Genomic DNA, 253,638 nt, shown 5'->3' on the forward strand with positions numbered 1-253,638 from the left:
TTAGGGATTCAGTGTCTTGCCCAAGGACACTTCAACATATAACAGAACAGTGTATCGACATTTCGTTCTGTGTACATTGTTACATAGAATGACAATACAAAGGAAATTATTATTATTATTATTAGAATATGTGCGTCAAGAAAGACTGCAACCACTAAATTTAAGCATAAATTGTCTGTAAAGTTAGGATACATTCCGCTAATGAGGAAGGCGCCCTTGATGGCGACAGTTATGAGGAGGAAGTTGAAGACGATCTTCTGTGACTTTTACATTTACGGAATGCTTCTTTTTAACAGGCACGTTTGATACATTGCGAGCGTGATCCTACTAGCGTGTTGGTACCTCTCAAAGGCACGGTTTGGGATGAAAGTTATATTATTATTATTAAAGCTTTGAAAACTCTCCCGGTGTACCGTCTTTCTTTGTAAATATGTGTAACCATGAATAATATGTATTTGCAACTGTGTATTTTTGCAATGTATTTATTTTAGAGATTCATTCTGTTATGTGTTCTACGGATGAATCATAAAGAAGGGGCGGAGCAAACGCGGGCTGATGGGAATTGGGGTAAAGCTGAGTTACCGGTAGATCTGTCTGTTGTCGCAGCGGACAATAGTGGATATATATTTTTCCCACCCTTAACTTTGGAAATATACATTTTGTTTCCTCGGATTACTTTCAACGGGACCCGGACTTTACAAGTCTGCATCATACGTCAATTATGGGTATCATTTTCCATTTATGATGCTGATTGTGTATACTATTTATTTAGATACAATTGTGGAACCTACAGCCAGGTCTGGGTTAAACTTGTGATCGTGCCGCAAGATAAAGTGTGTGTGCACGTGGCTTGTAGAGAGGTGCGGCTTGTGTAAGTACAAAAGTGGCAAATCATTTAAAAAGTGGTGGGTGCGGCTTATAATCAGGTGCGCTCTATAGTCCGGACTTTACAGTACCTTTGCAGTAGTCTCATTTGCCCGTGCCCCTGCGTCCTAGATGCATCTTTTTTGCTGAGAACGCATAGTGTCAAGTCAACTTTTTTGACACAAAATTGTCATTTTTACCCGATTACATTTACCGCACTCCAAACTTTTCGTCAGGCATCAAGTCAAGTCTGCATCATACATTAATTACGGTATTGCAGTACCTCCGGGAACGGTGCATTCGCAATGATCGCAGCAAGGCTTTAAGGCTAGGACCCTAGCTTGGCCGCCGTCCCCCTTGTGTCACGGTTGCCATGGCGCCCAATTGGCCCCGCCTGTGTGGCGCCATCTGCAGCTTGTTGATGGATTGGCTCCCTGTCAGTATTTAAACTCGGTCCTGTCCCAGCTCCTAGGCTTTGTAGCGTATTATGAACTGACCTATAACGGATAATGGATAATTGATAAAGAATATAGAACAATAAACCTTACAACCCCCCCCCCCCCCCCCTCCAGCCTGGTCTGTGTTAAACTTGTGATTAAGTCACGAGATTTGATGCGGGCGCACGCGGCTTATACATGGGTGGGGCTTGTGTAAGAATAAAAGTGGCAAATCACCTAAAAAGTCGTGCGGCTTATAATCAGGTGCGCTCTATAGTCTGGAATTTACGGTAATCATAGGCTACGAAACTGTTATTTTCCATCGCCCACATTTCTTTTAATCCCCAAACAAATTCTTGCATTTAGCATCCTGCTATCGAGTGACACAAAGGGAAATGGTTCAAAACAGAAATGTCTTCTCAGGTTTCCCTGTCTTCTTCCTAAAGTGGACCTTTTGTAAACCTATCCCACTTTACATTTGCTGCGGTTTTAAACACTCCGGTTTAGCACGGCCTCGATTCACTCGAGGACTGTGAAAATAATGTCCCCGAACAATAAAGCCCGCGGGTTAGCGCACTCATCTTTTACAGGGGAAACGTTGACAGAAGAGATTAACACACTGCGGGGGGGGCGCTCTTGCGTTACCATCAAAGACGGGATTTACACGACTCCAGCCACGTCCTTCCGATTTTTTTTCCGTGGGGAACGGCACGGATAACGTGGACTAAAGGTGTAATATCAGAACTTCGGAATGGAATAAGAGCCTTTCCTATCAAGAACCGGAACAGGATCAGGACCCAAACGCGTGACGTTTCTCACACAAGCCTTTAATTTACGGGAAATCGGGAATCATGCATGTTAGGCGGCCGTCTGGCGTGAAATGATAGGAAGCCAGAGGCCGACGAGATCGATACCCATTGCCCGAGTAGATAACAGACAAATAGGGTCGATACCAGACAGGACGGAATGGACAGAATTGATAATGAAACAGGATATCGAAATAAAACAGGACAAACTAGACAGGAACGAAAACTGGAGAGAATAATGAACAGGACTAAAATAGACGGGAACGAAACTGGAAACAGATATTAAACAGGACAAAAATAGACGGGAACGAAACTGGAAACCGATATTAAACAGGACAAAAATAAACGGGAACAATACCGGACAGGAAATGCCAACAGTAAACAGGACCGAATCAAAACCCACGTCTTGCGGGGCAAAGGTTCATTGACGGACTGACAAACGAAGAGTGAGAGCACTAAGTTTAAAAAGACGGAAAGCCAATCAATGAGCCGCAGTTGGCGCCACACGGGCAGGGCCAATTGGGCGCCATGGTCACCATTTCCAAATTGGATAGAAAATGGATCGGAATGGTAATGAGAGAATTGTATGAAACAGAGTTGGGTAAACTAAATCAGTCAAAATACCATGACAATAGTAAATAAAATTCTATTAATGAAGACCTGTTGCTGGTTTTTGGTGCCAACTTCATCCCGGTTGTCGCTTTGTATGTCTACGACAAAAATACTACTACATAAATACAACAAAAATAATGTAAAATCACTACAAAACTAAATATCCAATTTCGTGCTACAAACAGGGACATCATATATTATTTTGCTTTCATTCTGAAACTGAAAAAACATAGAAATACGACTAAAGTAATACTATAAATATATTTGAAACTTTGTAATAAATGTCCTCAACTGGGTTGCTTCTCTCCAGCTCTATTTTTTCAAATTCTGAATACTCGGCCGGGTCCCTGAAAAGAATGCGTGGCGAGATATAGGAATGCCTTTCGCTTTCAGGTCTGACACACCTCCTACCACCAGAGGGCCCCAATTGGGAGTTTGAACTGGGCACAGGAGTGTCAAACTAGACAATTCCCGCGGCAATTGTAAGAGTTGTGATTGATCTGGCAGATGTTGGTAGAGAACCGGTAGCATTGAGTTGTTAGCATTATGAGTTAGCATAAAGTTTGTAACTCAGAGAGATGTATTTGTAATTTTTAACTTGGTTTTGTGGGGGGACTCCGCCGCCCCCCACACACCCCCGGTACTGGCAAGTTCATTTCAGATGGGCCCATAATCGTTAGCAACAAGGATATGCCCTGTTGAGTTCTAAAAATAACATTCAAGGTCATAACATAGTAATAACACTGTTATTACACTTTAAAAACTTTTAAAATATTCATGTTCAAATAGAATGGGCCGTTCGATTTGAATTGGTCCACCCGGAATCCATTGAGCCTATTCATTTTGCTGATTGTGCTTACTGCACTTGGCAATGTAGTTGTGCCTTGCTGCAGCAATCACAACTAATTATCACACATCAGTTCTTAATTATCCAGAACCTTTTTAAAGAACATTTTGAAGATTACACCGCATTGGGTCATTGTTATTTTTCATTTAGTTATCCTGGTTTTTCATTTCCACCGCTATGTCAAGTTAGTCTTTGTTTGTTTCTGATTTCTTTGTTCCCAACGTTTTTCGTTTCCAGTTTTGGTGTATCTCGCTCAGACTTTGCCAGGTTTGCTTTTTGTTTCTGGTTTCTTGCTTGGACTTTTTGTTAGTTTCTTTGTACCCACGAATGTGTTGCTACTTTGATCCTTGTTTTTTTATTGAATACAACCTTTGTTTCAAGCACTTCCGCCTGTAGTTCCTGCCTTCCCCACATGAGTCTATCACTTGACTGACACAATATGATGTCATTATTCGGTGATTTTAATGAATACATTTAAAATAAGTGAAAAAAACCTGTTACCACTGAATAAATATACCGTAAATTCCGGACTATAGAGCGCACCTGATTATAAGCCGCACCCCCAACATTTTAGGAGGATAACCGCTTTTGAACTTACACAAGCCGCACCTGTATATAAGCCGCATGCGCCCACATTAAAACATGTGACACAATCACAAATTTAACCCAAATCATACTCTGAGTCCCGCAATTTTAACTGAACATAAAGTACACAGTTGATAAACCACAGCCGGCAAAGTGAACGGAAAATGAGACCCGTAGTTAACATTTGATGCAGACCTGTAGAGTCCGGATCCCGTTAAAAGTTATCCAAGGAAAAAAAGTGTATATTTCCAAAGGTAAGGGTGGGAAAAATATACATCCACCTTTACCGGTCCCCACTTCCCGTCATCCCCCGCGTCTGTTACGCCCCTTCTTTTCAATTGGTCGGTGCAAGACTAGTTAGAATAAGTGTCCAAAATAAATACAAATAAATACATTCCAAAAATATACAGTTGCAAATACATATTATACATGGTTACACATGTTTACAAAGAAAGACGGTACACCGAGAGAGTTTTCAAAGCTTTAATAATAATATTATACTTTTCATCCCAAACCGTGCCTGTGAAGGGTAGCAAAACGCTACTAACAACACGCTCGCAACACAGTTAACGGGCCTGTTAAAAAAAAACTACCGTACACGTAGGATTTACCTTAAGCGGTCTCATCTTCCCCCTTATAACTGACGCCATCAAAGTTGTCCTCCTGTAGTACGGAACGCTCGCAAGGTAAAGTTTGAGTGCAGTAGCTCTGTTTCCTTCTTAATCGGACTGCTCGATTACGTTTAGCTTGTAAGCTGCGTCATGTGCCTTGAACTCGAAATTACATAGATTGGCCGCATCACTGAATAAGCCGCAGGGTTGAACGTTTGGGAAAAAAGTAGCGGCTTATAGTCCGGAATTTACGGTAATCATTTTACAGTATATATTTGGAATTTTACATTTCATCATGAAAGGTGAGGCATAGCCTCTCCTGCCTCCCCGGACTGCACGTCACTGGTCAGTACAATCACAGGACGGCTTGACTTACTTTTTGCTTGCTAATACGGTCACTTATTCTATTGTTTTTGGCTGAGGTGTGCAACATCTTACTCTTTGGGCAGTGGGCAGGGGACACCCTGAACTGGTTACCAGCCAGTGGCAGAGCACAGAGACCGACAACCCACTCGCTCATTCACACTTCGGGACAATTTGGACCGGGTAATTAACTTGACATACATGTCTTTGGAATGTGGGAGGAAACCAAAGTGGGAGGAAACTCACGCAGGCACGGGGAGAACATGCAAACTCCAGATGGGGACTAGAACCTTGCACCTTTGCACTGTGGAGGTGCACGTTAACCACCCATCCGCCGTGCCCCTTGTGTCCCGGTTGCCATGGCGCCCAATTGGCCCCGCCTGTGTGGCGCCATCTGCAGCTTGTTGATGGATTGGCTCCCTGTCAGTATTTAAACTCGGTCCTGTCAGTCCCCTTTTGTCGACCCGTCTGCGAATCTCTGTTTTTACACGGCAAATTCTTTTTTGCCTCTTTTTGCTCCTGTTTGTCTCCCATTACATCTGTTTTGATGTCGATACTGGAGATTGAAGCAAGGTATCAGACAGGACGAGACAGACAGGATCAATACCAGACACTGGAGACTGGAGTTCAATATCAAACAGGACAAGATAGGCGGGGACGATACCCGATATTGGAGATTGTAGCAAAATATCAGACAGGGCGAGACAGATGGCTTCGATACCAGACACTGGAGACCGATATCAAACAGGACAAGATAGACGGGAACAATACCAGACATCGGAGACTGGAAACCGATATCAAACAGGACGCGATACACAGGAACAATACCCAATACTAGAGATCACATTTAAGCTCTTTTATCCCGGCTACTGACCCGTTTTTTCCGCTCCCGACACCGCCATCTCTCGACATGGAAGCGCCACTTCCAGGTTCAGAGCGACCTGCTCCCTGCGACCAGCGATCACCGGCTCGTGTGTGCACTCCTTTCCCTTCTTCCCACTAAAACTGTGTGAAACGTTACGCGAGTGGGTCCTGTTTCAGTTCTGGTCTTGACACCTTGTTCAACTAGTACCTAAAAAAAGAAACCTTCCCACCTCACACCATCATACGAATTAGCTAAGACTATTAAAACAAGACCTTTTGCTGAGATGACATTCTTCTTCTTGATTTCATAGATTGAACTTAAGGATCACAGTCTTGCAAATCTTAAGTTCTTTATCTCCTGGATACGTTATGGCACCACCCTGTAAAAAACACAATGTGAGATCCGTTCTCCAGTTGGATTGATCTGGACCAGGGATGTCAAACTCAATTGTCTCTGAGCCATAGGTACTCATAGAAAGAGCCATATCTGGCTCGCGAGCCATAGGTTCCCGACCCCTGGTATATAGTATAGTATACGTCATATATGAAGGAATAGGTACAGCGACTAAATCGTCAGAGTAAGATGTCCAGGGATGAGACGGCGTTGTTCATATTGACGAGCCATTAAAAGATCAAAATGGCGCTGCCACGAGCGGCTGCCTTTTCCAGCAGCTGCCCCATTATTTTATTGTCTGCTCCTATCTTCGGTGTTTTTCTTCCCGTTTTGACAACTACACTATGGGTTACTTCTATCCTATGGGACATGGGTTTTAGCGCACAAAAATGCGTTAATTCAAGGAATCAACTCCTAGCCCTGAAGAATTCTCGTGTCGGCGTGATGAAGGGGCCTATCGAGGAAGAAGAGTCGGAGCTAGCTAAGCGGCTAGCGGCGTTATAAGTCTTCGATACCATCCGTAATCATGGTAAATGCGAACTCACGACCAAATAAGATCATCGAGTGCTGGTGGAAAACATCGAAGCGCACAGGGAGCGCAGTTGCTGTGTTTTACGGAAACGTGGCTCACGTTTAGCATTCCGGACGCTAACGTGTAGCACCCGGAGCTACCCGGAGCTATCCGGCTTCAACGCCGCTATACAGAGACACGAAAGCCGGGGGGAATCGGAGAGGAGGCGGACTTGCTAACACGAGGTGGTGTATCCCTGGATTTTCATAATGAAAAGATTTCCATCTGCCGCAGGGATGTCGAACTTTTGGACTAGCGTGACGTCATCCACTCCGCTACAAGCACCCCTAGGGCATCATGTTCATCTGTTAATAAACAACGGGGTAGACTGCTGGAAGTGTGAATTTCCCTACGGGGATGAATAAAGTATCTATCTATCTATCTCTATCTAATAACAATAATGTAAAATGGTCATGCGGGCCGGATATGATTACACGGCGGGCCGGATGTGGCCCGCAGGCCGGGAGTTTGACATGTGATCTGGACGGTGTCCTTCCGCAGAAAACTGGTCCAAGCATGCTTTATAGACCCTGTTTCGGAGTACAAAATTAGCTTCCCCAAACCCATCTTTCAAATTCGGCAACACAGTTTCAAGCTCCTCCAAAAGGCTGTTATCCAGACTTTGATCCTGATGGATTGATTAATGGATTAAGGGCTGTGTCTTGCTCCTATTTTGTGTCTTTGATGATTCAACAATATTTGGAAGGGCTTTGTTGCCGGCAGAGCTTTCTTGGACTCGTCTTCCCATGATGATGTCAATAGTTGTTCGGTGCCAACACCAGACATCGGGATTGAATTTAAACCCTGAAATGCAAGTCAGATGAGCAGCCACGTGGGCTCCCATTGGACTCGAGGTGGCAAAAATACTCAGATCCGTGTGAAGATTTGTAATAAAAGACCTTAAGACACAGGTGTCAAACAGGCGGCCCGCGGGCCGGTTTAGGCCCGCTAAGGGATTGAATCCGGCCCGCGAGACAACGCTGAAGGAAGCGCAAGAGAAAAACGAGTTGCAGTGAGAAATATGTCCACTTGATTTCGCCAAAGCCAGGCGCCTCTCACAGTGACACTGTACTGTATTTCTTTCTTGCTTTCTTTCTCTCTCTTCTCTCCCTCTCTCTCTTTGTCTTCCTCCATTTTTCTCTCACTTTCTATTCCTCTCTCTTCCACTCGCTCTGTCTCTCTTTTTCTTTCTTCGTTCCTTTTTGTCTCGTTCTCTATCTGTGTCTTTTTACCTTCTTTTGCTCTCTCTTCCATTTTTCCTTTTCTTTGTATTTTCTCTCTCTCTCTTGTGTCCCCTTCCTCTTTCTCCCCTTTTCTCTTTCATTCCTTTCCTCTTACTCTCTCTCTATTTCCGTTTGGATTTCTTTTTCTCTCTCTTTCTTTCTCCCTCTCTCACTATTTGTCTTTTTATCTCTTTTGTTTCTCACATTCTCTCTCTCTTACTCTCTTTTATCTCTCTTTCTTTCTCTCTTGCTTTGTCCCACCCTGTCTCTTTTTCTCTCCCTCTTTCTCTCTTTTTCTTTCTCCTCAATCTACTAGTCTTTCTTTCTTTGTTTCTTTCTTTCTCTCCATTGTTCCTTTGCATTCCTTTTTTCTTTCTTGCTTTCATTCTTTCTTTGTTTCTTTGTTTCTCTCCATCTTTCCTTTTCATTCTTCCTTTTTTCTTTCTTTTGTTATTTCATTCTTTCTTTCCCCCCATCTTTCCTTTTCATTCTTCTTTTATTCTTTTTTACTTTCTTTCCGTCCATCTCTCCATTTCATTCTTCCATCCTCATTAGTCCGGCCCCCGACAGAATGTTTGTTCTATCGTGTGGCCCCCGAGTTAAAATGAGTTTGACACCCTTGCCTTAAGAGCTTCTGATACCTTAGCAGTGTTCATTTTACCTCTGAAAAGTAATGGGTCCCGGGGACTCGCATGCTCAAAATTCTATGGGTCCCTACAGAGATCTATGGCTCCCCAAAATTTAGTGTTATCGCGGTTGAAATGTAAATCGGCGACAAATATATAATAGAAATCTATATATTCATTCAGTCTTAATCATCACAGTTTATTGGTAATCCAAATCAGTTATCACTTCAAGATTTTTCAGTTCACAACACTATTGTACATTATCTCATCTCATCTCCTCTCATCTCATTAGCTTCACCGCTTATCCTCAGTAGGGTCGCGGGGTGCTGGAGCCCATCCCAGCAATCATCGGGCAGTGGGCAGGGGACACCCCGAACTGGTTGCCAGCCAATCGCAGGGCACACGGGGACGGACAACTCACTCGCTCATTCGCACCTAGGGACAATTTGGACCGGCCAATTCACCTGAAATGCTTGTTTTTTGGAATGTGGGAGGAAACCAGAGTGCCCGTAGGAAACCCACGCAAGCACAGGGAGAACATACAAACTCCGCACAGGAAGTCTGGAGCTGGATTTGAACCCACGCCGGAGGTTCCCAAGACATGCACTGTGCCGCACATGCGCTAACCACTGCGCTGCCGTGCTGCCTTATTGTACATTATATAAAATATTATTGCTGAAACATTTATATTAATCTATTTTTTCATTTAGTTTTAATCCTCACAGTTCATTGGTAATACAAAGCAGGTTATCACTTAAGATTTTTCAGTTCACAATATTGTACACTATACAAAATAATATTGCTGAAATATTTATATATTAATCATCACAGTTCATTGGTAATACAAAGCAGTTATCACTTAAACATTTTCAGTTCATATATTCTTCGTGGTTTGCTGTCCCGCCACAGTTGTAATCCCTTCTCAAGGTCCAATCCGTTATCATCCTCCTCATAGCGTCACCAGGAATATAATTGAGTCAATTTTGGCAAAAAAGTCCTTGCTAGGAGTATTCTTTTGTTTGTTTCCTTTCGTCGAATCGTTGGCTTCAACACGCGTGTTTTCCTTGCCTTCGCGATCTTCCGAAGAATTTTTCCGCCGTTTTTTCGTGCCGGAATTATTGCCGTTGTTATCACTTTCTGCGTGAAGTTTCGACTTATTACTGACACTGAAGAAATGACCAATTTTTTGTTGATTTTCACCTAACACTAACTTTTTTCGGAGGCGTACTTAGCCTTCACCTTCCCTCGACGACAAGCACCACAACAATGACGTAACAATGACGTCATCTCGAAACAACGAGACCTCGTTTGCCGAGATTGGCGTGCAGACGAAAACTCGAACCGCGAGACCAAAACAACAATGGCGGATCTGCCTGACGAAAAGTTTGGAGTGCGGTAAATCTTTGTTTAAAAAAAAATGTAATCGGGTAAAAATGACAATTTTGTGTCAAAAAAGTTGACTTGACACTATGCGTCCTCAGCAAAAATGATGCATCTAGGACGCAGGGGCACGGGCAAATGAGACTACTGCAAAGGTACCGTAAAGTCCGGACTATAGAGCGCACCTGATTATAAGCCGCACCCACCACTATTTAAATGATTTGCCACTTTTGTACTTACACAAGCCGCACCTCTCTACAAGCCGCGTGCACACTCACTTAATCTTGTGACACGATCACAAGTTTAACCCAGACCAGGCTGTAGGCTCCACAATTGTATCTAAATAAATAGTATACACAATCAGCATCATGAATGGAAAATGATACCCGTAATTGACGTATGATGCAGACTTGTAAAGTCCGGGTCCCGTTGAAAGTAATCCAAGGAAACAAAATGTATATTTCCAAAGTTAAGGGCGGGAAAAATATATATCCACTATTGTCCGCTGCGACAACAGACAGATCTACCGGTAACTCAGCTTTACCCCACTTCCCATCAGCCCGCGTTTGCTCCGCCCCTTCTTTTTGAATTAGTGGCTTATAGTCCGGAATTTACGGTATATTCTATGCTATTCTATACTATTCTATTCTTCTATCAACGACAATAAAGAAAATTCTAATTCTATAAACAACCCTGGCGGGTAGCATAGATTTCTGCAAGAAAAATCAACTCAAATAAAATACCGAAGTTGTTGAACTTCCACCACTGCTCTCATTACAATCTCTGTGTCCACGAGAATCCCTTTTGCGCAATGAGACAGCAGGGCCCCCGGGACTTCATTTGTCCCCGCACACTTTGTCCCCAGCTCCAGTAGAAGCCATTTCCAGAGCGTAGCTGGTGACATTCCAGCGCTAATGCCTGCCTTGGCTTTCAGCGTAACAAGAGTCAGATGATTGGCTGAGTCACAGCGGATCACGTAGAGGCCGTCCTTGGTCTTAATCCGCTCTCCGGCGTCCTCACTTTGGACGGGACTTACAACAAAACCGCAGTTTACTCTCGGCCTTTCTCGTAAAAGGGGACTTGTTTAGCCAGATGCCATCCGCTGCTGGCTTGATTGAACACCGGTGTTGCATTTTTGCCGATTGTTAAGCAGGGGAGGTCGTCGGGGGAGGCAGCGGCGTCCAATTAGAGCAGGGGTGTCAAACTCATTTTAACTCGGGGGGCCACGCCATAGAACAAACGTTCTCTCGGGGGCCGGACTAATGAGGAAGGAAGAATGAAAAGGAGAGATGGACAGAAAGCAAGAAAGAAAGAATAAAAAGTAAAGATGGGGACAAAGAAATAAATAAATAACAAAAGAAAGAATGAAAGAAAGAAAAACGAAAGGAAGAAAGAAAGAAAAAAAAGAAGAATGAAAAGGAAAGAAGGAAGGAAGAACAAAAAGGAAAGATAGACAGAAAGAAAGAGAGAAAGAAAGAAAGAAAGAAAGAAAAGAAAAAGAACAAAAAGAAAAGATGGGGACAAAGAAAGAAATACATAACAAAAGAAAGAATGAAAGAAAGAAAGAAAAACAAAAGAAAGAAAGAAAAAAAATAAGAATGAAAAGGAAAGATGGAAGGAAGAACAAAAAGGAAAGAAAGAAAGAGAGAAAGAAAGAAAGAAAGAAAAAGAATGAAAAGGAAAGATGGGACAAAGAAAGAAAGAAAGAAAGAAAGAATAAAGGAAGAACAAAAAGGAAAGATGGAAAGAAAGAAAGAAAAAAAAAGAATGAAAAGGAAAGATGGGGACAAAGAAAGAAAGAAATAACAAAAGAAAGAATGAAAGAAAAAGAAAAACGAAAGAAAGACAGAAAAAAATAAGAATGAAAAGCAAAGATGGAGGGAAAGAAAGAAAGAAAGGAAGATAGAAAGAGAAAGAAAGAAAGAATGAAAAGGAAAGATGGGGACAAAGGAAGAAAGAAATAACAAAAGAAAGAATGAAAGAAAGAAAAACAAAAGAAAGAAAGAAGAAAAATAAGAATGAAAATGAAAGGTGGAAGGAAGAAAAAAAAGGAAAGATGGACGGAAAGAAAGAAAGAAAGAAAGAGAAAGAAAGACAGAAAAAGGAATGAAAAGGAAAGATGGGGACAAAGAAAGAATGAAAGAAAGAAAAACAAAAGAAAGAAAGAAAAATATAAGAATGAAAAGGAAAGATAGAGGGAAAGAAAGAAAGAAAGAAAGAATAAAGGAAGGACAATAAGGAAAGAAAGAAAGAGAAAGAAAGGAAAAAGAATGAAAAGGAAAGATGAGGACAAAGAAAGAAAGAAATAACAAAAGAAAGAATGAAAGAAGGAAAAACGAAAGAAAGAAAGAAAGAAATAAGAATCAAAAGGAAAGATGGAGGGAAAGAAAGAAAGAAAGAATAAAGGAAGAACAAAAAGGAAAGAAAGAAAGAAAGACTAGTAGATTGAGAATAATTAAAAGGAGAGAGAAAGAAATAAGAGAAAGATAGGGAGAGCAAAAGAGAGAGGGTGGGACAAAGAAAGAGAGAGAGAGAGAATGTTAAAAACAAGAGAAATAAAAAGAGAAGTAGTTAGAGAGGGGGGAAGAAATAGATAGAAAAATGAATCCAAATAGAAATGGAAAGAGATAAGGAGAGAAAGAGAGAAGATGAGAAAGAGGAGGGGGACGCAAGAGAAAGAGAGAAAAGACAGAAAAAAGGAAGAGAGAGCAAAAGAAGGTAAAAAGACACAGATAGAGAATGAGACAAAGAGGAAGAAAGAAAGAAAAAGAGAGACAGAGTGAGTGAAAGAGAGAGAGATAGAAAGTGAGAGAAAAAGGGAGGAAGAGAGAGAGAGATAGAGAGAGACAGAGAGAGAGAAATACTTACAGTTACAGCGTTTGTTCGAGGCGCCTGGCTTTAGCAACATCAAGTGACATATTTCAACCAGCAGCTCATTTTTCTCTTGCACTTCCCTCAGCGTTGTCTCACGGGCTGGATTCAATCCCTTAGCGGGCCTGATTCAATCCCTTAGCGGGCCTGATCTGGCCCGCGGGCCGCCTGCTTCACACCGGTGAATTAGACTGTCAAGCGGGGGAGTGTTTGGACTCGATGAAAGTTGGAGCGTAGGGACTCATCTTCAGGCTACCAAAGCATGGGCGGGACTTCACAATTTTCTTGCCAATGATAACGATGAGATCATAACTATTTTTGCAATAATCGATACTCAGGGTTGGGTAGGGTTACTTTAACTGGATTACTTTCAATGACTTTTGGATTACTCCAATACCAAATATGCTAATAAAAGACAAAAGAAACTAAAAATGAATAAAATGATGACTCACAACACGTGGTAAGCTTTCTCTCCTGGCTTTGATCTCTTTGATCTTCAGCAAAACTAACAAAAATTGCGACAGAAAGAAAATGAAAATTCATAAAATAATATGCTCTACAAAGATAAATATAGTAAAGTTTAACTTACTTTCCAAAGATGGGATTCAAGAGTTATGCGACTTGCTCTTCCGTGGTAATAAGTGGCCGAAAAATAGCAATCCATGTATTTTCTCAACCGCATCAAGCTTCCTTATTGTACTTTTATCTCAAATGAAACGGCTCGCCTCTGTCATGAACCGGAACAGGATCAGGACTCAAATGTGTGACGTTTCTCACACAAGCCTTTTATTTACGGGAAATAGGGAGTCATGCACGTTAAGAAGCAGTCCGAGCAGATATCGGACGGATGGGGTCGATACCGGACAGGACGGGACAGGCAGGATTGATATCAAAATAGGATATCGAAATTAAACAGGACAAATTAGACTGGAACGAATCTGGAAACCGATATTAAACAGGACAGAATAAACGGGAACAAAAACAGGATATTGTAATTGAACAGGAGTAAATATACTCCGTTACTACCTGCCTCTGGTAATGACCCATCACTAGAGAAGTATTTTCAGAAGCAGTCCCCAGGTCCCATGTTGGTGACCCCTGATTTAAACCTATGACCAGGGTTGGGTAGGGTTACTTTAACTGGATTACTTTCAATTACTTTTGGATTACTCCAATACCAAATATGCTAATCAAAGACAAAATAAACTAAATTTGAAAAAAAATGATGACTCACAACACGTGGTAAGCTTTCTCTCCTGGCTTTGATCTCTTTGATCTCCGGCAAAACAAACATAAAATGCGACAGAAACAAAATGAAAATAAATCCAAACAGCTTTTTGCTGTTCCATGTATTCCGTTACTCCCCAAGCCTGCACAAAATGTAGTCATTTTATTCATATTGAGTTTCTTTTGTCTTTGATTAGCATATTTGGTATCGGAGTAATCCAAAAGTCATTGAAAGTAATCCAGTTAAAGTCGATACTTGAGGAAAAGCGATAGTGGAGTAACGCCCGGCTCCATTTTCAGCATTCAATGACACACCTCAGCTTTATCCCTGGAAAAATGACTCGGTTAATTTAGCCAAAATGTTTCGTGAATAGCTATGTTATTTGGCGAGAAAATGAGTTCAGGAGAAGAAAAACTCCAAGGATGTCTGGAGGCAAAATACTCAAATTAAATAATTCTTTTTTGTATATTTAAATAACCTCACTTTTTTTTTTACTAGATGGCATTTGCCCGGAGAAATTTTGTGAATCCACAATCAATGTTCCCTGTAATTTTGCAGGGGTCTGAGCGTTCACACAAAGTCGGTGAGCAGCGCTTGAAACAACAGTGAGCAACGGCAATCCCAAGTGTGGCAACTAATCCATTATCAAACATGTCCAAAACGTGACATCAAGTTACATTTTGCTAAGTTTCCGGCAATGCCAAATTATTTTTCTGTTTTGAATGAATTGACTCATGTACTATTGCAAAGGTTGTCCGGCCTACAAACGTCGTTTGTTCTTATAATTCTTTCAGAAAGATATCCATTTATTTTTATTTCATGATATATTTTGTCGCATAATATTAACATTTTTGGGGGCTTATTGAGTCGGTTGTAAAATACAGAACTGTACTTAATCACATTTTTTAGTGGAAGTACAATGTTGGCAACAAGATTGACTTATATAATTGGAAATTATTTGAATGCGACACAAACTTTTTCTTCTTTTTCCCTGTTTTTTTAAAATTCCTTAATAAATCTCATTGTGTTTAGTTTTTCCGAGCTTTTTTCTTTTTGTTCTCTATTTACTGTTTTCCTACATTTCTTTCGTTTCTTTTTTTCTGGCTTTTTTCTAAATTTTTCCTTCTTTTTTTCTCTTCCTTTTGTTTCTCTTTTTCTCAGCTTTTCATTTTGCTGTTTTTTTCTTTTTTGTTCTATTTCCCCCCTTCCTTTAAGTCATTTTGTGCTAAATTTTACATAATATTTGGTCATGTTGGGATTAAAGAAGCAAAAACAACCCGAAGAGCCGTTTAGGACCCGAAAGAGCCGGTTCCTTTTAGTGAGCCGAGCCGAAGAAGCCGGTTCTCGACAAACTCTACTAACTTTACTCAACTTCGTTCTACTTCGACTCGACTTCAAAATACCGCATTTAGGACACAACGTCGGGGGAACCCGTGTATTTTTACCTACATGCACTGTAACTTTGACTTAAGTCGCTTCTTAATTAGTCATTTTGAGCCCTGATTTTTGTGCGCTGGCTCGATTTTCTTGTGCGCTGAGAATGTGCGAGCAGTGCACAATTGCGCGCAGCTTAGAGGGAACACTGTCCACAATGTTCCATGAGTAATTTACATAACTTTTTGAGAAAGAAACTACTGTGTCGTGCAGTTACTGTAATTTCAATATTCAGTGAGTATAGGACCCAAAGTGCCCCCTCTCATGTACAGATGGTTCCACATACCTGTCAACCTATACGGTTTTGCCGTACAAAGTACGTTTTTTATGCGTTTTAAGACGAGTACGACGTACAAAGAAATCCGTACGGAAAAACGCAAATTTGTCAATTATGGGTACCATACAGGAGGTATAAAGGAGTTTGCCGCGGAAGCCTCTATCTCGGTGTCATTTTTTTTCGTTGTAAACGAAACGAGCGGTTTGATACTATTGTGCGCATGCGTCTGCCGCCTGGGCATTTCCCATCATGCATCATTCTGAAAAACAAAATGGTGTGCGATTACCGTAATTTCCGGATTATAGGGCGCACCTGATTATAAGCCGCACCCACCACATTTTAAGAGGAAAACCAATTTTGTACATACACAAGCCGCACCTGTATATAAGCCGCATGCGCCCACATTTAAACATATAACACAAACACAAAATTAACCCAACCCGACTTCAAGTCCCGCGATTGAAACTAAATGTCCTTCATTAAAGTCCACAGTCCAAAAACCACAGCCGGCAAAATGAACGGAAAATGATACCGATACTTAAGGTTTGATGTAGACCAGCAGAGTCTGGGTCCCATTGAAAGTAATCCAAGGAAAAAAAGTGTATATTTCCAAAGGTAAGGGTGGGGAAAATATATCAGATGAACACATTTACTCACGCAACTCCTTTTTCTTTAACCAACTTTTTACCCCCTTTTCTTTCCTTGTCTGTCCCTCACCTTTAGCGGTCCCCACTTAAACTCGGCACCCCGCGTTTGTTCCGCCCCTCCTTTTTCATTCACCCGTGCAAAATATATCAGAATAAGTGTCTAAAATAAATACAAATAAATACATTACAAAAATATACAGTTGCAAATACATATTATACATGGGGGACACATATTTACAAAGAAAGACGGTACACCGAGAGAGTTTTCAAAGCTTTAATAATAATAATATAGCTTTCATCCCAAACGGTGCCTGTGACAGGGCAGTTAATGGTAGCAACACTCGAGCGCCGCTGGCGGCTGTTAGAAAAATGACATAAATTGGCCGCATCACTGAATAAGCCGCAGGGTTGAACGTTAGGAGAAAAAGTAGCGGCTTATAGTCCGGAATTTACTGTATTTTGTACGGGAAAATACGACAGTTTGTACGGGCATGGAGCCGTGGAGGTTGACAGGTATGGTTCCACCCCAAGTCCAGCACCCTGAGGCTATGCGCTAAGCGTAAAAAGAGAAGCCGAGGGGCTAGTGAACATCAATGCCACGGTCCGAAACATCGAAAATCCAAGAGTATCTCGAACAAATGGCCCCATAAGATAACCTGCTTAGTAAAGGTCTCGAGCAGCAGAACCCAGATGAGAGTGTAGAAGAGAAGGAGCAGACATCCTGGAAGGTCAAGCCCTTACATCACAGGCGTCAAACAGGCAGCCCGCGGGCCGGATCAGGCCCGCTAAGGGATTGAATCCGGCCCGCGAGACAACGCTGAAGGAAGCGCAAGAGAAAAACGAGCTGCAGTGAGAAATATGTCTACTTGATTTCGCCAAAGCCAGGCGCCTCTCACAGTGACACTGTACTGTATTTCTTTCTCTCTCTTTCTCCCCTCTCTCTCTCTCTCTCTCTTCCTCCATTTTTCTCTCACTTTCTATCCCTCTCTCTTCCACTCGCTCTGTCTCTCTTTTTCTTTCTTTGTTCCTTTATGTCTCGTTCTCTATCTGTGTCTTTTTACCTTCTTTTGCTCTCTCTTCCATTTTTCCTTTTCTTTGTATTTTCTCTCTCTCTTGTGTTCCCTTCCTCTTTCTCCCCTTCTCTCTTTCATTCCTTTCCTCTTTCTCTCTCTCTATTTCCATTTGGATTTCTTTTTCTCTCTCTTTCTTTCTCCCTCTCTCACTATTTGTCTTTTTATCTCTTTTGTTTCTCACATTCTCTCTCTCTTACTCTCTTTTATCTCTCTTTCTTTCTCTCTTGCTTTGTCCCACCCTGTCTCTTTTTCTCTCCCTCTTTCTCTCTTTTTCTTTCTCCTCAATCTACTAGTCTTTCTTACTTTGTTTCTTTCTTTCTCTCCATTGTTCCTTTTCATTCCTTTTTTCTTTCTTTCTTTCATTCTTTCTTTGTTTCTCTCCATCTTTCCTTTTCATTCTTCCTTTTTTCTTTCTTTTGTTAATTCATTCTTTCTTTCCCCCATCTTTCCTTTTCATTCTTCTTTTATTCTTTTTTACTTTCTTTCCGTCCATCTCTCCATTTCATTCTTCCATCCTCATTAGTCCGACCCCCGACAGAATGTTTGTTCTATCGTGTGGCCCCCGAGTTAAAATGAGTTTGACACCCCTGCCTTACATGGAATCAGATAAAGGTGGCTGACATCAAGAAATCCTAACTGTGGCTGGAAAATTCAGGACTGATGGACAGCACATAGGCTCTGATCATGGCGGCACAAGGACAGACCATAAACACTAAAGCCATAAAGGCCAGGGTCAACCAGAATAGATCAGACCCAAGATGCGCCCCTGGATCAGTCTCCCGTCTTGTGGCAGGGTGTCAGATGTTAGCTGGATTAGCATACATGACAAGGCACAACCAAGTAGCTGGGATAGTATACAGCAGGGGTGTCAAACTCATTTTAACTCGGGGGCCACATGATAGAACAAACGTTCTCTCAGGGGCCAGACTCGTAGTTAAGAGCGAAACAAAAAGAGAGAGAAAGAAATAAGAGAGAGAGGGAGAGAAAAAGAGAGAGAGGGTGGCTCAAAGGGAGAAAGAGAGAGGAAAAAAAGAGTGAGAAAGAACAGGAGAAACAAAAGAGATAAAAAGAGAACTAGTGAGAGAGAAGCAAAGAAAGAAGAAGAAAGAAATCCAAAGAGAAATAGAAAGAGTGAAAGAGAGGAGAGAAAAGAAAAGGGGGAAAGGGAGAAGGGGAAAGCAAGAGAGAGAGGGGGAAAGAAAGAAAAGGGGAGAAAAGGAAAAAAGGAAGAGACCAAAAGAAGGTAAAAAGACAGAGAGAGAAAGAAACAAAGAAAAACAAAGAAAAAAAAGAGAGACACAGAGAGTGAAAGACAGAGAGACAGAGAGTGAGAGAAAAGAGAGAGAGAGAGATAGAGAAAGAAATACAAGTACAGTAGTAGTAGTTTTGCGAGAAGCACCTGGCTCTTTCAACATCAATTGAATACATTTCAACCTGCAGCTTTTTTTCCTCTTGCGCTTCTCTGAACGTTGTCTCGTGGGCCAGATTCAATCCCTTAGCGGGCTTGATCCGGCCCGCGGGCCGCCTGTTTGACACCGCTGGTATACAGGAACGTCTGCAACCAGTATGGCATAGAAGTACCACACTGCGGGTGGACCATACCACCAAAGGTTGCTGAGAACAACAGGGGCTAAGATCCTGTGGGACTTCAGCTTCCAGACTAAAAAACAGCTCCTCGGCTAATTATCCGGACATGGTGGTGGTGAACAAAAAATCAAAAGAAGGTGATGATAATAGATGCGGCCATTCTAGCCTTTGAAACATCAGGAAGAAGGAACGAGAAACTGGAGAGGTACCAAGCGTTAACATGGCAGCTGGAACATATGTGGAAGGTCATGGCCTGCAGAAATGACTTCAATTGTTGGTTTCAAATTCACAGTTGATAAAACACTACAAGAGGTTAAGTCTTAGTGAAGGAAAGAACATCCATCCATCCATCCATCCATCCATTCTGCACCGTTTATCCTCAGCTGGAGCCCATCTCAGCCGTCTTCAGGCAGTGGGCAGGGACACCCTGAACTGGTTGCCAGCCAATCACAGGGCACACAGAGAATGACAACCAATCACTCGCTCATTCACACCTAGGGACAATTTGGACCGGCCAATTAACCTGACATGCATGTTTTTGGAATATGAGAGGAAACCGGAGTGCCCGGATGAACCTACGCAAGCACGAGGAGAACATGCAAACCCCGCACAGAAAGGCTGGTAACTGAATTTAATCCCATGACCACAGAACTGTTCCGCAGACACTCAGCCGCCATGCCGCCCCAACGAAAGAACATATTAAAGAAAATGAAAAGCCTCAATTGTCACGGTTGCCATGGCGCCCAATTGGCCCCGCCCGTGTGGCACCAGCTGCGGCTCAATGACAGATTGCCTTTCCATCTATTTAAGCTCAGCGCTCTCACTCTTCCTTGGTCAGTCCGTCAACGAACCAAGATTTGTATTTTGACTCCGTCCAGTATCCTGCTCATTTATCCAGTATCCGGTACCGATCCCGCCTGTTTCATCCTTTCCGGTATCTTGCTCATGTCTCCAGTATCCGGTATCGATCCCGTCTGTCCCGTCCTGTCCGTTATCTTGCTGTTGTATCCAGTATCCGGTATCGATCCCGCCTGTTTCGTCCTGTCCGGTATCTTGCTCATGTCTCCAGTATCGGGTATCGATCCCGTCTGTCCCGTCCTGTCCGTTATCTTGCTGTTGTATCCAGTATCGATCCCGTCTGTCCCGTCTGTCCCCCTTTTAATGCCATCATAATACTAGTCTACCATTTGGCCCCTGAGCTGAAATGATCTTAAGACCCTGCAATCAGTGTTCCCTCAAAATTACTAATTAAGAAGCGACTTAAGTCAAAGTTACAGTGCATGAAGGTAAAAATACACGGGTTCCCCTGACGTTGTGTCCTAAATGCGGTATTTTCAAGTCGAGTCGAAGTAGAACGAAGTTGAGTAAAGTTAGTAGAGTTTGTCGAGAACCGGCTTCTTCGGCTCGACTCACTAAAAGGAACCGGCTCTTTCGGGTCCTAAACGGCTCTTCAGGTTGTTTTTGCTTCTTTAATCCCAACATGACCAAATATTATGTAAAATTATACACAAAATGAGTTAAAGGAAGGGGGGAATAGAACAAAAAAGAAAAAAATACCAAAATGAAAAAGTAGTGAAAAGCTGAGAAAAAAAGAAACAAAAGGAAGAGAAAAAAAGAAGAAACAATTTAGAAAAAAGCCAAAAAAAAAAGAAAAGAAAGAAACGTAGGAAAAAAGTAAATAGAGAACAAAAAAAAGTAACAGCTCGGAAAAAATAAACACACTTTTTTTTTTAAAGGAATTTAAAAAAAGGTAGAAAAAAAACACGGAAAAAAGAAGAAAAAGTTTGTTGCATTCAAATAATTTCCAATGATATCAAGTGAATCTTGTTGCCAACATTGTACTTCCACTAAAAATTTGATTAAGTGCAGTTCTGTATCTTACAACCGACTAAATAAGCCCACAAAAATGTTAATATTATGCGGCAAAATATGTCAGGAAAAAAAAAGAAATGGATATCTTGTGAAAGAATTGTACAACCTTTGCAATAGTACACTAGTCAATTCATTCAAAAGAGAAAAATAATTTTGCATTGCCGGAAACTCTGCAAAATGTAACTTGATGTCAAGTTTTGGACATGTTTGATCATTAATTATCTTGCCACACTTGGGATTATGGTTGCTCACTGTTGTTTCAAGCGTTGCTCACCGACTTTGTGTGAACGCTCAGACCCGCGGAAAATTACAGGGAACGTTGCCTGCAATATAGAGACATTGTTACACACTGTCACTTTAATATACCTGCATAACCTGGCTGTCTATGCTTTTCTTGTTTATCGTCTTTCGGGGCGATACCGGCAAAGCACAACCCGTCCATTTAAAAGCAGGACAACACTCTCCCCGCCTCGCCTTTTGTTCGACTCCTTTAATCAGCGCGAAGGGGACTCCAATTATAAATGGTGTTTTCAAAGTGAATTCCAACGAGATTGTCTCGCCCGGGCGCCTCCTAATAATAATAACGATAACAATGATACGCACCTCCGCACTCTGCTAACCTTTCTGAAAAATATTAGCGTGCATTCGCGCATAGTCTTCTCACTTTGAGGCGCTTTATGACCCTAACACTGAAAACCTCAAGTGGTTTTCATGTGCACGCTAATTAAAAGTCCACAAAGAGAAGCGAGACTCGGAGGTGGGGGGGGGGGCTTTGTAATAAAAGCAATTCCAGATTGAGCTTGTTGTCATTCCCGGCACAAATCGTCCCCTTTTGGTTTCGCCTTCTTGTTGTTATCAGTCCCTGCAGCTTGTCGGGCCAAACGCAAGCGAGCGGACGAACGCGGGTATCGATCCCCGGGGAAGGCGCAATGGCCGCAGTCTAACAAGCACAAATTAGAGTCAAAAGCTTTGCACAAAGACGCCAGGGGGGCGGCCACGTGAGACGGAAATCAAAGTTTGGAGATTATTACCGTATTTTCCGCACGATAAGGCGCACCGGGTTATAGGGCGCACCCCCCAAAAAATAGTTTTTGGTCCTATATTTGACATACATAAGGCGCACCGGATTATAAGGCGCTACAATGGGAACGTGGACAAAACAGTCAGATAGTTCAGTCTAACTTCTCATCTCATCTCATTAGCCGTACCGCTCATCCTCATTAGGGTCGCGGGGGGCTGGAGCCCATCCCAGCCATCTCCAGGCAGTGGGCAGGGGACACCCTGAACTGGTTGCCAGCCAATCGCAGGGCACACAGGGACAGACAACTCATTCGCTCATTCACACCTAGGGACAATTTGGACCGGCCAATCCACCTGAAATGCATGTTTTTGGAATGTGGGAGGAAACCGGAGTGCCCGGAGGAAACCCACGCAAGCACGGGGAGAACATACAAACTCCGCACAGGAAGTCTGGAGCTGGATTTGAACCCACGACATGTTCCCATGACATGAACTAACCACTGTGCTGCCATGCTGCCTCAGTCCAACTTATTACCCCCTTAACATTCCGAAAGCTTGCAAAGTAGCAAATACGTGTCGTAGACACGTGCGGATGCGGTGTCCGTACGATGTCACTCAAATGCATCGTTCCATCATTCGGAAGGTTAAAGTCTTGGGATTCAAGAAATGCCAACCATCCCTTAGTTTCTATTTTCTTTTTCGCTCGCAACTTTACTGTGCATAAGACAATAAACACTTGGAATTGAGTTAAATTTAAAAATAGACACTCCATTCCATCCATTTTCTGCACCGTTTATCACAGAAACATCGAGTTCAGTCTGAAACAAGATACAGGGACAATATAAAACCCGGAGTAGCTCACCAAAGTCGTTGTGTTCATAATAATGTGCAGCCAATCCGTGAGGGCAGTAAATCCAGGAGAATAAAATATTTACAAATACAGAATAGAAAAAAATGCTTTCTCTATGCCGTCAGCCACATGCTATACACATTCATCTTTTTCGGCCAATTGCAGGCTTTGTTTTGCCGTTTAAGCCAATGCCAGCCTGTAAATGATAAAAAGGATCCGCCCCTTGACCTCCGAATAACTTTAGCCAATAGTGATCGATTCAAATGACGATTGACACATTGGTTAGCCAATGAAACGCCGGTAAAAAAATCCCAGCATACACCGCGGACGACTTGGCCTTCGGGGGAAAATCTAGTCGGCGGCTGCAAGTTAGTTGGAAAATAAATAAGGTGCACTGTATTATAAGGCGCATGGTCAGCTTTTGAAAAAAATAAAGGCTTTTAGGTGCGCCTTATAGTGCGGAAAATACGGTACAAGCTTGTGATGGGATTAAAATGGCGGCTTTGAGGGACTTCGGAGTACATGAAAACGATTTGACGATATTTGTACACAGAGGAGTGATCTGAGGACGAGGCGTCGGACTGTTTTTCAAAATGGGCCGGATGAGTTTGCAGTTTGGTAGACTCTCATAATAAGGAGAGGAGACATCAATGAAATTAAAACTTGCAAGGAAAACAAGAGAGGACTAAACAAGATGTCAAATTCCAAATCTGTTTCTAAAATGTCTCCTTCGAGCCATCCTTTCCAGCAGCTCCGTGTATACACTACAATATCTTTTTTACTCTATTCTTTGTATTCTTTAAAATCTATCATATTTTTATTATTGAGAGTTTGCCTGTCAAATGATTTCTTGTATATATCATGTTTATGGTTTATACTGGCTGGATAAATAAATACAATACAATACAATACAATACAATTAACATGTAAAATGAACTGAATATCATCGCTTATCCTCAGTAGAGAAGATGGCCAAGCATGTCTCCGGATCTGAATTCAAAAGAACATCTTTGGGGCATCAACAACCAAAAGGTGGAAAAGCACAAGATCTTGATTTTACCCCAGTTAAGTCGTGTTGTCATGGAGGAGTGGAAGAGAATTCCAGTGGCAAATTTGTGAGGCTCTGGTGAAATCCATGGCCAGAAGGATTAAAGTGGTTCTACAAAATCATGGGGACCGCACAAAAAAAATGGAACTTCAAGAACTTTTACTTAAGGGTGTACTCACCTTTGTGACCAGGGGTTTAGCTACTAATGGCTATATTTTGAGTTTTTACGCTGCCATATAAGCTTTAAACAGACTACAGTATCTTTCATTGTGTCAAAGTGATGTTTCTTCAGTGTTGTTCAAAAAACCTTATGATGAAATCTCTGCAGAAACTTGAGGGGTGTACTCACTTTTGTAACATACTGTAGGTTACCCTTTTCCTCATGGATTACCGAGATATCGGATTTAAACTATCTCTGGGCATATATAACAAAAGAAATACATCAGTCAGGCCTCCTCCTGTGCATTTTTTTCAAACCAATGCGACCCACTACTCCAAAAACCTTGTTTTTGTTTCAAAAAAATCCCCAAACCCTGGATTTGTCAAGACCAGAACGAAGACAGGACCCACTTGCGTTGCGTTTCTCACAGGTTTTATTCAAGAAAGAGAAAGGGCTGCGCCCACGATCCAGTGTTCGCTGGAGGCGGGAAGCAAGTCGCTCTGATACTCGGATTGTGCTCCGAACGCGGAGGTGGATCTTCCGTGGCGAGCGATGGGACGGAAAAGCGGGTCGGTAGCCGGGACAGGAGAGCAAAAACGTGGTCGGAAGCGAGTCGTAAGCCAGAATAAGAGAGAAGACGAAGTCGGGGACAAAAAGAGGTCAAAAGCCGGGACGGGAGAGCAGACGTGGTCAGGATCAAAAACTGTCAGGAGGACCAGAACAGAGCAGGAGACCCCAGAGCGTTCGTTACAAGTCTTTTATTTGGGGAAGCGTACAGGGTTAGCGGGAGACGCGATGACCGTCGAACGTCAGCAGCAACGCCGTGAAGACAACTTCGGAACACGTAGCCAATCGTAGCGTGGGACGGAAGCAGGTCGAGTTTACCGGGACTGGAGAGAAGATCGTAGCGTGGGACGGAAGCAGGTCGGATCGGAGGCAGGCAGGCAAAATCAGGTAAACAAGAAGGCACAGGTAATCGGGAGAGTCATACGGGGTACAGAAGTAATCCTCAGACCCAGAGGTCTCGGCGTAGCGTGCTTAAAAAGGGAACATAAACCAATCAGGAAGCGCATTCCAGCGCGTCAGATGATTACCCCAGGTGGCTCCACTTAGGTAATCATGACAAAAACGGGCCGGAGCTGGGGACAGATGGGAGCAAAAAACGGAACAGGTGGGGGTCGGGGTTCGAAAAAGGCTTGCCTAGTGTTTACTGAGATTCGCTGACGGTCTGACAAAAGGGGACAGACAGGACTGGGTTCAAATACTGATCAGTAGCCAAAGGAGCGGGCACAGCTGAGTCACATCAGTAATCATGACGGGATTATAATCCTTCTTTATATGAAATCCTCTTGAAATCTGGCGATTGTTATTCTGATTTTCCTCAGCTAACATGAATTAATTTCCTTTTAATCCGTTCCTTATCGCCAACACTTGGACAGAAAATCGGTGCGAGCAGTTTACAGTCTGTGAAAAGCTACGTGAAAAACCCGTCTTTAAATATACGACTACCTCGTTTACATCGCGGTGTTCCCGACGTCCCGGTTTGAGGAACCGCCTGAAAGCAATCACGTCCATTCGCGGCGTTGTGACCTACTCCATTGTCTGCTTCCAATTACTGCACAGCTTAAAGTTGGTCCACATTAAGACCGAGAAAAATACGAGGACATCTTGATCCCCTACGCTTTAAAAGAAAACATAAAACAAGCTGAGCCGAGGGTCAAAAGTTTGTTGAGTTTGACAAACTGTGGTACTGTTTTTAGGTTCAATCTCACAAAAACCGAACACGTGGTTTCCTGCTATCTTTCCTGCATTCAAAACGTCCTCGGCTGGCCAGATGACTCACAGCTGTACACGGAAAGAGCGAAAATAGTTTGGAGATGCTGCCACTTGTTCCAGCCTTCGTCGACCCGCTCCCGGCCTGGAGGGACCCGGGTTCGAAGGCTTATCTGGCCTGCCTGTTGATAAGAAACACATGGAGGGGAAGCGCTGGGGAGTCGAGCTTGATTCTCAGTGAGTTAAGTGAGGTGTGGGGGATGGTGGAGGGTGTACAAGGTTGTGCAAGGTAGAAACAAGTCCCTTGTGAACTGAACATGTTCCAGTAAAAGGTCCCTGCATTCGCCGGTAAAAAAAGAAATACACAGCAGTGTTAATGGAAAACAACAAGAACAGTTACTAGTTACTTCACATAAAATCTAACGTACTGTATTTTCTGGACTATAACTCGCTGTCAGGACCAGAACGGAAACAGGACCCACTCATGTAACGTTACTCGTAGTTTTATTGGCAAGAAAGAATAGAATAGAATAGAATATACCTTTATTGTCATTGTTACACCATGGGATATATTGTGACAACAAAATTGGACGTGGCACTCCAGGTCCACATTTTACAGTGAGGATATAAGGAAAACAAAGAGAAAAAGGAACAAAGAAGATGTTTGTACTGTCCTTGTTGTATAGGCTTTGTTTTCCTCCGGAGGGGGGTGTATGAGGGGGTGAGGGACAGACAGAGATGGGCGGATCCGACTAGATGTTTGATCTTACTGTACACACGGTCCAGTTTTTTTCCCTAATTGCTCAGTCCACGTATTGAATGGATTTGGGAAGTACAGTCCTTAAACATGCTTGATTAAAGTCGCCGGCGACGACAAAAGCTCCGTTGGGGTGTGCAAGCTGCTGTTTGTTGATAGCAGCGGGCAGGAGATTTAGCGCTATGCTAACGTTAGCATCCGGTGGAATGTTAGCATCCGGTGGATCGTAAACAGCAAGCACAATGACCACAGTTAGCTCTCTCGGTAGATAGAAGGGTCTACACGATCCGGAGATCGCTGGTCGCGGGGAGCAGGTTGCTCAGACGCGGAAGTGGTATTTCCTTGGCGAGCAATGGCGGTGTCGTGAACTAAAAAAACAGGTTAGGGATAGAAGAGCAAAAATGTGATCGGGATCGGAAACAAATCGAAAGCCAGGAGAGGAGAGTAGACATGGTCAAGATCAAAAACGGGTCGTTATTCGAGACGGGAGAACAGACGTGGTCGAGATCAAACACGGGCGGGGCCAATTGGGCGCCATGTCAACCATGATACTCGCAGTTTTTTCATAGTTTCACCGTGGGTGTGACTTATACTCTGATGAGACTTATATGTGAAATAATTAACACATTATTATAACATTATTATTTTATCTATCTATCTATCTATCTATCTATCTATCTATCTATCTATCTATCTATCTATCTATCTATCTATCTATCTATCTATCTATCTATCTATCTATCTATCTATCTGTCTAACTGTATATCATTCTGTCTGTCTATCTATCTATCTATTACTGGTACTGTGAAGAGAGAGAGAGAGAGAGAGAGAGAGAGAGAGAGAGAGAGAGAGAGAGAGAGAGAGAGAGAGAGAGAGAGAGAGAGAGAGAGAGAGAGAGAGAGCATGAGAAACCAAAGATACAAAAAGAGAAATAGAGAGAAAGCCAGAAGGAGAGAAAAAGAAAAAGGGATAAAGTGAGAAGGGGAAAGGAAGAGAGAGCAAAAGAAGGTAAAAAGACAGAGAGAAAGAGACAAAGACGAACAAAGAAAGAGAAAAAGAGAGATAGAGAGAGTGAAAGGGAAAGGGAGATAAAGATAGAGAGAGAGACAGAGAGAGAGAGAGAGATACAACTACAACGTCTGTGAGATGCACCTGGCTTTGGCAACATCAAGTGGAAATATTTCAACCTGCAGCTCGTTTTTCTCTTGAACTTATTTGAGCGTTGTCTCTCGGGCCGGTTTAATCCCTTAGCGGGCCTGATCCGGCCCACGGGCCGCCCGTTTGACACCCCTGCTCTAATACTTTCACAAAAACCTGTGGAAATTTACCTACGTTACATATACGATTTTCTTAGAATTCCACCAAGTTATATAATCCTAAATCCTGATCAAGTTGAACAAAATCAACTGCAAATGGAGCAAAACCCCACCAGACCAACAGTTCAAGACTTGGATTAAATTATGGAAGATTCCCGCGTGACCGCTAATTTTAAATACTGCGTTTTTTTCGGCCACTTAAAAACCGAAAATGGTGCCAGGAATACATAGGTGCGCTTTTCGATCCCGTGCACTTTATAGACTGGAAAATAAGTCAAACTGGAAAGGCCTAATTACAACAAAAGGCTACCACATATGGTAACAATTTATGAACGAATCAATTCATTTGAATGGAAACCAGGTTTTATGTTAGTTTATGTTCTATATAATGCATTTTCTTTATTTGTGTGCGTTTTTTTCTATCCATCTGTAGAAGTTATTAGAATTTCATGGACCTTATAGTCCAATGTGCCTTATATGTGAACATTTTTCACAAAACACTGATTTTAAAGGTGTGCCCTATGATCTGGGACGCTTCATAGTCTGTAGAACAGGGGTGTCAAACTCATTTTAACTCGGGGGCCACACGATACAACAAATATTCTGTCGGGGGCCGGACTAGTAGAATAAAGAGAAAGAAAAAGAGAGATAAAGAAATAAGAGAAAGAGGGAGGGAAAAAGAGAGATGGTGGGACAAAGAAAGAAAAAGAGAGAGAGGGAGAGAGCGTGAGATACAAAAGATAAAAAGTCATGAGAGAGGGGGGAAAGAAAAGGAGAGGAAGAAAGAAATCCAAGGAGAAATAGAAAGACAGAAGGAGAGAAAAAAGAAAAGAAAGCATGAAGGGTAGGAAGAGAGAAAGAGAAAAGAGGGAAAAGGAAAAAAAGGAAGTTAGAGCAAGAGGTTAAAAGACACAAAGAGAGTAAGAGACAAAGAGCAACAAAGGAAGAGAAAAAGAGAGACACAGAGAGTGAAAGAGAGGGAGAAAAGGGGTGGAAAAGAAAGAAAGAGAGAGAGAGAGAGAGAGAGAGAGAGAGAGAGAGAGAGAGAGAGAGAGAGAGAGAGAGAGAGAGAGAGAATAAATACAAGTACAGTGTCTTTGTTCTAGGCACCTAGCTTTGGCAACATCAAGTTGACATATTTCAACCTGCAGCTTGTTTTTCTCTTGCGCTTCTCTGAGTGTTGTCTCGCGGGCCGGATTCAATCCCTTAGCGGGCCTAATCTGGCCCGCGGGTCAACTGTTTGACACAAGTGCGGTAGAATATGATAATCCAAGCCATTTGGGAATTTAGGCGAACATTTTCACTGATATTCCATAAAATCCTGCAGGACTTCTTCAAGTCTCACGGGAGAGTAGACGTGGTCGAGATCAAACACATCGTAGCGGGAGACAAGCAGGACCAAAAACACGGGATAGGCGAAAAAGGGCTTGCCGTGTAAAAACAGATTCGCAGACGAACCGACAAAAGGGGACTGACAGGACAGAGTTTAGATACTGACACGGAGCCAATCTGTCAACAAGCTGCAGCTGGCGCCTCATGGGCGGGGCCAATTGGGCGCCATGGCAACCATGACACACACGGGCGTGGCCAATTGGCCTTTCGCTCTGAAAATGCTGGTCTACTAGTGATTAAGAGCCAAGAAGAAATCCGCAGGTTTGAGAGTGTTCTCCATTCGGGCCCGGTGCTGTGGAATGTTCTTCCCCCTGAGATTCGATCTGTAACCTCAGTGGGATTACCTCATGTGCGGTCCCTTCTCAAGGTTTCTTCATTTTCCTCATGTTGAGGTTTTTGAGTTTTTCCTTGCCCTCATGGAGGTTTTAGATCAGGGGATGGTGTCATAATAGTCTGTGGTTTGCAATAATCTGTGGTCTGTGCAGCCCTTTGAGACTCTTTGTGATTAAGGGCGTCACAAATAAACATGATTTGACTTGAGGTTTTTGAGTTTTTCCTTGCCCTCATGGAGGTTTTAGATCAGGGGATGCTGTCATAATAGTCTGTGGTTTGCAATAATCTGTGGTCTGTGCAGCCCTTTGAGACTCTTTGTGATTAAGGGCGTCACAAATAAACATGATTTGACTTGAGGTTTTTGAGTTTTTCCTTGCCCTAATGTAGGTTTTAGATCAGGGGATGGTGTAATAATAGTCTGTGGTTTGCAATAATCTGTGGTCTGTGCAGCCCTTTGAGACTCTTTGTGATTAAGGGCGACACAAATAAACATGATTTGACTTGACTTGACTACAAGTCTCACAAGACGAATGCAATCTGACTCACACGGAGTAGTGACTTAGTAGGTAGCGCAGTATTTATCCTTGGTGCGTGTTCACACTGTGACGGGGGCTTGATAAATCTCAAGCTAACGTGAAGCGACAAGTCGAGACGTTCTCGAGAGGTGAAGCAGTCGCTGCTCTCTCGGAGTCTTACATCATTTTGTACGCGGGCCAACTCATCAGTGGGGACAAGTTAACGCAAACGCTCAATCCGGAGCACCTGCAGCAGGACAAGAACCGGCACAAATGGATGCCAAGAAGTGTTCTCATGCCTAAAACTTATTTCACGACTGTCTAAAGCAGAGGTTCCCAAACTTTTCAGTAGCACAGAACAGTTTAATGTCTTACAATAGAAATTGGGCATTTGGGGGCGGCAGTAGCTCAGGAGGTAGAGCGCTCGTCTTGGGATCAAGGGATCCCAGTTCGAATCCTGGCTTGTCCGTGTTACATGTCGAAGTGTCCTTGGGTAAGACACTGAACCCCTAATACCCCCAATAAGCAGGTTAGCGTCTTACATGGCTGCAATACAAGGCCGCTATTGGGAAATGTGGAGCACATTGTAAAGTGCTTTGGGAACCCTTGATCCGAGAACTGGCGGAGAGCGGGGTCGAGCAAGGCGGGGATGGCACTTCCGTGTCGGAAGAAGGCAGGCGGGAATGGCACGTCGTTTGACCAGGGCTGGAGATCAGAGGCGATTTCGAGTTCGTAATAGTGGTCGTAGGCAGGCGGCAGGCAGAACAGGCGTAGTCAGGTTCAGAAATGGGTCGAAAACGGGGATCAGGCAGAAAACAGGTTTAACAGGGATGGAGTCTGACGAAAACGCTCACTGAGTGAAAACAACAGCTCGCAAACGATCTGACAAAGTTTGAACAGAAGACAGGGGCTTAAGAAGGGTGTGGCCACCAATCAGCTTGTGCAGGCTGTTGGCGCCAATCAAGCTGCCACAGGTGTTCCAATTAGCGCAATCATGACAGACATATAACACGGAGGAACCGGGAATCGAACCTGCGACCTCTTGATTCCAAGATGAGCGCTCTACCTCCTGAGATTTCCCCCCAAAATGCCACTTTACACTCCAGTTCGACTTATGTACGTTTCTTCCTTCTTAAATAGGCATTTCTAGTCTGATGTGATTTATAATGCAAAGCGATTTATAGTCTGGAAAATCTGGTATATATATGTAACGGGTGTAATAATTCCTGCTGAAATATGTTCTATAGTTTCTGTATAAGTGTCTTGCCTTTTGACATGTGACCGGAAGGCGGGGTTTATTGGCAGTCCAACAGTGAGCTGCCAATGGTAAGACACGATCCTTTGGTGCTCCGCAAAAAAAGTTAATTTTAAACATTAAAACCACAGCTGACAAATCTGTCAACATGCACAGTAATGTGATTGATGTTGTCAGGCTGTTTGGATTTATTTTCGTTTGGTTTCTGTCGCATTTTATGTTAGTTTTGCCGCACGTTGCATGTTGTGCTAAAAAGCTAATTCCCCTTATAGAGATCAAAGACATCAAAGCCAGCAGAGAAGCTTACGACGTGTGACTCATTCATTTGCAGGTAAATTGTACCCGTTTTTATACTCACTTTTGTCATTATTTCTATTTTCTCATATATATAAAAAGGATGATGTTGGTTAAAATAGGAAAAGGAAAATATGTTCATTGTAAACGTTAAAAAAAAACACTATACGATCTCAATGTATTGTGATGGTTGATATTCTAAAATATATTTTATGTAAACTGAAAAGCAAGCTCTTTGAAATGTATTGGGCAGTCTAACAGCGAGCCGTCAAACAGATCAAAGCCAGCAGAGAAGCTTACCATGTGTTGTGACTCATTCGTTTCCAGCAACTATAATAAAAACCTCATCATCCTGTCCAGCGTGAATGTGGAACTCGCATTGTATCATTGTATCATTTTTCTTTCTGAGTTTTTCGAACCGGTATCCTTCGCCAAACCGTAAAATATTTCAGCACTATCGCCGCAATCGTTCCTTTCCAGAACGATCCTGTTAACATGATAGCGCTTTATTCCGGCTTGTGGGTCAACAAGCTCCCCCAGGAGGCCGATTTGCCTTCTCCGGCGTCTCCTTTACGAGCGCAGCGCCGATCCTGTCGTCTTCAAACTAATGAAAAGCGTCGTGAAAGTGACACGGGGATTAATGAAGTATCCCGGGTTCCACGTCACGGCGCGCTGCTTAACCGTGGTGACGAATACCGCCTTTGAGTCGAGGGGAATTACCCGCAGGGTTGGGTAGGGTTACTTTAACTGGATTACTTTCAATGACTTTTGGATTACTGGATTTCTTTTCATTTTTTTTCTGTCGCATTTTATGTTCGTTTTGCCGGAGATCAAAGAGATCAAAGCCAGGAGAGAAAGCTTACCACGTGTTGTGAGTCATCATTGTATTCATATTTAGTTTCTTTTGTCTTTTATTAGCATATTTGGTATTGGAGTCATCCAAAAGTCATTGAAAGTAATCCAGTTAAAGTAACCCTACCCAACCCTGATGATTACTGATGCAGGGCCCCTGAGTCTGCTCCGTAATCCTGATTGGTTGTTGTACTCTTTTTAAACCCCCGCCTTCCTGTCAACATTCGTCAGATCATCTGCAAACGTTAGCTACACGCAAGGCAAGCTCTTTTGACTCCTGACTCTATCCTGCCCTGTTTTCCGTCTGATTTCTGTTGCCGACCTGTTTTCTGAACCCGTTTACGTTTTTGCTCCTCTGTACAGGCCAGGGTTGGGTAGGGTTACTTTAACTGGATTACTTTCAATTACTTTTGGATTACTCCAATACCAAATATGCTCGTAAAAGACAAAAGAAAATAAATAGGAGTAAATTTTGTGCCGGCTTGGGGAGTAACGGAATACATGGAACGGATAAAATGATGTCGGCAAGCTCTTTGGATTTATTTTCATTTTGTTTCTGTCGCATTTTATGTTCGTTTTCTCGGAGAAAGCCAGGAGAGAAAGCTTACCACGTGTTGTGAGTCATCATTTTATTCATATTTAGTTTCTTTTGTCTTTTATTAGCATATTTGGTATTGGAGTCATCCAAAAGTCATTGAAAGTAATCCAATTAAAGTAACCCTACCCAACCCTGTTGACTGAATACTTTTTTTGCCTGCCAGTATCTCCATGAATACAGGTGAGGCACAGCTTCCCCTGCCTCACCTGATTGCACATCACTGCTGTTTCTCTATTTCGGCCACGTTTCCCCCCCAAATTTTCATTTGGGTGCCTCCCTTAGAAAAAAAAAACCCTTAAGGAAGTTCTTAAAAAGTGACAGTGAGATTAATGACGTACCCCGCGCTGCTCAGCATGCTCTACGCTGACAAATAACGCCTGTAAATCAATGTTAAAAAAACCTTATGAAATACATATATTGAAAAGAATAAGGCTCCCTGAGATGGATGGGGCGAGTTTGGGATGAGAGGGAGGTGAGCTTGACTGGAGGTTGGACAAGCAGTAAGGGAACTGAGGATGAATTGAAAACGTGTGTGGTTGCAAAAACCGAGGAGCCTAAAAGGGACGCGGGGCTGAGAAATGCTGAGCCGGCAGAGGACATTTTCTTCTGCCGGACATCTGTTTGCACGTGCGCACGCTGGACTTTGAATAAGAAAGCCATCTCATTTGCAGTCGATAGTGTCGTCCCGGGCTCCAGTCGGTCAATTCCGTCTGACCTTCAGCGGTGGCGGTACAGTGGACCAATCGGACCTGAACAGTCTTTCCGGACTTGTGTGTCTCTGTGTGTGTGTGTGTTGGGAGCAGTGTTGGGCGGCTTACTGAAAAAATCTAATTACAGAGATCCCTGGGTTTTCCTGGTACTAGGGACCACCTGCAAAAAGGTCTGTTGCATCTTCATGAAAGGGGTTCAACTTACCTCGAGATGACGTCATTATTAACTGAGAGTGTACGACTAACAACATAACAACTGCAGATCTAAAAATAACACATATCACATAATTATCCAGGGTTGGATCGCATGGGCAGCAGCCCAGACCTCCCCATTCCCAGCCACTTCTTCCAGCTCATCCGACGGGATCCCGAGGCATTCCCAGGCTAGCCTTGGGACATAGTCTCTCCAGCGTGTCCTGAGTCGTCTCCGGGTCCTCCTGCCAGTGGGACATGCCCGGAACACCTCCCAAGGGAGGCGTCCAGGAGGCATCCCTATCAGATGCCCGAGCCACCTCAACTGGCTCTTCTCAATACGAACGAGCAGTGGTTCTACATAGAGTTCCTCCCAGATGACTGAACATCTCACCTTATCTCTGAGGGAGAGCCCAGCTAACATAATGACAACTGTAGATCGAAAAATAAGAACCCTTAACACATAATTATCCAGGGTCGGATCACTGGAGCAGACGCCTTAACAGGGAAGTCCAGACCTCCCTATCCCCAGCCACTTCTTCCAGCTCATCCCACCGGATCTCGAGGCATTCCCAGGCCAGCCTAGAGACATAGTCTCTCCAGCATGTCCTGAGTCGTCCCCGGGGCCTCCTGGCGGTGGGACATGCCCGGAACACCTTCCGAGGGAGGCGTCCAGGAGGCATCCTTATCAGATGCCCGAGCCACCTCAACTGGCTCTTCTCAATGCGGACGAGCAGTGGTTCTACATAGAGTTCCTCCCAGATGACTGAACATCTCACCTTATCTCTGAGGGAGAGCCCAGCTAACATAATGAGAACTGTAGATCGAAAAATAAGAACCCTTAACACATAATTATCCAGGGTCGGATCACTGGAGCAGACGCCTTAACAGGGAAGTCCAGACCTCCCTATCCCCAGCCACTTCTTCCAGCTCATCCCACCGGATCTCGAGGCATTCCCAGGCCAGCCTAGAGACATAGTCTCTCCAGCATGTCCTGAGTCGTCCCCGGGGCCTCCTGGCGGTGGGACATGCCCGGAACACCTTCCGAGGGAGGCGTCCAGGAGGCATCCTTATCAGATGCCCGAGCCACCTCAACTGGCTCTTCTCAATGCGGACGAGCAGTGGTTCTACATAGAGTTCCTCCCAGATGACTGAACATCTCACCTTATCTCTGAGGGAGAGCCCAGCTAACATAATGAGAACTGTAGATCGAAAAATAAGAACCCTTAACACATAATTATCCAGGGTCGGATCACTGGAGCAGACGCCTTAACAGGGAAGTCCAGACCTCCCTATCCCCAGCCACTTCTTCCAGCTCATCCCACCGGATCTCGAGGCATTCCCAGGCCAGCCTAGAGACATAGTCTCTCCCGCATGTCCTGAGTCGTCCCCGGGGCCTCCTGGCGGTGGGACATGCCCGGAACACCTCCCGAGGGAGGCGTCCAGGAGGCATCCTTATCAGATGCCCGAGCCACCTCAACTGGCTCTTCTCAATGCGGACGAGCAGTGGCTCTACATAGAATCCCTCGCGGATGACTGAGCTTCTCAAATCGGTTTTCGAACTGGGTTCTGGAACGGATTATGGTCGAGAACCGAGGTTCCACTGTGCTGAAATCAAGGGGCCAATTTATCTGCTCACAGGTCCTTTCTTCCTGCAGCCGTCAGACTGTATAATAAGCAGTGCTCTCAATAGACTGCACACCCTCCATGACTTTGCATATTACTGGCCACTTCACTTGACCCAATGTTGCACACTCGCCATTGGAATTATTCCGCTTTTTATTTTGTATATTTTTTGAAATACTCCTTGTTTATATTGTCGATATTCTTTAGCTGTTATTCGTTGTAGCAAAAAAAAGGTCCCCTTTGTAGGACGGACAAAGGATTATCTCAGGGGTGTCAAACTCATTTTAACTCGGGGGCCACACGATAGAACAAACATTCTGTCGGGGGCCGGACTAGTAGATGAAAGAGAAAGAAAAAGAGAGAGAAAGAAATAAGAGAAAGAGGGAGGGAAAAGGAGAGAGGTCGGGACAAAGAAGGGTGAGAGAGTGAGAAACAAAAGAAAGAGAGAGGAAGAAAGAAATCCAAAGAAAAATAGAAAAACAGGAGAGAAAAGAGACAAGAAAGCACAAAAGGTAGAAAGAGAGAAAGAGAAAAGAGAGAAAAGGAAAAAAGGAAGTTAGAGCCAAAGAAGTTAAAAAGACACAGACAGAGAGAGATAGAGAGAGAGAGAAAGAGAAAGAGAGAGAAAGTGATAGAGAGAGAAAGAGAAAAAGAGAGAAAGAGCGAGAGAAAAAGAGAGAAAGAGAGAGAAAGAGAGAGAGAGAAGTAGAGAGTGAGAGAGCACGAGAGAGTGCGAGCGAGAGACCGAGAGAGCACGAGAGCAAGAGTGAGCGAGAGAGAACGGGAGAGAGAGCGAGAGAGCACGAGAGAGTGCTAGCGAGAGACCGAGAGAGCACGAGAGCAAGAGAGAGCGGGAGAGAGAGCGAGAGAGAGAGAGAAATACAAGTGCAGCATCTTTGTTCGAGGCACCTGGCTTTGGCAACATCAAGTTGACATATTTCAACCTGCAGCTCGTTTTTCTCTTGCGCTTCTCTGAGTGTTGTCTCGCGGGCCAGATTCGATCCCTTAGCGGGCCTGATCTGGCCCGCGGGCCGCCTGTTTGACACCTGTGGATTATCTTATCTTTTATTTGGTTGTGTGTCAGCAATAGCAAATGGTAGGCAGCGTGTGGGGAGGGGGCGTGGCTTAAACAGGAACAACGAAATCAATGGAGCAAACGAGAATTTACGGTCAAAGAGAATTTGTCATGATTACTGATGGGAAGCACCTGTGCCCTCTCGTTTGGCGCCAACTGCCTCGGATTTTCATTGGCTCCCTGTCCCTATTTAAACCCACTCCTTTCTGTCACCTGTTGTCAGTCCGTCTGTGAACCTCAGTTCACGCTAGGCAAGCTTTTCGACCCTGACTCACTCCTGTTTTGGCTCTCGTCTGTTTCCCGGCTTCAACCCATTTTCTGATATCGACCACGTTTTTTGCTCCCCTGTCCCGGCTACTGACCTGTTTTTTCCGCTCCCGACACCGCCATCGCTCGCCACGGAAGTACCAATTCCGCATTGAGAGCAACCTGCTCCCCGCCACCAGCGATCACCGGATCGTGTGTGCGATCCTTTCCCTTCTTCCCAATAAAATTGAGAGAAACATACGCAAGTGGGTCCTGTCTCTGTTCTGGTCTTGACAGAATTATGGTCTTTTTAATTTGTTAAATCCTTTTGAAATACACCATGCCTGGAGGAAATAAAATAAAACCTCTTGGACATAACCCAGAAATGGTGGAAATCAGCGAATGGTTTGAAGACAAAGTTACAATGGATATGGAGCAATGTTCCCTCTAATTTTCCACAGGTCTGAGCGTTCACACAAAGTCGGTGAGCAACGCTTGAAACAACAGTGAGTAACCATAATCCCAAGTGTGGCAAGATAATTCATTATCAGACATGTCCAAAACTTGACATTTTGCTGAGTTTCCGGCAATGCAAAATGATTTTTCTCTTTTGAATGAATCGACTTATGTATTATTGCAAAGGTTGTACGGCCTACAAACGTCGTTTGTTCTTACAATTCTTTCACTAGATATCTGTTTCTTTTTATTTCCTGATATATTTTGTCACATAATATTAACATTTTCGGGGGCTTATTTAGTCGGTTGCAAGATACAGAACTGTACTTAATCACATTTTTTAGTGGAAGTACTATGTTGCCAACACACACTTGATATAATTGGAAATTATTTGAATGCAACACAAACTTTTTCTTCTTTTTTCCGTGGTTTTTTTCTACTTTTTTTTTAAATTCCTTAAAAAAAAATCTCATTGTGTTTATTTTTTCCGAGCTGTTACTTTTTTCTTTTTGTTCTCTATTTACTTTTTTCCTACATTTCTTTCTTTTCTTTTTTTCTGGCTTTTTTTCTAAATTTTTCCTTCTTTTTTTTTCTTCCTTTTGTTTCTTTTTTTTCTCAGCTTTTCACTACCCTTTCATTTTGGTATTTTTTTCATTTTTGTTCTATTACCCCATTCCTTTAAGTCATTTTGTGCATAATTTTACATAATATTTGGTCTCGTTGGGATTAAAGAAGCAAAAACAACCTGATGAGCCGTTTAGGACCGGAAAGAGCCGGTTCCTTTCAGTGAGCCGAGCCGAAGAAGCCGGTTCTTGAAAAACTCTACCGACTTTACTCAACTTCGTTCTACTTCGACTCGACTTCAAAATACCGCATTTAGGACACAACGTCAGGGGAACCCGTGTATTTTTACCTTCATGCACTGTAACTTTGACTTAAGTCGCTTCTTAATTATTCATTTTGAGCCCTCATTTTTGTGCGCCGGCTAGATTTTCTTGTGCGCTGAGAATGTGCGAGCGGTGCGCAATTACGCACGTGCGCAGTTTAAAGGGAACACTGATATGGAGTGTCTCAGCTGTGTCAGTGACGCCCCCACAACTGGCGTTGGTGTTTGGGTCTACTAAGCAACCCAGCAAAACAGAGCTTCAAAGTAGTTGAACACGGTGTTAGCATTAAACCCGAGCGTCGCTATTGATTATTTTGCTAATGGATTATTGTGTGGAGGAATAATGGCTCCTTTGATACAATGGAAAATGAAAGGATTCAAATGGATTTGATCAACACATCGCTGATTACACTTTTGCGAAAACACCATTGGTTATGTTTGTAACGCTGACACTGTTTACAAGAACGTTTTGAGTGTTTCCACATTAAATCTGTCTTAAGTGGTTGAAACAATATGAGAAAGTCGAATTATTTGCACAACGTGACAATTAAAATGTAATTATTTTGAAAGCGTACTTTAGAATTTGGGGGGAAGAAACTTGCAAAGGAAATTTTCTTAAAATAATATTTCTAAAAATAAATCGTGAAGAAATACAAGTCATTCAATATAATACAACATAAGTAAATATATATATCTATATATGTCATGAACTGTGACTGGAGGAGAACCCAAATGCGTGATGTTTCTCACACAAGCTTTTATTTGACGGGAAATGGGGCAGTCATGCACGTTTACACAAACGCCAGTGATTCGGCAATCGCTGGGCAGAAGGAGAAAGACAGCATTCTGGAACAACAGGAAATAAAAGACCAACGAGAACGATACCAGTTACACGAGCCGATACTGGACAGATAATGTCGATAACGGACAGAACGGGACTGACAGGATCGATAACAGATATAGGAGACTGGAGACGGATAACTGACAGGACCCGATACACGGGAACGATACCAGACACTGGAGGCTGGAGACCGATATCAAAACAGGGTGAAACAGACGGGAACGATACCGGACAGGAAACACAAACAGGGAACCGGACAGAGTCAAAACCCACGTCTTGCGGGTGCCGAGGTTCGTTGACGGACTGACAAAGGGTGAGTGAGAGCACTGAGCTTAAATGAAAGGAAAGCCAATCTGTCAACGAGCCGCAGCTGGCGCAACACGGGCGGGGCCAATTGGGCACCCTGGCAACCACGACAATATAAATATATATATATATATATATATATATATATATATATATATATATATATATTTATATATAAATTTACAAATATAAATTCCATGAGTACAAAAAGTATTATACAAGTTTATAACTTGTCATAAGAGAAATCCCTGAAAAATGTTGTATCTAAGAATTCCAATAATTAAAAAGAAATATTATAACTAGTTTAAAAAAAATCCCTAAAATATTGTAACAAAATGTTGTTTATTTTAAAAAAAGCATGAACAATATATGAAATTAGATATAAAAAGTAAAATATTTTTGCTGAAAATGTGATTTAAAAATATGCAATAGCAAAAAAATATGTAAAGTTATGATTAGCTTAAAAATAATATCTGACAAAAATAACTGCCAAAATATATCTTAAAGAAACATAGTTATTAAAAATAAACATATAACTAGTTATGATTAATTCCCTGAAAGTAACTATGCTAAAAATATACGTGAAAGGATGTCACTGCTTAAAAAATGATTATAAAATATTACAGATTACTAGTTATAAAAAGTCCCTGAAAATAGTGTTTCGTCAGGACCAGAACGGAAAGAGGACCCACTTGCGTGACATTTACCACAAGTTTTATTGAAAAAGAGAGGATGGGCTGTGCCCACCATCCGGTGTTCACTGGGCGCGGGAAGCAAGTCGCTCTCGTACTCGGATTGTGATCCAAACACGGAAGTGGATATTCCGTCGCGAGCGATGGCGGTGTCAGGGGCGGACACAAGTCATAAGCCAGAACGGGAGAGTAGACGTAGTCGGGAACAAAAAGGGGTCGTAAACCGGGACGGGAGAACAGACATGATCAGGATCCAAACAAGTCGTAGCTGGAGAAAAACGGGAGCAAAAACGGGAGACAGGCGAGAGTCAGTGTCAAAAAAGTCTAGACTAGTATACGTGGAGATTCGAAGACGGACTGACAAAAGGAGAGTAACAGGACTGGGTTCAAATAGCAAGGAAGCCAATCTGTCAACAAGCTGCAGCTGGCTCCACATGGGCGGGGCCAATTGGGCGCCATGGCAACCGTGACACGTCCCTAATAGAAATATTTGTGAAAAAATACCTTAATTAACAAAAATTATGAAATAGTATAACTCGTTGGAAAAAATCGTTGAAAGATATGTATCTTAAAGAAGAAAGAAGTAATCAGAAAATAGATTTTAGTTTAGTACAACTCGTTTTTTACAATGCCTGATCCTTTTGTTCCCCCCCAAAATACCGTATTTTCCACACTATAGGGCGCACCGGCTTATAGGGCGCACCCCCAAAAAATAGTTTTTGGTCCTATATCTTCCATAGATAAGGCGCACCGGGTTATAAGGCGCTACAATGGGAACGTCGACAAAACAGTGGCGTAGTTTAGCAAGCTTGCTATTCAGTCATCTTTTTCGGCCAATTGCAGGGTTTGTTTTGGCCCTCTAGCCTATCCGAAGCTCCGAATAACTTCAGCCAATAGCGATCGATTTAACAGATGATTGACACATCTTTTTCGGCCAATTGCAGGGTTTGTTTCGGCGCTCTAGCCAATCAGAGGCTCCGAATAACTTTAGCCAATAGCGATCGATTCAAATGATGATTGACACATTGGTTAGCCAATGAAACGCCGGTATATAAATCCCAGCATACACCGCGGACGACTTCGCCTTCGGGGGAAAATCCAGTCGGCGGCTGCTTGCCTTAGTTGCAGGACTTTGCGAATTAATATTGATCCATATATAAGGCGCACTGTATTATAAGGCGCATGGTCAGCTTTTGAAAAAAATTAAGACTTTTAGGTGCGCCTTATAGTGCGGAAAATACGGTATCTTAAAGAAATGCAGTGATTGGAAATATATGTCATTTAGACAAAATGTATAATTATAGTATAATTATAAGGTTTGATTCATGGACTGATATTTGTCCGATATAATAACAAAACAACAGCAAAATGACGTCACAATAATCGCTCCGACAGTGAAAAAAATGGACCGAATTTTGGTTACTTCAAACAATAATAATAACAGTAGAACAGGGGTGTCAAACTCATTTTAACTCGGGGGCCACACGATAGAACAAACATTCTCTCGGGGGCCGGACGAGTAGATAAAAGAGAAAGAAAAAGAGAGATAAAGAAATAAGAGAAAGAGGGAGGGAAAAGGAGAGAGGGCGGGACAAAGAAAGAAAAAGAGAGAGAGGGAGAGACCGTGAGAAACAAAAGATAAAAAATCATGAGAGAGGGGGAAAAGAAAGGGAGCGGAAGAAAGAAATCCAAAGAGAAATAGAAAAACAGAAGGAGAGAAAAGAGAAAAGAAAACGCAAAGGGTATAAAGAAAGAGAAAGAGAGAAGAGAATAAAGGAAAAAAGGAAGTAAGAGCAAAAGAGGTTAAAAGACACAGAAAGAGAAAGAGACAAAGAGCAACAAAGGAAGAGAAAAAGAGAGACACAGAAAGTGAGACAGAGACAGAGTGGGAGAAAAGGGGTGGAAAAGAGAAGAAAGAAAGAAAGAAAGAAAGAAGAAAAGAAAGAAAGACATAGAGAAAGAAGGAAAAGGAAGAAAGACAGAAACAAAGAAAGATAGAAGGACAGAAACAAAAAAGAAAGAAAGAAAGCAAGAAGGAAAGAAAGAACGACAGAAACAAAGAAAGACAGAAAGACAGAAACAAAAAAGAAAAAAGAGAAAAAGAAAGAAAGAAAGAGAGAGAGAGAAATAAATACAAGTACAGTGTCTTTGTTCGAGGCACCTGGCTTTGGCAACATCAAGTGGACATATTTCAACCTGCAGCTTGTTTTTCTCTTGCGCTTCTCTGAGTGTTGTCTCGCGGGCCGGATTCAATCCCTTAGCGGGCCTGATCCGGCCCGCGGGCCGCCTCTTTGACACCTGTGCAGTAGAACCTCCCGTGTCTACGCTGATTTTCGTACACGTTTTTTCCCGGGAACAAATATCTCCCAGCCGAGTCGCATTTTAATCTTCATGTGGTGTCACAGCAATCAACGATAACATCTTTATAAACAAGAAACAAATGCAAATTTTCCTTCCTCCGCCATGTTTTCACCTTGCCAAGATAAGGTACGCAGCAGCGGGTTCGGATAAGGTCTTGAACGTCGACATCCGTCACGCGGTGCGCTTGCGATAAGATGTCATTTGGACATCAAAACCCGCTCGGAATCCGAAAATGCACAAAAGCTCAAATGACTTTGCAAAGACTGGAAATAAACAGCAAGTGTTGTCTTTTATTATGAAAGGAAGAAAGTTGCGACTTTACTGTATCATGTAGATTCTACATGATACACAGGTGTCAAACAGGCGGCCCGCGGGCCAGATCAGGCCCGCTAAGGGATCGAATCCGGCCCGCGAGACAACACTCAGAGAAGCGCAAGAGAAAAACGAGCTGCAGGTTGAAATATGTCAACTTGATGTTGCCAAAGCCAGGTGCCTCGAACAAAGATGCTGTACTTGTATTTCTCTCTCTCTCTCTCGCTCGCTCTCTCTCCCGTTCTCTCTCGCTCACTCTTGCTCTCGTGCTCTCTCGTGCTCTCTCGGACTCTCGCTTGCACTCTCTCGTGCTCTCTCGCTCTCTCTCCCGTTCTTTCACGCTCACTCTTGCTCTCGTGCTCTCTTGCTCTCTCTCCCGCGCTCTTTCGCTCACTCTTGCTCTCGTGCTCTCTCGTGCTCTCTCGGTCTCTCGCTTGCACTCTCTCGTGCTCTCTCGCTCTCTCTCCCGTTCTCTCTCGCTCACTCTTGCTCTCGTGCTCTTTTGCTCTCTCTCCCGCTCTCTCTCGCTCACTCTTGCTCTCGTGCTCTCTCGGTCTCTCGCTCGCACTCTCTCGTGCTCTCTCACTCTCTACTTCTCTCTCTCTCTTTCTCTCTTTTTCTCTCTCTCTTTCTCTCTTTTTCTCTTTCTCTCTATCACTTTCTCTCTCTTTCTCTTTCTCTCTCTCTCTATCTCTCTCCGTCTGTGTCTTTTTAACTTCTTTGGCTCTAACTTCCTTTTTTCCTTTTCTCTCTTTTCTCTTTCTCTCTTTCTACCTTTTGTGCTTTCTTGTCTCTTTTCTCTCCTGTTTTTCTATTTTTCTTTGGATTTCTTTCTTCCTCTCTCTTTCTTTTGTTTCTCACTCTCTCACCCTTCTTTGTACCGCCCTCTCTCCTTTTCCCTCCCTCTTTCTCTTATTTCTTTCTCTCTCTTTTTCTTTCTCTTTAATCTACTAGTCCAGCCCCCGACAGAATGTTTGTTCTATCGTGTGGCTCCCGAGTTAAAATGAGTTTGACACCCCTGATGTAGAATGTATACCTTTAAAATTATTACAGGGTTGTTGTTGCCAATGTTTCAAGCTAGCTTTCACTTTATTCTTTGGAATCGTTTTTAACTTTGTTGATGCAAATGATATACCGTAAAATCCGGACTATAGAGCGCACCTGATTATAAGCCGCACCCACCACATTTTAAGAGGATAACCGCTTTTGTACTTACACAAGCCGCACCTATACATAAGCCGCATGCGCCAGCATTGAAACAAGTAACACAATCACAAAATTAATCCCGCGACAGTAACTGATTATAAAGTACACAGTCCAATAATCACAGCCGGCTAATTGAACGGAAAATGATACCGGTACTTAACGTTTAATGCAAGGCCTGCAGAGTCCAGGTGCCCGTTGAAACTAATCCAAGGGAAAAAAGTCTATATTTCCAAAGGTAAGGGTGGGAAAAATATATATCCACTAGTGTCCGCCGCGACAACAGGTCTCACTCATCTTTACCCCACTTCCCGTCGGCCCGTGTTTGCTCTGCTCGTCTCTTTATTTCGCAAAACATATCAGAATAGGTGTCTCAAATAAATACATTACAAAAATATACAGTTGCAAATACATATTATACATGGTTACACATATTTACAAAGAAAGACGGTACACGGAGAGACTTTTCAAAGCTTTAATAATAATATTGTAACTTTCATCCCAAACCGTGCCTGTGAAGGGTAGCAAAACGCTACAAGAAACACGCTCGCGACAAATTAAACGACTGTGTTAAAAAAAACATACCGTGCTTGAAATAATCACGGTAAAACGTCCTTATATTCCTCCTCATAACTGACGTCATCAAAGTCGTCTTTCCTAGGATGGGAAAGAGACTTTGTCATATAGACGTCGTCCCACGATCCCTTATTCTCTGTTCCGTTCTTTATCGGACTGATTGATTGAGTTTAGCTTGAAAGCTGCGTCATGTGCCTTTCATTTGCAATTTGCATGATGAGGATATTTGCAATTTGCATGATGAAGATATGTCTACGCCAATTTAATTTGTGCACAAGCTAAGAAGTTGCAGTCTTCCTCGGTACATATATTCCACCGGTCTAAATCTTACCTTTTGTACTCGAGCGCCGCTGGCGGTTGTTAGAAAAATGACATAAATCGGACACATCACTGAATAAGCCGCAGGGTTGAACGTTTGGGACAAAAGTAGCGACTTATAGTCCGGAATTTACGGTACATTTATTTTTCCCGATTTTTGATAACAAATCCTGTAAATTTCACTTAGAGAGTAATAGTGTCACGGTAGCCCATTGCCCTCACTTGGGCCCGCCCGTTTGGTGCCAGCTGCTGCTCATTGCCTGATTGGCTTCCCTCCTATTTCAACTCAGTGCTCTAATTCACTCCTTGTCCGTCCGTCAACGAACCTCTGCACTTGCAAGACTTGTATTTTTACTCTGTCCTGCTCGTGTATCTAGTATCCGGAATCGATCGCGCCTGTCTCGTCCTGTCCGGTATCTTGCATCCAATCTCCAGTATCTGGTATTGACCCTCTCTGTCTCATCCTGTCCGGTATCTTGCTCCAGTCTCCAGTGTCCGGTATCAACCCCGTCCGTCTCATCTTGTTCGGTTTCTTGCTCCAGTCTCCAGTATCCGGTATCGATCCCGTCTGTCTCGTCATGTCCGGTATCTTGCTCCAGTCCCCAGTGTCCGGTATCAACCCCGTCCGTCTCATCCTGTCCGGTTTCTTGCTCCAGTCTCCAGTCTCCGGTATCGATCCCGTCTGTCTCGTCCTGTCGGGTATCTAGCTCCAGTCTTCAGTATCCGGTATCGATCCCACCTATCTCGTCCTGTCCGGTATCTTGCTCCAGTATCCAATATCAATTCCGTCTGTCTCGTCCGGTCCTGTACTTTGCTCCAGTCTCCAGTATCCAGTATCAATCCCGTCTGTCCTGTTTGGTATCTTGCTCGTGTATCCGGTATCGATTCCATCTGTCCTGCCTTGTCCGGTATCTTGCTCCAGTATCCAGTATCATCCCCAGCTGTCCCCTCCTGTAGGGTATCTTGCTCGTGTATCCAGTATATGGTACCAATCCCATCTGTCCCGTTCTGTCCGGTATCTTGCTCCAGTCTCCAGTTTCCGGTATCTATCCCTTTGTCTCGTCCTGTCCGGTATCTTGCTTCAGTCTCCAGGATCCGGTATCGACCCTGTCTGTTTCATCCTGTCCGGTATCTTGCTCCAGTCTCCACTATGCGGTATCAACCTGTCTGTCTCGTCCTGTCCGGTATCTTGCTTCAGTCTCCAGTACCCGGTATCGATCACGCCTGTCTCGTTCTGTCCGGTATCTTGCTCCAGTATCCGGTATCAATTCCGTCTGTCTCGTCCGGTCCTGTACTTTTCTCCAGTCTCCAGTATCACTCCCGTCTGTCCTGTCTGGTATCTTGCTCATGTCTCCGGTATCGATTCCATCTGTCCTGCCTTGTCCGGTATCTTGCTCCAGTATCCGGTATCATTCCCGGCTGTCCCGTCCTGTCCAGTATCTTGCTCGTGTATCCAGTATATGGTACCAACCCCATCTGTCCCGTCCTATCTGGTGTCTTGCTCGTGTATCCAGTATCTGGTATCGATCCTGTCCGTCCTGTCCGGTTTCGATCTTGTCTGCCTCTAGCTTCCTCTTTTCAGCGCCTGACTTCTATGTCTCACTTCTTCCACCCAGCGATCGTCGAATAACTGGCGTTTGTGTTCACGCGCATGACTGCCCCATTCCCGTAAAATATGGCTTGTGTGAAAATGTTATGCGTCTGGGTCCTTCGTCTGTTTGGGTTCTGACAAATAGAGAGATAGAAAGATAGAGTGATGGAGGAATAAACAAATAGATAAAAGTTTTCTACATGGATAGATAAGAGAAAGCTAGATAGCAAAATACATAAGTCGCTAGCTATAGATACAGCTACTTAATTGGCTAGCTTGGTAGCTAGAGCGATAGCCATGTAGTAATGGAACTATTTTGATAGCCAGCCGTCTAGCCAGACAGCCAAATAAGATAAAGCTGGATAGGAAAATACATAAGTTGCTACTGTGCGGAGTTATCCCCCGTGCTTGTGTGGGCTTCCTCCAGGCACTCCGGTTTCTTGCCCCATTCCAAAAACATGCATGTCAGGTTAATGAACTAGCACAGAGCCAAGGAAACAGGGTTTTTAAACAGTGAAGGGTGAGGGAGATGCGATTGGAAGGTAACCGGAACAAGTGACAACAGTTGTGGAAGTGAGTGACCAAAAAAGGTAAGGGTAAGTCAGAGGAAGAGAGAGAGGAAAACCAAACCTGAGTGCAGGGCTGTGACATTTTCACGTTCTTCTACTTGTAGATTTTGTAGCTACCTTGGCGCACTTCTCTATCATGTTGGAATTAAATATCAAAATGTACCATTTACCAAATTGTTCGAATTAGTTATCTGACTCCATTGACCAAACACAAGCTACATTCACCAAACAATTTATGCACACTTGTTTTTTGACAGAAAAGATGAACAAGTAAGCCAACATTTTGACACGGGGGCAGATTTAATTAAAGTGTACTCCATCGAAAACGAAATTAGTGACGTTGGAGTCTCTGGGAAGCCTTTTTTCTCAAGTCCTTTAGCTCTCTCCTATTGGCCATCTTCTCCCCGCATAATGGCGTGCCGACTCCTCCCATGTGCGTGCCAAGGAAGCCCCCCCCCTGGGCTTCACCATCTCGTCGATGTCGCGATGTCTAGAATACTCAAAACAACACCGAGCGTTTATACGTCATCAGGGCCTTTCTGCGTCTGGATGTGCTGATTAGGGGCGGCAGTGGCTCAGGAGGTAGAGAGCTCGTCTTGGGATCAAGAGATCGCAGGTTCGATTCCCGGCTCCTCCGTGTTACATGTCGAAGTGTCCTTGGGTAAGACACTGAACCCCTAATACTCCCAATAAGCAGGTTAACGCCTTACATGGCTGCACGGCCGCTATTGGGAAATGTGAAGCACACTGTAAAGCGCTTTGGGAAGTCTTGACTTGAAAAGCACTATATAAATGCAGATCATTTCATTTTAATTTCATTATCTTATCAGCCTTACGTTCCGTTCCCGCCGTTCCTGTAAACAACATTTTCTACCAGGGTGCCCTGACCTCGCACCACAGCCCAGCCAGTGAATATCTTTTGTATTAAATGTCGTTTGTATTCGATAGTATAGTCAAATGTATAAAATCCTTTATAGTCAAATGTATAAAATCCTTCAATCAGAAGCAACTTTTTTTGGAATATCACGGTTAGCCACTAGGCGGCACATACTTGACATTCATCTACATGGGTAATTCATAGCCAGCCCACCCGCTGAGTCCCATATGAACCGTTCTCCTTTTTTTTCCAGCTAAGTTTTGGTCCGCAGTCACTCCTGAGGGGAACGAGCAGCTGCGTTCTTAATGCTAAACAGCGGCGCTAACCTTTTTTTTTGTTTATTTTTTTTCTCCCGCACCTCCTGGAAGCAAGCGGCGAACATGATGGATGACGGGCGACGTCACGGGGTCGTAAAATCCGAAGAGCCGAGCTGAGTGGCTGCCGAACGACCCGCAACATCATTAGCTCTATTTTGCAGAAGATTAGCTGCCACCTGCTGCACAAAGGCGTCAATCAAAAATGTCCGCTCAATTGGCGGGGGAGGGGTCCATATGTGTGGGTTAATGACCTTCCCAGACAAGCCGCTCATTAGCAGTTAGCGCTAATAGAACCGAGGTGCTGTTACTGTTGCTTTTAGAGAATTCACGAGACAAAATGACCAAAGATTGAAACTGATTTTCCCAATGTTTGAATGCCCTGCAATAGAGTATCCATCCATCCATCCATCCATTATCTGCACCGCTTATCCTCAGTAGGGTCGCAGGGGTGCTGGAGCCCATCCCAGCCATCTTCGGGCATTGGGCAGGGGACACCCTGAACTGGTTGCCAGCCAGTCGCAGGCCACACAGGGACACACAACTCACTCGCTCATTCACACCTAGGGACAATTCTGACCGGCCAATCAACCTGACATGCATGTTTTTGGAATGTGGGAGGAACCGGAGTGCCCGGAGGAAACCCACGCACGCACAGGGAGGATATGCAAACTCCGCACAGGAAGTCCGGTAGCTGGATTTGAACCCATGACCTCAGAACTGTGCCGCACATGCGCTAACCACTGCGCCGCCGTGCTGCCGCAATAGAGTATGTCTTTCTTAATATTTTGCCTGGCATTCATTGCCATAATGTATCAATATGTTTTCGGAATCATTGTCCCTAAATGCCCAAACATATTTTTTTTTACTAAACTTTGATTTAAAAAAAAAAAACAAACTATAATGTAGGGATTGGCGCTGCTTGTCAGTAAGTAGCCCTTTTCGACCCTGACTCCCACCTGTTTTTTTGCTCCTGTCTGTCCCCCGGCTTCGACCCGTTTTTGATCCTGACCACGTTTACTCTCCCGTCCCGGCTTTTAAACTTTTTTGTTGTCCACTCTTCTTTCAAGGCTTACGACTCGCTTCTGACCTCGACCCTGTTTTTGCTCTCCTGTCCCGGCTACTGACCCATTTTTCCGTTACCAACACCGCCATCGCTCGTCACGGAAGATCCACTTTTGCGTTTGGAGCGACCTGCCTCCCGCGTCCAGCAACCACCGGATCGTGGGCGCAATGCTTTCTTTTTCTTCTAATAAAACTTGTGAGACGCAACGCAAGTGGGTCCTGTTTCTGTTCTGGTCTTGACAGTTTCACAATGATAAATCACCATTAGATACCAGGAGTGGCTTTGATCAGATCTTTATCCACACATCAGGATTTGCCCTTTTTATCCAGAAATTGAAGGTTGAAGCTGGCTCCATATTGTCACAGACCAGAAACGGACACAGGACCCAATAGCGCTCGTTTTCTCAGTTTTTATCAATAAAGAGGGAGAGCAGGGCTTGCTTCCACGATCCGATGGTTGACGGACAAGAGTAGCAGGAGATGCTGAAGTGGCACTTCCGTGTCTAGCGAGGAGGCTTGAAGACAGGCAGGAATTACAAATCGCTAGCCAGGACTGGAGAGCAAGGGCGATGTCAAGTTCGGAAATGAGGTCGGCAACAGGAGGCAGGCAGGTATCGGGGCAAAAGAGATCGGATAACAGGCAGGCAGAACAGGGCAGAGTCAGGTCCGTTTTTGATCCTGACCACGTCTACTCTCCCGTCCCGGCTTTCGAACTTTTTGTCCCCGACCAGGTCTGCTCTCCTTTCCTGGCTATCGACTCGTTTCCGACCCCGACCACATTTTTGCTCTCCTGTCCCAGCGACTTACCCGTTTTTGCTTTTGTTTACGGCAATTGAAGGTTGAAGGTGGCTCCATATGGCGAGTAGGTTGTGAAGCAGTGTGTGGGAGAACCAATCGTCTGGCAAAGATGAGGAGAAGCTTTGTTATCGTCGGGTCGGAGAGGGATGTCGTTTCGTGCACGAAAGCAGGAACGTGAGCGCCACGGTGACCGAAATCATGTGATTACATCACCGCAAATATTGGGTGCTCAAAAGATGTGAAAGTTCTGCTTTTGCAAAAAGACATTTTTTTTTAGGGAAACGAGTATTTTCAAGAAACCATCTTTAAATGATGTCCACTAAACAATGCTAAAAGCTAGGAATGAAAGAAGAGGTTTCAAGCTCTATTTTGATATGCTTAGAAAGCCACAGAACTGAAATTTCTGTAGGCCTTTAAAATTGAGTCAAAATGGCAAAAAATGGCTGGCACCGGCTTTTCACATTTGAAAGAAACGTCTGGAATTTTTTTCAGATCCATACAGATCCTCAACTCTCGATCCATCACTGATAACAATACCAGATACCCATACCCCCCTCTATGTAAACGGTAAATTTCACGGTTGCCAGGGCACCCAATTGGCCCCTCCCGTGTGGCACCAGATGCGGTTCATTGCCAAATTGGCTCTCTGTCTAGTTGAGCTCTGTTCTCATTTTTGCTTTGTCAGTCCTTCAACGAACTTCTGCCCCACAAGACGTGGGTTTCGACTTGGTCTTGTTCCTGTTGGTATTTCCTGTCCGGTATTGTTCCTGTTTATTTTGTCCTGTTTAATTTCGGGTTCCAGTTTGGTTTCCGTCTATTTTTGTCCTGTTTATTATTTTCTCCAGTTTTTGTTCCCGTCTAGTTTGTTTTGTTCATTTTCGATATCCTGTTTCATTATCTATCCTGTCTATCCCGTCCTGTCCGGTATCGACCCCATCTGTCCGATATCAACTCGGGCAATTGGTATCGATCTCGTCGGCCTCGGCCTTCCTATCATGCCACGCCAGACTGCTGCCTAATGTGCATGACAGGATGAGACAGACGGGATCGATACCGGATACTGTAGACAGGAGCAAGAAACCGGACAGGACGAGATGGACAGGGTCGATACCGGACACTGGAGACTGGAGCAAGATACCGGACAGGACGAGACAGGCGGGATCGATACCAGAAGGCTTGTGTGAGTAACGTCACGCGTTTGGGTCCTGATCCTGTTCTGGTTCATGACAGTAAATGGTAAATGTGTGTGCATTTATAGAGCGCTTTTTAGGTCAATGAAGACCTCCCAAAGCGCTTTACAATGTGCTTCACACTTACCCATTCATATGTACAATGTACAATTTATTCCCTTCACCATGAGAAACATTTTAACTTAGAATTTCTCTCTTGCCCCTCCCTCTCACCATTTTTCTTTCCGACCCACTGTCTCTCCCTTCTGTCACCCTCTCTCTCTCCCTCCATTCCCTATCTCTCTCACTACATGGTTGCTGTGACGATGATGAAGGCTAGTATCGCCACCGATTGTCAGAGCCAGAACGGAAACAGAACGGAAACAGGACCCACTCACGTAGCGATTCTCACAAGTTCTATTGGGAAGAAGGGAAAGGATCGGACACACGATCCGTTGATCGCTGGTCGCGGGGAGCAGGTCGCTCTAAACGCGGTAGTGGGACCGATAGCAACATCATTAGCGCTGCAGAAGATTAGCTTTTTTGTTCTATTCCCCCCCTTCCTTTAAGTCATTTTGTGCATAATTTTTCATAATATTTGGTCATGTTGGGATTAAAGAAGCAAAAACATCCTGAAGAGCCGTTTAGGAGCCGAAAGAGCCGGTTCCTCTTAGTGAGCCAAACCGAAGAAGCCGGTTCCCCGACAAACTCTACTAACTTTACTCAACTTCGTTCTACTTCGACTCGACTTCAAAATACCGCATTTAGGAAACAACGTCAGGGGAACCCGTGTATTTTTACCTTCATGCACTGTAACTTTGACTTAAGTCGCTTCTTAAAAAGTAATTTTGAGCCCTGATTTTTGTGCGCTGGCTAGATTTTCTCGTGCGCTGAGAATGTGCGAGCAGTGCGCAATTGCGCACGCGCACAGCTTAGAGGGAACACTGGACAAAACGCACAATAGTCCGAAAAAGATAATAAAAACATATCGCTAAGTACCCTGGGAAAATCTCTGAAGCCCAACATAAGAAAACCGCAGAACTCCACAAGTGCACATCACGTTTCAGAAATCCCTTCACTTTTAATTACTCTTCCTCTTTTTCTACGTTGTGCATCGGAATGCATGAGAAAATCCATGGGGATACATTTCACTCATCTACTGCCTCGCCATTCTCCTTTATTACTCTTATGAGATCAGAATTTGGCATCTTGTGCGAAGAATAAATCCAGAAAAAAAACAGGAGAGGACTTGGGGAAGTAAAGATAGGACTAAGGAATAAAGAAGAAAACGGGCAGCGGGATTAAAAAACGGAAGGCGAGGAGCAGCGAGATGAAATAAAAGGTGAGTGAGCGCGAGAGGCCTGCTTGACACATAAAACAAAGATGAGAGACCTCCCGGGAGAGGAGAGGCTGGGAAAAGGAGATAGGGAGGAAGAGGAGCGAGAGAAGGACGGGGAGTGTAGGGCAGTGTTCCCTCTAAACTGCGCGCGTGCGCAATTGCGCAATGCTCGCACATTCTCTGCGCACAAGAAAATCTAGCCAGCGCACAAAAATCAGGGCTCAAAATGTCTAATTAAGAAGCGACTTAAGTCAGAGATACAGTGCATGAAGGTCAAAATACACGGGTTCCCCTGACGTTGTGTCCTAAATGCGGTATTTTGAAGTCGAGTCGAAGTAGAACGAAGTTGAGTAAAGTTAGAGTTTGTCGGGGAACCGGCTTCTTCGGCTCGGCTCACTCAAAGGAACCGGCTCTTTCAGGTCCTAAACGGCTCTTCGGGTTGTTTTTGCTTCTTTAATCCCAACCTGACGATATATTATGTAAAATTATGCACAAAATGACTTCAAGGAAGGGGGGGATAGAACTAAAAAGAAAAAAAAAACCAAAATGAAAAACTAGTGAAAAGCTGAGAAATAAAGAAACAAAAGGAAGAGAAAAAAGAAGGAAAAATGTCATGTCCTGCACGGTCGTCATGGCACCCAGCTGGTCCCGCCCCTTGACACCGGCTGAGACGGATTGACTTGATTGCGTGTGGGATACTTAAGCGGTCCTTTTGGGACTGCCCGTTGCCAGACCATTGCTTCGTTATGAGGAAAACCTGTTCATGCCTGTTTGTTCTGGGTAAATGCCTTGTTTGTAATTTTGATTGCCTTTAAGCCTTTGGTCCCTGTGTGTTGGACAACTTTTATTTTCCAATTAAAGTGAAAGATCGTCTACGCTTTTGAGTTTACACTTCCTGCTTCCTGGTCCGTTCCTTGACAAAAAAATTTAGAAAAAAAACCCGAAAAAAAGAAAAGAAAGAAATGTAGGAAAAAGTAAATAGAGAACAAAAAGAAAAAAGTAACAGCTAGGAAAAAATAAACACGATGAGATTTTTTCTAAAGGAATTTTTTAAAAAGTAGAAAAAAAACACGGAAAAAATATATGCCACACTTGGGATTGCTGTTGCTCACTGTTGTTTCAAGCGTTGCTCACCGACTTTGTGTGAACGCTCAGACCCGTGGAAAATTACTGGGAACATTGGTGTAGGGTGAGAGAAGGAGGGAGGGAGATAGGGGGGAAAGAGACAAAGAGAGGGAAGTGAGGGAGAGGGGAGGAGAGAGTGAGTGAGAAAGAGAGAGAAAGAGACAGGCAGAGAGAGAGATTGGGAAGGGAGAGAGAGTATGAGAGAAAAGAACGATTAAAAAAATGTAACGTTTACCAAATCGTTCGAATTAGTTATCTGACTCTATTAACCAAACACAATCTTCATTCTCCTAACAATGCATGCTCATTTCTTAATTCAGGGAAAAATATTGCCAAGAGACTGGCTTATCCACACGGGGGCAGATTTATTTTCTTAAAGTATTTAACTAAGCAAATTCCATCAAATTTAGCCGAGTTATTGTCGAATTAGTCTAATGAGTCTCCTACTCATTCTCTGATCTCTATTCCCGTCTCTCTTCTTCCGTCTTTTTCACACGCTGGGGCATTGGCTCCTCCCCCATGGGCGGGCCAGGAACTCCCCACGTCGCCACCTCGTCTGATCAGTACGTCACGAAGGCCACCCCCCCATGGAGCGGGTCAGGTGCCAGCTTCACCACCTCCTCGCCGAAAGGCGCCGCCATGTCTAAAAAAAACTCACAACAAGAAAGCTTATCAGAACACTTCTCCAAACAATGTGTCCTTTTCCCGGGTCACATGCCCCTCCGGCGTCAGGCCTTGTCCCCGTTCTTGTTGTTTTTCTGTAAACATCATTCTTGTCTAGGCTACAATGACCCCACAGCTCAGCCAGTGAATATCTTTTCAATTTAAATGTAATTTGTATTTGATTGTAAAAAATCCCTTATAGTCAAATACATAAAAGATAAGATCCTTCAAGGGTGAGAGAGAAATAGCAATGGATGCGTAGGCAAAGAGGAAAGAAGGAGAAAGCGATAGATAGGGGGGAAGGAAGAGACAGTGAACAAGGTGGTAAAGGAGAGAAAGAGACAGAGAGGGAAAGCAGCAAGAGAGTGATCGACAAAGAGAAAGAGAGAACGAGATGTCCAGACAAGGAAAGTGGGAAATAAAGCAACAAAGAAGGGAAGGAGAGAGAGAGAGAGAGAGAGAGACAGACAGAGAGAGAGAGAGAGAGAGAGAGAGAGAGAGAGAGAGCAAACAATGTGGTAAGGGAGAGGAAAGAGACAGAATGGGAAGGTAGCGAGAGAGCGAGTGACACAGCAAGATAGAAAGACAGACAGAAAGAGAGAGGGATAGAGATTGGAGGGTGAAAGAAGGGAGAGACAGTCAATAAGAAAGAGAAATGGTGAGAGGGAGGGGCAAGAGAGACAGAGAAAGGTATGGAGAGGAGAGAGAGAGAGAGAGAGCAAAGCGAGAGAGAGAGAGAGAGGGCTAAGAGAGAAACACATAGAGAGACAGAGAGGTAAGGTAGCAAAAGAACGAGCGACAAAGCGACATAGAACGACAAATTAAGAGAGAGAAAGAGAAAAGGGTTAATAAGAGATGTAGCTCAAGAAAGAGATAAACAAAGATAGAAGGGGGAGGGAGAGCAACATGAAAAGAGGTGAGAGAAAGAAAGAGAGAACTTGAGAGAGAGAGATAGAAAAAGCAAGAGAGAGAGAGAGTGACAGGAACGAGATAGAAAGAGAGAAATAGAAGGGAGAGAGAGGTACGGAGAAACAAAGATATGAGCTAGAGAGAAAGAGAGCAAGCGATTGTGAGCGACAGAGAAAGAGAATGAGAAAAAAGAGAGACAGTAGGAATGGAGAGAGAGAGTGACAGAGAGCAACAGAAAAAGAGAGACCAAGAGAGAGAAGGATAGAGGGAGAGAGACATGGACAGAGAAAGACAAACAGAGGAGAGACAGGGAGGGAAGGGAGAAAGTGATTGAGCGACAGAGAAAGAGAAAGATAGATGAGGGAGAGAAGATTGAGGAAGGGGTAAAGAAAGAAAGCAAGAGCAGTGGCAAAGAAAGAACGAGAGAGGGAGTGGGACATAGAGAATGAGACAGGGAAGGGATAGAGCGAGCGAACATCAGTGAGAAAGTAAGAGAAAGACAGAGAGGAGCAAGAGAGAGAGAGTAAGAGCGAAAGAGAAATAGAGAAGGGAAAGAGAGATAGAGGTACCGAGAGACAAATATATGAGAAAGAAAGAGAGCAAGCGACTGAGAGTGACAGAGAAGAGAGACCAAAAGAGAGAGGGAGAAAGAGACATGGACAGAGAAAGACAAACAGAGGAAAGACAGGGAGGGAAGGAAGAAAGAGTGGGCGCGACAGAGAAAGAGAAATAGAGGCGAGGGAGAGAAGATAGGGGAAGGGGTAAAGAAAGAAAGCAAGAGAGGTGACAAAGAACGAACGAGAGAGGGAGTGGGACATAGAGAATGAGACAGGGAAGGGATAGAGCGAGCGAACATCAGTGAGAAAGTAAGAGACGGAGTGGAGCGAGAGAGAGAGAGAGAGACAGAGAGAGAGAGAGAGAGAGCAAAAGAGAGAGAGCGAGAGAGAGAGAGAATGAGAGAGAGAGAGAATGAGAGAGAGAGAGAGGTGAAGACGCATGGACAGAGAAAGACAAACAGAGGACAGACAGGGAGGGTAGGGAGAATGATTGGGAGCGACAGAGAAAGAAAAAGATAGATGAGGGAAAGAAGATAGGGGAAGGGGTAGAGAAAGAAAGCAAGAGTGGTGACAAAGAAAGAAAGAAAGACAGAGGGAGTGGGACCGAGAGAATAAAACGGAAGGGATTGAGAGAGCGAACGTCAGTGAGAAAGTAAGAGAGAGACAGAGAGGAGCAAGAGAGAGAGAGAGTAAGAGCGAAAGAGAGAGAGAGAAATAGAGAGAGAGAGAGAGAGAGAGAGAGAGAAATAGAGAGAGAGAAAGAGAGAGAGAGAGAGAGAGAGAGAGAGAGCAAGGCAAGAAAAGGATACCCCCGCACAGTTTGCAGAGCAAACACTGACGCCGGAGTGAACACGCGGACCCTTACGCGCGCGCACGCCAGCGCACGCACACGCCCGCGGAGTGTATGAGCATGTCGCACACGCGCGCGCACTGACGCGGAGTTAAGCTTCGAACGAGCCATGGAGGGAAGCATCTTTTTCGGTGAGTCTCTTTGCATTTCTCCATTATCCTTCTTTCGTTCTCTTCTTTTATTTTCCTTGCTTTTTTGAGGGGGAGGGGGGGGGGGGGGTCTCACGACTCCACGCACACGCACGCGCTCCAACACGCTCTGGATGAAAGTCTATGCGGTGCGTCGGCGTGGAATCCGGCAGGTGATCCACGCGAGTTCGCTTTGGTCGTAATCCCGTTGGAAAGAAATGAAAGAAAGTGAGATTGCGCGCGGATTATAAAAAGTGAAAAGGAGGGGGGGAGGGGGGTGCATGCGAGGGTGACCTTGTTGGTTGGGGGGGGGGATAATCCCCCCGGATTAAAGGCATCTGTTGGTGGAGAGGAAGGAAGGATTGATGATGTCGCGTGTGGAGGAGAAAAGTCCCGTGGATGGACACTCGGTTCGTTTTTTTTTAAATTAAAAACAAACTACAGTAACTCCTTAAAACTTTATCTTTTTTGGGGGGGAAATACCGCCGCAAAATCGTGTAGATTTTTACCAGGGATTGGGTTAAACCAGTGGTCGTGGGTTGTTTGGTAAGAAATAATCATTTTCGCTAATACTCAGGGTTGGGTAGGGTTACTTTAACTGGATTCCTTTCAATTACTTTTGGATTACTCCACAAAAGGGAAAAAAGACAAAGAACAATGACGGGTGTGTCATGAGTTTACCAATTTATGGAAAAGGGAAAATGAACACTTATTTTGGAACTCAAGCAACAACCATGGCATTACACAGGGTTGGGTAGGGTTACTTTAACTGGATTCCTTTCAATTACTTTTGGATTACTCCAATACCAAATATGCTAATAAAAGACAAAAGAAACTAAATATGAATAAAATGATGACTCACAACACGTAGTAAGCTTTCTCTCCTGGCTTTGATCTCTTTGATCTAAAAACTAACATAAAATGCGACAGAACCAATGAAAATAAATCCAACATCATTTTTTTTTTTTTTAAATAATGCATTATAACTTGATTACTTTCAGTTACTTTTGGATTACTGCAATACCAAATATGCTAATAAAAGACAAAAGAAACTAAATATAAATAAAATGACAAATTTTTGTGCAGGCTTGGGGAGTAACCGAATACATGGAACGGCAAAAATGATGTTGGATTTATTTTCATTTTGTTTCTGTCGCATTTTATGTTAGTTTTGCCAGAGATCAAAGAGATCAAAGCCAGGAGAGAAATCTTACTACGTGTTGTGAGTCATCATTTGATTCATATTTAGTTTCTTTTGTCTTTTATTAGCAGGGTTGGGTAGGGTTACTTTAACTTGATTACTTTAAATATCTTTTGGATTACTCCAATACCAAATATGCTAATAAAAGACAAAATAAACTAAATATGAATCAAATTATGACTCACAACACGAGGCAAGCTTTCTCTCCTGGCTTTGATCTCTTTGATCTCCAGGAAAACTAACATAAAATGCGACAGAAACAAAATGAAAATAAATCCAAACAGCTTGCCGACATCATTTTTGCCGTTCCATGTCTTCCGTTATTCCCCAAGCCTGCACAAAATGTAGTCATTTTATTCATATTTAGTTTCTTTTGTCCTTTTTTAGCATATTTGGTATTGGAGTAATCCAAAAGTAATTGAAAGTAATCCATTTAAAGTAACCCTACCCAACCCTGCTTATATTGTATGTAACTGCAGTGTACCCGTCCTAAAAACAAACAGACTCAGAGACAGTTTCTTCCCCCGAGCCATTACCACCTTAAACACACACCGCACAAAAAACTGAAAACCCTAGCAAACACACTACAGTGGAACCTCGGTTCTCGACCATAATCCGTTCCAGAACCCTGTTCGAAACCCGATTTGTTTGATCACCGAAATCATTTCTCCCATTAAAAATAATGTAAATCGTTTTAATCCGTTCCAACACCCTGAATGTTTAACTTGAATGTTTAACGTAAACATGAAGCTAACCCAGGCTAATCGTACATCAGTGTCATCGTAATCTTCCGTACGAACGATTTCGCTAACATGAACGTGTAAAAATAAAAAAATCAGGTCGTTTACAAATCATTTAGCACCCGGGTCTCCACAACAAGTGGTGAGCGGTTCATTGTCAAGCTGTTTGGATTGATTTTCATTTTGTTTCTGTCGCATTTGATGTTAGTTTTGCCGGAGATCAAAGAGATCAAAGCCAGGAGAGAAAGCTGACCACGTGTTGTGAGTCATCATTTTATTCATATATATTTTTTTGTCTTTTATTAGCATATTTGGTATTGGAGTAATCCTAAAGTAATTGAAAGTAATCCAGTTAAAGTAAACCTACCCAACCCTGACAATAACGAGTATAAAAAACGGGAACAATTTACCTGCAATGAGCGACACAACATACACACACCATGTGGTTAGCACCTCCGCTGGTTTTCAACTTCTATGAAGGAAATTAGCCTTTCAGTACAGTACATGGGCGGCAGTAGCTCAGGAGGTAGAGCGATCGTTTTAGGATCCCAGTTCGAATCCCGGCTTGTCCGTGTTACATGTCGAAGTGTCCTTGGGTAAGACACTGAACCCCTAATACCCCCAATAAGCAGGTTAGCGCCTTCCATGGCTGCACGGCCGCTATTGGGAAATGTGAAGCACACTGTAAAGCGCTTTGGGAAGTCTTGACTTGAAAAGCGCTATATAAATGCAGATCATTTCATTTCATTACAGCATACGGCAAAACTAGCATAAATGGCGACAGAAACAAAAGGAAAATAAATCCAAACAGCTTGACAACATGGATTATATTACTGAGTATGTTGCAAGATTTGTCAGTTGTGGTTTTGATGTTGTCAATTAACTTTTTGCGGCGCACCAAAAAGTCGTGGCAGCGCGTTGGAGACTGCTAACAATATCTTCCTTCCGGTCATAAAATCAGAGGCTAAGCTAAACCTTACCCCGTACCAGCAGGTGGCACTGTTGGACTCGTCATTGCAGAACATTTATATACAAATTATACAAACATATTTAAGCAGGAATCTCAACAAAAACAAAATTAATTATTAGACCCGTTACATCACACGTGTCAAACAGGCGGCCCGCGGGCCGTATCAGGCCCGCTAAGGGATTGAATCCGGCCCGCGAGACAACACTGAGAGAAGCGCAAGAGAAAAACAAGCTGCAGGTTGAAATAGGTCGACTAGAAGTTGCCAAAGCCAGGTGCCTCTCACAAAGATACTGTGCTTGTGTAGTCTCTCTCTCTCTCTCTCTCTCTCTCTCTCTCTCTCTCTCTCTCTCTCTCTCTTTTTTTTTTTTCACCCCTTTTCTCCCACTCTGTCTCTTTCACTCTCTGTGTCTCTCTTTTTCTCTTCCTTTGTTGCTCTTCGTCTCTTTCACTCTCTGTGTCTCTCTTTTTTTCTTTCTTTGTTCCTCTTTGTCTCTTTCTCTCTCTGTGTCTTTTTAACTTCTTTTGCTCTAACTTCCTTTTTTCCTTTTCTCTCTTTTCTCTTTCTCTCTTCATACCCTTTGCGCTTTCTTTTCTCTTTTCTCTCCTTCTGCCTTTCTATTTCTCCATGGATTTCTTTTCCCCCTCTCTCATGACTTTTTATCTTTTGTTTCTCACGCTCCCTCCCTCTCTCTCTTTTTCTTTCTTTGTCCCGCCCTCTCTCCTTTCCCCTCCCTCTTTCTCCTATTTCTTTATCTCTCTTTTTCTTTCTCTTAAATCTACTAGTCTGGCCCCCGACAGAATGTTTGTTCTATCGTGTGGCCCCCGAGTTAAAATGAGTTTGACACCCCTGCGTTCCATGTATATAACAGGGTCGGGAACCATTTTAACCCAAATATCCATAATAGCAACTTATTGTATTTCTTTAAAGATGAAATCCAACAAAACTGTCTCTCCAAACAAAATCTAAATTGTCTCCGCATTTTATTTCACTCTGTGACGTTAGATGATCCCCTAAAAACCTACGAGCTGAGAATAATGCCAGAGCCTGTGTCCTATATCGACAATTACACCACTTTAAACCTGTCTCCCTCTGCCATTACTTAAGATTAATTAAACTCACTCTAACCTTCATTGTTTTGCATTAATGATGGTTCAAAACAAGGTGCAAGCAGAGCTCTTTTGTAAAAATGTTACCAAATACTGCAAACGCGGATGCTGACCTATTTACCTTCAGTGCAGACAGCGCTGTGTGTAAATCTCTGCCCACCCAATCAACTGTGTGACGTTAAAGGATCCGCTAAAAACCTACGAGCTGAGAATAATGCCAGAACCTGTGTCTTATATCGACAATTACACCATTTTAAACCTGTCTCCCTCTGGAATTACTTAAGATCAATGACACTTATTCTAACCTTCATTTTTTTGCATTAATGATGATTTAAAACAAGGTGCAAGCAGAGCTCTTTTGTTAAAATGTTACAAAATACTGCAAACAAGGATGCTGACCTATTTACCTTCAGTGCAGACGGCGCTGTGTGCAAATCTCTGCCCACCCAATCAACTGTGTGACGTTAAAGGATATGCTAAAAACCTACGAGCTGAGAATAATGCCAGAGCCTGTGTCCTATATCGACAATTACACCACTTTAAACCTGTCTCCCTCTGCAATTACTTAAGATCAATGAAACTTATTCTAACCTTCATTTTTTTGCATTAATGATTACTCAAAACAAGGTGCAAGCAGAGCTCTTTTGTAAAAATGTTACAAAATACTGCAAACGCGGATGCTGACTTATTTACCTTCAATGCAGATGGCTCTTTGTGCAAAGCTCTGCCCACCCAATCAAATTGCTCTGTGTGCTTGGCTGAGGTTTTTGGGTATTTCCTTTTTGTTTCGTGGGTTTGTCTCAACAGTGAACCAAATTGTTTAATAACCTTCCATTTAAAGGATTACTTAGCAACGTACAGCCAAAACAGGGTCTGTCAGTCTGACAACTTGACTGTAAACCAGGGGTGTCAAACAGGCGTCCCTCGGGCCGGATTAGGAGAAATAGTGCACCAAACAACTGATAATTCTATACAGACGCTGCCCTACTTATGAATGAGATATATTATGGACGATCGTTCGTAAGTTGAATTTATTCGTAAATTGCGGTATCAATCCCGTCTATTTCGTCCTGTTTTGATATCGGTCTCCGGTCTCCAGTGTCTGGTATCATTCCCGTCTATCTCGTCCTATCTGATATCTGTTATAAATCCTGTCAGCCCCGTTCTGTCCTGTATCAACACCCCCTGTCCGGTTTCGGCTCGTGTAGCTGGTATCGTTCTCGCTGGTCTCTCGCTTCCTGTTGTCCCACGCCAGTCTTCTGTCTTTCTTCTTCCGCCCAGCGATCACCGAATCACTGTCGTTTGTGTTAATGTACATGACTGCCCCATTCCCGTAAAATAGAGCTTGTGTGAGAAACGTTACGCATCTGGGTCCTCCTCCTGTTCCGGTTCACGACACTTTTTTGTCCTCTTTTTCTTATTTTCCTTCGTTCCTATTTTTTCAATCTTTAAAAGAATATTTTTCCCTTCTTTTTGTCTTTCTTTCTTTCAAATCGACCCATAATTGAAGAAACACGACACTGGTATGAAAATAGCAAATTACATTAACTCAACATGTGAGGCCAGCTCCAAAAGTGTGTAATTAATAGTGATTGATTTTCTACGGGAGAGTAGGCTATAATGGTTGTTTTTTTCCCCATGCATCGTGGTTGTATCATTTTGTCCAGCTAGGTCCCTGTAAGCGTCAGTGCCGCTGAGTGTTTTCCTGTTTTATTTGTGTGTATTTTAAAAATACACACCCACATACATGGATACTTTCCATATTTTCATCCGGACGAAAAGTTACTTTTTGCTCTCTTTCATTCTCCATTTAGGTTGCACTCCACACGATAGCGACATCTAGTTGTCAAATATAAAAGTTTTTAATGAGCGCTGTTTTTGTGAAAAAAAAAAAAACATTCGGGCCAAGCTCGCCCGGACCCTAACTTCCCTGCTTTTGCTCGTCATAGCAAGTTTTTCTCTCGGCTTCAAATTTGCATTTCGTTTGTCTTCGTAATCGCAGTCGAAAATAAAAAGCATTCGTCTCTAAAATTGTGGAGGAAGCCAACATTCTTCGAAATCTTCGTCCCCCCCCGGTATTGAAAATCGATGACGACTAATTCGGAAAAAAATAAAAGCGAATTCCGGTTGTTTATTCATGGGATTTGCTTTCTTTTGGAACCCAAGCCGAGGGATCTCATCTCATCTCATCTCATTAGCCGTACCGCTTATCCTCTTTAGGGTCGCGGGGGGGCTGGAGCCCATCCCAGCCATCTCCGGGCAGTGGGCAGGGGACACCCTGAACTGGTTGCCAGCCAATCGCAGGGCACACGGGGACAGACAACTCACTCATTCACACCTAGGGACAATTTGGACCGGCCAATTCACCTGAAATGCATGTTTTTGGAGCGTGGGAGGAAACCCACGCAAGCACGGGGAGAACATACAAACTCCGCACAGGAAGTCTGGAGCTGGATTTGAACCCACGACAGGTTCCCATGACATGAACTGTGCCGCACAAGCGCTAACCACTGCGCCGCCGTGCTGCAGCCAAGGGATCATTGTCTGAACCACTTATCCTACCTAGGGTAGGATAGATTTTAATATTTACTAACAAATATTTGCTCAAATCCTAGACATACAGTACCTGAACTGCACTAAATTAGGACAAGAAGCACGATTGACCCTGAACCAGTTCCCAGCCAATCTCAAAGCATTTTTTGCATATCGTTTAAAAATAATTAGCTTTTACTTTTGGTAATATGTCTGTGTACGCATCCTGCTTCGTTTCATGAGAAAACGGCCTTTGCCCCCTGTCAGCGTTGGAGCACAGTAGGCGAGCGCCTGCATGAATTTAGGAAAATAATGCGCCGCGTTATCTCATCCCAGTGGGGGTCAGTTGAATAATAACGCGTATGTTTTTCGAGTGCCTGTAATGAAAAGAAAATGTCGTAACCCGCGTCCAATTTGCGGGAAAAATATTGCGGTTTTTACCTCCCGCCTACTGGAGGTTTACGGAGGTCGCGTGCATGGATGGGGATAGAAACAAGTACTGTTTTGCCACAATCAAAGATTCTCCTTTAGGTACTTTATGTAATTTCTCCTATAGACTTTTGTTTATTCGATGTAAGGACAATAAAGGTGAGAAGTTGTGAGTAATATAAAACACACCTAAGAAACTACTGAGCAAACAAATTCTATTTTTAATGGTGGTACTCCTAAATAAAAAAATAAAAAAAATCATATCACAACAGGCAGCACGGCGGCGCAGTGGTTAGCGCTAGTGCGGCACAGTTCATGTCTCGGGAACCTGTCATGGGTTCAAATCCAGCTCCAGACTTCCTGTGCGGAGTTTGTATGTTCTCCCCGTGCTTGCGTGGGTTTCTCCGGTTTCCTCCCACGTTCCAAAAACATGCATTTCAGGTGAATTGGCCGGTCCAAATTGTCCCTAGGTGTGAATGAGTGAATGAGTTGTCTGTCCCTGTGTGCCCTGCGATTGACTGGCAACCAGTTCAGGGTGTCCCCTGCCCACTGCCCGGAGATGGCTGGGATGGGCTCCAGCCCACCCGCGACCCTAATGAGGATAAGCGGTACAGCTGATGAGATGAGATGAGATGGCCGGTCTAAATTGTCCCTAGGTGTGAATGAGCGAATGAGCTGTCTGTCCCTGTGTGCCCTGCGACTGGCTGGCAACCAGTTCAGGGTGTCCCCTGCCCACTGCCCGGAGATGCCTGGGATGGGCTCCAGCCCCCCGCGACCCTAATGAGGATAAGCGGTACGGCTAATGAGATGAGATGAGATATTACAACAGGGGTCTGGTTCAGATTGGGACAAATCAGGTTTTCTTCACAATAAAAGCTCTGATAAAAACTTTCTCCTGTCCTCAAATATATATTTTTTTAAGATGCCGTACAAAATAATATCTAAAAATTAAAAAAAAACATCAAAAATTAAGATGAAAATATCAGTCAAGAGGAAGTGAATCAATAATGAATAATGATTTGTGTGGGCTGCACTTACTTTAAAGGGTCAGTGTGTATTCATTCAAAACTAGATGTCGTGCAACTGAAAACGAGTGCTAAAAGGCACAAAATTCAAACTATGGAAACTCAAAGTGATCAAACCGTGCCATTTTCTTTCTCATTTTCTTACTTCGCCATAGCAGAAAGACCAGAATAATACTCTTGTGTAAACGCTCCTCTCAATATTAATACCAATGTGTGAATAATTTTGGATATTAAGGAACAACGGCTAAACAAAAAGTATAAAGGCTCAGCAATGTAGTCGTGGACTGAGGAGATCATTTCTTCCTCATGCCATGAGGCTCTTTAACTCCAACCGGGGGAGTAAAAGCCCACAATAAACCCCACCCCCCACATTTGCATATTACCCTATTTTTATCTATCTATCTATCTATCTATCTATCTTTCTATCTATCTATCTATCTATCTATCTAGACATCTATCTAGACATCTATCTAGACATCTATCTAGACATCTATCTAGACATCTATCTATCTATCTATCTATCTATCTATCTATCTATCTATCTATCTATCTATCTATCTATCTACCTACCTACCTACCTACCTACCTACCTACCTACCTATCTATCTATCTATCTATCTATCTATCTATCTATCTATCTATCTACCTACCTACCTACCTACCTACCTACCTACCTACCTACCTACCTACCTACCTATCTATCTATCTATCTATCTATCTATCTATCTATCTATCTATCTATCTATCTATCTATCTATCTATCTATCTACCTACCTACCTACCTACCTACCTACCTACCTACCTACCTATCTATCTATCTATCTATCTATCTATCTATCTATCTATCTATCTATCTATCTATCTATCTATCTATCTATCTATCTATCTATCTATCTATCTATCTAGACATCTATCTATCTATCTATCTATCTATCTATCTATCTATCTATCTATCTATCTATCTATCTATCTATCTATCTATCTATCTATCTATCTATCTATCTATCTATCTATCTATCTATCTATCTATCTAATTGTCTACTAAGTCCTCAGTACTGTGTGAAACCCAGTGACTCATTTTCTTTTGGATACTTTCGGGGTTAAGCTATCCGCTGCTAGCGTGTAGCTAGCCAGCTGCTCTCTAAATCGCTTTCTTACACTGAAAGGGGAAGACCTCCGATTTGGTTGTACTTTTTGCAAAATGACATCAAACACCATTTATTCAACTGTCGTTCTGTTTTTGTTTGTGGATCAATAGTAGTCCAGTCATATACTCTCAGACGGTAATGGGGCTGCAACAACTAATCAATATAATCGATTATTAAAAGTGTTGACGCCTAATTAGAGCATCGATCCGTTGTTCAACGTGGTTTATAAGCCACTAAATACCTTACATCAATGCAAATAAGAGCGCTCACAATACCGTTGTGACGCTGAGAGTTGTAGTACCAACTTGGTCCTGCAGAGGTCACCAAGACGGTTTTTATAAAATGTTTTTTTTTTATTTACTATTGCATCATTACAAACAAAATTGGCATGAAAGTTTCAACATTTTAATGTTAAACTAAATTTTAAATAGTGGGTTTGACATTATTGATGTATTTTTTTCGTGGATAACATTTTTTGCTACGGCTGAAATGAAATGTATGGTCTTTTTTTGTATGATAAGTCCAAATATTTTATGATCTTTGGTTAAGGAAAATATAATTTGCAGATATATGGAATTTTTTACAGTTTTATATCACATACGCACCCTTACTTACGTACATTCGAGCTAGGAAAAACGGTACGTACGGAAAAAATTTTCGTGATGTCGAAAAATATCCGGACATAGCTGTAAGTTGGATTTTGTATTGTGTACCTTTTTCCACCCTGAAGAAGAAATCCGGCTTCCTCTTCCTAGTTTGTGTGTAAACATACTATACTGTATCTCCATTGCGTTAAGAACTTTGACATTTTTATTGTTTAATATCTCATGCATCCATTCAATGTGGTTGGTGTAGAGTGTAAAAAAGAGGCGAGCCGTTTCATTTAAAATGAAAGTGGAATAAGGAAGATTGATGCGGTTGATAAAATGGTCGGAACGTTTATTTTCGCCCAATTTCTACCACGGAGGAGGAAGTCGCCTAACTTTTGAAGCTCATCTTCCATAAGTAAGTTAAACTTAACTTTATAGATCATATTATTTTATGAAATGCTTATTCTTTAGTACAAAACAATACAGGTTACTTATACAAGCCTTAAACATACTTATATGAAATATAGCTCTGAATCAACTTACGAACAAATTCAACTTACGAACAATCGTCCTGAACTTATCTTGTCCATAAGTAGGGCGGCGTCTGTATAGACTCATCAGTTGTTTGGTGCACTATTTTTCCATCCGTCCATAAAGAGGAGGAAATGAAGCAATCCGATTCATCAAACTATAATCGACGGATTCATCGATTATCAGGGTTGGGTAGGGTTACTTTAACTGGATTACTTTCAATTACTTTTGGATTACTCCCACACCAAACATGCTAATAAAAGACAAAAGAAACTAAATATGAATAAAATGACTAAATTTTGTGCAGGCTTGGGGAGTAACGGAATACATGGAACGGCAAAAAAAATGTTGGCAAGCTGTTTGGATTTATTTTCATTTTGTTTCTGTCGCATTTGATGTTAGTTTTGCCGGAGATCAAAGAGATCAAAGCCAGGAGAGAAAGCTTACCACGTATTGTGAGTCATCATTTTAGTCCTATTTAGTCGGTAATAACGCAAGTTCTCCCCAAAACAAAGGCCCAATGGTTCATCGAAAATCGCTGCGAAAATGCAATCCAGAAAAATAGCAATTACCGTAAATTCCGGACTATAAGCCCGCTACTTTTTTCCCAAATGTTCAACCCTGCGGCTTTTTTATTGATGCGGCCAATTTATGTATTTTTTCTAACAGCCGCCAGCGGCGCTCGAGTACAAAAGGTAAGATTTAGACCGGTGGAATATATGCAAGTGTGTTGCTAGCGTGTTTTTGAATAAAGGAGCGTAAGATGAAGTCTATATGACAAAGTCTCTTTACCATACTGGGGAAGACGACTTTAATGACGTCAGTTTTAAGGAGAAAGATCAGCACGGTTTACCATGATTTTTACAAATACCGTAATTTTTTCCAACAGACCCGTTTCCTTGTCTTGCGAGCGTGTTCCTAGTAGCGTTTTGCTACCCTTCACAGACACGGTTTGGGATGAAAGTTATAATATTATCAAAGCTTTGAAAACTTATTCTGATATGTTTTCCACGGGCGAATCAAAAAAAAGGGGCGAATACAACGGGGGCTGATGGGAAGTGGAGTAAAGGTGAGACGTATTTGTGGACGCAGCGGACAATAGTGGATATATATTTTTCCCAACCCTTACCTTTGGAAATATACTTTTTTTTTCCTTGGATTATTTTCAACGGGACCCGGACTCTGCACGTCTGCATCAAACCTTAAGTATCGGTATCATTTTACCCTCATTTCGCCGGCTGTTGTTTTTGGACTATCATGTATAGCTCTTGGTTGTATGCCCTGGTTTGTATCTATGAGGTTATAAATGTGTCATTTTTGGAATTGGGAGATGGAATAAGTGTCATGGAGTGGAAGGGGTGACCGGACCAGAACGGAGGCAGGAGGCAGGAAGGGAGAACTCAATTGCGTGACGATCCAAAACTTTTATTTACCAAAATAAAAGTTGTCCATAACTCAGGGACAAGACAGAACAAACGGTTTTAACAAAACGTGCAAACACGGGCTTCTTCCAACTCAACAAAACAGGACAAGGCATAACAGAACGGACAATGTGTATATAATGAGCCAGCACCCGCAAAGCCCACAATCCAGCCTTAAATAGCAGACACGCGATTAGTTGAACTGCTTCAGCTGGTGCCCAGGGGGCGGGGCAGACCGGTCGCCAAGGCGACCATGACAATAAGAGCTTGCTCTGTCCACTCCACGCATCGGCCCGGTATTGCAGTATCTCCGGGAACGGTGCATTCGCAATGATCGCTGCTTGGCTCTGTGGCTAGGACCTTGACTTAGCCTCTTGGCTGAGAGCAAGTGTCTCGGCCCCTTGGCTTTGTAGCGTATTATGATTTACGCATTATGATTTGACTGATAACGGATAACGGATAATTGATAAAGAATATAGAACAATAAACCTTACAAAATCCCCCCCTCAGTCAACTGTAATTCTGAGTTTGGCACTATCTAATCTTGTTTTTTATTATAATGTTTTTATAGTTGATTTTTGCAAATGGGAAATGGAATAAAAGCTTGTTCTGTCCACTCCTCGCATCGGACCGGTATTGCAGTACCTCCAGGAACGGTGCATTCGCACTGATCGCTGCTTGGCCCTGTGGCTAGGACCTTGACTCAGCCTCTTGGCTGGGAGCAAGTGTCTCGGCCTCTTGGCTTTGTAGTGTATTATGATTTGACCGATAATTGATAAAGAATATAGAACAATAAACCTTACAAAATCCCCCCTCAGTCACAATTGGGGGACTCAAAGTCGGGTTTGGGATAATTCCGTGGTTGTGTTACATGTGTTAATGTGGGCGCATGCGGCTTATATGCGGGTGCGGCTTGTGTAAGTACAAAAGCGGTTATCCTCTTAAAATGTGGTGGATGCGGCTTATAATCAGGTGCGGAATTAACGGTAGTCTTTTAAATTGCGCAGCCCTAGTCTTCACCCACCGTGATTCCGTAAAGGAGTATGGGCACCGCCGGCCATGTTTGTCCACGTACCAGAAACGATGCAACGGATCAATCTTTTTAACGTATCTGCAATCAAAGCAGAGTGAAACAAGCGCACTTAAAAAAAATCCCCCCCAACCTTTTATGCATCCTGAGTGCCGGATAGAAAACGACAACTCCTTTCAATTATTCATACGACAGTTTGTCCTGCGGTTTTAAGATCAGCGTCGGTTTCGAAGGCCCTTTAAGACCAAAAGAGTCATCGTAAACATGAAAAGTGTAACAAGGGGGAGTTTTCCTACAACTTGCAGTTATCTCGACTGTCTCTCTGGTTTTGGCTCTCGCTGCGAACGGCCCGGAGGAAACGGCTTTGCGGTCGCCATCAAAACCTCTGCTCGGTTAACCTCAGATTACAGGGAGCGCTGTCGGAGGCCGCCGCCTCCGTTAGCGCCACTCTCACCGGAGATGTTAGCGTACCTATCAACGTTTTCCACGCGTTTTTTGGATCATTTAGGTAAAGCGCTCGTCAAGAGGTCCCAGGTTTGATTCCCGGCATATTTGGTATTGGAGTAATCCAAAAGTCATTGAAAGTAATCCAGTTAAAGTAACCCTACCCAACCCTGGTCATAATAGTCTGTGGTTTGCAATAATCTGTGGTCTGTGCACCCTTTTGAGACTCTTTGTGATTAAGGGCTAAACAAATAAACATGACTTGACTTGACTTGACTCTTGAAGCCTGTCTTCCAACAGTAAGATAAACTCGACTTTATTTATCTTTATAGAGCACAGGTGTCAAACTGGCGGCCCGCGGGCCAGATCAGGCCCGCTAAGGGATTGAATCCGGCCCGCGAGACAACACTCAGAGAAGCACAAGATAAAAACAAGCTGCAGGTTGAAATATGTCAACTTGATGTTGCTAAAGAATGGTGCTTCTCACAAAGACACTGCACTTGTATTTATTCCTCTCTCTCTCTCTCTCTCTCTCTCTCTCTCTCTCTCTCTCCACTCCTTTTCTCCCACTCTCTGTCTCTTTCACTCCGTGTCTCTCTTTTTCTCTTTCTTTGTTGCTCTTAGTCTCTTTCTCTCTCTGTCTTTTTAACTTATTTTGCCCTAATTTCCTTTTTTTCCTTTTCTCTCTTTTCTCTTTCTCTCTTCCTACTCTTTGCGCTTTTTCTCTCTTTTCTCTCCTTCGGTCTTTCTATTTCTCTTTAGATTTCTTTCTTCCTCTCCCTATCTTTCCCCCTCTCTCATGACTTCTCTTTTTATCTCTTTTGTTTCTCAGGCTCTCCCCCTCTCTCTCTTTCTTTATCCCCCCCCTTTCTCTTATTTCTTTATCTCTCTTTTTCTTTCTCTTTAATCTACTGGTCCGGCCCCCAACAGAATGTTTGTTCTATCGTGTGGCCCCAGAGTTAAAATGAGTTTGACACCCCTGTTATAGAGCATATTATTTTATGAAACGTTTATTTTTTAGTTTAAAACAATACATGTTACTTATACGAGCCTTAAACATACTTATAGAAACCTTAAACATATAAATTTTTAGCACTGAAGCAACTTACAGCATCTGTGTAAGGTAGTTGCTAATTTGAATGGTGACATGATCCAAAAAGACGCGACGTAAACAACTCGGAGGAGAGCGGAAAACCGAGCCGCCGAAAAGCGCCTTTGGCGTTCTGCAGCCAAAGTAACCGCCCCGCTTTTAACCGTCAGTAACAGTAGTAATTAGATTACCCCGTTACTAAAAAATGAATGTCGTTACGTAACAGCGTTATTTTTTTTTCCCAACGTTGTTATCTTTTAATCATGGATGACAAGGTGATTTTTTTTAAAAAAAGGCGTGACAATCTTATATCTTTAGGTAAAATTCATCGTTTTGAAGGCAAAAAGGGTGACCTATGTGAATGGTATAGATCAGGGGTGTCAAACATGCGGCCCGGGGGCCAGATCAGGCCCGCTAAGGGATTGAATCCGGCCCGCGAGACGACGCTCAGAGAAGCGCAAGAAAAAAACGAGTTGCAGGTCTAAATATGTCCACTTGATGTTGCCAAAGCCAGGTGCCTCTCACAAACTTGTATTTCTTTCTTTTTCTCCCTCTCTCTCTCTCTTTTCCTCCCTTTTTCTCACGTTTTGTCTCTCTCTCTTTCACTTTCTGTGTCTCTTTCTCTTTCTTTGTTTCACTTTGTCTCTTTCTCTGTGTCTTTTTACCTTCTTTTGCTCTCTCTTCCATTTTTCCTTTTCTCTCTTTCGCTCTCTCCTGCTTTCCCCTTCTCTCCTTCTCACGTTCTCTCTTTCTCTCCTTCTCTTTTCTCTCCTTCCCTCTTTCTCTCTTTTTATTTCTCTTTGGATATCATTCTTTCTCTCTCTTTCTTTCCCCCTCTCTCACTATTTGTCTTTATACCTCTTTTTCTCACATTCTCTCTCCCTCTCTCTTCTCTCTCTCCCTTTCTCTCTTTCATTGTCCCACCCTTTCTGTTTTTCTCTACTTTGCTTTGTCTTATTTCTTTCTCTCTTTTTCTTTCTTTCCAATATACTAGTCCGGCCCCCGAGAGAATGTTTGTTCTTTCGTGTGGCCCCCGAGGTAAAATGAGTTTGACACCCCTGGTATAGATCCAAGGAGAAAATGTTTTGAGGTGGGGGTAATTCCCAGAGTGGATCGGGCATTTGTAGTGGTGAGTTAAAATGAACATGAGTGCCCGATTTATTCTTGGCTTTTACTTCATCATCATCACACTTCTTTTGTCACAGTACCAGAAAGAAAAATGTGGGTAAACAGAAAGTCATCCTGAAAGACATAAAAAATAGCCAAAAAAGCACGACAAGGTAAACAACTCTCGATCGTGGCTGCACGTATTCTACAATGTTTGTCAGTTACAATGCTTAGTCAGGGAAAATTCAGATTCAGATATACTTTATTGTCATTCTTGTACACGTGTATACAGAACGAAATGTCGATACATCTGACCCGCACACTTTCCTTGAATGTACAGATATAAATAAAATATATTGAGTTGGAGTATTGAAGTACTAATAATACACTAAATAATTATGGCTTTGTATAGTATTTTACAGTAGTGCAAAGAGTGCAAGAGGAGCAGCTAACCAGATGTGAAAAACGGGCAGTCAGGTAAACAAGTCAGGTAAACAGTAACAATAACACTGTGTTATCCTGATTTTAATTAAAGAATCAGGCGTGTTATTTTGTATTAACTTTACATCACATGAAGCCCACCAAGAGGGAGCTGATGTAATCGTCCGCAATCTTGCTTCTACGGGTACCCGAAAAAAAAACGAAAAAACCTCGTAAAAGTGTAAAAAAAAGGAGAAAAAATGGCGACGTTTGGTCATTTTCAGTCTCTGCAGTTTGTATTCTTCCTGGTGCTTTTTAGCCCTCGTTTTTGGGTGTAGTACACAAAACAGTGACATCTATTGGTCACACAGTACACACTGTCGCTTAAAAAAAGGATGGTGTTGGCACTGATACTGATATTCATACAGTTCATTCTCTTCTCATTGATACATTTGAATTTTAGTAGACACCCAAAATGGAAAATAATGTCAGGACCAGAACGGAGACAGGACCCACTTGCATTACGTTTCTCTCAGTTTTATTGGGAAGAAAGGAAATGATTGCACCCATGATCCGGTGATCGCTGGTTGCGGGAAGCAGGTCGCTCTGAACGTAGAAGTGGCACTTCCGTGGCGAGCGATGGCGGTGTCGAGAACGAAAAAAAAAAACGGTCAGTAGCCGGGACAGAAGAGCAAAAAACGTGGTTGGGATCAGCAACGAGCCGAAAGCCAGGAGAGGAGAGTAGAATTGGTCAAGATCAAAAAACGGGTCAAAGCTGGGGAACAGACGGGAGCAAAAACAGGAGTGAGTCAGTGTCGAAAAAGCTTGCCTAGAGTAAACTGAGGTTCGCAGATAGACTGACAACCGGTGACAGATAGATGTGGGTTTAAATCAGGGGTGTCAAACTCATCTTAACTCGGGGGCCGCACGATAGAACAAACATTCTGTCTGGGGCCGGACTAGTAGATTAAAGAGAAAGAAAAGGAGAGATAAAGAAGTAAGAGAAAGAGGGAGGGAAAAGAGAAAATAAAGCGCGAAGGGTAGGAAGAGAGAAAGAGAAAAAGGAAAAGAAAAAAGGAAGTCAGGGCAAAATATGTTAAAAGACACAGGGAGAGAAAGAGACAAAGAGCAACAAAGGAAGAGAAAAAGAGAGACACAAAGACCGAGAGAGACAGAGAGAGAGAGAGAGAGAGAGAGAGAGAGAGAGAGAGAGAGAGAGAGAGAGAGAGAGAGAGAGAGATAAAGAAATAAGAGAAAGAGGGAGGGAAAAGGAGAGAGGGCGGGACAAAGGAAGAAAAAGAGAGAGAGGGAGAGACCGTGAGAAACAAAAGATAAAAAATCATGAGAGAGGGGGAAAAGAAAGGGAGCGGAAGAAAGAAATCCAAAGAGAAATAGAAAAACAGAAGGAGAGAAAAGAGAAAAGAAAACGCAAAGGGTATAAAGAAAGAGAAAGAGAGAAGAGAATAAAGGGAAAAAGGAAGTAAGAGCAAAAGAGGTTACAAAAACACAGAAAGAGAAAGAGACAAAGAGCAACAAAGGAAGAGAAAAAGAGAGACACAGAAAGTGAAAGAGACAGAGACAGAGTGGGAGAAAAGGGGTGGAAAAGAGAAGAAAGAAAGAAAGAAAGAAAGAAAAGAAAGAAAGACATAGAGAAAGAAGGAAAGGAAGAAAGACAGAAACAAAGAAAGATAGAAAGACAGAAACAACAAAAGAAAGAAAGAAAGCAAGAAGGAAAGAAAGAACGACAGAAACAAAGAAAGACAGAAAGACAGAAACAAAAAAGAAAAAAGAGAAAAAGAAAGAAAGAAAGAGAGAGAGAGAAATAAATACAAGTACAGTGTCTTTGTGGGAGGCACCTTCTTTGGCAACATAAAGTTGACATATTTCAACATGCTGCTTGTTTTTCTCTTGTGCTTCTCTGAGTGTTGTCTCGCGGGCCGGATTCAATCCCTTAGCGGGCCAGATACGGCCCGCGGGCCGCCTGTTTGACACCTGCGGTTTAAATAGTGACAGGGAGCCAATCAGAGTCATCACATCGGTAATCATGACAGAGGAGACATCGATGGATTTTGAATTTGCAAGAAGGAGAGGGAGAGAAATATTCAGATAAGAAAGTCCAAAATGTAATCTTTTTCGGGAAATCCCTCGGGTTGATTTCCACTTTAACGCAGATAGAGAATCCAAACAAAACTGGGTTTAATATTCTCGAGGAGAACTTCCGTCTGTCCTTTGGGAACAACTTTTACGATTGAAAAATAGTCGGGGACTTTTTATTCCTTTCATTCTTTTTGTTTATGTTGCTGCATCACTTTCACTAGCACACAAAATTACTTATTAAGAAGCGACTTAAGTCAAAGTTACAGTGCATGAAGGTAAAAATACACGGGTTCCCCTGACGTTGTGTCCTAAATGCGGTATTTTGAAGTCGAGTCGAAGTCGAGTAAAGTTAGTAGAGTATGTCGAGAACCGGCTTCTTCGGCTCGGCTCACTCAAAAGGAACCGGCTCTTTCGGGTCCTAAACGGCTCTTCAGGTTGTTTTTGCTTCTTTAATCCCAACATGACCAAATATTAAGAAAAATGATGCACAAATTGACTTAAAGGAAAGGGGGAACGGAACAAAAAAGAAAAAAAATACCAAAATGAAAAAGTAGTGAAAAGCTGAGAAAAAAGAAACAAAAGGAAGAGGAAAAAAAGAAGGAAAATTTAGAAAAAAAGCCAGAAAAAAGAAAAGAAAGAAATGTAGGAAAAAAGTAAATAGAGAACAAAAAGAAAAAAGAGCGGCACACGCGCTAACCACTGCGCCGCCGTGCTGCCCCGCCAGTGAATATCTTTTGCATTAAATGTAATTTGTATTCGATCGTACAAAATCCTTTATAGTCAAATGTATAAAACCCTTCACTGTGTACATTCTCACAAAAAACGGTTCAGCTGTTTTGGAGCCTATAGAATAGAATAGAATAGAATATACCTTTATTGTCATTGTTACAACATGGGATATATTGTGACAACGAAATTGGACGTGGCACTCCAGTCCCACATTTTACAGTGAGGATAAGGAAAACAAAGAGATAAAGGAACAAAGAAGATGTTGTAACTGTCTTTGTTGTATAGGCTTTGTTTTCCTCTGCAGGGGGGAGTATGAGGGGGTGAGGGACAGACAGAGATGGCCGGATCCAACTAGATGTTTGATCTTACGGTACACACGGTCCAGTGTTTTTTCCCTATTTGCTCAGTCCACGTGTTGAATGGATTTGGGAAGTACAGTCCTTAAACATGACCGGCTAAAGTCGCCGGCGACTATAAGCCACATACGAACACACGCAAACCAGGATTTATAAATAGGTAAAAATAAGAATATACCGTAAATTCCGGACTATAAGCCGCTACTTTTTTCCCAAACCTTCAACCCTGCGGCTTATTCAGTGATGCGGCCAATTTATGTCATTTTTCTAACGGCCGCCAGCGGCGCTCGAGTACAAAAGGTAAGATTTAGACCGGTGGAATACATGTGCCGAGGAAGACTGCAACTTCTTAGCTTGTGCACAAATTTAATTAGCGTAGACATATACTCATCATGCAAATTGCAAAAAACACGCACATGACGCAACATTCTAGCTAAACGCAGTCGAGCAGTCCGATATAGGACTACCTTGGCGAGCGTGATGCTAGCGTATATTTAAATAAGGGACCACGTGTATATGACAAAGTCTCTTTCCCACATCGAAGGAAGACGCCTTTGATGATGTCAGTTATAAGGAGGAAGATGAGGACGGTTTACCGTGCTTACTGAAAGTACGGTATGTTTTTTCAACAGAGCTGTTTACTGTGTTGCGAGCGTGTTTCTAGTAGCGTTTTGCTACCCTTCACAGGCAGGGTTTGAGGTGAAAGTTATAATATTATTATTAAAGCTTTGAAAACTCTCTCGGTGTACCGTCTTTCTTTGTAAATATGTGTAACCGTGTATAGTATGTATTTGCAACTGTATATTTTTGTAATGTATTTATTTTAGAAACTTATTCTGATATGTTTTGTACGAGCAAATGAGAAAGAAGGGGCGGGGCAAACGCGGGCTGACGGGAAGTCGAGTAAAGGTGAGACGTATATTTTTCCCACCCTTACCTCTGGAAATATACACTTTTTTCCTTGGATTACTTTCAAATAGCACCTGGACTCTGCAGGTCTGCATTAAATGTTAAGTACCGGTATCATTTTCGGTTCATTATGCCGGCTGTGTTTTTTAGACTGTATCGGGTTTATTTCGTGATTGTATTGTGTTTTTTCAATGTGGGCGCCTGCGGCTAATATACAGGTGCGGCTTGTGTATGTACTAAATCGGTTTTCCTCCCGAAATGTAGTGGGTGCGGCTTATAATCAGGTGCGCTCTATAGTCCGGAATTTACGGTATTCTACTATCTATTGTTTAAACTGCCTCTCATTCAATACAATTAAGCGGTGGATTCGTTTTCTCGATACTACGGTGGGATTTAGCGTCCTCAAGTCAGACCAGGGGCAGCACGGCGGCGCAGTGGTTAGCGCGTGTGCGGCACAGTTCTGAGATCGTGGGAACCTCCTGAGTGGGTTCAAATCCAGCTCCCGGCCTTACTGTGCGGAGTTTGTATGTTCTCCCCGTGCTTGCGTGGGTTTCCTCCGGGCACTCCGGTTTCCTCCCACATTCCAAAAACATACATTTCAGGTGAATTGGCCGGTCCAAATTGTCCCTAGGTGTGACTGAGCGAGTGAGTTGTCTGTCCCCGTCTGCCCTGCGATTGGCTGGCAACCAGTCCAGGGTGACCCCTGCCCACTGCCCGATGATTGCTGGGATGGGCTCCAGCATCCCCGCGACCCTACTGAGGATAAGCGGTGCAGATAATGGAGGGATTGTAATAAGTGAGTGAGTTATCTGTCTCTGTGTGCCCTGCGGCTGGCTGGCAACCAGTTCAGGGTGTCCCCTGCCCACTGCCTGAAGATAGCTGGGATGGGCTCCAGCATCCCCGCGACCCTACTGAGGATAAGCGGTGCAGATAATGGAGGGATTGTAATAAGTGAGTGAGTTATCTGTCTCTGTGTGCCCTGCGGCTGGCTGGCGACCAGTCCAGGGTGTCCCCTGCCCACTGCCCGATGATTGCTGGGATGGGCTCCAGCATCCCCGCGACCCTACTGAGGATAAGCGGTGCAGATAATGGAGGGATTGTAATAAGTGAGTGAGTTATCTGTCTCTGTGTGCCCTGCGGCTGGCTGGCAACCAGTTCAGGGTGTCCCCTGCCCACTGCCTGAAGATAGCTGGGATGGGCTCCAGCATCCCCGCGACCCTACTGAGGATAAGCGGTGCAGATAATGGAGGGATTGTAATAAGTGAGTGAGTTATCTGTCTCTGTGTGCCCTGCGGCTGGCTGGCGACCAGTCCAGGGTGTCCCCTGCCCACTGCCCGATGATTGCTGGGATGGGCTCCAGCATCCCCGCGACCCTACTGAGGATAAGCGGTGCAGATAATGGAGGGATTGTAATAAGTGAGTGAGTTATCTGTCTCTGTGTGCCCTGCGGCTGGCTGGCAACCAGTTCAGGGTGTCCCCTGCCCACTGCCTGAAGATAGCTGGGATGGGCTCCAGCATCCCCGCGACCCTACTGAGGATAAGCGGTGCAGACCAGTTAAAAACCACTGCAGTAGACCTCATTACTCCATGTTAAATTCAAACTCGCCTGCAAAGAAAATACAAAAAAATATTAGTACGCGTGGGGAAGGATGAGCCCAATTCCAGAAATCGGTAATAAATACGTACCGCGTCACATTAGATTTCTTACGAGCGGGGGTTTAACGAGGCGGCCTCCGGGGTCCAGGACGAGAAAAGTTCACGGTCCGTCCTCTACCTTACCCTTCAACATTCACTTATCTGTTCTCGGAGCTGTGTCGAGAGCCGATAGTAAAAAAAAAAATGTCTGGAGGACGACGACCGCCATTAATAATGAATCACCTCGCGGCGCTCTTTTCTCGCTTCCTTTTCCGTCTGGCGGACTGAAGACGGACGGAAGAAGCCGAGGGAGTCCGGCGGTCCGGGTTTTTTCCGTCCCTCGGCAAATAGGAAAAAATCCAATTATGATGAATCCAATTTTGATCGTTATTCCAATGTGATTAAACTCAGAGCGCAAGTATGATGAACCCCGACGAACGGATGGCCTTTTGAAGAAGCTCTATAACCCAAAACTCACCAATTATTTTATGCACTCGGCTAAAAATGAAAATATGAACGTGACCCCACTGGTAACTCACTGGAAAGTTATAAAAGAATTAAAATCAACTTCTAAGGGTTAAATCATCTGGTTTTAAGCTTGCTATGTCTGGATAATTTGCAGGACAGAGTAATAATAATGAACAGGGTTGGGTAGGGTTACTTTAACTGGATTACTTTCAATCACTTTTGGATTACTCCAATACCAAATATGCTAATGGAAGACAAAAGAAACTAAATATGAATAAAATGATGACTCACAACACGTGGTAAGCTTTCTCTCCTGGCTTTGATCTCTTTGATCTCCGGCAAAACTAACACAAAATGCGAGCAGGGTTGGGTAGGGTTACTTTAACTGGATTACTTTCAATGACTTTTGGATGACTCCAGTAGCAAATATGCTAATAAAAGACAAAAGAAACTAAATATGAATAAAATGATGACTCACAACACGTGGTAAGCTTTCTCTCCCGGCTTTGATCTCCGGCAAAACGAACACAAAATGCGAGCAGGGTTGGGTAGGGTTACTTTAACTGGATTACTTTCAATCACTTTTGGATCACTCCAATACCATATATGCTAATGGAAGACAAAAGAAACTAAATATGAATAAAATGATGACTCACAACACATGGTAAGCTTTCTCTCCTGGCTTTGATCTCTTTGATCTCCGGCAAAACTAACACAAAATGTGAGCAGGGTTGTGTAGGGTTACTTTAACTGGATTACTTTCAATGACTTTTGGATGACTCCAGTAGCAAATATGCTAATAAAAGACAAAAGAAACTAAATATGAATAAAATGATGACTCACAACACGTGGTAAGCTTTCTCTCCCGGCTTTGATCTCCGGCAAAACGAACACAAAATGCGAGCAGGGTTGGGTAGGGTTACTTTAACTGGATTACTTTCAATCACTTTTGGATTACTCCAATACCATATATGCTAATGGAAGACAAAAGAAACTAAATATGAATAAAATGATGACTCACAACACGTGGTAAGCTTTCTCTCCTGGCTTTGATCTCTTTGATCTCCGGCAAAACTAACACAAAATGTGAGCAGGGTTGTGTAGGGTTACTTTAACTGGATTACTTTCAATGACTTTTGGATGACTCCAGTAGCAAATATGCTAATAAAAGACAAAAGAAACTAAATATGAATAAAATGATGACTCACAACACGTGGTAAGCTTTCTCTCCCGGCTTTGATCTCCGGCAAAACGAACACAAAATGCGAGCAGGGTTGGGTAGGGTTACTTTAACTGGATTACTTTCAATCACTTTTGGATTACTCCAATACCATATATGCTAATGGAAGACAAAAGAAACTAAATATGAATAAAATGATGACTCACAACACGTGGTAAGCTTTCTCTCCTGGCTTTGATCTCTTTGATCTCCGGCAAAACTAACACAAAATGCGAGCAGGGTTGGGTAGGGTTACTTTAACTGGATTACTTTCAATCACTTTTGGATTACTCCAATACCATATATGCTAATGGAAGACAAAATAAACTAAATATGAATAAAATGATGACTCACAACACGTGGTAAGCTTTCTCTCCTGGCTTTGATCTCTTTGATCTCCAGCAAAACTAACACCAAATGCGACAGAAACAAAATGAAAATAAGTCGGAAACCAGACCGAATTTTGCTGTCATAAACATTTTAATTGATTTTGAATAAGGTTGTTTTGTTTGTTTTTGATTGAGGTTTACTATGTTTGTTTTTTTTTGTTACCCAATGCAAAATTTATTACAGCCTGGTCATCCTGGAAAAGGGGGTTACCACTTGTGAGGCTTCTTCTCAAGGTTTTTTATTGAGTTTTTCCTTGCCTGCATGTTGGTTTCAGATCAGGGGCAGGGTAGGATTACTTTAACTTGATTACTTTCAATGACTTTTGGATGACTCCAATACCAAATATGCTAATAAAAGACAAACGAAACTAAATATGAATAAAATGATGACTCACAACACGGGGTAAGCTTTCTCTCCTGGCTTTGATCTCTTTGATCTCCGGCAAAACTAACACCAAATGCGACAGAAACAAAATGAAAATAAATCCAAACAGCTTGCCAACATCATTTTTGCCCTTCCATGTATTCCGTTACGCCCCAAGCCTGCACAAAATTTAGTAATTACTTTTTAAATTTTACTCAAGTAAGTATTTCGATGACTACTTTTACTTCTACTTGAGTAATGTAATTCTGAAGTAACAGTACTTTTACTTGAGTAAAACCTTTGGCTACTTTACCCACCTCTGTTAAATAGTGAGGAGGGAGAGTTGTGATAAGAGGGATATAAAGACAAGTGACTGCCGCTGAAAACTGAACCTTGAAGTGGGTGACCAAATAAGATAAGGTCAAGAGAGATAGCCCCTGACAAGATTTCGGAGGATAGTCTCGTTGGACTCATGAAAAAGTGTAAGGGACCAGTCTACAAAATATAATAGCAAGGTTTTAAACCCTTTTGGATAAAGTTCATCGCTTGTCAAACAATTAAACTGTCACAGTTGCCATGGTGCCCAATTGGCCCCACCCAGATGGCGCCAGCTGGAGCTTGTTGACAGATTTGCTCCCTGTCAGTATTTGAACTCTGTCCAGTCACTCCCCTTTTGTCGGTCCGTCTGCGAATCTCCGTTTTTATACGGCTAACCACTTTTTCGGCAGTCCTGTGTTTTGGCTCCTGTTTTCCTCCCGCTACGATCCGTTTGATCTCGACCACTTCTGCTCTCCCGTCCTGAATTACGAATTGTTTTTATCTCGACCACGTCTGTTTTCCCGTCCCGAATAACGACCACGGCCTCGGACTCTGATTGGCTCCCTGTCCCTATTCAAACCCACCCCTTTCTGTCCCCTTTTGTCAGTCCGTCTGCAAACCTCAGTTAACACTAGGCAAGCCTTTTTCGACCCTGACTCCCACCTTTTTTTGCTCCTGTCTGTCCCCCGGCTACGACCGTTTTTTGATCCTGACCACTGTTACTCTCCCGTCCCGTCTACTCTCCTTTCCTGGCTTACTCGCTTACGACCCCGGCCACGTTTTTGCTCTCCTGTCCCAGCTACTGACCTGTTATTCCGTTGACTACACCGCCATTGCTCGTCATGGAATATCCACTTTCGCATTCAGAGCGACCTGCTTCCCGCGTTCAGCAACCACGCGATTGTGGGCGCAACCCCTTTATCTTTCTTCCAATGAAACTTTTGAGAAAGGCAATGCAAGTGGGTCCTGTCTCCATTCTGGTCCTGAAAGTATTTTTATTTTGTAATATTTTGTAGTATTTTGTTGTATTTCTACAGTGTTTCTGGGTGTTGTTTGCATGGGATATTTTTGTAGTCTATATGAATCCTTTTTGTAGTATTACTGTAGTTGTACTTTTGTAGTATTGCTGTTGTAATATTTCTCTAGCGATATATTTGTAATCCTTTTGTAATATCTATGTAGCAGTATTTTTGTATTGTAGTATTACTGTAGTGGTATTTTTGTAGTTATGTAGAAGTATTTTGAAGTATTTCCATGTTAGTAACTTTGTAGTTTTCTTTAATATTTTTTACTATTACCGTAAATTCTGGACGATAAGCCGCTACTTTTTTCCCTAACTTTCAACCCTGCGGCTTATTCAGTGATGCGGCCAATTTATGTCATTTTTCTAACAGCCGCTAGCGGCGCTCGATTGTTGCTACCATTAACTGCCCTGTCAAAGCTATATTATTATTATTAAAGCTTTGAAAACTCTCTCGGTGTACCGTCTTTCTTTGTAAATATGTGTCCCCCATGTATAATATGTATTTGCAACTGTATATTTTTGTAATGTATTTATTTGTATTTATTTTAGACACTTATTCTGATACGGGTGAACGAAAAATGAGGGGCGGAACAAACGCGGGTTGCCGAGTTTAAGTGGGGACCGCTAAAGGTGAGGGACAGACAAGGAAAGAAGAGGGGGGAAAAAGTTGGTTAAAGAAAAAGGAGTTGCGTGAGTAAATGTGTTCATCTGATATGTTTTCCCCACCCTTACCTTTGGAAATATACACTTTTTTCCTTGGATTACTTTCAACGGGACCCGGACTCTGCAGGTCTGCATCAAACCTTAAGTACCGGTATGATTTTCCGTTCATTTTCCCGGCTGTGATTTTTAAACTGTGGACTTTAACGAAGGACATTTAGTTTCAATCGCGGGACTTGAAGTCGGGTTTGTGTTAATTTTGTGTTTGCGTTACATGTTTGAATGTGGGCGCATGCGGCTTATATACAGGTGCGGCTTGTGTATGCACAAAATCGGTTTTCCTCTTAAAATGTGGTGGGTGCGGCTTATAATCAGGTGCGCTCTATAGTCCGGAATTTACGGTGCCTCAGTTGAGTTTTATTTGTATATTTGTTGTAATATTTCTGTGACAGTATTTTTGTTTCATAGTATTACTAAAGTAGTATTTTTGTGATCTCCGGATTGTGTGTGCACTCCTTTCCCTTCTCCCCAATAAAACTATTAGAAACGTTACGCGAGTGGGTCCTGTGTCCGTTCTGGTCCTGACATAAACCATAATTTTTTTTCAATTTTCTCTAAAGAAACAATCACAGGGGCAGCACGGCGGCGCAGTGGTTAGCGCGTGTGCGGAACAGTTCTAAGGTCTTGGGAACCTCCTGTGTGGGTTCAAATCCAGCTACCGGACTTACTGTGCGGAGTTTGTATGTTCTCCCCGTGCTTGCGTGGGTTTCCTCCGGACACTCCAGTTTCCTCCCACATTCCAAAGATTTCAGGTGGATTGGCCGGTCCAAATTGTCCCTAGGTGTGAATGAGCGAGCGAGTTGTCTGTCCCTGTGTGCCCTGCGATTGGCTGGCAACCAGTTCAGGGTGTCCCCCGCACACTGCCCGATGATTGCTGGAATGGGCTCCAGCATCCCGCGACCCTACTGAGGATAAGCGGTGCAGCTAATGAGATGAGATGAGATGAAACAATCACAATGAAACATTGATATTGAACTGTTGTACAAATATCACATATTTGTATTTTAGGCCCGCCTCACGTTCTCTGGTCTAGTCTGTTTTTCAGGGTCGGACCGATAGCATTCATTCGTGACCAGACAAACCACACCGGCCGGGGGTTTTGTTTTAAGTCTGTGATGTTTATGTATTTGTTGGCTTTATTTTCACATCCCTAAGCGTCTTCTTCCACGTTGTTGCGGTCCGGCTATTTACCATCTGGACCGCGGCCCGGCATAAAAACAAGATGTTATTCTAATTTATGTGGACAAATATTTGTGCCCGCTTTGAGTTGTCAGGAGTGTCAACAGGAGAGAGTACACACTCCGGGTTCTCTCTCTGGTTTGTTTGTTTGCACTTTCTTTGCTTTTCATGAAGATTGTGCTGGAATGCAATAGTATATTCACTTGCATTATTATTCAGTCTTTTGGAGTTTTTCTGAAACCAGGGTTGGGAAGGGTTACTTTAACTGGATTACTTTCAATTACTTTTGGATTACTCCAATACCAAATATGCTAATAAAAGACAAAAGAAACTAAATATGAATAAAATGATGACTCACAACACGTGGTAAGGTTTCTCTCCTTACCGGCAGTAGCTCAGGAGGTAGAGCGCTCGTCTTGGGATCAAGGGATCCAAGTTTGAATCCCGGCAAGCCTTTTTTCGACCCCTGACTCCCTCCTGTCCCGGTTTTGCTCCCGTCTGTCTCCGGCTACGACCATTTTTGATCTCGACCACGTCTACTCTCCCATCCCGACTTGCGACCCATTTTTTATCCGGACCACGTCTAGGGATCCCAGTTCGAATCCCGGCTCAACCGTGTCACATGTCGAAGTGTCCTTGGGTAGGACACTGAACCCCTAATACCCCCAATAAGCAGGTTAGCGCCTTACATGGCTGCAAGGCCGCTATTGGGAAATGTGGAGCACATTGTAAAGCGCTTTGGGAAGTCATTGACTTGAATGCACATCATTTCATCTTATTTTCATTTCCTGGCTTTGATCTCTTTGATCTCCGGCAAAACTAACATCAAATGCGACAGTAACAAAATGAAAATAAATCCAAACAGCTTGCCAACATCATTTTTGCCGTTCCACGTAATCGGTTACTCCCCAAGCCTGCACAAAATGTAGTCATTTTATTCATATTTAGTTTCTTTTGTCTTTTATTAGCATATTTGGTATTGAAGTAATCCAAAAGTCATTGAAAGTAATCCAGTTAAAGTAATCCTACTCAACCCTGTCTGGAACTACCGAATTTTTTGAACTGTCCTGTTCTGTGTTCTGGGACTTTTGGTGGAATTTTGTGTCTTTGATCTCTTAATGATAAGAGGTCCCAAAGGATTTTGGGGGGGGGTCTAAAAGGGCCCTCACATACTCCGCAGTTTTGTAAGTCATGTTTATTTGTATAGCCCTTAATCACAAAGGGTCTCAAAGGGCTGCACAGATCAAAGACTATTGCAAACTATTATTACACACTATTATGACAGCATCCCCTCATCTAAAACCTACATGAGGGCAAATGATACACATATTATCAACATGAAGTATAGGTTATTTATATGCTATAGAGTAGAAGTGTGTTTTAAGCATTTAGATGGACCAATAACTAACATTTCGGTCTTTTCAGAGTTAAGGCGCAAGATGTTGAGTGACATCCACTCTTTTATCTCAATGAGGCAGGCCTCTAAATTTCCACAATTTAGTGTGACAGATTCCTCCATCGGAAGATATAGTTGAGTGTCATCTGCGTAGCAATGGAAACTGATATTATACTTGCGAATAATATCCCCTAATGGAAGCATGTAAATGCTGAAAAGAAGGGGGCCGAGTACTGAACCCTGTGGAACACCACAGGTAACTCTAAAGGGCTCAGATGTCATTTCACCATATTTAACACAGTGCGTCCTATCTGAGAGGTAGGATCTGAAGCATAACAGGACAGTTCCTGAGAGACCAATCCATTTTTCCGACCGTTCTACTAGAGGTCGACCGATTATCGGGCGGGCCGTTTATCGGCACCGATATTTAGGAATTTGACGGATTTCGCTACATGCCTTTTTTATTCATTCGCCTGGCTGATTATTTAGACTCTCTATAGCACCCGAACTCTCCCTCCTCGCTACCCACCCCTTGCCTTCTGATTGGATAAGCAACCGGGGCGGAGCCACTCAGGCAAAAAAAATTCCGACTCCAAACGTTGAAGACTCCACGACATTCCCCCACATGTCTGAATGTAAATCAAGCCGCTCATAATATTAACATTTTAAAGTCTGTGGTAGTGTGTTTGTAATTAAGAGAAAGCGTAAAAAGTGTAGTTAACTTGTTCAAGGGAAGCAGGTTCAGTTGGACACACATATATTAGCTCTTATCATGACATTCGTTCATCACTTTGGCTCTAAAACAGGAGTGCCTACATTTTTAAATATCACAGGGTTCATTGAAATCTCCATTGCTTTTTGCACTATTCGTTTTAAGTTGATTAAAGTCAGGCAGCACGGCGGAGCAGTGGTTAGCGCGTGTGCGGCACAGTTCTGAGGTCATGACATCGAACTTCCTGTGCAGAGTTTGCATGTTCTCCCCGTGCTTGCGTGGGTTTCCTCCGGGCACTCTGGTTTCCTCCGACATTCCAAAAACATGCATTTCAGGTTAATCGGATGGTCCAAAATGTCCCCAGGTGGAAAAGAGTGCGTTATCTGTCTCTGTGTGCCCTGCGGCTGGCTGGCAACCAGTTCAGGGTGTCCCCTGCCCACTGCCCGAAGATAGCTGGGATGGGCTGCAGCACCCTCGCCACCCTACTGAGGATAAGCGGTGCAGATAATGGATGGATGTTAATAAGTGAGTGAGTTATCTGTCCCTGTGTGCCCTGCGGCTGGCTGGCAACCAGTTCAGGGTGTCCCCTGCTCACTGCCTGAAGATAGCTGGGATGTGCTCCAGCACCCCCGCGACCCTACTGAGGATAAGTGGTGCAGATAATGGAGGGATTGTAATAAGTGAGTGAGTTATCTGTCTCTGTGTGCTCTGCGACTGGCTGGCAACCAGTTCAGGGTGTCCCCTGCCCACTCCCTGAAGATAGCTCGGATGGGCTCCAGCACCCCCGCGACCCTACTGAGGATAAGCGGTGCAGATAATAGATGGATGGATGGATGTTAATAAGTGAGTGAGTTATCTGTCCCTGTGTGCCCTGCGACTGGCTGGCAACCAGTTCAGGGTGTCCCCTGCCCACTCCCTGAAGATAGCTCGGATGGGCTCCAGCACCCCCGCGACCCTACTGAGGATAAGCGGTGCAGATAATAGATGGATGGATGGATGTTAATAAGTGAGTGAGTTATCTGTCCCTGTGTGCCCTGCGACTGGCTGGCAACCAGTTCAGGGTGTCCCCTGCCCACTCCCTGAAGATAGCTCGGATGGGCTCCAGCACCCCCGTGACCCTACTGAAGATAAGCAGTTGCAGATAATGGAATAGATGGAACTCCACAATTCCAAATTCAACCCAAGCTCTTCACATGAACACTAAATTGGATTACTAAACCCTTGAGGAGAGAGTTGATGTTTTGGGCCAACTGGGCCCCGGGGGGGCTTCGTGCAATGACGTCCATCCTTACTCACCTGAGCCCCGACAGTCCAAAAGTAGAACTCAAATATTTACTCCTGCAGCAAAAAGAAGCAGCAGTTGTTGTCTTGAGTGTCTTTCAGTGTGCTGTGCAGGCACGCAGCAGATATTTATCAAGCTTCATCTCTCGTCTTGTAAATAAAGGCTGAGCCGGAGAGGTCGGTCAGTCCGTTGAATGCAATATACGCCATGTTAGGTCGAGCTGAACTCGATTACCTCTACCGAGCACAAAGCCATGGTTTGGTGAGATCATTTTAGAGAGGAAAAATGTTTTGCCGGGGTTTTGGATGCTTTCGTATTTTTCAAGACTGTGGGGATTTCGTCTGTCCGAAGCAATGTTCCCTCTAAGTTGCATGTGTGCGCAATCGCGCACTACCCAGAGCTTTTTCGCGCACAAGAAAATCTAGCCGGCTCACAAAAATCAGGGATCCTATTTGCTAATTAAGAAGACAATTAAGTCAAAGTTACAGTGCATGAAGGTGAAAATACAAGGGTTCCCCCTTGACTTTGTGTTCTAAATGCGGTATACAGAAGTCAAGGTCGAAGTAGAACAAAGTTGAGTAAAGTCAGTAGAGTTTTTCGAGGACCGGCTTCTTCGGCTCGGCTCACTAAAAGGCTCTTCGGGTTGTTTTTGTTCTTTGATCCCTACACGACCAAAATGATGTAAAATTTTGCGCAAAATGACTTAAAGGAAGGGGGAATAGAACAAAAAGAAGAAAATACCAAAATGAAAAAGTAGTGAAAAGCTAAGAAAAAAAGAAACAAAAGGAAGAGAAAAAAGAAGGAAAAATTCTGAAAAAAAGCCACAAAAAAGAAAAGAAAGATACAAAGAAAAAAAATTCAAGAGAACAAAAAGAAAACAAGCAACAGCTAGGAAAAAATAAACACTTTGAGATGTTTTTTAAAAGGAATTTAAAAAAAAGTAGGAAAAAACACGGAAAGAAGAAGAAAAAGTTTGTGTTGCATCTAAATAAACACATCCAGTCAAAAACAACCACCTGTGTCAAGAACCAGAACAGGATCAGGACCCAAACGCGTGACGTTCTCACGCAAGCCTTTTATTTTACGGGAAACGGGAAATCATGCATGATAGCAGTCTGGCGTGGAAAGACAGGAAGCCAGAAACCGATAAGATCTATTTCAATTGCCCGAGTTGATATCGGACAGATAGGGTCGATCCCGGACAGGACGAGACAGATTGGATGGATAATGAATCAGGATATCGAAAATAAACAGGACAAACTAGACAGGAACGAAAACTGGAAATAACAAAAAACAGGACGAAAATAGACAGTAACGAAAATGTAAACCAATATTAAACAGGTCAAAAAAAAAAAATGGGATCAATACCGGACCGGGAATACCAACAGGAAAACAGGACCGAGTCAAAATCTACGTCTTGCGGGGCAGAGGTTTATTGACGGACTGACAAATAATGTCTTTGTTTTCCTTCATCTTCTAGTACTTTCTTGGTGAAGAAAAAAAAATAAAATCAGCAAAATTGTCTAGAATAGCAGATTTTGCATCATTTTGCTCATTTTAAGTATTATTATCTGAGTATATTTACTTAGTAATATCAGCTGCCGCCTGACCTTTCATATAATTTTGTTCATTTTCATAATCTTGTGTCTCTTTATATTAAGTAGCAGTAGAAAATATTGGTAAAAAACGTTAAACGTTCTGCCAATATGACAATAATGTGAATCTGTGATTACTGATGTGACTCACCTTTGCCTGCTCATTTGGCGCCAACTGCCGCAGGTTCTGATTGGCTCCCTGTCAGTATTTGAACCCAGTCCTGTCTGTCCCCTGTTGTCAGTCCATCTGCGAACCTCAGTGAATAGTTGGCAAGCCTTTTTCGACCCTGACTCCTACCTGTCCCGCTTTTGCTCCCGCCTGACTCCTACCTGTCCCGCTTTTGCTCCCGTCTGTCTCCGGCTACAACCTGTTTTGCTCCTGACCCGTCCGGGCTTAAGACCTCTTTTGTCTCCGACTACGTCTACTCTTCTAGCTTACGACTCGCTTACGACCCCGACCACACCTTGCTCTCCCAGTCCCGGCTACCGACCCGTTTTTTTCCGTCCCTGACACCTCCATCGCTCGCTACGGAAGATCCGCTACCATGTTCGGATCACAATCCAAGTACGAGAGCAACTTGCTTCCCGCGTCCCACGGCAGCGCAGTGGTTAGCGCGTGTGCGGCACAGTTCTGAGGTCATGACATCGAACTTCCTGTGCAGAGTTTGCATGTTCTCCCCATGCTTGCGTGGGTATCCTGCGGGCACTCTGGTTTCCTCCGACATTCCAAAAACATGCATTTCAGGTTAATCGGACGGTCCAAAATGTCCCCAGGTGGAAAAGAGTGAGTTCTCTGTGTGCCCTGCGGCTGGCTGGCAACCAGTTCAGGGTGTCCCCTGCCTACTGCCTGAAGATAGCTGGGATGTGCTCGAGCACCCCCGCGACCCTACTGAGGATAAGCGGTGCAGATAATGGAGGGATTGTAATAAGTGAGTGAGTTATCTGTCTCTGTGTGCCCTGCGGCTGGCTGGCAACCAGTTCAGGGTGTCCCCTGCTCACTGCCTGAAGATATCCTTGAGGATAAGCGGTGCAGATAATGGATGGATGGATGGATGTTAATGAGTGAGTGAGTTATCTGTCCCTGTGTGCCCTGCGACTGGCTGGCAACCAGTTCAGGGTGTCCCCTGCCCACTCCCTGACGATAGCTCAGATGGGCTCCATCACAATCCAAGTACGAGAGCAACTTGCTTCCCGCGTCCAGCGAACACCGGATCGTGGGCGCAGCCCTTCCTCTCCCTTTCAATAAACTTGTGGTAAACGTTACGCAATTGGGTCCTGTTTCCATTCTGGTCCTGACAATCTGCAGTTGTTAAAAGCAATGTAATCAATATTTTTAATATAATTTTTATTTATATTTACAACCACATTGTCAAGTCATGTCATGTTTATTTGTATAGCCCTTAATCAGGAGTCTCAAGGGGCTGCACGGACCACAGACTATTATGACACCATCCCCTGATCTGGAACCAACATGAGGGCAAGGAAAAACTCAAAAACCTCAACAGGAGGTAATTGAAGAAACCTTGAGAGGGGACCCCACATGAGATAATCCCCTTTCCAGGATAACCAGGCTGTGAACTTGTCTTCATCTCTGAAGATTGTACAGTATCTCCAAGTAACTATTTTTTTTTTCTTTTTATGGTTTGTTTTCATTGGTCGAATGATAAAAGGACTTTTAATCGGGATCTAGTATGACCGGTTTAATGGAATACCCTCTGAAGGCACAGGTGTCAAACAGGCGGCCCGCGGGCCAGATCAGGCCCGCTAAGGGATTGAACCCGGCCCGCGAGACAACACTCAGAGAAGCGCAAGAGAAGAACAAGCTGCAGGTTGAAATATGTCAACTTGATGTTGCCAAAGAAAGGTGCCTCAGAACAAAGACACTGTACTGTATTTATTTCTTTTTCTTTCTCTCGCTCTCTCTCACTCTCTCTCAATTTCTTTTCCACCTCTTTTCTCCCACTCTGTCTCTGTCTCGTTCACTCTGTGTCTCTCTTTGTTTCCTCCTTTGTTCCTCTTTCTCTCCCTGTGTCTTTTTAACTTCTTTGGCTCTAACTTCCTTGTCTTTCTATTTCTCTTTGGATTTCTTTCTTCCGCTCCCTATCTTTCCCCCTCTCTCACGACTTCTCTTTTTATCTCTTTTGTTTCTCACTCTCTCTCTCACTCTCTCTCTCTCTCTCTCTCTCTCTTTTTTTTCACCCCTTTTCTCCCACTCTCTGTCTCTTTCACTCTCCTTCTGTTTTTCTCTTCCTTTGTTCCTCTTTGTCTCTTTCTCTCCCTGTATCTTTTTAACTTCTTTTGCTCTAACTTCCTTTTTTCCTTTTCTCTTTCTCTCTTCCTACCCTTCGCACTTTCTTTACTCTTTTCTCTCCTTCTATCTTTCTATTTTTCTTTGGATTTCTTTCTTACACTCCCTTTCTCTCCCCCGCCTCTCTCTCTCTCTCTCTCTCTCTTTTCCACCCCTTTTCTCCCACTCTCTGGCTCTGTCTCTTTCACTCTCTGTGTCTCTCTTTTTCTCTTCCTTTGTTCCTCTTTGTCTCCCTGTGTCTTTTTAACTTATTTTGCTCTAACGTCCTTTTTTCCTTTTCTCTTTCTCTCTTTGTACCCTTTGCGCTTTATTTTCTCTTTTCGCTCCTTTTGTCTCTCTATATCTCTTTGGATTTCTTTCTTCCGCTCCCTATCTTTCCCCCTCTCTCACGACTTCTCTTTTTATCTCTTTTGTTTCTCACTCTCTCTCTCTCTCTCTCTCTCTCTCTCTCTCTCTCTCTCTCTTTTCCACCCCTTTCTCTCTCTGTGTCTCTCTTTTTATCTTCCTTTGTTCCTCTTTGTCTCTTGCCCTGTCCTGTGTCTTTTTAACTTATTTTGCTCTAACTTCCTTTTTTCCTTTTTTCTTTCTCTCTTCCTACCCATCGCACTTTCTTTACTCTTTTCTCTCCTTCTGTCTTTCTATTTCTCTTTGGATTTATTTATTCCTCTCCCTCTCTTTTCCCCATCTCTCCTTTTATCTCTTTTGTTTCTCACGCTCCCTCCCTCTCTCTCTCTTTTTCTTTCTTTGTCCCGCCCTCTCTTCTTTTCCCTCCCTCTTTCTCTTATTTCTCAATCCCTCTTTTTCTTTCTCTTTAATCTACTAGTCCGGCCCCCGACTGAATGCCTGTTCTCTCGTGTGGCCCCCGTGTTAAAATGAGTTTAACACCCCTGCTTTAAAGGCATCCCACATAGGTTTTCGGCTCTGCTGAGTGGAAAATTTGCCAGGTGGGCTTCTCCCCACTACACTTTGTAGCATTACCAATATGTTGCATCACCAAAGCCATGGCTAAAAAGAAAAAAAATGAAACGGAGAATTTACCATCTGTGCTGGATAAACACATTTCGAGGCGATGTGGCGGCACCGCGGGCGGCCTCGTGTTGGCTAGTGGAGCCACGCATGGAAGCATATGTCGCACGGAAATTCATTTTGGACCTTCTAGCCTCCGCCGGAGAATTCACAGATGTGTGGATTACCCAGAATTCATCGGGGCACTCATGGCCTGAATCATCCTATGTTGTTTTCTGCTTGCTATAAGAGATGATGCTCCGGAGAATAGGAGTGTTGTCGATTATGAAGTGTCTTCTTCGGAACACCGAAGATGTAGAGCACTGGTGTCGAAGAGGCGGCTCGCGGGCCGGATCAGGCCCGCTCTGGGATTGAATCCGGCCCGCGAGACAACACTCAGAGAAGCGCAAGAGGAAAACAAGCTGCAGGTTGAAATATGTCAACTTGATGTTGCCAAAGCCAGGTGCCTCAGAACAAAGACACTGTACTTGTATTTATTTCTCTCTCTCTCTCTCTCTTTTCCACCCCTTTTCTCCCACTCTGTCTCTGTCTCTTTCACTCTGTATCTCTCTTTTTCTCTTCCTTTGTTGTGTCTTTTAACCTCTTTTGCTCTAACTTCCTTTTTTCCTTTTCTCTCTTTTCTCTTTCTCTCTTCCTACCCTTCGCGCTTTGTTTTCTCTTTTCTCTCCTTCTGTCTTTCTATTTCTCTTTTGATTTCTTTCTTCCACTCCCTTTCTTTCCCCCTCTCTCACGACTTTTTATCTCTTTTGTTTCTCATGCTCTCTCTCTCCCTCTCTCTCTCTCTTTTCCACCCCTTTTCTCACTCTCTGTCTCTTTCACTCTCTGTGTCTCACTTTTTCTCTTCCTTTGTTCCTCTTTGTCTCTTTCCCTGTGTATTTTTAACTTCTTTTGCTCTAACTTCCTTTGTTCCTTTTCTCTCTTTTCTCTTTCTCACTTCCTACCCTTCGTGCTCTCTTTTCACTTTTCTTTCCTTCTGTCTTTCTATTTCTCTTTGTATTTCTTTCTTCCTCTCCCTTTTTTCCCCCATCTCTCACTACTTTTTATCTTTTGTTTCTCTCTCTCTCTCTCTCTCTCTCTCTCTCTCTCTCTCTCTCTCTCTCTCTCTCTTTTTCTTTCTTTGTCCCACCCTCTACATGAGTCAATTCATTCAAAAGAGAAAAATAATTTTGGATTGCCGGAAACTCCGCAAAATGTAACTTGATGTCAAGTTTTGGACATGTTTGATAATGAATTATCTTGCCACACTTGGGATTATGGTGGCTCACTGTTGTTTCAAGCGTTGCTCACCGACTTTGTGTGAACGCTCGGACCCCTGCAAAATTACAGGGAACATTGATTATTATCATTTCATACATTTGATGAAATCATCAAATGACACACAGTGAAATCAAATGTGCTGAAGAATTAGCTTTTGTCTAGAGAGTGTGTCTGGCAGTTTTTTTTAATTTTGTCTGAAAATATATGATGTCTCTCAATTTTTTTTAAAAACATTTTTTTGCTTTTATGGCTCTTTGGGTCAAAAAGGTTCCTTTGTATAATTCACCAAAGCAAACCAGGGAGTTACATCATCTTCCCAAACCCTTTCTCGAGCTTTTAGATCCATACGTGACGTAATGTCGAGAGGAATGAGCCACATAAGCAGCTTAATGGGCCGAATTGAATCTGTTCCCATTTGTTTGCTGTCATGGCCGACCTTTGAACTGATACATTTCAGTAATCCATTACGGCAAAACAAGCCTAATCGAATGTGCAGGTTTTCAAATGGTACTGTCCGATCTTGAGGTGAGGAAATACGGTGATGGGGCTTTAAAACGAGCTATGGAGAACAATATTCCCCAGTTCACGGATCCTCCAACTGCCAGTGTTATAGGGGCACCACATGCTGTGGTGTGTCTTGGGCAAGTACAGCATACCTGTCACGCTCCAGGACCCCATGCCCTTACAAACTGTCGTATTTTCCCTTACATAATACAAAATAATCTTACACCATATTTTTTTCTCCAAACGTGTTTATTTATATAGTTTAACATGTTATATTGTACATGTGTTTCGTTATATCATATATATTGTTAATGAACATTTTGTTGTGGGATACTGAGTTGCTCGACATGAATGCTCGACATGAAGGTCAAAAATAAAGTCGCTTGGACGTTCACTGTAGAAAGAAAAAATACGGTATTTTCCGTACTATAAGGCGCACCGAAAAGCCTTTATTTTTTTCAAAAGCTGACCATGCGCCTTATAATACAGTGCGCCTTATATATGGATCAATATTAAGTCGCAAAGTCTTGCAACTAAGGCAAACAGCCGCCGACTGGATTTTCCCCCGAAGGCGAAGTCGTCCGCGGTGTATGCTGGGATTTATATACCGGCGTTTCATTGGCTAACCAATGTGTCAATCATCATTTGAATCAGTCACTATTGGCTAAAGTTATTCGGAGGTAAAGGGGGCGGATCTTTTTATCATTTACAGGCTCGCATAGGCTAAAGGGGCGAAACAAAGCCTGCGATTGGCCGAAATAGATGAATGTGAACCACACGTTGGGTTGCACTACGGCATAGAGAAACATTTTTTAATATTCTGTATTTGTAAATATTTTACTCTCCTGGATTTACTACACTCACGGTTGTAAGAAGACCATGGTTATGTATCAATATTGAAGGTGATGGCTGCAAGAGAACTTAGGTGAGCTATGCGGCTTTATATTTTCCCGGTATCTCTTTTTAGAACGATCTTGATGTTTCTGTGATGAGTCTATTTTTATTACTATTACATCTGTCCCTCCGTCCGTCTGTCCATCCATCCATCCATCCGTTCATCTTTCCATCCATCCATCCATCCATCTGCCATCTTTTTACATACATACCTACTTACCTACATACCTTCCTACCTGCATGCCCGTCCACCCGCCCATCCGTCCATCTGTCCTTATGTCTTTCTGTCCATCCACCCAACCATCCATTCATGCATCCATCCATCCATCTGCCATCTATTTATATACATATCTCCCTACCTACTTACCTACGTAGCTACCTATCTGCCCACCTGCCTGCCCGTCCGCCTGTCTTTCTGTCCGTCCCTCTGTCTTTCCGTCCGTCTATCCATCCATCCATCATCCACCCAATAAGTATAGACATTAGAGTGGAAAAAAAGAAGCAATCTGTGGTGAAGCCCTTCTGAGTTAGGCCCAAAGGGGTCCAGCTGCAAATATTCAGGCAGTTTAGTTGTGCATGAGCCTCACTTTTGGTTTAGCATGTTCTTTTATTATTTTTATGAGCTGATGCTGTCATGATTACCTACAATGTAGGTCCTACATGCTTCACTATCTAAACCCACTCCTATCTGTCCCCCTTTGTCAGTCCGCCTGCAAACCTCAGTTTACACGAGGCAAGCCTTTTTTTCGACCCTGACTCTAACTTGTTTTTTGCTCCTTTCTGTCCCCCGGCTTCGACCCGTTTTTGATCCTGACCACGTCTACTCTCCCGTCCCGGCTTTCGACCTGTTTTTGTCCCCGACCACGTCTACTCTCTTTTCCTGGCTTACCACTCGCTTACGACCCCAACCATGTTTTTGCTCTCCTGTCCCGGCTACTGACCCGTTTTTCCGTCCCCGACACCGCCATCGCTTGTTCCGGAAGTTTCTCTTATTTCTTTATCTCTCTTTTTCTTTCTCTTTAATCTACTAGTCCGGCCCCCGACAGAATGTTTGTTCTATCGTGTGGCCCCCGAGTTAAGATGAGTTTGACACCCCTGATTTAAACCCACATCTATCTGTCACCGGTTGTCAGTCTATCTGCGAACCTTAGTTTACTCTAGGCAAGCATTTTCGACACTGTCTCACTCCTGTTTTTGCTCCCGTCTGTTCCCCCGGCTTCGACCCGTTTTTTGATCTTGACCACATCTACTCTCCTCTCCTGGCTTTCGGCTCGTTGCTGATCCCAACCACGTTTTTGCTCTTCTGTCCCGGCTACTGACCGTTTTTTTTTTCCGTTCTCGACACCGCCATCGCTCGCCACGGAAGTGCCACTTCCGTGTTCAGAGCGACCTGATTCCCGCGCCCAGCGATCACCGGATCTTAGGGGCAACCCTTTCCTTTCTTCCAATAAAACTGAGAAAAATGTAACGCTAGTGGGTCCTGTCTCCGTTCTGGTCTTGACAGATGCCGCAACTTCAAAGGCTAAACAAGAGCTGGCGTTAACTATCAGGCTTGACTTTCCATTGTCTTATTTTTACGAGAACCCGAGTGGACATTTTAGTCTTTCACAAAATAGAAGATGGAGGTCGGATTGCCAGCCTGTCCTTTGATGCGCTCTTCTGATACAACTATTTACGACATCCATCTAATGCTTTCTGTTAAAATGGTGTTTTTTTTCTCTGATAGACTCAAAAGATACTTCCGGTAAGCCGGGAGCGAGCTTTATCACATATGTCATTCAAGGCTCTCGTCTAGGATGCTATCTGATATGAGATGTTTGGAGCCACGGTGATAAAAATGACATACGTCTCTGATGCCTTGTCCTTAATGTTCCTTTTGCGTTCTTTTAGTTTTAAAATGATAGAAAGCGACACACACTGGTCCATTTGGATGCTAGCGCTGTATATTTGCAGGGTTGGGTAGGGTTACTATAGCTTGATTACTTTCAATTACTTTTGGATGACTCCAATACCAAATATGCTAATAAAAGACAAAAGAAACTAAATATAAATAAAATGATGACTCACAACACGTGGTAAGCTTTCTCTCCTGGCTTTGATCTCTTTGATCTCCGTTAAAACGAACATAAAATGCGGCAGAAACAAAATGAAAATAAATCCAAACAGCTTGCCAACATCATTTTTTGCCGTTCCATGTATTCCGTTACTCGCCAAGCCTGCACAAAATGTAGTACCGTAAATTCCGGACTATAAGCCGCTACTTTTTTCCCAAATGTTCAGCCCTGCGGCTTATTCAGTGAATTTTTCTAACGGTCATCAGCGGCGCTGGAGTATTAAAGGCACATGTGTCAAACTCACGGCCCGCGGGCCACACCCGCCCCGGCGTACAGTTATATCCGGCCCGCAAAATCCTTTTATATACATCTACTATAATGGCCCGGATCTATGAAACCCTGATAACTTTCAAATTATACTCGGATACTAAAAACCACAATGGCTGAGAAAATTATGTTAACTGACTTTGTCGGTAAACCCGTGTGTCTTATTTGTGGAGGTTTTTTGGCCGTTATTAAGGAATTTAATGTAAAACAGCACTACAAGACAAAACTTCAGAGTAAGCTGAAAAACCTTGAATCCAGAGAAAAGATAAGAAAGTTGAAGAGTTAAAGAAGAATATTTTCATTTTTACAGTTTTGACAGGAGATATTCTTATGGAGAGCAACGATTTTTAATTCATTTAATGTTTACTCTTTTTTATTCTGGAATAATATTCCTGACTGTTTTAAATTCATATATATATATATTTCTTTTTTTAAAAAGGAAAGTGTATTCAATAAATATTTATCCTGTTCGGCCCGCGACCAAAGTTGTGGTTTGAGTTCTGGCCCTCTGTATAATTGAGTATGACACCCCTGATTAAAGGTAAGATTAAGACCAGTAGAATATGTGCGTTAAGAAAGACTGCAACCTCTAAGTTTAAGTATATATTGTCTGTAAGGTTAAGGTACGTTCCGATAATGAGGAAGACGCCCTTGATGGCGGTGGTTATGAGGAGGAAGTTGTGGATTTCACAATTAAGGGATGCTTTGTTTTTAACAAGCACGCTTGATACATGGCGAGCGTGATCCCAAAAAGCGTGTTGGTACCTTTCAAAGGCACGGTTTGGGATGAAAGTTATATTATTATTATTATTAAAGCTTTGAAAACTCTCTCGGTGTACCGTCTTTCTTCGTAAATATGTGTAACCATGTATAATATGTATTTGCAACTGTATATTTTTGTAATGTATTTATTTTAGAGATTTATTCTGTTATGTGTTCAACGGACGGATCAAAAATAAGGGGCGGAGCAAACTCGGGCTGATGGGAATTGGGGTAAAGCTGAGTTACCGGTAGATCTGTCTGTTGTCGCAGCGGACAATAGTGGATATATATTTTTCCCACCCTTAACTTTGGAAATATACATTTTGTTTCCTTGGATTACTTTCAACGGGACCCGGACTTTACAAGTCTGCATCATACCTTAATTACGGGTATCATTTTCCAATCATGTTGCTGACTGTGATTCTAGATTTGTGAACAATCTATGTTGTCAACTGTGGTTCTGGATTTGTATATTATCTATGAAGGATATTTAGTTCCAATCGATTTTCGCAATCGGGAGATGGTATAAGAGCTTGCTCTGTCCACTCCTTGCATCGGCCCGGTATTGCAGTACCTCCGGGAACGGTGCATTCGCACTGATCGCTGCTTGGCCCTGTGGCTAGGACCTTGACTCAGCCTCTTGGCTGAGAGCAAATGTCTCGGCCCCTTGGGTTTGTAGCATATTATGATTTGACCGATAACGGATGATGGATAATTGATAAAGAATATAGAACAATAAACCTTACAAAATCCCTGTTATAACCGTGGAACTCATAGCCTGGTCTGAGTTGAACTTGCCATTGTGTCGCGAGATTCAGTACGGGCGCACGCTGCTTATACATGGGTGCACGCGGCTTATACACAAGTGCGGCTTGTGTAAGTACAAAAGTGGCAGATCACTTAAAAAATGACGGGTGCGGCTTATAAACAGGTCCGGAATTTACTGTAATTGTATTCATATTTAGTTTATTTTGTCTTTTATCTTTTATTAGCATATTTTGGAGTAATCCAAAAGTAATTGAAAGTAATCAAGTCAAAGTAACCCTACCCAACCCTGTATATTTGTCTCACGTTAAATTGATTATAGCAGACTGGTTTAGTACTTTGACATGGTGGTGACCGTTGATGAGATTTAGGAGTTCCATTAAACATGGCTGACATTCATTAAGGCTGGAATGTACCATTTTCTGTCTGGTCATGTCTGTTCAGGTTGCCGCTGTCATGTTATCTCCTCGCAGCTTTTCAAAATAAGGGAGGGAAGAAAAGCCTATTAGCAGTCTTCTCTTTTTATTGGCATTCAAATGGGGGTCATTGGAAGTCCAATGGAGTCTCATGAAAAATGGGTGCATGCTTTTTGTATTAAATTTTGTTTGGAGTGCATTAAATCACAACAAAATGAATGTCTGTTGTTTTATGTCTAATTTCGAGGAAATGGAAGCTAGTACATCTTGAATGGAGCCTTTCTTTGAAAAATGCACTGGTTCTCAACTACCTTTGTGACTCAGATATTTGGGAGTATACAGTAATCCTTCGGTTATCGCGTTTAATCTATCTATCTATCTATCTATCTATCTATCTATCTATCTATCTATCTATCTATCTATCTATCTATCTACCTACCTACCTACCTATCTACCGGACAGGACGAGACAGACGGGATCGATACCGGATACTGGAGCAAGATACCGAACAGGACGAGACAGGCGGGTTCGATACCAGATACTGGAGCAAGATATCGGACAGGACGAGATGGACGGGATCGATACCAGATACTGGAGCAAGATACCGGACAGGACGATACAAGCGGGATCGATACCGGAAACTGGATACACGGGCAGGGCAATGGGCAACCGTGACAATAACAACTTTTTACCTACCTACCTACCTACCTACCTACCTACCTACCGGACAGGACGAGACAGACGGGATCGATACCGGATACTGGAGCAAGATACCGAACAGGACGAGACAGGCGGGTTCGATACCGGATACTGGAGCAATATACCGAACAGGACGAGACAGGCGGGTTCGATACCGGATACTGGAGCAAGATATCGGACAGGACGAGACGGACGGGATCGATACCGGATACTGGAGCAAGATACCGAACAGGACGAGACAGGCGGGTTCGATACCGGATACTGGAGCAAGATACCGGACAGGACGAGACAGACAGGATCGATACCGGATACTGGAGCAAGATATCGGACAGGACGAGACGGACGGGATCGATACCAGATACTGGAGCAAGATACCGGACAGGACGATACAAGCGGGATCGATACCGGAAACTGGATACACGGGCAGGGCAATGGGCAACCGTGACAATAACAACTTTTTACCTACCTACCTACCTACCTACCTACCTACCTACCTACCTACCGGACAGGACGAGACAGACGGGATCGATACCGGATACTGGAGCAAGATACCGAACAGGACGAGACAGGCGGGTTCGATACCGGATACTGGAGAAAGATACCGAACAGGAAGATACAAGCGGGATCGATACCGGAAACTGGATACACGGGCAGACCAATGGTTAACCGTGACAATAACAACTTTTTACCTACCTACCTACCTACCTACAACACATCCAAAAATGAAGAAAAACAAAAAGGGAAAAGGAGCAAAAAAACACACACAAAATTTTTGGGACCATGGCCAACCCAAACACCCAAACGAGTTAAGCACCTCGGCACCCAAGTCGGTCATGGTTTCGTCCCTCCAGATGAAACGGAACACAAATAAGCGACCATGTCACTCGGGTCAGGGTGACACAACACACTCTTCTGTTCAACAGCAAGGCCCGACAGCTTTCGCCGGTTTACCCCTGCCGCATCATACAGGTGCCCTGGCCATCTTTTAGAACATGTCCAAACATCCCACTATGAAATGAATGAAATGATCTGCATTTATATAGCGCTTTTCAAGTCATTGACTTCCCAAAGCGCTTTACAATGTGCTCCACGTTTCCCAATAGCGGCCTTGTATTGCAGCCATGTAAGACACTAACCTGCTTATTGGGGGTATTAGGGGTTCAGTGTCTTACCCAAGGACACTTCAACATGTAACACGGACGAGCCGGGATTCGAACTGGGATCCCTTGATCCCAAGACAAGCGCTCTACCTCCTGAGCAACTGCCGCCCCCAAAACTATCCTTTTACAACACCTCTCCACTCATTCCTATCACCAACAAGAGCTCTGGCTTCCACTATATTTAGACGTCTTTCCTGCAGTGCACTCATAACATCATCCATCCACGTGAATCGCGGCGTTCTTCTTGGTCTCTTTCCATTTACTTCTGCTCCTTAGATCCTCTTCAACATTCGCTCCTCATCCATCCTCTCCATGTGCCCAAACCATCCGAGTACTCTCTTATCCACACGCTGGCTCAGTTCCACTACTACTCCAGTTCTGTCCCTCACAATTTCATTTCTCAATCTATCCAATCTTGTCACTCCCAACATAGTCCTCAAACACTTTATCTCAAAAACATTTCATTTCCTTCTCAAATTCGCATTCAGGCTCCAAGTCTCTGCATCATACAACACAGTCGGCACAATCACACTCTCATACAGTCCCCTCTTAACATCTATACTCATACCGTAACAAATAACAACTATTGATCTACAAATACAAACACAGAATTAGAGTTGAATGAATGTTTTTTGTTGTCATAATACAAAAGTACAACAAAATTGGCGGTATTCTCCTTTCAGTGTAAGAAAGCAATGCAGAGAGCAGCTATGTAGCTGCATGCTACCACCGGGTATCCTTTAGTTGAGCCAGGTTTCCGTGATGGTTAAGATACCACTGTCCCGTAATGGTTTCCAGCGAGTTGTAGTTCCAGGTCATTTGTTATATGGGTAATGGATCTGGCGTTGGTGAGATACAGGCTCGGCAGGGGTAGATTGTGAGTTGTAAGGGTTGTTACGTAGCCTAGCCGCAGGTGGGAGCCGGGGGACAGAGTCGAAGTGCCTAGTGTTAACTCAGTTTTGCAGACGGACTGACCAAACGGGAGAGATAGGAGTGGGTTAAAATAGGGACAGAGAGCCAATCAGAGTCCGAGGCAGTTGGCGTATTTATTTTAGACACTTATTCTGATATGTTTTGCACGGGTGAACGAAAAATGAGGGGCGGAACAAACGCGGGGTGCCGAGTTTAAGTGGGGACCGCTAAAGGTGAGGGACAGACAAGGAAAGAAGAGGGGGTAAAAACTTGGTTAAAGTCAAAGGAGTTGCGTGAGTAAATGTGTTCATCTGATATATTTTTCCCACCCTCACCTTTGGAAATATACACTTTTTTCCTTGGAATACTTTCAACGGGACCCGGACTCTGCAGGTCTGCATCAAACCTTAAGTACCGGTATCATTTTCCGTTCATTTTGCCAGCTGTGATTTTTGGACTGTGGACTTTAATGAAGGACATTTATTGTTCAATGTCAATAAAATTGTTCAAACCAAAAAAAAACCAAACATTTAGTTTCAATTGTGGGACTTGAAGTCGGGTTTGGGTTAATTTTGTGTTTGTGTTACATGTTCAAATGTGGGCGCATGCGGCTTATGTTCAGGTGCTCTCATGTCCAGCATGGTCGCCGTGGCGACCGGCTGGCCCCGCCCCCTGGGCACCGGCTGTATCAGATCGTCTAATTTTCGTGTGTGCTTCTTAAGGGCGGGTTGTGGGTATTGCCGGTGGCTGGTTCATTGCGTTTTCTGTTCTGCCTTAACCTGTTCTGTTTGACTTGAGGAAACCTGTGTTAGCCCGTTCTGAGTAAAATCCTGTTTTGTGAGTATTCCCAGTCTAAGTTCCTGTTTGCCTGTGAGCCTGTTTTTGTTTTGTTTTGTCCCTGAGTGTTGGACAACTTTTATTTTGCTAAATAAAAGTAACTGGTCGTTACGCGATTGAGTTCATCCTTCCTGCCTACGATCTGGTCCGGTCCTGTGACAGGTGCGGCTTGTGTATGTACAACATCGGTTTACCTCCTAAAATGTGGTGGGTGCGGCTTATAATCAGGTGCGCTCTATAGTCCAGAATTTACGATACTTGTTAAATTGTATTTTATTTTTAATTCATTATGTTCCAGGGCTTCAGCTTTTAACTTACAGCGAGGTATTAGCACATCACCGGATCATACCGTGTATGTTTTGACATATGCATTAGTGATTCTACATCGGAGTACTTAAGTTAATCCGTGGCTGTAATTTACCCCTCCCCCAATGCAGTCTGTTGCCACGGGTACGACTGTTCTGGTGCAGAAGGATTTATAACATTCAGGCATGCTAGTGTTACCCGTGTTCTCGTATAATGAGAAGATCTCATCTCATCTCCCGTACCGCTTATCCTCATTAGGGTCGCGGGGGGGCTGGAGCCCATCCCAGCCATCTATTTTCTTTTATTTGATTCATATTTAGTTTCTGGGTTCTCATTAGCTGCACCGCTTATCTTCAGTAGGGTCGCGGGGGTGCTGGAGCCCCGCCCAGCAATCATCAGGCAGTGGGCAGGGGACACCCTGAACTGGTTGCCAGCCAATCGCAGGGCACACAGGGACAGACAACTCATTCGCTCATTCACACCTAGGGACAATTTGGACCGGACAATTCACCTGAAATGTATGTTTTTGGAACGTGGGAGGAAACCGGAGTGCCCGGAGGAAACCCACGCTAGCACCGGGAGAACATACAAACTCCGCACAGGAAGTCTGGAGCTGGATTTGAACCCACGACAGGTATCGTCTTTGATATCAAGGTTGTGAAACATAGTATGCGTCAAGATTAGATATGGCACTCTATGGTAACCATGTATTTTCCGCACTATAGGGAGCACCGGGTTATAGGGCGCACCCCAAAAAAATAGTTTTTGGTCCTATATTTTCCATACATAAGGCGCACCGGATTATAAGGCGCTACAATGGGAACGTGGACAAAACAGTCAGATCGTGCAAACTTATTACCCCCTTAACATTCCCAAAGCTTGCAAAGACGCAAATACGTGTCGAGAACACGTGCGGATGCGGTGTCCGTACGATGTCACTCAAATCACTCATCGTTCCATCATTCAGAAGATTAAAGTCTTGGGATTCAAGAAATGCCAACCATTCCTTAGTTTCTATTTTCTTTTTCGCTCGCAACTTTGCTGTGCATGTGACAATAAACACTTGGAATTGAGTTTAATTCACTCAACTCATCACAGCAACATCAAGATCGTTCTAAAACATGATAACGGGAAAATATAAAGCCGCATAACTCACCTAAGTTCTCACGTTCAATAATGATACGCAATCATGGTCTTCTTACAACCGTGAGTGAAGTAAATCCAGGAGAGTCAAATATTTACAAATACAGACTAATGAAACATGTTTCTTTATGGCGTACTTTAGCAAGCTTGCTATATCTTTTTCGGCCAATTGCAGGGTTTGTTTTGGCCCTCTAGCCTATCCGAGGCTCCGAATAACTTTAGCGAATAGTGATCGATTCAAATGATAATTGACACATTGGTTAGCCAATGAAACGCCGGTATATAAATCCCAGCATACACCGCGAACGACTTCGCCTTCGGGGGAAAATCGAGTCGGCGGCTGTTGCGTAAGTTGCGAGACCTTGCGAATTTAATATTGATCCATATATAAGGCGCACTGTATTATAAGGCGCATGGTCAGCTTTTGAAAAAAATTAAGACTTTTAGGTGCGCCTTATAGTGCGGAAAATACGGTAATTAAGAAAAATAAATAGGATAAATAGGCAAAAATAATTACAAAGAAATGCTTGGAGACTGGCCCATGTTATAATAATAGTGCAAGTCATGCTTCATGTTTGAGACTCCTTAATCACAAGGAGTCTCAAAGGGCTGAGCTGACCACTGATTATTGCAAACTACAGACTACAGTGGAACCTCGGTTCTCGACCATAATCGGTTCCAGAACCCCGTTCGAAAACCGATTTGTTCAATCACCGAAATCATTTTTCCCATTAAAAATAATGTAAATTGTTTTAATCCGTTCCAACACCCTGAATGTTTACCATGAATGTTTAACATAAACATGAAGCTAACACAGGCTAATCGTACGTTCGCGTTATCGTAATCTTCCGTACGAAAGATTACGCTAACATGAACACGTAAAAATAAAAAAAAAGGATAAAAAAAATAATTATGAATAAGATTTCTTACCTTTGTGGTGGTCAGCAGAAGGCGCAGGTTGACGGTGAGGAGAGGGATGGATAGATGGATGGATAGATAGATAGATAGATAGATAGATAGATAGATAGATAGATAGATAGATGGATGGATGGATGGATGGATGGATAGATAGATACTGCTGCTACTTTTTTCCCTAACTTTCAACCCTGCGGCTTATTTAGTGATGCGGCCAATTTATTTAATTTTTCTAACGGCCGCCAGCGGCGCTCGATTGTTGCTACCATTAACTGCCCTGTCGAAGCTATATTATTATTATTAAAGCTTTGAAAACTCTCTCGGTGTACCGTCTTTCTTTGTAAATATGTGTAACCCATGTATAATATGTATTTGCAACTGTATATTTTCGTAATGTTTTTATTTGTATTTATTTTAGACACTTATTCTGATATGTTTTGCACGGGTGAATGAAAAAGGAGGGGCGGAACAAACGCGGGGTGCCGAGTTTAAGTGGGGACCGCTAAAGGTGAGGGACAGACAAGGAAAGAAGAGGGGGTAAAAAGTTGGTTAAAGAAAAAAGAGTTGCGTGAGTAAATGTGTTCATCTAAAATATTTTTCCCACCCTTACCTTTGGAAGTATACACTTTTTTCCTTGGATTACTTTCAACGGGACCCGGACTCTGCAGGTCTGCATCAAACCTTAAGTACCGGTATCATTTTCCGTTCATTTTGCCGGCTGTGATTTTGGGACTGAAGGACATTTAGTTTCAATCGCGGGACTTGAACTCTGGTTTGGGTTAATTTTGTGTTTGTGTTACATGTTTAAATGTGGGCGCGTGCGGCTTATATACAGGTGCGGCTTGTGTATGTACAAAATCGGTTTTCCTCTTAAAATGTGGCGGGTGCGGCTTATAATCAGGTGCACTCATGAAACCACGCTAGGCAACCACGACAGAAGACTCTAATGCCCTCTCGCTCCTTGTTCTTGCATCTTCTTCTTTTGGCACTGTATGCTTTTATGGACTCCGTCCCGTTCCTCGACCCGTAATGGATGCGACGTTCAGGGCCTTCGTCGAAGCCTTTCTGTTTTTCATTAGCGCTCTAATTCCCGGAGTCCTGGAACGCCTCTTTTATCTTCTCCGATCCTGGCACGTCATAGCAAATTTCGTGCTGTTTCTAATTAGCCGTTTATGAAAACTTGAACCGGCGTAACCGGCGCGGGGCAAATGTGCTGGCTCGTGACATTTGGATCATCTGATAGGACACAGGTGGTCATCCCAGGCCACCGACTTGCTGCTGTGTATTTATTTTCTTTTTTTTTGTTTCTTTCTTTTCTTGTGGTTTCCGTTCTTTCTTTATTCATCCCTCTCTCCCTTTCTTTATTTATCTTTCTCTCTTTCTCTCTTTCTCTCTTTCTCTCTTTCTCTCTTTCTCTCTTTCTCTCTTTCTCTCTTTCTCTCTTTCTCTCTTTCTCTCTTTCTCTCTCTATACCTTTCTTTCTTTCTTTCTTTCTTTCTTTCTTTCTTTCGTTCTTTCTTTCTTTCTTTCTTGCTTTCCTTCTTTCTTTCTTTCTTTCTTTCTTTCTTTATTGCTTTCTTGCTTTATTGCTTAATTGCTTTCTTTCTTGCTTTCTTTATTAAAATGTAATTTTGATTTTATTTTTCCCCATAAAAATTAAAATCACAGCTCATCTGATAGTCCACAAGTGGTCAGCCCAAGCCGCCGACTTGCTGCTGTTTATTTAGAGGTCGGTGGTTCGCGCCCCGGCTGAGTCATTCCTAAGACTTAAAAAGTGGTCGGCGGCGCCCTCTGTTGGCTGCGGCTGCATCGGCTCGCTACAACGGGTCAGGTGCAATCGACATTTCGTTCTGTGTACATTGTTACACAGAATGACAATACAAGGAAATTATTATTATTATTATTATTTTCTTTCTTTTTTTATGTGTTTCCCTTTCTTACTTTCTTTCTCTCTCTCTCTCTCTCTCTCTCTCTCTTTCTCTCTATCTCTCTCTCTCTCTCTTTCTCTCTCTCTCTCTTTCTCTCTCTCTTTCTCTTTCTCTCTTTCTTTCTCTCTCTCTTTCTCTCTCTCTCTCTCTCTCTCTCTCTCTCCCTTTCTTGATTTCTTTCTTTCTTTCTTTCTTTCTTTCTTGCTTGCTTGCTTGCTTTCTTGCTTTCTTTCTTGCTTTCTTTGTTGAAATGTAATTTTGGTTTGATTTCCCCCCCAAAACATTTAAATCTCAGCTCATCTGATAAAACACAGGTGGTCAGCGGACTTACTGCTGTCTTATCTATTTATCTTTCTTTTTTTAATCTTTCTTTCTTTCTTTCTTTCTCTTTCTTTCTTTCTTTCTTTCTTTCTTTCTTTCTTTCTTTACATCTTTTTTTCTCCCATTTCTCTTATTTTTTCTTTCTTTATTAAAATGTTTTCCCACCGAAACATTCAAATCCCAGCTCATCTGATCGGCCACAGCTGCTTTAAATCTATATATCTTTCTTTTTTTCTTTCTTAGTTCCTTTTTTGTTCCTTTCTTTCTCTCTTTCTTTTCTCTCTCTCTCCCTTTCTTTCTTTCTTTCTTTCCTACTCCTTTTTAAATATTTTTTCTGTCTTTACTAGAACGTAATTTTGATTAAATTTTTCCGCCCAAAAATTAAATCCCAGCTCATCTGATCAGACACAGGTGATCATCCCAAGTCGCCAACTTGCTGCTGTCTATTTATCTTTCTTTTTTTTATCTTTCTTTCTTCGATTCTTTCTTTGTTCTTTTTTTGAGTCTTTCTTTGATTGTTTGTCTGTTTCTTTTTTTCTTTCATACTCCCATTTTTCTTAGATTTTGTTTCTTTATTAAAATGTTTATTTTCCCACCTAAACATTCAAATCCTACCTTATCTGACAGGACACAGGTGGTCACCCGAGGCCGCCGACTCGCTGCTTTAAATCTATTTATCTTTCTGTCTTTGTTTCTTACTTTGTTCCTTTTTTGTTCCTTTCTTTCTCCCTTTGTTTCATTTTTTCTTTCGTTTTTCTTTCTTTCTTTCTTTCTTTCTTTCTTTTTTTTCTTCAATAAAAGTTTTTTTTTCTCACCTAAACATTTTAATTCGAGCTTTGAATGATGTCTGATAGGTACAATAAAAGCCATATTTACCTTCCAACAAATACATTAGGTTAATAAAATATGTTTGTTTTCCATGTAAAGACGGATGATCTAATAGGACACCGGTGGTCACCCGAGGCCGCCGACTCGCTGCTTTAAATCTATTTATCTTTCTGTCTTTGTTTCTTACTTTGCTCCTTTTTTGTTCCTTTCTTTCTCCCATTCATTTATTCTGTCTTTCTCTTTCTGTATTTCTTTCTTTCTCTTTTTATTTATTTTTCTTTTTCTTTATCTTTCTTTCTTTTTTTGTTTTTTTTTCTTCTTCAATAAAATGTTATTTTTCCCACCTAAGCATTTGAATTCTAGCTTTGAATGATGTCGGATCGGTAAAATAAAGGCCATATTTACTTTCCAACAAATACATTAGGTTAATAAAATACTTTTGTTGTCCATATAAAGATGGATGATCTAATAGGACACAGGTGGTCACCCGAGGCCGCCGACTCGCTGCTTTAGATCTATTTATCTTTCTGTCTTTGTTTCTTACTTTGTTCCTTTTTTGTTCCTTTCTTTCTCCCTTTCATTTATTCAGTCTTTCTCTTTCTGTATTTCTTTCTTTCTCTTTTTATTTATTTTTCTTTTTTTGGTTTTATTTTCTTCCGATCTAATAGGACACAGGTGGTCACCCGAGGCCGCCGACTCGCTGCTGTGTATTTATCTATCCTTTTTGGCATTTTGGTCTCCGGGCACAGATTCGATTTTGGAGTCGCCCGGAACGCAATTTATGGAAAACTGCAAGCGGGATCAAGAATGGGATTGAAGGGAAAATGGGATTTTGGATGTCGGTTTTCATGCTTTTGCATGATGTCATGGTTGTTTTGCGTGAAAGGTTGGAGACATTGTTGCTAGTCAAAACAGCAGCACCCAATTACTGCGTGGATATTAAATGGAAACTGTTTAGCTATTGTGTTTTTTTTAATCGATGTTTTGATATTTAAGTACTTAAAATAAACTGGTGCTAATAAAATAAACGAAAACAGTGTTTTTTTTATCATCTACTACAGTTATGATTTTTCTTTCTTTCGTTCTTTGGTCCTTTCTTTCTTTCTTTCCTGCTTTTTTACTTATTTCTTTCCTGCTTTTTTATTTCTTTCGTTCTTTGGTCCTTTCTTTCTTTCTTTCCTGCTTTTTTATTTCTTTCGTTCTTAGTGCCCTTCTTCTTTTCACTGTTTCTAATTCCTTTCCCTTTTTCCTTCTTTTTTGTTCTTTCTTTCATTATTTATTCTGTCTTTCTTTTTTTCTCAGTTGAGAAAAAAAAGGGTATTTTTCATTGTTTTCTAAACATTTGAATCTCCACAATGACTGTTGGTTAAAATATTGAACTTACTTAAGTTCCAACTAATAGATTAGGTTAATCAAATGTTATCTTTTATGTGAAGAGTGCAATAAGTCCTAAATGTTAAAAACACACAAATAAATTAATTCCAGTTTGACTATTTTGCAATCCCGGGAATAGTTATTTCCCTTTATCTTTAGTGCAAATACTAAATATTCAACTAAATAAGCATGCAGTTTAATACAGTAAATTGTAGAGAAAGAAAGAAAAAAGTAGGTTGACCAAAAAAAGTTGTTATTGTCATGGTTGCCCATTGCCCTGCCCGTGTATACAGTTTCCGGTATCGATCCCGCTTGTATCGTCCTGTCCGGTAACTTGCTCCAGTATCGGGTATCGATCCCGTCCGTCTCGTCCTGTCCGATATCTTGCTCCAGTATCCGGTATCGATCCTGTCTGTCTCGTCCTGTCTGGTATCTTGCTCCAGTATCCGGTATCAAACCTGCCTCTCTCGTCCTGTCCGGTATCTTGCTCCAGTATCCTGTATCAGTCCCGCCTGTCTCGTCCTGTCCGGTATCTTGCTCCAGTATCTGGTATCGATCCCGTCCGTCCTGTCAAGTATCTTGCTCCAGTATCTGGTATCGATCCCGTCCGTCCTGTCCGGTATCTTGCTCCAGTATCCGGTATCGATCCCATCTGTCTCGTCCTGTCCGGTTTCTTGCTCCAGTATCCGGTATCGATCCCGTCTGTCTCATCCTGTCTGGTATCTTGCTCCAGTATCCGGTATCGATCCCGTCCGTCCTGTCCGGTATCTTGCTCCAGTATCTGATATCGATCCCGTCCGTCTCGTCCTGTCCGGTATCTTGCTCCAGTATCCGGTATCGATCCCGTCTGTTTTGTCCTGTCCGGTATTTTGCTCCAGTATCTGGTATCCATCCCGTCCGTCTCGTCCTGTCCGATACCTTGCTCCAGTATCCGATATCGATCCCGCCTGTCTCGTCCTGTCCGGTATCTTGCTCCAGTATCTGGTATCGATCCCGTCCGTCCTGTCCGGTATCTTGCTCCAGTATCTGGTATCGATCCCGTCCGTCCTGTCCGGTATCTTGCTCCAGTATCCGGTATCGATCCCACCTGTCTCGTCCTGTCCGGTATCTTGCTCCAGTATCCGGTATCGATCCCGCCTGTCTCGTCCTCTCCGGTATCTTGCTCCAGTATCCGGTATCGATCCTGTCTGTACCGTCCTGTCCGTTATCTTGCTCCAGTCTCCAGTATCTGGTAACGATCTCTTCTGCCCAGTGATAGCCGAATCACTGGCGTTTGTGTTCCCGCGCATGACTGCCCCGTTCCCGTAAAATAAAGCTTGTGTGAAAATGTTACGCGTCTGGGTCCACCGTCTGTTCGGGGCTTTGACAGTTAAAACGTACAATATAAAGTTAAAAATATTTTTTAAAAATGCAAAACAAACTTTTTTTATTAATTTCAGGACGCATGTGTTTCCAATTTTATAAATATCCAATATTTTTCTTTGTTTTGGAGGTTAATTTGTATTTATTGTTTAAAGTATTGTTTATCTTTCTGTCTTTGTTTCTTACTTTGTTCCTTTTTTGTTCCTTTCTTTCTCTCTTTATTTTCTCTCCCTCTCCCTTTCTTTCTTTCTTTCTTTCTTTCTTTCCTACCCTTTTTTAATATTTTTTCTGTCTTTATTAAAACGTAATAAAGAAGGTTAAGGTTTATGTAAATATGTTTAAGGCTTGTATAAGTAACCTGTATTGTTTTGTACTGGAAAAGTAAACATCGAATAAAATAGTATGCTCTATAAAGTTGAATAAAGTTGAGTTTACCTTTTGGAAGATCTGCTTCAAGAGGTCCTCTTCCGTGGTAAAAAATCGGCCGAAAAAAAGCGTTCCGACCTTTTTCTCAACCGCATTGGGCTTTCTTATTCCACTTTCATTGCAAAAGAAAAACCTCGCCTATTCTTTACACTTTACACCAACCATTTTGAATGGATGTACGAGATATTTAACCATAAAAAGTTGGAGATACAGTATAGAATGTTTACACACAAACTAGAGGAAGCCAGATTTCTTCTTCGGGGTGGACGCTGGGTGAGCTCTCATGGCGCCACATGCTGGTAGCTGCGGAAAGAAGCACGAAAGTAATGTCCCGTAGTCGGAAAAAGGGGCGCACAATACAAATTCTAATTTACTGAGACTTAGTCAGGACCGGCCAGGGTTTTGCGAGGTACCAGCCCTAGGTTCTGTTTTCCTAGGAGGGGCGGACCCCCTGTGGTGGAGTTGTCATGGCAACCTTTGCTGCGCAGACACAAGCTAACGCCGCCCCTCCCCAACCACACATTCCTCCAGTTTCAGTCAGATAAGATATCTGACATTGTTTGATCATTTTGTGACATTGCAAAACCGAATTCTCACCAAACGTTGAATACTCTACAAAACACTAACACACTGCTGCACATCTACTTTTACGTTATAGTGTAATGATCTGCATTTATATAGCGCTTTTCAAGTCAATGACTTCCCAAAGCGCTTTACAATGTGCTCCACAATTCCCAATAGCGGCCTTGTATTGCAGCCATGTAAGGCGCTCACCTGCTTATTGGGGGTATTAGGGGTTCAGTGTCTTACCCAAGGACACTTTGACATGTAACACGTACAAGCCGGGATTCGAACCGGGATCCCTTGATCCCAAGACGAGCGCTCTACCTCCTGAGCTACTATTATCCTCACAATTATCTCCCACGTTTACTACATACTTATTTTAACTTACGGAAACTGCGGGTCAGATGATCTGTTCACATGCTTTCGAGTAGATCCATTATCTATCATTGACCTATAAATCACATAACAGCCCTGAGGAAAATGATTTTTATGACTTTTGTACTCAACGGCTGCGAATGAGCTCACTGCAACAATATTCTGGTTCCTCTTCCAGATTTAGCTTTCCACGCTGTCCCTTTAAAATCCTTTTGAAGTTTATAGACAGGTGTCCATTCCTCAAGGATTAAATTGACCTGGGTGTTTAGAAAAAATGTTACAGGCTTGTTGAGGGTATTAACAACAACACATGTTAAGCCCACGATGAAAGACTTGAAAATGCCATTACTTTCGACTCCTAATCCGGTCGTCACCTTGAACGACCTTCACGGTTGCACGGACAACCTCTCGAGGACATCGGTGACGGATCGCGGTCCCGCGTCACCGTTTTTGTTTCTGTTTTCGATATTTCACGACGAGCTGCTGGCCTCCCGGATGGGAAGTAGTTCATCTTTAATTCTATGCGAGTTTTTTTTTGTGTTGGAGTGTTTAAGTATAAGATTCATCTCTGGGGGTTGGGGGGGTGTAGTGTCTGAGTTTGGATGTTGAGTGCTTTCTCTTTGCCAGATTTTCATTCCAAGCAGATGTTTGGCCTGTCAGGACGCGAATCATGGGAATAAACACCTTTACGTCATTCCAAACGAGGTTTTCGAGTGGGACTTTGTTGTTTTCCGTGTTTCGTTTCTTTTCTAGTCTATTTTTTTCTGGCTAAATGGGACCGAAGGGCTAAAAATAGACCGTTTAGCGTTCGCCCTTCATGCTGGACAGCAGCGTGACAGTCTGGTGAAGATTTAGGAGCATTAATAAAGCCATAGAACTAATGGACATGCTGGACTGAGACATGGAAGATTTTTTTTTTTTTTTGGCTTAATAAAATTACCGCGGTCGCCAAAGGGACATTTTTGTGCCGTCATGTAACGAAATGAAATCATGGGAAGCCTAAACTGGGATTTTTAATCGTTTTGGGTCTGGTAAAAACAGTTAAAGGGACACTGTGTACTTTGACCTCAATATCTCAACCGGTGGTTGCAAAATAATGCTTAGAAGAAGAAAAAAAAACGGATGGTTAATTACACTCCTTAACATTAGGTGGCGATAATGCACTGCTCGATCTCTTCTACCTATTCAGTAAATTGCATTGGGTGGGCCCACAACTCATTTTATTGTGTTTTTGGGTTTTATTTCCTTTTTCTGTCATGATTACTGATGTGATCCACCTGTGCCTGTCTCTCTGTAAACCCAGTCCTGTCACTTTTCGGTCGTCAGTCCGTCTGTGAACCTCTGTTGATACAAGGCAAGCGTTTTTGACCCTGACTCCCGCCTGTCCCGATTTTGCTCCCGTTTTTCCACCTGTCCATCCCTGATCTCCCTGTCTGTCTCCGGCTACGACCTGACTTTTGGATCCCGACCACGTCTGCTCTCTCGGATTACGACCCGTTTCTGACCCAGACCACGTATTTGTTCTCCCGTCCCGGCTTCATCAGATAGCCCTCAGTGGCTGGCACCAAATGAGCGGGCACAAACCTTTAATCATGAGACGTAAAGCCTGTCTTTTGTAACGAAAGTTAAACAAGACTGTATAAACCGAGAAAAATAACAAAGACGTGTGGATAGTAAAAAAAAGTCAGAGAGTAAGAAGCTTGACCTGACCCAAACGCAATGATTGATATTTTAGGTCCGACCCGCTGATCTCGACCACGTCTATTCTCCTGTCCCGTATAACGACCCGTTTCTGACCCAGACCACGTTTTTGTTCTCCCGTCCCGGCTTCATCAGATAGCCCTCAGTGGCTGGCACCAAATGAGCGGGCACAAACCTTTAATCATGAGACGTAAAGCCTGTCTTTTGTAACGAAAGTTAAACAAGACTGTATAAACCGAGAAAAATAACAAAGACCTGTGGATAGTAAAAAAAAAGTCAGAAAGAAAGAAGCTTGAGCTGACCCAAACGCAATGGTTGATATTTTAGGTCCGACCCGCTGATCTCGACCACGTCTATTCTCCTGTCCCGTATAACGACCCGTTTCTGACCCAGACCACGTTTTTGTTCTCCCGTCCCGGCTTCATCAGATAGCCCTCAGTGGCTGGCACCAAATGAGCGGGCACAAATCTTTAATCATGAGACGTAAAGCCTGTCTTTTGTAACGAAAGTTAAACAAGACTGTATAAACCGAGAAAAATAACAAAGACGTGTGGATAGTAAAAAAAAAGTCAGAGAGTAAGAAGCTTGACCTGACCCAAACGCAATGATTGATATTTTAGGTCCGACCCGCTGATCTCGACCACGTCTATTCTCCTGTCCCGTATAACGACCCGTTTCTGACCCAGACCACGTTTTTGTTCTCCCGTCCCGGCTTCATCAGATAGCCCTCAGTGGCTGGCACCAAATGAGCGGGCACAAATCTTTAATCATGAGACGTAAAGCCTATCTTTTGTAACGAAAGTTAAACAAGACTGCATAAATCGAGAAAAATAACAAAGACGTGTGGATAGTAAAAAAAAAGTCAGAGAGAAAGAAGCTTGACCTGACCCAAACGCAATGATTGATGTTTTAGGTCCGACTGGCTGATCTCGACCACGTCTATTCTCCTGTCCCGTATAACGACCCGTTTCTGACCCAGACCACGTTTTTGTTCTCCCGTCCCGGCTTCATCAGATAGCCCTCAGTGGCTGGCACCAAATGAGCAGGCACAAACCTTTAATCATGAGACGTAAAGCCTGTCTTTTGTAACGAAAGTTAAACAAGACTGTATTAACTGAGACAAAATAAGAACAAAGACGTGTGGATAGTAAAAAAAAAGGCAGAGAGAAAGAAGCTTGACCTGACCCAAACGCAATGATTGATGTTTTAGGTCCGACCGGTTGATCTCGACCACGTCTATTCTCCTGTCCCGTATAACGATCCGTTTTTAATCTCGCCTACGTCTACTCTCCTCTCCCGGCTTTCGACTTGTTTCCGATCCCGACCACGTTTTTAATCTTCTATCCCTGCTACTGACCCATTTTTTTTCCGTTCCCGACACCGCCATCGCTCGCCACGGAAGTCCCACTTCTGCGTTCAGTGCGACCTGCTTCCCGCGTCCAGCAATCCCCGGATCATGGGCGCAACCCCCTCCCTTTCTTCTTGTGAGAAACATTACGGGAGTGGGTCCTGCTTCCGTTCTTGTCTTGACAAATAGGAGGGTTTATGGAACAGATTAACCCCGAAAATTGAGGGAATACTAGAGTAGTTGTCATTTGTGTTTTCTGTAAGCAAATGTGTTTATTCTGTGTTTTTCTCCCCCCGCAGGTAACACATGTCACAATGGCCTGGTGCCCCCCGTGGCCAGGTCCGCTTTCCCGTCTGTTCACGGCGCGTTGGCTGTCAAGCACTTTCTCCCCTTCCCCTTGGACAACAACGCTGTCAACCTCTTCCCAGGATTCAACACTGTGAGTGTCAACATTTTGTTTTTCCATTTGAGCCTTTTCTGAGCGTGGCTATAAAAGCGATGGAACGGCCTGGGAAGTCAGTGGATGAACTGTGTGTATAATCGTTATACCCCCCAAGGTGGTGTTTGTCATATTTTGGGAGACTCTAAAAACTAATTTCGGGCTTCAGTCTCTCCATCCATGCTCAGAATCTCTTGGCTTACCACTGAAATGCTCCGCAATACAAGAAAATGATTTACAGTGGAACCTGGGTTCTCGACCATAATCCGTTCCAGAACCCTGTTCGAAAACCGATTTGTTCGATCACCGAAATCATTTTTCCCATTCAAAATAGTGTAAATCGTTTTAATCCGTTCCAACACCCTGAATGTTTACCTTGAATGTTTAACGTAAACATAAAGCTAACCCAGGCTAATCGTACGTTCGCGTTATCTTATTGAAAGATTACGCTAACAAAATAAAAAAATCAAGTCGTTATAAGTCATTTAGCACCCGGGTCTCCACAACAAGTAGTGAGCGGTTCATTGGAAAGGGGGCTCCGTTCCAACACCCTCAATGTTGTGCTCTGTTCCAACACCCTGAATGTTAACCTGAATGTTCAACGTAAACATAACGCTAACCCAGGCTAATCGTACGTTCGCGTTATCGTAATCTTCCGTACGAAAGATTACGCTAACATGAACGTTTAAAAATAAAAAAAAAAGGATAAAGAAAAGAATTATGAAAAGGATTTCTTACCTTTGTGGTGGTCAGCAGAAGGCGCAGGTGGACGGTGGGGTATTCCCTAGCAAGATCAGACACTCCACCTCCTTCATATTTTGCTATTATTTTTTTCTTGAATGCAATAGTTGTACGGACTACTTTTCTTTTTTCACCTGTAGCAACTTTGCTGCTTGCACTGACTTTCTTCGGAGGCATAATAAGGGGCTAAAACACTCGTACGCCACTCAGCATTACCGGCGTTCGAACTCCGATTTTTTGACCGAACAGCGAGGCAAAAATTTCTCAAAATTTTTGGTCGGACTCCGATTTGTTCGAACTGAGAGGCGTTCGAAAACCGAGGTTCCACTGTATTTGGAAGACGTTTTGAAAGCATGTATGATCAGTGTTGGGAATGATGGCGTTATGAGTGATTCTAAATCATTAGTATTTCCGCCGTTTCTGTTTCTGATGGTATTTGTCATTCCCGTATGTTCGAGAATAGCGCCAGTGGGAGCTAAAATATATGTGTTTCAATCATTGTTATTCTGGTTTGGTCCATCGGATGGCGCCAGTTAATTTGGTGGTGTATAAAGGTAGCAATGCTTGTTTGAATGTCTTTTCGGAGCAACAAACTAACTGATGCAAGGTTCAATAAGATTCTTCTCCTTAGATACAATCACTGGTTTAAGTACCGTATTTTCCGCACTATAAGGCGCACCGGGTTATAGGGCGCACACCGAAAAAATAGTTTTTGGTCCTATATTTGACATACATAAGACGCACCCGATTATAAGGCGCTACAATGGGAACCTCGACAAAACAGTCAGATAGTTCAGTCCAACTTATTACCCCTTAACATTCCCAAAGCTTTCAAAGACGCAAATACGTGTCGAGAACACGTGCGGATGCGGTGTCCGTACGATGTCACTCAAATGCATCGTTCCAAATATCATTCGGAAGGTTAAAGTCTTGGGATTCAAGAAATGCCAACCATTCCTTAGTTTCTATTTTCTTTTTCGCTCGCAACTTTACTGTGCATATGACAACAAACACTTGGAATTGAGTTTAATTTAAAAATAGACACTCCATTCCATCCATTATCTGCACCGCTTATCACAGAAACATCGAGTTCAGTCTGAAACAAGATACAGGGAAAATATATAGCCGGAGTAGCTCACCGAAGTCGTTGTGTTCAATAATAATGTGCAGCCATGGTCCTCTTATATCCGTGAGTGTAGTAAATCCAGGAGAATTAAATATTTACAAATACAGAATAGTAAAAAATGCTTTCTCTATGCCGTCAACCACGTGCTATTCACATTCATCTTTTTCGGGCAATTGTAGGCTTTGTTTTGCCGCTTAAGCCTATGCCAGCCAGTAAATGATAAAAAGGATCCGCCCCTTGACCTCCGAATAACTTTAGCCAATTGTGATCGATTCAACTGATGATTGACACATCTTTTTCGGCCAATTGCAGGCTTTGTTTTGCTGCTTAAGCCTATGCCAGCCTGTAAATGATAAAAAGGATCCGCCCCTTGACCTCCGAATAACTTTAACCAATAGTGATCGATTCAAATGATGATCTACACATTGGTTAGCCAATGAAACGCCGGTAAATAAATCCCAGCATACACCGGGGACTACTTGGCGTTCGGGGGAAAATCTAGTCGGCGGCGGCAAGTTAGTTGGAAGACTTTGCGACTTAATATTGATCCATAAATAAGGCGCACTGTATTATAAGGCGCATGGTCAGCTTTTGAAAAAAATAAAGGCTTTTAGGTGCGCCTTATAGTGCGGAAAATACGGTAGGTTAGTCTGGTTGTCCAGATCCATGCCGTAATGAGAACACAATGGGTTGAACCCACTTAGTTGTGTATTTTAATGTTGAACTGTTTACTTTGGTTGTGAGAAAAGATATTTGAAGTACAGTAGCGTATGTCTACTTGACCAGTTGTCTGACTTGAGCCCGTGATTTATGCTACACAGTGTCACTCACTTTATATTGTTTTACTACCGCCTTTGTTGTTGAGAAAATATATTAACTGCAGTTGCCAATGTCTACTTGACCTGTTGTCTCAGCTTATTAGAGTTGGATTTGATTTAATAAAACTTTCATTCAATTGTTCACTGCTGATTGTTGCACATGCAAGTAGGTGCATTTTATGCACACAAATAATTTCTTCTTTTCATATCTTTCTTGAGGCAGGCCTTCTCTTACTTTCACCATTTTAGTGCTACAATGACAAATGAGAAAAACAAAACTGAGGCACTCCCTTCAGCCCCCATTCCTCAAACCTAATGTGTTTTGCCCCAAACAGCTCTAATAAAGATAGAAGCTAATTCGTGCAGAAGGGAAAAAAAGCATAAGTGCTCTTTGAACTCATTGGGGGATTGTTAACATATCCTTAATGGGACAGTCTTTAATTTCTAGTGCCTCCTAGTGGTATAAAACTGTCATTCAATAAAAAAAGTTGCTTTTAAATGCAGGCAAAAATACATGAACTATCTTACCCAGGTAGAGAAATTGCTATTTCCCTACTAGAGGTCACTGCTTTGTCTGCCTGGCATCTTGCTGCTCCGCTGTGCTCCGTGGCACTGTTTTTCCATTCGCAAACAGTGCCATCTAGTGGTTAGATATAATCAACTGGGGCTTTAATGGAAAAATATTTGACTTTCAATTTGTTAAGGACACCTCCCTGATGTACCGATGGATTTTAACTGTTTGAATCTACATTAAATAGTTGCAAAATCCAACCCTAACATTTGAATACAAAATGTTTGTTAAGCACTTTTACTGCATTCGAGTCTGACGGCAACTTTGACTCTTGTGGTTTTAAACCGAGCGTGACGGGGAATCCACTTTTTCAACTTCGAAATCTGAGCTGTTAAGTAGGCTTGGAAAAGGAAAAAACACAAAATCACTGACGGCTTTAATCTGTCTTCGCCCGACAATAGAGACAGAAAGAGGGAGATGCGAAGAGCAAACTGCAGTTCAAAATGAGGAATGTATTTTACTCTTTATCCATATTTTGAAATATAACATCATGTAAGAGGACGTTTTTTTGTGCAGAATACATTAAATAGAACGAAAATTGTTTTATTTTTGTCCACATTTCCCATGAAGGCTAAAGGGAATTGCATCGTTCCCAGCAGCCCTGAATGCAGCATGCATCACTGTTGATATTTATTAAAAAATATTATTTGAGGATGTATTTCAGGTGAATTGGCCGGTCCAAATTGTCCCTAGGTGTGAATGAGCGAGTGAGTTGTCTGTCCCCGTGTGCCCTGCGATTGGCTGGCAACCAGTTCAGGGTGTCCCCTGCCCACTGCCCGATGTTTGCTGGGATGGGCTCCAGCACCACCGCGACCCTACTGAGGATAAGCGGTGTAGCTAATGAGATGAGATGAGACATTACAAAAGATGGGTTAACTCCTCGGTGGGACGTCAGACTGTTGAGGAACAAATGTCATGCCACATATCATTGGAAAGCCTAGATGTTTCCATTTTTTTTTTTTTGCAGTGTGTGAAAAACTTGTAATTGTTTAACATAAGAACAATGCTAAATGTAGGTCAGAACTCGGTATTGCCTAGCAAGACATCCTGCACACTTGCATGCTGAAATTGTTGCTGTTTTCTTTGTCTCTGTCGGGAATTTGATTCGGAGTCCTCGATGCGGGCCGGCTGGCAGACAAATGAGCTGAGAGACAATGCGGAACTCTTCATCCTCTCTCATCCGCCTTCCCCGTGGGCTTCACGCCATTTCCTTCCACACTTCCTCTTCTATTCCCCGGATACCTTCCACACATCAAACCCGACGTCCGCCCTAATTCAAAAGAGACGGACTCCCCGCTCTTCTTTTATCCGCAGCTTTGTTTCTTTGCGGCCGCCGTCGCCGGGTTTCGATGACGCGGCGGATTCCGACCGTGCTCGTATTTCCCTGTAATGACTTTCAAAAAGGGAATCGATACATTTGTGAGAGCGTGCACGTGAGGGAGTGCACGAGGTATAATGCACGATAGTATCCATCCCGTCGTGTCACAAAGGCAGAAAGTTGCCATTAAACCTAGGGAAAAACTTGCACCTCTATAGAATAGCCTTCTGGATTCCAAAGCACTTTTATGGAGAAGTTTTAGAACATTTCATCTCATTAGCTGCACCGCTTATCCTCAGTAGGGTCGCGGGGGTGCTGGAGCCCATCCCAGCAATCACCGGGCAGTGGGCAGGGGACACCCTGAACTGGTTGCCAGCCAATCGCAGGGCACACAGGGACAGACAACTCATTCGCTCATTCACACCTAGGGACAATTTGGACCGGCCAATCCACCTGAAATGCATGTCTTTGGAATGTGGGAGGAAACCAGAGTGCCCGGAGGAAACCCACGCAAGCACGGGGAGAACATACAAACTCCGCACAGGTATCCTGGTAGCTGGATTTGAACCCACACAGGGGGTTCCCAAGACCTTAGAACTGTGCCGCACACGCGCTAACCACTGCGCCGCCGTGCAGATTATGTATAATCTGTTATTTTTATTTGAGTTTGAGGAATGATTAAATAAAGATTAGAAATATACTGGTCCTCCTGGAGGGGGGATCGCCTCATGTGCGGTCCCTTCTCAAGGTTTCTTCATTTACCTCATGTTGAGGTTTTGAGTTTTTCCTTGCCCTCATGTAGTTTTTAGATCAGGGGATGGTGTAGTAATAGTCTGTACTTGGAGTGGCAGTGGCTCAGGAGGTAGAGCGCTCATCTTGGGATCAGGAGATTGCAGTTCGAATCCCGGCTCCTCCGTGTTACATGTCAACGTATCCTTTGGTAAGACACTGAACCCCTAATACCCCCAATAAGCAGGTTAGCGCCTTACATGGCTGCAATACAAGGCCGCTATTGGGAAATGTGGAGCACACTGTAAAGCGCTTTGGGAAGTCTTGACTTGAAAAGCGCTATATAAATGCAGATCATTTCATTTCATTTTCATTTCATACTTTGCAATAGTCTGTGCAGTGTCAGGACCAGAACGGAGACAGGACCCACTTGCGTTGCGTTTCTCACAAGTTTAATTGGAAGAAAGAGAAAGGGTTGCGCCCACGATCCGGTGTTTGCTGGACGCGGGAATAGGTCCCTCTGAACGCGGAAGTGGATCTTCCGTGGCGAGCGATGGCGGTGTCGGGGACGGAAAAACGGGTCGGTAGCCGGGACAGGAGAGCAAAATAGGGGTCGGAAGCGAGTCGTAAGCAAAAATAGGAGAGAAGACGTAGTCGGGGACAAAATAGGTCGAAAGCCGGGACGGGAGAGCAGACGTTGTCAGGATCAAAAACGGGTCGACAGAAGGGTCGAAAAAGGCTTGCCTAGTGTTAACTGAGGTTCGCAGACGGACTGACAACAGGGGACTGACAGGACTGGGTACAAATACTGATCAGGAGCCATATTTTTATATTTTTATATTTTTATCTTTTTATATTTTTATATTTTTGTATTTTTATATTTTTATATTTTTATATTTTTATATTTTTATATTTTTATATTTTTATATTTTTATATTTTTATATTTTTACATTTTTGTATTTTTGTATTTTTGTATTATTATATTTTTATATTTTTATATTTTTATATTTTTATGAATGTTTCATTTATTCTATTTTTTCTTTTTCTTTTCATATTTTAATGTATTTGTCTTATCTATTTTTTATCCAACCATTCTTGTATTTTTATATTTTTAATTTTTATATTTTTATACTTTTATTATTTATTCAGTTTTTTTCTTTTTCTTTTCATATTTTAATATATTTTCCTTATATATTTGTCTTTTTTCCCCTCATTTTTATTGACAGTATTACTGCAACATGAACTCACATATTTTGTACCATAAAAAACATTATTTAGTTTAACTTTTTAAAAATGCAAACATATACAGTGAGTCAAATCTCAAACATTAATATAATCAACAGTATTTACAACAACAACAACAAAAAAACGCTACTAAACTGAACATCTGAAATCCAAAACCAATTTACAGCTTTAAAAAACTTCGTAGTTAGTATTTATATGGACATTAAAATTCATTTTATCCTTTCATTGAACCAAATACGAAAAGGCTACAAGTAAACTCAAAGTACATGACGGTAAATATTCCGAGGTTTATATAATGCTCCGTCTAAGCAGAATGATTGTATTTGTTTTCAATTAAAATAAACCAACCCCATACATCTGTTTGTACTTCAGAAAACAATGATCGGCATGTTTGCCTTCTCTCTGACACGTTACTAACCAAACCAGCAGCAGAAATGTTATATTTGTTCAGTCCTTTTTTTCCTAAATAAATTCAAGTTTTTTTTAATGAAAACTCCTTTTTTTTGGTCATTGATAATCGAAAAGGTTGAAATTACTACAGGAATTTCAATGACGAGAGGGAATTATATCAGACATTTTATCGTAAAGGAAAATATTGTATTCAAGCATTACGAAATGAGGTGTCATGATTACCGATGTGACCCAGCTGTGCCCGCTCATTTGGTGCCGATCGCCGAGGGTTCTGATTGGCTCCCTGTCACTATTTGAACCCAGTCCTGTCAGTCCCCTGTTGTCAGTCCGTCTGCGAACCTCAGTGTGTACTAGGCAAGCTTTTTTTCGACCCTGACTCCCACCTGTCCCGTTTTTGCTCCCGTTCGTCTACGGCTACGACCTGACCGGCAAAACTAACATAAAAGGCGACAGAAACAAAGCGAAAATAAATCCAACCAGCTTTGACAACATCAATCACATTACTGTTCATGTTGAGAGATTTGTCAGCCGGGGTTTAAATGTTTAAAATTAACTTTTTGCGGAGCACCAAAAGATCGTGTCTTACCGTTGGCAGCTCGTTGTAGACTGCCAAAAAACCCGCCTTCCAGTCACATGTCAAACGCCAAACCGAACCCTACCCCATACCAGCAGGTGGCACTGTTGGACTCATCATTGCAGGACACTTACACTATACAACATATTTCAGCAGGAATTTCAATAAAACAAAAGTTATTATTACACCCGTTACATATATATTTACAAAACGGTGAGATGTATACCCTTTTGTTGATCTAATTTTATTTCCTCCGCCTATCCCCTTGAGCACAAGATGCAAACACTCTAATTTACATACAAGAGAAGTTATGGCAACCATGCCTCGTTTCGAATCCGCGTTTTGCGTATTTCTCAGGTGAGCAGCCTTCTTAGCTCAAAGACGAGATGGAACAAACATCAGCTTTAACAAGGAGACGACTCGTCCTTGGCAGTCCCCGGAAATCACAATCGGCATAAATCGTATCAACGCTCCTCCAAAATCTGTAAATTAGCATCGGAATTCATGGCTCTCCTTTGCTTTTAATGATTTCATTCCCTCCCCCGCTTCCAAAGGAAACACTCAGCCGACAAAGTTAACAACTCTGGACGCCGTCTTGCTTCTGCGCAGTGACGGCCCTGACATTCTTTTGTCGGAGGTTCGTTTATTTACGACTTACGGCGTACTGCTCGGTTATGATTTATTCAAAAAAAACTCTGCCAAGCGGTGCTGTAATGTGTGGTAACCATGGTGACTGTTTTATTATACATGAAAAGTGAATTATTGTTTCTCTACACTCAAACAGTTGTATTTGTTTTATAAGCTTCACCAAATTCATATGACAGTGTCAGTCAGGACCAGAACGGGGACAGAACCCACTCGCGTTGCGTTTCTCACAAGCAGGGTTGGGTAGGGTTACTTTAACTGGATTACTTTCAATTACCGTGTTTTCCGCACTATAAGGCGCACCGGGTTATAGGGCGCACCCTGAAAAAATAGTTTTTGGTCCTATTTTTGACATACAGGTACATAAGACGCACCGGATTATAAGGCGCTACAATGGGAACGTCGACAAAACAGTCAGATAGTTCAGTCCAACTTATTACCCCCTTAACATTCCCAAAGCTTGCAAAGACGCAAATACGTGTCGAGAACACGTGCGGATGCGGTGTCCGTACGATGTCACTCAAATCACTCATCGTTCCATCATTCAGAAGGTTAAAGTCTTGGGATTCAAGAAATGCCAACCATTCCTTAGTTTCTATTTTCTTTTTCGCTCACAACTTTACTGTATATATGACAATAAACACATGGAATTGAGTTGAATTTAAAAATAGACACTCCATTCCATCCATTATCTGCACCGCTTATCACAAAAACATCGAGTTCAGTCTGAAACAAGATAGTGGGAAAATATATAGCCGGAGTAGCTCACCGAAGTCGTTGTGTTCATAATAATGTGCAGCCGTGGTCCTCTTATATCCGTGAGTTTAGTAAATCCAGGAGAATAAAATATTTACAAATACAAAATAGTAAAAAAATGCTTTCTGTATGCCGTCAGCCACGTGCTATACGCATTCATCTTTTTCGGCCAATCGCAGGCTTTGTTTTGCCGTTGAAGCCAATGCCAGCCTGTAAATGATAAAAAGGATCCGCCCCTTGACCTCTGAATAACTTTAGCCAATAGCAATCGATTCAAATGATGATTGACATATTGGTTAGCCAATGAAACGCCGGTAAATAAATCCCAGCATACACGGCAGACTACTTGGCGTTTGGGGGAAAATCTAGTCGGCGGCTGCAAGTTAGTTGGAAGACTTTGCGACTTAATATTGATCCATAAATAAGGCGCACTGTACTATAAGGCGCATGGTCAGCTTTTGAAAAAAAATAAAGGCTTTTAGGTGCGCCTTATAGTGCGGAAAACACGGTACTCTTGGATTGCTCCAATACCAAATATGCTAATAAAAGACAAAAGAAACTAAATATGAATCAAATGATGACTCACAACACGTGGTAAGCTTTCTCTCCTGGCTTTGATCTCTTTGATCTCATGCAAAACGAACATATAATGCGACAGAAACAAAATGAAAATAAATCCAAACAGCTTGCCAACATCATTTTTGCCGTTCCATGTATTCCGTTACTCCCCAAGCCTGCACAAAATTTAGTCATTTTATTTATTTTATTTCATTTATCAACTATTTTGAAAAAAAGACAGGGAGCCACTAGGGAGCGCCAAAGAGCCAAATACAGCTCCAGACCCAACCTAGATTAGCATTAGTGTACCAGTAGTTGTAAACAACACAATAACACTCTACAACACCCACATGCATATTTATCTCCATCCAGGAAACTTAACAATGCGCATAGCTCATATATCTCTTCCTGTACTGTGACTATTACAGCTTATTGCAGCTGGGGGACTTTCTTCGATTTTTCTTCTAATATGAGAAATACAATTTATGTGCATTTTTTGTTCTTCCATCTGTATCATTATCTAATTTTATTGTACGTAAGTTCATGATGTTATAAGATTTATGTGAACACATTATGCGGAAGTGTGGAAGTCATATTTTTCCATTCTTTATTGCATTTATCATGTAAGGCAATGTGAGTGTTATTTTCCGCAGACAGTAAAAAAAAAAGTACTTTTTCTTTATGTACCAAAGTACATGCACATTTGTAACTGACAACCCAAGAAAGGTTAGCGATTTACTACAAATGCCAAGAAATGGCAAGATTCGAAATTCACCTTGTTTCCCCTTATAGACATTGCCAGTCTTGTGCCTATTTATATGAAGACTGTGGGTGAAAATGTGCTTATTTTGGATTATAAGCATCTCATTGGTCACATTTTGGTGGGTCCTGTTACATGCAGGCGATAATATGGTTTAAAGGTAAAATCTTAAGCGCAAACCCTAGCCTAGGGGTGTCGAACTCATTTTAACTCGGGGGCCACACGATAGAACAAACATTCTGTCGGCGGCCGGACTAGTAGATTAAAGAGAAAGAAAAAGAGAAAGAGGGAGGGAAAAGGAGAGAGGGCGGTACAAAAAAAGAAAAAGAGAGAGAGGGAAAGAGCGTGAGAAACAAAAGATAAAAAGTTGTGAGAGAGGGGGGAAAAGAAAGGGAGAGGAAGAAAGAAATCCAAAGAGAAAAAGAAAGACGGAAGGAGAGAAAAGATAAAAGAAAGCGCGGAGGGTATGAAGAGAGAAAGAGAAAAGAGAGAAAAGGAAAAAAGGAAGTTAGAGCAAAAGAGGTTAAAAGACGAAGAGAGAGAAAGAGAGACACAGCGAGTGAAAGAGATAGAGAAAGAGTGGGAGAAAAGGGGTGGAAAAGAAAGAGAGAGAGAGAGAGAGAGAGAGAGAGAGAGAGAGAGAGAGAGAGAGAGAGAGAGAGAGAGAGAGAGAGAGAGAGAGAGAGAGAGAGAGAGAGAGAGAGAGAGAGAGAGAGAGAGAGAGAGAGAGAAGAAATAAATACAAGTACAGTGTCTTTGTGAGAGGCGCCTGGCTTTGCCAACATCAACTTGACATATTTCAACCTGCAGCTTGCTTTTCTCTTGTGCTTCTCTGAGTGTTGTCTCGCGGGCATGCAAACCCAAACCCGACTTTATGTCCCGCGATTGAAACTAAATGTCCTTCATTAAAGTACACCGTCCAAAAATCACAGCCGGCAAAATGAATGGAAAATGATACCGGTACTTAAGGTTTGATGCAGACCTGCAGAGTCCGGGTCCCGTTGAAAGTAATCCAAAGAAAAAAGGGTATATTTCCAAAGGTAAGGGTGGGAAAAATATATATCCACTATTGTCCGCCGCGTCCACAAACAGGTCTGTCTGTTCCTCACCTTTACCCCACTTCCTGTCACCCCCCGTTTGTTCTGCCCCTCCTTTTTCATTCGCCCGTGCAAAACATATCAGAATAAGTGTCTAAAATAAATACAAATAAATACATTACAAAGATATACAGTTGCAAAGACATATTATACATGGGTTACACATATTTACAAAGAAAGACGGTACACCGAGAGAGTTTTCAAAGCTTTAATAATAATAATATAACTTTCATCCCAAACGGTGCCTGTGACAGGGCAGGTAATGGAAGCAACACGCTAGCAACACGCTCGCAACACAGTAAACGGGTCTGGTAAAAAAAAAAAAACATACCGTACTTGTAAAAATCACGGTAAACCGTCCTCATCTTCCTCCTTAGAACTGAAGCCATCAATGTCGTCTTCCTCAGTGTCGGAAAGAAACTTCGTCATATAGACATCGTCCCACGCCCCCTTATTCCAAAACACGCTAGCAACACGCTCGCTCGGGTCTGGTAAAGAAAACATACCGTACTTGTAAAAATGACGGTAAACCGTCCGGACTGCTCGATTGCTTTGAGCTTGAAAGCTGCGTCATGTGCCTTTCTTTTTGCATTTTGCATGATGAGGGTATGTTTACGCTAATTGAATTTATGCACAAGCCAAGAAGTTGCAGTCTTCCTCTGCGCATATATTCCACCGGTCTAAATCTTACCTTTTGTCCTCGAGCGCCGCTGGCGGCCGTTAGAAAAATTTCATAAATTGGCCGCATTGCTGAATAAGCCGCAGGGTTGAAAGTAGCGGTTTATAGACCGGAATTTACGGTACTTAGTTACCTGTGGAAAATTGTTGTCAGTTAGGTACAGATGCGAGTGGTAATGGAGTACATTTACTCTGTTACATTTACTTGAGTACGTTCTGCGAAATGTTGTACTTTTAAGAGTTTTTTTTTTAATCTCTATACTTTTACTTTTATTGAGTAAATTTGTGAAGAAAAAACAGTACTTTTACTCCGCTACATTAGGTAATATTGAAGTCTTAACTTCCATGTAGGTACGCGTTTGTCTGTCTCCGCTAAGGCTTAATTATTATGACGGAGACCTCTGGCAGGCTCTACAATGTTTAACCAATCAAAACCTAGCAGTCTCGTCACGTAACCATTTCCAACTTAAGCTGTGGAAATTTAGTTTACGGATGAAACAAAACGAAAATGTCGTTTAGCAATACCGACTATGAAAACGCAGAAAAGGATGTATACGGAAATATACCTTTAAATACAATCATAATCCTGCAAATGTACCGTATTTTCCGCACTATAAGGCGCACCGGGTTATAGGGCGAACCCCGAAAAAATAGTTTTTGGTCCTATATTCGACATACATAAGACGCACCGGATTATAAGGCGCTACAATGGGAACGTCGACAAAACAGTCAGATAGTTCAGTCAAACTGATTACCCCCTTAACATTCCCAAAGCTTGCAAAGACGCAAATACGTGTCGAGAACACGTGCGGATGCGGTGTCCGTACGATGTCACTCAAATGCATCGTTCCATCATTCGGAAGGTTAAAGTCTTAGGATTCAAGAAATGCCAACCATTCCTTAGTTTCTATTTTCTTTTTCGCTCGCAACTTTACAGTGCACGTGACAATAAACACTTGGAATTGAGTTGAATTTAAAAATAGACACTCCATTCCATCCATTATCTGCACCGCTTATCACAGAAACATCGAATTCAGTCTGAAACAAGATACAGGAAAAATATATATTATTACATAAATCGGCCGCATCACTGAACAAGCCGCAGGGTTGAAAGTTTTGGAAAAAAGTAGCGGCTTATAGTCCGGAATTTACGGTAATTATAATTCTAGTAACGTACGGCCTGGCAAAGCCGAAGACCCCGAAAAGACCTTGGCGAAAATTGCACTCGGATGCTCTTGACAGCTCCCAATAGATGATACGGTAGCAGCAAGACAAACTGAAGTGGAATCCTAACTTTTTTCGAGCGCTACGGAAAAGAAACTTGAAGTGCGGGCAGACGCTTTAAGACGTGAAGAGTGCCCGAAAGCGCACTTGTGTACGTGTGTCGGAGTCTCCGGAGACCCGAAAATAAGATCTGTCTCGCCGGCGGCCGACATTTATCTTTAGAGAAACAATACAAAGTCCATTTCCCCGTGCAGAGTAATCAGGAGTGTGATTTATTGATTGTGCACGCCGGGAAATTGCTTTGTAGTGCACGTGTGCTTCCATCAGAGTCCGTTTGGGGCGTGGAACCATCGCCCACAAAGTCAATGTTAGCTTTTGGGCTGAAGGCTGCTGACGGACATGTTTATTTAAGTGACTCGGTGACGGGATAATCGGCAGTCGGGGTTTTACTCGATTACTGGCCTGCTAGCTCGGCCCGACCCGGGCCCGCGGGTAATAAAGCCCGACCCGACCCGAATAAATAACCTGATTTGCGGGACAGAACCCGAAACAAACCCGAAATTTCACATTTTATATGTGAGGACTCGGGAGGAGGAGGGGTGATTCAAACCAATAGATTAAAGCCTGTCTTTGGTAACGAGATCAAAGTTCAACAAGACTGTATAAACATTTATATCTTATTTGTATATATATATATATATATATATATATATATATATATATATATATATATATATATATATATATATATATATATATATATATATATATATATATGCAGTGGTTAGCGCGTGTGCGGCACAGTTCTAAGGTCTTGGGAACCTCCTGTGTGGGTTCAAATCCAGCTACCGGACTTACTGTTCGGAGTTTGTATGTTCTCCCCGTGTTTGCGTGGCTTTCCTCCCACATTCCAAAGACATGCATTTCAGGTGGATTGGCCGGTCCAAATTGTAACTAGGTGTGAATGAGCGAGCAAGGTGTCTGTCAGTGGGCAGGGGACATCCTGAACTGGTTGCCAGCCAATCGCAGGGCACACGGGGACAGACAACTCACTCGCTCAGTCACACCTAGGGACAATTTGGACCGGCCTAGGGACAATTTGGACCGGCCAATTCACCTGAAATGCATGTCTTTGGAATGTGGGAGGAAACCGGAGTGCCCGGAGGAAACCCACGCAAGCACAGGGAGAACATACAAACTCCGCACAGTAAGGCTGGGAGCTGGATTTGAACCCACGCAGGATATATATATATATATATATATATATATATACAGGGTTGGGTAGGGTTACTTTAACTGGATTACTTTCAATGACTTTTGGATGACTCCAATACCAAATATGCTAATAAAAGACAAAAGAAACTAAATATGAATAAAATGATGACTCACAACACGCGGTAAGCTTTCTCTCCTGGCTTTGATCTCTTTGATATCCGGCAAAACTAACATAAAATGCGATAGAAACCAAATGAAAATAAATCCAAACAGCTTGCCAACATCATGTATTCCGTTACTCCCCTAGCCTGCACAAAATTTAGTCATTTTATTTCATTAGTTGTTGGGGCTGTGGTTCGTTGAAAAAGCACCAAGGAGTGTCAAAGAGCCGCATGGCCACACGGAGCTTCATGGCCGCTTGTACACAAAATCAGAGGTTTATCGATCAAGTTGGTATTTATTTGGGATGCCTTGAGACGAAACCTAGCTAAAGACATTCCCAGGGGCCTGATGTAGAACTGAATAAAGTTATCACAAAAATCGGCTAGGCCCTTTCGGAGCCTATAAGCCGCATACGAACACACTTTATTATTACTTCAGGTAAACAAACATGCCATTCTCATGACTCACAATTTCTACTTGGTTTATAACAGTGTTACTCAAATTCTTTAGAGCCAAGGCACACTTCTGATGCACTTAGAACAATCTCCAAGCACTACCTTGCAAAAGTTTTTCCCTATTTATCCTAACATTCTTTCTCTTTTAGGTTTTTGTGTCATCTTTATCCTCAAATGCCACGTCTAATCTTGTAAATAATATTCTCTTCATCAGGGGTCTCCAACCTTTCCCAAGATGAGAGCTACTTTTTCTTACTAATTAGCTTAAAGGGCACCCAGTTTGATATAAATTTCTAAACTAGCTAATTAGCTAGACCGCTTGCTAAAAAGCTATAAACATTGCTTGATAGTATGCCAGAAAGGTAAACTGGTAAAAAACTATAAGGGCGCTAGATCGTGTCAAGTCCAGAACGGAGACAGGACCCACTTGCGTGCTTTTTCTTAGTTTTATTGGGGAGAAGGGAAAGGATAGTACACACGATCCGTAGATCGCTAGTTGCGGGGAGCAGGTTGCTCAGACGCAGATATGGTATTTCCGTGGCGAGCAATGGCGGTGTCAAGAGTGGAAAAAACAGATCAGTAGCCGGGACGGGGGAGCAAAAATCGTGGTCGAAATCGGAAAAGGGGTCGGAGCAGAAGGGAGCCAGAACAGGAGAGAGTCAGGGTCGAAAAGCTTGCCTAGCGTAAGCTGAGGTTCGCAGACGGACTGACAACCGGTGACAGGAAGACGGCGGTATAAAAAGTGACAGGTAGCCAATCATCGTCCGAGGCAGTTGGCGCCAAAGGAGCAGGCTCAGGTTCCCTCGCATCAGTAATCATGACAAATCGCTAGCTAAAAGAGTAAAAATCCAAATAAATAGCCAAATAGAAGGTTTAAAAAAAGCTAGCTAGTAGTTAGAAAGGAGGCCAAAACATAGCTTGAAACCAGAAAAAAAGAATAAAACGTTAGCTAGATAGTATAGATAAAAATGTAAAAAGCTAGCTAGATAGCTTGCTTAATAGCTCAAAAGGCAGGAAAATAGTTAGCTACAAAGCTATAAAGTTAGCCAAATAGCTAGCTTAATAGCTCAAAAGGCAGGAAAATAGCTAGCTACAAAGCTATAAAGTTAGCCAAATCGCTAGCTTAATAGCTCAAAAGACAGGAAAATAGCTAGCTACAAAGCTATAAAGTTAGCCAAATAGCTAGCTTAATAGCTCAAAAGGCAGGAAAATAGCTAGCTACAAAGCTATAAAGTTAGCCAAATAGCTAGCTAAAACTCTCAAAAGGCAGGAAAATAGCTAGCTACAAAGCTATAAAGTTAGCCAAATAGCTAGCTTAATAGCTCAAAAGGCACGAAAATAGCTAGCTACAAAGCTATAAAGTTAGCCAAATAGCTAGCTAAAAAGCTCAAAAGGCAGGAAAATAGCTAGCTACGAAGCTATAAAGTTAGCCAAATCGCCAGCTTATTAGCTCAAAAGGCAGGAAAATAGTTAGCTACAAAGCTATAAAGTTAGCCAAATAGCTAGCTTAATAGCTCAAAAGGCAGGAAAATAGCTAGCTACAAAGCTATCAAGTTAGCCAAATAGCTAGCTAAAAAGCTCAAAAGGCAGGAAAATAGCTAGCTGCAAAGAGAGAAATAAATACAAGTACAGTGTCTTTTTGAGAGGCACCTGGCTTTGGCAACATCAAGTTTCAACCTGCAGCTTGTTTTTCTCTTGCGCTTCTCTGGGTGTTGTCTCGCGGGCCGGATTCAATCCCTTAGCGGATCTTATCTGGCCCGCGGGCTGCCTTTTTGTGCCCTAGACTAACGTGACCAAGTCAAACAAATAACCTTCAAATCGGAAGCTTAACCGTGCGAATTATTTCACGCCAAACATTGAAGGAGGCGATTCATCAGCGCCAGTGTTTGTTGATCAGCGGATTTTCACGCTTTGGATTCCCGGCCAATCGTAAATGTCATCTTCAGGGTCTCGGACCCAATATTTACAACAACAACAACAACAACAACAACAACAACAACAGCAACAACAACCTGATGCTCGAAAACTGCATCGAAATTTAAGGAATGAAGCACAAACATTTGGAGTTAGGAAAGACTCTTGGTCAGCTTTATAATACTTTAATATCTCATTACTAGCTGCAACCGCTTATCCTCAGTAGGGTCGCGGGGGTGCTGGAGCCCATCCCTGCAATCATCGGGCAGTGGGCAGGGGACACCCTGAACTGGTTGCCAGCCAATCGCAGGGCACATGGGGACAGACAACTCACTCGCTCATTCACACCTAGGGACAATTTGGACCGGCCAATTCACCTGAAATGCATGTCTTTGGAATGTGGGAGGAAACCGGAGTGCCCGGAGGAAACCCACGCAAGCACGGGGAGAACATACAAACTCCGCACAGAGAACATGAACTGTGCCGCACATGCGCTAACCACTGCGCCGCCGTGCTGCCTTACTTTAATATACTAAGGAGATATTTTGGGGAATCGTTTGTTTGGTTTTCAATGTAAATCTCTTGAATTTCTGTCTCAAGGTAATTACCGTATTTTCCGCACTATAAGGCGCACCTAAAAGTCTTAATTATTTTCAAAAGCTGACCATGCGCCTTATAATACAGTGCGCCTTATATATGGATCAATATTAAGTCGCAAAGTCCTGCAACTAAGGCAAGCAGCCGCCGACTCGATTTTCCCCCGAAGGCGAAGTCGTCCGCGGTGTATGCTGGGATTTATATACCGGCGTTTCATTGGCTAACCAATGTGTCAATCATCATTTGAATCGATCGCTATTGGCTAAAGTTATTTGGAGCCTCGGATAGGCTAGAGGGCCGAAACAAACCCTGCAATTGGCCGAAAAAGATGTGTCAATCATCCGTTGAATCGATCGCTATTGGCTGAAGTTATTCGGAGCCTCGGATTGGCTAGAGGGACAAAACAAACCCTGCAATTGGCCGAGTTTAGCAATGGCGTAGCAAGCTTAGCACGCTTGCTAAAGTACACCATAAAGAAACATGTTTTATTCGTCTGTATTTGCAAATAATTTACTCTCCTGGATTTACTTCACTCACGGTTGTAAGAAGACCATGATTGCGTATCATTATTGAACCTGAGAACTATGCGGCTTTAGATTTTCCCGGTATCTTGTTTTAGAACGATCTTGATGTTGCTGTGATGAGTTGAGTGAATTAAACTCAATTCCAAGTGTTTATTGTCATATGCACAGTAAAGTTGCGAGCGAAAAAGAAAACAGAAACTAAGGAATGGTTGGCATTTCTTGAATCCCAAGACTTTAACCTTCCGAATGATATTTGAAACGATGCATTTGAGTGACATCGTACGGACACCGCATCCGCACGTGTCTACGACACGTATTTGCTTCTTTGCAAGCTTTGGGAATGTTAAGGGGGTAATCAGTTGGACTGAACCATCTGACTGTTTTGTCGACGTTCCCATTGGAGCGCCTTATAATCCGGTGCGCCTTATCTATGGAAGATATAGGACCAAAAACTATTTTTTGGGGGTGCGCCCTATAACCCGGTGCGCCCTATAGTGCGAAAAATACGGTAGCTTGTTTTTATACTACTAGATATAAAAAGAATGTTTCTCATACAAACACACACATAAAGTAACGTTTCAACAATGAGTGTAATTATATCTCCTGTACGTTTATCAATCTTGTATTCTTTTATTTTGAAGTCATGTTCTTGTGTGTACTGATTTCTCTGACGCAAAATAAACCACTCCCTCTCTCTGTTTTGGACTTCACCCAGGAAGGACGTAAGTTCTTTGCTGCCATCATCATGTAGAATTAAACTATATACATGTATTTTTTCTGTGCAAATATAGCCACTAAATAGTCTTAATAATGTCGATCTCTGAACATGAGTATATTTTATAGTATATTTTATAGCTTTATCCCCCCTTGTTTTGTTTTATAACCTTATCTTCTCTGTTCCCTTATCTTCTTGGCTCATACCTCACTGTGAATGTGTAAAACTGGAGTGTCATGCCCAATTTCGTTGTCACAATATGTTAACCCATTTTGTAACAATGACATAAAAAGGTATATTCTATTCTATTCTATCTATTCTATGATGACTGATTATTTTCACCTGTGCCCGCTCGTTTGGCTTTCTGATTGGTTCTCCATCCTACTTAAGCTGCGTCCTTTCACTCGCCTGTTGTCAGTCCGTCAGCGAACCTCTGTTTCGACAAAGCAAGCATTTTGACTCTGACTCCCGTCTGTTCCGCTTTTTCACCCGTTTTCCACCCGTCCGTTCCTGATGTCCTCGTTTGGCTCCAGCTACGACCTGTTTTTTGACTCCGAACACGTTTTGATCTCCCGTCCCGGCTATCGACTTGTTTTTTGACCCCGACCACGTTTTGCTCTCCTGTCCCGGCTATCGACCTGTTTTTCCGTCTTCTACAGTACGATCTGCCGCCTTCCGATTCTGTGAGCAGCTTGCTTCCCGCGCCCGGCGAGCACCGGATCGCGGGTGCTGCCTTTCTTCTATATCTCAATAAACTGGTTAACGTTACGCATCTGGGTCCTAATTTAGTTCTGTCCAGTCGTGACATCGTTCTTAACACCGTAATGGAATAACAGAACTACTCATTGCCCAATTTGCTTTTTTTTTGGTTCATGAGCTTCATGTTCCTGAATGGTTTATTTAACCACAGTGCATCCTGGGTAGCGGAAGCCATTTTGGTTAAAGCACAAACGACCTACTCCTCGCGACCAACGATCTCCGGATCGAGTGTCCGCTCCTTTCTCTTCTCCTCAATAAAACTGTGAGTAATGTTACGCGATTGGGTCCTGTTTCCTGTTCTTGTCCTGACATCCTTTATAGTTTTCCGATACATTAAATGTCTTATGTGCCCAAGATATGATATCTACTTACTACCGCCACTGGTCCTCATGAGTTCTTGTTTTTTCTTATTGAAAACTAAAATACTGTTTTTTTTCTGCACGTTGGACAAATTTTAAGCTTCGTTTTTGCGACCAATTTTCAAAATTTGACTTAACTTGAGTACATGATTGTCGGTCACGGGTAGTAGATAGCAGGAACGCAGAAGTGGCACTTCCATGTCGAGCGAAGGTAGTCGTTGACAGCGAGAAAACAGGTCGATGGCCGGGCCAGAGGAGCAAAAATGTAAACGGGTCCAGAAAACAGTATTTTGAAGAAGGGCAGTGCCAGCGATCCAATGTTCACTGGACGTGGGAAGCAAGTCGCTCTCGTACTCGGATTGTGATCCGAACACGGAAGTGGATCTTCCATAGCGAGCGATGGCGGTGTCAGAGACGGAAAAACGGGTCGGTAGCCGGGACTGGGAGAGCAAAAACCTGGTCGGGGTCAGAAACGGGTCGTAAGCCAGGACGGGAGAGCAGACATGGTTGGGATCAAAAACAGGTCGTAAGTTGGGACGGGAGAGCAGACGTGGTCGGGATCAAAACGGGTCGTAGCTGGAGACAAACGGGAGAAAAAACGCGACAGGTGGGAGTCAGGGTCGAAAAAAGCTTGCCAAGGAGAGCAAAAACCCGGTCAGGGTCAGAAACGGGTCGTAAGCCAGGACGGGAGAGCAGACGTGGTTGGGATCAAAAACAGGTCGTAAGTTGGGACGGGAGAGCAGACGTGGTCGGGATCAAAACGGGTCGTAGCTGGAGACAAACGGGAGCAAAAACGCGACAGGTGGGAGTCAGGGTCGAAAAAAGCTTGCCTAGGAGAGCAAAAACCCGGTCAGGGTCAGAAACGGGTCGTAAGCCAGGACGGGAGAGCAGACGTGGTTGGGATCAAAAACAGGTCGTAAGTTGGGACGGGAGAGCAGACGTGGTCGGGATCAAAACGGGTTGTAGCTGGAGACAAACGGGAGCAAAAACGCGACAGGTGGGAGTCAGGGTCGAAAAAAGCTTGCCTAGGAGAGCAAAAACCCGGTCAGGGTCAGAAACGGGTCGTAAGCCAGGACGGGAGAGCAGACGTGGTTTGGATCAAAAACAGGTCGTAAGTTGGGACGGGAGAGCAGACGTGGTCGGGATCAAAACGGGTCGTAGCTGGAGACAAACAGGAGCAAAAACGCGACAGGTGGGAGTCAGGGTCGAAAAAAGCTTGCCAAGCAGAGCAAAAACCCGGTCAGGGTCAGAAACGGGTCGTAAGCCAGGACGGGAGAGCAGACGTGGTTTGGATCAAAAACAGGTCGTAAGTTGGGACGGGAGAGCAGACGTGGTCGGGATCAAAACGGGTTGTAGCTGGAGACAAACGGGAGCAAGAACGCGACAGGTGGGAGTCTGGGTCGAAAAAAGCTTGCCAAGGAGAGCAAAAACCCGGTCAGGGTCAGAAACAGGTCGTAAGCCAGGACGGGAGAGCAGACGTGGTTGGGATCAAAAACAGGTCGTAAGTTGGGACGGGAGAGCAGACGTGGTCGGGATCAAAACGGGTCGTAGCTGGAGACAAACAGGAGCAAAAACGCGACAGGTGGGAGTCAGGGTCGAAAAAAGCTTGCCTAGGTGAGCAAAAACCCGGTCAGGGTCAGAAACGGGTCGTAAGCCAGGACAGGAGAGCAGACGTGGTTGGGATCAAAAACAGGTCGTAAGTTGGGACGGGAGAGCAGACGTGGTCGGGATCAAAACGGGTCGTAGCTGGAGACAAACGGGAGCAAGAACGCGACAGGTGGGAGTCAGGGTCGACAATGGCTTGCATTGTAAAAACAGAGGTTCGCAGATGGACCGACAACAGGGGACAGACAGGACTGGGTTCAAATAATGACAGGGAACCAATCAGAACTCGCGGTGGTTGGCACCAAATGAGTGGGCACAGGTGAGTCAAATCTTTAATCATATTACTTCTGGTGTGCCATGTCTGACCTCGATGTAAACCTATTTAACTACATTGATATAGATGACAATAAAGGGAATTCTAATTCTAAAGGAATTCGATGAACGTCTCAGTCATCTAGAAAGTCCCTCATAATGAAAAAGACAAATATGTAAATAACTCCAAACACAATAGTGGTAAAGCCTAGCTCCAGGCCAGATGTTTGGTCCAAGTGAACATCTCTCTCAGGGGAGTTCCCCCCAAAAATCAGATTAAAGAGGAGCAAGCATCTTGAAGCTATTAAGGCTATCAACAAACTTGTGACTTTATCTACGAGTCGCCGTGGCAACCGGTCCCTGAACTCGCCGGCTGCAGAGCCGGAGGCTCGTAACTCACGGATAGCGCTCGACTTGACTTTTTTTTTTTGCCACGGGGGATTTTTTTCTGTTTGGTGGTCTCCGTGGCGACCACTGCAGCATTTTTTCCAATTGATCTTTCCCAACTGGAGGTGAAGCGTCAAGTTTTGAAAGTAGAGCGTGACTCTTGTTTTCGCTATCTGCTAATAACGCTCTACGGAATTTTCGAAAGAGTCGTCTTATCTCCAGACGTGCGGTTAGCTGACGTGCCTGTTTTGCACAGAGAGAATACAAAACTAGCACATAACCCTAAAGACAATCCAGGGTTGGGTAGGGTTACTTTAACTGGATTACTTTCAATGACTTTTGGATTACTCCAATACCAAATATGCTACTAAAAGACTAAAGAAACTAAATATGAATAAAGTGATGACTCACAACACGTGGTAAGCTTTCTCTCCTGGCTTTGATCTCTTTGATCTCCGGCAAAACGAACATAAAATGCGTCAGAAACAAAATGAAAATAAATCCAAACAGCTTGCCAACATCATTTTTGCCGTTCCATGTATTCCGTTACTCCCCAAGCCTGCACAAAATTTAGTCATATTTAGTTTCTTTTGTCTTTTATTAGCATATTTGGTATTGGAGTAATCCAAAAGTAATTGAAAGTAATCAAGTTAAAGTAACCCTACCCAACCCTGGTAGAGTTTTACGAGAACCGGCTTCTTCAGCTCAGCTCACTAAAAAGAACCGGCTCTTTCGGCTACCAAATGGCTCTTCAGGTTGTTTTTGTTTCTTTAATCCCTACAAGACCAAATATTATTTAAAATTATGCACCAAAAGAACAAAAAATAAAAAAAAAATAGCAAAATTAAAAAGTAGTGAAGAGCTGGGAAAAAAAGAAACAAAAGGAGAAAAAAAGAGCAGGAAAAATTCAGAAAATGCCAGAAAAAAGAAAAAGAAGCAAATAAAAGGAAAAAGGAAATAAAGAAGAAAAAAAAAGCAAGAAAAAAGTAACATCTGGGAAAAAATAGACACAATAAGATTTTTTTTAGATTAATTTAAAAAAAGAAAAAAAACAGGGAAAAAGAAAAACAGTTTGTGTTGCAATCTTGTTGACAACATTGAACTTCCACTAAAAAAAATTAATTAAATACAGTTGTGTATCATGCAACCGACTCAATAAGCCCCCAAAAATGTTAGTATTATACGATAAAAGATACCAGGAAAAAAAAGAAATGGAAATCTTGTGAACGAATTGTAAGAACAAACAACGTTTGTAGGCCATACAACCTTTGCAATAGTACATGAGTCAATTCATTCAAAAGAGAAAAATCATTTTGCATTGCCGGAAACTCCGCAAAATGTAACTTGATGTCAAGTTTTGAACACGTTTGATAATGACTTAGTTGCCACACTTGGGATTGCTGTTGCTCACTGTTGTTTCAAGCGTTGCTCACCGACTTACAGGGAACATTGCCTCCGACTAGAGCTCGGTGCTGGCGCTCAGTGGCGCAACCTGGTATGGCATTAACAGTCTTGAAGTGCTATCAATATTTCTAAGATAAAACAATGAGAAGAGGTAGCAACAGGTGCAAACACAGATGGTCTGCAGAGAACCTCACCGACTTTTATCTTCTTCTCGTCACTGTTTTGAACCCGTCGACCTCAAGGATTCCGGTCTGATGTTAACGGCAGGATATGAGATACCGGTTCGGGGCTTTCACGAGAGATCTGGTGTCGTTCTTTAGACGCCCTGTTCGGGATTAGGGCATCAAGAAGGAATGTGGCACTGATGATTCAGTGAAAACATGTGAGTCTTGTAAAGACCTCAAAGGCAGCTCAAGTGCGCTTATGTCTTGAGGATAACTGAGTCAAGACGTAAAAACATGGTAGCTTAAGTTACGGGTTACAATATTACTCAACTGGACTCCCAGTTTCGTTTTGAACAGGGTTGGGATGGTTAATTTAAGTTACCTGTGGAAAATTGTAATCAGTTACGGACAGAGGCGGGTGGTAATGGAGTACATTTACTCTGTTAATTTACTTGTACATATATATATCTCATCTCATCTCATTAGCTGCACCGCTTATCCTCAGTAGGGTCGCGGGGGTGCTGGAGCCCATCCCAGCAATCATCGGGCAGTGGGCAGGGGACACCCTGAACTGGTCGCCAGCCAATCGCAGGGCACACAGGGACAGACAACTTGCTCGCTCATTCACACCTAGGGACAATTTGGACCGGCCAATCCACCTGAAATGCATGTCTTTGGAATGTGGGAGGAAACCGGAGTGCCCGGAGGAAACCCACGCAAGCACGGGGAGAACATACAAACTCCGCACAGGAAGTTTGGAGCTGGATTTGAACCCACACAGGAGGTTCCCATGACCAGAACTGTGCCGCACATGCGCTAACCACTGCACCGCCGTGCTGCCCATATATATATATATATATATATATATATATATATATATATATATATATATATATATATATATATATATATACACTACATTTTAAGAGGAAAAACGATTTTGTACTTACACAAGCCGCACCCGTATATAAGCCGCATACGCCCACATTAAAAAATGTAACGCCCGACTTTAAGTCCCGCGATTGAAACTAAATGTCCTTCATTAAAGTACACAGTCCAAAAATCACAGCCGGCTAAATGAACGGAAAATGATACCGGTACTTAAGGTTTGATTCAGACCTGCAGAGTCCGGGTCCCGTTGAAAGTAATCCAAGGAAAAAAGTGAGTATTTCCAAAGGTAAGGGTGGGAAAAATATATATCCACTATTGTCCGCCGCGTCCGCAAACAGGTCTTTACCGGTCCCAACTTCCCGTCACCCCGCGTTTGTTCTGCCCCTCCTTTTCATTCGCCCATGCAAAACATATCAGAATAAGTGTCTAAAATAAATACAAATAAATACATTACAAAAATATACAGTTGCAAATACATATTATACATGGTTACACATATTTACAAAGAAAGACGGTACACCGAGAGAGTTTTCAAAGCTTTAATAATAATAATATAAATTTCACCCGGGCAGTTAATGGTAGCAACACGCTCGCAACACAGTAAATTCGTATGGTAAAAAACATACCGTACATGTAAAAATCACGGTAAACCGTCCTCATCTTCCTCCTTAGAACTGAAGCCATCAAAGTCGTCTTCCTCAGTGTCGGAAAGAAACGTTGTCATATAGACGTCGTCCCACGCTCCCATCCACTCCTGATTCTGTGCCCTCCTCTCCGTCACGCAGCAGACCAGCTTTTCGGAACCCGTTGTTGATGGTGGATTTTTTGATGCTGCCCCACGCTCTCAGGATCCAGTGGCAGACTTGCGAAAAAGTTGCCTTTCACATGCGGCCAGTTTTAGTGAAAGATTTCTCGCCGCTAGTCAAGCCAAGAAGTTGCAGTCTTCCTCTGCGCATATATTCCAGCGGTCTAAATCTTACCTTTTGTACTCGAGCGCTAAATTGGCCGCTTCACTGAATAAGCCGCAGGGTTGAAAGTAGCGGTTTATAGTCCGGAATTTACGGTACTTTAAGTTACCTGTGGAAAATTGTAGTCAGTTACATACAGATGCAAGTGGTAATGGAGTACGTTTACTCTGTTACATTTACTTGAGTAAGTTTTGCGAAATTTTGAGTTTTTTTTTTAATCCCTATACTTTTACGTTTACTTAAGTATGTTGGGGAAGAAAAAACAGTACTTTTACTCCGCTACATTAGGTAATATTGAAGTCATAACTTCCATGTAGGTACGCGTTTGTCTGTCTCCGCTAAGGCGTAATTATTATGACGGAGACCTCTGGCAGGCTCTACAATGTTTAACCAATCAAACGTAGCAGCCCCATCACGTAACCATTTTCAACTTCGCTGTGGGAATTTTGTTTACGGATGAAACAGAACGAAAATGTCGCTTAGCAATACCGACTATGAAAACGCAGAAAAGGATGTATATGGAAATATACCTTTAAATACAATCATAATCCTGCAGATGTACCGTATTTTCCGCACTATAAGGCGCACCGGGTTATAGGGCGCACCCCCAAAAGATAGTTTTTGGTCCTATATCTTCCATAGTTAAGGCGCACCGGATTATAAGGCGCTACAATGGGAACGTCGACAAAACAGTCAGATGATTCAGTCCAACTGATTACCCCCTTAACATTCCCAAAGCTTGCAAAGAAGCAAATACGTGTCGTAGACACGTGCGGATGCGGTGTCCGTACGATGTCACTCAAATGCATCGTTCCAAATATCATTCGGAAGGTTAAAGTCTTGGGATTCAAGAAATGCCAACCATTGCTTAGTTTCTATTTTCTTTTTCGCTCGCAACTTTACTGTGCATATGACAATAAACACTTGGAATTGAGTTTGATTTGAAAATAGACACTCCATTCCATCCATTATCTGCACCGCTTATCACAGAAACATCGAATTCAGTCTGAAACAAGATACAGGGAAAATATATAGCCGGAATAGCTCACCGAAGTCGTTGTGTTCAATAATAATGTGCAACCATGGTCCTCTTATATCCGTGAGTGTAGTAAAGATAGTAAAATATTTACAAATACAGTACAGAATAGTGAAATACTGATTTCTCACCCAACATGCTATTCACATTCATCTTTTTCGGCCAATTGCAGGCTTTGTTTTGCCTCTTTAGCCTATGTGAACCTGTAAATGATAAAAAGGATCCGCCCCCTTTACCTCTGAATAACTTTAGCCAATAGTGACTGATTCAAATGATGATTGACACATTGGTTAGCCAATGAAACGCCGGTAAATAAATCCCAGCATACACCGCGGACTACTTTGCGTTTGGGGGAAAATCCAGTCGGCGGCTGCTTGCCTTAGTTGCAAGACTTTGCGACTTAATATTGATCCATGTATAAGGCGCACTGTATTATAAGGCGCATGGTCAGCTTTTGAAAAAAATAAAGGCTTTTAGGTGCGCCTTATAGTGCGGAAAATACGGTACCTGTAATTTTTGTTCTCTTACAGTAACGAAATACAATAACATGTTCCTGTATCCTAATTATGTAATCTTGTCACATGTTTTCGGTTACTCTCCGAACCTGGTCGAGTCAAACTGAACATTCTTTCTCAAGTAACGGAAATATCAGTCATCTGTTGAACTTCCTGCATCCTAAAAACAGCCCCTGAGACAGTTGCTTGGGAAATTCCGTGGGAAGATGATCTGGGTGTCAGGAGTAATGTCAAGGAGGAGGAGGAACCAAGTGCAGGGAGGCAAGACGAAAGAGCGAGAAGGCCCTCTCAAAATAACTTCATCAATTATTCAATAATTAAAAAACAAAAAAGATTGTTAAGAAAGAATGGTGGGACAAATAATTTTCAATAAAATTTACAAATGCAATAAGAAAAATATATATTTTTGGGTGACAAGATAAATCCGAGAAAATGGAAAACAACTTAGACCTTATCTTACTTTAGTAAAACTAACTTGGTTATAGGTGTGACCTAAATGGACAGTGTGTATTATTTGACTACTAGATGTCACTGTCTTGTGTCGTGCAATTAAAAATGAGTGCTAATAGCACAATGAAGAATAGAAACTATGGAGACTCAAAGTGACAAAAAGGCATCATTTTCATTCTCATTTTTTACCCCGCTGTTTTTGAGTTTTTGTGATACCCGTAGCAGCAAAATGGCCGGCAACCGTGTCGGATCCCTCTAGGTGAGCCTCATGTTCTGTTAAACAAATACACGATTTTTGCAAGTATTTTTAATAAATAATAATATAGTGTTATAGGAGCATTCGATTGGCTGGCAACCAGTTCAGGGTGTCCCCTGCCCACTGCCCGATGATTGCTGGGATGGGCTCCAGCACCCCCGCCACCCTACTGAGGATAAGCGGTGTAGCTAATGAGATGAGATGAGATGAGAGGAGCATTCACATATTTCTTTGCTTACTGTTTAAATCAATACAGTTTTTCTCCACCAGGAGGCGCTAAATAATGCCAGTTGTTTTAAGAGCTACAGTTACAAATTAATTTCCAAATAACCTTTTTATTAAACTTTTCAAAAATACAATTAAAAAAATGACAAAAATAACAAACTTCATGGTCATATGTTCAACTTACCAAAAGGTAGTTAATTTTAATCATTATGAATAGTTTTTTTTAATTTTTGTTTTATCGGATAGGTTTACGGACAATTTTACTATATTTTTGCGTTTCCAAACTGGAAAAGTCAGTTAGAAAAGTTTAAGTTTAAGAAAACATTATTCAAAATATGTTCTAAGGTCCTGGGAACCTCCTGTGTGGGTTCAAATCCAGCTACCGGACTCACTGTGCGGAGTTTGTATGTTCTCCCCGTGCTTGTGTGGGTTTCCTCCGGGCACTCCGGTTTCCTCCCACATTCCAAAGACATGCATTTCAGGTGAATTGGCCGGTCCAAATTGTCCCTAGGTGTGAATGAGCGAGCGAGTTGTCTGTCCCTGTACGCCCTGCGATTGGCTGGCAACCTGTTCAGGGTGTCCCCTGCCAACTGCCTCATGATTGCTGGGATGGGCTCCAGCACCCCCGCGACCCTACTGAGGATAAGCGGTGCAGCTAATGAGATGAGATGAGATTATTCAAAATACGTGCAAATGACGGAACAAGACAGAACAACGCAATAGAATAGAATAGAATAGAATAGAACAGAAAAACCTTGGTCAAGAAGGCTCAGCTGACCCTGCACTTCCTGAGAGGTGACCTTCTACCGGTCCACCCTAGAGAGCCTTCTGACCTACACTGTGTCAGTGTGGCACTCAAACTACACAGTAGCAGACAGGAAGAGGCTGCAGAGGGGGACTACCACTGCACAAAATATCATTGGTAACCCACTGCCTTCCTTGACTGACATTTACAATTCCAAATGTGAATAACCTATATTTTATGTTGATAATATCTGTGTATCATTTGCCCTCATGTAGGTTTTAGTTCAGGGGACGGTGTCAAAATAGTCTGTGGTCTGCAATTTGAGACTCCTTGCGATTAAGGACTATAATAATAAACATGACAATTGTATTTATTATCATTGATGTCAACATTGTGAAAGATTGTATGCAACAAGATTAGACATGACACTCCAAGATAGACAGATATTTAATAGTCAAGTCAAGTCATGTTTATTTGTGACGCCCTTAATCACAAAGAGTCTCAAAGGGCTGCACAGACTATTACAAACTACAGACTCTTATTGCACCATCCCCTGATCTAAAACCTACACGAGGGCAAATAATACACATATTTTCAACGTAAAATTTAGGTTATTCATATGCAGGGTTGGGTAGGGTTGCTTTAACTTGATTACTTTCAATGACTTTTGGATGACTCCAATACCAAATATGCTAATAAAAGACAAAATAAACTAAATATGAATAAAATGATGACTCACAACACGTGGTAAGCTTTCTCTCCTGGCTTTGATCTCTTTGATCTCCGGCAAAACGAACATAAAATGTGACAGAAACAAAATGAAAATCAATCCAAACAGCTTGCCAACATCATTTTTGCCGTTCCATGTATTCCGTTACTCCTCAAGCCTGCACAAAATTTAGTAATTTCATTCATATTTGGCTTCTTTTGTCTTTTATTAGCATATTTGGTATTGGAGTAATCCAAAAGTCATTGAAAGTAATCAAGTTAAAGTAACCCTACCCAACCCTGTTCATATTCTATAGAGTAGAAGTGTGTTTTAAGCCTTGATTTAAACAATTCCACTGAGGTTGCAGATCGAATCTCAGGGGGAAGAGTGCTCTCAAACCTGTGGATCTCTTCTTGGCTCTTGGGATCACTAGTAGACCAGCGTTTTCAGAGCGAAGGCTCCGGACCGGAATAAAAGGCGAAATTAAAGTGAGCAAGTCCATGTATGATATTGTATACCACCAACAGAACCTTAAAATCACATCTTAAGCTAACAGGGAGCCGATGCAGGTTAGCTAAAATCGGGGTCATGTGATCAAACTTTCTTGTCTTAGTTAAAAGCCTGGCTGCAGCATTTTGTACCAGCTGAAGGTTCTTGATTTTGGACTTCGGGAGACCGGAGAGTAGGGCATTACATTCATCGAGACGGGAGGTAACAAACGCGTGAGTAGCAGTAGCTCAGGAGGTAGAGCGCTCGTCTTGGGATCAAGGGATCCCAGTTCGAATCCCAGCTCGCCCGTGTTACATGTCGAAGTGTCCTTGGGTAAGACACTGAACCCCTAATACCCCCAATAAGCAGGTTAGCGCCTTACATGGCTGCAAGGCCGCTATTGGGAAATGTGGAGCACATTGTAAAGCGCTTTGGGAAGTCAATGACTTGAAAATCGCTATATAAATGCAGATTATTTCATTTCATTTATTACAATGTAGTGCATGGACACTGACCCAAGCTATAATAATGATGCTACAAAAAATTGCGCAATGAAAAGAAGTGCAATGATGAAGTGGATTATTTGAGCCATATTTAAAATCTTAACACATACCTGAAACTTGACTTTTAAAGGCCCTCCATCATTTAAAACCCTAACACAGAAACCCTGGCCTGCTATAAATATCAAAGTCGAAGCTCTCAAGATGACTTTAAGCGTCACAGAGAAACCGCAAAGTATACAACGCGATTGGCCGTAACGTGTACGCTTAGCCACGAAAGAGCGAGGAGTCGGGAGTGCGTGAAGCGACTCTAATGAAATTTCTCCGGGCGCCGGACCAATTTCCCTTCGGGGATGAATAAAACCTAATCTCGCTCGCTCACCTCCAACTCGTACACACTCAAGTGCGGTTTGTAAACGTGTTTGCTAGGCGCAGGTGGCCAGAGTTGTGCTTGTGTAACGGGTGTAATAATAACTTTTGTTTTATTGAAATTCCTGCTGAAATATGTTGTATAGTTTTTGTGTAAGTGTCCTGCAATGATGACCAGTGCCACCTGCTGGTAAGGGGTAGGGTTTGTTTTGGCTTTTGACATGTGACCGGAAGGCGGGGTTTTGTTGGCAGTCTAACAGCGTGCTGCCAACGTAAGACACGATCTTTTGGTGCTCCGCAAAAAGTTAATTTTAAACATTAAAACCACAGCTGACAAATCTCTCAACATGCACAGTAATGTGATTGATGTTGTCAAGCTGTTTGGATTTATTTTCGTTTTGTTTCTGTCGCCTTTTATGTTCGTTTTGCCGGACGTTGCATGTTGTGCTAAAATGCTAATTCCCCTTAAAGAGATCAAAGCCACGTGTTGTGTTGTGACTCATTAATTTGCAGGTAAATTGTACCCGTTCTTTATACTCATTATTGTTATGTTGGTTAAAATTCAGTTGAAAGAAAAATATGTTGAATTCATTGTAAACGTTAAAAAAAACACTATACGATCTCTTGTTAAAAGTATCTTGTTAAAATGGATGTAAAAAATGTATTGTGATGGTTGATATTCTAAAATGTATTTTATGTAAACTGAAAATAAAAGGTCTTTGGTATGTTTTGGGCAGTCTACAACGAGCTGCCAACGATCAAAGAGATCAAAGCCAGCAGAGAAGGCTAACCATGTCTTGTGACTCATTCATTTGCAGCAACTGTAATAAAAACCTCATCATCCAGTCCAGTGTGAATGTGGATCTTTGGTGGGACAGGTACACCGCGGTTACACATAGTGCTGAAAAAAAAACAATAATTAGTTATAGTTGCGATAATCCCAAGAGCCAAGAAGAGATCCGCAGGTTCGAGAGCGTTCACCATTTGGGCCCCGGTGCTATGGAATGCTCTGGCCCAGCTGCGGCTCGTTGAAAGATTGGCTTCCCTGCTATTGAAGCTCAGTGCTCTCACTCTCCCTTTGTCAGTCTGTCAACGAACCTCTGCCCCGCAAGACGTGGGTTTTGACTCTGTCCGGTTTCCTGTCTGCATTTCCTGTCCGGTATTGTTCCTGTCTATTTTTGTCCTGTTTATTATTCTCTCCACTTTTTGTTTCCATCTAGTTTGTCCTGTTTAAATTCGATATCCTGTTTCGATATCAATCCTGTCATTCCATGCCAGACTGCTGCCTAAGGCATCATAGGCGCCACTGCGAGCGGCAGCCAGGGTTGGGTAGGGTTACTTTAACTGGACGACTTTCAATTACTTTTGGATTACTCCAATACCAAATATGCTAATAAAAGACAAAATAAACTAAATATAAAGATGAATGTTTTGCTTTGTGTTTTGGGTTGTTGTCCTGTTTGAATGGCGACCTTGCACCATAATCTTCCCATTAACTCTAACAATCTTCCCAATCCTTGCTGAACCCCAAAACATGATGCTGCCACCACCATGTTTACAGGGGAATGGTGTTTGCAAGGTGATGTCCAGTTCAATTTTGGGTGTGTGACCGGAACCCGTTGTTCCACATGTTATTTGTGTCTGTAGCTTCATGCAAATGGCAAACAGAGCTTTTTATGCGATTGGACGTAGATAATTTCGATTTTATCGCCCATGTCTACGTAAAGGTTGTGTGTTTATTTCGGTGTGATAGACCAAGCTGTTTTTTTTTTGATGAGGCAGTGCCGCCGAAGGCCGTCATTGGCGGTAAATCATTTTTGCAGAGAGTTCCTGTCATTAAAAAGTCGAGCCGTGACGACGTGCCGCAGCTCGCCTCGGAAAAATGTGGCTAGTTATGTAGCGACGGGAGGTTAATGGGCAGGTACGCACTGGATTAACTTCAGGCATCAAACTGCAACTTTTATAAAAGAAAGACGGAATGTTAGACACGGGCGATTATTGCCTCCGGAGGTAAGGTTCAAATAGGGTTTCAGGAAAAGATTAGGGTTTCGAATCTTTGTTACTGTTCAAAGTTGTAGTGTCAAGCGCCCAGGGTTGGGTAGGGTTACTTTAACTGGATTACTTTCAATTACTTTTGGATAATTCCAATACCAAATCTGCTAATAAAAGACAAAAGAAACTAAATACGAATAAAATGATGACTCACAACACATGGTAAGCTTTCTCTCCCGGCTTTGATCTCTTTGATCTCCGGCAAAACTATTATAAAATGCGACAGAAACAAAATGAAAATCAATCCAAACAGCTTGCCAACATCATTTTTGCCGTTCCATGTATTCCGTTACTCCCCAATCCTGCACAAAATATAGTCATTTTATTCATATTTAGTTTCTTTTGTCTTTTATTAGCATATTTGGTATTGGAGTAATCCAAAAGTCATTGAAAGTAATCAAGTTAAAGTAACCCTACCCAACCCTGCAAGCGCCTGTAATGAGTTGAACTAAAGGGTAAGGCTTTCCAATTATCTCAAAGGGATAATGGGTATTATTTCACCAATAGATGTCACTGTAATGTGTAGTGCAACCGAAAATGAGTGCTACAAACCACAAGGAAGAATACAAACTACAGAGACTCAAAGAGACGGAAGTAAACCATTTTTTTCTCATATTTTTGCCCAGCTTTTCGTGAGGTTTTGGGATTTGGGGGACACCCTTGGCAGCAAGATTGGGGACAATCATGTAAGCTCTGTCATGATTACTGATGTGACTCAGCCGTGCCCGCTCATTTGGCTCCCTGTCACTGTTTGAACCTTGTCTGTCAAACCCCTGTGGTCAGTCCGTCTGCGAATCTCCGTGTATACTGGGAAAGCATTTTTTGACCCTGATTCTCGCCTGTCCCTTTTTTGCTCCCGTTTGTCTCCGGCTACGACCTGTTTGGATCCTTACCACGTCTGCTCTCCCGTCCCGGCTTACGACCCCTTTTTGTTCCCGACTACGTCTACTCTCCCGTTCTTGACTCTTTTCCGACCCGATCACGTCTTGCTCTCCCAGTACCGACCAGTTTTTCCGTCCCTGCAACTGCCATCGCTCGCTACGGAAGATCCAGTTCCGTGTTCGGATCACAATACGAGTACGAGAAAGACTTGCTTCCCGCGCCCAGCGAACACCGGATCGTGGGTGCAGCCTTTCCTCTCTCTTTCAATGAACTTGTGGTAAACTTCACGCAAGTGGGTCCTGTTTCCGTTCTGGTCATGACACTCTCCCTGTAGACGTCAAATAAATACACATTTTTATACCCGCAGATATCAAAAACCATTCATGTCTATATGATATTACATGTATTGCTTATTGTTCAAATCAATATTGCTTTTATTTTGAAGAAAAAAATGTCTTCTACCACTATGAGGCGCTAAATTAATCAAAATATTCAAGTTTTCAATGTGTGCTTATAATGCATATGATTTTTTTCTTTAATACTCATCTACCGCCGGTAGTCTTGAAAGAAACCCAATTTCATTGAGAATGTCCGATTATTCAAAAATATATAATTCATGAAAAGAATATTGCCTTTTTTATCCTTTAGCACTTTCAATAATCTAGTACTATTTTATAATAATTTAGTACACTAGACCCCCGGGATACATTTATGATCCGTTCTGAGAAGAGGATTGCAAAGTGAAATTGCTGCATAGCGGGTACAAAAACTTATGGGAATGCGTACCCCCGATAAAAACATAATATAACAAAATAGTATGTGCTTAATACTACTTATGTGTAATATACTTGCATATGGTTACATTTAAATTCTTTAAATTACTTAAAAAATAAATGTGCATTAAAAGGCAAAATTAAATTTGATTTACCTTGTGACGTAAAATGAGCTGGTTGATTGGAGTAACCGGTGGATGCAGGAGGGGAGATGGAGACAGCAATGGCAGATTAAATAGTATATTGATCTTAACCTTATACTAGAGCATTGTCATGCCCTTAGAAGATTTCCTTTATTTAATTGCTTAGTTTTGTTTCTATTGTTATCATGTTTTTGCTTCTCCCTTTAGCACCACAGCAAGTCTTGAGACCCCTTCCACACATATGGGACTCCATGTACTGTATTTGTAAAATACTAAAATTAATACATAAATCAGCAATTTTTTATGTTCTCCCCACAAAATCCTATATTTATCTGGCAAATATTTTTTTATCAAATGTATCCAAAATATATTTTTCTCTCTTTTATTTTAATATGACTTTATAAGGACCCTCCGGCTATCTCAAATCAAGGCTTTCAAAACCATTTTTTTTGTATCGAGTCTGTCAGGGATTTTTCTTGAATTTGTCATCACCTTTGCCTGCTCCTTTGTCCCTATTTAAACCCATTACTTTCTGTCGCCTTTAATCAGTCGGTCTGCGAACCTCAGTTAACGCTAGGCAAGCCTTTCTTCGACCCTAACTCCCACCTGTTTTTGCTCCTGTCTGTTCCCCGGCTTCGACCCATTTTTGATCCTGACCACGTCTACTCTCCCGTCCCGGCTTTCGACCTCTTTTTGTCCTCGACCACATCTACTCTCCTTTCCTGGCTTACGACTCGCTTACGACCCCGACCACGTTTTTGCTCTCCTGTCCCGGCTACTGACCCGTTTTTCTGTTCCCGACACCGCCATCGCTCGCCACAGAAGATCCACTTCCGCGTTCAGAGCAAGTTGGTCCTGTCTCCATTCTGGTCTTGACAGAATTAGTGTGTCACCGTACAAGTTTCCTTTTTCAAACAGGCTTTAGTTCTATGGCTTTGTTTTTTAGGGGTATTAAATTGGGGTTTTCAAGCAGGTTCGCAAACAAAGGTAAAAAATTCATTTAGGTTTAAATGACCAATTTTGTAAAGTCTGGTTATTTGAATTGACTTGGTTAAAAAGAGAAAAGCAAAGAGTTATTGTTGCTGGTGTGAAAACATATACAAAGCTTCAATGGAAAGTAGATTATCGTCATTTATTCTGAGAACTTTTGGCATTGTTGCCTCGGTACGATCAATAACGTATTAAAGTCTTGGCCGGAGAGCCCCCCCTATGTGAAGTTTTACAGCCAAGAAAATGATTTTACTCATTTATCTTTCTTCACCAGTTCAATATAAAATTAAGCCGCCAAAATCAATAATAATATGGGTTAACACTTTCTATAATTGGGATCGAGTAGTGAGAATAATACATGTTTTGCGTGCACCTTTTTCTTCATTTAAATCAGGGGTGTCAAATTCATTTCAACCCGGGGGCCACACGATAGAACAAACATTCTGTCGGGGGCCGGACTAGTAGATTAAAGAGAAAGGAAAAGAGAGATAAAGAAATAAGAGAAAGAGGGAGGGAAAAGGAGAGAGGGCGGGACAAATAGAGAGAGCGTGAGAAACAAAAGAGATAAAAAGAAAAGTCGTGAGAGAGGGGGAACGAAAGGGAGCGGAAGAAAGAAATCCAAAGACAAATAGAAAGACAGGAGAGAGAAGAGAAAAGAAAGCGCTGGGCCAGATGGAGAACGCTTTCGAGGCTGCAGACTTCTTCATGGCTCTTGGAGTCACAAGTAGACCGACATTTTCCGAGCGGAGGCTCTAAGCAGGAACACGGGGAAATCAAATCAGAGAGATAAGAGGGCGCAACTCCATGCAAATAATTATGAACCGGAACAGGATCAGGACCCAAACGCGTGACGTTGCTTACACAAGCCTTTCATTTTACGGGAAATGGGAAGTCATGCTCGTTAGGCAGCAGTCTGGGTGGAATGACAGGAAGCCAGTGCCCGATGAGATCGATTCCAATTGCCTGAACAGATATCGGACAGATGGGGTCGATACCGGACAGGACGAGACAGACAGGATTGATATCAAACGAGATATCTTAATTAAACAGGACAAACTAGACGGGAGTGAACACTGGGGATGAAGGAATGAATGAAAACATCAAAATAAAAAAACTGAAAAAAAACAATGACTCAACAACAAAATAACCCTACATATTATGTTTGAAAGGGGTAGTAAGAAACAAATGGTTATATTGCCTACCCCTAATAATAAACAGGATGAAAATAGACGGGAACAATACCGGACAGGATTAACCAACAGGAAAACAGGACAGAGTCAGAACCCACGTCTTGCGGGGCAGAGGTTCGTTGACGGACTGACAAAAGGTAAGTGAGAGCACTGAGCTTAAATCAGGCAACGAGCCGCAGCTGGCGCCAAACAGGCAATGGGCAACTGTGGCACTAAAAAGAATTATACATAAAATAAACATCAGACAGTATCGATACCAGATACTGGAGACTGGAGTCAAATAGCAGACAGGATGAGACAGACGGGATCGATACCGGATACTGGAGACTGGAGTCGGCTATCAGACTGGACGAGACAGACGGGATCGATACCGGATACTGGAGACTGGAGTAAGATCTCAGACAGGACGAGACAGACGGAGTCGATACCGGATACTGGAGACTGTAGCAAGATATCAGGCAGGACGGGACAGACGGGATCAATACCAAACACTGGGGTCTGGAGTCAGATATCAAACAGGACGAGATAGACGGGTTCCACACCGGACAGGATTCACAAGCAGGATACCGGACAGAGTCAAAACACACGTCTTGCGGGGCAGAGGTTGGTTGACGGACTGACAAAGGGTTCTGCGGGGCCAAATGGGCGCCATGGCAACCGTGACAGCAAATGTTTAAATGTTAGAAAGAGAACCTTAGAGTGGGCAGCACGGCGGGGCAGTGGTTAGCGCTTGTGCGGCACAGTTCATGTCATGGGAACCTGTCGTGGGTTCAAATCCAGCTCCAGACTTTCTGTGCGGAGTTTGTATGTTCTCCCCGTGCTTGCGTGGGTTTCCTCCGGGCACTCCGGTTTCCTCCCACATTCCAAAAAAACCATGCATTTCAGGTGAATTGGCCGGTCCAAATTGTCCCTAGGTGTGAATGAGCGAATGAGTTGTCTGTCCCTGTGTGCCCTGCGATTGGCTGGCAACCAGTTCAGGGTGTCCCTTGCCCACTGCCCGATGATTGCTGGGATGGGCTCCAGCCCCCCCGCGACCCTACTGAGGATAAGCGGTACGGCTAATGAGATGAGATGAGATGAGAACCTTAGAGTCACATCTTAAGCGGACTAGGAGCCAATGCAAATTAGCTATTGTAGGAGCGATATGGTCAAACTTTCTTTGTCTTAGTCGCATTTTGAACCAGCTGCAAACTTTTCATGCTAGACATCGTGAGTGCTAGGCACCGTTTGTGATGAAGGACAAGGAATTATTATTTATTTTTCATTTCTCAGTGCCCACCCCCCCTGCTCTCTCATTATCGTGTTCGTTATTCATAACGGAATATTACAGCAAGATAAATCGTTCCATCTAGCTCTTATTGAACGCTGTCACTGGCCAGGCGCCCCCATCCTTTGTCTCGCCTCTTGAGGTCGGTCTCTTGATATTATGATAGATTAGAAATTACCCTAAAAGGGAATCTTGCCCCCAAAAATTCCCAATCGAAGTTCCTCCGAAGGGCCAACAATGAAGATATATAAGCCCGGCCTGACGTTGCACTTTGACGGCAAACTCCGAGTTTAAAAGCTGCTCTTGCGCTTCTTTTTTTCTCTCCCCCTTATTTGCACCGGTAGATGACAGCTACAGAATTCGTGTAAAATTGTAGTTGTCAGTCATAACATCACGTATGATCGACGTGTGCGTATGTTTTTTAATGCATAGCTATTATTTTTATGCAGGTTACCATGCAAACTGGCAGGCACGTGAAGGGAATAAATAGATGGTGCACAGAAAAAAATACAGTTCTTTTCCTAACCACATTGTTTGGTAAGCTTTTATGCACATAGGTAGACTTTTACCCAAATTTGGGACTTAAAACACCCAGAATTCCAAAAGTGCACCTTGTATTCCAATGCGCCTTATTCAGTGTTCATTTTACCTATGAAAAGTGATGGGTCCCGGGGACTCGCATGCTCAAAAATCTATGGGTCCCAACAAAGATCTATGAGTCCCCAAAATTTAGTGTTAATCGAGGTTGAAATTGTAAATCGGTGACAAATATATACAGTAAGACCTCGGTTAATGCGGTGACAGATTAATTTGGGATATTAATCTCTGGCTGATATGAGAGTCAAGAAAGATGCAGGTTTGATATCAACAGGAGGCCCCCAGTTACCGCGGGGAGAAAAACGGACCCACTCCTCTGAATGACTCCTCTTTCTCACCGTGGCCCAGTGACGCGATTGTTTTTATTTAGAAGTAGTCAAGCAGTTGTAAAAACGGACCATGATGAGTTTCCTGTACCCTTCAAAATAAAGACTGAAAGTATGCTTGTTTTTAAACAGAATCATATAAAAGAGTAGGAAAATAGAGAACAAGTAAAACAGTATGAAAGCAAGTATATTCCATCAGAGCCATTTGTAACGTGAGTAATTGAGAAAATTACAAATAACTAGATGTAATATACCTTACAGCGGTTAATGGGGACCAAAACCACCCGCGATAAGTGAAAATCTGCGAAGTAGCGGCGCACCTTCAAAAAATAAATAAATGAATAAATATTTTTTTTGTTTTATTTTTTTTTTAATTATTACTTTTTAGACCCGGTTAATGGGGAGCAAAACCACCTGCAAAAAGTGAAAAAAAAGTGAAAATCTGCAAAGTAGCGACGCCCCTTCAAAAAATAAATAAATAAATAAATAATTGTATTTATTTATTTATTTTTAGACCCGGTTGATGGGGAGCAAAAGCACCCGCAAAAAGTGAAAATCTGCGAAGTAGCGACGCCCCTTCAAAAAATAAAAATAAATAAATAAATAAATAAATTACAGACCGCGAAGTTCTGAAGCCGCGAACGTCGAACCGCGAAGTGGTGAGGTCCCACTGTAATATAAATCTATATATTCATTCAGTTTTAATCATCAAACTATTAATTCATTTTCTGCATCAAATTATTGTTGGTAATATACGGATTAATGGGATAACCACAAACCTGTCTTATTTTCATTTTCTCCTCTTATACTTCCTGATTTTCCTAACTTCTTTATACAATATAGCAAGTGAGCCGTTTGAGAGCCGGCTCTCTTGAATGAGTTGAGCCGAAAAAGCCGAGTGTCTAAAAAGAGACGGACTTTTCACTAGACAACTCGAGATCGGCGTGCAGACGAAAACTCGAACCGCGAGACCAAAACAACATCTGCCGGATCTGCCTGACGAAAAGTTTGGAGTGCGGTAAATCTTTGTTTAAAAAAAAAATGTAATCGGGTAATAATGACAATTTTGTGTCAAAAAAGTTGCGTCCCAGGGACGCATGTTGATTTGAGACTATGCGTCCCCAGCAAAAATGATGCATCTAGATGCAGGGACACGGGCAAACGAGAACACTGCTTATTTACCAGAAAAACGGTAAATTACAAATACATGCTTTTATATATAGTGACCATTTGCGAAGGAATACATTCATTTTACCAGGCTCGTACGGATGCTTGAAATTCTTGGAAATTCTTGAATTATAAGGATGCGTTTTTAAGGTTTGAAAAATGTATGAATTTTGGGTGAAGTGCTTTTGTCACGGTTGCCATGGCGCCCAATTGGCCCCGCTCGTTTGGCGCTAGCTGCGGCGGGCTGACAGATTGGCTGACAGATTGGCTTCCCTTCTATTTGAGGTCATTGCTCTCACTCACCGTTTGTCAGTCCGTCAACGAACCTCTGCACCCGCAAGATGTGGGTTTTGACTCTGTCCGGTTTCCTGCTTGTGTTTCCTCTGGTATTGTTCCCGTCTATTTTGTTCTGTTTAATATCGATCTTCAGTTTCGTTTGCGTCTAGTTTGTCCTGTTTAATTTCAATATCCTGTTTTGATATCAGTCCTGTCCGTCCCTTCCTGTCCGGTATCGATCCCATCCGTCCAATATCTGCTCGTGCAATTGGTATCGATCTCATCGGCTCTGGCCTTTCGTCTTTGGCCCAACTATTCCCGAATCACTGGCGTTTGGGTTAACGTGCATGACTGCCCCATTTGCCGTAATTAAAAGCTTGTGTGAGAAACGTCACGCATTTGGGTTCTCCTCCTTTTCCGGTTCTCGACAGTACGGACCGACCACAGGCGAGTGAAAGGACTGAGCTTAAGTAGGACGGGTAACCAATCAGAAAATCAGCAGCGGCTGGCGCCAAACGAGGCGGATGAAATGAATCGGTCATCATGACAGCTTTTAGATGCTTGAAATGGTTGCCATGTTTCTCGGCAGTCTGACCAGGCGTTTATTAAAAAATAAAACAACTCTCCCTAAAAATGATGTCAAAACGCTTGCCATTGAATTTGTTCTTCCCTTGTGATAAACGGCAGCTTGTATTAGTTTGTATTTGGTGTTGTCATGTGTACCGTCATTGCCCCCTACGGGTCGTGCCTAAGAGGTGCAAGATGCATTTTTAATGAACACTGGCTAGGAAACAGAAAGTACCAACAATGGCTTCAAATTATGCAAAAAACAGATCCAACTCTTCGCGATGGGAGAGTCGGCTCTTTCCAGTCAACTGAAAGGTAATTCATAGAAACGATTAGCTTTACTATGATTTTTTTTTATTATTTTTTTTGCAAACTGTTTGCTAAACCAAAAACGCGCACTATGAAATGATTAAATGTGTATCAGTGCAAGGATTGCATATCAACCGGGGGACCGGGGTTGAATTGTAATGGGAAGAACTTCCTGCAACTGAAAATTTAAGTTACATAATACTGTCATTTCTATATAGGATTTGTCTCAAAAATGTATATACTCGTGATTTACTCAAAATCTAAAACTCAAATGTCTTGATCAATGCACACGCAAAATATTAAAAAATCTCATCTCATCTCATCTCATTAGCTCCACCGCTTATCCTCAGTAGGGTCGCGGGGGTGCTGGAGCCCATCCCAGCAATCATCGGGCAGTGGGCAGGGGACACCCTGAACTGGTTGCCGGCCAATCGTGTACATGGAAATTCCAGATGTATTTGTGTCCGTGCAAAATAGTCAAGTCGTGTTTATTTTTGACGCCCTTCATCACAAAAATTCTCAAAAGGCTGCACAGACCGCAGATTATTGCAAACTACAGACTCTTATGACACCATCCCCTGATCTAAAACCTACATGAGGGCAAGGGAAGCTTGTTTGTCCTAGTTCTGAGGGACCAATAGCGTCTACCAGAAGGAAACTGGTCATAGAGATGATGGGAATTGTCTTTAATTAGAAATATTAATGGATCTGCTACGGGATCGCAAGCCGGCAATGTCCTCTAGACTGGGCAGAGAGCAGTCGATTATCTTTTGGGTTGTTGGGTTTTAAGACAAAGTTTTATATCAGTTACTGCATTGACTGCCTTTGTTTTTATCCTTTCAACACACTCAAAAGTGGGACCTTTCTAAGGTGGGTCGCGTCAAAATTCTGTAATTGGGCTGAGCTTGTTCGTTATCTCTCTGCCTTCGGGTCACACAGTCATCGTGATTTACAGTTGGCACGAGAAGCCAAAGTCACGTCAACATTAAAGCCAACAATGTCCCGGAGCAGATGCCGGGGAAGGACCAGGTGCAAATGGAGTTCACCCAACCTGGACAGGGTTGGGTAGGGTTACTTTAACTTGATTACTTTCAATGACTTTTGGATGACTCCAATACATAATATGCTAATAAAAGACAAAAGAAACTAAATATGAATCAAATGACTACATTTTGTGCAGGCTTGGGGAGTAACGGAATACATGGAACGGCAAAAATGATGTTGGCAAGTTCATCTCATTAGCTGCACCGCTTATCCTCAGTAGGGTCGCAGGGGTGCTGGAGCCCATCCCAGCCATCATCGGGCAGTGGGCAGGGGACACCCTGAACTGTTTGCCAGCCAATCGCAGGGCACACAGGAACAGACAACTCGCTCATTCACACCTAGGGACAATTTGGACCGGCCAATCCACCTGAAATGCATGTCTTTGGAACGTGGGAGGAAACTGGAGTGCCCGGAGGAAACCCACGCAAGCACGGGGAGAACATACAAACTCCGCACTGTAAGTCCGGTAGCTGAATTTGAACCCACGCAGGGGGTTCCCAAGACCTTAGAACTGTGCCGCACACGCGGTAACCACTGCGCCGCTGTGCTGCCCATGTTGGCAAGCTGGATTTATTTTCATTTTGTTTCTGTCGCATTTTATGTTAGTTTTGCCGGAGATCAAAGAGATCAAAGCCTGGAGAGAAAGCTTACCACGTGTTGTGAGTCATCATTTGATTCATATTTAGTTTCTTTTGTCTTTTATTAGCATATTTGGTATTGAAGTAATCCAAAAGTAATTGAAAGTAATCCAGTTAAAGTAACCCTACCCAACCCTGAACCTGGATGACCGGGTTACAGCTTTCAATCAAGGTTTTCAGTCAATATTACCGTATTTTCCGCACTATAAGGCGCACCTAAAAGCCTTTATTTTTTTCAAAAGCTGACCATGCGCCTTATAATACAGTGCGCCTTATATATGGATCAATATGAAGTCGCGAAGTCTTGCAACTAAGGCAAGCAGCCGCCGACTGGATTTTCCCCCGAAGGCGAAGTCGTCCGCGGTGTATGCTGGGATTTATATACCGGCGTTTCATTTCCTAACCAATGTGTCAATCATCATTTGAATCTGTCACTATTGGCTAAAGTTATTCGGAGGTAAAGAGGGCGGATCCTTTTTATCATTTACAGGCTCGCATAGGCTAAAGGGGCGAAACGAAGCCTGTGATTGGCCGAAAAAGATGAATGTGAATCGCACGTTGGGTTGCACTACGGCATAGAGAAAACATTTTTTACTATTCTGTATTTGTAAATATTTTACTCTCCTGGATTTACTACACTCACGGTTGTAAGAAGACCCTATAACCCGGTGCGGAAAACAGGTACACTTTTGAAGCCAGTGTTAGGGATAGCAAAAGGGAACACCCGTAAACCCAGACATCTCTGTTTTGTCCGCGAGAGGACCAGGTTCTGTTTACGTCTTTTATCTGGTTTGGAGTTTGGGGGCAATTTGGACCAAACGCCTCCGGGCGAACATTTTTCATCGTGACGGCAGTAAACGAGAGCAAAAGAGGAAAAATATTTGTACCTGCTGGAAGGCGAACGTGTTTGTGGGAAACGGGTAAGAGAGACTAAAACATTGTTCATAAATCAAAGTAAAAACAGCGGAGTGAGAAATTTAAGATTTCTGAAAATTGAATCGAATGGAATTGTCTTTATGGTCATTGATAGCAACCTAGTGAATATTTATTGCGATAAAATTGGGCAATTCCGGATAAATACACAATAAAGTCTTAAAAGGGTAAAATAGATAAAGAATATCAGACTAAATGGGCAGAAATATAGGGTAGTACAATAATAGTGCAGTGACACTATCAATTGGTGATTAAAATGTCATGAACCAGAACAGGATCAGGACCCAAACGCGTGACATTTCTCACACAAGCCTTTTATTTTATGAAAAATGGGGGGTCATGCACGTTATGCAGCAGTCTGGCGTGAAATGATAGGAAGCTAGAAGCCGACGAGATCGATACCAATTGCCCGAGTAGATATTGGACAGATGGGGTCGATACCGGACAGGACGGAACAGACAGGATCGATAATGAAACAGGATATGGAAATAAAACAGGACAAACTAGACCGGAAAGAAAACTGGAGAAAATAATAAACAGGACAAAAATAGACAGGAACGAAACTGGAAACCGATATTACACAGAACAAAAATAAATGGGAACAATACCGGACAGGAAATGCCAACATGCAACAGGACCGAGTCAAAACCCACGTACTTGGGGGGCAGAGGTTCGTTGATGGACTGACAAAGAAAGGATTAGAGCACTGAGCTTAAATAGACAGAAAGCCAATCTGTCAATGGGCCGCAGCTGGCGCCATACGGGTGGGGCCAATTGGGCGCTATGGCAACCTTGACATAAAATTGAAATAAAGTGTCAGGTTTTCTAAGTCAGTCAGGTTTCCAATCCAGTGCATGTTTGCAAGGCAAAGTTAGGGTTTCAAACGGGTCACATAACATTCATAAATGGTTTTAAATCGTGTTATAGTATCTTATTTGAAACCAGAGTTGTGGTTTGAAAATAGGGTTTGAGGTTAAGTTAGTTTTAATCTTATTATTATTTTTTTAAAAGATAGGGTTATAAATTTAAAAAGTGATTCAAGGGTTTTAACAATGGTTAGTTTCAAGCTCAGGTTAAGGTTTCTATTTGGTGTCTTAAGTCAAGATTTGAGTTTAGAGTAGGGTTTCAATACTGGTTTGGTATTTTTAATTGAAGTATGGAGAGAGAGAGAGAGAGAGAGAGAAAGAGAGAGAGAGAGAGAGAGAAAGAAAGATAGACGGATTGATGGAGAGAGAGAGGGAGAAAGAGAGAGAAAGATAGATAGACAGATAGATGGAGAGAGATAGATGGATCGATAGATAGATCGATATTCATCATTGTAGGGAAATACACATTTACTGCAGTATCCCCATGTTAAAAAAATACAATAAAATAAGAGATATAGAATCCCAAAATACCCTGTCAGGACCAGGACGGAGACAGGACCCACTCGCGTAACGCTTCTCACAGTTTTATTGGGAAGAAGGGTAAGGAGCGCACACACGATCCGGAGATCGCTGGTCGCGGGGAGTAGGTTGCTCAGATGCGGAAGTGGGACAAGCGGTGGCGTTGTCGGGAACGGAAAAAACGGGTCAGTAGCTGGGATAGAAGAGCAAAAACGTGATCGCTATCAGAAACAAGTCGAAAGCCAGGAGAGGAAAGTAGACGTGGTCGAGATCAAAACATGTCGTAATCCGGGACGGGCGACCAGACGAGGTCTGGATCAAAACAGATCGTGATGGGAGAAAAACAGGAGCAAAAAACAGGATAAGCGAAAAAGGATTTGCCGTGTAAAAAGGGACAGACAGGACAGAGTTTAAATACTGACAGGGAGCCAATCTGTCAACAAGCTGCAGCTGGCGCCACACGGGCGGGGCCAATTGGGCGCCATGGCAACCATGACATACCCAATATAACATGTAGAATAAAGAGCATTTAAAATAGACACTGTAATAAAAATAAAGCTAAATAAAATGACAGTGTAGTCATTTTGAATCCAGGTTTGAGGTTTCAAGATGCCTGGTTTAGGATTTGAAATTGGGGCTTTATTTGCGTTTGAAGCAATGCACATATTTAAAAAACTGGGATTTGAGTTATCGTTAGAGTTTCCAGTTGGGGTTTGAAAGGATTAATGGCCCTTTCTGACTGTTAATTATTCGTTACTGTTTTTTTCTAGTTCTCTTTCCTGACGTGCATATGGATTTCAATTTGGCACTGTAATATCTTGTGAATGATTGAATCGATGAATGAATGAAAATAATTCTCAGCGCATTAGGCGCCAGTCCAAAGAGATTTATAGAAGGCCTATTCATCAGAATTTTGTTTATTTATATATTCATGCACACTACACGATCGTTAAGGTTACAAAGTGGCTAAAATTGGGTTTTTCTGGGTTCAGTTCCAAAGCAGGGTGTTAAGCCTGAGTAAGGTTCTAAATTCATAGAAGAGTCAGAGTTTGAAAAAGTGGGTTTCTTTCGGTTTCAAACAGGAGGTCAAACTGGGGTTGGAAACAAAAATATTTAGATTTTCTTGGCTTCCCTGCTATTTAAACTCAATCCTGTCACTTTCCTTTTGTCAGTCCATCAACAAACCTCTGCCCCGCGAAACGTGGGTTTTGACTCTGTCCTGTTGCCTGTTGGCATTTCCTGTCCGGTATTGTTTCAGTTTATTGTTGTCTTGTTTAATATCGGGTTCAAGTTTTGTTCCCGTCTATTTTTGTCCTGTTTATAATTTTCTCCAGTTTTTGTTTAGTGTTGGGGCTTATTTTGCCTATAATTTTTGTCCTGAGGAATGGTTTCAAAATAAAGTGTGAGGATATTACTTTTGTGGAAATATCACATATGTTTAAAACAATAGTTATATTTCTATTCGGCTCAGACTGCAAGAAGCGAGACAGTGAAGATAGTTCTTGGGCAGTGTGGAGAGATCTGCCCACCTCTACTGCTCACCCAGTCAAATTGCTCTAAGTGGTTTGCTGGCGTTTTGAGGTGTTTACAGTTTGTTTTGTGGGTTTTCTGTCTGGACCAGAACAAGAAGTGGACCCAAATGTATAACATTTACTCACAAGTTTATTGAGATACAGAGGAAAAACAAATGCTAGCCATTTGGTGCTCGCTGGACGAGGAAAGCAAGCCGCTCACGGGATCTCAGTGTGTTCGGAATGTGGAAGTGGGTCTCCCAGAGCAGGAGATCGTAGCGTAGTCAAACTGAAAAACATGTCGCTAGCTGGCACGGGGGATCAGAGCGTGATCGGTGGTCAAAAACGGGTCGTTAGCTGGGAAGGGAAGATCAGATCGTGGTCGGTGGTCAAAAACTGGTAGTTAGCCGGGATGGGAGATCAGAACTTGGACGGTGGTCAAAAACGGGTCGTAGCCTGAGATAAACGGGGAATCAGGAACAGACGAGTGGTATACGGATGAAAACACGGGACCGATAGGAGTCAGAGTTAAAGTGCTTGCCTTGCGTAAGCTGTCGGACTGACAAAGGGTGAGTGAGAGTACTGAGGTTAAATAGGAGGAGAACCAATCAGGTAACCAGCACGACCTGTTTTGATCCTGACCACGTCTGCTCTCCCGTCCTGATTTACAACCCGTTTTTGATCCCGACCACATCTGCTCACCCGTCCCAGCTTACGACCCGTTTCTGATCCCAACCACGTTTTTTCTCTCCTGTCCCGGTTATCGACCTGTTTTTCCGTCCTTGACACCGCCATCGCCCGCTACGGAAGATCCACTTGCGTGTTGGGATCACAATCCGAGTACGAGGGCGACTTGCTTTCCGCGCCTAGCGAACACCGGATCGTGGGTGCAGCCCTTCCTCTTTCCTTTAATAAAACTTGTGAGAAACGTCACACAATTGGGTCCTGTTTCCGTTCTGATCCTGACAATAAGTTCACAACCCCTGGTTTAGAATTTCGGAGTAGGGTTTCAAGTCAGGGCAGCACGGCGGCGCAGTGGTTAGCGCGTGTGCGGCACGGTTCTAAGGTCTTGGGAACCTCCTGTGTGGGTTCAAATCCAGCTACCAAACTTACTGTGCGGAGTTTGTATGTTCTCCCCGTGCTTGCGTGGGTTTCCTCCGGGCACTCCGGTTTCCTCCCACATTCCAAAGACATGCATTTCAGGTGGATTGGCCGGTCCAAATTGTCCCTAGGTGTGAATGAGCGAGCGAGTTGTCCGTCCCTGTGTGCCCTGCGATTGGCTGGCAACCAGTCCAGGGTGTCCCCTGCCCACTGCCCGATGATGGGCTCCAGCACCCCCGCGACCCTACTGCGGATAAGCGGTGCAGCTAATGAGATGAGATGAGGTTTCAAGTCAGTGGGTAAGGGTGCATAGTTGGGTTATAAGTAAAAGTAAAAGATTTGGAAGGCGGGATTTTAAAAACGGAACACTGAAGACAACTTCACAATTGAGAGCACTTTACCCAATCCACGAGAATTTGGTTGTGATGCGCAAAAAAATGTCTTTTCCTTTGTCAAACGAAAAAAAAACTTGGAATCCATCCCATTCCAAGCCCGATCGATGCGTGATTGTCGGCAGCTCCTCGTAATTCCCTTTTTTTAAGCACACAACCAAAAGTCAATATCAATAAAGAAGAGTAGAAATCAAATACTTTTCATTTGTTTCCTCCGCTTTGTGATTTTATCGATCGACGGCACTTCAGCAGTAAATGTCACATCATTGATTTGTCAAGATCCCTTTTTTTTATTTGTTGTTTTTTTTTTTCACAGTCCTCATGTGAAAAAGAAAGACGTTATTGTCAATGTCGAGTATTCACAAAGACAGCTTGTCACATCGGTGTGCTCTAAATGAGCTCGCCCTCCACATCCTGCCAGACCCGACGAGACGAGCGCAGAGAAATACATCCCTTAGCTGTCACTTAAGTGGAAATATGAAAGACACTCTTGTCACATTCAACTTTCAACTGCATTAGAGCATGTCATAGATTTTGTTTTGTCGCTGGAATCAGAATAGATTTCTTGTTATTAAACCACAAGGTGCAATAAAATTAGAACAGACTTACAACCTGTTCAAGGAGTATGATAGGAACTGTGCTTACCCTTGGTATGCATTGATTTTCAACCATATTGTGTTATGAAGCATTCAACCATATCAGTAGGTGGCAGCAGATTGCTATTTTTTTCTTTTATATACTAATTATCTACTCATGGGGTATTACTGGGAAATATCTCATCTCATCTTATCTCATTAGCTGCACCGCTTATCCTCAGTAGGGCCGCGGGGGTGCTGGAGCCCAATCATCGGGCAGTGGGCAGGGGACACCCTGAACTGGTTGCCAGCCAATCACAGGGCACACAGGGACAGACAACTCGCTGCAAAAATAACAAGAGATACTGATGTTGTCATGATTGTCATATCCAGCATGGTCGCCGTGGCGACCAGCTGGCCCCGCCCCCTGGGAACTGGCTGTAGCAGATCGTCTAATTTGCGTGTGTGCTTCTTAAGGGCGGGTCTTGGGTATTGCCGGTTGCTGGTTCATTGCGTTTTCTGTTCTGCGTTAATCTGTTCTGTCTGACTTGAGGAAACCTGTGTTTGCACAGTCTGAGTAAAAGCCTGTTTTGTGAGTATTCCTAGTCTGAGTTCCTGTTTGCCTGTAAGCCTGTTTTTGTTTTTGTTTTGTCCCTGAGTGTTGGACAACTTTTATTTTGCTAAATAAAAGTAATTGGTCGTTACGCGATTGAGTTCATCCTTCCTGCCTCCTGCCTCTGATCTGGTCCGGTCCCGTGAAAATGATTACTGATGTGACTCAGCCCTTTGGCGCTAACTGCCGCGTATTCTGATTGGCCCCCTGTCAGTATTTGAACCCAGTCCTGACAATCCCCAGTTGTCAGTCCGTCTGTGAACCTCCTGCGAATCTCTTTGTATACTAAGCAAGCTTTTTTTGACCCTGACTCACGCCTGTCCCGGTTTTGCTCCTGTTTGTCTCCCGCTACGACCTGTTTGGATCCCAACCACGTCTGCTCTCCCGTCCCGACTTACGACCCGTTTTTGATCCCGACCACGTCTCGCTCTCCCAGTCCCGGCTACCGACCAGTTTTCCGCCTCTGACGCCGCCATTGCTTTCTATTGTTTTACAATTGACTTTTGTTGTGAAATACTTGAAGTACAGTAGGCTATGTCTACTTGAGCAGTTGTCTCAGGTTGTAAGAGTTAGATGAAATTTATTAAACTCACTTCATATTGTTTACTGCAGATTGTTATTCTAAGATATTGTTTACTGATTATTTCTTTGCACTTTTAGGATATATCGGTTTGAGGCGAGGTTTAATAAATATTACACAGTACTTTAACACAACTATTTGTCTGTTCCTCTGTGTTTTTGTCTGTGTTTTTGAAGCCCACTTTAACTGACTCGAATACTGCTCAGACAATTTCAAATTCTTTGGCATTGTCAGGACCAGAGCGGAAACAGGACCCACTTGCGTAACGTTTCTCACAGTTTTATAGTGAAGAAGCGAAAGGATTGCACACACGATCCGGAGATCACTATTAGCCGGGATAGAAGATTAAAAACGTGATAGGGATCGGAAACAAGTCGAAAGCCAGGAGAGGAGGGTAAACTTGGTCGAGATCAGAACTGGTCGTAATTCGGGACAGGAGAACAGACGTGGTTTAGATCAAAACAGATCGTAATGGGAGACAAACAGGAGCAAAAACAGGCGAAAAGGGGCTTGCCGTGTAAGAACAGAGCTTTGCAGACGGACCGACAAAAGGGGACTGACAGGACAGAGTTTAAATACTGACAGGGAGCCAATCTGTCAACAATCTGCAGCTGGCGCCACACGGGCGGGGCCAATTGGGCGCCATGGCAACCGTGACACACATGGGCAGTGCCAATTGGGCGCTAGGGCAAGCATGACAGACATACAACAACATATTTATAAAGTAACAGAAATAGATAACTAGTTATTATTACTATAGAGTAATTCCGTTTCTAACTCAGTATTTTTTTGGAAGAAGTAGTGTGTAACTGTAAATATTTACCTTTTCAAAGTAAAATGTCACAATCACCCGGATCGGGAACACCTGTGCTCAGGATTTGGCGCCAACAGCCAGGACAGCTAATTGGCGCACCCTGTCCGTTTAAATCCTCAGCTTCCGGAAACAAGCTGTCTGATTGTACTATGCTACCTGTTGCCATCTGCTCATATAGCCCGTACCTCCGACTCTTTGCCTGCCTCCTGTTTTTCTACTTGATCTCCGTTACGACCCGTACCCGAATTTGCCTACGACCTGCCCTGCCCGCCTGACTCCTGATCTCTCTTCCGAACACGACGATGCCCTTCTTCTCCAGCCCCGACCAACAACCCGACGATTCCGCCTGTCCACGACCATCCCCGCCAAACCTTCGCCCGCCTGTCAAGCTTCGTCAATCCGTCAAACAACGGATCGAAGAATCACGTCTTGTCATTTCTTCCTTCCGATAAAAACCAAGAAATGAGTGCAAGTGATCTCAGTTTTCCTTCCGTCTGACATAAAATGCCCAACTCAACAACACAATTGAAAGATACTCCAGCTCCTGATTCATAGTTGGAGTTGGATAGATAGGACAGAAGTTTTGCTGTATTTTATTACTTTCTAGTGTAAGTCTCTCACCACGTAATTCAATTAAATGTGTTGGAAAGTTAACGGCATCACGTCTCCAGGGTTGTTACCGCTCACCACTATGTGGAGCTATCGCGCTCATCAAGATGATTGACATCCGTGAGTAAGACACTCCGTCGAGCAGCGTCCCATCACACAGGAAGCCATTGTGCCATCTCTGCAGTGGAGCGCAAAAATCTGGGATGTTGTTGGAGGGTGTGAGCATTGACATTATGCAAGCGCCATCTTTCATTGATATGAGTTGGCTGCTTCATTTAGTCACGGTCACGATGGCACTGATGGCAAAGCAACCTGTCAGGGTTAGGGTTTTAAGCAAGGATATCTGTATTGGTATGTTTAAAGAAATTCACACGTTTTTCACTGTGAGGTAATGTGACGTTTCTTTGCATAAAATCTACCGTATTTTCCGCACTATAAGGCGCACCGAAAAGTCTTATTTTTTTTTCAAAAGATGACCATGCGCCTTATAATACAGTGCGCCTTATATATGGATCAATGGTGTGTCGCAAAGTCTTGCAACTAATGCAACAGCCGCCGACTAGATTTCCCCCCGAACGTGAAGTAGTCCGCAGTGTATGATGGGATTTATATACCAGCGTTTCATTGGCTAACCAATGTGTCAATCATCAGTTGAATCGATCACTATTGGCTTAAGTTATTCGGAGGTAAAGGGGGCGGTTCCTTTTTATCATTTACGGGCTTGCATCGACTAAAGGGATAAAACAAAGCCTGCAATTGGCCGAAATAGATGAATGTGAATAGCAAGTTTGGTTGGTTGTCTACGGCATAGAGAAAGCATGTTTTACTATTCTGTATTTGTAAATATTTTATTCTCCTGGATTTACTAAACTCATGGATATAAGAGGACCATGGTTGCACATTATTATTGAACACGACTTCGGTGAGCTACTCCGGCTATATATTTTCCCAGTATCTTGTTTCAGAGTGATATCAATGTTTCTGTGATGGGTCTTTCTTTAAATTAAACTCAATTCCAAGTGTTTATTGTCATATGCACAGTAAAGTTACGAGCGAAAAAGAAAATAGAAACTAAGGAATGGTTGGCATTTCTTGAATCCCAAGACTTTAACCTTCCGAATGATATTTGAAACGATGCATTTGAGTGACATCGTACGGACACCGCATCCGCACGTGTTCTCGACACGTATTTGCGTCTTTGCAAGCTTTGGGAATGTTAAGGGGGTAATAAGTTTGACTAAACTATCCGACTGTTTTGTCGACGTTCCCGTTGTAGCGCCTTATAATCCGGTGCGCCTTATGTATGGAAAATATAGGACCAAAAACTATTTTTTGGGGGTGCGCCCTATAACCCGGTGCGCCCTATAGTGCGGAAAATACGGTAATTTTATTTCATCTATAGTTACCAATTATTTTCCGAGATCTCATCTCATTAGCTACACCGCTTATCCTCAGTAGGGTCGCGGGCGTGCTGGAGCCCATCCCAGCAATCATCGGGCAGTGGGCAGGGGACACCCTGAACTGGTTGCCAGCCAATCGCAGGGCACACGGGGACAGACAACTCACTCGCTCATTCATACCTAGGGACAGTTCGGACCGGCCAATTCACCCGAAATGCATGTTTTTGGAACGTGGGAGGAAACCGGAGAAACCCACGCAAGCACGGGGAGAACATACAAACTCCGCACAGGAAGTCTGGAGCTGGATTTGAACCCACGCAGGAGGTTCCCAAGACATGAACTGTGCCGCACATGCGCTAACCTCTGCGCCGCTGTGCTGCCCTATTTTCCGAGATGATTGCCCTCATTTTGCCCGCCTGTTTGGCTCCAGCTCCAGCTTATTGCCTGATTGGCTTCCCTCCTATCTAAGCTCAGTGCTCTCACTCATCCCTTGTCGGTCCGTCAACGAACCTCTCCACCCGCACGACATGTGTCTTGACTCTCTCCGGTATCCTGCTTGTGAATCCTGTCCGGTATTGAATCCGTCTATCTTGTCCTGTTTGATATATGACTCCAGTCTCCAGTGGCTGGTGTCGATCCTGTCTGTCTCGTCCTGTCTGATATCTGACTTCAGTCTCTAGTAACGGGTATCGATCTTGTCCATCTAGTACTGTCTGATATCTGACTCCAGTCTCTAGTGGCTGGTATCGATCCCGTCTGTTTCGTCCTGTCTGATATCTTGCTACAATCTCCGGTATCCGGTATCAATTCTGCCTGTCTCATCCTGTCCGATATCCTGCTACAGTCTCCGGTGTCCGGTATTGATTCCGCCTTTCTCATCCTGTCCGATATCTTGCGCCAGTCTCTGGTATCGGGTATCGATCCTGTCTATCTAGTCCTGTTTGGTATCTGACTCCAGTCCCTAATGGCTCGCATCGATCCCGTCTGTCTCGTCCTGTCTGATATCTTGCTACAATCTCCGATATCCGGTATCGATTCTGCCTGTTTCATCCTGTCCGATATCCTGCGCCTGTCTCCAGTATCCGGTATCAATCCCGTCTGTCTCTTCCTGTCTGATATCTGAGTCCAGTCTCCAGTATCTGGTATAGATCCGGTTTGTCTCATCCTGTCTGATATCTGACTCCAGTCTCCAGTATCTGGTATCGATCCTGGCTATCCCGTCCTGTCCAGTATTTGCTCGTGTATCTGGTATCGTCAGCCTCTGGCTTCCTGTTTTTCCACGCCAGACTTGACGCATGACTGCCCAATTGCTGTAAAATAAAACTTATGTTCAGCAAAAAGTATCCGAAAATGTGAAAAGTATATTTTGTTTTTAGTATTGGACACCTGCAAATGAAATTGCATACGATGCCAATTCGCTACTTTTACCCCTTACTGCTGTTCAGTGTTTTGACTATTATGCGCTATTTACATCATTGTCACTACTGGCCAGTCTTGTTGTTGTATTTTGATTTCCACACAATTGCACATCAATTTTGCAACCTAGGAGATTTAATAACAATTGAGTTGTCTGTAAATTTGGATTTGAAGCCTGGGTTTGTGATTCAGGGGGAATTGACGTATTGAGCTTGGGTTAGTATGTTGGGTTTGGAGTTGAATTTGGTTCCACTGTATTACTAAGATTTTAAGATAAATGAATGCTTTTGATTCCCGGTTTTGGTTTCAAGTCAGGGTGAAATACTATATTGAGGAGTCTAAACAGGGTTACAGCTTTGAGACTGGTTTTGTCACGACCAGAACGGAATCAGGACCCAAGTGCGTAACGTTAACCACAAGTTGATTGATAGAAAGAAGAAGGGCAGCGCCTGTGATCCGGTACTCGCTGGACGTGGGAAGCAAGCCGCTCACACAATCGGATCGTGATCCGAAATACGGAAGTGGATCTTCCAGAGCAGGAGATGGCGGTGTCAAAGACGGAAAAAACAGCTCGATAGCCGGGACAGGAGAGCAAACGTGGTCGGGGTCAAGAAACAGGTCGTAGCAGGAGACAGACGTGGAAATCAGGAATGTATGAGTGGAAAACGGGTGACAAAACGGGGCTCAGAGTCAAAAATGCTCGCCTTGTGAAAACAGAGGTTCACTGATGGACTGACGACAGGAGAGTGAAAGGACCGGGCCTAAAAGGAGAGGGAACCAATCAGGTAGCCCGCAGCGGCTAGCACCAAACGAGCGGGCACAGGTGATACTAATCAGTCATCATAACAGGTTTGGCTTTTGATCTTTTGAAATAACCTTAATAAACGGGAAACAACTTGGCTTATTTTTTGTCGTTATTCTTATTTTTTATGAGAAAAAAAAAGCATAACTGAACCGAAATAATTATAAATGAATTAATCTTAGAGAATTATACATTAAGGAGATTGACAAGCTTTCCATCATTGATAGAATAAGGACTTTTCCCAGAGTCGGTCCTGATCAATGTTCCCTGTAATTTTCCACGGGTCTGAGAGTTCACACAAAGTCGGTGAGCAACGCTTGAAACAACAATGAGCAACCATAATCCCAAGTGTGGCAAGATAATTCATTATCAAACATGTCCAAAACTTGACATCACGTTACTTTTTGCTGAGTTTCCGGCAATGCTAAAAAATGTTTCACTTTTGAATGAATTGACTCATGTACTATTGCAAAGCTTGTACGGCCTACAAACGTCGTTTGTTCTTACAATTCTTTCACAAGATATCCATTTCTTTTTATTTTCTGATTTATTTTGTCGCATAATATTAACATTTTTGGGGGCTTATTTAGTCGGTTGTAAGATACAGAACTGTACTTAATCACATTTTTCAGTGGAAGTAGAATGTTGGCAACAAGATTCACTTGATATCATTGGAAATTATTTGAATACAACACAAACTTTTTCTTCTTTTTTCTGTGGTTTTTTTCTACTTTTTTAAATTCCTTTAAAAAAAGTCTCATTGTGTTTATTTTTTCCGAGCTGTTACTTTTTTCTTTTTGTTTTCTATTTACTTTTTTCCCACGACTCTTTCTTTTCTTTTTTTCTGGCTTTTTTTCTAAAATTTTCATTCTTTTTTTTTCTCTTTTCCCTTTTGTTACTATTTTCTCAGCTTTTCACTACTTTTTCATTTTGGTATTGTTCTCTTTTTTGTTCTGTTCCCCCCTTCTTTTAAGTCATTTTGTGCATAATTTTACATAGGATTTGGTCATGTTGGGATTAAAGAAGCAAAAACAACCCAAAGAGCCGTTTAGGACCCGAAAGAGCCTGTTCCTTTAGTGAGCCGAGCCGAAGAAGCCGGTTCTCGACAAACTCTACTAACTTTACTCAACTTCGTTCTACTTCGACTCGACTTCAAAATACCGCATTTAGGCCACAACGTCAGGGGAACCCGTGTATTTTTACCTTCATGCACTCTAAGTTTGACTCAAGTCTTCTTAATTAGTCATTTTGAACCCTGATTTTTGTGCGCCGGCTAGATTTTCTTGTGCGCTGAGAATGTGCCAGCAGTGCGCAATTGCGCACGCGCGCAGCTTAGAGGAAACACTGGTCCTGATGCTGCGCTTTTCCAAAGAGTTAAAAAGAACCAAAAAAAAAACATGTTCTGAGGCCAGCACATGTTTGGAACAGCGGGTCATTTCGCTCTGTCACAGCCCAGATGTTTTTCACTGGAGCTAACTTTTCACGGCTTCGCTTTCCCAGCATGCCGAGCTGCCGGCACGCGGCGCCAACTCTATGTGTCATCACGCTTGCACACACACAGAAGAAGCCCCCCCCCCCGAGCCCCCTTCGAATCGTTTGGGGTTGGAGCTGCATTTGTAAAGCCCCTTGAAGCTCATATATTCTGATCTTTACTTTAAATACAAGTGCACACATCGACCAGGACATTTTTAATAGAAGTCCTGAACCATTTCTTTCTCTACTTTTAGGTAGGAGAAATTGGCTTTCCTTTTGTGTTTTTCACTGTGTTTTGAAATGGAATGATCTGCATTTATACAGCGCTTTTCAAGTCAAGACTTCCCAAAGCGCTTTACAGTGTGCTTCACATTTCCCAATAGCGGCCGTGCAGCCATGTAAGGCGCTAATATTGAGGGTTTTAGGGGTTCAGTGTCTTACCCAAGGACACTTCGACATGTAAGCCGGGATTCGAACTGCGAACTCTTGATCCCAAGACGAGCGCTCTACCTCCTGAGCCATTAACATCAGCTGCCGGTGTTCCTCAAATGACATCACAGCTCATGATGACAAAGATAAAACATGATGTATTCAAAATGAATTATCACGAAAAATAATTGGAATACATTGATTCAATATTTTTATATTTTATGTAAAAATCATGCACTATTTCCTCGCATTTTGTCACGGTTGCCATGGCGCCCAATTGGCCCCGCCTTTGTGGCACCAGCTGCAGCTTGTTGACGGATTGGTTCCCTGTCAGTATTTAAACTCGATCCTGTCAGTCCCATTTTGTCGGTCCATCTGCGAATCTCTGTTTTTGCACGGCAAGCCCTTTTTCGCCTGTCCTGTTTTTTACTCCCGTTAGTCTCCGCTTACCATCTGTTTTGAGCTAGACCACGTCTGCTCTCTCGTCCCGAATTACGACCTGTTTTGATCTCGACTACGTCTGTTCTCCCACCCCAGATAACAATCCGTTTTTGATCTCGACCACGTCTACTCTCCTCTCCTGGCTTTCGACTTGTTTCCGATCCCGATCACGTTTTTGCTCTCCTATCCCAGCTACTGACCTGTTTTTTCAGTTCCCGACACTGCATTTTGCATTTATACAGCGCTTTTCGAGTCAATGAAGACCTCCCAAAGCGCTTTACAATGTGCTTCACACTTACCCATTCACACACACACTCACACTCCAATAGCAGCCATACAGCCATGCAAGGCGCTGACCTGCTTATTGGGGGCATTAGGGATTCAGTGTCTTGCCCAAGGACACTTAGACATATAACACGTAGCAGCCGGGAATCAAACCTGCGATCTCTTGATCCCAAGACGAGCGCTCTACCTCCTGAGCTAATGCCGCCCCTTTCCCTTCTTCCCAATAAAACTGTGAGAAACGTTACGCGAGTGGGTCCTGTTCCCGTTCTGGTCATGACACATTTTGTTCAGGAATTTGGGAATACTTTTAAATAAATGCACACTAGTAAAGCCTCCCCCCTTAATTTTGTATCCGTCTGCAGATGGACCCGGTGCAGAAAGCCGTCCTTCACCACACGCTTGGCATCACGCCCGTTACAACCGCTAAGAGGAGGCACGTCTCTTGCGGCGTCTGTCGGCTGAGGTTCAACTCCCAGGTACACCTGGTAGGGCTCGTAGCCTCAGGAGCACCCACCCACATCAGAAAATAAACACTCTTTTAAAATCAAACCGCAAAATGGCTTGGGAAGCCACCACAAAAGGGTTCAGGAAGCGTTTCGGTTTGCATTTTAAGCATTTCGGTTGAAGACCGTCTCGGAAAACTAAAATATTCTCGTTTGTTCCAAATAAGAAGTCAAGCGGGCTTGCTTCAAGCTGTAAATTTTGCAACAAAACAGACACATCAAACAAAATAGAAATTCAAATCTGGTTTAACCACTCCATTGGATTTCATCAAGCCATAACAAACACATGTTAGCTTAATGCTAACAAATACAGTCAAACAGGGTTGTCAAAGTCAAATGGATGAAAGTGCCGAACAAAAATGAAGCAACAAGCCGAGGATCGGACTGATCGAATCTTGAAAAATTTGAGATGGGCACATATAATGAATTGAATCGGAGAGCTATTTTTCATTCCTGATTTGCACGAAGCGGAAACATTTAGATATACATTTCTAAAATAACAACTTATGTTAGTACTATGTTGCTACTACTGTCACGGTTGCCATGGCGACCAATTAGCCCGCCCCGTGCGGCTCGTTGACAGATTGGCTTTCCTTCTACTTAAGCTCAGTGCTACCAATCACCTTTAGTCAGTCCGTCAACGAACCTCTGCCCCGCAAGACGAGGGTTTTGACTCGGTCCTGTTTCCTGTTGGTATTTTCTGGCTGGTATTGTTCCCGTTTATTTTGTCCTGTTTAATATCGGTTTCCAGTTTTGTTCCCGTCTAGTTTTTCCTGTTTAATTTCGATATCCTGTTTTGATATCAGTCCTGTCGGCCCCGTTGTTTAATATCGATTTCCAGTTTTGTTCCTGTCTAGTTTGTCCTGATTAATTTTGATATCCTGTTTTGATATCTATCAGCGTTATCTTGAAAGACAGAGAGGAAATAAAAAAGAAAATGGCAGATCTCAGTGAAAGAGACCGAAAGTACAGAGAAAGAAATGGACATTTGGCCTATGTCATGTGTGAAGTCATTGGTAAAAATGTTACAGGATTATATCCTGAGCTGGAGCAATACATTTCTCTTATACAGTGGAACCTCGGTTCTCGACCATAATCCATTCCAGAACCCTGTTCGAAAACCGATTTGTTCAAACACCGAAATCGATTTTCCCATTGAAAATAATGTAAATCGTTTTAATCCGTTCCAACACCCTGAATATTTACCTTTGTTTACCTTTAAGAGACAAATAACATAAATGTACAGGGGTGTCAAACTCATTTTAACTCGAGGGCCACACGATAGAACAAACATTCTGTCGGGGGCCGGACTAGTAGATTAAAGCAAAAGAAAAAGAGATAAAGAAATAAGTGAAAGAGGGAGGGGAAAGAGGGCGGGACAAAGAAAGAAAAAGAAAGAGAGGGAGAGAGCGTGAGAAACAAAAGAGATAAAAAGTCATGAGAGAGGGGGGAAAGAAAGGGAGAGGAAGAAAGAAATCCAAAGAGAAATAGAAAGACAGAAGAGAGAAAAGAGAAAAGAAAGCGTGAAGGGTAGGAAGAGAGAAAAGAGAAAAGAGAGAAAGGAAAAAAGGAAGTTAGAGCAAAAGAAGTTAAAAAGACATAGAGAGAGAAAGAGACAAAGAGGAACAAAGAAAGAGAAAGAGAGAGACACAGAGAGTGAAAGAGACGGAGAGAGAGTGGGAGAAAAGGGGTGGAAAAGAGGGGAGGAGAGAGAGAGCGAGACAGAGAGAGAGAAATACAAGTAGAGTCTTTGTTCGAGGCACCTTTCTTTGGCAACATTAAGTTGACATATTTCAACCTGCAGCTTGTTTTTCTCTTGCACTTCTCTTAGTGTTGTCTCGCCTGATTTGGTCCGCGGGCCGCCTGTTTGACACCTGTGACTAAGAATGACCCATATAATTTCTTTTGCATTTGATTATGCCTTTGTTTTTTTTTGCAACATGTCTAAAAAATATTAATACATATAAAAATACTTTTAGCTTATTTATATTTTTTAGCTCCTATAAAGACATTATAAACCCCCACCCATTATAGAAGCTTGTTACTAATAACAAATGCCATTTTGGGCTTGCGAAACGTAGACAATATTTATCAAGTTTCAAGTTCAAAACCTGGCTCCCAAGCAATGTTCCCTGTAATTTTCCACGAGTCTGAGCTTTCACACAAAGTCGGTGAGCAACGCTTGAAACAACAGTGAGCAACCATAATCCCAAGTCTGGCAACTAAGTCATTATCAAACATGTCCAAAACTTGACATCACGTTATATTTTGCTGAGTTTTCGGCAATGCAAAATGATTTTTCTCTTTTGAATGAATTGACTCATGTACTATTGCAAAGGTTGTACGGCCTACAAACTTCGTTTGTTCTTACAATTCTTTCACAAGATATCCATTTCTTTTTATTTCCTGACATATTTTGTCATATAATATTAACATTTTTGGGGGCTTATTGAGTCGGTTGCAAGATACAGAACTGTACTTAGTCACGTTTTTTAGTGGAAGTACAATGTTGGCAACAAGATTCACTTGATTTAATTGGAAATTATTTGAATGCAACACAAACTTTTTCTTCTTCTTTCCGTGTTTTTTTCTACTTTTTTTTTTAATTCCTTTAAAAAGAATCTCATTGTGTTTTTTTTTCTGAGCTGTTACTTTTTTCTTTTTGTTCTCTATTTACTTTTTTCCTACGTTTCTTTCTTTTCCTTTTTTAGTTTTTTTTTCTGGATTTTTCCTTCTTTTTTCTCTTCCTTTTGGTTCTTTTTTTCTCAGCGCTTCACTACTTTTTCATTTTGGTATTTTTTTTCTTTTTTGTTCTATTCCCCCCTTCCTTTAAGTCATTTTGTGCATATTTTACATAATATTCGGTCATGTCGGGATTAAAGAAGCAAAAACAACCCGAAGAGCCGTTTAGGACCCGAAAGAGCCGGTTCCTTTCAGTGAGCCGAGCCAAAGAAGCCGGTTCTTGAAAAACTCTACCGACTTTACTCAACTTCGTTCTACTTCGACTCGACTTCAAAATACCGCATTTAGGACACAACGTCAGGGGAACCCTTGTATTTTTACCTTCATGCACTGTAACTTTGACTTAAGTCGCTTCTTAATTAGTAATTTCGATCCCTCATTTTTGTGCACTGGCTAGATTTTCTCGTGCGCTGAGAATGTGCGAGTAGTGCGCAATTGCGCACGCGCGCAGTTTAGAGGGAACGCTGCTCCCCAGTGTCCCAAATGTGGTCACAAAAAAAAAAAAAACAATCCTCATAAATAAAAGAGCAGGAATGGAAATCCCATTTATTCGGCGCAAGCACAAAATTAACCGCGATAAAGTGTTGGGAGTGCCGTCCTAAATATTCAAGGGGGTTTTAACGCGTAGCTGCTTACACAGCAGTCCCACCTACGCGATTTATACCGCCTAATTTAAAATGTATAAGGTCAAGTCAGATTAATACGATTCGAACGCTTTATCGATTAACCAATAGAGTGCTTCGAGGTCCTATGATTACCCACAATGCATTGCTAGCGGCCATTTTGGAAGTCCACAAAGCTTTTCACTTCATTGTTATTGTTCAGCGAACCAGTTAGATTCTACATTGTAATGCCGAATACGTGCGTTATTGTTGGCTGTTGAAGCCGAGGGGAAAAGGGCGGGAAGGGCTTCTTTAGACTTCCGAAGTGTGTTTACGAACAGGGGATTGAAGCTCAGGAGAAAAGTGAACGGCGAAGACGAATGTGGCTGGCAGCTATCAACCGGTCCAATTTGCCAAAGCTTGACTGTGTTCGTGTTTGTTCTGACCACTTTCTGACAGGTAAATTGAATTATTTATGATGTAGAAATACATTTTAAAAAGGTTATGGGACATGTGTACTTCATGTACATCTGTCGACACCATTCAAGTATGGCTAGGTTAAATACTATAGGTCACAGGTGTCAAAGAGGCGGCCCGCGGGCCAGATCAGGCCCGCTAAGGGATGGAATCCGGCCCGTGAGACAACACTCAGAGAAGCGCAAGAGAAAAACAAGCTGCAGGTTGAAATATGTCAACTTGATGTTGCCAAAGAAAGGTGCCTCGAACAAAGACACTGTACTTTTATTTATTTCTCTCTGTCTCCCTCTCTGTCTCTCCCTCTCTCTCTCTCACCCCTTTTCTGTCTCTCTGTCTCTCTCTCTCACCCCTTTTCTCTCTCCCTCTGTCTTTTTCTAGCTCTCTGTCTCTCTCTCTCTCTCTCTCTCTTTCTCTCTCTCTCTCTCTCTCACCCCTTTTCTGTCTCTCTGTCTCTCTCTCACCCCTTTTCTCTCTCTCTGTCTCCCTCTCTCCCCTTTTCTCTCTCTCTCACTCTCACCCCTTTTCTCTCTCTCTGTCTCTCTCTCTCTCTCCCCTTTTCTCTCTCTCTCTGTTTCTCTCTCTCACCCCTTTTTTCTCTGTCTCTTTCACTCTGTCTCTTTTTCTCTTCCTCTGTGTCTTTTAACCTCTTTTACTCCAACTTCCTTGTTTTTTCCATTTTCTCTCTTTTCCCTTTTCATACCCTTCGCGCTTTTCCTCTTTTCTCTCCTTCTGTCTTTCTATTTCTTTTTGGATTTCTTTCTTCCTCTCCCTTTCTTTTCCCCCTCTCTCACGACTTTTTATCTTTTGTTTCTCACGCTCTCTCTCCCTCTCTCTCTTTTTATTTCTTTGTCCCACCATCTCTCCTTTAACTTCCCTATTTCTCTTATTTCTTTATCTCTCCTTTTCTTTCTCTTGAATCTACTAGTCCGGTCCCCGACAGAATGGTTATTCTATCGTGTGGCCCCTGAGTCAAAATGAGTTTGACACCCCTGCTGTAGGTGTTGCTTCTTGAGTAACATTTCTGAAAAAATATTCTTAAAAGATCTAGATGTTGATCTACTGTTGTTGTAAAATTGTTTCAAAAATGTAAAATAATATTCTAACCATCTGTGACCCGTAACTCTCCCTTTCACAATCTTGTTTTCATCACCTTCGCTTGTGTGCACAGACACATCCCGAACCCAACCAGACACAAATCTGTCGTAGGCTTCCATACTTTTATACCTAATTGGTATAATGGCGGCGCCCTCTGTTGGCTGCGGCTGCATCGACTCGCTACAACGGGTCAGGTGTATCGACATTTCGTTCTGTGTACATTGTTACAAAGAATGACAATACAAAGGAAATTATTATTATTATTATTTTGTAATTTTGAAAATCCTTCAGTTCACAAAAGGGACTTGGGTGGAAAATAAGATAGTTAACAAGTTCGATGTAAGTCACACACGGCAACAAATCAGGATCAGACTTCCAGTCCTTGTTTTTAATTTTCTAGGGATCCAATTTTCCAATAAAATGCAACTTCGCAGCGTACCGCTCGCGTGCTTGCTTGTCTAAACTCTCCACGTAGTTTTCCATAGTGTTGATGGACAAAATCCGAACACAAACGAAGCTAGTTGAGTAAATAAATAGACAAACTGAGTAAATATTTGCTCCTCTCGCTATCAGCGCTTGTAATCGACAGACTTCCAAGATGGCGGCACGAAGCCGTGTTACTATTTTTAGCACAAAGCGCGGAGCCCTCTATAGTCTTGCACACTTACATTGTAGTTTTTTTCATAGATAAACTTTCTATCTATTATTCCGTCTTTCTTTTATACATGGATGTTTCTTGTTGCTCTAGCAACGGGGGTTTTTAGGCTACAAATATCCTTGCGGTGTCAGGACCCAAACGCATGACGTTACTCACACAAGCCTTTTGTTTTAAGGGAAATGGGGAGTCATGCACGTTAGGCAGCAGTCTGGCGTGAAATGATAGGACGGGATCGATACCAATTGCTTGAGTTGATATCAGACAGATGGGGTCGATATCGGACAGGACGGGACGGACAGGATAGATAATGAAACAGGATATCGAAAATAAACAGGTCAAACTAGAAGGGAACAAAAACTGTTGTGAATAATAAACAGGACAAAAATGGACGAAACTGGAAACCGATATTAAACAGAACAAAATAAACGGGAACAATACCGGACAGGAAATACCAACGGGAAACAGGAGCGAGTCAGAACCCACAGCTTGCGGGGCAGAGGTTCGTTGACGGACGGACAAAGGCAAAATGAGAGCACTGAGCTTAAATAAACGGAAAACCATTCTGTCAATGAGCCGCAGCTGGCGCCACACGGGCGGGGCTAATTGGGCACCATGGCAACCGTGACAACCCCCGAGCATAAATTAGTCGTCCTATTTCTAAAAAGTGGGTTGGTTTCCACAATATCTCAAAGAGAGCCCATCGTACTTAAAGCCAGAGTCAGGGTATTCTGTTCCATTGCTGTATTTAGCACACACATAAGGCACACCTGATGATAAGCCGCGGGCTTTATATACAATCTCTACACCAACCTGGCTTGGGGAGTAACCGAATACATCCAACGGCGTTACACAATAATGACACCCCAAAAAATTAATTGCATTCCCTTCCTTCCTCTCTCTATCTCAATAAACTTGTCAGAAACTTTATGCTTCACTGAGAGGAAGATGACATAATTCTCCGCCATCTTGCTGCTATGGTTGGGCATTAAAATAGAAGAAAAATTGTGCAGTTTGGTCACTCTGAGACACCGTAAATCTCATTCCTAATCGTGATTTTTAGTACTCGGTTTTGGATATATGACAGAATACTAATACAGAGGCCGACGAGATCGATACCAATTGCAAGAGCAGATATCAGACCGATGGGGTCGATACCGGACAGGACGGGACCGACAGGATTGATACTAGGCACTGGAGACTGGAGTCTGATAACAAGCAGGACGAGATAGACGGAAACAATACCAGACACTGGAGATCAAAATTCAACAGGACAAACTAGACGGGAACGCTACCAGACACTGGAGATCGATATCAATAGCCGGTAACAAAACTGAAGATCGATATTAAACAAAACAAACTAGACGGGAACGCTACCAGACACTGGAGATCGATATCAATAGCCGGTAACAAAACTGAAGATCGATATTAAACAAGACAAACTAGACGGGATCGCTACCAGACACTGGAGATCGATATCAATAGCCGGTAACAAAACTGAAGTTCGATATTAAACAAGACAAACTAGACGGGAACGCTACCAGACACTGGAGATCGATATCAATAGCCGGTAACAAAACTGAAGTTCGATATTAAACAGGACAAACTAGACGGGAACGCTACCAGACACTGGAGATCGATATCAATAGCCGGTAACAAAACTGAAGATCGATATTAAACAGGACAAACTAGACGGGAACGCTACCAGACACTGGAGATCGATATCAATAGCCGGTAACAAAACTGAAGATCGATATTAAACAGGACAAACTAGACGGGAACGCTACCAGACACTGGAGATCGATATCAATAGCCGGTAATAAAACTGAAGATCGATATTAAACAAGACAAACTAGACGGGAACGCTACCAGACACTGGAGATTGATATCAATAGCCGGTAACAAAACTGAAGATGGATACTAAACAAGACAAACTAGACAGGAACGATACCAGACCAGAAACACAAGCAGGAAACCGGACAGTGTCAAAACACACGTCTTGCAGGTGCAGAAGTCCGTTGACGGACTGACAAAGGGTGAGTGAGAGCACTGATCTTAAATAGGAGGGAAGCCAATCAGTCAACGAGTCGCAGCTGGCGCCAAATGGGCAGGGCCAATTGGGCGCCATGGGCAACCGTGACAGCTACAGAAAATGGATGTAACGAAAATTCCATTGTTTTCAAATATCGTTTTTATTTCCTGCACGAAATATGATCTGAGATAAAATAAAACAACATAATAAATGAAAATGAAAATAAATCAATCGTTCAGTCATAAATTAATCCATAATCAGCGAGGGCTGCATTTTAAAGGACAGTTTGTATTAGTGGTAAAAAATGTCTTTCATTTAAAAAAAGGAATTTTGATTTATTTGTTACGGTTGCCATGGTGCCCAATATGCCCCGCCCATGTGGCGCCAGCTGTGGCGCGTTGACAGATTGGCTTTCCTTCTATTTAAGCCCAGCGCTCTCACTCACTTATTGTCAACGAATCTCTGCCCCGCAAGACCTGGGTTTTGACTCGGTCCTGTTTCCTGGTATTGTTCCCATTTATTTTGTCCTGTTTAATACAGGTTTCCAGTTTTGTTCCCGTCTAGTTATCCTGTTTATTTTTTATATCCTGTTTTGATATCAATCTTCCTGTCCCGTCCTGTCCGGTATCGACCCCATCTGTCCGATAATTGCCCGGGCAATTGGTATCGATCTCGTCGGCCCCTGGCTTCCTGTCATTCCACACCAGACTGCTGCCTAACGTGCATGACTCCCCATTTCCCGTCAAATAAAAGGCTTGTGTGAGAAACGTCACGCATTTGGGTCCCGATCAAGCTCCGATTCATGACATTGATTAATTAGCCAAAAATATGTGACCGATCATATTTTTTAAATGCTCGTAGTTCAAGACCGTTCTATTTATTTTACAAAACATGAACTTCATCGAGAGGAAGATGACATAATCGTCCGCCATTTTCAGGGTTGGGTAGGGTTACTAGAACTGGATTACTTTCAATGACTTTTGGATTACTCCAATACCAAATATGCTAATAAAAGACAAAAGAAACTCAATATGAATAAAATGATGACTCACAACACATGGTAAGCTTTCTCTCCTGGCTTTGATCTCCGGCAAAACTAACATAAAATGCGACAGAAACAAAATGAAAATAAATCCAAACAGCTTGCCAACATCATTTTTGCCGTTCCATGCATTCTGTTACTCCCCAAGCCTGCACAAAATCTAGTCATTTTATTCATATTTAGTTTCTTTTGTCTTTTAATATCATATTTGGTATTGGAGTAATCCAAAAGTAATTGAAAGTACCGTATTTTCCGCACTATAAGGCACACTGTGTTATAAGGCGCACCTTCAATGAATGATATATTTTAAAACGTTTTCCATACATAAGGCGCACCGCATTATAAGGCGCTACAGTAGAGGCTGTAGTTACGTTATGCAACCATTAGATGGTGCCGCGCTAAAGGGAATGTCAACAAAACAGTCAGATAGGTCAGTCAAACTTTATTAATAGATAACAAACAAGCTTTCCACAACTCCATTCACTCCCAAAATGAATAAACAGCTGTTTTATTATTTTCTCTGAGGTAAAGCATTTTCGTGACACATCTTTAACATCTTTGAACAACAGCAAGGCACAACATTTTACTTTTCCTCCATTTAGTCAACACGCAAAAAAACGTCTGATATTGTTATGGTAAATTAATCGCAATATAGTGACACCCGGAATGTGCAAAAACAATAACAAGTGCAAAACAATAAAAATAAAGCGATAACATAATAACTGTAAAATGTAAAACGTAAACAGCTCATCCTCATGCTTCCTCCACTTCCGCACCATCGATTCATTAATGTTAAACTCTCTTGCTGCTGCTCTATTTCCGTGTTCTACTGCGTGACTGATCGCCTTGAGCTTAAACTCTGCGTTGTAAGCGTGTCTCTTAATAGGAGCCATGTCAGGGTCTTTATACAAACGCACAAATAAAAGAGAATCGTTGTTTAATATTTCCCAGTATGCACAGCGCACTTCTTCTTGCCAGCTCAGTAGCCTAGATGGTAAGGCGCCCGCTTTGAGACTGGGAGGTCGGTGGTTCGCGCCCCGGCCGAGTCATTCCTAAGACTTAAAAAGTGGTCGGCGGCGCCCTCTGTTGGCTGCGGCTGCATCGGCTCGCTACAACGGGTCAGGTGCAATCGACATTTCGTTCTGTGTACATTGTTACACAGAATGACAATACAAGGAAATTATTATTATTATTATTATTATTCTACGCGAAAAATGTAGTCCGTGGCTGCTTACCGTAAGTTGCGAGACCTGTCGCGGCTCAATATTGATCCATATATAAGGCGCACCGGATTATAAGGCGCATAGTCAGCTTTAAAAAAAAAGATTTTAGGTGCGCCTTATAATGCGGAAAATACGGTAATCCAGTTAAAGTAACCCTACCCAACCCTGTCACATAATACACGCTGTATAATGGTGCGGTTTGGTCACTTTGAGTCCCGGCAGTTTTTGTTCTTCCTTGTGCTTTGTAGCACTCATTTTTGGATGCACTACTCCATACAGCGACATCTAGTAGGGAAATAGAACGTTTACAGATTACATTGTCTCACACTAATGTCGGTATACCACAAATGGTCTCCGTGCTGGGAGTTTGATACCCCCTACTTTACTCTTGTTCCAGGGCTAAAACCACCCAGATAGATCTCTTACTTGGCGCCTACCCTGGAAGAACCACAATTCATCTGCGGTATTTTTGAAAGAAAGAAAGAAAATTGATGTACTGCTAACAAAAACGACAAACGATCGGAATCAGTGACTGAGAAGTAATCTAATAAATCTCCAAGTAAATTCCAAGTGAATGGGTCACTGGTTGGATGACAAAAAGGCATAAATAGGTCTTCTCCAACAAGTCAGTGAAGCTCTTTGGGAGATGCGTTCAATGTTAGAGGAGGAAAAAATGAAACAGGAGCGCTCTGCAGTCCGGGATAATTAGCTTTAAGGCGTTTCGCTCGCTTTTTCGCCCGCCGGGCTTTTTCATGTTTGATTTGATCCTAGTCCTTATATTTCATCTAGAGGTAAGAACTTGTGCCCGAACTCAACCCCTAAAATGTCAATCATTAAGTCGGGTTGATCGGGGTTTTCTGTTTTTTTTTTCTTCGTGGAGGATCCACACAACATCCACTGACTTTTCCTCAAATAATTATCAAACTATCAGTTTAACTCAAAATCACAAAATCCCCCGAAATTTTCCTCCTCTCTGTTGGGGTAAAAGACGCGCGGCTTCCTCCTTCCACCTCCTTTAAGTCAGACGTAATTTCTGCTTCTTGTCAAAAGCTTACAAGATTTACGAACTTTCTGCTTTCCGGCCAAATCTTTCACTATTTGCGGCTTGTAATCTGCAGAATTTGATTTTCTTTTCGGTGGCATTTTGTTCGGTTTCACATTTCAAGTTGTGGAATGTGGATAATAACTAATGATAAGTATGTAGACATCTGGTGAAGGTCGTGAGATGACGTTGTTGCAAGATGTCACAAGCTGATATGCTGATGGAGCCGGGGAAGACGACCTTCACGAGATATCTTGACTTAATTTGAGAACACTATAACAGTCTGGAACTTTGAACATGTCACGAATGCAATAAAGCGCGTTCCCTTTTTGTCATATCTCCTCTCTGCGTATAGTTTCGGGCGACGCCCAACGACGTTCTCTCCAAAATTTGCATGTCACCAAGATGCAAACTGGCATTGCACACTTGATTTGAGGGACTCTGCCCCAAGTAAACCCTAAGCTGCGTACTTCAGCCGAATTGCACACCGCTGAAGTACGCACGGCTTTGGGTTTTGGCAGGTTCGGGTTTATCTACACGCGACTCGGGTCGGGTTAGGCTGAATTCTTTAAGCCCGATCTTACCTCTAACTCAATCCCTCTTCTGTTTGTTCTCCTGACAGAACCAAGCGTTGGCCCACTACAAGGGCACCAAACACGCTAGGAAGCTAAAAGCTATGGATTCTCCCAAAAGCAAGCTCAAGGGGACACGGTCTGCCAAGGAACCCAAGGCAGACAAGAAAGGTCGGTCGAAAGCTCTTTCTCTTCTTGTGATGTCGAAATTGAGCAGTTTTGCTATGTGGTACTGTGAATAAGAAACTCTGAAATTGATGTGTAATGTAATCAGTGACGTATGGTAAGGTTCCTGTCTGGGAAGGCACAGTAACATTTAAAAATCGATTAACCAATATGTTGTCCATCATTTGATTGGCCGAGCAAGAAAGCAATATATAAACTGTAGCATGGAAAAAATATATATATTATCTGTCATGATTACTGATGCGGGGCACCTGGATCTGCTCCGTCCTCCAGCCGCTGATTGGCTGCTGACCTCTTTTTAAACCCCCGCCTTCCTGTCGACAATCGTCAGATTGTCTGCGAACCTTCGCTACATGCTAGGCAAGCTTTTGTGACTTCTGACTTGTAAAAGCATCAATAGTAATCCTACCATTATGAAATAAGTCCATGCAACAACAAAAAATTTACTGGGTGGTTTGACTTGCTGTTAGCCTGCTAATGCTATCACAAATTCTATTGTTTGCCGAATCAGATTCCTTGGTCTCACAATTGCCCTCTGCCATGAGGCAAGCGAATTGCACGCCTCACTTTGGCTCTGCAGACGCTCAGCACAGTAGTACGTTAGAGAATCATTGTACTAATAATATTTTTAATATTATTTGAAAATTCTGATATTTTGAATAGGAAAATTTAAAAAATGTTAAGGTATATGAAACAAAACTTTAATGCTGAATAGATATTACCATCCATCCATCATCTCCAAACAGAACAGCAGCTTCAGCGACAGACTGCTTTCACAGTCTTGTTCCACGGACAGACTGAGGAGATCATTTCTTCCTCATGCCATGAGGCTCTTTAACTCCACCTGTGGGAGTAAAAGCCCACATTAAACCCTACCCCCACATTTGCATATTACTCTATTTTTATACAGTGTGTATTTTTCGTAGCAAATAAATACTTTATGTCAACACGTTATATTGGGTATTTTTGTATTCTATATATTTTATTTTATTATTTTATTTTTCAACACATCTATCTATCTATCCATCCATCCATCCATCCATCCATTGATAAAGTTAAAACTTATATAAACTCTATGTTGGCAGAATTAAACAAATAAAAACAAGCATTAAGGTAAATAAAATGTATTAGCATTGTCCGGTGGCCCATCGGCCACCACACTCGCCCCGGCCAGGGCTCCGGCCCCACTACTCGCCCCCGTGTGTCTAGTTAACTTTATTCACACAGGAAACAGATAAATACACCGGAAATGCAACTTCAAAATAAAAGAGTACAAAACTGATAAACGTACAAGAGATGCAATTAGACTGATTATTGAAACGTTACTTCGTTGTGTGTGTGTGAAAGATTGTCTTTATATTTAGGAATATAAAAACAAGTTATATTCACACAGTGAATTCTGAGAAATGTTACTACCAAAACGACCAACCTATCACCATCCATCCATCCATCCATCTATCTATCTATCTATCTATCTATCTATCTATCTATCTATCTATCTATCTATCTATCTATCTATCTATCTATCTATCTATCTATCTATCTATCTATCTATCTATCTATCTATCTATCTATCTATCTATCTATCTATCTATCTGTCTATCTGTCTGTCTGTCTGTCTGTCTGTCTGTCTGTCTGTCTGTCTGTCTGTCTGTCTGTCTGTCTGTCTGTCTGTCCGTCCGTCCGTCCGTCAAAAACTACATTCATGAAAATAAAAAATGATATAAATATGATGGGTTTTTTTTTTACTTAGCAAGAGGCTCACCTGAAGGGAGCTGACATGCTTGTCTGCCATCTTGCTGCTATGGGTACCCCCAAAGACCAAAAATCATGACAGAAAAATGGTCCGGTGTGATTACTTACAGTATCTGTAGTTTGAAGTCTTCCTTGAGCCTTTCAGCACTCATTTTTGGTTGCACTACAAGTCAAGTCATGTTTATTTTTGACGCCCTTAATCACAAAGAGTCTCAAAGGGCTGCACAGACCACAGATTATTGCAAACCACAGACTATTGTGACACCATCCCCTGATCTAAAACCTACATTAGGGCAACTAATACACAGATATTGTATACAGCGACATCTATGTGCATGTATCTTTGATATTTGCTTCTTGACTTGTAAATGAGCGTATTCATAATTGATGCCACTTCCATTTACTACACCATAGTCATAGCACTGTTGCCAGGTGGTTCTTAAATCCATTGATCTCAACCAGGTGTCAGACAGAAACTAAAAAGACTCAAAAACAATAACAACGCTATTCCCAACTGATCACGGATTAAAAGTTTGGGTGTGAAGTTGATATTTTTTTAAAGGAAGCTGGGAAACTTTTTTATTTGTGACAAATGCTAGCACACAACTTGTTTGCTAACCAGTGTTGGGCATGTGACTGAAAAATGCTAGTTACAAGCACTGGTTACTTCATTTAAAACGTGACTCAGTAACCCCCTAATTACACCGAAAAAAAACATGGCGCGTTACCCCGAAAGTACCCTACGTAGTTGCAAATTACCACGTGTGTTCGTGGTAATAGAAGCTGACCCCCTAAACTGCTTTTCCTACATTTCTTTCTTTTCTTTTTTTTCTGGCTCTTTTCTAAATTTTTCCTTCTTTTTTTCTCTTCCTTTTGCTTCTTTCTTTCTCAGCTTTTCACTACTTTTTCATTTTTCTTCTTTTTTGTTCTATTCCCCCCTTCTTTTAAGTCATTTTGTGCATAGTTTTACATAATATTTGGTCATGTTGGGATTAAAGAATCAAAAACAACCTGAAGAGCCGTTTAGGACCCGAAAGAACGTGTCCCAAATGCAATAAAGCGCGTTCCCTTTTTGTCATATCTCCTCTCTGCGTATATTTTGGGGCGACGCCCGACGACGTTCTCTCCAAAATTCACTGCACTGCACACTTGATATGAGGGACTCTGTCCCAAGAAAACGCCAAGCTGCATACTTCAGCCGAATTGCACACCGAATTGTTTGCTTTTACTGAGCCGAGCCGAAGAAGCCGGTTCTCGACAAACTCTACTGACTTTACTCAACTTCGTTCTACTTCGACTCGACTTCAAAATACCGCATTTAGGACACAACGTCGGGGAAACTCGTGTATTTTTACCTTCACGCACTGTAACTTTGACTCAAGTCGCTTCTTAATTAATTTTCAGCCCTCATTTTTGTGCGCTGGCTAGATTTTTTTGTGCGCTGAGAATGTTAGAGGGAACACTGGTTGGGACCCATAGATTTTTGAGCATGCGAGTCCCCGGGACCCATCACTTTTCAGAGGTAAAATGAACACTGCATTACCTAACAGCGTTATTCCAAATACTGAACCTGTAACCTACAAGTTGCTTACACCACAAACAGCAGCTTTTTCTCACAATATTGTAAACTTCTCACGCACAAGGCGTCAACGCAGCGACCTTCTCGGCCGAAGTAGCGCTCATTAATCATCCTGAAAGACGACTGCGCATTCTTGCAGCCGCCTGACTTTACCCACAATGCCGCGGTGTCACCTGCTAATGAATATTAATACCTGCCATTTTGTTTTGTACATGACATATTTTTTTTGACCAATATACCTGAGGAAAACTCACTTACTTAATTCGGTGTGACCACTGCAGCTGTCCTATTTACAGGGTTGGGTAGGGTTACTTTAACTGGATTACCGTAAATTCCGGACTATAGAGCGCACCTGATTATAAGCCGCACCCACCACATTTTAAGGGTAAAACCGATTTTGTACTTACACAAGCCGCACCTGTATATAAGCCGCATGCGCCCACATTAAAACATGTAACACAAACACAAAATTAACCCAAACCCGAATTCAAGTCCCGCGATTGAAACTAAATGTCCTTCATTAAAGTGCACAGCCCAAAATTCACATCCAGCAAAATGAACAGAAAATGATACCGGTACTTAAGGTTTGATGCAGACCTGCAGAGTCCGGGTACCCGTTGAAACTAATCCAAGGGAAAAAAGTCTATATTTCCAAAGGTAGGGGTCGGAAAAATATTTATCCACTATTGTCCGCCGCGACAACAGGTCTCACTCACCTTTACCCCACTTCCCGTCAGCCCGCCTTTGCTCCGCCCCTCTTTTTTAATCCGCAAAATATATCAGAAAAAGTGTCTCAAATAAATACATCACAAAAATATACAGGTGCAAATACATATTATACATCGGTTACACATATTTACAGAGAAAGACGGTACACCGAGAGAGTTTTCAAAGCTTTAATTATAATATCATAACTTTGATCCCAAACCGTGCCTGTGAAGGGTAGCAAAACGCTACTAGCAACACGCTTGAAACACAGTAAACGGATCTGTTAAAAAAAAAGCATACTGAACTTGCAGAAACCACGGTAAACCGTCCTCATCTTCCTTCTTATAACTGACGTCGTCAAAGTCGTCTTCCTTCAGTATGGGAAAGAGACTTTGTCATATAGACGTCGTCCCACGCTCTCTTATTCAAAAACACGCTAGTAACACGCTCGCAAAATGAACTTTACGTGCAGTAGCTCTGTTTCCTTCTTTATCGGACTGATCGTTTGCTTTTACCTTGAAAGCTACGTCATGTGCCTTTCTTTTTGCAATTTGCATGATGAGGATATGTCTACGCTAATTTAATTTGTGCACAAGCTAAGAAGTTGCAGTCTTCCTCGGCGCATATATTCCACCGGTCCAAGTCTTAACTTTTGTACTCGAGCGCCGCTGGCGGCTCTTAGAAGAATTACATAAATTGGCCGCGTCACTGAATAAGCCGCAGAGTTGAAGGTTTGGGAAAAAAGTAGCGGCTTATAGTCTGGAATTTACGGTACTTTCAATGACTTTTGGATTACTCCAATACCAAATATGCTAATAAAAGACAAAAGAAACTAAAAATGAATAAAATGAATAAATTTTGTGCAGGCTTGGGGAGTAACGGAATACATGGAACGGCAAAAATGATGTTGGCAAGCTGTTTGGATTTATTTTCATTTTATGTTAGTTTTGCCGGAGATCAAAGCCAGGAGAGAAAGCTTACCATGTGTTGTGAGTCATCATTTTATTTATATTGAGTTTCTTTTGTCTTTTATTTGCATATTTGGTATTGGAGTAATCCAAAAGTCATTGAAAGTACCGTAAATTCCAGACTATAAGCCGCTACTTTTTTCCCAAAGTAATCCAGTTAAAGTAACCCTACCCAACCCTGCCTATTTATGATCCAAGTTTGTAATAATGTAGGATAAAAAAAAGTGTGCAGGGACGAAAAGATTAGAGTTTTGTTCTGCAACATTTTTTAACTTCCTTAATCTCGGTGAGGATTCTGAGAAGTAATCGACAGCTGGATTCCCTCTGAGGGTATTTCCAAGAATGTGTGTGCACATGTGTTTGGGTGTGTTTAGTTAAGTAGTATTAAAATGTTTCATGTGTCACCAATGGACAAATTGCAGTCTTCACATTCCTCCTTAGTTCAGTTGAGGACGTAATACTCCGATTATTTTAAAGTAATTTTATAAAAATGAATGTAATATTGTCAAGGCAATACAAGTTGTGTGTATTTGTGTACTGCAAGGAGTCTCAATGTCAGAACCAGAACAGATACAGAACCCAATCGCGTGACGTTCTCACACAAGCCTTTCATTTTACGGGAAATGGGGAGTCATGCATGTTAGGAAGCCGGTCTGGCGTGGAAGGACAGGAAGCCAGAGACCGACGAGACCGATTCCAATTGCCCGAGTTGATATCGGACAGGTGGGGTCAATACCGGACAGGAAAAGCCAAGCAGGATAGATAACGAATAAGGATATCGAAAGTAAACAGGTAAAACTAGACGGGAACAAAAACTGGAGAAAATAACAACGGGACAAAAACAGACGGAAACAAAACTGGAACCCGAAATTAAACAGGAGAAAAATGAACGGGAACAATACCAGGGAGACAGGACCGAGTCAGAACCCGCGTCTTGTGGGGCAGAAGTTCGTTAGACGGGCTGACAACCGAAGCAAAAGAGCACGGAGATTTATATAGACAGAAATCCAATCTCTCAATGAGCCGCAGCTGGTGCCACACGGGCGGGGCCAATTGGGCACCATGGCAACCGTGACACACACGGGCGGGGCCAATTGGGCACCATGGCAACCGTGACACACACGGGCGGGGCCAGTTGAGCTCCATGGCAACGATGAACCCGAAAGGTCTATACAGACTATTATTACACCATCCCCTGATCTGAAACCTACAGGAGGGCAAGGAAAAACTCAAAAACCTGAACATGAAGAAAATGAAAAAAAACGGCTGACAATAGATGTTACAAGGTTCATCCACAGACAAAACACAGATCTTCAACATGAAGAACAAAATGTCCAGTTGACAGCTTCCTGTTCCAAAATCTTGATTGATGCAGCAGGTTCTAGATGATAGCATATGTAAGGTCCAAGTGCCAGTATGATGGACAAAATATGTGTCACGGCGCCCAATTGACCCCGCCCGTGTGGCGCCAGCTGCAGTCTGTTGACAGATTGCCTCCCTGTCAGTATTTAAACTCTGTCCTGTCAGTCCCCTTTTGTCGGTCTGCGGATCTCTGTTTTTATACGGGAAGCCCTTTTTCGCCTGTCCCGTGTTTCGCTCCCGTCTGTTTCCCGGCTTCGACCCGTTTTTTTTTTTTCTTTATCTTGACCACCTCTATTCTCCTCTACTGGCTCTTGACTCGTTGCTGATCTCGACCACGTTTTTTGCTCTCTTGTCCCGGCTACTGACCTTTGTTTTCCGTCCCCGACACCGCCATCGTTCGCCACGGAAGATCCACTTCCGTGTTCAGAGCGACCTGCTTTCCGCGTCCAGCAATCGCCGGATCGTGAGCGCAAACCTTTCCCTTCCTTCAATAAAACTTGTGGTAACGATACGCGAGTGGGTCCTGTTTCCGTTCTGGTCCTGACAGCATGAGGTCAAAATCACTAATTAGCTGTAGAATATGAGGGTGTTTCAAACCTAGATTTAGACAGTTCCACTGCGGTTGCAGATCGAATCTCAGGGGGCAGAGAATTCCACAGCACCGGAGCCCAAATAGACAACGCTCGCTAACCTGCGGATTTCTTCTTGGCTCTTGGAATCACTAGTAGAACAAGTCCATGCAACTATTTGTATAATACCAACAGAGCCTTAAAATCACATCTTAAACTGACAAGGAGCCAGTGCAGGTCAGCTAAAATAGGGGCAATATGACTTTCTTGTCTTGGTTAAAAGCCTTGTACCAGCTGAAGGTTCTTGATTTTGGACTTAGGGAGACCGGAGAGTAGTGCATTACAGTAATCGAGATGGGAGGTAACAAACGCGCGAATTATAATCTCTGCATCCGACTGAGACAGCATAGGACGAATTTTAGCAATGTTGGAAGATGGAAGAAAGCGGTTGTAGTAATTTTCTTCACATGTGTTTGAAAGGACAGATCGGGGTCAAATATGACCACAAAAAACTTGATTTGAAACAAACCTAAATCTCATTCAGTGTATGGCCCCCACCAGGGTTGGGTAGGGTTACTTTAACTTGATTACTTTCAATTACTTTTGGATGACTCCAATACCAAATATGTTAATAAAAGACAAAAGAAACTAAATATAAATAAAATGATGACTCACAACACGTGGTAAGCTTTCTCTCCTGGCTTTGATCTCTTTGATCTCCGGCAAAACAAACATAAAATGTGACAGAAACAAAATGAGAATAAATCCCAACAGCTTGCCAACATCATTTTTGCCATTCCATGTATTCTGTCACCAAGCCTGCACAAAATTGAGTCATTTTATTCATATTTAGTTTCTTTTGTCTTTTATTAGCATATTTGGTATTGGAGTAATCCAAAAGTCATTGAAAGTAATCAAGTTAAAGTAACCCTACCCAACCCTGGCCCCCAAAATGTAAATAATTTGAACATTTTGTTGGAATCAATTTTGAAGACAATTTTGAATAAAAACACCCTAATCTATTTACTGACAATACAATGAGTAAATAGATAAAACAGTGATTCACCAATGACACCAAAATCAGCAGCAGAGCGGCGCAGTGGTTATCGCGTGTGCGGCACAGTTCTGAGGTCATGAGATCAAATCTTCCTGTGTGGAGTTTGCATGTTCTCCCCGTGCTTGCGGGAGTTTCCTCCAGGCACTCCGATTTCCTCCCACATTCCAAAGACATGCATTTCAGGTCGATTGGCCGGTCCAAAATTGTCCCTAGGTGTGAATGAGCGAGCGAGTTGTCTGTCCCTGTGTGCCCTGTGATTGGCTGACAACCAGTTCAGGGTGTCCCCTGCCCACTGCCCGAAAATGGCTGGGATGGGCTCCAGCACCCCCTGTGACCCTACTGAGGATAAGCGGTGCAGATATTGGACGGGTGATCAAATTTTTTCTTTACCCAATATCATCTGACCATTTCCACCCTTCCGTATTGAAAGAGGAATCCAAAAACAAAAATAAGACGGCAATGATTGAATGAGCATTGGGCTATAGAAGAAGCATATCGATATTCTGCCTAGGGGGGTGGGTTTGGAGGGGGTTTGACAGGCCAGCATGATGCTTTTAAGTTGCGATGGCGTGTAATGAAAGGCCACTGTTTGAATGAAAAGCTTTACTCCCTTCACAAAGCTAATCACATCTGGGGGGGGCAGCCATTGGATCCGAAAAAAGGCGGAAACAAAGGTTCACGACGTCCTTTCTCTCATTCTCCTTCTCATTATTGTCATTAAAGTCATTTTACTTTGTTTTTTTTTCCAAATCCACACTACCATTCAACAGTAAAGGTTCCCTTAAAAATGTCCATCCTTATACAAAAGCAAAGTATGAAGGATATCATTACTTTTTCAAATAAATCCATCATCTGGATTTTTTTCAATTGTCTCACACTATTTTTAACGTTTTGTTTCCGTTTTGCAAGTGTTTTACAATTTTCCAAACTATTAATACTTGTAACCAGCTCGGTGGCCTTGGGGGTATGGCGCCCGCCCCGAGACTGGGAGGTTGTGGTTCGGTCCTAAGACTTAAACATTGGTACCCGTTGCCTCCCTGCTTGGCGTTCAGCATTAGGGGTTGGAATTGGGGGGTTTGGTCACCTAATGACTCCCAACACCTCAGTTGGGTTGAGCGAGGGGGCTGGGAACCCCCTCCTCTGTATCAATCTCCCAAAAATAGTCAGAAATGACTCTGTGGTATACCCCACAGCCATATCTCCCTAGTGGGAGGTGGCTAGAGTCATTTCTGACTATTTTTGGGAGATTGATACAGAATAAACTTATACATATATATATATATATATATATATATATATATATATATATATATATATATATATATATATATATCATTAATTCCTGTGGATTTTTTAATTTTTAGTTTAAACTTCGGTGGACACTCAAAATAAGGAACCAGAACAGGATCAGGACCCAAATACGTGACGGTTCTCACACAAGCCTTTTATTTTACAGGAAATGGGGAGTCATAGACGTTAGGCAGCAGTCTTGCGTGGAATGATAGGAAGCCAGAGGCCGACGAGATCAATACCAATTGCCCGAGCAGATATCAGACAGATGGGGTCGATACCGGACAGGACGGGACAGACAGGATTTATATCAAAACAGGATTTCGAATATAAACAGGACAAACTAGACGGGAACGAAACTGGAAACCAATATTAAACAACGGGACCGACAGGATTGATATCAAAACAGGATACCGAAATTAAACAGGACAAACTAGACGAGAACAAAACTGGAAACCGATATTAAATAGGACAAAATAAACCGACGAGATCAATACCAATTGCCCGAGCAGATATCAGACAGTTGGGGTCGATACTGGACAGGACGGGACAGACAGGATTGATATCAAAACAGGATTTCGAAAATAAACAGGACAAACTAGACGGGAACGAAACTGGAAACCAATATTAAACAACGGGACCGACAGGATTGATATCAAAACAGGATACCGAAATTAAACAGGACAAACTAGACGAGAACAAAACTGGAAACCGATATTAAATAGGACAAAATAAACCAACGAGATCAATACCAATTGCCCGAGCAGATATCGGACAGATGGGGTCGATACCGGACAGGACGGGACAGACAGGATTTATATCAAAACAGGATTTCGAAAATAAACAGGACAAACTAGACGGGAACAAAACTGGAAACCAATATTAAACAACGGGACCGACAGGATTGATATCAAAACAGGATATCGAAATGAAAAAGGACAAACTAGACGGGAACAAAACTGGAAACCGATATTAAACAGGACAAAATAAACTGGAACAATACCAGACAGTAAATACCAACAGGAAACAGGACCGAGTCAAAACCCAGGTCATGCGTGGCAGAGGTTCGTTGACGGACTGACAAAGGAAGAGTGAGAGCACTGAGCTTAAATAAACGGAAAGCCAATCTGTCATCGAGCCGCAGCAGGCACCACACGGGCGGAGCCAATTGGGCGCCATGGCAACCGTGACAGAAGACATCAATGAGGTCAGGGAGAGAAGCCTTCAGTCAAGAAAGTTCTACCTGTTATATAAGGGGTAGACACAGTTTGTACTGATTGATTTAGAATTAAACATGACAAATTAGACGAGAACAAAACTGGAAACCGATATTAAACAGGACAAAATAAACTGGAACAATACCAGACAGTAAATACCAGACAGGAAACAGGACCGAGTCAAAACCCAGGTCGTGCGTGGCAGAGGTTCGTTGACGGACTGACAAAGGAAGAGTGAGAGCACTGAACTTAAATAGACGGAAAGCCAATCTGTCATCGAGCCGCAGCTGGCACCACACGGGCGGGGCCAATTGGGCGCCATGGCAACCGTGACAGAAGACATCAATGAGGTCAGGGAGAGAAGCCTTTAGTCAAGAAAGCTCTACCTGTTATAAAGGGTGTGGAGATCAAAGAACATGTCTGATATAACAAACAGAATAAACTTATCAGCATTAGAGGAAAGTATCTATATTCTCCCTATTCCTTTTCTTGATTCTCTCCTGCATTGAACCGTTTATTGAAGGAGGGCCCCATTCTCTTATCTGAGCTCTCACCTTGTGGCGTCCTCATCCTCGTCCTGGTTTGACTTTAAGGTCGACTCACTTTTCATCGGACTCATTTCTTTTGTTACTTCCTGTGAGATCGATGGGAGTCGTTAGCGCCATTAGCGATAGCCCGATGACTTGCCTATCTGCCGGGTCACGGATACCAAATAGCGTAACCTTACTAAAACTAAATTACTTTTTGCGGCCATTTTGTGATTGGACGCAGACTTTAATGGAATAGCCAAGTCCTACTGTAATTATTTTCGATTAGAATAGAATGGAATTGTCTTTATTGTCATTGATACCAACGTTGTGGTATGCAATGAAATGAGACATGGCACTACAGGATGAAACGTAATTAAAGAGTAAAATAAAGACTATCGGGATGAATAGGTAAAGAAAAATCACAACCTAGTGCTTAGACACCTAGCCTAAATTATAGTGATAATACAATGAAAAATAATAGTGCATTGTAGCAATATTGCAATAACAATTAGCAGCAGTAATTAAAAAAAAAGACAATATAATTCACAAGGTTTGTGTGTGTTTCATTTTGTGTGCAGCAATATATATATTTTTACAGTTTCATTTGTATGCAATAATATGTATTTATTCCACAGTTTCATTTACCAAAAACAAAAAAAACAACAAAAAAATAAATAAATAGAATAAGTTTTGCGTGCCCATTTAGGGTGGTGACGGCCTTTGGAAGAAGCTGTCTCTGGGCCTGGGAGTTTTGAAGGACCTGTAGTGGCACAGGCCATAGATGTGGAGGCAGGGGTGGGAACTCTCTTTTATAATGTTAATGGATCAAGCCAGCAATGTCTTCTGGACTGGGCAGAGTGCAGCAGATGATCTTTTGGGCTGTGTTGATTAGTCTATGTATGTTTTCGCGTCATGAAAACAACACACAGTTAAATTACCCCAGGAAAAACATGCTAATAAGATTTAGAAGGGCCCGCCTCAGGTAAAGCATGAACCCAGTTGCCATTACTTTTCAAGCTAAAGTTAAATACACCAGACCACGCCCAAAAACACCACTTGTGTTTCATCAAGAAATGACTTAAATTAAATCAGATTAAAGGAAGTTTGCTACAAACTCTCAAGAACAAAATTGGCATGCCACAGTCCAACAAAATTTCTGAAGTAAAATATAATTATAGAAATATGTCAGTATTGAAAAGGTCACAAGGCTGTAGCAATGGCTTCTAGACTGGGCAGAGTGCAGCAGATGATCTTTTGGGCTGTGTTGATTAGTCTCTGTATGTTTTCGCGTCATAAAAAACAATACACAGTTAAATTACCCCAGGAAAAATATGTACCGGATATAGAACAATACGATTTAGAAGGGCCCGCCTCGGGTAAAGCCTGAACCCAGTTGCCATTACTTTTCTAAGCCACAGGCTCCTCTAGCCCATCCAATCAATGTCCCACTGTCATCTATGTTTGTCATTCTGCTGTTTGCGAAAATATATCTCATCTCATCAGCTGCACTGCTTATCCTCAGTAGGGTCGCGGGGGTGCTGGAGCCCATCCCAGCTATCATCGGGCAGTGTGCAGGGGACACCCTGAACTGGTTGCCAGCCAATCGCAGGGTACACGACAACTCACTCGCTCATTCACACCTAGGGACAATTTGGACCGGCCAATTCACCTGAAATGCATGTTTTTGGAATGTGGGAGGAAACCGGAGTGCCCAGAGGAAACCCACGCAAGCACGGGGAGAACATACAAACTCCGCACAGGAAGTCTGGAGCTGGATTCGAACCCACGCAGGAGGTTCCCATGACTTGAACTGTGCCGCACATGCCGCACACGCTGCCCCGAAAAATATATATAAAATATAAAATATGTTGTAACTTATTTGTGAATTTTTGTCGCTGCTTAATGTTGTTGCGCTACTTGTTATTGCACTATTTATACAACTCAGGCAGCCATCATTATTTTCTAGTTATTTAAAGCTATTATCGCATGATGACAAATTGCTGCCCTACTTACGAACGAGATTCCGGTTCCAGACGATTGTTCGTAAGTTGGATTTGTCCGTAAGTTGCTTAAGTGCTATATTTTGTATGTTTAAGGTTTATATAAGTATGTTTAAGGCTTGTATATTTAAGATGTATTGTTTTGTACTAAAAATAAACATTTAATAAAATAACATGCTCTATAAAGATAAATAAATATAAGTTCAACTTACTTTTGGAAAATGAGCTGCAACACTTAGGTGACTTCCTCCTCTGTGTTAAAAAGTGGCCGAAAAAAAGCGATCCAACCATTTTCTCAACCGCATCAAGCTTTCTTATTCCACTTTCATTTCAAAAGAAACAGCTCACCTCTTCTTTACACTTTACACCAACCATATTGGATAGATGCATGAGATATTAAACAAAAAAAATGTTAATAAGTTCCTAGCGCACTGGAGATACAGTATAGAACACACGAAATAGGGGTCGAAGCTGGCTGAGCTCTTACAGCGCCACCACACGCCGGTAGTGGCGGAAAGAAGCACTACAGCACTGTCCTGTACTCGGAAAAAATCTGACTTACAGCAATGTCCTGATATTTTTCCACATCCCGAAAATAATGTCGTAAGTAGTGGAGTGTCTGTAATTTGGAATATTGATAAATCCCTCGGCAAAAAAATAAGAAATAACTGAGGCGGTCTTCATACCTTCGATGCATAAAATATAAAAATCGTAAAATAAATTTAGTGGTTTTGTTTTTGCATAAGGTTAACAATTTGTGTTCAAATAACCATTCTTTCGAAGGGTTTCACAATACCTGCAGATTGTCACGGTTGCCATGGCGCCCATTTGGCCCCGCCCGTGTGGCGCCAGCTGCGGCTCACTGACAGATTGGCTTTCCGTCTTTTTAAGCTCAGTGCGCTCTCTCTTACTTTGTCAGTACGTCAAACGAACTTCTGACCTGGGTTTTGTCTCGGTCCTGTCCCTGTTAGTATTTCCTGTACGGTATTGTTCCCGTTTAATTTGTCCTGTTTATTATTTTCTTCAGTTTTCATTCCCGTTTAGTTTGTCCTGTTTATTTTCCTGATTCAATCCTGTCTGTCCGGCCCTGTCCGGTATCGACCCCATCTGTCCGATATCTGCTCGGGCAATTGCAATCGATCTCGTCGGTCTCTGGCTTCCTGTCTTTCCACGCCAGACCGCTGCCTAACGTTCATGACTCCCCATTTCCCGTAAAATAAAAAGCTTGTGTGAGAACGTCACACGTTTGGGTCCTGATCCTGTTCTGGTTCTTGACATAAATAATGCAAAATTAGATTTAATTTCACTTTTAATAACCTTTTTTTTCTGTTTTTGTTTTGATTTTCACAAAGCGTTATCGTGACAACCGGTTATTCTGTATCAGTAAGACTTTATGAGTAGAGAAAATTCAAGCTGTGTTGCACAGTAATGACTTGTTGACTAGTAATTTGCAGGAAATAGAAAATAAATCATCACAAATACAATCATAAATATGATATGAAATCCAGCTATGAAATGTGTATGAGACGGGGAAAAAATCAATTTCCGCTTTGTGTCATGTGGTTTAAATGTCTTACCCTCAAGTGAGTGTCAACAATATACCGTATTTTCCGCACTATATGGCGCACCGGGTTATAGGGCGCACCCCCAAAAAATAGTTTTTGGTCCTATATCTTCCATAGATAAGGCGCACCGGATTATAAGGCACTACAATGGGAACGTCGACAAAACAGTCAGATGGTTCAGTCCAACTGATTACCCCCTTAACATTCCCAAAGCTTGCAAAGAAGCAAATACGTGTCAAGAACACGTGCGGATGTGGTGTCCGTACGATGTCACTTAAATGCGTCATTTCAAATATCATTCGGAAGGTTAAAGTCTTGGAATTCAAGAAATGCCAACCATTCCTTAGTTTCTATTTTCTTTTTCGCCCGCAACTTTACTATGCATATGACGATAAACACTTGGAATTGAGTTCAATTCACTCAACTCATCACAGCAACATCAAGATCGTTCTAAAACATGATAACGGGAAAATATAAAGCCGCATAACTCACCTAAGTTCTCACGTTCAATAATGATACGCAATCATGGTCTTCTTACAACCGTGAGTGTAGTAAATCCAGGAGAGTAAAATATTTACAAATACAGACTAATGAAACATGTTTCTTTATGGCGTTGTTTAGCAAGCTTGCTATTCAGTCATCTTTTTCGGCCAATTGCAGGGTTTGTTTTGGCCCTCTAGCGTATCTGAGGCTCCGAATAACTTCAGCCGATAGCGATCGGTTTAACGGATGATTGACACATCTTTTTCGGCCAATTGTAGGGTTTGTTTCGGCCCTCTAGCCAATCCGAGGCTCCGAATAACTTTAGCCAATAGCGATCGATTCAAATGATGATTGACACATTTGTTAGCCAATGAAACGCCGGTATATAAATCTCAGCATACACCGCGGACTACTCCACGTTCGGGGGAAAATCGAGTCGGCGGCTGTTGCGTAAATTGCGAGACCTTGCGATTTAATATTGAGCCATATATAAGGCGCACTGTATTATAAGGCGCATGGTTAGCTTTTGAAGAAAATTAAGACTTTTAGGTGCGCCTTATAGTGCGGAAAATACGGTATACAGCGTCATGAAAAAAGTATTTACCCCCTCCCTGCTTTTTGTGTTTTTTTGCATATTTATCACTCACAACGGTTTCAGATTATCACACTAATTTGATATCACACAAGGCACAAAAAAAGCAAAACCGATCTGGCCCTAAGTGCTAAAGCAGGGGTGTCAAACTCATTTTAACTCGGGGGCCACACGATAGAACAAACATTCTGTCGGGGGCCGGACTAGTAGATTCAAGAGAAAGAAAAAGAGAGATAAAGAAATAAGAGAAAGAGGGAGGGAAAAGGAGAGAGGGCGGGACAAAGAAAGAAAAAGAGAGAGAGGGAGAGAGCGTGAGAAACAAGAGATAAAAAGTTGTGAGAGAGGGGGAAAAGAAAGGGAGAGAAGTAAAGAAATCCAAAGAGAAATAGAAAGACAGAAGGAGAGAAAAGAAAACGCGAAGGGTAGGAAGAGAGAAAGAGAAAAGAGAGAAAAAGAAAAAAGGAAGTTAGAGCAAAAGAAGTTAAAAAGACACAGAGAGAGAAAGAGACAAAGAGCAACAAAGGAAGAGAAAAAGAGAGACACAGAGAGTGAGAGAGACAGACACCAGACAGAGAGTGGGAGAAAAGGGGTGGAAAAAAAAAAAAAAAGAGAGAGAGAGAGAGAGAGAGAGAGAGAGAGAGAGAGAGAAATAAATACAAGTACAGTGTCTTTGTTCGAGGCACCTGGCTTTGGCAACATCAAGTTGACATATTTCAACCTGCAGCTCATTTTTCTCTTGCGCTTCCTTGAGTGTTGTCTCGCGGGCCGGTTTCAATCCCTTAGCGGGCCTGACTTGGCCCGCGGGCCGCCGGTTTGACACCTGTGTGCTGAAGTAATCGGCCCCCTTGGGAAATCATAAAGTAATTGTGACTAACCACACATTTGGGTGAGCTAAAGTTAAATACACCAGCCCACACCCAAAATCACCACTTCAGTGTTCTCGTTTGCCCGCGTCCCTACGTCCTAGACCAGGGGTGTCAAACTCATTTTAGCTGGGGGCCACAAATGCTGTAAAAAAATCTCACGGGGGCCGTACTAGTAAGTTTAAGAGAAAGAGAGAGGGAGAAAAAGACAGAAAGAGACTTAGGGAAAGAGAGAGCGATAAACAGATAGGGAGAAGAAGGGAGACAGAGTAACAGTGAGAGTAAAAGAGAGAGCAGAATAGAGATATGAATGGAGAAGAAGGGGGAAAGGAATATAGAGAGAAAAAGAAAGTGAAAAGAGAGAAAGATAAAAAGAATAAGAGAAGTGAAACAACAGAAAAAAAAGAGTCAACGGGAGAAAAAAGCGACAAAGTGAGGTGAGAGAGAGAGTGAGGGAGAGAGAGAGAAATCGAAAAAAAAGAAAGAAAGAGAAAAATAGAAAGAAAGAGAATTAAAGTGTAAATTAGAGAGAGAAAATAAAAAGAGAGCAAGACAGAGAAAAAGAAACAGGCAGAGAGTGAGAGAGAAAGAGAGAGTGAACAGGAGAAAGAAAAAGAGGGAGAAATTAATAAACAAGAAGTGAGTCAGAGAGAAATGGAGAAATACTACCACAATTGTTTTGCAAGTGTTAACTGGCCAGTGGAAATATTTAAAACTACAGCTCATTTTCCTCTTGCGCTTCTATCACTGTTGTCTTGCAGGCCGGATTTAAACCATTGGTGGGCCTGATCTGGCCCGCGGGCCGCCTGTGTGACACCTGTGTCCTAGACGCATCATTTTTGCTGGGGACGCATAGAATAGAATAGAATAGAATTTACTTTTATTGTCATTCTTAGTAACCGTGCACACAGAACGAAATGTCGACACACCTGACCCGTACGGTTAAACCGTAGCGAACCGTTGCAGCCGCAGCCAAACAGGACGCCGCCATTTTAGACATTTGTGTCAAATCAACGTGCGTCCCCGGGACAAAATTGTCATTGTCGAAATTGCAACACAAAATTGTCATTATTACCCGATACTTTTTTTTGAACAAAGATTTACCGCACTCAACTTTTCGTCAGGCAGATACGCCATTGTTGTTTTGGTCTCGCAGTTAGAAAACAAGATTACGTCATTGTTGTGGTGGAAGTCCGTCTCTTTTTAGAGAACCGGCTTTTTCGGCTCAACTCATTAAAGAGAGCCGGCTTTCAAACGGCTCACTTGCTTTAATGCATTATATTACGAATTATTATGTTGTATAAAGAAGTTGAGAAAAAAAGGAAGTATAAAAGGAGAAAATGAAAAAAGACAGGTTTTTGCTTATCCCTTTAATCAGTATATTACCAACAATAATTTAATGCAGAAAATGAATTCATAATTTGAATAAGAAAATGTATTATTCTACTTAATTATATTTGCATGTATTTTTTCCTTCTCCAGTGAACGTCCAAGCGACTTCATTTTGAACTTTTTTTATAATAAACCTCATTCATGTCGAGCAACTCAGTGTCTCACGACAAAAAGTTCATTAACAATATATGATATAAGAAAACACATGTACAATATAACATGTTAAACTACAAAAACACGTTTGAATAAAAATATAAAGATTTTTTTGTATTTTGTAAGGGAAAATATGACAGTTTGTAAGTGCATGGAGCCCTGGAGCTTAACAAGTATGAGTATGCCTCTGAAAAAACAGTTGGTATTAGGTGAAAATCAACACAAAATTAGTAATTTCTTCAGTGTCAGTAATAAGTCGAAACATGCAGAAAGTGATAACCACGGCAATAATTCCGGCAGGAAAAAATGGCAGATAAATAAATAAAAAAGATGGCGGAGGCAAGGAAAACTAGTGTGTTGAAGCCAACGATTCGATAAAAGAAAATAAACAAAAGAATATGGATTAATACAATTATTTCAGCAATATTATTTCGTATAATGTAAAATATTCTTGTGAACTGAAAAATCTTGAAGTGATAACTGATTTGGATTACCAATAAACTGTGATGATTAAAACTGAATGAATATATAGATTTATATTATATATTTGTCGCCGATTTACAATTTCAACCTCGAGAACGCTACATTTTTGGGACCCATAGATCTCTGTTGGGACCCATAGATTTTTGAGCATGCGAGACCCCGGGACCCATCACTTTTCAGAGGGAAAATGAACGCTGCCACTTCTGTTTCATCAAGAAATTACTTAAATTAAATCAGATTAAAGGAAGTACGCTACAAAATCTCAAGAACAAAATTGGCATGCCACGGTCCAACAAAATTTCAGAAGTAAAATATCTCATCTCATTTCATCTCATTAGCCGTACCGCTTATCCTCATTAGGGTCGCGGGGGGGCTGGAGCCCATACCAGCCATCTCCGGGCAGTGGACAGGGGACACCCTGAACTGGTTGCCAGCCAATCGCAGGGCACACGGGGACAGACAACTCATTCGCTCATTCACACCTAGGGACAATTTGGACCGGCCAATCCACCTAAAATGCATGTCTTTGGAATGTGGGAGGAAACCGGAGTGCCCGGAGGAAACCCACGCAAGCACGGGGAGAACATACAAACTCCACAAAGGAAGTCTGGAACCTACGACACGTTCCCATGACATGAACTGTGCCGCACAAGCGCTAACCACTGCGCCGCCGAGCTGCCCCGAAGTAAAACATATCTATAGAAATTTGTCAGTTTTGAAAAGGTCACAAGGCTGTAGGTCTCCAGCGAACCACTGTCAGAGCCATCTCATCTCATCTCATCTCATCAGCCGTACCGCTTATCCTCATTAGGGTCGCGGGGGGGCTGGAGCCCATCCCAGCCATCTCCGGGCAGTGGGCAGGGGACACCCTGAACTGGTTGCCAGCCAATCGCAGGGCACACAGGGACAGACAACTCATTCGCTCATTCACACCTAGGGACAATTTGGACCGGCCAATCCACCTAAAATGCATGTCTTTGGAATGTGGGAGGAAACCGGAGTGCCCGGAGGAAACCCACGCAAGCACGGGGAGAACATACAAACTCCACAAAGGAAGTCTGGAACCCACGACACGTTCCCATGACATGAACTGTGCCGCACAAGCGCTAACCACTGCACCGCCGTGCTGCCCCGAAGTAAAATATATCTATAGAAATTTGTCAGTATTGAAAAGGTCACAAGGCTGTAGGTCTCCAGCGAACCACTGTCAGAGCCATTATCCTCAAATAGCAAAGACTGGGAACAGCAGCAAACCTTCCTAGGAGTGGTCGACCAACTAAGATTACTGCAAGAGTGCAACGAAAGCTTATCCAGGAGGTTACAAAAGAACCTCGAAGAACATCCAAGGAACTGCAGGCATCACTTCCTTTAGTTAAAGTCAATGTTCATGATTCCTCTATAAGAAAGAAGCTTGCCAAAATTTGCATCTATGGGAGAGTTCCCAGTCGAAAACCACTGCTGTCACTAAAGAACACAGATAGTCTTCTCATTTGCCGAAAAGCATCTTGATTATGCTCAACATAATCCCAAGTGTGGCAAGATAATTAATTGTCAAACATGTCCAAAACTTGACATCAAGTTACATTTTGCTGAGTTTCCGGCAATGCAAAATGATTTTTCTCTTTTGAATGAATTGACTCATGTACTATTGCAAAGGTTGTACGGCCTACAAACGTCGTTTGTTCTTACAATTATTTCACAACATATCCATTTCTTTTTATTTCCTGATATATTTTGTCGCATAATATTAACATTTTTGGGGGCTTATTGAGTCGGTTGTAAGATACAGAACTGTACTTGATCACATTTTTTAGTGGAAGTACGATGTTGGCAACAAGATTCACTTGATATCATTGGAAATAATTTGAATGCAACACAAACTTTTTCTTCTTTTTTTCCGTGTTTTTTTTCTACTTTTTTTAAAATTCCTTTTAAAAATATCTCATTGTGTTTATTTTTTCCGAGCTGTTACTTTTTTCTTTTTGTTGTCTATTTACTTTTTTTCCTACATTTCTTTCTTTTTTTTTTCTGGCTTTTTTCTAAAATGTTTCTTTCTTTTTCTCTTCCCTTTGTTTCTTTTTTTCTCAGCTTTTCACTACTTTTTCATTTTGGATTTTTTTTTTGTTCTATTTCCCCATTCCTTTAAGTCATTTTGTGCATCATTTTACATAATATTTGGTCATGTTGGGATTAAAGAAGCAAAAACAACCCGAAGAGCCGTTTAGGACCCGAAAGAGCCGGTTCCTTTTAGTGAGCCGAGCCGAAGAAGCCGATTCTCGACAAACTCTACTAACTTTACTCAACTTCGTTCTACTTCGACTCGACTTCAAAATACCGCATTTAGGACACAACCTCAGGGGAACCTGTGTATTTTGACCTTCATGCACTGTAACTTTGACTTAAGTCGCTTCTTAATTAGCAATTTCGAGCCCTGATTTTTGTGCGCTGGCTAGATTTTCTTGTGCGCTGAGAATGTGCCAGCAGTGCGCAATTGCGCACACACGCAGCTTAGAGGGAACAGTGGTGGACCCAGAACAGTAAAGCATGTTGGTTACAGGTAGATGGCTGCTTTGTAGACTCTGGACCATAACAACTTGCTGTGGTTGACAAAATAAGGAATTCTGGTGATTACCAGAAGATCTTGAAGGAGAACGTCCGGCCATCGGTTCTTGCCCTCAAACTGAAGCACTCTTGAATCATGCAGCAGGACAGCGATCCAAAACACACCAGCAAGTCCACCCGAATAGTTAAAAGAACAAAATAAATAAGGGTTCTGGTGTGGGCAAGTCAAACTCCAGATTTAAATCTAATTGAGATGGTGTGATTGTCATGATTGCTGTGGTTCACCTGTGCCCGCTCATTTGGCGCCAACCACCGCCGTTTCTGATTGGCTCCCTGTCCCTATTAAAACCCAGTCCTGTCAATCCCCTGTGTCAGTCCGTCTGCGAACCTCTGTTTATACAAGGCAAGCCTTTTTCGACCCTGACTCCCCCCTGTCCCATTTTTGCTCCCGTTTGTCTCCGGTTACGACCTGTTTTGATCCCGACCCCGTCTGCTTTCCCATCCCGGGTTTCGACCCATTTTTTTTTTGTCCCGACTACGTCTACTCTCCCATCCTTGCTTACGACTCGTTTGCAATCCCGACCACGCTTTTGCTCTCGCTGTCCCGACTACCGACCTGTCTTTCCGCCCCTGACACCGCCATCGCTCGCTACGGAAGATCTACTTCCGTATTCAGATAACAATCCGAGTGTGAGAACGACTTGCTTCCCGCGTCCAGTGAGCATCAGATCGCAGGCACTGCCCTTCCTCTTTCTTTCAATACAATTGTGAAAAAACGTTCCGCGATTGGGTCTACTCTGTGTGCTGGTCGTGACAGTGATTTGACCTTATACTAGCAGTTCATGCTACAAAACCCTCCAATACGGCAGATTCGAAACCATTTTGCAAAGAAGAATGGGCCAAAATTCCTCCACAGCGTTGTAATCGACCAAATATCGTAAACGTTTGTTTTCTGTTCTTGCTGCCAAAGGTGGCCCCACTCGCGATTAGGTTCAGAGGGCAATTACATCATCTTAAAAGGCCAGGTTTAGATTTTTTTTGTACCCTAATAAATGGAATCAACATTTCCAAACTGAATTTTGTATGTCTTTGGGATGTCTTTTTGTGATGATAAAATAATAAAATGTTTATGATTGATTGATTAAAATATACAAAAGAACACAGAAATCAAGATAGGGGCAAATCATTATGTTTGACAATATATTTCTTGTCAGGACCAGAACGGAGACAGGACCCACTCGCGTAACGTTTCTCACAGTTTTATTGGGAAGAAGGGAAAGGAGGGCACACACACGATCCGGAGATTGCTGGTCGCGGGAGTAGGTTGCTCAGACGCGGAAGTGGTACTTCCGTGGCGAGCGATGGTGGTGTCGGGAACGGAAAAAACGGGTCAGTAGCCGAGGTGGAAGAGCAAAAACGTGGTCGAAATCAGAAAACGGGTCGTTATTCGGGACGGGAGAACGGAAGTGGTCGAGATCCAAACAGAGCGTCATTCGGGACGGGAGAGCAGACGTGGTCGAGATCAAGCAGATCGTAGCGGGAGAAAAACAGAATAAAAAACACAGGACTGGCAAAAAAAAGGCTTCCTGCGTAAAAACGGAGATTAGCAGACGGACCAACAAAAGGGGACTGACTGGACAGAGTTTAAATACTGACAGGGAGTCAATCCGTCAACAAGCTCCAGCTGTCACCACCCGGGCGGGGCCAATTGGGCGCCATGGCAACCGTGACATTTCTCCTTGAATATTATTCAGAAAATTCCTAGCACTTTTTCCGATTTGTAAAGCCAAATATCTGACTTATTTTGTTGTGTGACGCTGAATAGAACACAAGAGGCGACACTGACTGAATTACGCCAACTTGATTATTGATTTTTCCAGTCCCTCTCTCCCTCAGGACTCGTTTTTGTTATTCTGGCATTCGCCGGTATTGATCTGGAAAGGTGATCGATTGATCATGTTCATTCTTTGTTGCTGACTGCGGTTGACAAGACACGAGGCGCTCGTTTGTCTCCCAAATACAATCCCGTCTATTATTTATTGCTCCGAGTTGGCACAAAGGCACAAACCCCGGACACTGTAAAGCAATCCAAGTCGTGACGGTCATATCTTTGAAAGTTTATCCCCTTGAGGCTTGTTTCTCTGAAGCAGAAATTGTGGGCATGTCTTTTTTGATGAGTCTCAGGAAGCCTTCGCTTTTCGAAAGATTTGAAATTCTCGCCCCGGAGGCCTGTTTCGCTAAGCATGAAACGTGGTGGCCGTTTTTATCATGAGGAGACTTGCAAAAAAATTCATCCTTTGGGGCGATAAAGGAAGTCTGATTTATTTATTTTTAATTGACATTTTGGCATAAAATGGACCACTTCCTAGATTGGTTTAAAAATTCCGCCCCTGGGGCTCGGGTTTCTGTAGAGGTGGGCAAACTACAGCCCGGGGGCCGAACGCAGACCGCTAGGCTTTTTCATCCGGCCAGCCAAGTGAAAATAGTCAAAATATAATCCGTCCGTCCATCCATTATCCTCAGTAGGGCCGCGGGGGTGCTGGAGCCCATCCCAGCTATTTTCGGGCAGTGGGCAAGGGACACCCTGAACTGGTTGCCAGCCAATGGCAGAGCACACAGAGACAGACAATTCCCTCACTCATTCACACCTAGGGACAATTTGGACCGGCCAATTAACCGGCCATGCATGTTTTTGGGATGTGGGAGGAAACCGGAGTGCGGGGAGAACATGCAAACTCCACACAGGAGGTTCGATCTCATGACTTCAGAACTGTGCCGCACACGCACACAAAATATAATGACAATATAAAATGGTAATTATGTGTGTAGGGTGTGGATCCCTTAACCATACGGGTAGTATGGGCACCATTTCCTGTGGTGTGTCTTGGGCAAATACAGCCTGGAGGCACCCATCCCTCTCTAGGCAAACAAATGTTCCCACCTGGTCTCGAACTAATAATAGTTTTTTTTGTGTGGCAACTTTGTCCCTATGGTCCCTTTTGTGTGTGTCTGCAACAGAAATACTACAGAAGAAATACTACAAAATTAAATATCAAATTTAGGTCTAATGTATTATTTTTCTTTCATTTTGAAAAGAAAAGCACACTAGAGAAAATCTACAAAAGTACTACTACTGTAAAAATAGAATACATAAATACAAATACAGAATTAACACAACATAAATACTATAAAAGTAAAACTACAGTAATATAGCAAAATTACAAAACAAATACTACAAACATACTAAGCTACTATGGAAATACAACAAAATACTACAGAGATACTCCAAAAAGATTTCTATGAAAATAATTAAAAAGTGCTTCTACATTAATACTATAATAGAAGAATTCTTCCACAGATATTATATGAAATATAATATCCGTGAAAGAATATGGAAATAGTACAAGAATACTTTTACAGAATTGTTTCAACAGAAATACTACAAAATGCAACTACTGTAACACTACAAAATACTACGAATATACAACAAACATTCTTCCATACAAATACAACAAAAATACAACAAAAACACTATAAAAAGAAAACTACAAAGTACTACTGCAGAAACACTACAAAAATAAAACTACAGTACAGTAATACTACAGAAATACTACAGAAAAACTACAGAAATACAATTACAGTAGAAATGCCGACATATTACTGGTATATTACAAAAACACCGCAAAGAAAATACTACAAAAATACTACTGCAGAAGCACGACAAAAATAATACAAAAATAAAACTACAGGAATACTACAGAAATACTTCAAAAATCCACCTTTAGAAATACTACAGAAATACAACTACAGTAGAACTGCAGACATATTACAGATATGCTACAAAATTACTGCTGTGGAAATACTACAAAAATACTACTGCAGAAATACTACAAAAATGCTACGAAAATTTGACTGCGGGAATACTACAAAAATAATACAAAAATAAAACTACAGTAATACTAGAGGAATGCTGGTTTAAGATCAGGTAATTGTGCAATTGTGTCATTGTAATCCTGTGCAGTCCTTTGAGACATTTTTGTGATTAAGGGCTATAGAAATAAATGTGACTTGACTTGACTTGAATACTACAGAAATACTACAAAAATCTGCCTGTAGAAATACTACAAAAATACAACTACAGTAGTTCTGCAGACATATTAAAGATCTACTATAAAAATACCGCTATGCAAAGACTATACTATAATATTTAGCAATAATGTGAGCGTTTTAAAACAAATTTGATGAAATTAATGTATTCTACTTTGTTTAAAAAATATATAAAGATATATGACATGTAGATGTCTGAATGTGCTGCATACGTCAGGACTAGAACGGAAACAGGACCCAATTGCGTTACGTTTGTCACAAGTTTTATTAAGGTAAAGAGGAAGGGCTGCGCTCATGATCCGCTAGGCACAGGAAGCAAGTCGCTCTCGTACACAGTTTGTGATCCGAACACGGAAGTGGATCTTCCGTTCCGAACAATGGCGGTGTCAAGGACGGAAAAACTGGTTGATAGCCGGGACAGGGGAGCAAAAACGTGGTCGGGATCAAAAACGGGTCGTAAGTCGGGACAGGAGAAGAGACGTGGTCAGGATCAAAACGGGTAGTAGCCGGAGACAGACGGGAGCAAAAACGGGACAGGAGGGAGTCTGGGTCGAGAAAGGCTTACCTAGTATACACTCAAGTTCGCAGAGGGACAGAAAACTGGGGATTGACAGGACTGAGTTCAAATAGTGACAGGGAGCCAATCAGAACCCACGGCGGGTGGTGTCAAATGAGCGGGCACAGCTGAGTCACATCAGTAATCATGACACATTACTGTCTTTCATAAACAGTTCAATCGTTATAAAATGTTAAAAAAACTTTTATGACTCATAAATTGCCCGCCCAGTAGAAACAAAATTTCATTCCGTTTTAAAAGTTATATCCCAAAGAACCCATGAAGCTGCATCGATTATTTGGCCCTATTTCAGACATTTTCGATCCATACGTTTTATCAAATCATTTAAAGTTTTAATAAAGGAAAGAGGGAGTGCAGTGTGTTCCTTGGACGCGGGAGGCAAGTCGCTCTCGTACTTGGATTGTGATCCGAACACGGAAGTGGATCTTCCGTAGAGAGCGATGGCGGTGTCAAGGACGGTAAAACAGGGCGATAGCTGGGACAGGAGAGCAAAAACGTGGTCAGGGTCAGAAACGGGTCATAAGCCAGGAAAGGAGAGTAGACATGGTCGGGGATCAAAAAACGGGTCGAAGCCAGGGGACAGACGGTAGCAAAAAACAGGTGGGAGTCAGGGTTGAAAAAGGCTTGCCTAGTGTTAACTGAGGTTCGCAGACGGACTGACAACAGGGGATTCACATCAGTAATCATGACAGTATATTTATTCATAAATGTGAAAAATTGGATAGGTCTCCAAGACCGACCCCTTGACCAAGTCTTATATCTAACATCCGAGAGACCTAATCTAAAACACCTAACATTATTTCATTTTGATGACTTCAAATATCTTTATTCATCATAATGCAGATGATGTCCCTCCAGATGTGGTTCCTAGCCCCGCCGCCCCACCACTGTCCCCTGCACTCCGGTTGGCACCACCCTCGGAGTCCACATCGGACCTAGAGACACAAACTGATCCGGGAACCTTGTCGTCAGTCCTGGAAGCCTCAGAGACGCCCCCGGAGGCGGAACTCAACTCGCCCTCAGAACCTGAACCGGACCTGGACCCCGACAAAGGACCTGAGGAGGACGCGGAACCGGAAACGGAGGAGGAGAAAGCCCGGCGTTTGCTCTACTGCTCGCTCTGCAAGGTGGCTGTCAACTCTGCCTCGCAACTGGTGGCTCACAATAGTGGTAAGGAATTTTAGATAAAACCAGCGATCAAAGATTTATTAAAATTGGGCTGGCTGTTTCTTTTTTGTTGTTATTGTTTTTTTGTTTTGTTTTTTGCTTTATTGAAAATTCACATATACATAATGTAGGCCTATTGCAGTGTTCTCGTTTGCCCGCGTCCCTGCGTCCTAGACGCATCACTTTTGCTGGGGACGCATTGTGTCAAGGCAATGTGCGTCCCCGGGACGCAACTTTTTTGACACCAAATTGTCATTATTACCCGATTACTATTACCGCACTCCAAACTTTTCGTCAGGCAGATCCGCCATTGTTGTTTTGGTCTCGCGCCGATCTCGGCAAACGAGATCTCGTTGCTTCGAGATGACGTCATTGTTGTGGCGGTTGACGAGTGAAAGAGAAGTATGCCTCCGAAAAAAACAGTTGGTATTAGGTGCAAATCAACAAAAAATTGGTAATTTCTTCAGCGTCTGTAATAAGTCGAAACATAACACAGAAAGTGGTAACAACGGCAATAATTCCGGCACGAAAAAACAGCGGAGAAATTCTTCAGAAGACCGCGAAGGCAAGGAAAACACGCGTGTTGAAGCCAACGATTCCACGAAAGAAAATAAACAAAAGAATACTAGCAAGAAAAGGACTTTTCTGCCAAAATGGACTAGATTATATTCCTGGTGATGCTATGAGGAGGATGATAATGGATTGGACTTTGAGAAGGCATTACAACTATGGCAAGACAGCAAACCACGAAGAATATATGAACTGAAAAATTTGAAGTGATAACTGCTTTGTATTACCAATTAATTGTGATGATTAAAACTGCAAGAATATATAAATATTTCAGCAATATTATTTTGTAAAGTGTACAATATTTTGAACTGAAAAATTTGAAGTGATAACTGCTTTGTATTACCTATTAACTGTGATGATTAAAACTGAATGAAAATATGGATTAATATAATTATTTCAGCAATAATATTTTGTATAATATACAATATTGTTGTGAACTGAAAAATCTTGAAGTGATAACTGATTACCAATAAACTGTGATGATTAAAACTGAATGAATTTATAGATTTCTATTATATATTTGTCACCGATTTACAATTTCAACCGCGATAACACTAAATTTTGGGGAGCCATAGATCTCTGTTGGGACCCATAGAATTTTGAGCATGCGAGTCCCCGGGACCCATCACTTTTCACAGGTCAAATGAACACTGCTTATTGTACATAAAGTACATCAGCTTTTATTATAAATTGATATTTTCAAGGAAAACTACAAGTTCAAACCAATGTCAGGAACTTTAAGCGAAAAAACAAAGTTCAGCCTGATGTCAAAATCCTCAAAATAGATTGGGAACACCACCCATTCTCCTGTTATCCTATCTACAGGTACTAAGCACAAGACCATGCTGGAGGCTCGCAGCGGCGTGGGCTCCATCAAGTCGTTCCCTCGGCCCGGAGTGAAAGGCAAAGTGGTGTCGCCTTCCTCGTCAAAAACGGCCACGGGCCTGCAGAACAAAACCTTTTACTGTGAGACGTGCGATGTGCACGTCAACTCCGAGACACAACTAAAGCAGGTAATTGATCAAAATGATTTGCTACATGTGTTTTTGGGAGTACTGTACAGTAATAACTTAGTTATTACAGTTAATGGGGATCAGGACCCACCCGTGAAAAGTACATACCTGCATAGTAGCGACACCCCTTTCATAAAACCCCCCAATGGTAATACTTACCTCGAGATGACGTCCTTACTGACTGAGAGTTTACAACTGTAACAAAATAACAACTACAAATATACCAATATAAACGCAGAACACTAATTGCAGTTAAATGAATGATTTTTATTGTCATTATACAAAAGTAAGACAGCAATTTAGAGAGCAGCTGGCAAGCTGCACGCTAGCATTGGGGGTTCTCGAGTTGTGCAAGGTGTTCGCGATGATTAAAATATAACTGCCACGAATGTTGCGGTTTCCCGAAAGTTTTAGCTCCGGGTCATCTGTTTCTTGGGTAATGGATTTAATGTTGGTGAGATACAGGCTCGGCAGGGGTGGCTTAATAGATGTGTTAGCCTAGCTGTTGCAGTAGGCCAGATTTGAAGCCTCGCTATTGCCTTCTCTCCCGACGCCGCCTCAGTCGCTTCCTGAACCCGATAATAATTTACCGGTGATCACCATTTCTTTGCGCTCTTTTGACTTTCCTTAAGGTTCGATCTAATGAATGAATTTGATTTCCATGTAACGAGCCGCTAGAAGCTAGCTATCGCCGTATGTTTTTTTGGTGGACCCATTGACTCACATACACCAGCCTATCACAGTCACATACACAGTCATCCTCACCCAACACACAAACCCTTTCTGTGATAGCATTGGGTGTCTGCCTTTTGCTGCAGAACACAATGCAAAATATTTTGACATCAATGACAATTAAATGTAAAATCTCTGGAGCAGTGAACCAGTGACAACCGAGCCCGGATTAGCGAGGGATTACTGTGTATGTTTTTTTCATTTTTTGGTTGTCATTTTGTCGGTATTCTGTGAAAGCTGCGGAGTCAGCGAACTGTAAAATACCAAGGAAGCCTTTTTTGGCAGTTTTCACATCTGGGGTAACCTACCTGACTGTTCGTAAAAGATGGTGTTTATTTTCAATGTTGTTCTTGTCTTGGAGAGAGAATTTGTCTTTCTGGGCAAAAATTCTGAGTAAACAAAAACAAAAGTGCCGAGTCAGATTTTCTGGTATTTTTCACATCTAGCGTAACCTACTTGACTGCCTGTGAAAGATGGTTGCTATATAGTAGCATTTCAATTGAATAGTCACTCTGCTGTTTGTGGTTCATATATTTCATTTGTCCTCATTCAGAATTGTTTTCTATTTTCTTTTTTTTTTCTTTTTGCCTCCCAGCACATCAGCAGTCGGCGTCACAAAGACCGAGCGGCAGGGAAACCGGCCAAGCCAAAATACACTCCCTACAGCAAAGGAACTACCAAGCAGACGGTGAGGCACCAAAACACATTTTGCCCCGCCAATATTATTTTGTCATTTCTTTGGCATCCATCAAAAGAAATACTTCATCAAAGTGGATTCGAGTTTCTTATTTGTTTCATATCATACAGAATTAGGGTTGGGTAGGGTTACTTTAACTTGATTACTTTCAATTACCGTATTTTCCGCACTGTAAGGCGCACCGGGTTATAGGGCGCACCCCCAAAAAATAGTTTTTGGTCCTATTTTTTCCATACATAAGGCGCACCGGATTATAAGGCGCTACAATGGGAACGTCGACAAAACAGTCAGATAGTTCAGTCAAACATATTACCTCCTTAACATTCCGAAAGCTTGCAAAGAAGAAAATACGTGTCTCGGAAACAGTGTCTGTACGATGTCACCAATCACTCAAATGCATCGTTCCAAATATCATTCGGAAGGTTCAAGTCTTGGGATTCAAGAAATGCCCAACATTTCTTAGTTTCCATTTTATTTTTTGCTGGCAATTGTGCGGACAGCAAAGTAAGAATTTTATTGTGCAGGGAAACGGGGTTCTTTACTGTGCATATGACAATAAACACTTTGAATTGAATTTAGTTTAAAAATAGACTCGTCACAGAAACATCAAGATCGTTCTAAAACAAGATACCGGGAAAATATAAAGCCGCATAGCTCACCTAAGTTCTCTTGCAGCCATCACGTTCAATAATGATACGTAACCATGGTCTTCTTACAACCGTGAGTGTAGTCAATCCAGGAGAGTAAAATATTTACAAATACAGAATAGTAAAAAATGTTTTCTCTATGCAGTAGTGCAACCCAACGTGTGATTCACATTCATCTTTTTCGGCCAATTGCAGGCTTCGTTTCGCCCCTTTAGCCTATGCGAGCCTGTAAATGATAAAAAGGATCCGCCCCTTTACCTCCGAATAACTTTAGCCAATAGTGATCGATTCAAATGATGATTGACACATTGGTTAGGAAATGAAACGCCGGTATATAAATCCCAGCATACACCGCGCACTACTTCGCCTTCGGGGGAAAATCGAGTCGGCGGCTGCTTGCCTTAGTTGCAAGACTTTGCGACTTAATATTGATCCATACATAAGGCGCACTGTATTATAAGGCGCATGGTCAGCTTTTGAAAAAAATAAAGGCTTTTAGGTGCGCCTTATAGTGCGGAAATACGGTACTTTTGGATTACTCCAATACCAAATATGCTAATAAAAGACAAAAGAAACTAAATATGAATAAAATGATGACTCGCAACACGTGGTAAGCTTTCTCTCCTGGCTTTGATCTCTTTGATCTCCGGCAAAACTAACATAAAATGCGACGGAAACAAAATGAAAATAAATCCAAACAGCTTGCCGTTCCATGTATTCCGTTACTCCCCAAGCCTGCACAAAATTCAGTCATTTTACAAATGACGTTTGTAGGCCCTGCAACCTTTGCAATCATACATGAGTCAATTCATTCAAAAGTGAAAAATAATTTTGCTTTGCCGAAAACTCACATGTTTGATAATGACTTAGTTGCCACACTTGGGGTTGCTGTTGCTCACTGTTGTTTCAGGCGTTGCTCACCGACTTTGTGTGAACGCTCAGGCCTATCCATCTGTCTGTCTGTCTGTCTATCTATCTACATGTATGTCTCTATATCTCTATATATCTCTATCTCTCTATATATCTATATCTCTATATCTCTCTATATCTATATCTATATCTATCCATTTAATCTAAATTACCTTAGAAATCCTGATTTGTGTGTGCAATTTCTCGTATCTGACTCGGAAACAACTCAACACATTTTTGTGAAAATGTACATAGTTTAACTTTATGCCTCCGCCAAGGTCTTTAGCTAGGTCCCATGTTGAGACACCCCAAATAAATACCAACTAAATTGAAAAACATTTTATTCCGTGTGTTCTGCTTTTGCGGAATCCGCAACGCCCCCTGTTGGCCAAATTGGGCATTGCAGCTCTTGACTACGGACCACCCCAAGCAGCCGAATCCAATCTTCCAATCAGGCTTGTTGTTACAAGTTGTGAAGGAAATGTCCCTCATCCCCTTCCCAATATCCCACTTTTCAGCTCCCGATAAGCCATCATCGAGCGAGTTAACGGAGGGGAAACGTAACTTACCAAACTTCTTCCTTCTCGTCCTCCAGCAGTGATTGATGCTGCGTGACATGGCGCCGCCGTCGCCGGAGCGTCGCGTTTCCATTATGGATACAGAAGATTAGGCCGGATAACTTTAGTCACCTTTTCACACTATTAGCTTCGCTGTGTGTGTCTGAGGCTGAAGTTGCAGCCACAAACACAAATTTGCACCGATACGGGCCCGGACGCCATTTGGGTTTTGTCTCGCGTTATTAAACTTTACTGCTGGCGCTAAAGCATTTGGGCTTCTCAATCCAGAAACGCTCATTTATTACATGCGCGCCGTTCGAGCGAGATGAAAATGATGCTTGTAAAAAAAAAAATTATATATATAACCATCTATATCTGCTTGGTTCTATAAAAACAAAAACAAAAAAAACAAAAAAATCGAGACGTGTGTGATGCACCTGTGCCCGCTCCTTTGGCGCCAATTGCCTCGGACTCTGATTGGCTCTCTGTCCCTATTTAAACCCACTCCTATCCGTCCCCTTTTGTCAGTCCGTCTGCAAACCTCAGTTAACACTAGGCAAGCCTTTTTTGACCCTGACTCTCACCTGTTTTTGCTCCCCGGCTTCGACCCGTTTTTGATCCTGACCACGTCTACTCTCCTCACCCGGCTTACGACTCGTTTACGACTTTGACCACGTTTTTGCTCTCCTGTCCCGGCCAATGTTCCCTCTAATTTTCCACGGGTCCGAGCGTTCACATAAAATCGGTGAGCAACGCTTGAAACAACAGTGAGCAACAGCAATCCCAAGTGTGGCAAGATAATTAATTGTCAAACATGTCCAAAACTTGACATCAAGTTACATTTTGCTGAGTTTCCGACAATGCAATATTATTTTTCTCTTTTGAATGAATTGACTCATGTACTATTGCAAAGCTTGTACGGCCTACAAACGTCCTTTGTTCTTACAATTCTTTCACAAGCTATTCATTTCTTTTTATTTCCTGATATATTTTGTCGCATAATATTAACATTTTTGGGGGCTTATTGAGTCGGTTGTAAGATATAGAACTGTACTTAATCACATTTTTTAGTGGAAGTACAATGTTGGCAACAAGATTCACTTGATATCATTGGAAATTATTTGAATGCAACACAAACCTTTTCTTCTTCTTTCCGTGTTTTTTTTCTACTTTTTTTTTAAATTCCTTTAAAAAAAAATCTCATTGTGTTTATTTTTTCCGAGCTGTTACTTTTTTCTTTTTGTTATCTGTTTACTTTTTTCCTACATTTCTTTCTTTTCTTTTTTTCTGGCTTTTTTCTAAAATTGTCCTTCTTTTTTCCTTTTGTTTCTTTTTTTCTCAGCTTTTCACTACTTTTTCATTTTGGTATTTTTTTTCTTTTTTGTTCTATTTCCCTCTTCTTTTAAGTCATTTTGTGCATAGTTTTACATAATATTTGGTCATGTTGGGATTAAAGAATCAAAAACAACCTGAAGAGCCGTTTAGGACCCGAAAGAGCCGGTTCCTTTTAGTGAGCCGAGCCGAAGAAGCCGGTTCTCGACCAACTCTACTAACTTTACTCAACTTTGTTCTACTTCGACTCGACTTCAAAATACCGCATTTAGGACACAACGTCAGGGCAACCCGTGTATTTTTACCTTCATGTACTGTAACTTTGACTTAAGTCGCTTCTTAATTAGTCATTTTGAGCCCTGATTTTTGTGCGCTGGCTAGATTTTCCTGTGCGCAGAGAAGCAGCTTAGAGGGAACACTGACCTGCACTCTTCACTTTTACCTTTTTTTAATTCATTGATTTTATTAGGTTTTATCTGTGGTTTTAATGCATTTTAAAAAACACATTTTTAATTTTCAATGTCTTTTATTGTGTGTTTTTAACCTGTCTGCCATTTCTGTAAAGCACTTTGAATTGCCTTGTGTATGAATTGTGCAAATAAACTTGCCTTGCCTTGCTTCCAAAACTCCGACCCGAGACGTGTAAATACATCTGCATGCATTTGAATCAAATGACATTTCAGGATTGCCTTTCGTCACGAAAACATCATATATCCTCCGTTTGCGTGTAAATTCTATTCAATGAGCATTCGAGCGATCTGGTGGACGTGATCCCTGTCGACCGATTTTCGCAATTGAAGGTCACATCAAGGTCTATTCAGGTGACGAATGAAAGTGGGAAAAAAGTCTGGTGTCTGGCCGTCTCCTCCTTGCGAAAATATTTGTGGAAAAGTCTCCAGTAGGGGTGGGGGATACTGACAACTTCGGTATCGATCCGATTCAAGGAAATACAGGGAGGTATCGGTCAATACAGATCCGATTCCGATACTTTTTGTCATGATTACCGATATGCTTCACCTTTGGCACCAACTGCCTCGGACTCTGATTGGCTCTTTGTACCTATTTAAACCCACTTCTATCTGTCCCCTGTTGTCAGTCTGTCTGCGAACCTCAGTTTACACGAGGCAAGCCTTTTTTTCAACCCTGACTCCCACCTGTTTTTGCTCCCGTCTGTCCCCTGACTTCGACCCGCTTTCGATCCTGACCACTTCTACTCTCCCGTCCCGGCTTTCGACTTTTTTTGTCCCCGACCACGTCTACTCTCCTTTCCTGGCTTACTGAAATGGAATGAAATGAAATGATCTCCATTTCTATAGCGCTTTTCAAGTCAATGACTTCCCAAAGCGCTTTACAATGTGCTTCACATTTCCCAATAGCGGCCGTGCAGCCATGTAAGGCGCTAACCTGCTTATTGGGGGCATTAGGGGTTCAGTGTCTTACCCAAGGACACTTCGACTAGTAACACGGAGGAGCCGGGATTCGAACCTGCGATCTCCTGATCCCCAGACGAGCGCTCTACCTCCTGAGCTAACCGCCCCAACGACCTGCTTCCGACCCCGATCACGTTTTCGCTCTCCTGTCCGGGCTACTGACCAGTTTTTCCACTTCCTCGTTCAGAGCAATCTGCTTTCCAGCAATCACCGGATCGTGGGGGCAACCCTTTCCTTTCTTCCAATACTACTGTGAGAAGCGTTACGCGAGTGGGTCCTGTCTCCGTTCTGGTCCTGACACTTTTTGCTTGGAACGGTCATGATTTTTGTATAATTGAACCCCTCCCCCTCTTGAGTTAGTTTAGAATGTCGTTAAACACAGCACAGAGATTTTAGGCAGTAAAATGTTACGAATTTTCGATAAACAACTTCATTGAAAAAAAAAAGAGAAATATTTAGATTAAAACTGATTCTGAACAAAAGTCAAAGGTTAAACTGAAGCAGAAACAATGTAGGGAAAATATAAATACTGTAAAACACAACTAGAAAAAACTTCCACTGCACAATACTTTGTACTGCATGTCTATGGCAGGTTCCTGTACTTCAGACTCACCCATTCACACACACTCGCACATAGATAGCGGAGTCAGCCATTCAGGGCACCTACCTGCTTTTCGGAAGCATTGGGATTTCAGTGTCTTGCCCGAGGAAACTTCAACATTTAACTCAGAGGAGCAGGAAATTGAACTTCCGACCTCTTCGTTCCGAGACAAGTGCTCTACGTCCTGAGCTACTGCCGCCCAGTTTGAAAATAAAGTAGATACAGTTTAAATGGTCTCCAAATGGCTGTTGCCATAGTGACAACGGATTTATAGGTTTTTGTTCAGGAACAGTAACATGTTTATAATTTTGGTTGCAGCTCTTGCTCTCTTTTTTTTCATGTGTTTATGTCAATTTGTGGTGTTGCCACATTAGCAGACTACTTGACCCAACAAATTACGCAAAAAAAATTCCAACCCACCTTCCTGTTTACCTTTCATTTTTAGCATCGGTTGGGGTGGGTGAATAGATCTTGCCCTCTGTTCTGCCTGGATGCAGCGGGCCTGGTAGGAAGCGTACAATTATAGAGTGACAGAGAGTTCTGGGTAAGAGACAAAAGGGCTGCGCTATCTACATATTGAGAAAATGGGTGGAGGATTCAAGTATTGATCCAAGGATAATAGTGCCAATCCGATCCAAGTACTTGCTTTTTATCAATAATATCTATATATTTTGTCTTTGTCCTCCAGCAGATCAAGTTGAGTCTCGGCAAGGATCGTCCGTGCCCAACTCTGGCCGCCCAACTCCTACCGGCTCAGCTGATGGCGGTAGCCGCCGCCGCCCTCGGCAACTCTTTCCCTCAGCGTTCGACCGGCAACTCTGCCCTCTTCCCCACGCCACCTCTCCCCACCCCCTTGCTCCGCCCCGCCCCGGGACCCGTCAGGACAGCCCACCCCCAAATCCTATTTGCGCCCTACTGACCCCACCCCTAATTATGGAGGACCGATCCTGCAATGTGTAAAAAATAAATATATGAATAAATACCGACAAATGCATGTATATATATATATATATATATATATATATATATATATATGTATATATGGATCACATTTTATTATAACAAATACACAACAAAATACATGACAAAGTACACGACAATACACACGACAAAATACATGACAAAATCTCATCTCATCTCATCTCATTAGCTACACCGCTTATCCTCAGTAGGGTCGCGGGGGTGCTGGAGCCCATCCCAGCAATCATCAGGCAGTGGGCAGGGGACACCCTGGACTGGTTGCCAGCCAATCGCAGGGCACACAGGGACAGACAACTCACTCGCTCATTCACACCTAGGGACAATTTGGACCGGCCAATTCACCTGAAATGCATGTTTTTGGAACGTGGGAGGAAAACCGGAGTGCCCGGAGGAAACCCACGCAAGCACGGGGAGAACATACAAACTCCACACAGGAAGTCTGGAACTGGATTTGAACCCACGCAGGAGGTTCCCAAGACATGAACTGTGCCGCACATGCGCTAACCACTGCGCCGCCGTGCTGCCCTACATGACAAAATAAATGGCATAATACACAAATGAAATACGTGAAAAAATAAACGTACGTGAAAGAATAAAGTAAACAATAAACAACAGTGTCTGAAACCCATGAGAAAAAGTTATTACGATGCAGGCTTCTGATTGGCTGCCGAGTATGCAAATCACCAAACGAACGGAAATTTCCAAACCGAACGAAGATTTCGAAATCGTAATAAGGCAAACGTTTGATTTGAAAAAAGTAAAAAAGAAAAACAAAAGTTTTTTTAATTCAATTATGTTTTTAGAAAGTTATCGGCCACCCGGGCAGAGACGTTTTGAAAAGTTGTACGCCTGAATCAGCGAAACAGAAACCCGAACCCAACCCGAACATAATGGTTGACATTCTAGGTCGGGCAGATGTTATTTCAGACACTCACAATATACATGACAAATGAATGTCAAAATAATTGACAAAATACACAACAATTAAGGCAAAATACATTGCAAGATATAGCAGCACGGCGGGGCAGTGGTTAGCGCTTGTGCGGCACAGTTCATGTCATGACTTCCTGTGCGGAGTTTGTATGTTCTCCCCGTGCTTGCACTCCGGTTTCCTCCCACGTTCCAAAAACATACATTTCAGGTGAATTGTCCGGTCCAAATTGTCCCTAGGTGTGAATGAGCGAATGAGTTGTCTGTCCCTGTGTGCCCTGCGATTGGCTGGCAACCAGTTCAGGGTGTCCCCTGCCCACTGCCGGGAGATGGCTGGGATGGGCTCCAGCCCCCCCCCCCCCCCGCGACCCTAATGAGGATAAGCAGTACGGCTAATGAGATGAGATGAGACATTGCAAGATATAGGACAAAAGACAAGACAAAATACATGACCAAATGAATGACCAAACATGCCACAAAATACACGATAAAATACACGACATGACAAAATACCCATATATAAATCTTTATTTATATGGCCTATTTTTGTAGATGTGTATGTACTTATACAGTTATTTATTTCTACATATAGCAAGATCAGTCCTCCATTTCCGATTGGACGACGGCGGACATGTCTATGCATCCTGGATTTGTGATTGACAGCTGTCGGTCGACTTGTACAGCTAAACGAGGGCAATAATGTAACTCACGAACATAAACATGAACTATGCAGCGTTGTGACTCAAAGTGTCGCCGGGTGGCGCTCACGTTGCTGTTTGCACTTTCATTTCCGTTGGCGTGCACGTTCGACACTAGCTAGAGGTAAGATCAGGCCTAGAGAATCCAACCCGACCCGACCCGCAGGTATTAAAGCCCAGCCTGAGCCTGACAAATTAACTTGATTTGAGGGACTGAGCCTAAAGCAAACACAATTTTTTTTTTGAGAGGACTCGGGAGGAGGAGATGTGTCCTGGCCAAATCGGCATCTAGTCTGCTTTACTGGGTCTGACAGTGTTGCTGTCGAAGCCGAGAGAACGGGACGGAATCCATCCTCCTCAAAAGGGAAAAAAGAACAAAGAACAATGACGGGTGTGTCACGAGTTTATCAATTCATCGAAAAGGGATAATGAACACTTGTTTATTTTGGAACTCAAGCAACAACCATGGCATTAAACAGGGTTAGGTAGGGTTACTTTAACTGGATTACTTTCAATTACTTTTGGATTACTCCAATACCAAATATGCTAATAAACGACAAAAGAAACTAAATATAAATAAAATGATGACTCACAACACGTGGTAAGCTTTCTCTCCTGGCTTTGATCTCTTTGATCTCCGGCAAAACGAACATAAAATGCGACAGAAACAAAATGAAAATAAATCCAAAAAGCTTGCAGACATCATTTTTGCCGTAGTTTCTTTTGCATATTTGGTATTGGAGTAATCCAAAAGTAATCACGTTAAAGTAACCCTACCCAACCCTGGCATTACATACAACTGGATTTCAATAACGTGTTGCAAAAGGTAGTCTTCACTGCCATAAACAAGCAGTGGAGCTTATTTTTAAAGTGATAGCTACATCGAGTGGTAGTTAACGATACTTTCACTCAATCATGCCACATGACATAGAAAAAAAAACAGCGAAACAGAAACCCCAACCGAACCCGAACATAATGGTTGACATTCTAGGTCGGGCCTAAGATCTTACCTCTAACGCTATGTACTGTGGTTAGACTATGTGTCATTTTTTGGGGAGGGGGGTTGTATTAGTTCTTGCCTATGTATACCGAGCTCCCCAAAGAGTTATCGATATTCGAGTTCGGTGTGGAATTTACAAATGACCTAAAATGAACTTTTGAATACAAATCAAGAAAATGATTGGTTAATCAAAACCTAATGACCTCATTCTCTGTTACATACGTCTAAAATCCATTATTAAGATTTTTACTTTGTAATATTTTCATGAAATAATGAATTTCTCATGCGCATTCAATTAAAACTACTGTAAGAGCTGAGGTAGTATTAAAAAAACTAATACTAATCAGTAGTTTAGTATCAGTATCAGTCTGAAAAAGTGGTATTATTTCTATTTTTGATATCACACAAAAACTGTCCACACAAGCTCAAATTAAATACACAAAGGGCAACATGATATTATGTACTAGGAGTATCGATAATGGTATCAATGATTACTCCATATTTTACACAAAAACTGGATCCAAAAAATGTATGTAAAAAATAAAATGTCCACACATGCTCAACTTAAATACACAAAGGTCAACATGATATTATGTACTAGGAGTATCGATAATGGTATCAATGCTTACTCCATATTTTACACAAAAACTGGATCCAAAAAATGTACTTAAAAAAAATGACACACAAGCTTAAATTTAATACACAAAGATCAAAAGGATTTTATGTACTAGGAGAATCATTATTGATATCGATGATTATTCAGTATTTAAGTATCGGTATCAACCCAAAAAAGTGGTATCACATCTCTTTTTGATATGACACAAAAACTGGATCCAAAAAAATGTATTTAAAAAATAAAATGTCCACACAAGCTCAACTTAAATACACAAAGGTCAAAATGATATTATGTACTAGGAGTATCGATATTGGTATCAATGCTTACTCCATATTTTACACAAAAACTGGATCCAAAAAATGTATTTAAAAAATAAAATGTCCACACAAGCTCAAATTAAATACACAAAGGGCAACATGATATTATGTACTAGGAGTATCGATAATGGTATCAATGCTTACTCCATATTTTGCACAAAAACTGGATCCAAAAAATGTATTTAAAAAATAAAATGTCCACACAAGCTCAAATTAAATACACAAAGGGCAACATGATATTATGTACTAGGAGTATCGATATTGGTATCAATGCTTACTCCATATTTTACACAAAAACTGGATCCAAAAAATGTATTTAAAAAATAAAATGTCCACACAAGCTCAAATTAAATACACAAAGGGCAACATGATATTATGTACTAGGAGTATCGATATTGGTATCAATGCTTACTCCATATTTTACACAAAAACTGGATCCAAAAAATGTATTTAAAAAATAAAATGTCCACACAAGCTCAAATTAAATACACAAAGGTCAACATGATATTATGTACTAGGAGTATCGATATTGGTATCAATGCTTACTCCATATTTCACATAAAAACTGGATGAAAAAAATGTACTTGAAAAGAAAATGACACACAAGCTTAAATTAAATACACAAAGAGCAACAGGATTTTATGTACTAGGAGAATCAATATCGGTATAGATGATTATTCAGTATTTTAGTATCGGTATCAACCCAAAAAAGTGGTATGATTTCTCTTTTTGATATGACACAAAAACTGGATAAAGAAATGTATCGGTATTTGAAAAATAAAATGTCCGTACAAGCTTGAATTAAATACACAAAGATCAACAGGATTTTATGTACTAGGACTATCGATATCGGTATCAATGATTACGCAGTATTTTACCATCTGTATCAATCTGAAAAAGTGGTATAATTTTTATTTTTGATATTACACAAAAACTGGATGAAATAAATGTATTTAAAAAATAAAATTTACACACAAGCTTAAATGAGATACACGAAGGTCAACAGGATATTATGTACTAGGAGAATTGATATTGGTATCCATGATTATTCAGTATTTTAGTATCTGTATCCATCTAAAAAGAATAGTATCGTTTCTCTTTTTGATAAAACACAAAAACTGGATGAAAAAAATATATTTAAAGAATAAAATGTCCACACATGCCCAAATTAAATACACAAAGGTTAACAGGATTTTTTTGTACTAGGAGTTTCGATATCTGTTATCGGTATCAACGATTACTCAGTATTTTAGTTTCGGTATTAATCTGAAAAAGTGGTATCATTTTTCTTTTTGATATCACACAAAAACTGGATGAAAAAAAAATGTACTTAAAAAAATAAAATGTCCACACATGCTCAAAATAAAATACACAAAGATCAACAGGATTTTTTGTACTAGGAGTATCAATATCTGTTATCGGTATCAACGATAACTCAGTATTTTAGTTTCGGTATTATCTGAAAAAGTGATATAATTTCTATTTTGATATTACACAAAAACTGGATGAAAAAAAATGTATCTTAAGAATGAAATGTCCGCATAAGCTCAAATTAAATGCACGAATATCAACAAGATTTTATGAACCAGAAGTATCGATATATGTTATCAGTTTTAAAGATTACTCCGTATTTTAGTATCGGTATTAATCTGCAAAAGTGGTATCATTTCTGTTTTTGATATGACACAAAAAAAATGCATCTAAAAAATAAAATGTCCACACATGCTCAAATTAAATACACAAAGGTCAACAGGATTTTATGAACTAGGAGTATCGATAACGGTATCAATGTTTCTGCAGTATTTTAGTTTCGGTATTAATCTAAAAAAGTGGTATCATTTCTCTTTTTGATACCACGCAAAAATTGGATAAAAAAAAATGTATTTAGAAAATAAATTGTCCACACAAGCTTAGGAGTATCGATATCCGTTATCGGTATCAACGATAACTGAGTATTTTAGTTTTGGTATTATCTGAAAAAGTGATATCATTTCTATTTTTGATATTACACAAAAACTGGATGAAAAAAAAAATTATCTAAAGAATGAAACGTCCACATAAGCTTAAATTAAATACACAAAAATCAACAAGATTTTATGTACTAGAAGTATCGATATATGTTATCAGTTTTAAAGATTACTCCGGTATTTTAGTATCGGTATTAATCTGCAAAAGTGGTATCATTTCTGTTTTTGATATGACACAAAAAAAATGCATCTAAAAAATAAAATGTCCACCCATGATCAAATTAAATACACAAAAGTCAACAGGATTTTATGAACTAGGAGTATCGATAACGGTATCAATGTTTATGCAGTATTTTAGTTTCGGTATTAATCTAAAAAAGTGGTATCATTTCTCTTTTTGATACCACGCAAAAATTGGATTAAAAAATGTATTTAGAAAATAAATTGTCCACACAAGCTTAGGAGTATCGATATCCGTTATCGGTATCAACGATAACTCAGTATTTTAGTTTCGGTATTATCTGAAAAAGTGGTATCATTTCTATTTTTTGATATCACGCAAAACTGGATAAAAAAATGTACTTAAAATATAAAATACCCACACAAGTTAAAATTAAAAACACAAAGATTATTTTTGGTCATTCGTAAATATCATACTTGAGCTCAATATCAGTTTTTTCATGAGTGGTGCGTGTACGTGTGTGGATGTGTGTTGTCTGGACCACCGATGCTTTCGTGTGTTACTTGTCAAATGTGTCGAGAAAAAAAAGGTTCATTTGAAATAAAATGAGAGTCCTACTTTGGTAAAACGTTCCTTTTTTTTTGCAAAACACGTCACAAAACAGTTCACAGCCAGAAAAGAGCGATTGAGAGCCTCAAGATTACTCTTGATTTAAGAGTGTTTTTGTGTCACATAATCCATTAAAAATACTTTTCTTCTGCCTAAAAAAGAAAAATGAATAATCCTCTAAAATTTAAGAATGTTGGCAGCAGTGTTCCCTCTAAACTGCGCGCGTGGGCAATTGCGCACTGCTAGCACATTCTCAGCGCACAAGAAATTCTAGCCAGCACACAAAAATCAGGGCTCAAAATTACTAATTAAGAAGCGACTTAAGTCAAAGTTACAGTGCATGAAGGTAAAAATACACGGGTTCCTCTGACGTTGTGTCCTAAATGCGGTATTTTGAAGTCGAGTCGAAGTAGAACAAAGTTGAGTAAAGTTGGTAGAGTTTGTCGAGAACCGGCTTCTTCGGCTCGGCTCACTAAAAGGAACCGGCTCTTTTGGGTCCTAAACGGCTCTTCGGGTTGTTTTTGCTTCTTTAATCCCAACATGACCAAATATGATGTAAAATTATTCACAAAATGACTTAAAGGAAGGGGGGAATAGAACAAAAAAGAAAAAAAAAACAAAATGAAAAAGGAGTGAAAAGCTGAAAAAAAAGAAACAAAAGGAAGAGAAAAAAGAAGGAAAAATGTAGAAAAAAAAAGAAATGTAGGAAAAAAGTAGACAGAGAACAAAAAGAAAAAAAGTAACAGCTCAGAAAAAATAAACACAATGAGATTTTTTTTAAAAGGAATTTAAAAAAAAGTAGAAAAAAACACGGAAAAAATAAGAAAAAGTTTGCGTTGCATTCAAATAATTTTCAATTATATCAAGTGAATCTTGTTGCCAACATTTTACTTCCACTAAAAAATTTGGTTAAATACAGTTCTGTATCTTACAACCGACTCAATAAGCCCCCAAAAATGTTATTATTATGTAACAAAATATATCAGGAAATTTAAAAAAATGGATATCTTGTGAAAGAATTGTAAGAACAAACGACGTTTGTAGGCCGTGCAACCTTTGCAATAGTACACTAGTCAATTCATTCAAAAGAGAAAAATAATTTTGCATTGCCGGAACTCAGCAAAATGTAACTTGATGTCAAGTTTTGGACATGTTTGATAATTAATTATCTTGCCACACTTGGGATTGCTGTTGCTCACTGTTGTTTCAAGCGTTGCTCACCGACTTTGTATGAACGCTCAGACCCGTGGAAAATTACAGGGAACATTGGTTGGCAGTGGACAGCATGAAACCAAATAAGTTCGTCAATCACTTAAAGACATTACAACCCGAATCTGCTGATAAGACGCAAATGACAAAATTTGCCATGAAAAAAATGGCTTCAATAATTCCATTAATTGTGGAAAAATAATGCCGAAATGTGTTTCACAAATCGAATGTATTTTCTCCCAAGAATATCAGAACATGTGTTACACACTTTATAAATCAATCACGTCCTGGCTTTTTGGTTGCGCATGAAAGCCGAGGCTTCTGAATTTGCTGCTCTAGAGCCAAAAATAGCTCAGGAGTCAAAAGTTGAAGACACCAACACACATGAACGCAACACAAGCACATGCGTACAACATCTGCCCACGCTTGAATGATAGCAATATGAGAGAGGAGTTGGCGACCCCTTGTGGTGTTAAATATCATTACATTAACAATGATGTTGAATTGAAATGGGGTATGGAAAGTCATTTTTGTCATGCAACCTGACAAGTGGTTCTCAAGGGGAGCGGGTGGGTTTTCCTTTTTTTCATTCCCAGAATAAAGTGCAATTGCACCCCCATTACCCTAGGGGCAGTGGTGTTTTCGTGGCACAGTGTTTTGTTTACATTTAGCCTCCACGTGTCATGATTACCGATGTGATGCACCTGTGCCCGCTCCTTTGGCGCCAACTGCCTCGGACTCTGATTGGCTCCATGTCCCTATGCAAACCCACATATACCTGTCACCTGTTGTCAGTCCGTCTGCGAACCTCGGTTTCTCTAGGCAAGCTCTTTTCGACCCGGACTCCCACCTGTTTTTGCTCCCGTCTGTTCTCCGGCTTCGACCCATTTTTTGATCCTGACCTCGTTTTTTGCACTCCTGTCCCGGCTTTTTCCGTTCCAGTCATCGCCGTCGCAGTGCATTAAGAACAGAGTATAAGCAGTGACGAAGAAGTGTAGACGTGAAATGGAGGAGGCCCTCAAGAGACCCCATGAAAAAATATTTAACACAGACAAAGAGATGGGGTAAGGATAAAATAAAATGTCTCCTTCCGTAGCACTTTCCTCCGACCCTGGAAGGAGACAAGCAAAATTGTGTCCCTGCTATGTTAAAAATGTTGGCAGCGGACAGCATGAAGCCAAATAAGTTGATAAGTTGATAAGACGCCTGAGTACCAAAAGACGTAGATTTGGCGTAGGTGACGTGTGACTGAGCAATCTTTGTTTTGTCCTCACCAGTTTTATCTGACCGCAAATATCGATTTTGAGGGTCGCGAGAGGATTTCTTCTTCTGAGGGGGTATGTAAAGAAAAATTATTAAGAAAAACTGATCTAGAATAATATTTTCTCAAATCTCGAAACAAGGATTACAGAGATTAAATTTATAAAAATATGGATTCATAGAATTAATGTAGAATGGGAAAAAATACCACCAGCTTGGACAAAATTATTCGCTCTGGTGGTCTCCACTTCAAAACTATGTGATTGGGGATAATGGATCATGGCACATGTGGAGTACCATTTTTGGTGAAAATAATGTTGCTAGGACTGACAAACATTTTTTCTGTCCCCTGCTCGCAAAAATATGTCATTGGGCAAAAAGCCACCAAGGCCCAACAAAAATCTGCTCTGCCACCCTATGCTCACGCCAATATGCAGCTGGGATAATGGATAACAGCAACATGAATTGAGTTCACTTTTTTATGGACAGAAAGGCAAAAAAGGATGACAGACCAGACAAAATATTCGCTGTGGCGGCCTCCGCTCGCAGCAACATGTGATTGGGGATAATGGATCTTGGCCGCACAAGTGGAGTTCCTTTTTTGGTGAACAGAAAGGAAAATAATGTCTCTAACATTTTCTCTGTCCCCTGCTCGCAGCAATACATGATTAGGCAAAGAGCCACCAAGGTCCAACAAAGAATTTGCTCTGCCACCCTATGCTCGCGCCAATATGCAATTGGGGATAATGGATAACAGCAAATGAGTTAAGTTCACTTTTTTATGGACAGAACGCCAAAAAATGCCGAAAGACCAGACAAACTATGAGCTCTGCCGACCTCCGCTCACAGCAACATGTGATTGGGGATAATGGTTTACGGACGCACAGAATTTGCATTTTAGTGGACAGAACGTCAACAAAAAGCCACCAGGCTGAAAACATTTTTGCTCAGCTTGCAGCAAAATGCAGTTCAGGATAATGGATCACGGCACCACAAACAGAGATTACTTTTTAGTGGAAAATGGAAAAAGAGAGCTGCCAGGCCTGTCAAAGAATTCGCTCTGCCGGCCCCTGCACGCATCAATATGCGTTTGGGGATAATGGATTGTGAGGGATTACAGTACAACTGATCAGTGTCCAAATTAGCTTTTTCAATTATCACTAGCGACAAATTTAACCATTCAGTCGATCATTCATTCATATCAGGGGTGGGCAAACTACAGCCCACAATATAATATATATATATATATATATATATATACATGATTATATATATATATATATATATATATATATTATATATATATACATGATATATATAGATATATGTACATGTATGCCCTGTCACGGTGGCCATGGCGCCCAATTGGCCCCACCCGTGTGGCACCAGCTGTGGCTCGATGACAGAGTGGCTCTCCATCTATTAAAGTCTGTTGCTCTCACTTTTCCTTTGTCAGTCCGTCAACGAACCTCTGCCGGGCTTTGACTCGGTCCTGTTTTCTGTTGGTACTTCCTGTCCGGCACGTTTCCCGTTTATTTTTTCTTGTTTAATATCGCTTTCCAGTTTTGATCCCGTCTAGTTTGTCCTGTTTAATTTTGATATCCTGTTTTGATATCAATCCTGTCTGTCCCGTCCTGTCCGGTATCGACCCCATCCGTCCGATATCTACTCGGGCAATTTGAATCGATCTCGTCGGCCTCTGGCTTCCTATCATTCTACGCCAGACTGCTACCTAACGTGCATGACTCCCCATTTCCCGTAAAAAATAGGGTTGTGTGAGAAACGTCATGCATTTGGGTCTTGATCCTGTTCCGGTCCTTGACATGCTCCTGATAAGCAGGTCGGCACCTTGCATGGCTGACTCCCTATTATTGTGTGAGTGTGTGTGTGTGAATGGGTAAGTGTGAAGCACATTGTAAAGCGCTTTGGGAGGTCTTCAGTGACTTAAAAAGCGCTCAATAAATGCAGTCGATTTACAGTTTAATTGATTATTTTTTTAGGTACGGTGGAACCTCGGTTTTCGAACGCCTCTCAGTTCGAACAAATCGAAGTCCGACCAAAAATTTCGAGAAATTCTTGCTTCGCTGTTTGGTCAAAAAATCGGAGTTCGAACGCGGGTAATGCGTGAGTGCGTACGTTCATGTTAGCGTAATCTTTCGTACGGAAGATTACGATAACGCGAACGTACGATTACCCTGGGTTAGCTTTGTGTTTACGTTAAACATTCAGGGTGTTGGAACGGAGCCCAACATTCAGGGTGTTGGGACGCAGCCCCCTTTCCAATGTACCGCTAACCACTTGTTGTGGAGACCCGGGTGCTAAATGACTTGTAAACAACCTGATTTTTTTATTTTTTCACGTTCATGTTAGCGTAATCTTTCGTACGGAAGATTACGATAACGCGGACGTACGAATAGCCTGGGTTAGCTTCATGTTTACGTTCGTGGTAAACATTCAGGGTGTTGGAACGGATTAAAACGATTTACATTATTTTTAACAGGAAAAATGATTTCGGTGATCGAACAAATCGGTTTTCGAACGGGGTTCTGGAACCGATTATGGTCGAGAACCGAGGTTCCGCTGTAGTTGGACTCAAGCGCTCCCATGTAAAAGCCATTAGCATTAGCGGCGTCTACTGACGAAACAGCGAGCGACTCGCTAACCACAACAAAAAGGAAACATCTGGTAGCTTGACCAGCATGGACGTCATAGACATCATAGTCTAGCAAGTTGTTTTGGGGTTTTTGTTTTTGCAGATGCTCGCTGTCTGCTCGATATTATCGGAGTCGGGCACAAAAAGCGGGCGAAGCACGCTATGCTAGCATCTGGGCTTTTAAAACAAATCCGATTGGTGTGAGGGTCATGAGTGTGGACAGCACAGCCGGGTGCACTTATCATAGCTCGCCACTTTACATTTAGGATTGGGGCTGGATGTTTTACTTAGAAATCACTTCTCGTTTTCTCGGATTTGTGTTTTGAATGAGACTTCCTTTTCAGGCCATCGTTGGCATCGGTTGGGCCTCATCCTGTTAACTCACAATCAGGGTTGGGTAGGGTTACTTTTACTTGATTACTTTCAATGACTTTTGGATTACTCCAACACCAAATATGCTAATAAAAGACAAAAGAAACTAAATAGGAATCAAATGACTCAATTTTGTGCAGGCTTGGGGAGTAACGGAACACATGGAACGGCAAAAGTGATGTTGGCAAACTGTTTGGATTTATTTTTATTTTGTTTCTGTCGGATTATATGTTAGTTTTGCCGGGGATCAATGTGATCAAAGCCAGGAGAGAAAGCTTACCACGTGTTGTGAGTCATAATTTTATTCATATTTAGTTTCTTTTGTCTTTTATTAGCATATTTGGTATTGGAGTCATCCAAAAGTCATTGAAAGTAATCCAGTTAAAGTAACCCTACCTAACCCTGGTCGCATTTGATGTTAGTTTTGCCGGAAATCAAAGAGATCAAAGCCAGGAGAGAAAGCTTACTACGTGTTGTGAGTCATTATTTTATTCATATTTAGTTTCTTTTGTCTTTTATTAGCATATTTGGTATTGGAGTAATCCAAAAGTCATTGAAAGTAATCCAGTTAAAGTAACCCTACCCAACCCTGGTCGCATTTGATGTTAGTTTTGCCGGAAATCAAAGAGATCAAAGCCAGGAGAGAAAGCTTACTACGTGTTGTGAGTCATTATTTTATTCATATTTAGTTTCTTTTGTCTTTTATTAGCATATTTGGTATTGGAGTAATCCAAAAGTAATTGAAAGTAACCCAGTTAAAGTAACCCAGTTAAAGTAACCCTACCCAACCCCTGGTCGCATTTGATGTTAGTTTTGCCGGAAATCAAAGAGATCAAAGCCAGGAGAGAAAGCTTACTACGTGTTGTGAGTCATTATTTTATTCATATTTAGTTTCTTTTGTCTTTTATTAGCATATTTGGTATTGGAGTAATCCAAAAGTAATTGAAAGTAATCCAGTTAAAGTAACCCTACCCAACCCTGGTCGCATTTGATGTTAGTTTTGCCGGAAATCAAAGAGATCAAAGCCAGGAGAGAAAGCTTACCACGTGTTGTGAGTCATTACTTTGTTCATATTTAGTTTATTTTGTCTTTTATTAGCATATTTGGTATTGGAGTCATCCAAAAGTAATTGAAAGTAATCCAGTTAAAGTCACCCTACCCAACCCTGCTCACAATATAGCACTTTTCAGTAAACCTCAAAAATGTCATACAGAATTCGAAATGAGTCAATGATTTATAATTTTTTTAAAAGTCCTTGACTAGCAGTGACTCTTATTCAGTGTAGCAAGAAGTGAAAACCCCTCCCGGAGAATGGTAGTCGAATACTGCAAATGTAGGGGTGGTAAATGAATTGTTCTAACAAACAATCAGGGTTGGGTAGGGTGACTTTAACTGGATTACTTTCAATTACTTTTGGATTACTCCAATACCAAAAATGCTAATAAAAGACAAAAGAAACTAAATATGAATAAAATGACTACATTTTGTGCAGGCTTGGGGAGTAACGGAATACATGGAACAGCAAAAATGATGTTGGCAAGCTGTTTGGATTTATTTTCATTTTGTTTCTGTCGCAATTTATGTTCGTTTTGCCGGAAATCAAAGAGATCAAAGCCAGGAGAGAAAGCTTACCACGTGTTGTGAGTCATTACTTTGTTCATATTTAGTTTCTTTTGTCTTTTATTAGCATATTTGGTATTGGAGTCATCCAAAAGTCATTGAAAGTAATCCAGTTAAAGTAACCCTACCCAACCCCTGGTCGCATTTGATGTTAGTTTTGCCGGAAATCAAAAAGATCAAAGCCAGGAGAGAAAGCTTACTACGTGTTGTGAGTCATTATTTTATTCATATTTAGTTTCTTTTGTCTTTTATTAGCATATTTGGTATTGGAGTAATCCAAAAGTAATTGAAAGTAATCCAGTTAAAGTAACCCTACCCAACCCTGGTCGCATTTGATGTTAGTTTTGCCGGAAATCAAAGAGATCAAAGCCAGGAGAGAAAGCTTACCACGTGTTGTGAGTCATTACTTTGTTCATATTTAGTTTCTTTTGTCTTTTATTAGCATATTTGGTATTGGAGTAATCCAAAAGTAATTGAAAGTAACCCAATTAAAGTAACCCTACCCAACCCTGGTCGCATTTTATGTTCGTTTTGCCGGAGATCAAAGAGATCAAAGCCAGGAGAGAAAGCTTACCACGTGTTGTGAGTCATCATTTGATTCATATTTAGTTTATTTTGTCTTTTATTAGCATAGTTGGTATTGGAGTCATCCAAAAGTAATTGAAAGTAATCCAGTTAAAGTCACCCTACCCAACCCTCCTCACAATATAGCACTTTTCAGTAAACCTCAAAAATGTCATACAGAATTCGAAATGAGTCAATGATTTATAATTTTTTAAAAAGTCCTTGACTAGCAGTGACTCTTATTCAGTGTAGCAAGAAGTGAAAACCCCTGCCGGAGAATGGTAGTCGAATACTGCAAATATAGGGGTGGTAAATGAATTGTTCTAACAAACAATCAGGGTTGGGTAGGGTGACTTTAACTGAAATACTTTCAATGACTTTTGGATTACTCCAATACCAAATATGCTAATAAAAGACAAAAGAAACTAAATATGAATAAAATGACTACATTTTGTGCAGGCTTGGGGAGTAACGGAATACATGGAACAGCAAAAATGATGTTTGCAAGCTGTTTGATTTATTTTCATTTTGTCGCATTTGATGTTAGTTTTGCCGGAGATCAAAGCCAGGAGAGAAAGCTTACCACGTGTTGTGAGTCATCATTTGATTCATATTTAGTTTCTTCCGTCTTTTATTAGCATAGTTGGTATCGGAGTAATCCAAAAGTAATTGAAAGTAATCCAGTTAAAGTAACCCTGCCCAACCCTGTGTAATGCCATGGTTGTTGCTTGAGTTCCAAAATAAGTGTTCATTTTCCCTTTTCCATGAATTGGTAAACTCATGACACACCCGTCATTGTTCTTTGTCTTTTTTCCCTTTTGAGGAGTAATCCAAAAGTAATTGAGTGTAATCCAGTTAAAGTAACCCTACCCAACCCTGGTTAATTGGGTCCGAGACCCCTGCTGTAGTCGGTTTGGCCTTTCTGATCAAAGTCCTAAACTACCGTACTCTGTTTTGAATGACAATTCTGCTATTGGAATCCAGTGAAATGAGGTAAAAATGCATATTACAAAAGCTTTGTCCCCTATATTTCAGGCCTTGTAGCTCAGTGGTTAGAGCACTGGTCTCGTAAACCAGGGGCCATGAGTTCGATTCTCATCAGGGCCTTCCTAAATCAATTTCATTTGCATTTCATTCATAGGAGATCACGCATAGGATCCATTTGCTTGGAAATCTATAGGATTTCCCCAAAACATTTAATTTTACCCAAAAATCAGAATTGAGCATTAAGTTTTGCTGTGTGAACCTAGCCTTATTTATGCGAAAACCACGTCTCTAACTCCGGCTGTCCCCTGGTTAATTGGGTTTAAGACCCCTGCTGTAGTTGGTTTGGCCGTTCTGATCAAAGTTCTAAACTACTCTGTTTTGAATGACAATTTTGCTATCGGAATAGAATAGAATAGAATAGAATATACCTTTATTGTCATTGTTACAAAATGGGTTAACATATTGTGACAACGAAATTGGGCATGACACTCCAGTTTCACACATTCACAGTGAGGTAAAAAACCCAAGAAGATAGAGGAACAGAGAAGATAAGGTTGTGAAACAAGGAGGATAAGGTTATAGTTATAATTTAAACAAAATTTACACAGGAAATGTCGGCATGTAGGATGTTACATACAGTTTGGTATCGTAAGGGTTTGTGCAATATGCATTTGCTGCAAAAATAGTCATAGTGCAAGAAATAGTCAACATGTGCATTTGGTGCAAAAATAGTCATCATACTGCAAAAAAAGATAATCAACATTGTGCAAGGTGAGCAGTAAACATAGTGCAGTCAACATTGTCAAAGAAACATAGACATGAGTACCATTTACGTTCGTATGAGGTAGTGTTTTTGCAAGAGTTTTTCAGTTTTTTGTGCGGTGTGTGTTTAGGGTGGTAATGGATCTGGGGAAGAAACTGTCTCTGAGTCTGTTTGTTTTTGTTTTGTGTGACCTGTAGCGCTTGCCGGAAGGCAGCAGGTCAAAGAGGTGGTGGCCGGAGTGAGAAAAGTCCTCGATGATGTTTTCTGCTCTGCTGAGGTAGCGAGAGCAGGCAATTTCCTCCAAACTGGGCAGAGAGCAACCAACGATTTTCTGAGCTGTTTTGATGACCCTCTGGAGCGTTTTCCTGTCTGCTGCTGTGCACCCAGCATACCACACCGTAATGCAGTACGTAGAAATCTAGTGAAATGAGGTAAATATGGATCTTACAAAAGCTTTAAATGATTAGTGTCTGGCCTTGTAGCTCAGTGGTTAGAGCACTGGTCTAGTAAACCAAGGGTCATGAGTTCAATTCTCATCAGGGCCTTTCTAAGCTTTGAAACCTAACTGCATGGAAGTCACAGGAATTCACATTTAACTTCCATTTAGTTGGAAATGTGTATGATCTATCCAAAAATCAGAATTGAGCATTAAGCTCTGCAGTGTGAACCTAGCCTTATACACACCTCATATTCTTTACGTGTGTTTGGTCTATCTTGTGCTAGGAATCTAGTTGAGTGAGGTGAATATAGATCTTCTAGAACAGGGGTGGCGAACAAGTTTGACACAAAGAGCCGAAATTTTTAACTGTGAGAGTCAAAGAGCCACACCACGCATTGACCTGCCATGACAGACAGACAAACACACACAATTAAAAACATATTATTTCCCATAACACACTACTCTCCTTACAATACAACAAGTATTGTTCTTGCCTTGATTGCAAGGAAAGTGTCCACCCTCAATACACATACAAAAAAACCTAAACATGAAACACGGCAAAGAGCCACAGTCAATGTTCCCTCTAATTTTCCACGGGTCTGAGCGTTCACACTAACTCAATGAGCAACGCTTGAAACAACAGTGAGCAACAGCAATCCCAAGTGTGGCAACTAAGTCATTATCAAACATGTCCAAAACTTGACATCACATTACATTTTGCTGAGTTTCTGGCGATGCAAAATTATTTTTCTCTTTTGAACGAATTGACCTATGTACTATTGCATAGGTTGCAAGGCCTACAAACGTCATTTGTTTTTACAATTCTTTCACAAGATTTTTATTTCTTTTATTCCTGGTATCTTTTGTCACATAATACTAAAATTTTGGGGGGCTTATTGAGTCGGTTGTAAGATACAGAACCGTACTTAATCACATTTCTTAGTGGAAGTACAATGTTTTGTTTCTTTTTTTCTCAGCTTTTCACTACTTTTTCATTTTGGTGTATTTTTTTTCTTTTTTGTTCTATTGCTCCCTTCCATCAAGTCATTTTGTGCATAATTTTACATAATATTTGCCCATGTTGGGATTAAAGAATCAAAAACAACCTGAAGAGCTGTTTAGGACCCGAAAGAGCCGTTTCCTTTTAGTGAGCCGAGCCGAAGAAGCCGGTTCTCGACAAACTCTACTAACTTTACTCAACTTCGTTCTGCTTCGACTCGACTTCAAAATACCGCATTTAGGACACAACGTCAGGGGAACCTGTGTATTTTTACCTTCATGCACTGTAACTTTGACTCAAGTCGCTTCTTAATTAGTCATTTTGAGCCCTGATTTTTGTGCGCTGGCTAGATTTTCTTGTGCGCTGAGAATGTGCGAGCAGTGCGCAATTGCGCCACAGTATATAGAAAATATGATGAGGCAAAGAGTCGCATTCTTATTGGCCTAGAGCCGCATGCGGCTCTAGAGCCACGTGTTCGCCACCCCTGCTCTAGAAGATAAATATGATCAATGCCTTGCCTTGTAGCTCAGTGGTTAGAGCACTGGTCTCATGAATCTGGGGCCATGACTTCAAATCAGGTCCTTAATTGAGTTTCGAAACCCCTGCTGTATTTGGTTTAGCCAAGAGCACCATACTCTGATCAACGTCCTAAACTACTCTGTTTGGAACAGGGTTGGGTAGGGTTACTTTAACTGAATTACTTTCAATTACCTTTGGATTACTCCAATACCAAATATGCCAATAAAAGACAAAAGAAACTAAATATGAATAAAATGATGACTCACAGCACGTGGTAAGCTTTCTCTCCTGGCTTTGATCTCTTTGATCTCCGGCAAAACTAACTTAAAATGCGACAGAAACAAAATGAAAATCAATCCAAACAGCTTTTTGCCGTTCCATGTATTCCGTTACTCCCCAAGCCTGCACAAAATTGAGTCATTTTATTCATATTTAGTTTCTTTTGTCTTTTATTAGCATATTTGGTATTGGAGTAATCCAAAAGTCATTTAAAGTAATCACGTTAAAGTAACCCTACCCAACCCTGCCCATAACTAACAAATTTGCGTTTTTTCGTACAGATTTTCTTGTACGTCGTACACGTCTTAAAATACATAATAAACGTACTTTTTACGGCAAAAACATACAGGTTGACAGGTATGCATATAGTAAAAAAAAAACACTTTTATGGAGTTAGCCGTAAAGAAGTAATTATTTCCGGAAACTTTGTCACGGAGTTGTACAAAGTACGACGTAAAAGTAGGCCCGGGTGTCTTTCAAAAGTGAAGACTGTCATCTTCCTAATCATAGCTATAGCACTCTTGTAGCAGCTCTCATTAGCTCCTCCGGGTGACCTCCATATAATCACGCCTCTCCTATGATTGACGGCTCCATCTATTATCGACCTGTTCATTAGCTGCTCAGACAGGTGAGACGGACTCCTTGACTTTGACACTTGCCAACTATTGGCTCAGATCGAGGGCAGGGGAATACAGGACAGGGGGAAAATTAGAGAACATGAACAAAAGAAACTAAAAAAATGTAAATGGTGATTTCCATTAATAAGAAATAGTAGTACAATGGTAAACTGTCACGGTTGCCATGGCGCCCAATTGGCCCCGCCCATGTGGCACCAGCTGCAGCTTGTTGACAGTATTTAAACTGAAACGAAACGATGATCTGCATTTTATATAGCGCTTTTTAAGTCAAGACTTCCCAAAGCGCTTTACAGAGTGCTTCACATTTCCCAATAGTGGCCGTGCAGCCATGTAAGGCGCTAACCTGCTTATTGGGGGTATTAGGGGTTCAGTGTCTTACCCAGGGACACTTCGACATGTAACACGGTGGAGCCGGGATTCGAACTGCGATCTCTTGACGAGCGCTCTACCTCCTGAACCACTATCAGTCCCCTTTTGTCGTTCCGTCTGTGAATCTCAAGCCCTTTTATCACCTGTCCCGTTTTTTGCTCCTGTTTGCCCCCCGCTACGATCTGTTTTGATCTCGACCACGTCTGCTCTCCATCCCGAATTATGACCTGTTTTGATCTCAACCACGTCTGTTCTCCCGTCCCGAATAACGATCCGTTTTTGATCTCGACCACGTCTACTCTCCTCTCGTGGCTTTCAACTTGTTTCCGTTCCCGATGTTGGGAATTCAACTATCAAAATGTACCGTTTACCAAATTGTTCGAATTAGTTATTCGACTCCATGAACCAAACACGACCTACATTCATCTGTGGTTGATGGTGTTGTTCGTGGTGATACTTTGGGGATTGTTAGTTATAACTTTTGTTTTTTCTTTGCTGATTTCCGTCCCATACTGCCTTGGTGCTTTGTCCAGGCAATTGACCAGATCTCTGAGTACCCGTTGGTCTCCTGCCAATCCGGCAATATTATCAGCAAAACGTTGGTGAGTGATCCTGTGTCCCCCAATACCGACTATACCTTCATGTTGTTCCAGAACTTCGGACATGATCTTCTCCAGGAGGATGTTAAATAAAGTTGGAGAGAGAATGCAGCCTTGTCTCACATAGACTGCGGTTTGAAACCACGCTCCACTAATACTATTGATAAGTACCACACTGTTAGCCTTGGCACACAGTTGTTCAATCGTCTGAACTAGTTTTTGGCCCATGTTGTACTTCCCCATGGTGGACCATGTTGTGGAATGCGGATAATAACTAATGATAAGTATGTAGGCATCTGGTGAAGGTCGTGGGATGACGTTGTTGCCGGGGCGGACAACCTTCACGAGAACACTATAAAAGCCAATGTTGAACGTCTGGAACATTGAACGTGTCCCGAATGCAATAAAGCGTGTTCCCTTTTTGCCATATCTCCTCTCTGCGTATTTTTTGGGGCAATGCCCAACGACGATCTCTCCAAAATAAGTAGCGCCCAACGTGGGGCCACTTATTTTGGAGAGATCGTCGTTGGGCGTCGCCCCAAAACCCATAGAGCGACTTGCCACACTCTGTCAAACCCCTTCTTGGTATAGACAGTAATCAACAATCAGGGTTGGGTGGGGTTACTTTAACTGGATTACTTTCAATTACTTTTGGATTACTCCAATACCAAATATGCTAATAAAGACAAAATAAACTAAATATGAATAAAATTACTAACTTTTGTGCAGGCTTAGGGAGGAATACATGGGACGGCAAAAATGATGTTGGCAAGCTGTTTGGATTTATTTTCATTTAGTTTCTGTCGGATTATATGTTAGTTTTGCCGGGGATCAATGTGATCAAAGCCAGGAGAGAAAGCTTACCACGTGTTGTGAGTCATAATTTTATTCATATTTAGTTTCTTTTGTCTTTTATTAGCATATTTGGTATTGGAGTAATCCAAAAGTCATTGAAAGTAATCCAGTTAAAGTAACCCTACCCAACCCTGGTCGCATTTGATGTTAGTTTTGCCGGAAATCAAAGAGATCAAAGCCAGGAGAGAAAGCTTACCACGTGTTGTGAGTCACTATTTTATTCATATTTAGTTTCTTTTGTCTTTTATTAGCATATTTGGTATTGGAGTCATCCAAAAGTAATTGAAAGTAATCCAGTTAAAGTAACACTACCCAACCCTGGTCGCATTTGATGTTAGTTTTGCCGGAAATCAAAGAGATCAAAGCCAGGAGAGAAAGCTTACCACGTGTTGTGAGTCACTATTTTATTCATATTTAGTTTCTTTTGTCTTTTATTAGCATATTTGGTATTGGAGTAATCCAAAAGTAATTGAAAGTAATCCAGTTAAAGTAACCCTACCCAACCCTGGTCGCATTTGATGTTAGTTTTGCCGGAAATCAAAGAGATCAAAGCCAGGAGAGAAAGCTTACCACGTGTTGTGAGTCATTATTTTATTCCTATTTAGTTTCTTTTGTCTTTTATTAGCATATTTGGTATTGGAGTCATCCAAAAGTCATTGAAAGTAATCAGGTTAAAGTAACCCTACCCAACCCTGTCAACAATTAGCTATGTATGGATTGGTATTTGGTTTCAGTGGGGGTTAATAGAATTAGCACCTTCATTTTTGCAATGTTCACGATTAAAATGCCTTTTTGTTTAGAAACTTGACCTTTTTGTTTCGCAAATTCTTCCTTGTGGTGCATCACATTTGAATGATAATGAATTTTACTTTCCAAGCACTGCTTGAGGCAAGTGGAATGCACTGACACAAGAAAATGTCTGGTCAGACTTAACAGTAAAAAAAAAACAACATATTTTGACTTCATTTCAGACACTTTAGCTTGGCAGAATATTTTGTGGATTTTTATGCAGCCTGCCTAAAAAAGAATCCCTAATCTTATCATGTCAACAGTGTTCGAAGGAAACTTTTGCCAAATCTACAGACAAACAAAATATATTTCTATTGGACGCAGGTGATAGCAAAATATATATACAAATATATATTATTTGTTATAGAGACAGTATGTATTGAATTACCTTGGTCTAATGTGTAGTTCAACTGAAAAGGGGGCCAGAAAACAGAAGGAATAATCCAAAATACGGACACCTTAAAGCACAACTGTCAAACAGGCGACCCGCGGGCCAGATCAGGCCCGCTAAGGGATTGAATCCGGCCCGCGAGACAACACTCCGAGAAGCGCAAGAGAAAAACGAGCTGCAGGTTGAAATATGTCAACTTGATGTTGCCAAAGCCAGGTGCCTCTCATAAAGACACTGTACTTCTTATTTCTTTCTCTCTTTCTCTCTTGCTCTCTCTCTTTCCTCTCCACCCCTTTTCTCCCACTCTGTCTCTTTCACTCTCTGTCTCTTTTTCTCTTCCTTTGTTGCTCTTTGTCTCTTTCTCTCTGTCTTTTAACCTCTTTTGCTCTAACTTCTTTTTCCTTTTCTCTCTTCATTCCCTTTCGCGCTTTCTTTCCCCTTTTCTGTCCTTCTGTCTTTCTATTTCTCTTTGGATTTCTTTCTTCCTCTCCCTTTCTTTTCTCCCTCTCTCACGACTTTTGATCTTTTGTCTCTCCCTCTCTCTCTCCCTCTCTCTCTTTTTCTTTCTTTGTCCCGCCCACTCTCTCCTTTTCCCTCCCTCTTTCTTGTATTTCTTCATCTCTCTTTTTCTTGCTCTTTAATCTACTAGTCCGGCCCCCGACAGAATGTTTGTTCCATCGTGTGGCCCCCGAGTTCAAATGAGTTTGACACTGTTAAAGTCAGTCATTATTAAGACTATTTCGTGGCCATATTTACACAAATAAAATACATATATATTGTTAAAATCTAATTGTTATACCAAGAGCAGGATTACTCACGTCCGCCATGATGTTGATAAGAAGGGAAAGAGACCCCGCCCACAACGTGGGCATGATTTATTATACGTCAGGGAGAAACAGCACACATGAGTACTTCACAATAATAATAATAATTTCCTTTGTATTGTCATTCTTTGTAACAATGTACACAGAACGAAATGTCGATACACCTGACCCGTTGTAGCGAGTCGATGCAGCCGCAGCCAACAGAGGGCGCCGCCATTATACCAATTAGGTATGTCTCGGCCGAGGCGTGAACCAGCGACCTCCCAGTCTCAAAGCGGGCACACTACCATCTAGGCTACTGAGCTGGTAAAAGAATATAAGATTGATAAACGTACAAGACATGCAATTAGACTGATTATTGAAACGTTACTTCATGTGTGTGTGTGTGTGTGAAAGATTGTTTTTATATTTTGGAATATAAAAACAAGTTATATTCACACAGTGAATTCTGAGAAATATTACTACCAAAACGACCAACCTATCAGACACCCCTGCCTTAAAGTGACCAAACCACACCATTTTTCTTCTTTTTCCGTCTACCAGCCTTTCGCGAGTTTTTTTTTCTGGGGTATTTGTAATAGAAACACTGCAGACTATTATGTCAGCCCCCCCTTGGTGAGACGTTTTGGGGGTGCTCAAACATCCCTCAATTCAACCCAAGCTATCTATCTATCACCCTTGGTCATATCCCTTAAAATGGGTGACCGACAGAAAGACAAACACATACAATAACAAATACAATTTTAAAAAATGAAATAAAATTTAAAAATCCCACTCAAAAAAAAAAATATATATATATATTTTCAAAAATAAAATGAAAAATACATAAAAGTATGTCCTGTGGTGAGGGGCCCTCTCCCCCCTTGTGATGTGAGAGAATTCTGCCACCGTGGTCCACTACGTTTCGTAAGAGGCGACTAAAGTGGAAGGAGCGAGGGGACTGGGGATCCTCTCCTCTCTATCTCTACTCCCTAAGAGACACCAAGGGAAAGAAAGGGGGGCGGAAGACCGAAAGGTCCCGCAAACCCTAGTTATAGGGTCACTAAATGTGAGAGGATGTGGAAGTAAAGCGACTGAGTGGAAGAAAGAGGAGATCGGACAGATGATGACTAAAAGGAAGGTTGATGTGTTAGCCTTGAGTCAAACAAAGATTCAACCCAAGCACCGCCCAAAAATTTCATTTTTTTCTTTCTTTCCTTTATTAAAGGACAAGAAAGGCTTAAATAAATGATGAAAAACACTACTTAAAAAAAAAAGGAAGACACAACCAAAATGTCGAAAATACTCCACTGCCTTAAAATGCTTGATAAGTAACAAAAAAGGTAAAATGCTAGCTATGTAGCATCCAAAAAAATTTAAAAAGCTAGCTAGATAGCTTGCTAAATAGCTAAAAAGGTAGTTTGACCGTTTGCTAGAAAGTTAAATAGATTAAAAAAAACTCATAAGTAACTAAATAGCTTTCTAACAAAGTAAAAAGCCATCCAAAAAGCTGAGGTTATGAGTTTTTCCTTGCCCACATGTTGGTTTAAGATCAGGGGGTGGTGTAATAGTAACCAGTACAGTCCTTTGAGACATCTTGTGATTATGGACGACACAAAAAAAAATGACACTTGATTGGATAGAGAGCTAAAAACAAAGCTAGACCACTAGCTAAAAAGGAGGCTAACATTTAGCTTGATAACTAGCAAAAAAATTTACATGAAGGCCAGATAGTATGCAAAAAAAAAATAAAAAGCTAGCTAACAGCTTGCTAAATAGCCAAAAACATCCCTGAAAGTTTCCTAAAAAGGTAAAGAGGTAAAAAAAACTCATAGGGAGCTAAATAGCTGGCTAAAAACATCTAAATAGCCAGATAGAAAGCTAAAAACAAAGCTAGATACCTAGCGAGAAAGGAGGCTAACATTTAGCTTGATGACAAGCAAAAAAAAACATGTAAACCAGATAGCATGCAAAAAAATGTAAAAAGCTAGCTAATAGCTTGTTAAATAGCCTAAAAGATCCCTGAAAGTTTCCTAGAAAGGTAAACAGGTTAAAAAAAACTGATAGGGTGCTAAATAGCCGGCTAGAAAAATATCTAAAACCACCAGATAGAAAGCTCAAACCAAAGCGAGACAGCTAGCTAGAAACGAGGCTAAAATTGAGCTTGATAAGCAAAAAAAAAGAAAAAAACTGAAAGCCAGAAAGCATACAAAAAAATGTAAAAAGCTAGCTAACAGCTAGCTAAATAGCCAAAAAGATCCCTGAATGTTTTTTTAGAAAGGTAAACAGGTAAAAATCAAACTTATGGGGAGCTAAATAGCTCCCTATATATATTTATAGCCGGATAGAAAGCTCAAAACAAAGCTAGACAGCTAGCTAGATAGGAGCCCAAACTAGCTAAGAAGCTAAAACGGTAGCCAGGTAGCTAGCTAAAACAACTGCACGTTTTGCACATTTGCTTTATACAACCCATAATTTTGAATTTAGTTTGTTGTATTTCCTAAATATATAAATATGAATAAATACATATGTTTAATACATAAATGGATTCTCATTCTACTCTATCAATTAATTGCCTAAAATTATCAATACTTAGATTTGTTTTGGGGAATTTATTTATTTGTATTGCTAAACTAACAATTCAAGTTATTACTATGTTGATACTGTTTTATTGCCAGGTAATTGTTAAAAATAGGGGTTGAATAGACTCAGTCAACCAACAAAAAAATAAATATATATCAGAAAATTAATTAGTTTTTTTCAGAATAGGTCCTCGGGATCCTCAATTGTCTTTAGGGGACACCCTGGGGACCACGTTAGAGATCCCCTATTTAAAGTTTAAATCCCAAGGGGCCACAATGTTGTCCCATGAATAATTATTCCCCCCTTGTGGATCAGAACATTCCAAATAAACACTAGAAACTTTTGCAAGCTTAATATTCCTTCCAGGTACAATAGTTACAATTTTAAGTTTATTATAGAGGACTACAGTGATATTACAAAGAGATGTGACGCTGCACGGCTGCCTCCCTGTGGCAATGCCGGGGAACTGCAGCACAGTGGCGCTGTCTCGGTTTACGGCTACCTCGTCATACGACATTTTTCAGGAGCCATATGACGATCTACGAAGGCACAGTTGTACTGGCAGCGAAGGTAATGAACTAAATACAGGTAACTGTTCATTTTAAGTTATTTAGTGTTAGATTAGGTCACTCCAAGATTAGATAGGAGATATAATGTGAGATTAGGAATATCAGATTTAGAGTTATGGTTTTGCAAATAGAAAAGGAAAATTGAAAGACTAAAACGTGCATGAGAAAGTATATTCATACAATAGCAGTAGTTTGTTTTGTGCTTTTTTATGCATTTTGCAAATTAAGTTGAATTCCTTGCAGCTATTGGCCTTGCAACAGGGAGGTGGGCGTGGCTAGAGGACTAAACAAACTCGGGGTCTGCAAAAACCGTATCATATACAGGGTTGGGTAGGGTTACTTTAACTTGATTACTTTCAATGACTTTTGGATTACTCCAATACCAAATATGCTAGAAAAGAAAAAAGAAACTAAATATGAATAAAATGATGACTCACAACACGTGGTAAGCTTTCTCTCCTGGCTTTGATCTCTTTGATCTCCAGCAAAACTAACATAAAATGCGACAGAAACAAAATGAAAATCAATCCAAACAGCTTGCCAACATTATTTTTGCTGTTCCATGTATTCCGTTACTCCCCAAGCCTGCACAAAATTTAGTCATTTTATTCATATTTAGTTTCTTTTGTCTTTTATTAGCACTATATGGTATTGGAGTAATCCAAAAGTCATTGAAAGTAATCCAGTTAAAGTAACCCTACCCAACCCTGATCATATAAAAATAGTTTTGGGATTTTTCTTGCTCATGCGCTTCACAGGTTACCTGCTTGCAATCAAGTATACCAATAATTAAAAAACACAATTTCCATTATTTACTGCACCTCACCTGTGATCCCTGAAGGAATGGGATTTGAAGGAGGAAGGTCTGAAAGTGGCGGACCGGTCATAAGCAAAACTGCCTTGCATACACAAACGAGTGGGATGAGCTGACATTTTAGACCAGCTCAAACCAGGAGAATTACAAACTTCAAATCAAAAGCTCAAGTTTAGTGAAGTGACCCTTGAAGCTATCCAAACAGGGTGATTGTCAGATTAGGCCTCTCCAATATTAGATAGATTTGAGATATGGTGTTAGGTCACCATGACTTATTCTTACTTGGCGTCTTCCTATCGAAGCATATTATCCATTCTGATGCGGCTAAGATCTTGGAGTCTTACATAGTCACCTTGAGGTCTTGATGTCCCCCCTGTATGAGTTGAACCAGACACTATAAAACTAGTCCTGATCTTTGATAAATCAGACTTGTTTTGCGTCATACTGAAGAAGGCTCTTCAGCTGTGTACTGGCATCCAGTAAATCAGGGTTGTCAAACTCATTTTAACGCAGGGGCCACACGATAAAACAAACATTCTGTTGGGGGCCGGACTAGTAGATTAAAGAGAAAAAGAAATAAGAGAAAGAAGGAGGCGAAACGAAGATAGAGGGCGGGACGAAGAGAGAGAGGGAAATAGCGTGAGGAGCAAAAGAAAAAAAATAATTTGCGAGAGAGGGGGAAAGAAATGGAGAGGAGGAAAGAAATCCAAAGAGAAATAGAAAGACAGGAGAGAAAGAGAAAAGAAAGCGGGACAAAGAGAGAGGAAGAAAGCGTGAGAAACAAAAGGAAAAAAAAAGTTCGCTAGGGAGGGGGAAAGAAATGGAAAGGAAGAAAGAAATCCAAAGAGAAATAGAAAGACAGGAGGAGAGAAAAGAGAAAAGAAAGCACAAAGGGTAGGAAGACAAAGAGAAAATAGAGAAAAGGAAAGAAGTTAGAGCAAAAGAAGTTAAAAAGAGAGAGAGAGAAAGAGACAAAGAGCCACAAAGGAAGAGAAAAGGAGAGACACAGTGGGAAAAAGGGGTGGAAAAGAGAGAGAGAGAGAAATAAATACAAGTACAGTGTCTTATTGAGAGGCACCTGGCTTTGACAACATCAAGTTGACATATTTCAACCTGCAGCTTGTTTTTCTCTTGCGCTTCTCTGAGTGTTGTCTCGCGGGCCGGATTCAATCCCTTGGCGGGCCTGATCTGGCCCGCGGGCCGCCTGTTTGACACCCGTGCAGTAAATAGTTACAAGACAGTTTGCCGTCTCCTGGTTCTTATTTCTAGTATAGCGAGGATCTAAGACAAAAGAACCGGGCTGAGGTTCAGAAGAACTTTTCATTAGCACATACTGGAGATAAACAGGTTTTTGTATCAAAATACAATAACGTATCGAGCCAAAGTTGTTGTCAATCCAAATGGTGTTCATAACCTGTCGTTTTATGTTCTAATCACGCTTCTTCAATAGATGATTGGGAAAAGAAAAGTCCATAAATCCAAGAGAGTTTGTATCTTGATTAAAGTATATTCAACTAACACAAACAGTAAAAAGAATTCACTTAAAGTGTGTGTAGCCATCCTTCAGAACGACTAAACAAGGTGTTTCATGACATAATGATCTGATCTGCATTTTTATATAGCGCTTTTCAAGTCAAAGACTTCCCAAAGCGCTTTACAATGTGCTCCACATTTCCCAATAGCAGCCTTGCAGCCATGTAAGGCGCTAACCTGCTTATTGGGGGTTCAGTGTCTTACCCAAGGACACTTCGACATGTAACACGGACGAGCCGGGATTCGAACTGGGATCCCTTGATCCCAAGACGAGCGCTCTACCTCCTGAGCTACTGCCGCCCGGACATAATCATCTAAAAACATATGTAGTGCTCCAAAAAGGCGAAACGAGAGTTTTGAAAATAATGAACTTGGCTCTTTAATTCATCTCATCTCATCAGCCGTACCGCTTATCCTCATTAGGGTCGCGGGGGGGCTGGAGCCCATCCCAGCCATCTCCGGGCAGTGGGCAGGGGACACCCTGAACTGGTTGCCAGCCAATCGCAGGGCACACAGGGACAGACAGCTCATTCGCTCATTCACACCTAGGGACAATTTGGACCGGCCAATTCACCTGAAATACATGTTTTTGGAATGTGGGAGGAAACCGGAGTGCCCGGAGGAAACCCACGCAAGCACGGGGAGAACATACAAACTCCGCACAGGAAGTCTGGAGCTGGATTTGAACCCACGACAGGTTCCCATGACATGAACTGTGCCGCACAAGCGCTAACCACTGCCCCGCCGTGCTGCCCGCTCTTTAATTCAATTGGTCAATAGTTTGTGAAAATAATTCATTTACCTTTGGGGTTGTCCATCGATTCGATGATGACCATCTTCTTTTAACAGTCCGATCCTGGATCCACAGAACAGAGCATGTGAAGGGGGTGCTGGGGGGAACAGGGGTGGCCTGGCGAGCATGTCTCTTAGCACGCTTTACTGCACGGTGTTGCATGCGCTGTTCCTCCATGTAATCCACTCCCTGTGAGCAGTGGGAGCGCCAGAGGTCTCGGCAGGAAGCAAGTTCCTCCAGTGAGGAGGGGTTTATCCGACATCTCTTCAGGATGTTCTTCATTTGGTCTTTGAACCGCTTCTTCTGCCCACCAGCACTGTGTTGGCCTAGATGTAACTGACCATAGAGGATACGGCGTGGCAGTCTGTGGCTGGGCATTCGAACAACATGCCCCAGCCACCTGAGTTGGCGTTGGGCCATAATTCATTTACCTACCAACACAGAAGCTCTTTGTAGGAAAGGTCAAAGCCGACTTTACTTCCTCAGAAGGCTGGCGTCCTTCAACATCTGCAAAAAGCTCCTGAAAATATTCTATGAGACTGTTGTGGCAAGCGCCCTCTTCTATGCGGCAGCGTGTTGGGGAGGCAGCGTCAAGAAGAATGATGCCTCTCGTCTCAATAAACTGGTGAGGAAAGCGAGCTCTGTTGTGGGCACAGAGCTGGACAGCCTGACAACAGTAGCTGAGAGACGGGCACTGGAAAAGCTGCGGTCAATTCATTCCATCCACTACACAGCATTATCTCCAGACAGAAGAGCAGCTTCGGCGACAGACTGCTGTCACAGTCTTGTACCACGGACAGACTGAGATCTTTTCTTCCTCATGGCATGAGGCTTTTTAACTCCACCCGGCAGAGAAAAAGGCCCACATGAAACCACAACCCCCACATTGCATATTACCGTATTTTTATTGCAGTGTGTATTCTGTGTAGCACTATCTAGGTCACAGGTGTCAAACATGCGGCCCGCGGGCCAGATCAGGCCCGCTAAGGGATTGAATCCGGCCCGCGAGACAACACTCAGAGAAGCGCAAGAGAAAAACGAGCTGCAGATTGAAATGTCAACTTCATGTTGCCAAAGCCAGGTTCCTCTCACACTACTTGTATTTATTTCTCTCTTTTCCACCCCTTTCTCCCACTCTCTGTCTCCTTCACTCTCTGTCTCTTTTTCTCTTCCTTTGTTCCTCTTTTTCTCCTTCTCTGTGTCTTTTTTACTTCTTTTACTCTAACTTCCTATTTTCCTTTTCTTTCTCTCTTCCTACCCTTCGTGCTTTCTTTTCTCTCCTTCTGTCTTTCCATTTCTCTTTGGATTTCTTTCTTCCTCTCCCTTTCTTTTCCCTCTCTCACAACTTTATCTCTCGTTTCTCACGCTCTCTCCTTCTCTCTTTTCCTTTCTTTGTCCCCTCTCTCTCTCCTTTTTGCTCCCTCTTTCTCTTATTTCTTTATCCCTCTTTTTCTTTCTCTTTAATCTACTAGTGCGGCCCCCGACAGAATGTATGTTGTATTGTGTGGCCCCCGAGTTAAAATGAGTTTGACACCCCTGATCTAGAGACTCTATATAACACGCTACATTGGGTTTTAACACGTCACATTAGGTATTTGAGTTTTCCAGCAGCTGCCCTATTGTTTTATTGTCTGCTCCTATCTTCGGTGTTTTTTCTTCCCGTTTTGACAACTACACTATGGACTACTTCTATCCTTTGGGACCTGGGTTTTAGCGCACAAAAAATGCGTGTATTCAAGGAATTTCAACTCCTTGCCCTGAAGAATTCTCGTCCCGGCGTGATGAAGGGGCCTATCGTGGAAGAACAGCCGGAGCTAGTGAAGCGAATAGCGGCGTTATAAGTCTTCGGTACCATCCGTAATCATGGTAAATGCGAACTCACGACCAAATAAGATCATCGAGTGCTGGTGGAAAACATCGAAGCGCACAGGGAGCACAGTTGCTGTGTTTTGCGGAAACGTGGCTCACGTTTAGCATTCCGGACGCCAACGTGTAGCCACCCGGAGCTATTCCGGCTTCAACGCCGCTAAACAGAGACACGAAAGCCGGGGGGAATCGGAGAGGAGGCGGACTTGCTAACACGAGGTGGTGTATCCCTGGATTTTCACAAAGAAAAGTTTTCCATC

At 42.2% G+C, this 253,638-nt stretch overlaps 1 protein-coding gene, 2 non-coding genes and 1 pseudogene across 6 annotated transcripts; all 4 read left to right on the forward strand.

Moving 5' to 3' along the window:
• Positions 1-56,614: 56,614 nt before the first annotated feature.
• On the forward strand, positions 56,615-222,769 carry znf385d (zinc finger protein 385D). 4 transcript variants are annotated; one of them, XM_088327506.1, is made up of 8 exons: positions 56,615-57,092; positions 116,078-116,217; positions 174,537-174,650; positions 186,210-186,330; positions 213,001-213,327; positions 214,720-214,907; positions 216,235-216,327; positions 222,501-222,769. In XM_088327506.1, exons 1-8 carry the CDS (start codon positions 57,071-57,073, stop codon positions 222,729-222,731), a joined length of 1,236 nt encoding a protein of 411 aa, XP_088183632.1. In that variant the 5' UTR covers positions 56,615-57,070; the 3' UTR covers positions 222,732-222,769. The 4 variants fall into 4 exon arrangements, with proteins under 4 accessions (XP_088183632.1, XP_088183633.1, XP_088183634.1 ...); XM_088327507.1 differs by having other exon boundaries at positions 222,504-222,769; XM_088327508.1 differs by having other exon boundaries at positions 213,016-213,327.
• On the forward strand, positions 98,872-98,994 carry LOC148372990 (U2 spliceosomal RNA; annotated as a pseudogene).
• Positions 222,770-237,823: 15,054 nt separating the features above from the next.
• On the forward strand, positions 237,824-237,896 carry trnat-cgu (transfer RNA threonine (anticodon CGU)). Its single transcript has one exon. It is a non-coding gene; the product is annotated as a tRNA-Thr (tRNA).
• A 1,115-nt stretch (positions 237,897-239,011) lies between these two features.
• Positions 239,012-239,084, forward strand: trnat-agu (transfer RNA threonine (anticodon AGU)). Its single transcript has one exon. It is a non-coding gene; the product is annotated as a tRNA-Thr (tRNA).
• Positions 239,085-253,638: the final 14,554 nt, after the last annotated feature.

Source organism: Urocampus carinirostris, chromosome 2 (assembly GCF_059441175.1).
Source record: "Urocampus carinirostris isolate Australia breed hairy pipefish chromosome 2, RoL_Ucar_1.0, whole genome shotgun sequence".
NCBI classification, from domain to species: domain Eukaryota; kingdom Metazoa; phylum Chordata; class Actinopteri; order Syngnathiformes; family Syngnathidae; genus Urocampus; species Urocampus carinirostris.

Coding starts and splice junctions, on each gene's coding strand:
- znf385d (XM_088327506.1), top strand. CDS start 57,071: ATGGAGGGAAGCATCTTTTTCG. Junction 186,331..213,000: donor ACCCAAGGCAGACAAGAAAG/GTCGGTCGAAAG, acceptor ATCATAATGCAG/ATGATGTCCCTCCAGATGTG. Junction 214,908..216,234: donor CCGAGACACAACTAAAGCAG/GTAATTGATCAA, acceptor TTTGCCTCCCAG/CACATCAGCAGTCGGCGTCA.